The sequence below is a fragment of the Gopherus evgoodei genome, chromosome 11 (genome assembly GCF_007399415.2).
Source record: "Gopherus evgoodei ecotype Sinaloan lineage chromosome 11, rGopEvg1_v1.p, whole genome shotgun sequence".
NCBI lineage: Eukaryota > Metazoa > Chordata > Testudines > Testudinidae > Gopherus > Gopherus evgoodei.
The window spans coordinates 35,550,856-35,839,213 of NC_044332.1; the positions used below are offsets into that span (position 1 = coordinate 35,550,856).

A 288,358-nucleotide genomic window follows, 5' to 3' on the forward strand; every position below is an offset into this window, starting at 1 on the left:
TACCTATTTTAGATCCTTTGTTTTGCTCCAGAGTCTCATTAAATTATTACTTTTAAACACAGGACAACATATTTTAAACAAACTGTCCATCTTTGGAATCTACCAAAGACAGAAGTGAAGCCAGTTCCTGATTGCAATTGTGGAGCTCTTACAAATTTTGCTTAGAGTGTAAGGTGCAATGGCACCACTTCCTCCATCAGGCATTGGCCTGCTTTAAAGAGAAGCATATTGCCCTCAAAGCTGAAAAAAGAGAAGGAAGGAAAAAGAAAGAACTTCCTTCCAGCAGGCAACTGACCCGCCCGGAAATGTCTGCGGGTGAATCTGTGGTTCCTGGATCGGAATCCTGAGTCATCTCAGGACCCATATGTAAATCTGTGGTAGAGATCATCCTTGAATAAAGGGATCACGGATTATAATGATAATTGCTTAACAACCTCCTGAGCCTAGAAGACTAGTTCACCTCTCGTTAAGATTGAGGTCATCCAAACTGTACATCCTCTTTCCCCACAGAAGATGAACCAATGTTACACAAAACCCAAACCCTAAACTTTACACCACTTACCTAGCCAGTGGTTCACTTCCAGAATCATCTGCCTTCTTTTGCTCATGGGACAGGAAGGGCCTCCAAGAAGATCACTTGGACAGTCTTCTCCTTCTGCACCATTCTGAGTTCCCTGAAGTCATCTACTGTGAGAGACTCCGACATACAATGTCATTAGTGCTGATATACATCAGTGGATCCTTGCCTATCAACTTCAGAAGCCTATCCAATCTTAGTGATGTCTTATGTCTTGGCTCTCAAAGAAAGCACACCAGGGTCTGCGTATCCTTTGCATTCTTTCTATTCTTCTTAGTGTAAAATCTCCAGCAAGGATTTTCAGTCTTCCCTGGATGGTTGAAGAGCTCTTTATGAGCAAGCTTGATTTTTTTATGGTTTGGGCTGAGCATCCATCTACAGGTGTTTCCTGTACGCCATTTGACCACTGGATTTTTAGTGATATCTTCCTCAGTCTCCATACTGATCAGGCCCAGACTAAAGAGTTTTGGGAGTTTATATACTATGGAAATTTTTTTTAAAAACTAGACAGAGCATGTGTTATACAAGACAATTGCTGTCCAGAGCAAAACTTTAGTCCCTTTCATAGCCCCCTAGATCAGAGGTTCTCAACCAGGGGATGCACCTGTTGGATAAGCAGGTGGAATTTCTGGGGGCAGGGCATGACAAGCCTTCTAATGGTTCAGTGGTTATGATAGAAGTGGGGGAGGACCAACTGCCAGCTCTTAGCACCACTCACTCAGGTTTGGCCTAGCCACCTCTCTGTCATGAGAGAGTGAGTGGCTTTGGAACCTGGTGCACACAGTCACAGGGCCACTCAATTTTTTTTGTAGGGGAGGGGTTGGAACGGGGTTCTGGTGGTTGGGGCAAGTACACTGTGTGCACATTTGTTAATCTGGGCCTGATACTGAGGACCCGGTATTAACTGGAAATTTCAGACTGTGTAGAATTCTTTCTGTTCCTATTGTCTGGTGGTCACAGCCTGCCCACCTGTGTCTGCCTCCAGTTGTGCAGAATACAGCCTTGTTCTATTGGTTTGGTGACTAAGAACTGCCAAGCCTCCTATCTGATTTCCATTTATTTGATTTCTTGAGGGGGCCAGTTCCTTTCTTCCTTTAATCTGATATAGTGATGCTTCCCAAATCTTCTCAGCTTCTCTGATACTCCACAGCATCTGTACTTGCCCTTCTAGTCCAAGAATCTTTTCTTGCAGCACAGCCAGCAACTTGCACTTCATACACAGGAAGTCCCTTTGGCTTCAGACAAGAAAAAGAATATGACACATCTGTTGCAAGTTACAACCACTGGTCAATCATCATGCCATCACAATATTGAATGTAGAATTCTACCCAGAAGGAAAGTCTCTCCCACTCCCTCGGAAACTCTCCCGTTTGCACCTTACAAGTTTGCCAAGCAACTGGCTTTTTTTATCCTAAGTCCCTCTTCTGAGCTCTACTCCTGAATACCAGGGATTGATTACTCAGAAACATAAAACAGTGGTGCTAATCAACTGTAATTCTTTTCACAGGTAAATTAACAAAAATTATTTCTTGAAGCTTTAAAATTCCATCTTTCCTGCAGAGGATTTCTTGCCTTGCAGGGTGAATTCCAATGAATAATGCTGAGTTTCTATAAAATAAGGATGCTCTCTTTTCTTGAAATACAAGTGTAAATGTAAGGCTCCAGAATGATAAAGAAACTTAACAAACTGTAGAGTCAAGCAGCTTTCAGAATATCTATGGCCTAGCAGGCACAATGGTGAATTTTGACTGGAAAAGTTCAAGATGACAGAAGAAGCCTTGGGATTTAGAGGCCTCTGAGAAAATGTCGTTGAGAATCCTGTCACTCTTGCTCCTCTGCAAACAACTCCGACAACCCTCCCTCCACACATACACAAACAGAAAACTTGAAGCAAATAAGAAAAGTATATATTAGATACATACCAATGTAAGAAAACTTACTTTCTACGTTGCGTGTCAGATCTTCAGTCAGTGTTAACCAACACAGCTCCACTAAAATAAATGGAACTACATGTGTTTATAGTATTTGACAATCTAGCTCAGTATTTTACTAACTTTTTTCTCTCTTTCAGTTACCAAGATTTTATGCTGTTAATAATTCTCCCCACTAGTTCACTTTTTGTACCACCTTTACTAGAAATCACTAGAAAGTTGCAGGTATTTTTGGCAAATGGTAGGTAGGTATGTAGCTTACTTGAGAATTCAATAGTAGTAGCAAAATTTCTAAATATTGGTTTTATTTCTGCTGATTTAGCAGGTGTGTATCTGGTGCATTAATTTTCCTATCACTACAATTTTCCAAGCCTTTTAATATAATTTATTAACATTGTTTTGCCACCACTAATCTGGCTGATACCAGTAGGTAAGATATTAAAACACCAGGTTTATGAGGCTAGTTATCCACATGATGATATTGCCTTATCATGACTACAATTCTCCATGTACAAATACATGTTCCTATATTCACTTCAGTGACCAGATGGATTTAAGATATACACAATCAATGAATTACAATAGTATGCAAATTATATCTTCTATACACTTATAACATGAGTCTAAACTTACAATAATGTAACTATTTACACTATTTTTAGAATAATGATTAATATGGCCACCCATCTTTTGCATCTTTTGTAGATCTGAGCAAACAAATAATAAGTAAGATTAATAATCTCAGGAAAGGGATGTCTGAGAAGAGTCCAAAAGGTCCATCTCTCTATTCACAGTTCCTTTATTTAGCAGTAGGTGGAGCCAGAGAAAATTTCTAAAGTATCCCCATCTTCAAGAGTTGCCATGTGAATGTCAGTTACAGATACGGATAATCTGAGGAGTGCAGCAAAAAAACTTTTATTACAAGACAAGGCATCTAGAAAGTAAAGATGAGGCCAGACTCATGACTGCACGTGACAAGTTAAAATACTTCAAATACTGTATTGCATAAACTGTATTTTTGGAAGAACATCAAGAAAGGAAGGAAGCAATATGTAGGTTATTGCCATAGTATGAGTGTTGCTGTGGCTATAACAAAGGCTCTTTTGTGTCATCACACAGCTCAGTTAACAAAGCTCATGACAGTTTTTCCTTATTTCCTGTAATTACATTTAGTAGCTCTAGCAACACTTTTGGAAAATAAAAACAATTTTAGCAGAAATGATGAACAGCATCAATGATAGAAAAATATATTATGACCAGATGGAATTATGAATAGATTCCTGTTGGGAACCCCTGTAATTAAAGCATCAGCCAGCACTCCTGGCGGTGACACAGACTGCCTGTGAAACCTTGAGCAAAATACTTAGGCTCAGATTCTCTCTTGTGCCAAGATCGCACAGCACAGGACATGAGGAGAAGATCAGTTAGGGAGTCAGCATTGACTCCCTCATACTCAAGATTTCTCAGCTATGGCCCCAGTATAAAGTTGAGTAGTCCCTAGTTTGCTGTAACTTTCACCACCTCATTATGGCTCCAAGGGACCATACACAAGCTGAAATTTGGCACAGCATAAGCACACTTCAACCTCAATATGTCCTGGGCAAAGAATCAGTTAGCAGAAGAACTGGCCATACCATTTTATGCCTACATTATGGGAATTCTTTGCTGGCCATTGAAGAACAGTTCCAGCTCCAGCACCATGACTGAGGCCTGGTCTACACTATGCGTTTAAACCGAATTTAGCAGCATTAAACTGATTTAACCCTGCAACCGTCCACACAACGAGACCCTTTATATCGATATAAAGGGCTCTTTAAACCGGTTTCTGTACTCCTCCCTGACGAGAGGAGTAGTGCTGAAATCGGTATTGCCATGTCGGATTAGGGTTAGTGTGGCCGCAAATCGACGGTATTGGCCTCCGGGTGGTATCCCACAGTGCACCATTGTGCCCACTCTGGAAAGCAATCTGAACTCGGATGCACTGGCCAGGTAGACAGGAAAAGCCCCGCAAACTTTTGAATTTCATTTCCTGTTTGCCCAGCGTGGAGCTCTGATCAGCACGGGTGGCAATGCAGTCCCAAATTCAAAAAGAGCTCCAGCATGGACTGTACGGGAGATACTGGATCTGATCGCTGTATGGGGAGACAAAACTGTTCTATCAGAGCTCCGTTGCAGAAGACGAAATGACAAAGCATTTGAAAAAATCTCCAGGCTATGATACAGAGTCCACAGCACAGTGCTGTGTGACAAGCGTAACAGAAAGCCAACGAATCAAATGGATGGTCATGGAGGGAAGGATGGGAGGACTGAGGACTTGAGCTATCAAGTTCCTGCAGTCTCTGAAAAGCATTTGCATTCTTGGCTGAGCTCCCAATGCCTGAAGGTTCAAAAACATTGTCACCAGTAGTTCAGGAAATATGTCATCAATTTACCCCCCCCCCCCACTCCAAGAAAAGGGGAAAAAATCGTTTCTTGCCACTTTTCAATGTCACTGTATGTCTGTTGGATGCTGCTGGTAGACGGGGTGCTGGAGCGCTAAACAGCAGCATCCTCTCCTCTCCCTTCCCCGGTGGCAGACGGTACAATACAAAATGACTGGTAGCCATCCTCATCATAATCCTGTGAGTGCTCCTGGCTAGCCTCAGTGAGGTCAGCCGGGGGCACCTGGGTAAAAATGGGAATGACTCCCTGTCATTCCTGGCAGATGGTACAAAATGCTGGGTAACCGTCCTCATCATAGCAGCTGGAGCCTGAGCTCCATCACCCGCCCCCCTTTCATGTCTAAAGAAAAGATTCTGTTCTCCCTGGACAATAATAGCAGCAGGAGGCTGCCTCCCCCTCACTGTATCTCGCTAAAAAGTCAGTGTTTCTTATTACTGCATTTTTTTATTATTTCATCACACAAATGGGGGCACACTGCCACGGTAGTCCAGGAGGGGTGTGGGAGGAGGAAAGCAATGGGTGGGGTTGTTGCGCGGGCACACCCTAGAATGGCATGCAGCTCATCATTTCTGCAGGGTCTCTGGGGCTCTGACCCAGAGCGGCTGTGCTCTCTGGCTCTCTAGTAGACTTGCTCCATAGTCTAGGCAGGACTGACTCTATTTTTAGACAAAACATAAAGAAGGGAATGACCCGGGGAGTCATTCCCATTTTTGTCCATGCGCTCCCAGCCGACCTCAGCGAGGCCAGCCAGGAGCACCCATGATAGCAGCAGACGGTACAAAATGCTTGATAATCGTCATCACCAATTCCCAATTGCAAACGGTACAAAATGATTGAAAACTGTCATCTCATCGCCAAATTACAATGGCAAACAGTGCAATAGGGATGGTAACCATCTCTGCTACCTTGCAAAGGCAAATGAATGCTGCTGTGTAGCACTGCGGTACCGCCTCTGTCAGCAGTGACAAAAGGCAAAACAGCTCCATGGTTGCCATGCTATGGTGTCTGCCAGGGCAATCCAGGGAAAAAGGGCATGAAATGATTGTCTGCCGTTGCTTTCATGGAGGAAGGATTGAGTGATGACATTTACCCAGAATCACCTGCGACACTGTTTTTGCACCATCGTGCATTGGGATCTCAACCCAGAATTCCAATGGGTGGGGGAGACTGCGGGAACTATGGGACAGCTATGGGATAGCTACCCACAGTGCAATGCTCCATAAATCGACACTAGCCTCGGTACATGGATGCACACCGCCAAATTATTGTGCTTCGTGTGGCCGCGTGCACTCGACTTTATACAATCTGTTTTACAAACCGGTTTATGTAAAATCAGAATAATCCCATAGTGTAGACATATCCTGAGGCAAAGAGGAAGAGAATTTGGCCTGTAACCTTTCTCTGCCTAAATTTCATTATTAACCAATGATGTACACCTACCTACCTGCAAGGGTTTTTGTTAAGCTTAATTCATTAATATTTCCAAACAGTTTAGAGATCCTCAGTTGGAAAGCGTCGTAAATGAGCAAAGTCTTATTTTAAAGAAAAGAAAAGTACATTTGTGATAGTGTGTAGCTTAATTTATAGGATAGGTGTCAAGAGCACAATGTGGGCACCTTTAGGGCTTTTTATGAATTTGAATTAATAAGTAAAATAGTCATTACTGAAGTCATCGGTATTTTTCTCTTTAATTTATAGTTTTGTTGCTTTCCAGGATTATAAGTATCAGTATATGTTGTTTCCACTGGCTTTGCACTTCCCACTCCAGTTTCTGATGGCAGTTGCCTCTTCTGCCAAGCATTCCAAAGCGATCCTTCAATCTACAATGCAAAGTCCAGCAGCACTTGGAATCTTGAGTAAACATTAGCCAGTCCAATAAACCTCTCTGCTCCTCCCTTCTACCTCTGAAGGTATGTAGACTGTACATGCACGTTGAAAAGTTAATGAAGGTTGGGTTTGGAGAGTATTAAAAATACAGTGTTCTTAAAATACTTGTTCTTTATTAACTATAAAATGTTTATATCTGGTCCTGCATATTCAAGTATTTTCAATTTGAAATTGATAAAAATAGGTGGCTCTTCTCCTTTCACCATTTATAGCAGGCTGTTAGGAGACTTTTTTTGTTTAATATTTTGTTGTTAATCTGGTGGTTGTAAAAATCCTTCCAGTTATGGGGGAAAGCTTTCACAAAGAGGAATCTCTTACAACATATCCTAAAGGTGGCTAGCCTTTCGATTAGTTTAATCTCCTCTGAAAGTTTGCCCACAGAAGATCCTTTTGAATAAGAATTGTTTATCTCTAGCTTCAGTGTCCCAGAGGTGTGTTACTTTTTTGGCAGATTATGGCTAGGGATGCAGTCAGTGACATAGCTTGGACCTGATTTTTATTCTAACAGAATAAATAGAAATATATTGGCAGCTGGTCTAAGGACTGGATCCCAGAGACTGTACAGTGGTCCTTCCTGTTGAGGAGCCAGGTTGCTACATTCTGCACAATATATGGGTTTCACAGTCAGCATGAGATATAGTGCATTACATTAATACAGTCTGGAAGTGATAAATGTCACTATAACCAGGTACTCATTTGGGTGGAAGGGGGAAGATTTTGTAGCAAGCTGTAGGTGGAAGAAGGCATGTTTCTTGCCATGAAAGTTACCTGATTATATAGCCTCAGAAATAAGTCTTAGAAGTGTCACTTCCTTGACAAAGGGCAGCTGGCTTTAAGGAGAGGACAATATCCTGGCTAGTTTTCCTGAAAGCATTTCTCCCCAGTTCCCCTTGTGACAAATATTGCCTCAGTCTTTACCCAATGGCATTTAAAGCCACCCTGTTCTTTCAGGAACTGAAATCTCGTAGGCACTGTAACAACCTTATAGTGGCACTGGTGAAATCTATGGAAAATGAGATACATAACTGAGTGTCATCAGTGGTATTGTTGCCAGTGGAGCCAATAGTATCCCACTAACTCTCCAACTTGTCTTTCGTAGATATATGAAGAAAAGGAAAGACGGAATAGATGCCTACAGGGCACTGACAAGGTGGGAATGCGGGGAACAGAAACAGATATCCAGGGCGGGTGCAAGGATGTTTCACCCCCTACGTGAAACTTCCACCTTGCGCCCCCTCGCCCCCAGCCCTGTGGCAACTCTCCACTTCCCCCCTCCATTCTGAGGCACCCCCCCGTGGCAGCTCCCCATGGCCTGGGGAGCTGTGCGGCAGCTCCTCACCCCAGCTCACTTCTGCTCCGTCTCCTCTCTGAGCACACCATTGCCGCTCCACTTCTCCCTCCTCCCAGGCTTGCGGCACTAATCAGCTCTTTGGTGCTGCAAGCCTGGGAGGGAGAGAAACAGAGCAGGGCAGCGCGCTCAGGGGAGGAGGTGGAGCAGAGGTGAGCTGGGGCGGGGAGCAGTTCCCCTGTGTGTCATGCCCCCCCTTACTTGCTGCAGGCAGCCCTTCCCGCGCCGCTCCGCCTCAGGTCCCTCCACCTAAATGCTGACGATGACCGGGGTGGTCAAAGATCTGGCCACAACGGTTGCCACCGAAGGACCCAAAATGCCGCCCCCCAAATGCTAGCGTGGCGGTCGCCTAATGGGTTGCACCAGCCCTGCAGATATCATCCACCACTCTGAGTCCTGCTGGAAAGGAGCAGATGGAGTCACAGTAGTTCTTTGCCATGTATGTATTTGTTTACTACTTCTGCCTGGTGCTATTACAGGCCCCTAAGATATGGTCTCCATCCTGTATGTTAGCAAACCTTTCCTCTGGTCACTTCACTTCCTCCACTCATTCATTAGGGTTTCCTGCTATCTTGTCCACAGATAAGAAAATGATAATCTTAAAATGTCAGGCAGAGGAAATGACAGATTTCATTTTATGGTCATTTCATTTAATTGCTGCAAAATAAAATCTTTAAACCACTGCAGCTTCTTGCATGATCCATCTCTCCTGTTAACTCTTCTTATAGGTGCTACACAGCTTTGGTATGTTTTTGCATGTTTTTCTTAAGGTAGTGACCAGATAGCCCCATAGTTGGAAGGCAATATCAATTATAGGATATCATTTGCCAAATAATTATTTCCCCCTTTCAAGTAAAATAAAAACAATCTTAAGAAAAGGTGCATGATGTGTAATTTGGGCTATGAAGCATTATAATTCAAGTTAGGTGCCTCCAGCTGCCCCCGACTCCAGAATTTGACAAGACTGCATTTGAGATTGCACAAAGAGAATGAGACAAAAAAGCAAAGAAAACAAAAACCTAGCACAAAAAGCTGTGAAGGCTCCACACTCTGCACCTACTGCTGAGGTTCTGCTGTTGTTGCTGGTGAAAGGGTGGCAAAGAGGAAGCAATGGTTCACCACTATAAGGCAGCTGGAGACATTGTGAGCTCCTGCTCACTTGCTCTTTGGGTATTTCTCTGACTTTCCTGCTGGGAGAGTACTGATTTTTGGTCAGGGTCTACATTTGGAGTTTCTTGAAAAGCCCCTTGCTCCCTGACTCTGCAGCTGGTGGTCTCAGAGTGGCTTAGGTAGAGGAAGGAGGTGACCATTCCAGCTGTCTTTTCTCCAGATCTCAGGACCCCTTTTTTAGCAGACTCTTTTTTTCTTTCTGCTCCACGGATTGGAATAGTTAGTAACTAAAAAATACTATGTGCCCATTTGAGCCCTAAAACCTCAATCCTGCAATTGACTCCATTCATGTTGTGATCAATGGGGCTCCATATGGGTGCAGGGATCTGCCTGTGCAGTTACTGGTGCAGTTCCATGGCCTAAATTTCTATGTACTATGGAAGAAGTAAATTTAAATAGTGAATTAAAAATCTGACATTTGGTTGAAAAAAATGATGATCAGATATAGGCCCTGATCCTGCAAACATTTTACAAACATGTTTAAGTATGTGAATAGTCCCATTGACTTCAGTGGCCCCAATCCTACAACTGACTCTGCATAAACTCAGAGGTCCACTCAAGCAGTCAGTTGCAGGATTGGAGCCAACCGGACTACTCATGTGCATAAAGTGAGCATATGCTTACATTTTTGCAGATTGAAGAGTCCTGAAGCTCATGCCTCATAGCTTAAGAAGTGGCTGAAAGAATTTTTAAAAATTTGTAAATAAGAATAATTGCTTTAGCAGTAACATTCTGAATGACAAGTTTCAGCCTTGTTAATTTTTATAATATAAAATATAAATATAAAGCTCTTGAAAAGCAGGGAGAACAACAGAAGTGCTGACAGTATGAACAGCACCACTAGCTAGCCCGTTGTCTGTTCTTCCTCCAATCCGTCCATATACTGGAAATTTACAATGGCCTCATCTTAATCATTAGGAAAAACTGACTGACATTTATTATTGTGACTTTCTTTATACTCTGGGTTTCGCTGGTGAATATTTCAAATCATAACCAGTCCTCACTGAAGGAAGCTTGCAAGGTAACATACACAATGCTTTTGGGGGTGAAGTCTAGGTTTTATTTTAAGGGTGTCAGTGATACCTTCCCACACCAAAGCAAAATCATAGAACGGTAGGACTCTAAGGGACCTCCAGAGGTAGTAAGTCCAGCCCCTTATGTTGTGGCAGGACCAGGTAGAAATGTTCTTGAGGCCCAGTCTCCTATGTTTTACATACCTCTTTACTGTTGTCCTTGGTTGGTATTTTGTCTAGGCAAGGAGTACAGGATAGGACCTTTTGTTGGCCTAGCTGCCTTTTTAGTATTGTATTTGGGATTTGCATTTAGTTATTTTTTTCCTTTCTGATGAAGTGCTAAGGTGTCCATCTTCATAACTGTCACACTGAATTGTTGTTTGTTGTCATTATAAATGTAACCCTGCAGATTGCCAGAGCCAGTGGCAGGCACTTAATATATAAAATACTAATACTGTTTTATCCTTAACAGCAGGGTCAAGCATTGTTCTTCTTTCTCCGGTGGTTAAGAGGTTAAGGACAGGAAGAAGGCAGTAAGAGCACCCAGGAGAGGCCACTTTCTTTCCAGAATTAGATGAATACTGTATCTGATGCTGATCCTACATCGTGAGGGGAGAGGGAGAGTGCAATGTGGATGAGTGCCTGATGGTACCACGTAGGGGAAATCTGGTGAGTGTTGATCCTACCCGGTGGGGGTAGGTAATGGAGAGGGGAGAGAATCAGGGTAAGTGCCTCATGCTACCTAGTAGGGGTAGCTAATGTGGGCGTTTGGGTGAGTGCCTGATGCTACCAGCTGGGGGCAATAGGGTGATAGTGGGGGATGCCTGCTGCTCCTACCCGGTAAGGTTGAGTGGAGGGGGCGGGGGTGGCTTGGCTAGTGCATTGTTTTCCTTCGGGGTGGGGCTTGTTGTTGCCGATTCTCTGCTGACCCTGCCCCAAACCAGCTGCAGCTCCGGCTAAGGGGGGAGATACTGTAGCTCCTGCTGCCCTTCTCTGCACGCCGGGTCCTCGGGCAGCCGCAGCAGAGCCGGGCTGGGGCTGGGTTCGCCGGCTGCCTCCCGCAGCGATCGCTCGGCGCTGCCTGCTCGTCTCGCGGGGCTCTGCCGCCAGGCCCGGGGCAGTGGGGCCGCCGCCGCCCCTCGCCAGGTGAGTAGCCTGGCTGGGTGGGGGGGCTCGTCCCCCGGCTGCTGGCGGCGCGGGCTGCGGCCGCGGGCTCTCCGGCGGCGGGCGGGGGTGGGGCGGGGAGGAGAGCAGGCCCTGCGGCCTGACTGGGCTTTGTTCCCCGGGCTGAGGCGGCGGGGCTGGGCTCCCTTCTCCCGGAGGGACGTGCTCCACCAGCGGAGCAGCCCTGCTCGCTACGGGCGGGAGCAGCGATTGCGGGGTCCCCTGCCCAGGCTCCCAGCCGCTTCTCTCGGGAGCCGGCGAGAGGCTCCCAGGTACCTGGGTGTTTGCTGCCCCGGGGGGTGACGAGCCCTAGCAGCGCCCCCCCTCCACCCCCGGGTTCGCTCAATCCCCGCAACAGGTTCGAGGACTGTGGGGCTTGTGCCTGGCCGGGGGCTCGGGGAGGCGCCCTGTGCTGCGCGGGCTCCCCCGGGACTGCGGCGGCCGCCGTCCTTTGTGTTGTCACGCACCGAGGCGGCTGCGGCTGCGGGGGGGACCCCGGTCCCCTTCCCGCTGCGGCCCCCGGCGCCTTTCTCCTCCCCGGCCCTTGTTGCTGTGTGCGCCGCACGGCTTTGTACCCTGCCACTGCCGGGTAGACTTTGCAAGGGGAAAAGATGGTGGTTTGGGCAGAGGGAAGGGTCTTTGGGGAGAGACAAGGCTCCGGAGGAAAAGCGCCAGCATCCCGGGGGGCAGAGATGTTTGGTTTATTATGGGGGGTTTTCACAGTGCCTGATCTGTACAGCTGTTGGTAGAAGTGTAATGAGGAGGCTCTGCTGGTCTTGGAACAATCACTGTGGGGTCAGTACCTTGGCATCCTATCTTGCTGGCTTCTGGAAGCTAAACCAAGAGCTGTGGTTGCCATTTCTTTGATTTTGACAGGTCCATTGTTTTGCAAATTTGCCTTTTCCCCCTTCTGATTGTACTGCATTGTGCTGCCCATTGAGAGGTTTATAGAGAGGTTGTTAGCCAGAAATGTGTGGGAAGGACATATTCTAAAGCACTCTCTTCCGAGTATTGTGTGTGCCCGGAGAAAGCACTTTGGTGGCAATCTTATGAATGGAGACAATCACTGAAGCACAACCCTCTTTTTTAAAATGAGCAAAAATTTGGTATTGCTCATGTGGACCCACGAAATAGCACGAGACTGAGTCAGTGGGCAATTTTGTCAGCTCTTTTGTCATCTCTCCTCCTCAACCCTTAAGAAAATACAATTGGTCATTGCACTGATTGCAGTCCTAAAAATGCAAATGTCCTAATGATATCTGCAAAGGTGAAATGTTGACTTTGCATTAAAATGTGACTAAAATTAATTAACATTATGATTTAATGAATATTTATTTCCCTTTCCCCCTTCTTGTTTGCTATACATCTTAAATGTAATGCAACAATGTATACCTTTATTGTGTATGAGAGCAGCAACTCCACAAGCAAAGCCATATTGCTCGTCTGACACCCTAGTGAGGACTCTCCTTTTAAACTGAATAATTTATTTTCTAGTTCCCAACTGGCATTGTCAACCCTGAGCAGTCTTCATTGTGAGAAGAAAAAAGGGAGGGGAAATGGGGTGGGAAGGGTGACCTCAGGGTGAAACAGACAGAAGTTTGGTTGGAGAGGCCTAATTCAGGAATGGAGGTGTCAACCATGAGAGGGGAAAAAAAAGAACTGTAGATAGCTGGAATATAAAATTTCTCTGCAGTGATGGTTGTGCAGAGTCTGCAGAATCCTACAGAGAATGAGATCTCCATTGCAATGTACTGCCTCCTGCAGAATCACATAAAACAGCCCTTGCCAGCTAGCTTGCAAAAAAAAAAAAAAAAATTGATCACAATCTTGGAAATCGGAACATCCTGGCTGTATGTGTTACAGTACAAGTAGGAAGCTTTCTCTGAAGAGTAGGGTGGCCTAAGTTGTCATTTCTTACTCAATCAAACGTTTCATTTAAGAAAATGAAGCTTTTGATTCCAAATAGTTGTGGAGATAACCTTCATTGCATGAACCAAAGTGATGCTGTCTTCCTGAGTCTGGTGACAGGGTATTCCAGTACCTGCCTTTGCTGCAGGGAAAAACTTTCCTAAATAGGGGAAGTAGAGTGAAAGCTAGTTTCATTGTTGTTCAGTTCTTGGGAGTCTCAGTGAAATAGACAAGAAGCAGGTCAATGTCAGCTAGCTACTGTTTGGGAGAGCTATGAGCAGCAGCAGGGAGGGCACTGGAGGTATTATTTGGAAAGGGGAGCCAAAAAACGGTGGTAGAGAACCACAACACAATCCTCACACAATAGTCAGCAGTCTTCAGGGTAGGGGAGAGGGAGGAAAACTTTTCCCTCCCAGCTGCAAAAAGTAGGCTGGGGAAACATACATATTTATCAGCTAGATTCAGATAGAATAGGTAGAGCCTCTGAGCAGGGCCCAAAACCAGCACTGTCCTAGGAATCCCACCATCCACCCTTTTTCTTTGAGCAGCTTAGGTGGGGGGCATTGTTGCTGTCCCTGGATCTGTAGAAGTGTGTACTTGCATTCCCTGCATCTGCCTTAGTCATCTGACTAGAAAGTGTCCAGTAAATTTCTTTTCAAGCCTTGCTATGAGAGAAGTTGATGTTTCATTTGGGGGTGTGAGAAACTTAAGGAGCTTATTTAGATTAATCACTGGCCTTGTGTATGACAAATACAAATCCATGCCTTTTCTTTCTTTCTGTGCATGTGGGGGTACTCCACCACCCCCATAAGACACTACCCCTTATATTGAAGTATTTGTCAAAGATTTATTTTTTATTTGAAAGGAGTATCTTCTGATGCCTTGTGTTCTAGCATAAATCTTGAGTGGAATTTGTAATAATCAAGTTTCTTTTAAGGTAATGACTGGTCCAGTTTATAGTCATATCTCTTCTCTTTTCTTCCCCACACTGTTCCCGCTTTGCTTTGCCATTTTCTTTCTTTGAGGCGATCAAATTTCATGCTCTCTGTGGATCACCTCTAGCTGAAAATATACTACAAGAACAGTCATTCTCATTGCTTTCCCACTGCTTCCGGTGCTGCCTCAGGAGCAAAGCCTGTTAATTGTAACCAGTGCTGATTTCTACCATATGTTTTGATATAAAACATGCGATTCCTGCAATCCCACAGTCAACTTAAATCCCTGATTTAAATGTATATGAATATATAATAGAAAATTTTCCCCCTCCCATTATGTAAGTTGTGACATTATATAAATCCTCCTAACAAGGTTTCTAAATGATAATGTATATTAAAAGCTACTAAAAAAGTATGTTCAAATTAAACTTTCATTTAAATCCACAGAAGCTCTGAGTAAAAGCTCAAACCTACTTCCTTAATACATCCCATTGTACCTGGATACTGCAGCACATATAGTAAGTAGTAATGTAATATCCATAGTTTGATTCAGAAATTTGAAAATTAAAATCTTCATTCAAAACTTTTGTAGTTCCCACCCATGTTAGAATACAGGGCATCAGAATATATCCAGGCAATGGATGTAGCCGGAGAGTTAAGAAAGGTATCTCGACTGCAGTTCAGAACTTCCTTACAAGGTTTTATTGGGTCTACAGGTTCTTGAGTTTTGTGGAACATATTTTCAAATAGTGGCATTTTTAAAAAACAAACTTCAGATATGTAGTGTACATTGTGTAGTTCAGTTTAACATCTTAGTTCATAGACCTTCATAGAAAAGTTTCCCAGAATGGTGCTGTTAGTGATTAGTCTCTACAATACATGTGAATACAATGATGGTTACAGTATCTAATCCTGGTACTGAAGTATCTTAAAATGTTTTAGGACAGAGGGTGAATGAATACAGAGAAAATAGGATGGGAGGTTTATGAATTTTACTAGAGAGGAAGTTGGTATGGGGAGTGCAGGGGAGAGGATTTGAAAAGCATCAGGGAGATGCGTGGAGAGAAGCAGGAAGACTGTTTCAGAAGGGAAAGGTGTGGGTTAACTGGTGCGTAGACGTGGAGATAGGGAACCGCAAATAAGAGTCTGGTGTTGAAACTGTGCACTCTAGACTAAATTAGAAGCAAGTCTATGGAAGACTTTGAAGTGAGGAGAAACTTATACTGGATTCTAAAATGGACAAGGAAGCGAGAGCACATGAATATGGGGTGCTGTTTTTCTGTTTCTATCAGAGAAGATGAGTTGCTGCATTATGGACAAGTTTGATGTTTGGAACATTGGGACCTAAGGAATCCATAAAGAAGGAAATAATAGTAGTTAAGACAAGAGGAGATGAAGGTATGAATTGGAAAATGAGTGACTGAAACAGTGATTGATGTAAGAGTGCTGCAGAAGTGATAGGTGGATTTATAGGCCTAGGAGAGGTAGGAGGCAAATGAGAAATCAGAGTCAAGTTAAACCAGTGGTGGGTAACTTGCAGCCCGTAGACAACATGCAGCCAATCAGAGTAATCCGCTGGCAGGCTGCCAGACAGTTCGTTTATATTTGCATGGCTGTCCTCAGCTCCCAGTGGCTGCGGTTCACCGTTCCCTCCCAATGGGAGCCATGGGAAGCATCAACCAGCAGGTCCCTACGGCCCGTGCCACTTCCCGCAGCTCCTATTGGCTGCGAACAGTGAACCGCGGCCATTGGGAGCTGTGGGCGGCCATGCAAATGTAAACAAACTGTCTGGTGGCCCACCAGCAGATTACCCTGATGAGCTGCAGGTTGCCCACCAGAGTTACTCTTGGGTTCATGGCAGTAGGGTGAATGTGGAGTTGGTGTTGAGCCAGAGGTGGTGGTGATCTGTTTTGAATGTGTTGAGTTGAAGGCTCAGTGGAACTGAGGGTTGAACAGAAAATAAGGCAAAAAATGAGAGAATGTTTGGGGAATGAAGTGAGTAATTGGATTTTCTCTCAATAGATTAGGTTATTCTTGGCATAGTAGTGATATGCAGGGTTGAATTTGGGAAAGAAGTGGCCCTCCTTAATGGAAGGAATTGGCATGAACACATCACACAGGTGAGATGATATGCACTGCTTTCTCTCTCTTTTCCGTGCTCCCCCCCCCCCGGTTTTCTTGAAAATGTTGATTTTTAATCAGCAGAGCCCTATGCTGTGAGGTATGGCTACACTAGAGCTGCCTCTTTCCCTGTGCATCATCTTGATGGCTAAGGTCCCCTGATATGATTTTGCTGACAGTTCTCAGATGTACCACCTTGAGGGCTTGAGGCAGGATATTATCAGTAGAAAGATGTGTTATCTCTGTAGAACTTGCTCAATATAGCAGTCTTCTTGGCCTGAGTTTACTAAGTTCCAAAGCCTGCAGCAAGGCAAATAATTTTTGGTCAAAAAAATTTTTTTTTTTTGACACTGAATGGTTACTGCAGTGACTGTTCAGGTTGTGGTTTGTGTTATCTATTCAGGCTAGTTTGTTGCTGCTTATTGATTGGCTCTGTGATCAGAGGTATAGGAAGGGTACAGAAAATTAAAGAAAACAAGCACATCATGCAGTTTATAGAAGTGACCTATCTTACAAGATTTTTTTTTTAAGTAGCTGCTCAAATACTTACTATGTTTTGTGGCAACATAAGATCTAGTGAACTTCATTCTGTTTTCAAAATTTTTTCAGTTACAAATATATCGGAGGTATAAGCCATTGGTGCATAAACACTGTAAGATTCATGTCATTTGCATGTTTCATGTGGACAAACTGCACATCAACCAGGTCAATCTAAGGTACTTCTGTGATGCAGTAGGTACTGTCTGTAAGGGGAGTGGGAGAGCAGGGGAGGACTTTAGGGGATGGACGATGCCAGAGCCTGTAACCTGAGCTAGGTAAGGGAGGGGAAAGGTCAACACCTTTGGCCGGGAAGGGGACAAAGGAAGGGAGTGGCAGGAGGGAAGCAGTTGGAGTTTGGGCTTGGGGCTGTGTGGGCGGAATTCAGGGTATCCTAGCTAGGATCCAAGCACCCTGAAAGCCCAGAAGGACTCGGTGGAGGGGTCCTGACTGTGCCTGCAAGCCCTGCTGTAACCTGTGTTCCTGTTGTCCAATAAACCTTCTGTTTTACTGGCTGGCTAAGAGTCACTGTGGGTCCCAGGAAGAGGGGTGCAGGGCAGGACTCCCCCACACTCCGTGACAACTGGTGGCAGCGGCGGGACATACTGCACCCCGTGGACGGCGCTTCCTGCAGTAAGTGACTGGGGAGCAGTAAAACGAAGGGGTGATTAACCCCTGGGAGTGTGTGCCCAGTGAGAAGGACTTTGCAGTAACAGGGTCCCCCGGGGGATTGCAGCGAGCGGTCCCAGGGGCGGAGGAGTCTGCAGCTCGACCCTGGAAGAGAGGTGGTGACCTCAAGAAGGGCTGGTGCACTAGGGGTCCCCCTGAAAACCGTGGGGAGCGGCGAGCACCCCGGCCTGTGAGCGCCCAGCAGGAAGATGTATGCCAAGCGGCGCAAGTGTGACCTGGTGACGCTGTGCAAGCAGAGGGGGCTGCACCCAGGGAGGCTCAGGAAGGACCAGCTGATTGCCCAGCTGGAGCAGGGAGACTGCATGAATGAACGGAGCCCTGTCTCTGAGGGAAGCAGTCGGGCAGATGCAGCGCAGGCACCAGTGTCTGTCCCCGCTGGGAGTGGTCAGCCGGCGGACGAGGGCTTCCCAAGACCCCCCCTTCCTAGGCCTAGGGGAAGGGCGGGGAGGAGCCCAGTGTATACCGAGGGCACCGTGACACCCCCGGCCAGCAGGGGATCTGCCCAGCGAAGCTCACCCCCCAGCAGGGGATCCTCCCGGCAACGCTCGGCATCCGTGGAGCGGACGTGGCTGGAATATGAAAGGGAGCTGAAACGGGAGGAATTCGAGTTAAAGAGGAAAGAGGCGAGGAGAAGGCGAAACAGCGTGAACATGAGCTGGAGCTGGCCCGGCTGGCGAGCAGTGGGGCCCTGGCTGCGGTGAGTGAGGGGGGACCCAAGCCTACAAAGAGCTTTGATAAGCACTTGCTGCCCCGGCGTAAGGAGGGGGAGGACATAGATACCTTCCTGACGGCCTTTGAGAATGCCTGCGAGCTGCACCGGGTTGACCCTGCAGACAGGATTGCAGTTCTCACCCCCTTACTGGACTCCACAGCCGTGGAGGTGTACAGCCGACTGAAAGGGGCGGAGGCAGGGGACTACGAACTGTTCAAACAGGCCCTGCTCCGCGAGTTTGGGCTGACTCCTGAGATGTACCGGAAAAAGTTCCGGAGCCAGCGTAAAACCCGTGAGGTCACATACCTACAACTGGTCAACCGGGCGCAGGGATATGCCCGCAAGTGGACAGCTGGGGCCCAAACTAAAGAGGACCTGCTTGACCTATTCATACTGGAGCACCTGTACGAGCAGTGCCCGTCCGACTTGAGGCTGTGGTTGATGGACCAGAAGCCGGAGAACCCACAGCACGCAGGCCGGCTGGCCGACCAATTTGTGGACAGTCGGGCAGGGGATGGCAGGGAGGAGTCTCGAAGGAGCAAGCCTGCCTCAACGCAGAGAGAGAGTCATCATGGGACCTCCCAGCGGGGTCCTATGGAGAACCCCCCCAAAAGGGGAACATCCAGCGTCAGGTCCCTCCAACCCACTGAAGGGGACCCACGAGACATGGGCTGCTATCGCTGTGGCCAACGAGGTCACATACGGGCCCAGTGCCCCAAGCTCAGGGACAGACCAAGCAGACCCAACCCGCAGAGGGTGGACTGGGTAAAAACCCAATCGGAGGAGGGGCTACATTCCCAGGAAAGGGGGGCTGGCAACGTACCGCCTGTGGATGCTCCAGGCTCCGGGTTTTTGGTTTACCAGGTGGGCGCGGGGCTGCCCCTCCGGAAGGAGTGCATTGTTTCCCTGGAGGTAGATGGGAGGAAGGTCACTGGGTACTGGGACACGGGCGCAGAAGTGACGCTGGCCCGACCCGAGGTAGTGGCCTCAGATCGGATGGTGCCTGACACCTACCTGACCCTGATGGGCGTGGGCGGGACCCCATTCAAGGTGCCCGTGGCAAGGGTACACCTGAAATGGGGGGCCAAGGAGGGCCCCAAGGATGTGGGGGTACACCGATATTTGCCCACTGACGTGTTAATGGGAGGGGACCTCAAGGACTGGCCTAGTAACACCCAGAGTGCCCTGGTCGTGACTCGTAGTCAGAGTCGGCAAAGGGCACTGCACCCCAACAACGGGGAAGGTACTCGACCCGAGGTGCAGGACCCTAACCCAGGGAGCGGGGAACGCCCAGGGGCATGATGCAGAGAGGCTGCGGCCTCAGACCCAGCCAGCAAGAAAGAGCCGGTCCCCATCCCTGTCCCAGCTGCTGAGTTCCAGGCCGAGTTGCAGAAAGATCCCTCCTTGCGGAAGCACTGGGACTGGGCTGACCTTAGTGCGGTACAGACCATGAGGAGAGGTTGCAAGGAGAGGTTCCTGTGGGAGAAAGGGTTCCTGTACCGAGAATGGGCTCCCCCAGGGGAAGTAGAGTCATGGGGGATCAGAAGACAGCTGGTGGTTCTCCAGAAGTTTCGTCACAAGCTGCTGTACCTGGCCCATGACATCCCTCTTGCAGGGCACCAGGGAATCCGACGCACCAGGCAGAGGCTGCTACAGAACTTTTACTGGCCTGGGGTCTTTACCCATGTCCGACAGTACTGTCAATCCTGTGACCCCTGCCAGAGGGTGGGGAAGGCCCGGGACAAGGGGAAAGCGGCTTTGAGGCCTTTACCCATCATAGAAGAACCTTTCCAGAAGGTGGCCATGGACATAGTGGGACCCCTCAGCAAGATGACCCGGTCAGGGAAGAAATACATTCTGGTGGTTGTGGATTTTGCCACTCGCTACCCCGAGGCGGTGGCCTTGTCCTCTATCGAAGTAGACACAGTGGCAGATGCGCTGCTGACAATTTTCAGCCAGGTGGGGTTCCCCAAGGAGGTCTTAACGGACCAGGGGTCCAACTTCATGTCGGCCCTGCTCCGGTCCTTATGGCAGAAATGTGGGGTCCAGCACAACTGGGCCTCAGCGTATCACCCCCAGTCCAATGGGCTGGTAGAAAGGTTCAACGGGACGCTGAAGATGATGCTAAAAACATTTATGAACCAGCATCCGCAAGATTGGGACAAGTACTTACCTCACCTGCTGCTTGCGTACAGGGAGGTACCCCAGGAATCTACCGGGTTTTCACCTTTCGAACTGTTGTATGGAAGGCGGGTAAGGGGGCCCCTAGACCTGATGAGGGACGAATGGGAGGGGAAGGCCTCTCCCGAGGGAGAGTCAGTGGTGGAGTATGTCCTGACCTTCCGGGAAAGACTGGCCGAGCTCATGGGCCTGGCCAGGGAGAATCTGGCCCAAGCCCAGAGGAGGCAGAAGGTCTGGTATGACCGCACGGCACGGGCCCGTGCCTTCGCCACCGGAGATCAGGTGATGGTTCTCATCCCCGTGAGGAGAAACAAACTCCAGGCCGCCTGGGAAGGGCCCTTCAAGGTTATCAAGCAACTGAATGAGGTAAACTATGTGGTGGAGCTGTCAAACCGGGCACATCACCGTCGGGTGTACCATGTAAACATGATGAAACCATACTATGACAGGGGGAATGTGGTGTTGGCCGTGTGTGGACATTGGGAGGGGCAGGGAGATGACCCATTAGTAGATCTATTCCCTGGGACCAAAGCGGGTTCCCCCCTGGAGGCGATTCCCCTCTCTGATCAGCTGACCCCGGGCCAGCACGCTGAGATCAGGGGGGTGCTGCATCTATACTGACAGCTGTTTTCCAACCAGCCTGGACGCACTAATTTGACTGTCCACCGGGTGGAGACCGGGTCACATTCCCCTATAAGATGCTCCCCTTTTCGGGTCACTGGTAAAACTGCCCAGGATCTTGAAAGAGAGGTCAGGGACATGCTGGCTTTGGGGGTGATCCAGCCGTCTTCCAGCCCTTGGGCCTCGCCAGTGGTGCTGGTTCCCAAGAAGGATGGGTCAATCCGGTTCTGTGTGGACTATCGAAAGCTCAATGCCATCACCGTATCTGATGCCTACCCTATGCCCAGGCCTGACGAGCTCCTAGACAAGCTGGGAGGTGCTCGGTACCTCACCACCATGGATCTTACCAAAGGCTACTGGCAAGTGCCACTGGACGCAGATGCCAGGCTGAAATCGGCCTTTATCACCCCTCTGGGGCTCTGTGAGTTTCTGACCCTGCCCTTCGGCCTCAAGGGAGCACCGGCCACCTTCCAGCGCCTGGTGGATCAGCTACTGAGGGGGATGGAGAGTTTTGCCATGGCGTATATTGACGACATCTGCGTCTTCAGCCAGACCTGGGAGGACCACATGTCCCAGGTTAAACAAGTCCTGGACCGACTCCGAAAGGCTGGGTTAACAGTAAAGGCTGAGAAGTGCAAGGTGGGGATGGCTGAAGTATCTTACCTGGGCCATCGGGTGGGGACCGGTTGCCTGAAGCCGGAACCAGCCAAGGTGGAGGTAATCAGAGACTGGCCTGCCCCCCAAACCAAAAAGCAGGTCCAGGCCTTTATTGGGATGGCGGGGTACTATCGAAGGTTCGTGCCCCACTTTAGTGCCATAGCCGGCCCCATCACTGAACTGTGCAAAAAGGGGAAGCCAGACAAGGTGATCTGGACTGAGCAGTGCCAGGAGGCTTTCCGGGTGCTGAAGGAGGCTCTGGTTAGTGGCCCAGTTCTGGCAAACCCAGATTTTGACAAACCCTTTATGGTGTTCACCGATGCCTCAGACACGGGACTGGGGGCGGTGTTAATGCAAGAGGATGAAAAGGGGGAGAGACACCCCATCGTGTACCTGAGTAAGAAGCTGCTACCCTGGGAACAAAGCTACGCAGCCATCGAGAAGGAATGTCTGGCCATGGTATGGGCGCTTAAGAAGCTAGAGCCATATCTCTTTGGGCGACACTTCACCGTGTACACTGACCACTCTCCCCTGACCTGGCTGCACCAGATGAAAGGAGCCAACGCCAAGCTCCTGAGGTGGAGCCTGCTCCTGCAGGACTATGACATGGACGTGGTCCATGTGAAGGGAAGTGCCAACCTGACAGCGGATGCGTTGTCCCGGAGAGGGGACCCTGAACTTCCCCAGGTCACTGGGCAGAGTGACCCCGCTCAGTTCAGTCTTGAAGGGGGGAGAGATGTGATGCAGTAGGTACTGTCTGTGTGGGGAGTGGGAGAGCAGGGGAGGACTTTAGGGGATGGACGATGCCAGAGCCTGTAACCTGAGCTAGGTAAGGGAGGGGAAAGGTCAACACCTTTGCCCGGGAAGGGGACAAAGGAAGGGAGTGGCAGGAGGGAAGCAGTTGGAGTTTGGGCTTGGGGCTGTGTGGGCGGAATTCAGGGTATCCTAGCTAGGATCCAAGCACCCTGAAAGCCCAGAAGGACTCGGTGGAGGGGTCCTGACTGTGCCTGCAAGCCCTGCTGTAACCTGTGTTCCTGTTGTCCAATAAACCTTCTGTTTTACTGGCTGGCTAAGAGTCACTGTGGGTCCCAGGAAGAGGGGTGCAGGGCAGGACTCCCCCACACTCTGTGACAACTTCTATGGTCCCCATCACCACAGTATCTGAGCACCTCACAAGCATCAATATATTTATGCTTTCAACACCTCTATGAGGAAGGGCAGTACTGCTTATTCCCATTTTACATGTGGGAATTGAGGCACAGAGACTAACTGACTTGCCCAAGATCACACAGGAAGTCTTTGGCAGAGCAGGGACTTGAACTCTTGTCCTCCAGTTCCTAGACTAATGCCCTAATGGCTAGACCATCCTTCCTCTGTGTTTATAATTAATAGAGTTTTTTGTTCTCTTGTGTGTGGAGGATTATTATGCATATCCTCCATCTCATGCATCAAAATCAGACTACTCTCAGAATAAGATTTTAGAAGTACAGAAGGCCCTTGAGGGTATTACAAAGCTCAGACGAAAGCTTACTCTTGAATTTTGCATGTTGAAAGATTGTTCACAGGGTATCAGAAATACAGTTGTCTAGATAAGAGAGATTTTTTTTTTTTTGTTAGTCAAGGAGGCAGAATTTCATTCTTTGTCTCATCTCTAGCTTCTGCTCGGCTTCATTATCTTAAATGTTAAGCAACAGTAGGAACCCAAATATATAAGTTTTGGTTTAGAAAATTAATTAAATATATACATACACACACACCCTTCTCTAGTACCACTGCAGAGTATATGGGAACAAAATAATATAATTTTCAGTAGTGTCACTGGGCCATACAGCTCATATTGAAATATTCCAGGACCTTGGTTGAGACCAACGTACTAATTTTCATTATAACCTAAGCCAGTCTTTTATATTATCATGCGGTCTTAAAGCTAGCTTGTTTTCCTCTATCAGTGTCATAAAATGAATGCCAAGTTCTAATCTCAAACCCTAGAGTGTGTTTATACTTAAGTTTCTCCACACTGCCAGCAGTTGTACTCCATCAGTACAGCTGTTTCTCTGGATCTGTTTTTTTTTCCCCAGCTGCTTATGGTTTGGAATCATCTACTCCGTCTCTTCTCTCACACTGCCTATTGTTATTCAACAGCTTTACAAAATACTTCCTGACAGCCCTCAGCCATAGAAGAAGGGAAATTAAAGGTTTAAGTGCTATCTCTTCATCATAGTCTGTTATTTCATCATAGCCTTTGTTTTAGATCTGCTCCTGAAAGATTTAGAAATCCAGTGCCATATCTTAGCACACTTTTTTTTATTGGTTGATTGGTGGGGAAAATATAAGAATGGCCCTACTGGGTCAGAGCAAAGGTCCATCTAGCCCAGTATCCTGTCTTCCAACAGTGGCCAGTGCCAGGTGCCCCAGAAGGAATGAATAGAACAGGTAATCATCAAGTGATCCATTCCCTGTTGCTCATTCCCAGCTTCTGACAAACAAAGGCTAGGGACACCATCGCTGCCCATTCTGGCTAGTAGCCACTGATGGACCTATCCTCCATGAACTTATCTACTTCTTTTTTGAACCCTGTTATGGTCTTGGCTTTCACAACATCCTCTGGCAAGGAGTTCCAAAGGTTGACTGTGTGTTGTGTGAAGAAATACTTAGGAGAATGTAGCCTCTTACTCTACAGTTGATGGATATTCATCCCATGACTCTTGAACTGTATGTGGGTCTGGGAAGATCTGTACATGTGGCCTGTGCTGCGGTCCTCTAGCTGACTCTCCAGCAAGGCAAGGGGGATACCAATCATAATAGCAGTATTTGGGGCTTGTATATTGGACCGCATGAGGGATGTAGGAAAAACAGACCAATGGATCAGTAACCATAGAGTTCCTCCCCCTGGTGAAGCGGATAGAGAGGAAAAGAAGCTAATGGACTTCAAATGAGGAGGAATAGTTGAATGGGGGTCCCATCCAGCAGAAGGAGATAAGGGAACCCCAACTTCCACCTTCATCAGGTAGAGCAGTGGCTCTCAACCTTTCCAGACTTACTGCACCCTTTTCAGGAGTCTGACTTGTCTTGTGTACCCCTAAGTTTCACCTCACTTAAAACTACTTGCTTACAAAATCAGACCTAAAAGTATGAAAAGTCACAGCACATATTAGTGAAAAATTGCTTATTTTCTAATTTTTACCCTGTAATTATAAAATAAATAGATTGGAATATAAATATTATACTTACATTTCAGTGTATCATTTATAGAGCAGTAATAAACATGTCATTATCTGTGTGAAATTTTCGTTTGTACTGACTTTGCTAGTGCTTTTTATGTAGTCTGTTGTAAAATTAGGGAAATATCTAGATGAGTTGATGTACCCTTGGAAGTCCTGTGTGTACCCCGAGGGGCGTGTGTACCCCTAGTTGAGAACCACGGAGGTAGAGGAAGGGGAGAGAGGACAATGAGCTTTTGTTGTAATGTTCCATCTTTCTAGTTTAATATCAGATATTTGATATGTTAATTCCTTTGTTAGAGAGAGCTCCCTAGATATTAAAGGTTGCATAATATATTTAAGAGATGGAGGGATGTCTTTTGATTCAAGAGTGTTGTCAAGGGTTTTCCCCCTCTTTGAACTTTAGCGTTCAAAAAGTGGGGCCTGCATGATCACTTTTAAGCTTAATTACTAGCTTAAATTTGGTATGCTGCCACCAGCCAAAAATATAGTGTTTGGCATACTTCCTGTTCCCCCAAAACCTTCCCTGGGGAACCCAAGACCCAAACCCCTTGGGTCTTAAAACAAGGAGAAATAAACCATCCCCCCATTTTTCTCCCTCCCAGACTTTCCCCTCCCTGGGTTGCCTCGAGAAGCTACACAGATCCAAATTCTTTGGATCTTAAAACAAATAGGAATTAACCATTCCCTTCCTTTTCCCCCCACCAATCCCTGGTGAGTTTAGACTCAATCCCTTTGATTTTTCCTTTTTAAGAACCTGATGGATTCCAAAACAAGAAAATTTTTACCTTTTCTTTCGTTAATTAAAAGCAATCTCTGTAAAATCAAGATGGAAAATGCTTACAGGGTACTCAGATTCATATAGCCTAGAGGGACTCCCCCCCACCCCCTCCTACCCCCAGCCTGATATTCAAAGTTACAGCAAACAGAGGTAAAAATCCTTCCAGCAAAAGACACATTCACAAGTTAAGAAAACAAACATAAGACTAATCTGCCTTGCCTGGCTATACTTACAATTTTGAAACATGAGAGACTGATTCAGAAAGATTGGGAACACCTGGGTGTACGTCTGGTCCCTCTTAGCCCCAAGAGCGAACAACGAACAAAACAAACAGCACAAACAAAGACTTCCCTCCACCAAGATTTTGCTTTTTTACCTCTTTTGCAACTCTTGTCCCCCCATTGGTCCTCTGGTCAGGTGTCGGCCAGGTTCACTGAGCTTCTTAACCCTTTACAGGTGAAAGAGACATTAACCCTTAACCATCTGTTTATGACAAGTATTCATGTAAGAAATTACAATGCAGTTTGTCAATAAAGGATATAGAAAAACTAGACAAACTTCAAATCTCTCTTTATCAAAATACATAAAGATCCTATTTCAAGGCAGACAAGTGGTGAAGAAAGTGCAATTCAGAATACTGAAAACAATATCGATATACTTATCAGTTCTTGTTTTTAAGGTTTTTTCCCTACAAAATCTTTCTTGGGGGAGGGAGGGTTGGGGGGGAATGTTTGAACACTGAGGTATTCTTGCCATGTACCACCATTGACCTTTTATCTACTTGTCTGTGTATTGCATAGTCCCTTTTTTTTTCTTTAAGGCTGTTTTCCCTGAGCAATGGCTTTCTACCCATCCTGCTTTCTGGATATTGACCATCTTAAATAAAGTGAGGGCAGGAGTGAATAGTCCTGTACCAGTTGGGTCTCTTATAGTGACAGCTACGTCTTGGGTCACTTTATAATTTGATTATTATACTAGTCAAGGGGTGTCAAACCTGCAGTCCTCAAGGGTGATGGTGTTGGGAAGAACATATGCACTTGATTATCAACTGAAAATGTTCTCCCTAGATCATGCCTGATGATTCTCTGCTAGATTCTCAACCCTGACTAGAACAGCCTGGAGGCTGCTGTCATTTACACCAGCTAGCAACTCTGTGGCCAAGGGACCATATGTCACCTATGACCTGGGTTATCGGAGTGAAATGTAGAAATGAGCTATTCCTGCAGGGCTGGGGGAATCTCCATTAGGGGAATTACAAATGGTTTCTCCTCCCTTAGCATTGCCTGAACAGGGCAGCAAGTCCATCCTAAATTATTGATTGTGGTTCTTTTGATCTCTTTTGCAACTATATGCTTGGCCTTGAGGCCAAAAGGATTGGATACCCTTGCTCCACTAATCTTACGTGGAGTGGGGTTAAGTCAATGCAGCATCGTTCGTGTTCCCTCTGTGTATAAGCTCCAGGAGTGAAGCTGGATGAGAGCTGCTCTCTATGGCACTATCACCTGATGAAGTCAGACATATCTTCATATAAGAGCTAATTCTTTCAGCATTTTCTTATATAAACTGCCCTGTAAAAAAATAGGTGTGTAGATTTGACCCAGCTGGCCTCTCTTCATACCCAAAGATTTGCTGGATTTTTCTGTGGATTTTAGGGTGCCTGGGGGTTTGGAGGGCTCTGTCCACAATATAAGGAATCTAATGCCCATTAGAATGACTGGGCAGAAATTCTGTAGCTTTGGAAGGCAGTGCAGTTTGTAGGACTGAACATAAGAACAAACATAAGAACTGAGCATAGAGTTAGGAGTCAGGTAACCCTAAATTCTAATACTGCCTCTGCCACTAACCTGCAGTGTGGCCTTTACCAAGTCACTTCATTTCCATCTGTTTTCTCATAAGTAAAATAGGGATAATTCATATCCACCTACCTCACAAGGTGTTGTGAAGGTTGATTTGTCTGCACAATGCTCTGAAAATATAAAGCACTATAGAAATGAGAAGTAGTGTTAATATTAAGACTGTAGAGTTTTCTTCCTTGCTTGGACCTTCCCTTAGTTTTTTACATTCAGAGCTCAATCTGACCCAATGTCTTGTGGCTTTCCCCCTCCCAACTCCCCCCCCCCCATGGGGCTGGAGTGAGGAAGGGAGTGGAGTGGAGTGGAACTGCTAGCGTTGTTACTTTTTACGTTTTTTTCCCCTCAAATGAGGAAAGATGCTCTGTGGCTAACCCCTCTTCCTTATGCTCCTGCACCCAGCCAGGGGGACAGGACTCCAGCTAGGCTGACCAGATAGCAAGTGTGAAAAATCGGGACAGAGGCTGGGGGGGCTAATAGGAGCCTATATAAGAAAAAGCCCCAAATATCAGGACTGTCCCTATAAAATTGGGACATCTGGTCACCCTAACTCCAGCACTCTCCTCCTCCTCCCTCCTGCCCTATGACTGCTGCTACCAACCAAGGGAGGGGACTCTCTACAGTGTCTGTTCCTCCAGTCTTTGTCTCCCTCCCACTCTGTGAAATGAATAACTGAGCTGAAATTTAAAACTTCCAATTCCATTTGCTCCCTCATTCACTAATTCCCTCTCCATTGTCTGTCTCTCCCTATTCCTCATCCTGCCCCACATTTATCTTCACCACCTTCTATCCCTTTCACTTTCTTTTTCTCCAACGTTATGAGGGGGAGAGAGTGGAAGAGGCAAGGCAAGCGGTAGAGAGGAGATAATGAATGTGCAGTATGGAGGTGAGGGGAAGAGGGAAAGGTTCATGGTGGGAGGAGGAGGAGGAAGAGTGAACCAAGGAGTATTCAGCATGAAGAAAGAGGCTGGGGTAGAAGATGGAGGGCAGGAGACACACCATGCTCCCAATTCATGCACTTGCGCTTGGGTGTCCAAACAGCATTGCTGCTAAGCATAAATTTGGCAGGGGTATGGTTTGGGGCTCTGGTGTGATTTAGCCTAGCAAATTGGTTTAATCCTTCAGCTAATGGATGTTGGGTACAGTTTTCAGTCCCTTCATGTATGTTTTGTCAAGAGTACAGCTGAATTGCAAATGGTTTTCCTGTCCTATGAAAACTTTTGATATTTCAAAAATGTTCTTGTCTTGTCCTGGGATACAAACGTGACCTTTCATAGAAAAAGCAGACAGAGGCTTACTCCAGAATAGCCAAATCTGGCAGAGTAGGGACTTGAACGTGGTTTCCCACATCCCAGATGCTTGCCAATCCCACCAGCCTCTTGGCTGTTCTGGGCTGGTGTGTGCTCTCTTAGTTTTGACCAGAAGTTCCATCCTGGACATGAGAAACCTTTCTGGATGAAAGTTTAGTTGCAACTCTTATGTTCCCCCAAATTCATTTAAAATTGCCAGCTTGCTCAATGAGGAGTTGTTGTATTAGTGTGTACACAACAGAATGGATATGATATTGCATTTAGTTTAAACTTAAATAAACTTGCACACTGCTGAAATTTACAAGATCTATCATTTTTGTTTGCTTAATCCTTTGGTAAGAATTAAAAGGGCTGTGAGGTAAAAAGGCATGATGTAAAAGTTCAGTATGCTCTCTTTTAATTAGTATTTTTCCTCAATATATAATCAGTTTAGAATTGAACAAAGCAGTTTTAAATAAGATAAACCATGATTAAATATGTGGAGTTAAAACCTTTGAGCAATTGGTTTTAAAGGATGAAGACTCTGTTCTCCTCTTGCCGTGCCCCCCCCCATCTTGATAGTAAAAATATAGGTTATAAATGATGAGCCAATGGGCTGATTTAACTGCTCTTATACTTGCAATTTTCCTTTTTTGTTCCCATGCGTGTTATAACTTGAGAAGCATATCCCCAATCATATACATCAGACCTTCTTATGTTATCCTGTCTATCCCCTTTCCAAAGCTGTATATCTTGAGTACTTTGAATCAAGTTAAGTGACTACTGCTCTTTAGTCTACACATTGATAAAAATGACTAGTGGGGTTTCATTTGCCTCCCTCCCAATTGTTTTGGAGGATATGGGCTATGGTACTCCAGTATGCTGCTGATTCTTGGCTCACTGTCTCTTTACTTTTTTTGTGTGTGTGTGCATAGCCTCCAGCTGTTTGATTTTATGGCAGATGTTTCAATTTGGATCAGGGATTGCTGATTTAAGCTGATCCAGGATAAGACTGAAGTAATGCCTTCTGGGTTGAGGATAGCATCTTGAGGAACTCTAATGGTGGTTTATATACTTCTGGCATTCAGAGAATGAAACAGCTGGATATGAAACAGGTTGAGATTTCAGGAGTTGGTCTGGATTTCTCTCCACGTACAAGACAATTTTTCCGTAATATTGCAGAATGGCTATTGTTATCTGTACTATTATAAATTATCTCTGCTTATATTCATAAGCTACAACAGCTTTGGATTTAATTATCCCCCTTCTTGGTAACTTGTCAGCATTTCTGTGGCACTCCTTTATAGTCTTAATGCCTCAAAAACATTAATGAATTAAATCTCTCATACTCCTATGAAACAGGGAAGTAATGTAGAACATCCCCATTTTACAGATGGGGGAGGTTGAAGAGGAACCATAAATAGAAACCAGTTTTTCGGACTTCTAATTCTATGCCTTAACCAGAAAACCATTAAATGCCTCCCCGCCCCACCCCCCAAAAAAAATCAGTTAATTAATTTGTCTGGTGATAGCTCATGCCGTTCCAGAATGTTGAGTTCAGCAAAACTCAAAATGTCTGAATCAGGAAATACGATGGTAAGGTAAACACCCAGGCAGCCTCAGCTCCTCACCCCTAGACCTGCCAACAGCCACTGGGAATTATCTGCATGAATTCCAGCTGCCTTTACTGTGTTAAGTGTAGCTGTATTGTTTGGTGGAGAAACAAGTTGTAGTAGTTTGGAAGAGCTGTGATTGTGATAGGAGGTGATCCCTATCACATGTGTTATCCAAGGAACCAGGTATATGTGTACCTTTTGAGATTCCAGTCTACATCATTTCAGTACAGAATTGTGTAAGTTGTATCAGTAGCAGGGCACTGGGATCCTCTTGCCATGGATATTGTCAATGGTAAGCTGGACTACGCAAGCAGTCTGTGGCTATAACAATGGGTAGGGGAAAGTATAGGTTTAGGCAGTATCCTGTGTGAAAGGGTTGCACAGGGCTATGAAATGGTTAAAGTTTACAGCTGGAGTGTTCTGTCAGGGAAGTAAGGTCAGTGTTGTGAGTGTAGGGCAAGTGCATGTACTGCCTGTCCATAAAGCGAAAACACAGAGTGCGAGTGTGTGTGTGTTGGCATTGTGGGGCATTGCCCAAAGAGGGCAGAGTGAAAGTTGCATGGGCAGGGAAAGTGGCTCAGACCCCTGCAAAGGTGTCATTCCGATTGCACCACACACACGGAAGGGGAGAATTCAGGGCTGACAGCCCCCCTCCAGCCCTAACTTGCTCTCCACCCCCTCCTGTTTTCTCCCCTCTCCTGAACCTCTCAGCCCCTCTTTCCCCTTCTATCACCCATTCATCCCCTGCTCTATAATACCCCTATCTCTCCCAGCAGACCCAAACCCCTCCTCCCCTATTACCATCTACTTTTGCACCTCTGATCACCTGTCCCCTTCCAGTGAGCATTTGCATGTGTAACTTATTTTCTTGTCAAAAATAGTTTCAGCATGTTCTGAATATTCTGCTGTACTCAGATTGCGTTTCTCCAACCTCAACAACCTTGAGAGAGGTGGATTGTTCCCAAATGTTTACAGTTCAGTCTCAGATTTCTACCCAGAGTAGATTTCAGACTTCAAAGTTGCAGGCTAAGAGAGACGTTAAGTGGCCCATTCACCTCAGTGTGATATTCTCCCATGAAAAAGAATAGCACATGGTTATGAATACAACCTAAAACAATGCCTCTGAGGCACGTGAATGGCTCCATTCATATCAGTGGGTGTCCTCTTGCTGGCCTTCCCTCCCTGCACACAGTGATGGAAACTCTCATCTAGGGTGACCAGATGTTAAGGGGAAAATATTGGGGGCGGGGGGGAGGGAGGGGCTGGTTTTTTTTTGTTTGTTTGTTTACACTCACTCGCCTGGGAGTTTGGCAGCAATTCGATGGAAAGCGCTTCAGTCGTGGACAGTCTTCGGCGGTATTTCAGCGGCGGGTAATAAACCTTGCCGCCAAAGACAGAAGCACACCACGCTGAAATGCTGCTGAAAACCGTCCGTGACTGAAGGACTCTCCACCGAATTGCCGCCAAAGACCAGGAAACAAAATACCGGGACAAATAGCGTCCCAACTGTACTCTGGTTGGGACGTGGGACAAACTCCTCAAAGTTGGGACAGTCCAGATTTTATCGGGACGTCTGGTCACCCTACTCTCATCTGATATGTGTCAAGCATACTTGTTCTCAACCACTCAGTCAGTGCCAGCAGTGTGTTCTTCGTGTATGTGCTGAGCATATGTTTTAAGATTCCCACCTGGAGAGTCAGGTCTTCCCCAGATCCTGACTCAGATGGGAGGGGTAAGGAAAGGGGCTCAGACAATCCCCAAACAGCAATCCGCCACCCACCCCCAACTTGGCTCACATGAGGGAGAGAGGGATGGAGGGGTCACATCACCATAGATAGCTATCTATAGTCAGGGCCTCCCAGATTCTGGCAAACATCGGGGGGGGACGGGACAGGGAGCAGGGCTTAGACACCACCTGAAAAGCAAGCCCCTCAGAAACTGGTTTACATGGGAAGGGAGATGGGGGAGAATCATATCACTGTGGTTGGGCAGGAGCTCCCCAGACCCTGCCGCACACATGGGGGTAGAGAGTGGGACTCTCATATCCCCTAGATCCCAGCTTACAAGGGAGGGGTAAGGAGTGGGGGCTCAGACAACCCATATATTGGTGCGTACACAGAGGAAGAATGTGGGCCCACAGGTGACCCTACTCCTGTTTTTCCCCCTGTCCTGCCACTCTCACCCATGTCCCCTTCCTAGCACCTGAGCCTGCCAGCCCCACTCACCTCCCCTACCACCTATCCCCATTCCCTCCACTCCTCCATCCCATAAAATGCCCTTATCCTGCCAACAAGCATTCACATATCAGTTTAAAAAAACCAAACATCCTGCGATTACTTTCCCTCAATAGAGAGGTTTTAACAAAAATGTATCCCAGCCATTTCCAGGTTTCTGCCCCAGGTGGGACTCAGACTGACACTGGCTGAGTGGGTCAGGTTCATAGGACTCCTGCTTATTTCCTTGGCTGTCTAGCTGGCATGAAAATTTGAAGGCTATCAGTCCTGTTAATTCTTCTGTCCATGCATGCTCAGTATAATAAATTTGGCATGAGAATTAATGCATGAGTCTTGCAACTAGCCAAACTGGAAAAGCAAAATATTTTTGAAATAATCTTTTAATTTGATTTCCCCTAAAGAACTGGTGAGTGGCAGGCACTCTATTGGGGTAACCCTTGAGTACTGGGCATCTTGGTGCAATGAGCCCTTGTTTGATCTCTCTGACCAAAAATGGGTTGCCAGAATCTCTCAACTTTAAGAAAAAACATTTTTTTCCAGAGCCTCTATCTCAGGAACCACATGGTCAAATGGCTCCCAATTTAGATCACTAAGAGAACTCCGCATACCCATGAGGCACACCAGATTTCAAGGCAATCCAAGTAACTATATAGTTTTTGGTGCACTTGGAAGAGTCAAGCTTTAAATAGAAACCTGGTCTGAACCATAACTACAGCTGGGCTGTTGCCCTGCAGTAATATTTCCTCTCTTGGAATGGGATGAGGGAATAATTTAATTTTCTGAAAGATCAAGACATAACTGTTAGTTTATAATGCACTTAATGATTTAACCCTGAAGCACTTGAGTGATCATACCTTAATTCTTTTCTAAGCTGAGTTTGCCCAGTTTGTTGTTGCTTCTGTGCAGAAATTTCTGTTGGGTGGGTTAGGAACAAGAGTATAGTGCTAAAGGGAACCTGACTGCAGCTGTCTTCAGGTCAGCTAATTGATGCCAGTTTTGGGAGGAGGGTGTTTCCTCTGGGTTCTCCCTCTTCTTTTTAGGGCTGTTGCTTTTCTTTCTTTTTTTTTTAAACTAACTTTCTTTTGTTTTAAAGAGTGTCTGGCTTTTTGGACACTTGTTTTTATTTTATTATTATAATATTGCACAGTGCTCAAGATGTTAAGATAATGGAATATGATTTCTTCATAAGCCAAATTCTGCAGCTTATTATCTTTTCTACAACTTTTAAATGTTTTTTTAGGATTGAATTGTCCTGGACAGTATGTAGCGTTCTAAATACAGTCTCATCAGAGCCTAGAAATAGTATGGAAATAGACTGTTTACTCTTGGTCTGTGATTGAAGACTCTTTCATCTGCAGCCAAAAATCATTTTTGCACTTTATCACACTGTCAGCTCATATCTAATTTGTTCATTGTCTCCTCTAGGCTTCTTTCAGCAGTGCTGCTTTCCAAGTATCTCCCTCTCATGAATTGTCTCTGTTTAACAGACATTTTCACCAGAGGTATAAGCTTGTGTTTTTTTCCAGACTGAATTTTATTTAGTAGTTGTTTTCTAATCTTTCTGTCCTGTTGCATTTTTTAAGATATTTGCAACACTTCCCAGTTAATATTTTTGTGTTTTTAAATGAAAATGCTAAATCAGGGCCTAATGCAGACCTGTGTCACATCTCTCTGGGAACCTCCAAACAATTTAGTACATTGCTTTTTGATAGTACTTTCGTTTATGGTCTTTCAGACAGCCTTTTGTCAATATGACAATGCTCATATGATTCATATCCAAGTAATTTTGAATTAGTTTTGCGTTGCTCTTTAGCTATACCATATGTCCTTCATCCCCAGTTTTGCAATCTGATATGTGGTCTGATGCGGAGGTCAGAGGTTGGGAGTAGAGATCTAGGTTCTGCTCCTGGTCCTGTCACTTGACATAGTGTATGACCTTGGGCAAGTCCATTTAACCCATGCCTCAGTTTCCCCATCTGTAAAATGGGGTATGAGACTTGCCTCCTATTCCAGGAGTGTTGTGACATATTTGTAAAGCACTTTGGGATCTTTGGATGAAAAGTGTTACATTATGATTATTTCATAAACCAGTTCTTGTCAACATTTATTGTTCTACTGTCATTTAGGTCTTTAATCCGTTCCCTTCTTCTCCAAGCCACATTTCTTTATTTTATTAGGAACTAAAATTTATTGTTACTAATCAGTCATCGCCAGAATTGTTCTTCCCCCACTCCCGTATATGAATTTCGTCAGTCCTATGGTTTCTTTATAATTTTCCATAACACGTATGAAATATGTGTCAGCATGTCAGAGCTAATTCCTTTAAGATTCTGGGATAAAAGTTATCCAGAGCTACTGACGTGTGCATCATGTACTCTGTGCTTAAAGTATTCCCTTTTCTGCTTTTAATTAAAAGCTATATTGATGCACTTTTTAAATTATCCATCTTACTTTTGTTTTTTTGTATTGAATGTTGTATTAATTTAGATGGAGTATGAGGCTAACGGTGTTAACATAACCCAGTTATTGTCCAATATTAAACAGTTACTTAACACTGTTTAATACTGGAGTTTGGTTTACAGAGACCTCAGCCTGCTTATTACCCTGGCAAAAACACCATTACAAATTGTTTTAAACCTTTTATTAAAGATAAAGAAAAGGAGGAAAAACAATTAAAGCATTTGCAATGTAAAGTATTAAATAATGCTTTCATTTTAACACCATCCTGTATTCCCTTTCCCTGTAACTGGAGAGATGTTTTAGAAGGAAACTCTTTCTGCCCCCTACCTTGTTTGACAGTCTCTTGGGTGGCATCAAAGATGGTAATTGTCCTTTTGGGGAAAAGAGAAGTTAGCTGAAATGTGCTGGAGCTGCTGTCTAAGTCCAATCCTGTTTCATCCCAGGTAGTATTTGGGATTCAGCAGGACCTGGTGGAGGTGGTGATGTCATCTAGGTCCCAGTCTGGTCAGGACATCTCTCAGGATGAGTGTGACGAAAGCCTAGGGTTCAAGGAGATTGTGAGGGTGGTAGCTATGATGGTGAAGTTTGCTCCAGTGTCTAATTCCCCCCTCTCCCCCCACTGCCAAATCTCTTTAAGGACCCTCAAAGGGAATGTTGGGGGGTGGAATAGCCCATCCCCTCACTATTTTGTCCACCAGTTAGGCCTACTTTCTGACACACCAGTTTGGATGCACCGATTTATGATTCTACACTTCTCTTGTTTACCATGCAGGATGTGAATATGCAGGATGTGAATACAGTCCTTGGCTTATATTAGGAGGCTTTTTTGTTTGGACTAATTCAGTATTTGTGTCTCCCTTTCATATCTTTTCACATCAACATTTGTTATAGGTTATTGTGATATCTTACGAATCTTTACATACTTTTTACAGTTGAACTCACCACTTGAGTAAATTTGTAGGCCCAATTTCTTACAACATAGGAAACAACTTTTTTTTGAGTTCAGTAGGTCAGCAATTTTAGAAGAATTACTGAACTTAATCTCCCTCCTTAACAAGTGATCTTTTGCTAAAAGTGTGCTGTTGGCATGTGGGTTGGTTTGTTCGTCAAAAGAAGGGAATCGATAAACACATTGTCCTTTGGGGAATGGAGAGGAGAAAGTTTGGTTTAAAAAAAAAAAAAAGCCACACTAGCAGAGTTGAAATACCTGCTTTGCAAACATCTCTAACCAAACCTCATTTGGTGCCCAGCCGTTAGTGGATAGTCCATCCTACGTTCCTATTAAATTCTGACACTATAATTCATCCAAGATCGTTCTCTATTAAATGAATAATCAAGACATTAGATCAGGGGTAGGCAACCTATGGTACATATGCTGATTTTCAGTGGCACTCACACTGCCCGGGTCCTGGCCACCAGTCCGGGGGGCTCTGCATTTTAATTTAAATTTTTAAATGAAGCTTCTTAAACATTTTAAAACCTTATTTACTTTACATACAACAATAGTTTAGTGTTATATTATAGATTTATAGAAAGAGACCTTCTAAAATGTTAAAATGTATTAGTGGCATGTGAAACTTTAGAGTGAATAAATGAAGACTCGGCACACCACTTCTGAAAGGTTGCTGACCTCTGCATTAGATTAATGTGATTCTCCCATCAGGGAGTGCAGGAAAGGCATTAGCTTGTGCCACAGTACGCCCCTCCCCTGCAGCCATCCAAAGCTGACTGTTGCAGCCTGAAGCCCAGCTCTGATCCACCTGCTGTTCTCTTGCCCTCTTGTGGGCTCAGTGCGTTATCATCAAGTGCAGCAAATCCATCTTGTTTCCAGTGTCTCCTGAAAATTGCAAGCAGAAAAGAGGTTTAGCTTGTATTCTCCCCCTGCCCTGCTAGTCCCCACTGAAGAACGGGCATTGGTTAAATAACATTATATTATCCAGAGCCCGGTCACCTGGACCCCTCTGTAAATCAAATGCCTTCAAAGCTGCAGATGTTGCCACGTCATTCCTGAAGGAATACTTACCAGATCTTGCTGTATTGTACCCCAAGCAGGCTCACACCTTTCTTAATACTGCAGCAAATGGATCTCTGATCAAGTAACTGGCATCCAAGTATAATACAATAAAAGGCTGGCTCTGACGAACACCAAATCAGAAAATGTTCTTTTGGATTTAATTGGGCATAACTGCTCATCTAGGCGTTCTCTTAGTTCTGTTCTGGGCTTCAACTTCTGCTTATTGACCATTATTTAACCTGCACCTCTTCCAGTTCCAATGTGTGCTTGGAGTGGCCTGTTGATGCTCCAGAAGGGACTTCACTAATCCCAGAAGTGCTGAAAAGCCACAGCAAATTCTGCCTTAAACAGCATTGTCTCTTCCCTGCAAAAACTTGCTCTGGGGGCAAAGCCTCTACTGATCCAACACCCACTGTAGCATCCAATTGTACCTGTAAATTTCAAGCTGGCATCCAATCATGTCACTCCCTTAAACTATTTTAAAAATGCCTCCCACTCTCAAGTATTTCCTCTTTTTCTTTGTCAAAATAATGAGGTTCCTTAATTGCCAAGGTGGCTGCTATTAAGTGTACACAAAAGCCCTGACCAGGACAGTTAGGGGCAAAATTTAAAGAGCCCATAATTACATGCAACTGCTTTGGATTTACTTTGTCAAAACCCTTCATCACTTGTGTTAACATACCTAATTTGTCCAGATTTTCCTTAGGTGTGATACACCTACCAATTTGATTTCCAGGTATGTCATTCTCTGGCTTGTCTCTTTTTTTCAGGGGGTGAGTAGGACTCCCCAGGCATTCTGCCATCTATGGAAATGTTCCTAATTGGTGAGTGAGTTCACCCAAATCGCATCTTCTTGCCAAAAAAGTCATCCAGTGAGTGAGCCAATTGGTGCAAGTTAATTTCCTTAGTAACTGTCCACTCCTGCGCTGCCGGAAACTGGGGCCCTCAGCTTCATAGCTTAACCATGCTTGTGGTGTTTGCAAATGAGTGTAAAAGCTCAAAAAAACAAAAGTGTTGTCAATATGGCTTCTTTCAGGCAGCTGCTGTTTCTTCAGCAGCAATCAGAGCAGAATGGCTGCTGCATGGCCCCAGAGCTTTATACACAGGAAGAGGAGGAGCGTGAGACAATCAATTCTCCCCTCTTTCCCCAGCCTCCCAACAGCAGACGGGAAAGGTGGAGAATTCAGTGTCTACCCTCCCCACCCCCACAATGATCTCTACTTGTGAGTTGCATTCTGGATGTGGGAGAGGGGAAGGCCACAGAGCAGTCAAGCCTGACCCTCCCTTCTCTCGGGACCCCAGGGGTTGCTTTTCCTTGCTGGTGTGATCAAACCACCCCACCCTCTGTTGGGTGTGTGATCATTTGTTCCTGATGACTAAATTAATTTGGCAGTAAGAAGCATTTTTGCTGTACTGAGAGGAAGAGTTTGTAATTTTGCACAAGGAAATTTAGCTCTTCTGCTCCGCTTCCCCTACTCAGTGTATGTCAGATATACTATAGCATCATGTTTTGCATTTATATGTGAATTTAAAAATGTACTCCAGATCAGAGTAGTAATTTGATAAAGCATAAGATCTATAATTCAAAGTATTGAGGATTTTAAAATTTTTTGAAAACATTTCTAAAATATTTTCTGTAAAATGTGGCATGTACAGAATATATGGTACTGTGGTGGTAGAAATTTATTTGCACTTTTTTTGGATAATCTGCTTTACTTGTGTGGGTTTATCACTTGTAACACATCCCTACCAAATTCATGCTAGCAAAACCTTCATAATGCCACGCTACACCATCATGTGTTCTCTCTCCCTTTTTCCTGCATGTAGGCGCACACAAACAATGCACTGACCTAGTGATGTGGGTGTGATCGTGGCTCCCTCTGCCTGCGGGCACTGCTTACTGTACAACTTTTTATTGCCGCAACTAAATAAGTTCTCCTTTAGCTCAGGTGGTGGTAGCTCAGATACTTCTGGTGCTGTTTGATGCTGTGGATTCAATCCCCACCAACGATGGGACATGGCCATAATTGGTTTTGTGCACGCGCACTCACACACAGATTTGTATAGGTGTGTGTATGATAGATCTATTTATAAAATGTGCTCAAGTGGTGCATGCTATCTCTGATGCTGATTTTCTTATAGGTCTAGATTTTATCAGAAGTCATGCATTCATAGCTTTTTCAAATAAGATATTTTTATGCTGAAATTTGTCTTAGCCCAACAATAACTTAAAAAAAGTCTGAGCCAAACCATTTCCGTCATTTTTTGTTACATGGGCATGGAAAATTTCCTCATGTTCCAATCAGATAGTTCACTCTTGGATAACTTAAAAATGAATGACGCTAGAAAATTCAAACTTGATGTATTGCTTGCCTTGAAGCTTAAAATTCAAATCAGAAGAAAATTAACATATTAGTTTTAAAAAGTTGAGATTTTAAGTAATCAGTTTTGTACATGTTTGAGCTGTGCTCTTTCTGGTTCCTTGAAAATGCAGAAACCAGAAAAGCCCACCCTTGGTGGAAGGAACGTCTTGAGTTACAGAGTAGAAGTTGGCATAAAATAACGTTGGCCTTTTGCAGGATATGTCTTAGCAGGATAATTCTTGTGCATATGAAAGGTGGTGGTGGTCGTGGTTTGGACCTTTACCCTTGCCCTGCCTCCTATTTCTCCTTCCTGAGCCAGGTTGTCACTTTTCTTGTTAGCTGTAGAATGAAAGTTTTGGTGATTTGTTATAGCAACAGAGAAAAATTGTCATTATGTTAAAACAGACTTTTAGTCTGATTAGGCAATTTCCCAATACATACTGCCTCAATGAAGAGGTATTTCAGTTAGCTTGGGCTTCTTATTTTCAGTTGAAAAGGAAAGTAAACTGACTTAACGTATCCATAACCCATCCAAATGGTGGCTCTTTATTTCTCGTAACGTAATGGATTTTAGCTACTAATGAACATGGCACATTAAAGCAGTTCCATTTGTTTTTTATGTCAATTTGCATGGTAGGGAGGGGGAAATGGTCTGTGTGTATAACAGACTCCTTAGTAAGCAACATGTATTGACAAAACGTTCTTGTAGACGTAAAAGGTCTCTGCAGAGGTAGCTATTAATATTTAGGTTTTATCCATTTGTTGCCAGCTACATTTCAGTTTATTATGTCCTAATTTCAGTTTATTATGAAATGTCTATTCAAATTATTAACAAGAAAATTCACCAGGTGCACTGGATAGTTAAACCACCACAGTGCGTCTCCCATGGCCCAGCAGAAACTGTGTGTAAATTATTAGGATTGTGAGAGGTTTGCTATGCTGCAGAGCTGGGTGAATTCTCTCCTTCAATGTGTTTTGGTTCATTGATGCTCTTTGTGAATGTGGGCTGAATTCATGAAAGAAGAGGGAGAAAAGCAGGAACATCTCCACCTGTACATTAAACAATAGGTTAAAAGATGATGAAGCAACAGAAAGGATTAATTAGATTGTTTGTTTGCAAACAGTATGTCTTAAGTCTGAGTTTGGTGATAAATGCATTGAGACAGTGTCTCCCAACCTTTTTGTGGCCTGTAGCACATTCATGTTTTCAGAAGAGTGTGGCGGGCGCCAACAATTTTTCAAGGCTTATTTTGTATTTGTACATGAAGTAATACAAAAAAATCATATTTAATATACACAATATATGAATCCATGAGATAAAAAGGGTAATTTTACATGTAAAATGTATTAATTAAATTATTCGGCAATTACTCTTTCACCTTACCATGTGAATTTGCTTTTTTTTATCTACCTGTAAGAAAAACTAAGGAGTTTTTACAAAATAAATATCATAAACAGTTTTCATCTTATTTATTTTTAAAAAGTTAAACATTGTTGAACTGCTGGTCCAAATATATTTATTATTCTTACTTTAACATAGAATGGAGCCTGCAGCCCCCGAGTTCTCTGTCCCTGGCACGCGCAGGGCTGTGGTTTCTCTCTGGCTTATGCCGCGGCCCCACGCCTGCCAGGGACCGAGAATACCGGCGCCTGCAGCCCCAGAGTTCTCTGTCCCTGGCAGGCGCCGCTGGGCCACGGCTTCTCTCCGGCTTCGAAGCCAAAGAGAAGTTGCGGCCCCACCCCTGTCAGGTGACAGAACACCGGCGTCCACAGCCTGCGGCCCCAAAGAAGCCGAAGAGAAGCTGCAGCCCCGTGCCTGCCAGGGACAGAGAATGCCAGCACTCGCAACCTGCAGCCCCAGAGTTCTCTGTCCCCGGCAGCCGCGGGCCACGGTTTCTGTCCGGCTTAAGCCGTGGCCCCGCACCCATCGGGGACCAAGAACTTCGGCGCTTGCAGCCCTGGAGTTCTCTGTCTCTGGTAGGGGCTGGGCCGCGGCTTCTCTCTGGCTTCGAAGCCAGAGAGAAGCCGTGGCCCGGAGTCTGCTGGGGACAGAGAACATGGGCGCCCACAGCCTGTAGCCTCGGAGAAGCTGGAGAGAAGCCCCATGCCTGTCAGGGACAGAGAACCCTTGCAACCCCAGAGTTCTCTGTCTCCGGCAGGCACGGGGCTGTGGTTTCTCTCCAGCTTAAGCCACGGCCTTGCGCTTGCCAGGGACAGAGAACACCGGTGCCTGCAGCCCCAGAGAAGCTGGAGAGAAGCCACAGCCTGCGGGCCCTGGAGTTCTCCGTCCCCAGCAGGCCTGGGGCTGTGGCTTCTCTGCCCTGCTGGGCACTAGGTGGGCACACATAAATGCCCCGGCGGGTACCGCATTGGGGACCACTGCATTGAATCTTAATTTGGTAATGCATCAACTTGCATACAATATAAAGATAAGTTACTCTTTTAATTATTGTAATCCTGGTACTTTGAGAGAAATCCCATCAAATGTGAACAGGAGCACTAGGTTTATTCACACTTATTCCGTTACATGAGAATGACAAGATAAGAAGAGATGATCTACTTATAAACTGCTTCTATTTTAACGTTTTTCCCTATCTTGAGTAGGGCAACTTAAGCTATGTATGTCTTATGGGTTTGTATTTTGCATTTAGTGTGTTGAAAATAAAATGAATTTAACTTTGAAGAGTCTAAGAAATTTAAGGCTAAAATAATAATAAAAAAAACTAGCTTTCAGATAATAGAAATAATAGTGATTTAAAAGATTTACAATGGAAAAATTATTGACATTGATCTGGGGTTTTTCTTCAGTTTTGCAACATAATGCAATTGAAATGTTATAGCACAGTTTTGGTTATAAAGTATTCTGTGCTGCTCTCTAAAAAGTAAGTACAAAACTGTGCTGGCACAAGCTAATTCTTGTTCAAGTGTAGCATGGTAATTGATTTCCCAAAGTTGATACTCTTAATTTCTTGTGTTTCAGAGCTGTGAAAGTTAACTGAAGTAGAATGGAAGCTACCGTAATATTACCTATTCTGAAGAAAAAATTAGCCTTCCTTTCAGGTACAGTTTCTGGTTTTTCTTCAATCAGTTTCTCAGTGTATAATTTGAATCTGACATGTGTTGTTTGTTGATCTTTGCCAGATGCATTTAACAGAAGTGTATCTTAGATTTTCACCAAGGCTTATTTCAAACACTGCTCTAAAATATCTTTTAATATGGATAACAAAACTAAATTCAAACATAGTTTGTCACTAGTGGGTCTTGGCAAGCCAATTTTTATTCTGGTCTGTAACTTAATTGAAATGACCGACACAAGGTTGGTGTCATGTGTCACTTCTTATAAAATAAAATGTGATAATTTAATAAGGGTCCAAAACTAACTTCTAACTGACATGTAAGCAATTGATTCTGAAATGTAGGACAATTCGTTTTCAGGATTTCTTATAGAAAGTTCTTTCTCCTTCTTTCCTTCAAATCTTTACAAAAGATAGAGACCATCTTTTTGTTCTGTGTGTACAGCCCCTAGCATAATGGGGTTCTGGTCCAGACTGAGTCTCTTGGGCATTCAAATAATAATATGAAATTTTATCAAGTAGTAAAAATGATGATTTAGTCTGGTGGGGTGGAGCTGGAAAATTAATGTTTATTGTTTTGCTCAAACAAATTTTCATTTTAGGTTGAAGTCCATCATTTACAAAAGAATGAAGACTTTCCCTTTAGCGATGTATGTTTTAAGTGACTTTAGATTTTGCTGACTAAGGTGCTGTTTTAGATGTTCACGTTGCTTTTAGTTCTTGCTGTTTTAACTTCTATGCTCACCAGCATTTAAGAAAGATGAGTTGCTGATAGGTACATTTTTGCAATCGTACAAATCAGGAAGCATTATTTTAGCTAAAAACAAAATATTACTATATTTCAGCTAATGGCTAGTTCTTAGCCAAATCAAGCAAGTGTGTGTCTTGCTTGAATGTCTGAAAAATTAAACTCCCATATTTCTCCTCAGAGCTAATGTATTTAGAGCAGTGGTTCTCAACCTTTCCAGACTACTGTACCCTTTCAGTAGTCTGATTTGTCTTGTGTACCCCAGGTTTTACCTCACTTTAAAAACTACTTGCTTACAAAACCAGACATAAAATACGAGTGTCACAGCACACTATTATTAAAAAACTGATTACTTTCTCATTTTTACCATGCAATTATAAAATCAATTGAAATAGAAATATCATATAGTATATGGAGCAATATAAACAAGTAATTGTATGAAATTTTAGTTTACTGACTTCACTAATGCTTTTTATGTAGCCAATTGTAAAACTTGGCAAATATCTAATGAGTTGATGTAACCTCTTCTCCCTCCCCACTCCCAACCACTGATTTAGTGTCTCTTCCCTTGCATTAACACCCCCTGCCCCCATCCCCCAGCAGCTTCTTCTGGCAGCCTGCAACAGTGAGCAATTTCCTTAGCTGCCTCCTTCTCCAGAGCAGTTTCAACAGTTATAGTGCAATTGTTTGATTAGCATGTACCTCAAGGAGATTCTGATCAACTAAAGTGCATTTGCAATTTGGCAAGTAAAGCTACCTGATTCATTGTGAAATACAGATATTCTCAGTGAAAAGCAATTTAATGAGTGGCAGTTTAAATCTGGAAAATTTTTGAATTTACTATATTGCTGAGTAGGCTTGATTCTTTGGAATTACATAGTACTGACAGACATTTTAATTTAATTTAATGGTACAGATATATACAACAGATTTTTTAGCCTTCTCAAATGTGAATAAAGAAAACTGGTGGGCAACCAGTTTGTCAAATCTTTTTATAGCATTTAGTTTCAAAGATTTTTAAAATATAATCATAATAAAACATCAGAAGAAAGTTATGTTGTGAAAATATCTGGTAGGTTTTTGGATGTTGAACTCCCCAGACATGAGAATTATAATCTGCTAGAAGGCACCTGAAAACCAGTATGTCTGGACCTGCTTTATTATTCCTTGTCTAACTTTACATCATTTTCCCTCCCTCCACTACACAGTGCTTTTCAGGGCTTGTTCTCTTGAGACAGTAGGCTAAACTATGTGCTTCCTTCTAGAAGCTATTGGCAATGATGCTGATTAATTACATCAGTTGGTATGTCCATTATTTGCTCTCCCCACTTCATTCACCAGAAGGAAAACACAGCAGTTTCTATTAGAACAGTGTTTCCACAGACCTGGAAACCGTGGGCCAAATTCAGAAGCAATATCAATGACGGCAAATTACGCATTGGTAAACTAGTTCATATGACTGAGGGGGGAGAAATATGTGCTTCTGTAGAAGCAGAAAAAGCAACCAACAGGAGGGTGTAAGAGCAGTTCCTTCAGTTTTATTTCTTATATCTGTCCTTGTTTGCATTTTGTGGTACAGTCCTGCTCTTCCACTTTCTCAGCATGTAAATTAGATCAGTTTATGCTGATCTATAACCTACTTCACATGAATTCGTCCTATTTTAAGATTGGTTTTAACCCTGAGAATCTCCACATAATAGCTCATATTATGGCTTCTTTGTCAGATGACTTTTTTTTTTTTTTTTTTTTTTTTTTTGGCTTCCAGTTTAGTATATCTAGAGTCACAATCAGATTTGGGATTGCCACTCCTACAGATAGTACTGTGAAGGTGATGGGGAATGTGTCTGAGATAGAAATAATGATGCAGTAAAAAGTCACGCAAGAGAATATTTTAAAAAAGGAGGAGAAAAGAATGACTCCTGCTAAATCTAGTTATCACAATATAACTAAGAAGCGGAGACAAAAATGAAAAAAATAATCTGGGTCACCCTAACATTGGTGTAACTTCCATTGTGTAATATGTTTTGGTTTTCTTGTATTGATATTGAATGCTATGGGTATGTTCAGGGAAGGCTGCTGACATTTCCTTACTGATGATCTGGATGTGATTGTTATACTATAAAACTGTTTGGCATAAATTGCTTATCTTTTAATTCACAACCAATTTTAATAATTCTAGTTTAGAAGGGTACATAGAATTGCTTAATACCTCCTATTGAAATTGTAGAGCAGTGTCATTCATTGAAGGGAGTTTGTGGGAAGTAGATAATCCTTGTTTTGCCACCTTTTTGAGTGATTTAACTCTAGTTGAAGAAACTGTTTGAAGACTTTCAATGACAGAATATTTGTCTGACCTGAATAAGTCTTAGTTGTTTGATAAACCTGTACTAAAATTATAATGCAGCTAGAATAAAGATTTTTTTAATCTTATCTCCTTAGTAAAACTAACTCAGTTTGAGCATGCTGTGAAATGTCATGAAACTCAATAACACATCTAATTTATTGCAATCTTTGGTAAAAATGTCAACAAATCAATAGTGTTTTAAATCTGTACTGCGAGTGCTGTTTAAATCCAGGTAATTATTCAATAAAAATCATCTTAGCGATCAAGCACTTACTGCAGATGTGAGTAGATTTCAAGTGTCAAATCTAAACTTGCATATGCAATGTTGAGTGCATCTTGAATTTTAGATTCTCTTGTGTAATCAATATAAGCGACTTTTTACAGCTAATTTATGGTGTAGTTCCTTTGTGATGGTGATAGGGAGAAGAGCATAGGGAAACTCCATGAGAGAGACATAGGCCATGTCTACGCTACAGAGATAAGTCGACTTAAGTTACGTTGACGATCATAAACTACTGTTATTTCATCGCTTATGCATGTTCACACAAATACTCCTTGTGTTGGCAGAGCTTATCCACAGTTGGTGCTCTAGCACCAACAGGGAGAGCAGTAGAACATGGGTAGCTATCCCACTGTGCAAATCGCCACCACCTTCTGCTAAGAGTTCTGGGAATGGATCAAAATGCATCATGGGAATGGAATTACTGCCCCATGATGCAATTTTCTCTGTTCCACAATTCCAAGGGCTTCTGACTACATTGTGCTGTTTTTCAATTGCCCCTGTAAACTTCCGTCCACCATCTCTGCCTGAAAGCATAGATCCTGCACTGCTCACCAGTCTTGTGATGAGCATTAAGAATACAACGTAGCTGACCCTGCAGTATTTCATGAGCTGCGAATCTGAACAGGAATCTGTGCTCCCTGACCTGCTGTGTGCCACGGAAAGAAAAAATTCAAGATTGATCTTGACATTCATGGAGCAGCTGCATATGGTGGACTGTCGTTACTGGGCTCGGGGAAACAAGCACTGGATGATGGGATCAGACTGTGATGCAGGCATGGGATGTCGAGCAGTGGCTGCACAACTTCTGTATGCACAAAGCCACCTTCCTTGAACTGCATGCGGAGCTTGTCCCTACCCTGCAGTGTCAGGACACAAAAATGAGAGCTACCTTAGTAGTGGAAAAGCACGTGGTGATTGCTGTGTAGAAGCTGGCAACTTCAGTCTGCTACTGGTTAGTCATAAAACAGTTTGAAGATCCAAAGCCCACTGTTGGGGTTGTGTTTATGCACATATGCAGGGCCGTTAATTGCCTCCTGCTACAAAGGATTGTGACTCTGGGCAATGTATGGGAAATAGTGGATGACGTTGCAGCAATGGGATTCCCTAACAGTGGCGGGGTGATAGATGGCATGCATATCTCAATTTTGGCCCCAGACCATCTTGTGATGGAATACACCAACAGAAAGGGCTACTTCTCTACGGTATTACAGGTGCTGGTGGATCACCAGGGTCATTTCACTGACATCAGCGCCAGGTGGTCAGGGAAGGTGCATGATGCATCCATCTTCAGGAACACTGGCCTGTATAGAAAGCTGCATGCAGGGACTTTCTTTCTGGACCAGAAGATTCCAATAGGGGATGTGGAAATGCCCATGGTGATCCTGGGAGACCCAGCCTACCCTTTACTTCTGTGGCTAATGACGCCTTACATCGGAAACCTTGACAGCAGCAAGGAGCACTTCAGCAGCAGGCCCAGCAGGTACAGAATGATCATAGAATGTGTGTTTGGCGATGTAAACGACTCTGGCGCTGCCTTTTTGGCATGCTGAACCTCAGTGAGGAAAACAGTCCCATGGTCATAGCAGCCTGCTGTGCTCTGCATAACATCTGTGAAGCCAAGGGGGAAATGTTTCCTGAGGAGTGGAGCATTGAGGTGGATCAGCTGGCAGCTGATTTTGAGCAACCAGATACCAGGGCTATTAGAGGGTCTCAACAGGGTGGGGGGTGGGGCTATTCGAATCAGAGTATTTGAAGCAGCATTTTGGCAATGAGTCCCAGTCCTGTCTTTCTGTAATGCATTTAGAGAGGCATTATTTACTTGCCACACAGAATAACGATTCCTGCCTGAGAATTAATTGTAATCTGCAAATGTGCCGATTGCCACTGTGTATGGATGTCTGCTGCAATCCCCATATGTAGATGACAAATAAAGCATCATTTTCTTTGTAAGACTAAATTTTTATTAAATAGTAATACACATATTAACATTTCTTACAAGGTTCATGACAGTGAGCCACACTCTCTGAAATGAGGATCTCACAGCTGTGTGTAAGTTCACTGTTGTTATGGAAAATGTTCCTAGGGTTGGAGTATAAGGGGTACTGTGATTGGCCGGGAATGTGGAAGGAATGTGGCGGGGGAGCTTGGGTAGGGCATGGAATGCAGTTCTGTATGGGCTGCTGGGGAGTCAAGCATGCATGTGTTCCAACTGCAGCGCAGTCAGGGACCTGAGCATCTATGATTGGTCCTCCATGAGCTTTATCATCGACTCCTGACCCTCTATTATCCACTCCTTTCCCTGTCCCCTCTCCTGGCTATCCATTTCTAGTTTTTCATTTATTGTGTCTCTCCATGGTCTGTGCTCGCTATTGGCCTGGTCAGATGATTGCAGCACTTCTCAAAACATGTCTTTTTGTAGAAGCAGCATGTTTTTGGTGCCACACCAGAGTGACCGTTGACCTCCCTTGCCTTCTGGTACGCCTGTCTCAGCTCCTTGATCTGAGCACGGCACTTCTGTGTGTCCATTTCATGCCTCTTCTCTTCAATACCAGGAGCAATCTTCTCGCAGGTATCAAAGTTCCTGCAACTGAATTAGAGCTGCGACTGCACAGCCTCCTCTCCCCACAGACCCAACCAATCCAGCAACTCTAGTGTACTCCAGGCGGGAGCACATTTGCTGCAGAAAGCTGGCATGGTCAGCTGGGAAGATGCGATGTGAGCTGTCCACGCTGAGCAAACAGGAAGTGGAATTTCCAAAATTCCTGAGGCTTTAAAGGGGAAGGGGTGCATGTACCTGGCTGCAGGGCAGCAGAGTAGAAACTACCTACCAGAGTGGTCATGATGGGCATTGTGGGACACCTCCTGAAGGCCACTTAGGGCGACATAAGTATGCACACTGTCTACACTAACACTGCCTTGCTCTAACTTTGTTGCAAAAAGATCTTTGCCACTCATCTAGGTGGTTTTATTATGTCAGCATTGCCACAAGCGTTTTACTGCAGTGTAGATATACTCTGAGAGAGTCAAAAGGAAGCATGGCAACTGCAAACTTTGTGCTGCAGCCCTCCTTGTAATACAAGATGTAAAACTTCACTATTTGGTATTTAGCTTGAGCTGGTTGGAAAATAAGTATGTTTCATGGAAAATTTGAAAATTTTCCACTTAAAAACAAAACAAAGTCAAGAACCTGAAAATAAAAATTGTTTTCCAGTTGTTGAGTCTCCCCTCTTTTTTCCATTAAAAAGGAGGAAAGGCAGAATGACTGAACAACCAGTAACCCAAAACATTTAGACTTCTTTTATAATAGAATAACTGCCAATTTTGAAAAAATGAAATTTTTCTGCAGATAGTGTTTGGAAAAGTTTGAACAATTTTTAACCAGGTCTAGTATTTACAAAATAGTTCTTATGACTGTAAAATACACATTCAAAGCAAAATTAGAACTGGTTTTGCAATCTTTTTGACAAGATTCCTAATATTCCTGGTGACTGATTGCTTGCTGAAGTGACTGATGCCATAAGCAGGCATTAAAAAATGACAATTTCAATTAAAAGATGTATTTTCATTCAGAATTTTTCACACATTTGCAACACATTAAGTGATTCCTACCATATGCTGAATAAACTGAGGTAGGATTTTCTGTAAGGCCTTGTCTATCCTACACCGTTTTGTCGACAAATGTCAGGTTTGGTGTGCAAAATAACGATACTATACTATAATCCTTTAGTCTGGTGAAGGGTGAAATTTATAGCCATTTTCCCTCTTTTTCTTTGGTGGTATCCAACTAACCAGTTTTGTTAGTTTTAAAACTCAGCTGTATTGGGTGACTTTTTTTTTATTTGAAAAGTGGGAGCCATTCTTTGTTTTACAGGTCAGTTGGATTTCCATTTTAATTAGTTGAGAATGATGGTCAAGTGGTAGTTTGCCTAGTTGAAGGAGCGATGTTATTTCTCTAGAAAATGGGGCATCACTTCTAGTGTTGTACTATAATGAGTGTAGCCAATTTATTTTATTGCTAAAATCAGTTTCACTATCTTCTGTCCCTGTCACTCGAGATCCAGTGTTCCCCTAACACATAAGCAAGCAGCTGAGCTCATGAAGGTTTGATTATCAGTGACAAAGGGAAAAGAAGGCATTGGAAATAGTCTGTATTCAACTCTTTGGTACTAGTACTGTGTTATTAGGGGTGGAGGGAATCCTTACCTGTATTAAAACAGTCAACTGTTGTTGAAGTAGTATTTGCCCTGAGGGGAAGAGAAGCAATATTTTTGTTCAAGTAGATGTGGTTTATGTGAGAATCACAATTTCAAGGAAAATCTCAGTGGTATGTAACAAAATGCAGCAGAGATCTTGCCTCTTTTTAAGGTTAAATTTGACGGATCAATATATTTCAATTCTGTACCCTTGTACCATTAAAGGATCATTTATTCCTTGGTTTTTCTTATGGGTTGATCCTTGTTGGCATAGTAATGAAGACAGCTGATTGAGTCTCTCTGGGGCAGACTCCTGATGTGGTCTGGTGGAAGAAAGCACAATGGGCTTGAATATAGATGTTTTCTTCTCTGACTAGAATTTATTTAAATAGAACTTCTACAAGTACTATAGGGTTCCTTTTTCCACTCCCTTCAGGGACATCTTTATTCTTCATTTGCTGTTTGTTTGGTTTTACGTAGGTCTTTGAGTTTCAGCTCCAAAGTTTCAGCTCCTTCATCCTCCGTTTGTTTTGTTTTAATCTTGTCAGCTACGTATAAGCAGCAAAGAATCCTGTGGCACCTTATAGACTAACAGACATTTTGGAGCATGAGCTTTCGTGGGTGAATACCCATTTCGTCAGATGCATCTGAGCAATGGCAAAGAAACTCAAAGCACCTTTATAGCTACTGAGATTTACAGTTTACTTTGAAACTGGTTTATTAATGCAGATGTGGAACATTTGCATGCATCTGACGAAGTGGGTATTCACCCACGAAAGCTCATGCTCCAAAACGTCTGTTAGTCTATAAGGTGCCACAGGATTCTTTGCTGCTTTTACAGATCCAGACTAGCACGGCTGCCCCTCTGATACTCAGCTATGTATATGACAGTGGTACTTTGCTCATTCATTTGGTCTGCTAATTCTTCCATCCTGCATCCATTTTCAAGATCTGTAACTACTGCTTGAATTCAGCCTTCTTGGAGCTTAGCTACAAAACAATTTCTTTGATGTCAGCTTTTGTGGATGGGCCATGCTTGTCTGTTTTTTTGTTTTGTTTTGTTTTTTTTCTTGCTGTCTGCTTGCTCAGAGCTAAACTCAGTATTGGAGTTGAATATATCCTCCTGCCTCTTAGAAGTGTGGTTTGGTTTTTGATGGTCGAAGACCATATTTTGTTTGATGTTTTAAGTGGTACTTTTTTCCTTATTTAGTGTTTTTGCTCATTTTTGAGAACTTTGTGAAGACAATCTATCAGTGGAGAAACATGGCTTTTGAATTACAATGGTTTCAGATTCTAAGACACATACTGTTCTGCTGTTATTTGTTCAGTTCCTTATATTTGTAAGCAATATAGCTGTGTCATAACCTTAGTCCCAGATTTGGACCTTAGCGTCCAAAATATGGGGGTTAGCATGAAAACCTCCAAGCTTAGCTACCAGCTTGGACCTGGTACTTGCTGCCACCACCCAAAAAATTAGAGTGTTTTGGGGCACTCTGGTCCCCCTGAAAAACCTTCCCTGGGGACCCCAAGACCCAAATCCCTTGAGTCTCACAACAAAGGGAAATAATCCTTTTTCCCTTCCCCCCTCCAGGTGCTCCTGGAGAGATACACAGACACAAGCTCTGTGAAACTACACAGAGTGACTCCCCCTCTCTGTTCCCAGTCCTGGAAACAAAAAGTACTTTCCTATTCCCCCAGAGGGAATGCAAAATCAGGCTAGCAAATTCAACACACACACAGATCTCCCCCCTGATTTCTTCCTCCCACCAATTCCCTGGTGAGTACAGACTCAATTTTCCTGAAATTTCCCAGTAAAGAAAACTCCAACAGGTCTTAAAAGAAAGCTTTATATAAAAAGAAAGAAAAATACATACAAATGGTCTCTCTGTATTAAGGTGATGAAATACAGGGTCAATTGCTTAAAAGAATATTGAATAAACAGCCTTATTCAAAAAGAATACAAATCAAAGCACTCCAGCACTTATATTCATGCAAATACCAAAGAAAAGAAACCATATAACTTACTATCTGATCTCTTTGTCCTTACACTTAGAAACAGAAGACTAGAAAGTAGAAACTACTTCTCCAAAGCTCAGAGAAAGCAGGCAGCCAGAAAACAAAGACTCAGACACAAACTTCCCTCCACCCAAAGTTGAAAAAATCCGGTTTCCTGATTGGTCCTCTGGTCAGGTGCTTCAGGTGAAAGAGACATTAACCCTTAGCTATCTGTTTATGACAAGCTGGAGAAGAGAAACCGCTTTTTTTTTGTTTTTAAAGTGCACTCAGACTCGAGCTAAACAGTAAAGGCAGCCCTTCAACTTCTGAACAAGATAGATCTGGTTCCCCTCCTTCCTTCCTTTTTTTCATTTCTTACCCCTCCTTTGCTACTGGTTAGGCTTTCAGTAGCCCTTGCTGTTCAGAAAGAGAAGAGGCAAAGGCAGCTGTCTGCAGCTTCTGCTGCTCAAAACAGTGAGCTACAGAATGGAGAAGACTCTAGCAGAAACTGTCCTACAACTGCTTACTGGTTTCTGGGGGAGGGGCTAACCCATACTCAAGAGCCCCTCAGTTCCCTCCTTTGCCAGTTCATGGGAAAGAAAGTGTCAGCAAGGGTGGTAAAATTAAAAAAGGGTCCTTGGAAACACAATTTACACTGTTCAGACTGCTGAACCCCACTATAGCTGGTTATCAACAATCTGTTAGCATTCTCTTGGGCCATCATGGTTAGAAAACTACTGCAAACGTCATGGATGACTTCCAGGAGGCAAAAAAAAGTCCTTTCTTGCTTCAAGAAGACTGAACCTAAAGGGGCTAATTTATATGAATAAAGTGTACAGAATCTGGCCCTTTGTGAGGGATGTGGAATATGCCCAGTTGTGTTATATTCCAGATATCATTGCTGGATCTTTAATTCCAGCTTTGGGCTTTAAATGGCTTTGAAAAAGAACGGACTTTTAACTATTGCAATTAATTCCAACACTGATTGTATAAACGGCCAAGTTATGTCACTTGCATCTCTGCTTATCTTGGAAAAGAGCCCCTCTCAGTATATACCAGTTTGTAGCTACAACACTTGGTACTAGTGTTCTGATTTTATGTGGGGCTTATCTCATATAATTCTGCACAGATAGAACTCTCTTTAAGTGGCTTTGTGGACTGATTGGTCATCATTCAAATTCCATTTAGATTGACTGCTGTCATGAAGCAAAAACATGATGAGTTAATGCCTTTCTTAACTTCATAATCAAGGTATTTAAAATTACTTAAGAAAAACTTGCCTTTTTAGGGTCTCTGAAAACAATTCTTCTCCTCTCACCTCCATTTCCCTCAATAATAAAATGGAGATTATCTTCTATCAGACAAAATCCAGCTTTTCAGGTCTAGTTGAAGTAGTTTAGATACTGTCCCCTTAGTGTCTATAACTAACTCCTTGTTATATTAGACAATCCTGCAGGATTTTGCAAAAAGGTTAACACATTTAAAACATCTTTTATTCCAGTAAGCAATAGCAAAGAAACTCAAAGCACCTTTATAGCTACTGAGATTTACAGTTTACTTTGAAACTGGTTTATTAATGCAGATGTGGAACATTTGAAAAAAAGCTGAAGGATAGAAAAAGATTATAATATAAGGTCACAGTGTTGGCTTAAAAAGCTATTGGGCTAAGTTGTAAATCATGCTGCAGTTTATATCTGTTCATTTCCATGTACTTTATTTCATTATAAAAAATTAGATAAGCAGCATGTTTTCAGCGTGAAATACAGTTTCTCAGGAAGATAGTTGCTGAAAAGATCCGAGTGCAAAGATATAAAATTCTGTTCAATCTTTGCAGCTTTGCTTATGCTACATCAGTAACTAGCACTGGAAACAGGGCATCCATTAGACTTGCCACGTCAAACTGATATCTTGCAATGCTATATTATGGGAATGTGAGTGGTAAAACTGATATGTGATGGCAGGTAAAGAAGGACACATCCAGGGACAACAGTCAGGTGAGAGCTATCGTCCCACCCAGCAACCGAGAAGGAGGAGGATGCAGCAGTTCCTACCTAAATGCTGCCCCTGTTTTGGTGGCTCCATATTCCATATCAGTCTATGGCTAGTAGGTCTAATAATGAGCATACTGTTTGATTTTTCCCACACTTGCTCTGAGCCTCCTGGCACCTATGATTGTAGTGTATGATGGGGACACTTCTGTTACTTTACCTGTCCTTCATTCTATTTTGCTGTAATGGATATATGTCTGCTACTCTTCTCATCTTCTGCCTTTGTGTTTTGCCCTTCTCACTAGTGAATAGTTCAGCATGCCCCTCTTCTGTTGCTCATAACTCTCCCCAAGCAGCTGTAGGGCAGAGCTGATGTGACTCTTCTTAGTCACCTTTCCACTTAAACCCCAGATCCTGGGGGCAGTTGGTGGCTGGATTTGGACACTTGCAATTTAGAGGAAATCACTGCTCTTAAGTTTTTTGCCTGCTTATGTTAATTGCTCTCAAGGGGAGGGGGGGCCATTGCACTGGTCACATGCCATTCTGCCCCCAGCATGTCCTTGACATACCCCCTATGCTGGGGTACATTGAAGGGATGGCATAGAACTAGCTCTGCATCCAACCAGGGTTCTTTCCCAACAAAGGAATCTGTTCTCTGACCCTTTTGTGCCATCAGAGAGGCAAAACGGGGACATGGCATGGGCCAGGCCCTGGCCATATATTGTTAATATCTAGCTATCACGTGGCTTAAACAGCCATTTCAAATGAGATAAAAACATTTTTTTGGTCAATGGTTTACATAATTTGTGGTGTGATATCAAATGTAAAGTATATTTTAACTTCAGTACCTCTTAGACTTTAGGGTCAGAAGGGACCAATGTGATCATCTAGTCTGACCTCCTGCACAAAGCAGGCCACAGAACCCTACCCATCCACTTCTATAACAAACCCCTAACCTATGTCCGAGTTATTGAAGTCTTCAAATTGTGGTTTGAAGACTTCAAGTTGCAGAGAATCCACCAGCAAGTGACCCGTGCCCCATGCTGCAGAGGAAGGTGAAAAACCTCCAGGGCCTCTGCCAATCTGCCCCGGAGAAAAATTCCTTCCCGACCCCAAATATGGCGATCAGCTAAACCCTGAGCATGTGGGCAAGACTCACCAGCCAGCACTCGGGAAAGAATTTTCTGCAGTAACTCAGATCCCATCCCATCACCAACCACTGGGCATACTTATCTGCTGATATCAAAGATCAGTTGCCAAAATTAAGCCATCCCATCATACCATCCCTTCCGTAAACTTATCATCTTTATTGAGAGCAAACTTGGAAGTCCCTTTTTCTTAAGTTGTTGTTGTTTGTTGTTACAGTAGAACCCCGTTTATCTGATCCTCCATTATTTGGTTTTCTGTGTTAACTGGACAACATGGTGGACACACGACCAGAAGGGGGAGATCTCTCCTGTGGCTACTAGATGGGGTACAGCACTGCACTTTCCCATTCTCCACTTTATCCATTTTTTGGATTATCTGATCTGGCCTGGGTGCCAATTAGATCAGATAAACAGGGTTCTGCTGTATTTTTTTGAATTATTGTAGCACCTAGGAGTCCTAGTTCTGGACTAGGACCCTATTGTGCTAGGCACTGTACAAACACAGGATCTGAACAAGAACAAAGAAATGACTTTGGGAGTGTTTACAGGGAACTTATCTCAAGTGTGAGGGGAAAGCATGGGAGAAAGGATGATGGTGTTTGTTTGAGAATTTAAAAAGTGGGCGATGGAGTCAAGAGTCAACACCTCAGTACTGAAGGCTCATCACTTCATGAAATCTAGTGAAATGACTATGAATTCCTTTCCCTACATACTAAAAAGTGTTATGGATAAAACATAAAGGACCTGATTTTCAGAGCACTCTCAGCTCTCAACACTTCAGTGAGAGTTCTAGGTGATCATTGCCTGTGAAAATAGGCCTTAAATCTTGTGTGTTTTGACCTGAAAATATTCATTGTTTCTTTATATTTGGATGAAAATCTGCTATATGCTAACAGAAACTGTACAATGAACTTACTGTTGTTCCGATCTAGATACACGGGCCGTTGTGGGTCCTTGGGTATTTAGTAATTCTGAAAATTTGGCCATTAATATGGCTTTAGGAGCTTGGCTTTAGACACCCTTTAAAAAATAATCTTGGTCACATGTTCTACATTTTTACCTTTTAAGCCTTGATTCAGCAAGGTATGTAAGCATATATGTAACTTCAAGCACATTAATGGTTCTGTTGAAGGCAAGTATATGCTAAAGTATCTTTCTAGATTGGGGGCCTTAATGTAAATTTATAGTCTTAAAAAATCTCGACGTCTTTTCAGTAAGTGTTCAAAGTTCTTAATATATTTATTAACTGTGTTTATTGCATTAAGGTATCTTCATGACCAAACCCTGTGTTTTGGGCATGTCATTTACTGGTAGGTTACAAATATATTGTTTAGTCTATTATGTAACTTTGCTTTAAGGTCTAAGATATGCTTCACAAAATGTGCTTTAATTACAGGACTACCCACAACTCACTGCACTTTTGTTCACTTGTAATCTTCATAGCAGTTTTAGACACAAGTAACATGTAGTTTGAGACTATGTAGCTGAAAATGTGTATTTTTATCATAAAACTACATTAAATCTTTGTAATGCCTTTTTTTTTTTTTAATAGGAGGGAAGGACAGACGAAGTGGCCTCATTCTGACAATTCCATTATGCCTTGAACAGACAAACATGGATGAGCTGAGTGTTACACTAGACTATCTGCTGAGCATTCCAAGGTGACTAAGTGACTCTAAAGATGTTTCTTAAAAGCACTAAATATTTTTATCTTCCAGTACAAAAATATTTTACATAGTAATCAGGAATAGTCAATTATTTTTTTGTCAATGTCCACATTTCTTGGTCAACATATAGTCAAGGTCCAGACTCCAGAGAAATATTTTTCACCCTTCAATAACATTAATGACGCCAATAAAAAGATTTTGTGGTCCATTCAAGTGTGTGGTGGTCTGGATTTGGCCCGCAGTCTCCCTTTTGACTGGATTATACTGTAATGATCTCATTTGATGTAATTAGAACAACTTAAAACACAAATAACATAGTACATAGATAGATATGCGATAATTAAAATAAATTATCTTGCTTATTTTTTTCTGTCCAGTGTATTTTACCATTGCACAGTTGGAATACGTTCAGTAACTTTTCTTTCTGGTAATTTGGTGTAAACTAACTAGCAACTATAATTTAACTGCAACATTAAAAAAGGCTAGTCACTGGAATTGGGACTTTTCAGGCAGAAAATTGTGTGTGTGTGTGTGTGTGTGTTTTTTTGCAAGCCGCCTACTCATACAGGTCCAGATTCACTGAAGCACTTAAATTGTGCTTAATTTTAAGCATGTATGAAGTCTCATTGAAGTGAGTGGGATTACTTCCATGCTTAAAGTTTAAAAAAAAAATGCTATAATTGTTTTGCTGAATTTGGGCCAGAGTTCAATGGATTCTATAATTAACTATGGATTTGATAGTAAAATTATTAACTTCTGTGGGAGATTTGCTTGTAGAAAAACTGCAGGTTCAGATCTATATTTATTTGGCCAGATATTATTAATTTATTTGATTGTCTCCGATGATGGGGGCAAAAATTATCCAACAGGACTGGTAAGTCATCCCCAAATCTTAGTTTTATCATTTTGTGTTTGATTTTTTTTTTTCCCCTCCCCAACTGAATGCTCATGTTTCCAACATGGTTAAAAGACCAATTATAACAGAGCAAGAGAAAGAGATGTTAGCATAATTAAATAAAAAATGCTTTATGCTTTTTTTTGCTAATGGGCGTATCAGATCTTTTCAGATATACAGACTTATGAGCTGGCCCCAAAGTCAAGCCCAAAGAGAAGAAAAATGAGTATTACTAAAAGAAACTTGAGACACTCAGGTCACTTCTGTAAAGCTTGATTGAATAATTTACATGCATTCTTAATTAGTTACATGCTTGTTAATTGTACATTTGTGGTTTTAAGTATCAGAGGGGTAGCTGTGTTAGTCTGGATCTATAAAAGCAGCAAAGAATCCTGTGGCACCTTATAGACTAACAGACGTTTTGGAGCATGAGCTTTCGTGGGTGAATACCCACTTCTTCAGATGCATTTGTCGTTTTGTTTTTTAAAAAAAGAAGTTGGAACTTTTACAAAATTCTGGGTGAAAATAGTGCTAATTTTATCCATGCAAATAGTCTAATTGACTTCAGGGCTTCGCTCTGTTTGTTGAATAAATGTAGACATAAGTATTCTACCAAATTTAGTTGTTTTACTCTCTAGCTGTGATATATATTGCACTTATTTTGCTTAAAGCTGTCTGAAAATTCACACTAACCATTGCTCGTACCATGTGTAAACTGTGAAACACCTATGAAAATAAAGTTTGACGTTCCCACAGTCATGCAGAATAATAATATAGGAGACCATCCTGATTTACTGTTGGTTTAATAGTAGAAAAATAAATTCTTTCTTAAAGTGTTTTGCTTAGATATTAAAGATTCTTTGTGCTTTTCTGGAAGGCTTTAAAAAGCTTGTGAGTTAGCATTTTGTCCCCAACCAGCCATATACGTTTCCAACAAATATCAAGCCTAATTCTTTGCATGAGTGGTCTTACTTGTGAGAGTAGTCCTGTTGACTTTTATGGGAGTTCCATCAGTGGATAGTTTGCAGAAATGGATCTGAAGTTATACGTTGTTTAACATACGCTGGCTCAAAATTATGCCTCACTAACTTCAGTAGCTAGTGTTGTAACTCCAAATTTTTCTTTTATTAATGTGAAATGGTTTGTGGCAGGCCAGACTTTTATAGTGCTGAAGTGAAATTTCTTTGATTTGTTCACCATCCATGAAATACTGCTGTGGATTTTTAAAACAAATTCATAGCTATCGAGTAGAGGTGTCTTTGTTATGATATATATGATATGATTTTAAAATATAAAAACTTTTTTATAGTGCAAAAAAAGATAAATGCAGAAATATTTCATGTCCTGCAATGCCTTGTCAATGGAGTTTGCAGGCTTCACTGTTCTAATGCACAGATCAGTTTTACCAATATTTTTTAAAGCTTAAATGCATTGTATTAAATATTTTATTTAACCTTTCAGAACTGGATAATTTGTTGTTTTTTGTGGGTTAATACGTGATGGAATATACAAATGCTGTTTTGTTTTCATTGACCTTAAGAAAACAATATTTCAAAGGAATCTGATGGTAACATTATTTGTGTTTGCTGTATTCAAGGTTGGGTTGTGTCAGCTCCTATATAAATTTTCGTTATAACTTGGGCTTTCAGAACTTGCTCTGGCTGTGACATTGCAAACAGTGAACCTAATTTTCAGTGGGGTCCCTGGAAAATCTTATGCATGTCTTCAGGAGGTGCCATTTAAAAATTAAAGTAAAATCCAGGTACACAATGGCAGCCATGTTGGAAATTAGTTTATTCCTAAACTAAAAATTGACTAATTGTTTTTGTTCTAGAAAGAGAGTGAAATATGCTTCTGAATATTTTTCAACTCTAATTGATTACCCCCTCTCTCCCGCTGATGCTTAGTTGGTTCTTATCCATAATGTAGGCTAAAGTTCTGATCCTGCAAATGCTTACTACCTAGCATGCTGCTTGCTGCTATGAGTAACTGTATTGGAAATCAGTGGGATCATTGTAGTAATAGGCGACGTGCTCTCTCTGTAAATTTTCAGGAGCTAAACACTTTTTTCATTAAAAAATAAATTAAAATGGGCAAGGGTATTGTATGTATTTGAACAATGACTAGAATGTCTTACTAAACAATTTATAGTCAGAGCTGGCACTAGTGTGCATGGTTAGTTAATGCTATCCAATGTTCTCAGTTGCTTATCACTCACTGAACTTTTAACTGTTGGCTGAAACTTCCCATGCTGAGTCATTTCACTGAGAAGCTCTAGAGCAGTGATTCCCAAACTTTAACAACCCGTGAACCTCTTACACGAAAATACCAAATCTCCTGAACCCGCTCCTAAAAATGAATGTTTCCAGGGATTTTCTCTTACTTGAGCATAAATTATAGAAGCAGTGATCTTGGAAATAATGTGGTTTTTAATGACACATTTATTACACACTACTTATTATTACATTATTATTTCTCATTACATTATTAATTTTCTTACGTTATGAAAACATCAACATTCTTCCAAGATTTCACTTTTGTAGCTCGTATCACTTCAATTAAGCTTGTTACAGGACAAGACTCCTACATGTTTCATCAAGGAGTACCAGATGTGAACCAGCATGAAGGTATTTAAGAAGCCAACTTAAATAAAGCAATCCTCCCACAAGCATTCGGGTCTCGAGCAATCCAGGCGAACAACACATGGCTAGAACAAAGCTTAAACTTGTTCTTCATAATAATTTTAAAAACAACACTAGCGGTTTATTTAATTTTAGAAACAGCAAAAGATCTCCTCCTCCCTTTCCATTTCACATAAGGAGTCTTGAAATTTAAATCTCCTCAGTGTGATGGATGTGCTTGCTTTGATCTGTATAGCTCTTGGAAGTCCGGAACCACTGGAGTAAGATAGTCTCAGGTCTGGTTCAGCACTGAATCTGCTTCTGTATTTGGTTTTCAGATGTGCATACGAGGAAAATGCTTTCTCGCATAAGTATGTTGTTGAAAACGGTAACAAAATGATAGTAGCTTTTTCTGCCCGCAGCAGGTACCCTGTAAGCGAGACTCGCCGGGGCTCGACCCTCCCGGATGAGGAGGGGAACCACACCGGCCTCGACTTGTCCTCTGCGGGTCTCGGTTCTCGGGACTGTCGCCCACTGCGCGGGTAGTCGGTCCCTGTGTATAGGACCAGGTAGTGGCAAAGTCAAAGGGGCCCAGCCCTTGGTTCGGGCGGGGCACCAAACACAGTTCTAACAGCTCTGGCCCTTTGGAGCAGGGCAGAGCAGTGGCAAGGTCAAAGGAGGAATCTGGCACCCATAACCAGGTGGCAGGGGGAACGCAGGCCCACCCACTCCTCTGCTTTCCAGCCTGGGGCCCTAATAGCGGCTGACACCGCTAGTAGCGGTCAGTGGGGAAGGGAGTCCTGACCGAAACACACTGACATCGGCAAGGTTTGCTCTATAGCCTGACTGGTGTCAGGCTTCCCCGGGCTACTTCCTGTATCCCCCTCCGAGCCTACCTGGCTTGTGGGATCACCTTCAGGGACATCCCACCACATCGGCTCCTCACGGCCAGGGCTGGGTGGCAGGTCCGGCAGCTCTGCTGGGAAGTCCGGCCAGGCCTGTTCCGGGGGGTCCTCGGGGCCGGAACAGGGCCGGGGCGGCTCCGGCCACTCCTCGTCGTAGCAGGTGCGGGGAGGTTCTGGCTAGTCTGGACACCGGCCTGCAGCCTCAGCGGCTTCCCGGTCAGGAGCTCCCGCAGACAGGTCTGCTCCTGATGGTGGCTGGGCTCCAACTGAGGGCTGAGGGCCTGCTTTTATTCTTCCGGGTCGCCGCTTGACCCTCTGGGGGGTGGGACTTCCGCTTAGAGGCCCCGCCCCTCTGGATGGGATGATAGACGGGGCTCGACCCTCCCGGATTAGGAGGGGAGCCACACCACCTCGTTACACACCTGTTTCTTAAACTCAGCCAAAAGTTGATCAATGACAGACTTCTGAAAATCCTTTTCAGTTCGTAATCACACGTGATCTCAATCAATTTCTCTTTTTCCTCAGTGCTGAATATCTTTGAGAGAGTGGTATCATCAAAGAGGTTGCAAATCCAGTCATTATTGCCTGACATAGCTGGAAAGCATTCCCTGAACGTTGTGCAGCGTCCTTTTAGGTGTGCATTTATATTGATTTTAATGCACTGATCCAACCAAAGCTCATGTTCTGTTAGGAAGTCATGAAGAGTACTGAAACACTCAGTTTGATTGTTTTCCAAACACCTTTCTCAGAACTGCGACTTCTTTACAGTGGATTCATCTTGGTCTCGCATGTTGAAAACTGTTACAGTGAGGCCTCGAAGAGCTAAGTTTAGGTCATTTATCCTCGAGAAAATGTCTGCTAAATAAGTTAGGCTCTGGAGCCATACATAATTTTCCATACAGCTGGCAAGGTGGAAAGGGTAGCTGTTGAAAAAAACAAGGATTTCCATTCTAAGCTCAAACAAGTGCACAAGGATTTTGCTATGTGAGAGCCATCTAACTTCGGTATGGGGCAACAAACAATTGCCCATTTCTGCACAAAGTACATGAAATATTCTGGAATTTGTTTGTCATGATTTTATGAAATTCACCATTTTCACTTGTCTATGGATACTACAATGAGTCCAAGAGACATTTGATGCAACCTTTTTTGTTTGAGCTATGAATCCGGTATACTTCCTTGTCGTTGATGTGGCCCCATCAATGGAAATGCCTAGGCAATGAGACCAATCTATTTCTTTTTCTTGAAAATATGCATTGGTCAGATTGAAGATATCTTCTCCAGTTGTATGTTCTTTCCGTGGTCGGCAAAACAAGTCTTTTTCAACCATAACTGCATTCACATAACGTACAAACGCTAGCAAAATAGATTAGCAACATCAGTTGATTCATCCAACTGTATAGCATAATATGGACTATTTTTCACTCTATATACGATTGTGGTCTCTACATTACTTGACGTGTCATTAATTTTTTTGCAGCAATGTATTATTGGACCAAGGTACTATGTCAATCCTTTTTGCAGCCTTTTCTCTGAACTATGTCTTTTTCACTTGCAGTGAACTATGTCTTTTTTTTATACATGGGGCAATCAAGCTCTCTGCTATGGTATGGGCCTCTGATGCTTTTGCTACTTGGAACTCACTCGGTATGACACTTCAAGTGCATTTTTATTATCAGTACTTGCTTTGGATACAAAACTGGTAATGTCACTTTTACACTTGGCTAATTTTCACTTGAAAAAGTCAACAGGCTTGTCGAGTTGTGTGGGGCTTGTAGTTTCTGAGTGGTGCCGAAGTAGAAAAGGTTTGAGGCTGCTGTTTGCTAGGACATCCCCACAAATTATGCACTCTGGTTTTGTACACTCTTGCTCACCAGTGCTGTAAAGCCGTATTTTATATAATTGTCATATTTTCTTTTCTTTTTAAGCGAGTTCCCAGGACCATCATGATCATTTGACTTAGATTTTCCACACTTTGGACTAGCTGATGTCGAACGTTCGTTTTCTGGTGTCTTTACACTTTCAGTTTTCAGCCACATGTCCAACAGTTCAAATAAAAATAACATACTGAGAACGCTAACAAACGAACAAACTAGTAAACGAGAAGATTCACTCAAGTCTCATTGGAGCAAAATGGCACACTATCAAGAATGACTGAGTATGGACTAACTGAGGATTGTTGCTGCCAAATTTTCTACAGTGACCTTGGTTCCAGCTGATTTCGTGCGCAAACACTTTTTTTTTCTTCCAGCAGCAGGGGGGTGCACGGCCAGGGACAAATTTAGTCTGGACAGTCCCCCAGGTACAGCATGGCTCCCCCTCCCACTCTGCCCCTCATGCCACCGAAATTCTCCTGTCTGCCAGGGACAGGGGTCCCAGCTGATGGCCCCATGCTCCACAGGGCTCGGGCTGCCCGCCCCACGTGCCTGGGTCCCGGCTGCTTCCCCCCCAAACCTGAGTCCCTAGGGATCGCTCCGTCTGCCATTACAGAACTTTTTCTGAGAACCCCCTGATACATTTTGCAAACCCTCAAGGGTTTGCAAACCCAAGTTTGGGAACCACTGCTCTAAAGCCATCATGTTTAAAGCAGGGACTTAAAATTTGGCAAGGATGTTACCCTGAGTCCACCAAAATTTGTCCAAGTTATAAGCCTCTGCAAATTGCCATATGCTTGTGCTCAGTGAAGGTTTGTTAGACACCAGCAGCTAAATTCTCTGAATGTTCCATCTGGGCAAGCATGCCCTATCCTAGAACCATAGGTGCTGAGCAGGGCTCTTTATGTTGCTAGAAGCTGTGGTGCCTGACACTGGAACTGGGAGCATGGAGAGAGATTTTCTGTATTTTATAGGTTTCCCTTGCTGACAGCTAGGCAAGAAAGAGGAGAATGCTGAGGCTGCGTACAGACAACCTTAATGCTGGCATTTCCTAACCTTTGAGCTCTTGACTTTGTAACCTTAAGTGTTCGTTCAACTTTTTTTTATATGAATATATACTTTATACTTATATATAAATTATGTATTTTGTACTTAAAGTTGTTAATTTAAAAAGGGAGTAAATAAATACTGTCAATTTGAACTACATTTTCCCTTTTTATATCTCCTTGCAAACTCTGTATTCTTCTAGCTGGCTTTTTGTATGTTGTAATAAGGGCCCTGATTCAGAAGAACACTTAAGTGCATGTTTGAAATTAATCATGAGCCTAAATGTTTTCCTGGATTGTGACCTAGATCAAGTGATTTAGGAACGGGACATGGAAGTTGTATTGTTGACTCTGCAACAGACTTCCTGGGTGACTTTAGGAAAAGTAATCTCTCTATGCCTCTGTTACCCATCTATAAAATACTGTGCTATCTCACAGGGATTTTGTGATATTTATTTGTGTAATGTTTATAATGCACTTTATAATCATTGGTAAGAGGAACTGCAATATAAACAAAATGAATTTTTGATACATTTTCTGGAATATTAATGCTGTTTAAAGAATTGCTAGTATGGTATTATAATAAAATTTTTTGTAAGTGAACATACTTCAATTTTTAAGGGAAGATTTTTAGTAAGTAAAATTGCAAAATTCCAAAGCCATGTTCTACTTTTAAAATGGTTGTGATGAAAGTCAGTAATAGCCAAGCTAATCACTGTGATATCTGACAATTTGTTCTCGAGTTTTACTGTTTTCTAAAAGTATTTCTTTTTTATCTTAGTGAAAAGTGTAAAGCTAGAGGATTTACTGTGATAGTGGATGGCAGAAAATCTCAATGGAATGTGGTAAAGACGGTTGTGTTAATGCTCCAGGTAAATCAATTTTTATGTATTCACAGTCAGCAGATTAGTTTTATAGATGGAAGTCGGAATGCTGCATTACTGAAACAGCTGAAATTTCTTTATTGGGAAACAGTCAATTCGTCATTTAATTACACAATATATGCTATGTTACACAGAATTTTGTAAGTAGAAGCCATTAATCTGAAAAGGGGTTTATATACTTCTGTAGAAAGTTATTCAAGTTTTCATCTGAGCAGCCTTCTGTTGATATCTAGATAAAACTTCTACAAGTGTATTACCATGTTAAATGTGAACAGTTTACAACATCCGGGCCTTATGGATCATTGATGCTCCTCAATTCTTTGGTGTGTCTCCGTAACTTTCATAATCTATGGCTAATCAGGAGGCTATGGCCTTCCCTCTTTAATATAGGCATGGCAGTGGTTTTCCAGCCTTTGTCATTTCCAATATAGACTGCTGGTGGGGCACTCTGCTTATGTTTGTTTATGAAGCCTGTCCGGGAGCTCCAGCTAGTACAGAATACAGGTTTGTCGCTGTGTTGAAGTCTTTGCATTGGCTTCCTGATACAATTCTAGATTTTGATAGCTTGTATTTCTTTGAATGTTCTGTATCCAAACCTTTTGAGAGACTGCTTCTTGTTCTACGTCCTATCATAGCATTTAAGATCAGCTTCTTGCCATTGCCTAGAATTAGAGACTCCTCCATAGGCAGTAAAACCTTCTCAGGTGAAGGTCTCCATATGTGGAGTTTGCTTCCTTGCGAGCTCCTTCAAAACCTTAGTCTGTCAAGCTCAGAGCAGCACAGACATAGTTTTTTATTTGGTTTAATTTTTATCTGATTTTCCTGTTTTATATTTTATTGCAGGAGGGGTAGATGAAAGTGGCTTTTAATTGCAGCAATTAAGATATGGCTTACAGCTTATTTTTAAAATGTTTGCTGTTAATAAGCGCCCAGCTGCTACTGTGATTGGCAGTCTAAAATCTGTATTATTAAAGTTCCATAAAAGTTAATCTCCAGAAACAGAAGTGAATATCTCCTTGCTTTATAACAGCATAGTTAAATATACAAGAAGTACAAGTGCCTTTTCTTTTTGTGTTTCTCTGATAATTCTAAAAAAAGAAAATGTTAGTGCCAGCTACAGAAATGTAATGGTAGCACGTGGGAAAAGATTAAATGCATTTGCCTCTAATTTTGATTTACAATAAATAAGAGAGTTGATGTGGATTGCAGGATCATTCTAATGAGTAAGTACTGAGAAAACAAGGAAACACTAAACTATTCATTTTTAAATAAGGAGTTGAGGGAAAGATCTTAGTTGAATAAACACAGTAACTATAATCTTGCAGTTTCAATTTGTAATGAATCTGGCATAGACAAATAATTTGAATTAATACATTAAATTGAAACTGAAAGAACAGACTTTTAGGGCCACATTTTCGAAAGCATCCTCTATATTTGCATGCCTTGCATTGCACAATTAAGTTTATAGGTGCTCACATTTGGGCATTTCAAAAATTGTACTGTATTTGTGCACTCAGAAAGGGAAAGTAGGAGTTTATTCAATTATAACATGGATATTTGAATGTTTAGGGTTCCCAGAATGCCTTGTCTTGCACAAATTTAGAAGCTGGTCTGAAAATCTGGACCTTGGAATGCTATTTGTTCAATTATCAGGGTAACACTTTGTCAGGCTTTCAAAATATTGAGCTTCACCCTCATGAGCAATAAATAACGTGATTTTGAAAATTTTCAACAGGATATGACTCTTCGCCTACTTTCATATCTGAAATAATGCATCTAAATTGTTTGTTCTTCTAATGTACATTTGCTTTTGCATTTCTATGCAAAGTTTCTTAGGTCAGAAATTAAAATTTTTTTGCAGTTTAAATATTTTTGTATGTCAGTTATGGATATGTAAGTCTAGCATTACTGGCCGTCTATGTGCAGTCTTGACGTTTTCCACCACAAGGGCCAAATCCTGCTCAGTTTAGCTATGCCAATAGTCTCTTTAAAGCCAAATCCCATTGCAGAGGATGTCAGTGGGACTATTCATCTAAGTAAGGTAACCAGGATTTGTATATGTTGAATATAATAGGCATTTCTCTGCTCAAAAGAGGACCCACCTGGCCCATTGGTTTCAAAGCAGTTTTGCTTCCTGATTATAAACAATCTGTGGGCTTCTTTCCAGCTTCCATGGTGAGCATTAGTGCTACTACTTACTGTATCAAGGGACCAAGCTTTTGATGTCCACTGAAGTTAGAGGTCTCTCTGTGGCAGTGATGTTTTTTTATAAATATTTTCACAAATTTGAGAGGTTCAAATTCTATTTACAAAAATAAAACTTCCCTCGGGTGGATTTAAAAATGTACCTAATAGATCCATCACTTACACCAATAGGCTGCTAATTCTTCTCTATTTGGCTGACTGATTACTTATCCTTTGTCAGCTTTTTGTCAGTGTTAGTTTCCCACCTTTTGATTTTTCAGGAAGAGCAACTCTTTCCTGTTCGCCTTATGAGTAACTTTAAGAGCTACTGACTGGAGACTTAATGAGATTTGACATTTGGACCCCCAACCTTTTCTTTTTTGTCAGTGCCTGGTGCCTCTTTCCTTAAGTCTGTATGAGTGCTCTTCAAGAGGATGTACATCACATGTTCTAGAATAATAATGATGTTTAGAAGCACTTGATTTTGGGCTTCTGTCTGTATATGTAATGTGACTCATTGTTTCTGTTATGAAGAATAATATTTCAAATACATTTTCTTGGCTCTGCAAGTGACCATATGTCAAATTATAATTTAGAAAATCTAAATCACTTCTCATATTTCTCTGGTTGGACAAAGAAAATCAGTTAAGTCACTTAACTTTTTTAGTGAGGCAGTGTTTGGGTTGAAAATGCTGTAGGGGAGTGTGTGTTTAAAAACAACTGTTTCTGTGAGAGTGGAGAGAGACCCATGAAAACAAGCTGGGGTTGTTTGTTCTTTTCCCCTATTAGATCTATGTTTTGCAAAACCTTGTTTTTTAAAATAAATTTTGGGTGAGTCTTAATTAATTGTCCCTTGTTAATTATTTTTCATCTTAAAACAAGATAATTTAAAATCAGTTTTACTCTCAGTGCTTTTCAGTACTGTGTTCATATATCTTTGTCTTAGTATTACAGTTGATGACATCACAGAAGAGTAATATGTAGAAACTGCCTGTACTGTGATATGAGGACAATATATAAATAGGCAAAATATACTTGAACTCAGGTTTTGTAAGGAAAATATTGATTTGTCAACTTAATGCATAATTAAAATATTTAATCAATTTAATGATTTAGATCGTTTCTATTCTGGAAACAGTAAACATCATAGTTAAATTATAATAGATCCATTGATCTTAAATCCTGATTTAATAGTAAAATATATATTTCTCGTCTAGCTTAACTTGTTTCTTTATTGTGATGACCTAGCTTTAGAGTTCTGACTTCAAATATAGTCTCAATTAGCTTGCATAAAGCTTGCAATTTAATTTCTTTTCCATAGTATATTCTCTAGATAGTATGCAAACAGGCTATAGACTGAAAGTCTCATATCAGCCTTAACTGTAGTTTTGTTACCACAATATTGTAAGTAATATTCAGGTAAATAGGGTTGTTGTGTTTTTTGTTTTCCATCACTGATGGAGGGTGGCTAGTGGTTAGAGTACACTTTTGGGAATCAGGAGATCAGATTCTATCCTCAGCTCTGTTCTGACTCACTGTGTGAGTTAGTGCAAATCACTTAATCTCTGTATAATTTCTCTCTGTAGAATTAGTAAACAGCCACCTACGTCACCTGGATTTTGTAAGCCTTGTTTAATTCATATTTGTAGAGAGAGTTAAGATGCTGGATAAAAGGTGCTGTCTAAATGCAAGTTGATTTTGCCATAAATGAGTATTTAATCTTGAATGTTTTATCTGTTTCATTTTGTTTTGCAGAATGTTGTTCCAGCTGAGGTATCACTTGTTTGTGTAGTAAAACCTGATGAATTCTGGGACAAGAAGGTTACACATTTTTGTTTTTGGAAAGAGAAAGATAGACTTGGCTTTGAGGTATGTATAGTAATTTTTTTTCCTATCAGGAATGTTGACTCTAAGCATGCTAGAATGATACATAACTGATTGAAATGGATATTTCTTAAAGAATGCTTATCAGTATTCCAGATTGCTTTCTAGATACCTCTGAAAAACTACTATGACCTATTGCTTTTAAAATATTCTTTAGCTGCAAAAAGAACTTAGGCAGACTATTAAATGAAGTTTTGGAGATGGAGCTTTGCTGCTTTTATGGTGGTTTGACTATGATGATGAAGCTGTTTCATACCACTTTCCGTGCTTTTAGCTACAAAAATTGTTGTATAATGCTGTAGTATGTATTCTGTACGTGGCTCCACCCCCGTGGACTGTTTGGATGCTCCTCTTCTATCACTCAGGCAGGAGCAAACATTTTGAAGGTACAGTCCTTGGTCTTGCTAAATTCATCTCCTCCCTATACCTCTTAATTTTTGGTAAGTTGCCAAGGTTATAGATACCCTATGTTTTTCTAAGATTGATTATGTTCTGACTTGCATGAAACAGTGTGTAATATATATAAGGGATTGCAAACAAGAATAGTTGCATCTTTTCATCTTTTACAAGGGTAGTGGAGTCGAGGGAAAAATAAGACTGCATTATGACAAGTAGTGTTCTGAATGTGGAATGACTAGGGTGGCCAGACAGCAAATGTGAAAAACCAGGATGGGGGCGGGGGGTTTAATAGGAGTCTATATAAAAGAGAGACCCCAAAATCAGGACTGTCCCTATAAAATTGGGACATCTGGTCACCCTAGGATTGACCCTTCGTACTATCATTGTGAACGAGTCTTGTCCAAACTGAAATTTGGTCTCCTGTGCACATAAGTAGATATTATATCCGGTCATCCATTGTTCTTTACGGGTAAATCAAAGTGACTTGAGGGGCAACTTCCTTCCCTTTAAAAAGGATCAGAAGGAAAACAGTCTCCCTTTCTCCATAATGATAAACAAATGTTTCTTCCTGTTGCCGAGATTGTAAGATGTTCTCAGTTTCTAAAAATTCCTATAGAAACTATGAGGGAGAGTGGGGATGAGAAGGTAGCAGCCCAAAGATAGACACAATGTTGTCTTCTGTGACTGGGGATAAATAACTGTCTACTTAATATGTAAAGTGTAAGATGTCCCTAAAGATTTCACCAATAAGAAGAAAGAGAGCACTCTAAATAATTCGTATGGATTTTAGGGAAGTTCAGGAAGCATTTGAAGTAGTATAAAGGAAAGTTTCTTCCCATGTCATCCTGTAAGCCATTCCTCTTTTTGTTCTTTTTCATCCTTACTAGTTGTAAACATTGCAGGCTCAGTGGTTTGAAATTAATCTCATATACACTTTTATACATCCCTTTCCTAAAGGCTCCTCTTGTGACTTAGCTAGAATATCTTTCTAGACAAATAAGCGGCATACGTTAAGTAAAAATCTGATATGCTAATAAGGTGAAGTTAACGTTAAACAGTCATATGACGGAGTGGGGGAGGAGAGAGGATTGATCTCAAGAGTTTGTTCAACATCAGTCATTAAATTATAGTTACGTGTAATTAAATACAATAAGGACAACCATTTAATGAAGAATGTTCTACCTTTGTACTGCTGAAATTAAAGCTCTGTGTTTTAAAATACAGTAAATACATATGAGTAGTCCATAGTTATTTTGAGGGTGAAAGCACAGGAAAAAGTCCAAGTGCTGAAATGCCAACATTCTGTTCTTTTCTGGTCAAGAGGAAAGCTCTTTCAACAATCTTTCCTAACGACTCTTGTACTATTGCTTGATGGGTATGCACTCCAGAATATACAGGTCAGAGAGATGTGAATAGAGGCATGGTATACTGCTGTCTTAAGAAATCCAATTTGAATGAAATATCTAAATTTAACGTACTGTTATCAGCTATTAAGACCTGTTTTATAAAATATTTTCAGATTTGGTATTTTTTTGTTTGTTTGAATTAAAAAAAAAAAGGAAAAGGGAGCACAGTGGGCACCTTCCCTCTTCTTCTCTCCTCATCTCCCATCAAAGGTTTGAGAGAACTTATGAAACCTTCACTTTCTTGGCAGGAGATTGCCTTTGGCCTGATGGCTCCAGTTTTGCCATTTTGTGGCATTGTCTGACTTGAGCTCTGTTATACTCCCCTACTTCATGTTCTTTGTCTATTTCACTGTGTGGTAAAACACAGAGTAGGCCATAGGGAGAGTGAACCATTGCAGAATAGAAGCAATTGGTGAGAGTAGCCTGTAGCTGTAAGTGAACAACTTATTCCAACTTCTCCACTCATTCATCCTTTAGAGAATTTGCTACTTGGTTACAGTTAGAAAAGCTGACTCACTAGATCTTCTCTTTCTGTGTATCCCAATTCTTATGTTTTAGAGATGATGGTATGTCTTAATTTCTTTGTTTTACTACTTTTAGCACTGCAGAGCAGTGATATGGCTATAAGAGTGTGTTCTAATCTTTTCATGCATAGAATCATTCACTAATTTGTAGTAGCATAATTTTTATTACTTGTGGTGAAAAACACAGTTTGACTTTCAGATCGTGGATTGAATTTGCAGCACTAGCAGTTAACAGAGAGGTTTTTCCTAACTGAGCATATTTGATCTGGAAGTCACTGAGACAATAAACATGAAACCTCATGCTTCCATTTTCCCACTTTTCACAGTATAATCTCACTTTAACTACAGTGATTGCTATAATAAATCACTGAGTCAAGAAAAAATGGCACTGGAAGCACATGATGACCTAGGCATCCTGCATATTTGAGACTTAAAATGTTTTAAAAGTTGGCAGCACAATTACTTGAGGTGTCTGGCATGGAGAGAGTTTCTCATAGGTATATTCTGGCTAGTAACATTCATAAGATATAATTGTGTTTGCATATTATTAACCGCTCTGCATTTACCTTTTATGTATTGTGAAAGAGACACAGTTGTATGATATACGTGTATTGTGTATAGTCGTGTAACACATGTTCTACAAAGAGATATTTGTGAGTCCCAGGTCACTTATTAGTCCATTTGGTTCTTACTGAAACATGTTCTGTTATGTTCAAGAACTCATGGGGGATGTGTGAGGTCCCAGGAACTGAAGAAGGGCCAACCTAATGCCTATCTTTAAAATAGGGGAAAAGGAGGACCCATGAAATTATGGATCACTTCAGCCTAACTTTGATACATGGAAAAGATACTGGAACAAAATATTAAACAATCAGTTTGTAAGCACCTAGAGGATAATAGGGTGATATTAATCACCAGTATGGATTTCTGAAGAATCAAATAAACCTAACAACCTTCTTTGACACGGTTCCTGGTCTAGTTAGCAGAGGGGGAGCAGTAGACGTGATCTATCTCAGGGGTCGGCAACCTTTCGGAAGTGGTGTGCTGAGTCTTCGTTTATTCACTCTAATTTAAGGTTTCGCGTGCCGGTAATACATTTTAACGTTTTTAGAAGATCTCTGTCTATAATATATAACTAAACTATTGCTGTATGTAAAGTAAACAAGGTTTTTAAAATGTTTAAGAAACTTGATTTAAAATTAAATTAATATGCAGAGCCCCCCCAGACTGGTGGCCAGAACCTGGGCAATGTGAGTGCCACTGAAAATCAGCTCATGTGCCACCTTCGTCACGCGTGCTATAGGTTGCCTACCCCTGATCTATCTTGACTTTTAGTGAAGCTTTTGACAGAGTCCCATATGACATTCTCATAAGCAAACTAAGGAAATATAATCTAGATGAAATTACTACAAAATGGATTCACAACTTCTCTGAATACGGTTTTTTCAACTAGCTATCAGTGGTTTGCTGTCAAACTAGGAGGGAGGTATCTAGTAGGGTGCTGCAGGGGGTCTATCCTTAGTCCAGTACTATGCAATTATTTTCATTAATGACTTGGATAAAGGAGTGGAGAGTTTGCAGATGACACCAAGCTGGGAGGAATTGCAAGCACTTAAGAACACAAGATGAGAATTCAAAATTACCGTGACAAATTGAAGAACTGGTCTGAAATCAATAAGATGAAATTAAATAAAGATAAGGTGCAAAATACTACACTTAAGAAGGAAAAATCAAATGTATATCTACAAAATGGTGAATAAATGTCTAGGAGATGGTATTACTGAAAAGGATCTGGGGGTTAAGTGGCTCACAAGTGAAATATAAGAACAATGTGATACAGTTGTGTGAAAGGCTAGAAGTGTCATAGGTTCATAGATTTACTCCTGGGGGAATTCAGCACCGAAACATTTAAAATTCTGCATATTTTATTTGTTAAAACAACAGAATATAATCACGCCAGTTTCAATTATTTTGGTAATTTATTTCAAAATACCTGTCAGCAACTATACCTGTAACAATACAGACCCCCCTTCCTCCCCCCCCCCCCAAAAAAAAAAAAGATTCAGGAATTGTTTTTTGACAAATATATTCCTTACTAGGCATATTAAATACAGAATTCTGAGTAATAATTCATTTAAACTACAATACAGAAACACATGTCCCGTATCCCTCAGGCAAAGGCTTGAGAGAGTCAGGGATCATGGAGGAACTGAGGGACAGGGAAGTAATTTCTGGGAAGGAGCCTGGGTATGAACTTGGAGGATTGTTGGTGTGGGTGGAGAAGTATGGAACAGGTTGTGTTGGAAAGGGGAGGGATTATTAGAGAGTCTCCACCATGCAGACCCTGGCTGACCCCTAGCCTCTCTCATTCAGTCAGGCACATCTGTCCCTATCCCCATGTGTCCCTTCACCCCCAATCCCATTCGGCCACTGCCCCAGTCAGCCATTATAAGTGTGGTAAGGGCTAAGGACAGGGATTAATTGTTCTTCATGTCTATTGAAGGTAGACGTAGTAATGGGCTTAATCTGCAGTCAAGGAGATTTAGGTTAGATATTAAGAAAAGATTATCTATAATGATAGCTGAAATAGCTTACCAAGGGAGGTTGTGCAGTCCCTGTCATTGGAAATTTTAAAGAATGGGTTAGACAAATACCTGTAAGGGGTGGTCTAGATATACTTGATCCAGCCTCAAATCAGGTGGCTTGACTAGATGACCTCTCCACAACCCTTCCAGCCCTACATTTCTATGCTTCTGTGTACGTATTTATTTTCTTGGTCATTTTAAGATACAGAACCTATCAAACATTCATAGAATCATAGAATATCAGAGTTGGAAGGGACCTCAGGAGGTCATCTAGTCCAGCCTCCTGCTCAAAGCAGGACCAGTCCCCAGACAGGTTTTTTTGTTTGTTGGTTTTTGGGTTCTTTTGTTTTGTTTTTTTACCCGAGTTCCCTAAATGGCCCCCTCAAAGATTAAACTCACAACCTGGGTTTAGCAGGCTAATGCTCTTCATTTGAGGTTTGTTAGAGCATTACTTTAAAAGGGGAGGCACTCCCTTCTGAACAGCAGTAGATTGTAAGAGGGAGTTGGTAGGTATGAGAGTGAACAATACTTCTAGTGTTGTAACAACTTTTACGTGAACTGTTGGGAATTTTTTATAAAACATGGAGTTAAATAATATCCATTGCCTAAGGAATGTAAGAGAACTTAGTCTGTTTTTCAGGTTTTTGGTTTTTTTTTAAACAATAACTTATTCCATGTGGTGTTCTCAGAGGCTGCTCCTCTTCTGTACAAGTTGACTGTGCCTGCTGCAGGATAGTACTAATGCAAAAGCCTCTTCCTAAGAAATGAGGAGAAACAACTATACCCCTAAAATAGAAGAGGAAGCTCAGGGGAATTTTGTTGAGAATAGTACAGTGAAGCTGTATTTGGGAGGGCATAGGAGGAATCGTAATGCTCAAGCAGCCAGGTCAGGCCAGCTAGTTGTCAGTGGCATCAGTGAATTCTCTCTCATTCTGCCCCCACTCCCATCCTTTTGCATAGTTCGGCCAGACAGTCTCTTTCTAATGCCCTCCCAGTCCTGCCATTTGGAGTGACAGTGTGCTGTAGAGCCAGGGAAGAAACAGAGCAGACAATCACTACTCCTCAGTAGGAGGAGAATGGGGATAAGTGAGGGGTGGCAGGAGGAATGGCACTGAGTGAGTGCAGAATCCTTGTTGGCATCTTTTCTAAAGGCCACTGTGAGACCATTGGAGACAGGTGACCTGACTCAATTGTGGTGCTGCAGGGCACGCCTGCCTTTATGCTTTTGAACTCCTGACATCAGTGCTCTGTGCCCTCCCCAGTACAGCTCCCACTTGGTTCCCAACAAAGCTTTCCCAGTCCTATGACCGAAGAGGCTCTGTTTCCCACTCCCACCCTCTTCTAAAGTCAAAAGTAGCGAGAACCCATGTGTTTGCTGCTAGCCGTGCTCTCACTGACTAATAGTTGGCCATTCCAAATCAAGGTGATCCCAAATGGGCTGCAGATTGTCTTGTTACTCCCCAGGAGTCTCATTCTTCTGAAACATGGAGTTGATTATTCCAGGCATCCTTTAAATCTGCTCAGGTTTTTGCATTAACAAATGCAAAGACTAGGATCCTTTTAGAATTTCCTAATCCTTTTTGCTTTTTCTAAGTAGTATATACACACACACTGGCATAAAACCAGAACTGCCTTCCTTTTAGCGAATAGTCATTGTTTCGTTACACTCATGGTTATTAGAAATTCATCTGTAATAACTAGGATCACTGGAAAACGTGAACATACCTTAAACCCAGAATCAGTGAATTTCTTGATGTTTGCAATTTGCATGCAGCTCAAAACTGCCCTCGGACTATTTTCTCTGCATATGGCATCCATTTAAAAAAAACCTTCTTTGACATTGATTCAGATATAAGGCTGTCAGATTAGCTTTTTGAAAATCAGCAATCAGCGTGAAGAGAGGAATGTGACGGGTTAGATCACAGAAACCCTCTTGGGAGCTGCCACCTGACGTGACAAGATTACTTCTACCCCTGCTTTCCCTGCCAGCTCAGGACTCCATTGTTTACATGCTACCTTGAAAGTCCTCAAGCAGACTTACTATGTGGATTGGAGCATTCCAAGATCCATTGTCCTTTAACTGTTTCTTGATTAGGTACTTAATTTCAACATTCTTTTCTCCAGGAACTGACCAAATGCTCTACTAAGGCCATGTCTACACTTACAGTTTTGCAGCGCTGGTAGTTACAGCTGTGTTAGTACAGCTGTATAGGGCCAGCGCTGCAGAGTGGCCACATTTACAGCACTTGCAGCGCTGTTGGGAGTGGTGCATTGTGGGCAGCTATCCCACAGAGCACCTCGTCCCATTTCGGCGCTGTGGCTTGTGAGAAGGGGAAGGAAGTGAGAGTGTCTTTCCGCTTCCTGTTCCAACGCCCCATGGTGCTTTGGTACACATTCTGAGCAGTTTGGCGGCATTGTGATTCTACAGCGCTTTTTCTGCGATTTTTGTTATAAATGGAGCCTGAGCAGCTGACGACCTTATTGATGAATGTTGCCAGCACATCACGCATGGCAGTGGAGCTATTCCTTCAGCTGCAAAGTGAGAGTGACAATAGTGACAGTGAGAAGTCAGACGATGATATTGAATCACCTCACTGTGAAGACAGTAAATTGCTTGTGGCAGTACAGATGTGCTCAGCTCCGTGGACCGGCGCGTTTGGGCTCAGGAAACCAGCACTCAGTGGTGGGATCACATCGTCCTGCAATCCTGGGATGACGAGCAGTGGCTGCAGAACTTTCGGATGAGAAAAGCCACTTTCATGGCACTGTGTGCTGAGCTCGCCCCTACCCTGCGGCGCAGGGACACGAGATTGAGAGCTGCCCTGCCAGTGGAGAAGCGGGTGGCTATTGCAATCTGGAAGCTGGCAACTCCAGACTGCTTCAGATCGGTGGCGAACCAGTTTGGAGTGGGAAAGTCTACCGTTGGAATGGTGCTGATGCAAGTTTGCACAGCCATTAATCGCACCATGCTAAGAAGAACTGTGACTCTTGGGAACGTGCAGGACATTGTGGATGGCTTTGCAGAAATGGGGTTCCCTAACTGTGGAGGGGCAATAGAGTACCTGGCATCAGAGTATGTTAATCGCAAGGGGTATTTCTCCGTGGTTCTGCAAGCGCTTGTGGATCACTGTGGGCGTTTCACTGACATTTACTCAGGATGGCCTGGAAAGGTGCACGATGCACGCATCTTTAGGAACAGTTCCCTGTTCAGGAGGCTGAGGGCCGGGACTTTTTTCTCAGACCGCAAGATCACAATAGGGGACGTCGAAATGCCCACTGTGATCCTTGGAGACCCCGCTTACCCCTTAATGCCCTGGCTCATGAAACCATATACAGGGAAGCTTGACAGGAGCAAGGACCGGTTCAACTACAGGCTGAGCCGGTGCAGAATGACTGTGGAGTGTGCTTTTGGCCGTTTGAAAGCACGCTGGCGCTGTCTTTATGGGAAGCTAGATTTGGTGGAAAGCAGCATCACCGCTGTTATATCCGCGTGCTGTACCCCCCATAATATTTGTGAAGGGAAGGGTGAAAGATTCAGTGAGGAATGGACCTCTGAGGTTCGACGCCTAGAGGATGAGTTTGCTCAGCCAGAGAGCAGGGCTAATAGGGAGGCCCAGGAAAGGGCTTCAAGGATTAGGGATGCTTTAAGGGAGCAATTTGATGCTGAGAGCCAACAGTAATGTTTGATGCATTTGATGTGCTTTGCTTTACCTTGGTGTATAATATTTACCACTTCCAGCAATAATGTAACGTAGTGAAAAAGAAAAAAAACCTTTATTCAACATACAGTACATAACAGGCAAGGGGGTTGGGGTGGTGGACTGTACCTTCACAGGTTTGAATATGTCCTATTTTGATCACTATTCAATGTCTGCTGCACTTCAGGATTACTATGCTGCAGAATAATGGGGGTGGAGTGAACAGGGTAAGAATTATAGTTATCAGGGCTGGTAGGTGATCATACAGGTGTTGGGGGCAGCTGGGGATAATAAGGAACTGGCTGCTGGAGAAAGTTGTTTTGTGGAAATACTGGGGAACAAGGAAGAGGGGTTGGGAGGGCTGTGGGTTACCACGGTACATATTTGTCTGCATGGCTACAAGAGACTCGAAAGACTCAGTTTGGCGAGCCAGGAGGCTTATCTGCTTTGTGGTTTTTTTGGCAGTGAATTCCTTTCTCCTGCTTTGTTTGCCTCCATTCATGTACACTCTTTCTCCATTCATGTACACTCTCTCTCCATTCATACGTCTTCTCTCTCCATTCCTGTGTCTTCCTACTTTCTCTGTTGTAGTGGCTCATAACAGATTTGATCAATTCCTCTTTTGATTTTCTAGGATTCCGTCTCAAGTTCTGCAACCTACCTGAGGCTGGTGATCCGGCTGCAGTAGTCAAGGTCACTAGAAAAAAGAGAGAGAACCATGTAATACACAGAGGCTACATTGTTTGTTATCACACGTTGAAGGACTTTTTAGACTTTTGGTAGCATCCTTCTCACATACCTCACATAACACAGAGAGGGCAGGCAAGCTAAGTCATGGCGAGCAATGGGGTGAGTGGTTTTGCCCCGATTTCCCCTTGGGAGTGGGAATTGACCAATGGGTCACTGGGGTTTATCAGCAATGGGTACAGAAGGTAGCTGGTGTCCTGAAAAGGGGACAGTAGTGAACAGGAAGGTGGTGAGCTGCTTGGGGGGGGGCGTGTTCTTTGGTCCGCGTTCACACCGTCCTGCTGGTGAGGGGGGGGGGAAGCACCGCGGTGCTGGATGCCTGCTTGGAGGGGGGGTGCGGAACACAGGAGCACTCCGCGGTGCTGGATGCCTGCTTGGAGGGGGGGTGCCTTACACCGGAGCGCACCGCGGTGCTGGATGCCTGCTTGGAGGGGGGGTGGGGAACACAGGAGCGCACCGCGTGGCTGCCTATGTGCTGGGAGGGGGGGGGGTTAACAACAGAGCGCCATGGGCTGGGGAAACGCGAACCTGGCGCCCTGCACTCAATTATCCCTAAACTCTCAACAGGGTTTCCTACTGCCAGACATATCACTGCTGCGTGTTACCTGGGAAGAGAGGGAGGGTCTTCTACAGGAATGTGGATACCGCCCTGGCCCCTATGCAGCTTGCCTGTGTGCAGCCATGGTCCCCCCACCCCTCGCTGCACAGTGGATCGGACGAGTTAGCCTGACCGGGACAGGGACCACGGTGGCTCTCCCGATCAACTTGAGAAAGCAAATTGCAAACGCTCTTGCAGCAACTTTTCAAGAAATTACCGAGGCAGATTACAGAGACGTGATAGAGCAAATCAATGGGCTATTCCACATTTAGGCATGCATGCAGGCAGCCATAACCAAAACCCTCCTCTCCCAAAACATAAAAATCTACTTACCCCGAGCACGATCCTCAGCTTCTTCCTCACCATCAAGTTCCAGCTGCTGAGACTGGCTAGCCTCCTCCTGGCTTGAGAAGAGCTCCTGGCTGCATGTGTACTGGGACTCCGGGGTGTCTCCCTCCACGCCAGTAGCCTCACTGTCGCCGTCCTCTACAACCTCCCCCACTTCTCCCTGCTCTGAACTCTCCATCGTGCTCCTAGGATTGGCAGTGGGGTCACACCCAAGTATGGCATCCAGCTCCTGGTAAAAACGGCAGGTCATGGGGGCAGCTCCTGAGCGGCGATTTCCCTCACGAGCTTTGCAGTAAGCATTCCTCAGCTCTTTAATTTTGACCCTGCACTGCAACGCGTCCCATTCATGGCCCCTTCTCATCAAGGACTGCGATATCTGCCCATAGGTATCATAATTTCTCCTTCTGGAGCGCAGCTGTGCTTGCACAGCCCCCTCTCCCCAAACACTTATGAGGTCCTGCAGCTCTGCATTGGTCCATGCTGGGGCTCGTTTGGTGCGTGGAGGCATGGTCGCTGAGTGATTGATTGTTTAATTGCACTCCACACCTGGCTGAGCAAACAGGAAGGGGATTTTTAAAATTCCCGGGGCATTTAAAGGAGGGGTCAGGTGAGCCCAGGGCAGTGGAGTTTGCATGATTACCAGAGAGGCTTCTAAGGTATGCTGGGATACCTGCATATGCCACAGAGGTCAATAAAAACGCTGGTGGGTGTCTACACTTGCTGACCAGCGCTGGATCCTCTACACCCGAGGCTCAACCAGGTGTACAGCCAGTGCTGCAAACAGGGAGTTGCAGCGCTGGCCGTGCTGTGCAAGTGTGTACACATCCTAAGTTGCAGCACTGTAACCCCCTCACCAGCGCTGCAACTCTGTAGTGTAGACAAGGCCTCAGATTATTTAGAAATCGAGCCAGTACACAGCCAACGTTCATAACTTTGACATAACATACAAAAATGATACACGCATACAAATAGCATTAATATATTCAGTAGATCATAACCTTTACAGAGATATGTTACATGACATATGTAGCATAAAACACATTCTAAGCATATTTCCATAAAGCCTTATGGGAGGTACTGTCACAAGGAGAAATGACCCATTTGCTCTTTTATCCTTGTGGAAGTTTTGGAGCAAGTTTTAAAAGACTTTCCAAATTTAGGATTGGGATGATAGGTAATCAAAAGCTAAGAGGTAAAAGCAGCAAAAATGTAACCATCTGGAAATCGTTGAGAGATCAGTACTTAGCGTAGTCAATAAAAGAACATTCTTCTGTGTCCAAAGACTGAATAAGTACTGTAACGCTTTTACTGCAGCAGCTAGACCATTGTAAATTCTTAACTGCTCCTTCAAAGATTTCTTGTGACAGAAATAAACAGAACCACACTGCAAAATCTGAAAATACATTTTTAACGCATTAAATATTGGTGGCTATTTGTGTTAGTTTCCATCAACTCCAAATCACAATTCTGACTGAATATATTGTGCTTCCTTATATACCTTCCTTACATATTTATGTAATCGGTGTCACTGGAATATCTTCCCCAGAATATACAAATAGCAATATTCTATCTCTTGCCATTTTCCTTTTGCCTCAAAATAGCTTGAATAGCTTATAGAATTTTGTTTTGTATATTAGGATCCATGTGTGTGTTTAAAAAAAAAATTGATGGAAAACTAAATTGTTCAGCATGCTGAAGTGCTTTGTTGAATCATGGTTTTCATTCTGAAAATGGTTAAGTATACGTTAGTTGAAACACCCATGATTGCTATAACTGAAAATTTACAGAAAAATATCTTTGCTCACTTTCTGCATTTGAAAGTGCTTTGGCCTCAGTCTTGCCAATACTTAGTCATGTGCGGATTAGTTGATAGGCCGTCCTTATATTCTGAAATTAAATTCTGTCATTGAACAGGTATCTGTATACCACAGCTATTGAATATTTTTTCATAGCACATTTATCCCCAATACAGTAGTTGGAAGAATAGTGAAATTGCAAAAAGATCATAATCTTACCATAATTTTTTTGGCTAAAAATTACAATTAAGGAAATCCTTATGTGAAGTTTGTAGATATTTTTAATGCATATCACAATGGTATCTAGCCACTGAAAAATTCAATTTGCACAAAAATATTTTAAAAAAATAATCTAGTGAATTTTAATTAGAGCATACTCTTTGCCCCTCTTTTATCCCTCCAGTATTTTATCTGAGGATTGTGAAAAACCCAATTCCTGCCCCTACCCATGATTTTTTTTACAATGAGCATGTAGATCAAGTATTTATATGAATCTAGCATGTTTGTGGGTTGTTGGGTTTTTGTTTTTTAATTCTGGAAACATTAGGTCTATTCTTCCAACTGGAAACTATTCTGAAAATTCAGGCTGAATCAGGGAAGCATTCCTGTTCAGGAAGAGTTCTTACATTCTTTTCTGAGTCTTAAGAGGGAACCAATGTGAACATCAAGATTCTTATAATGCTTATTAGACTTGTTAGGAAACAACGAGGAAGTTATACCACTGTGTAAAAGCCTATAGAGGAAAGTGAGTGGATGGGTGAAATAATTGTTGAATTTAAAGAAGAGAATCTGAGTAGTGAGTGAAATCAACTGAGGGTATGTCTACTCTACGAAATTAGGTCGATTTTATAGAAGTCAATCTTTAGAAAGCAATTTTATACAGTCAATTGTGTATGTCCCCACTAAGCACAGTAAGCTGGCGGAGTGCATCCTCAGTACCATGGCTAGCATCAACTTACAGAGCAGTAAACTGTGGGTAGCTATCCCACAGTCCCGGCAGTCTCCACTGCCCATTGGAATTCTGGGTTGAGCTCCCAAAACAACTAGAATGGGCTGAAATATAGCAAATGGAATGTAATCCTGAGTTCATTTTTTCTCTTCTAGTGTTTAAAGTTCCTTTGCAGTTCAGTTCGTTAAAATGGTGGGGAAATTGTGGCAGTGCTGTCATGGGAGACAAGATGGCTGGATTCAGAAATTTGTCCATCTGATTAGCTCACAATCTTGATTGAGTCCCTTTGTAATTAGAGGAACAATTTAAATAGTTTGTTAGATCAAGTGCCTTATAGCAAAAGCTTAAATAAATTGCTTCTGAATATTTTAAATAATTATGTATTTACTGTGGTTCAGTCAGATTTTTATCTCCCTTTTTCATGATTTCCATAATTTCTAGTCTTATTTTCTTTCTTGGTTGCTCATTAAAAGCCACCTACTTCAGCTGTTGTCAGGATAAGTGGTGTTTTTTCTGTTAATGATGAGAGCATTGTGATTACTTAAAATATTTAACTTGAGACATCAACCTGGAACATTGGGTGTATACAGGACAAATCAGTATCAAGGGGATAAAATGGTCCAGCTTATATAAGTGTGGCAACTTTATTGTACTTCTAGTCCAGATGAATCTCTCAGTTGTTGCTGTGCTGTTTCAGAAGTCTTTATGTATAAAACTACAAACATGCATTTTTTTCAACCTATGGCCTTCATCAGGTTTGGAACACTGGATATTTGTTTGTGTGCTTCCTAGTAAAGAAAATATCCTAATACAATAGATAAGGGTTTCAATACTTGTTTAGATCTTTAAAAATAGACTAACAACTAGTATACAGTGTGGATGCAGGTATACTGTTTTACTTTGTATATTTATACATTTCCTTTTTATACATTCTGTAAAGTTCCCTGTATGCATACAGTGCTGCATAAATATTCATTAATAATAAAGTAGAATATCAGTCTCCTTTTCTGGAAATGAAGACCAACTGTCCTTGGTATGTTGATAAAATAACTCCTTTTTTAAATGTACCTTTTCTACTGCTAGAAGACATAAAAATCCAATTTCCTAGGATAATTCCTCAATATGGATAACTTACAAAATTAGAGGACTTGGGTCTAAACCGTAGATGATCACACTCCAATTTGCATTAGCTGAATTAAAGATCTTAAATGACTCCAAAGTTAGGATACAGGGCCTGTGGATGTGGATATGGATTCTTCAGCAATCAATTTAATACAGTTTTTCTTCCCTAAAGAGACCATTGATCCCAGTTTTACTGAGGCCACTCCTGTTTTTTTAATTTGATGTTGGTGACCTGTGAATTTTTTAGGATGTTTAAGTATCCCGGCTTTTTAATTTAATCAACGCAATGTTTTTTAATAACCAAATGTTTGTTCATAACACATTGCTGTTGGGAGAGTTTGCACTGGTCATTGTTTTCAGAGCTGTTTTTATTCAGTGAACATTAGTGACACAATATACTCATTCAGAATAATACATTACTAAAAGAAATCCTGCACTCCTAAGGGGCACACATGTATCACTGTTGCCTCAGAAATAGGCCATAGCATCACAAACACTTCTTTTAAGTGTACTTTTTTCTCTTTTGTGAGAGTATTTTGCAATCTTAAAAAATTCCCTAATTTTTTTTTCCTTTTTTACTATTCCATTGAAGTCACATTGCTGTTGAGGGTAAACGGTTACTGCAAGAGCAGCACTTAGTAACTATAACAGCAGCATTTTGTTAATGTGAGCAATATTATAATTGTCAAATATTCCATGAGGCTAGTCTTCTGAAAAGAAAAAATTATATATTAACCAGGGCCAACTCCAAACCCATTACCATTTCCCTGATTGATATGATTGCCTTCTTGATATCCATTGTTATAGCCAGAAGAGTTGTGTGGAGGAAGGCCACAATGGGGACTCTGGCCATTAACACTTCCTTCTGCCCTTGGAAGATCCCAACTACCATATGTCCTGATCAGTCCTTTTTCTCTTTCAGGAAATTTAATCTTTTAACATTAATTTTGATATCAGACAATCCACTATCCAAAAGCATTTAATCTGGTTTCAGAGAAGACCTTTTCCCCATAAAGTCAACATAGTGAGCATTAAAAAGACTTCGAGAAATTGCAAGCAAACAGTGGGGTTTTGTTTCCTTTTTATTATAACAACGGCTTATTTACACACACATCTCATACTTGTGGACTGAATGCCGATTAATCAATAGAAAATTGTCATACCTAATGGCTTCCCCTAAAGGGGAGCGAAGATTAGTAATGATATACTCTAAGGTTGGTGTTGAGACTATTGTAATTTAATATTAATAATTTTGGAAGGGAAAGCAGACATCTAGTTCAAGTGTGCCAGTGAAGCAATGTTGTTGTTACTATAAGCTATAGAGGGTTGTGAGAAACTTGTATGTCTTTAAAAGCTTTGGGAAGCATGAAGGACAGACGAAAAGGGCCAACCAGCATAATGGAAGATGAAATTTAACTTGAATACGTCAGGAAATTGAAATATAGGAATATTAAAATATAGGAATTTAAAGAAACTCTTTTTAAAACACCTTTTTTTATAGAACATATAGTCTGCCTATGACGTTCACTGTCACAGGAGGTGACAGTTATTATTACTGTATTTTTCAAAAGCTATAGGAAACTTGGACAGCAATAACATTTGTAGGTATGCACGTTAAGATAACCATGCTTCAGAACACAATTTGATCTCAAGCAGAATTCCTCTCTCCACTTGTTCAGTATTGCACATCTGGCCATTAGTTTCTTAGGCTATTTGTCCGCAAAAATTGAGTCAAATTCTGAGGCATTGTTTTAAAGAGAGGCACAATGTTTGGAGTTGGGGGGGAAGGGGTATCCCTCAACACTGATCGATAGTCCTTAGCCTTTTTCCATGCTTAAGGATAACTTCATCCAGATCATCAGTAACATCTTAGAGTACTGCATTACTGGTCTACGTCTTTGATTAAGATCCTGAGCTGCATTTAACCTCAATCCGTGTGTTTTCAACACACATTCAGCTTCTCTTCAGAGTTCAAAAAACTGTTTATATTTCCTGAAGAGCACTCGCAGCAGTAATCCCAGAGAACTGTCGATAACTCCAGTGTAATTCAAATAAAACAAAGTTTATTCAACGGAGGAAATAGAGAATCAGTGAAAATAAAGCAAATTTCAAAGCTTTGTACTTGAGGCTCAGATTACATCAAAACTTGCTGTTCAAGCAGAAATGTGGCAGTTTGTTTTTGTTCTTATCTTGTTAGTAATGTTTATAAACATTAATATATTCTGTGATCAGACCTGTCCTTGCTTTGATTTCTGATTTAGTTGTCCTATCTAGTTCATGTGCCTCGTGGTACTCTTCCTGAAATACATGCCATTCACACAGTACACTTTGTACACAAGAGAGGCTGTGTCTACATTACTCTAATGCCAGTATAGCTGCAGTGGGACCATTAGGATAAGCAAGGTCTATGCAGAGTACTAGTATAGGCAGGTTGACCACCAACATTTTAACAGTTGTTTTGATGCATAAACCTGGTCAGAGTAGGTCTACATGACATGATGGTAAACCATATTTTTTGTCAGTGGCACTCTGACTGTTTCTACTACTTTTGGAGCTCAACTGGTATTAGGAGTGAGAATTTTTGGAAAGAAGGGGCTAATATAAATAAATTAACCTTCCAGGAGGGTTGCGCTTCCCTGCACCACAAGCTTGGTGAGTAATTCACTCAAATTTTAATCCTGACACCCACAAAATATTTGAACTCTGAGTGGATTCCTTGTAATATACACTTTCTTGAAGTTGTCTTATGACAGTATCATGATGGCCTGGAAGCAGACCCATTATGCTGTCTTTTGGTCACTCTGATTACAGCAATACACAACACTAATGGCATCTCTCTTGAGTAGATTGTATGCGACCTCTAATCCCAATGCAAGTTATATAGAAATGTAACTAATAGAAATGCTTCTGTATTATGCTGGTTGATGCCAGAGAACATTCTTAGATGTATCAAATTGTAGAAGGTGTCACACACCATGAAATTGTTTATCAAATAAGATTTTCTGCAGATGGAAATAGAGAATGTCAATTCATCATCTCTCTTTCAGATAAATTATCTTTAAAATAATACATAAAGATTTAGTATGAGTGTTACAGTTGCAGAGCTAACCGCACCTCTGATTCTCTGGAAGTTTACCCACCCGTCTCATGCCTTTACCTTCCCGGGGGTGAAATCCTGCAATTCTCCCACTCTTAGAGTGGGTCCTGGGCTACAGTATCCTGAGCGTCAGCCATGCCTGCCCAACAAGTATAACAGAGTTTGGCACATGCGCTTCTTCCCTGTGGGGGAAGCTTGTGATCAGTGATTGTATAATGACCAGAGAGCCTTCTTAAAACCAAATATTTTAACTGCCAGAACAAAACACAACATAAGAGTAAAAGGATTTTAAAACAATAAAGTCTATACATGTGTATCTTACCTAGAGTCCTAGGCAGACCTCTCTTATTCCAGATACCTTACCTCTGGGGGTCTGGGCCTTGATCTCTTCCCCCAAACAATTCTCCAGCAACTCTCTCGTTTACATGAGGGAGTGTGTGTCTCTTTAAACCCTACTACGGTTCCCTTGGCTAACTTCCTCTCCATGGAAACCTGTCTGCCAGACGCAGTCCAGGCCTTCAAATTGAATGGCTCTTGCACTGTCTCTTAAATGTTTGCTGAGAAGTATTAATCAGGATCCACCTCCCTCTTCCTGGGTGCATTTCCTGATAGTCCAGCTATTGAATTATCTCAGCATGTGCATACAGTAAATATCACAATAACCAGGTCAACACACTATCATGCATTATTATGGGGAAATTGTTACAGTGAATGTGTTGTTTTTAACTAATATACCAAATTATGTGAAACTCTTCAGCTTAGATGAACTTCTTGTCCATATTTTTTCTCGGCATTTCTGTTCCTTCACATACAAATATAGACAGGAAAGTGGTTTCCAAACATTAAGATTCTATTATTTAAAGAAATATCCTAAGATTTAATGATGAATGGAAGAGAACTGGCAAATCACAACTAGTAATAACAGGATGGCAAAACACATCTTTTATTTTGGATTCTGGACTACTAAAGCCATTGTGCAACTAGAATTTGTCTTGGGTAGAGGCAGATTACCTTAATCAAGGTTCTCAAACTTTTGTACTGGTGATCCCTTTCACAGAGCAAGCCTGTGAGTGCGACCCTCCCCCCAGGGCCGGCTCCAGCTTTTTTGCCACCCCAAGCGGCAAATTAAAAAAAAAAAAGGCCGATTGGCGGCACTTCAGCGGCAGCTCAATTGCATCGCTTCATTCTTTGGTGGCAAGCCCTTCACTCCCTCTCTTCTTCTTCGGTGGCAGCTCAAAGAAGAAGCGAGGGACCCACCCCCGAAGACCCGGACATGTTGCCCCTTTCTACTGGCTGCCCCAAGCACCTGCTTCTTTTGCTGGTGCCTGGTGCCAGCCTTGGCGACCCCCCACTCCTATAAATTAAAAACACTTTTTTATATATTTAATGCCATTATAAGATCTGGAGGAAAAGTGGTGTTTGGGGTGGAGGCTGACATCTTGCCCCTTCCCCCCCGTAATAACCTTATAACCCCCTGAGGGGTCCCAACCCCAAGTTTGAGAACCCTTAACCTAGATTCAGGGAATTCTTGGGCAAGCCAGTAGTTTGAGAGGAGGTAGGTGTCCAAAATACAGAATAAAGGAATGAATTATAAGCTTCAAGGCTGGAAAATCTAGTTATCCTAATTTCAAGAGCTAAGAATCAAGAGGGGATATAGTGGTCTGTAGGAGTAGCGGAATCCAATGCCTGAAGAAATGTTGCAGGGGGAGAAGTCTGTGTGTCAAAACTAGCTGTCCATTTTAAGCTCAATTTTAACATTAACTACAGACTTGTTCCTACTTCAACTCCACACTTCGTAACTATAGGATGGGCAAGTTGTTTGTTTTGTTTGTGTGTTTGTTTCAAAAACAGATTGAGTAAACTGTTGTGCACCAGTTCAAACCAAGTCTTCCAGGTACTTATGAAAAAGTTTGTGACTGTTTTTGTAAAGTACTTCAAAATACATTCTGTTTGTTCCGTCTGTCCTCCTGTTATTCAAAGTAACAAGCTTAATAAAATATATTAAATTTTGTAGCATAGGTTTCACAAAACCATGTTACCAAAACGTTCTTTCTTAATTTATTACAGGTTATTTTAGTATCTGCCAACAAGTTGACTCGATACATAGAACCATGCCAGCTGACAGAAGATTTTGGAGGGAGCCTTTCCTATGATCACATGGACTGGTTGAATAAGAGGCTGGTTGGTTTTCTGGATTTTTTTTTTTTTTTTTTGGTCTTTCAAACTTTAAGCTTTGTGGAGCATAGACTATATTTCTCTGTGTGGGTATGGCTCTCACCACATTTTGGTTGCTACCTCAAATGTTTAGAATACATTTTAATGCAGTAGAATGAGAAAAATGCACTTTAAATATATAAAGAGTCTTGTTATTCTAGTAGAAATTGAATTTACTCCAGAGGTGGCAAAGCAGATGTATTTATTTTGTTTAAGGAGCAGATTTACTCTTTAGGTTCTGTTGCATATTCTCAGTGTTGAAAAATGCCCAAGAAGGAATATTGGGGACCTGGAGTCAGCTGAGTTTGGCCATAGAGAGGGAAGGCACTGGCCAAGCAAAAAATGCTCTATTTCTTCATGTTTCCCAGGCAGTCTTTTAATATAGGGCTCCTATGGAGCCATAACCAGATTTAAAAGCTATCCTCCATCATGATGAATCTCCCTGCAGCGCAGTTGCCCTGGTAGATGCAGGCATGCAATTTATACCCAGGGGTAGATCTGCCCCTAAATTGTTAATAGATTCAAATTATTTAGGGGGTCATTGGTATGTACATATTTCAGTATATTTTAATTCTGTTATTCATTGAAATTTGCTTGAAGATCAGAATTTGCTTTAAAAATGCGTTTTTAAAACAATACCTAATATAATTTTAAAAGCAGACGGACTGCTTTGGTCTGAATGTTTTCAACCCTGGAAACTGAAGTCTTTCCAGCTTGCTATGAAACTGGTATAACACAAGCAGTAGTTGTGCAACTTTCCTTATTATAGTAGTACATCAATATGTCTTTACTTAGTGGTAGTGGTTTTCAAACTGTTGCCCATGAACCTCTGAGGGTCATCAGACTGTGTCAGTTACCCAGGGTTTTCAGAACCCGCAGCAGTGGTAACTCAACCATTTCTCTTCAATCAGTGTCAGGAATATATCAATAGAGACACAGCTCCTCCATCTGATAAATGATTGGTACAAATGAGTGCTTTTACCTAAAACTACTCTTTTATTAGATCTTAAGCATGCGCACGCACATACACACGTCGTAGCAGTTGGCTCAGAGCACCTTAAGCATTTATAGTTACCTAAAGTTTGAGATGCTTTTGAGTAATTAACAGCCAGGTTTCTGGGAGTCCTTCTTTCATCCAGCATCCTTAAACACAGCTCTATGTTCTCTATTTCCATCCTCGACTCAGACTTCCAGTTTGCTTCCGCTGTCTGTATGATCCTGGACCCTGAACCTACCTTCTCACACCTCTATAAAGGTCTTTTTACCTCTGAAATACACCTGTTTTGTGTCACTACCTTAATTCTGTTTCTGTTGAAATCCTCATCCACGCCTTCCCCTTCTTTTATCTTGAAAATTGCAAACTCTCTTCTCTGATATCTCCCCAAGCCCAGCACATATTAGTGTGAAATCTTGCTGCGGACTTCTTCTTCACGTTTGCAATAAGCTTACAAACACATCACCCCCATCCTCACTGACTGGCCTCCGTCTTCCTATTCATTTCAGGATTCAACTGAAAATTTCTCTACTGATGCTGTCTTACAGATGTGTCTCTCTCTTCTCGTTATCTAGCACTAGACTCCTTTCTCTTCCTTCATATACCCTCCATAATGTTGGTGCAAGGGCTTTCTCCTTTGCTGCTCCTGCCATCTGGAACAGCCTTTCTGATTCTGTCTAGTTTCAGATCGGAGCTGAAAAATGTTTTCATTGCCTAATTTCTGTTTCATTACTGTATTTAGCATTGTAAAGTAGTTTGTACTACAGTGTATGAAACTTGCAGTAAAGTTATATTATATTGAGAGGGCTGTCCACTTTCATGTCCAGAGGGCTGTTTATTGATGCCTGAATGGACTAGATGGGGTACAGAAACTTCACCTCCAGGCCAAATATTTTGAGTTGATGAAGTGAGTAGCAGCTGAAAGTTAATACCCATCTCTAGTGAAATGAGTGATTGGTTTCAATCCAGTTCCTAGTGTACAAGAATGCAGATTGCACAACATTATCACTACTAGAATGAATTGATGCTCAGTTTTCATAATCAAAACACATAGAGACTGAACAAGTACATGCTGTCACTGATTTTATAGGTTTTGCTCTCTGAGATCAGAAACCAATAAATTTCAAGGAACCTTGACCAAGGTATTTTTTACTTACAGCCATTTGCTCCTTTGTTTCTAAAAGTTATTGGTTACAGTACAGGCCAAAGCTGGAAATTCAGATAACAGTTGATATACTTAATCCATTTTTAGTGGACAGATGTTCATATAACAAAATTCCCCACCACAGTCTTCAAGAGGTAGTCATAAAAAGGCAAAGTATTAAATGGACTGGATGAGTAAGTATGGCAATGAAGACTTACGTTTTGAAAGATTCTTCAGGGTCTTGTAAGCATTTCAAAATTCAGTCCTAATTTGAATGTATTCTAATATAAAGTTGCTTAATTCCCTGGAGAATCTGACACGGCAGGCCTCTGTCATTGAAGGGAAATTATGTTTTCTAACCTTTTTTCCTATACCATCTGAGTCTAAGAAGTAATTACTTTGTCAAATGTGAAGCATATTAACAGAGCAATGTGGATAAATTTGAACTGGTAGTGTCAAACTGCATCTTTCCCAAGCACTAAATGAATTTCTTTTAACTCCTTTTTTTATTTTTAAAGTAAATGTTCTTTTAATAAAAATTATTTTTATTTAGGTATTTGAAAAGTTTACAAAAGAGTCTACATCATTACTAGATGAGCTTGCTTTAATTAACAATGGAAGTGATAAAGGAAACCAACAGGAGAAAGAGAGGTATGTGGATTGCTTTTTAAAATAGACATGTTTCAGCATAAGTCTTAGCTACCAGTTTAGCTGCAATATGGAAGTGTAATGTGAAGGGACTGGTGGATTACCCAAGTATTTTTCAGCCATTTGTTTTCTGGTAGGCACTAAGGTCCTGATCCTTTAACTGACTGCATGTGGCCACACTCCTGTTCCTGTGCACAGTCAATTGCAGGCTCAGGCTTTAGCAACTAAGTAAGCAAGATGCACTTGATCCCAGTCATGTCCCTTCGCATTCTCAGTTTGGGAATGACCAATGAAGTGAAGCCCAAACTGTTAATGTGATGATCTGTTATATGATTGATACCACAAGGAGCTTTGGTTAACAAGTTTTTTGCTGACTCTTCCATGCCTAACTTGTGTGGTTTTGTGTTTTAAGTGAAAGGAGACAAAATGAGATGAATCAGCACTGAAGCATAAGCTTAAGTTTCAACTTACTGAGTCTAGTTGTTTGCAGTCAGATTGTTTCCATTATTTTAATCACAGTATACCTGCTAAGGTTTAAAAACTGCTAATGACAGTCACAAACTGCCAGAGAGAAAGGGCTCCAAGGAGGAGGTCACTGCAACTATATGCATTTAGTCAAATGTTTGGAAATAGGGAGAAGAGAGAGAAATGAGAAGTTCTGTATAAAAGTTGTAAAGGGCACAGGTATCTGAATTTTTGGTATTTATGTGGGGTGGTGAAATCTGATCTTTTGTGTAAATAGAAATGCAGAACATTCCCTAGTGCAATGAGCCTTCTTTGAAAATTATGATAGTATTAATTGATTTATAAATATCCATATTATTAATATAACTGTCTCTCTTGTCTTTAAATACCAAAGTAACTAGACCATGTTAATAAGCAATTGCTTGCCATACTTAAGTTACATGTTTTGCCATATTATTGTACCAAAAGTGTTTTCATTTTTCTTCTCTGTTATTCCCTTGCTATAAAATATTACTATGTATATGTTTACAAAGAGCCACAGAGACCAAGGATGGTTAAGATAGTGGACTAGGACTCAGCCAGCCTGAGCTCAGATCTAGGCTCTGTCAGAAACTCCCCATATGACTCTGGGCAAGTTGCTGAGTTCCTGATCCTGCACTGTCATCGATGCTGGCAGATAACAGTGCAGGAGCAAGGCTTCTGTCTCCCCATTCCCCACCTGTAAAATAGAGATAATTACACTTTTTCTCCCACCATTTGTCTGTCTTGCTTTCTATATATGGCTAGCTTTTTGAGGCAGGGACTCTCTCTTACTATGTGTTTATAAAATGTAGCCACAATCTCAGTTGAAGCTTCTTGGTGCTATTGTAATACAACTAATTAATAATATGTTTACTTGTTTATTAAAAGGTCTATGGATTTAAACTTTCTTCCATCTGTTGATCCAGAGACAGTACTACAGACAGGTACAGTCAATTGAAAATGATAATTTTTGATCACTACTGTAGTTTTATTCATTATTTTAAAATCTTCTGTGAAAGCATAAAGGATGACATGCTAATATCTTAACTACATAGTGGAATACACTTATTAACAAATGTATTAACATTTGAATTAAAAATAAAACTTGAAAAATTTATGTTGGTAAATGGAAAAACATCTCTTCTATGAAAAAAAGAGTCTCTATCTTAACAATTTGTACAAGTGAAATGTCCTCATGCCTGTTCAACGCTTACCTTCTCTCTTGAGTGTCATCAAAGCAATTAAAAATTATATAAGGTAATTATTTTCCTAATAATTACAAAATAAACAGTTAAGGATAATGGTAGTGGTAGATTTGAACTAAAAATTTCCCTAACAATCCTGCTTCATTGGATAAAAGGAAATAAGGCATAATACAGAGATCATGGTCTTAGACTCTAGGATAGAAGTATTGGGAACATTACCTCAGCACCCCACTAGCCAATCTGTGAGTCATATTAATATTGCTACAAAGATCTACTGTGTCTTACATCCTCTGCCTGCATGTCTTAGGTCTCCCATAATAGAAACAAGGTATGCGAGAGTAAGGCATTGATGCAGAATTAAGGTCATCTGCTGTAATCTAAAAAGCTCTTAACATATACTGAGTATTCAGATTATACCAGTAGAATCTGAAAGTCTAATTTTGCTTTATGTTTATCTCCAATTGTAGTTAGCATTCTGGATGCAATATCGGAATGCCCGTGTTAAGCCAGTAGATGGCTCCTGTGGTGGTCGGTAATGGATTACAAAGCCTTCCATTTTTTAATCTGTTGAAATCAAGCCCAGATAATTAGTGAGTGAAAGTTCTTAACCTGGGTTGCTCCAGTGTGAAAAGCATTGGTGACCTCTGATCAGTTTCTACAAGACAGCGGTCCACTTCACAAAAGCCACCACAATTGGCTATCTTACTGAGGGTCTTTAATAAGCCATAGTTTTGAATTGTCTACACAAATTAAAATAGTCTTCCTTCCAGGTCAGAAATGAGGCAAATAGTCTGGGGCAGAGATGGGGAAGCTTCCACTGTTGAGGTCTGTATTGTATCTCTTTTGGGGTTAAATAAAGGATTTCAGTTGCCCAGAGCTATATTCACCATCTTTCACAGACTCCAAATTAACACTTAAATTCTCTATTTTAAGAATTCCAGTATAAACTTGTCATGGTATAATTCCCCACTCTGAACCTTAGCGTCCAAAAGATGGGGTACGAGCATGAATTCCTCTAAGCTCAATTACCACTTTAATACCACCAACCAGGAATTCCAGTGCCTAGTACACTCTGGTCCCCCAAAAATCTTGCCCGTGGACCCCCAAGACCCAGTCCCTCTGGATCTTAATACAAGGAAAGTAAACCCTTTCCCTCACTGTTGCCTCTCCCAGGCTTCCCCTCCCTGGGTTACCCTGGAAGATTACTGTGATTCAAACTCCTTGAATCTTAAAACAGAGAGGAAAATTCACCTTCCCCCCTCCCAGACTCTCCCTGAGGCCATGTCTACATCTAAAATTTTGCAGCGCTGGTTGTTACAGCTGTATTAGTACAGCTGTATAGGGCCAGCGCTGCAGAGTGGCCACACTTACAGCAACCAGCGCTGCAAGTGGTGTTAGATGTGGCCACACTGCAGCGCTGTTGGGCGGCTTCAAGGGGGGTTCCGGGAACGCGAGAGCAAACCGGGAAAGGAGACCAGCTTCGCCGCGGTTTGCTCTCGCGTTCCCGGAGCCACCCAGCAAACCACAGGGAAGGAGACCTGCTTGCTCGGGGTTCCGGGAACGAGAGAGCAAACCGGGAAAGGAGACCAGCTTCGCCGCGGTTTGCTCTCGCGTTCCCAGAGCCACCCAGCAAACCACAGGGAAGGAGACCTGCTTGCTCGGGGTTCCGGGAACGAGAGAGCAAACCGGGAAAGGAGACCAGCTTCGCCGCGGTTTGCTCTCGCGTTCCCGGAGCCACCCAGCAAACCGCAGGGAAGGAGACCTGCTTGCTCGGGGTTCCGGGAACGAGAGAGCAAACCGGGAAAGGAGACCAGCTTCGCCGCGGTTTGCTCTCGCGTTCCCCGAACCACCCTGCAAACCGCAGGGAAGGAGACCTGCTTGCTCGGGTTCCGGGAACGAGAGAGCAAACCGGGAAAGGAGACCAGCTTGATTACCAGAGGCTTCCTCCTTCCACGGAGGTCAAGAAAAGCGCTGGTAAGTGTCTACATTGGATTACCAGCGCTGGATCCTCTACACCCGAGACAAAACGGGAGTACGGCCAGCGCTGCAAACAGGGAGTTGCAGCGCTGGTGGTGCCCTGCAGATGTGTACACCTTCAAAGTTGCAGCGCTGTAACTCCCTCACCAGCGCTGCAACTTTCTGATGTAGACAAGCCCTGAGAAAGAAAGTAATCCTAACACAGAGAGAAATTTAACCTTTCTCTCCCCCTTCCCTCCTTTCTCCCCACCAATTCCCTGGTGGATCCAGACCCAGTCCCCTGGGGTCTCACCAGAATAAAAAAACAATCAGGTTCTTAAACAAGAAAAAGCTTTTAATTAAAGAAAGAAAAAAACAGTAAAAATTATCTTTGTAAATTTAAGATGGAATATGTTACAGGGTCTTTCAGCTATAGACACTGGGAATACCCTCCCAGCCTAAGTATACAAGTACAAATTAAAATCCTTTCAGCAAAATACACATTTGAACTCCTTCCAGCCAAATACACATTTGCAAATAAAGAAAACAAACATAAGCCTAACTTGCCTTATCTACCTAGTACTTATTATTCTGGACATATAAGAGCCTGTATCAGAGAGATTGGAGAGAAGCCTGGTTGCACGTCTGGTCACTCTCAGAACCCAGAGAGAACAACCAAAAACTAACAGCGCACACACAAACTTCCCTCCCTCAAGATTTGAAAGTATCCTGTCCCCTGATTGGTCCTCTGGTCAGGTGACAGCCTGGCTCACGGATCTTGTTAACCCTTTACAGGCAAAAGAGATATGAAGTACTTCTGTTCTATTAACTCTTAACTATTCGTTTATGACTAAACTACAAAAAATTTAAATATTTTTCCTATGAAAATTTAAAATTTTTTATCACTGAAAGTGAGTTACAAGTCAATAGAAATTCAAGCTTTTGTCAGAACTATAGATTTGGAAAACTCCTAGGATAATTTGTTTGCCTTGTATCCATCCTTCTTTGCCTTGTCATAAGTTTTTTTTATATATAAAACCACAGGGATGATAAACATAATCTAAAAATAATCTTTTTATTAGCTAGTGAAATAAAAAAAAATGTAGCATGAGATTATAAAAAAATCACTTGGATACTTCCAAAGCCTTAATTATTTTACTTTTTTTTTAAATATTTATTAGTACTTAATAACATCTTTAATTGTTCCATTGTCAGAACAATAGACTGTGACCTCATTAGAGAATTCAGATGTCTGTAGCTTGTGGTAGACCAGGGAGCTTTTCACTTTTAAGGCAATAAAAACCAAAAACTGTTCATTGGCTTACATGAAATGAGTGGTGGTCTCAGCCCACTTCCCCATAGACAAGTCTCCAAATCACAAAAAGCTATCAAGTTTGGAAATAACTTGCCGCCTTGTTGACAGTCACAGCAAAGGATTGAAAACATGTGGAGACTATGGTAGTTGCCTGCCCTCTGTTGCTAATATCCAAACTTCAACATTTGCTTAGATGATTTTATTTTAAAGCAGATGTATGTAATATTACAGTGTTTACTTTTCTCTGCAAATAGCTACTTACTTTTTCTTTTTTTTTACTCTATTTTTTTAAAATCTTTTTTTTGTTAAAGCAGGTTTTTTGGATCACTGTGGCTTGTAGCTGTCATGCTGGATAATTTCCCTATAACCTTCACCTGGAATGTATCACCATCCCTGTAAAGCCAACCCCCCACCCAAGCCCACTGCGTCTACTCAATAAAAAACATTTATTTCTCAAATCCATTTACTTTATTTAACAAACCCAAGTGAAGAGGGAGAATGCGAGGGGTGGGGAGGAAGAGGAGGGAAGAATAACCTTGGGGGAAAAGGGGTTATAAAGTTGGAACGGGAGAAACGTTTTCAACTGTGTTACATAACACCACATTCCAGGCTATCAAAGGTCTGTGAATGGGTTTCCTTCTGTTCCTTGTACCCTCCCCCTGAGTTAAGTGAAAGGGATAATGGACTTTTTGCCCACGCCTCATGGAATGCTTGAGGAAGGGTGATTCTGCACCAGGTGATGCTGGCTGGCTGTCCACCAGGGTCTGCAGAGGAACCCTAGCCTCCTGCTTTTGTTCCTGCAGTTCAACCAGATGCCTCAGCATGTCTGCTTGGTCCCTAATAATCTGAAGTATCTCATCCTGCGCTACGTGTCCTTGCTGATTGGAAGCTTTCCTGCTCCATGTCTGTCTACTAGAAAATATAAATATTTAAAAATGAAACTTTTAGAATATTCAAATTTAAGGAAGACAGTTTGCTTTCAGATGATGATTTTGGTGAAAAAATCCTCTTAACTTCCTTTTCCTATATCTACTACTTAATTATTCTCTCTTCACATTTTCTAAGCCACTAACAAGGCATATAAACAGAAGAACACTTTATAATAGAGTTTAGTTTATTAGAACCAATAGAATTGAAGGTCTGATTTACTCTCAGTTCAATTATTCAAAGACCTTAAAGTGTTTTAGATCGGTTACTTCCAAAATAGAACTTCTTGAAATCAATAAAGGGACTCTTGAAACACATTTTGAAAAGCTGTTGGAAAGTACCATGAATTTGAGAAGGAATCTTACTTCAGTTCAGATTTTACATACTATTTGCTTTGTGTGTGCATACTTTTTTGTTCTTCCCCTTCCCCTAAAATACACTAGGACAAATTCTGTCCTAATTTGCAGCCAGTACAATCCAGTTGATGAAGGATAGTATTTTGCCTGTTGTCTACAAAGGAACATCATTAAATGTGCCAGTACACTACAGTTGATTAGATGCAAGAATATGTTGTCTGGTAACCTTAAAAACTAATTTCTGCCTCCTAATGATTTTGACTGTATCTGTGTTTATTAATTATGATTGTATTGTTCTATTTATCTTTAAAGGTCATGAGCTATTATCAGAGTTACAGCAGCGTCGGTTTAATGGTTCAGATGGAGGAGTTTCATGGTCTCCCATGGATGATGAACTGCTTGCTCAGCCACAGGTCATGAAGCTATTAGATTCACTCCGAGAACAGTATACGCGTTATCAGGAAGTTTGTAGACAGCGTAGCAAGCGCACACAGCTAGAGGAGATTCAACAGAAGGTAATGCAGGTAAGCACCAAGATTCTCTTGGTACTATATTTTTTTTATCATGTAACCTTTTGACTTTGCATGGTTAACAAAAATCCTTCTAAAACAAACCTTGTTTTAGTCTGTTTAGTATTGTTTTTAATAGCACATATTATAAACATCTATGGTGTGGTGGGTTTTTTGTTTTGCAGTGTCTAAGACTGTTAAAAATAGTTATCTGCCCTCCGTGTATTCCTATGGTGTGCGTCTGTGTGTAATTTAGGAAGCATATGCCATATAATTCTTTACTGCTTAATTTGAAATATCTAAGAAGTCTGTCATAAGTAGCTTATAGTGATATATTTTTAAACTAGATTCAAACTAAATATTACACTCTTCCACAGCTTTGTAATAATGTTGAGTTCTCTGTTAGACCTCTGTCTGGATTGAATACAATAGACAATACTGTTACTTTTTTTGTTGATATTGAAATTGAGTCTTACACTCTGACCTTTAGATCTGGATAAGCTGCAGTTCGTGTAAGACTAAGGAAGTTGGAGGGAAAGTTGCTTTACTCAGGCTTTTGTACTGCCTTTGGTTCTGGGGCTGCTAGGTGCTGATTTTGCCTGATGATCTAATTGGACTGCCTGCAATGGTTTTCAAAGGGCCTTTTTGGCAGGTAGAGGTCACTAGAATGCAGTAATTTCCAGACAAGCTTTCTCTTCCAAGTCCCCTATGCTGAGGATTCTCCTACACCTAATGAAGCCTCCCTTGCACTGCCACAGGGCTAAGCACCTACGTCATTATCAAATAAGCATTCAAGAAAAAATATTATGATGGTAGATTGCTTATATCTTTAAGTTCTTATTTGAGTGCTAGTCCCTGTGTGTATTCGACATGTGAATGTGCATGTGCACCATGCACCTGAGATTGTAGATTTCTAGCAAGTAGTGTCTGTTCATCTGTGCCTGTGCAGTTGCTTTCCTCATGGTATGAATCGAGGGCATAGGGTGTGTTGTACACCGATGCCTCTCCAGTTTCTTCTTACTGCCACATGGCTTGAGTTGGAATCCTCTGTGTTCACAGATTTCTCTGCTTTTTTATTCTACACACACACACACACACACACACACACACACACACACACACACACACACACACACACACACACACACACACACACACACACACAGAGTTTAGTACAGTTAGAGTTTTTAGTCTTCGTACAGTTAGTATAACTTAGTTTCTTCCCCCCTCTTTCATCCTGCCCCGGTGAGGAGTGTTTTCCTGCAGACAAAGACTAAGCCCAGAGTCCAGGGGTTTAAGAACTTTGTCTCATTCTCCCTGAGCAATGAGCACAAATGCTGTTGCTGTTGTCCTGGAGAGGTGAATATCTCAGCCAAGTGCAGCACTTGCTGCTCATTTCTTCCACAAATCTGCAAAATTCAAGGGACCTAGCTGAGAAAACATCTTATGGAGAAGGCTACACGACCTCAATCTGAGGAGATTCACCTGTATGTCAGCCTCAACTGACAAGCAGTGCCCCTCCAAGCATGAGCTCAGGAGTAGAAGCCAGATCTGATAAGCCCAAGGAGTCATTGTCCAGGGTTTCTCATGAGAATAAGGGGCGCACTCATGAGCATAAGGACAGATCTGCCAGGATTGCTTCCACAAGAAGAGATCCCTCCCCAGCTCCAGCCAAGTTGGGTGAGCCCTCACGTCCAGGTCATAAGGACTTGTGCCCACTTAAACCTTCCAGTCCTGAGAGCAAGGTGCTAAGGAGAGAGGATCTGCTGGTACCAGTGTCTTTTCCGATTCCTAAGCCTAAGCATCCGCAGCCACAAACGCCATCTAAGAGTTCACATGTTGACTCTTCAACAGTACTGACCAGTCCCCATAAAGACCCACCATCCATGATGACCATGGATGCACCAGCTCTGAGAGTCCTGACTACCGGAATGCCCCAGTCTTTGCATCTAACCAAAATGTACACCTCACGAAAGGATATCTTCACCCTTCCTTATCCCCAGTCTTCTTTTGGGTCTGACCTTCCTGAGAGACATTATGACGCTAGAGGTTGAACTACATGAAGGAGAGAGAAATGTTATCCTCCTCGGTACTTAGGCAGGAGCTTTCACCCACTGGCACCAACTCTGATAGTTGAATAGGAACTGGCCTTCTCTTCAGAAGAGTTGGAGGTTCCAGATTATGATCTTTCACTCCCACATGGGAAGGTGAGTTCAGACAGAGACTCAAGAAGTTCTGGGGTCCATCATCCGTCCTCCACCCACATACAGCTACTCAAGGGATTGCCATGGGGATCCCTCAACCGGTTAACCCATCATATTGGCCCTATTGGGGCCCATGGGATCCCTGCAGTAAACATCCTAAATTCATCCATCTGTCCCACTGTATTTCTCCCACATGACAGCCGCTGGAATTGTTGGCATTTGAGGGCGAGAATACTGAACCAGATCCTCAGGTGCTGATGGGTGTTTTGTCTTCCTTACCAGATAAGACAGTTTGCCCCATCTTCTTCATCCCTGCTTGATGACCACAGGCAATATCAGGAGCTTCTGCAGATAGTTACGAATGACCTCCACATTCCACTAGGGGAGGTCCAAGGTAGCCAATATTAGCTCCTTGACATTTTATAACCCTCTTGTCCCAGTAAGGTGGCTACAGTGGTAAAATGAGTCCATCATGGAACCAGCTAGGGTAATCTGGCACACTCCAGCCTTCAGCACCCCTACCCCCAGAAGGGCTTACAGGCACTATTTTGTACCAATCAAAGGAGCGTCATTTCTTTCACACAGTCAGCACCCAACTCCCTGGTGTTGCAAGCAGCCGCTGAAAGGTCTTGATTACAGCATCCCAAGACTACACTGGCAGATGAGAGTTCTTGTCGACTTGACCCTCAAGGAGTGAGCGGGAGGTGTTGTCGTCTGAGTCTTGGCTCCATATTGCTAACTACCCAGATTTGTGAGTAAAACATGTTTTTGGACTTCCAGGCCAAACTCCCTCAAGAAGACAGAGAACATTTCCAGGCCCTCATTGAGGAAGGCCAACTGGTGGACAAAATATCCCTTCAAGCTGAAGTTGATGCAGCTGACACTGCATCTAGAAGGAGAACCACAGATATAGTCATGAGGCATGAGTTTTCACTGTGTTTCACAGGGTTCCCCAGGGAGATTCAAAATAGAAAGACAAGTTTTGACAAGTTTGTTTATCAAGAAGACTGACAAGTCTCTAAGCTCATGAAAAACTCTGGAACAACTCTCTACTCCCTCGGCGTTTACACCCTGGCACTGAAGACACAACACCGTAAACAGGTGTGCAAGCCATGACCATCTTCCCAGCTGTTCCACTATCAGTGCTCATTTGAATCACTGGGCAAACACCAGAGCTTACAAAGACCTAGATGTACAGCTCTCCCTGTGACAACCACAACTACTTAATCCCATCCAGAGGTTATTTTTGACAGGAGGATCAAGAACTGCCTATCTCTGTTGATGCCATACACCACTGACCACATGTTCTGTGTGTCACCTTTCTATGAAAGTCACCTTTTTAGTTGCCATCATCTCATCGGGAAGGATGAGTGGACTGGGAGCACTCATGGCTGACTCTCAGTAGTCTATTTTTCATAAGGAAAACATTTCCCTTTGCCTTCACTGGAAATTCATTTCTAAAGTAATTTCTGAATTTCACGTAAGTCAATATAAATTTTCTTCCCAAAATCTCATGCTTTCTGATGAGGAGAGGAGACATCTTACCACTGAAAATGTAAATCCAGCAAGAAACTATTTTCATTTGTGTGGTCACTGAAATCTTCAAAAGGAAATCAAAACCCAAACTCTTCTTATTGATACTTGCAGGTGGAAACAACAACAACAAAAGTGTAGTGTATAAGATAACACAACTGCGTAGGTCACAAATGACATAAGCAGGGCATAGGCCTTTTCCTGTAGTTAGATAATATTCAGATTGGCTGAGCAAGAATTGCTGATTGAAATAAAGTTTATAACCTAGCTTGGCCAACTGCCTTCATTAATGCATTTAAATAGACTTGTTTACTGGGGCATCAACCTCAATTTGCATCATTTTAATTAGAAATAATCATCCATTTGCTCTGTCTACTTTACTGATGCTGCATAATAAATTAACAGAATCTTAGCACACAATGAAGCTATGTGTTCTGCTATTTTGTTTAACTGTTTTTTAAAACAATTGTTGAAGGCATCAAGTAATATACAAAAATGCAATAAAACGTTGCCTAAATTTTAAAAGATAAGGCAACCTGCCTAGATTCACAGCCAGAAATATATACACTGTATGTAAGGGCAACAGCCACAGTGGGTAAACTGCCCACCAACCAATTTCTTTTGCTCATCCTATTTCCTGCCAATGAATGGTCGCTTAACCAGCTGATAGTTCATTTGATATTGTTGACAACTGGCTGAGCATCAATTTGAATTTTATCTTTGAGGAATTGGTTTGTGCCTGCTTTTCTAAGCTTGGAACATGTCTATAGAGTAGAATCTTATAACTTTACATACAAGATTGCCATACATTTTACCAGGGCAATAATGATCAGCAAATTATGAGATTTCAAATGATCCTTCACAAGGCATACGTTGTACAAAATCCATTATAGTTCTGTAAAACAGGATGAATGTAGGGATGGAGACTGTCACAGAGAAGAGCCCCCACAATAAGAGTCCTGTTTCCTATGCAGTCCTGACTGCACCTGGGGCAAGACTTCAGTCGGTGATTCCTCACTTGGATGATCCTAGTATTGCTGATTCATTCCACCTGTGTTCTCGTTCTCTCTCTCTCTCTCTCTCTCTCTCTCTCCTTCCTTTTTTTTTGTTTTTTGTTTTTTTGCCAATATTGCTTCCCATTTCTGGTTGTGTTTACTCCCAAGTCGTCTTTTTCTGCTTTCCTCCCCTTCTCTTCTTAGTGTATGTGCAACATGCCTCAGGTGGCGTGAGACCAGGATTCATCATCAAATTTGTTCCATTGATTGGATCATTAGCTTTTCTGGCTTGAGCTGGGTATTGACGGGGAGTGCAACATGCTCCCCTCCCCTTTTCTGCCTCACTGTGAAACTTTTAGTTCTCATCCACTTTCAAAAGTTCTCACACCCTCTTTCCCAAATGTTTTCCTGTTCTCCCTCTGTCTCCTTTCTTCTGTGTCTTTCAGATCCCTGCCACTCTTCTACTACACTCCCCAGGTTTTGCTCTTTTTTTCTGTTCCCCAATACATAGTTGGCAATGTTTTTCATGTACATCCAGGAACAGTTCTCTTAAGCAGGATGTGGGTGCTTCCAGGCCCCCAGTTGATGAACAGTTTGGTGTATGTTTTGGTTAATTGTAGGGTTGGGTTTTTTCCCTAGAAGGGTTAAGGAAAAAAAACAAAGACATTATTCTAAACTCACAAAAATGCACATAAAACATGCCCCACAGCCATTGCCTGACTTGAAAAACTGTCCCTCGATAATAATGTTGTTCCCCTTGTCTCTCATCTCACCGCATAGCTTCTTCTGTCTGTCCCTGGTAAATGGCCTCTCTGGCCTGCATAGACAGTGCAGGATCCTCTGCTGGCTTCTCTCTGCCATGCATTCCCCCCCACATACACATACACACTCCTCCCCCAGCTGGCTGCCTCTCTCCAGTGCTTGTATCTTGCGCAGATCTCTCCACTTGCTGAGCTAAGCACAACTCTAGAAGCAGCTGACAGGGATCAGATGTAGAAGCCAGCAGCCAGTAACTGAGAAGACTCTAGTGAGGAATTAAGCAGGAGGCTGCTGAGCAGTAGTATTACAAAGTCTCAGGGCAGTTTCCCTGGAAGGGTTTTCCCAGCCAAATTAGGATCACCGACAGGTATACTGGTATCTTCCCTTCTCTGCCTTTCTCTGCTGATCCCAGAGGAGGCGCCACACAGGATATGACAGAATAGGATATCTTTCTTAAATTGTAAAGACTTTGGGGAAGGGATTGTCTTTGTTCCATTTATACAGCACCTACCACAGTGGGGTTCTGGTTCATGAGTAAGGTTCCTAGCTGCTACAATAATATGAATAATTAATAATAATAATAATGGTGTCTTGAGGCTTCTGTGTTACCTGTGTGCTTTGAGAGCATAGAAACAGGCTGTTGGAAAGGCAGTTGTGTGAAACTGTAATGCAGGCAGGGATAACTGATAAGGTGGCAAAACTGGATGGACTTTCTGAATAATCCAAGGATAGTCATAGTTACTCTTGTGTGCTTTTGTGCCACGACCTTCCATGCTGACAGAGAAGTCAAGGATGAATCCCTGTTCTTCCCTTGTTTTCCCTTTGATGAGGCTGTATTCCCTGAAAAATGGTGTGCACAAATCACCAGCCAATTGAGTTTCATTGTATGTTTGCATATATTTTTGTTATTTAAAAGAAAATATTTTGATTAAAGAAGAGAAGCTGTTTGCCTGTCTTGTGTCATTGTCTCATAATTTTGGGGTCTCTGAACTCCTAGTTATGTCAAGACTCCTGGGTGGCTTCAGTGATGAGAAGTGGCTTTTTTCAGCTGGCATGGACATTTCTATATTTCCTAGATGCTTTAATCTTAAAATTTATGTTGTGGTTATAGTCTAATACTTCAAACTTAAATATACTAGAAATATACATAAAGAGGCTAATATACATAATTTTAGAGGCCATTTCACCATAATTAGACAATTCCCCAACATATAAATCAAAATGAATTGATGGTCCTTGGTTACAAAAATAACACATTTGACACTTGTTAATCTTGGGAATTTTCCAGCTATAGATTAGACATTAAGACCTTTCTTGCAAGCTATTTTGCAAAGGCAGACCCCTGAACTTTTAAAGGAGACACTGGCATCAATGAAGCTTCACGTGGGTGCCTCCTTATGTTGGAGGGGTCCATTTACAGGATGAAGAGCTGTTTTTAAAGCATTTTATGTATTTCTAATATTGTGTACTGAAAACGTGTTTGTCCATTAACATAATTGTTCAACAAAGCAGGGAGAAAACATTTCTCTCCCATGAGTATAAAGATGTGTCCAACATTTCAACAGTGCTGACACATGCACTCCAATTCATTGATCTAGGCTAATTTAATTTGTCTGAAAATGAGAGATTTTTGTCTTATCGAGAAAAGTAAGGTGGTTTTTTTTATCCACTTTATTGACGCAGATGTAAAATGGCAAATATGAATGTGCCAAATCTTTTGTGAGCTATCAGTTTCTAACATGAGCTGAGAGCCTACGTTTAATGAAAAGTACATTCTACCAAAGGCATATGAAATCAAGTCGCTTCCAGAGTTACTCAGAATATCTAATTTTTCACCAAATTTGTGGTTATATTAATTTGAAATGAAAAGTACATTGAATTTTTAATAGCATCAGTGGAATTTTTACAACCCGTTGATAATATTTATTTGTTGTCATCTAAACTATTATTTTATTGACAGGTAGTGAATTGGCTTGAAGGACCTGGATCAGAACAACTACGAACCCAGTGGGGGATAGGTGATTCAATTAGAGCCTCACAAGCTTTGCAACAGAAACATGAAGAGATTGAGAGTCAACACAGTGTGAGCTATTCCCCTCCTTCCCCAAGTTACAACATGATTGAATACATATATTTAATTGTGAACAATGTAGTCCAGTGACAGATTCTTAGGAATTTGAGTAGGCAGTGATTTATCAGGTATAAAGAGGAGTATCTGCACTGTTTTAATTACCCCCTATGTCCTGTAGATAGTTTTTTATGGTTTCCAGTGTAGATAATAAAATCTAATTACATGCTTTTTGTCTGTGTGTAATTCATGTTGATGATTTAAAAGACACCATGACAATTTGTACTTTCAGTAAAAGTGAAATAAAAACAGGGAGAGTAAGCCTGAAAAAAGAATATTTTTGAAAATGTTTACGATAAGATCTGTGCTGCTCTGGTAAATGAGATGTTTAAATTTGGGGCTTATTTGGCTAGAACCTACCACTGTCAGTTTATCACTGAATGTGGATTTCAGTTAACAAGATTTGAAATACAATTTAGTCTGAAATAGAAATAAGCTGTCAAATTTTAACTTTGCTGACCAAATACTATACAGTAACTCTGCACTTAGTCGTCCCAGTTAATGTTGTTTTGTTACATTGCTGATCAATTCGGGAACATGCTCATTTAAAGTTGTGCAGTGACCCTTATAACATTGTTTGGCACCTGCCTGCTTTGTCCACTGCTTGCAGGAAGAGCAGCCTGTTGGAGCTAGTTGGTGGGGACTTGGAACCAGGGTGGATCAGCAGCCCCCCATCAGCTCACCTATGTTCCCTGTTCAGCAACTGCCCAGCAGGCTATCAATTGCTGGGCAGTTCAGCTGTCCCTCCCCCAACTGCCGTGTGCTGCTCCTACCCTGTGCCTGGGAGCTGCTCCTGGGAGCCTCTTGCTTGCTGTGCACGGGGAGAAAGAAAGGTGCTGATGTCAGGGTGTACCCTCCCCTGCTCCTGCCCCTGCACTCCTGTATCTCATCTCCACAGAGCGAGGGGGCGAGGGGGTGGGAGGGGCAGAACAGGGCTCAGGACAGAGGAAGGTTGCTGGCAGCAGCTGCTGTCTCAACTTGCTGATCTACTTTAAAAGGCAGTGTACTTAGGGTAGGGTCAGCATACTTAAAGGGGCAATGCATGTGTGTGTGTGTGTGTGTCTCTCTCTCTCTCTCTCTCTCTCTCTCACACACACTGTGTCTCTGTCTCTCTCTGCCATTCTATATCCCCTCCCTCCATTCATGCTGCCTTGTAGAGTGTGAGGCTACATTAACAACTACGTGTTAACTCTTGAGGGCTCAGCTGAGTGCTAGTTCATCATTTATCAGTAAGGCATTCTCTGGGACTTAAGCACCTCAACCAAGCTTCACAGTCGTCATTGCTGTGTACAGTATTCAATTGTTTTAAACTTATACTGTGTGTGTGTGTATATATATATATGTATATATATATATATGTATATATGTGTGTGTGTATAAAATATGGATTCGCTTAACATCATTTCGCTTAAAGTAGCATTTTTAGGAACATAACTACAACATTAAGTGCGGAGTCACTGTGCTGCTTTTCACTATTAATCTGTTTACAAATACCTTTTGCAGATCTTTAGAAAAAGAAATATCCTCTTTATACCAACTGATACATGTTTACTGAGATTTGATTACTTAGCATTCAGCCAGGGAAGGCTGCCTACTGTTTAGTTCTTTCTCTGCTGAACTAAACTCACTAAGTCACCTACTCTGAAAAGTGACAATGTGTAAATGACATTTTCTTACCTAGCGTCTCTGATCGTTATGTGTATAGAGGAGGAGACGGCAATCTTCAGCACACATGGCCCATCAGGGTAATCCACTGGCGGGCCACAAGACATTTTTGTTTACGTTGACCATCCACAGGCACAGGCACAGCCACCCGCGGCTCCTGGGGGCCGCAGTTCACTGTTCCCGGCCAATGGGAGCTGCAGGAAGCAACACAGGCTGTAGGGATGTGCTGACTGCTGTTTCCCGCAGCTCCCATTGGCCTGGAGCAGCGAACCGCAGCCACTGGGAGCCACGATCGGCCAAACTTGCGGATGCAGCAGGTAAACAAACCAGCCCAGCCCACCAGGGGCTTTCCCTGAAGAAGTAACAGACCGGCTTTGAGAACCACTGCTCTAGATATTTCTTCCCTCATTTCTGAAGTCAAATGGCATGCGTGTCTGATCTTATCTCCTCTCCACTGCTCTTCCCTTCCCCAGCTCCCCCTGCGTTACTTTAGAAACATCTTCTATTTATTATTGACTGTATTGCTCTCATGTTGCTTTAGTTTCTGGAATGCTTCTGTTTGTTTAATATTCTATGTGAATCCAGTCTTGAAAAAGAACTGCTTTAGATTTCTAGATAATAAGCAATTTGTGACCTAGTTCTGCATGTCTAATATACTTGAGCTCACTGTCTTTAGTCAGATTTCTGCCTTTTCTTCATGGTCATGACCTGTGAGAGTCAGATCAGTTTGGGTTTAGAGTTGGTCATTTGATTTAAATAGCCTTGATTAAGTGCTTTGTGGGTCTTGTTGAAATATTTAACAGTGTACCTGTTGCTTTAATTCTGTTAGATATTGGCAGCTTTTGCTACAGTTGACCATTTTTGCCTTGTTTATTAAGCAATGACAAAATAAAGCATTAATCCCTAAATCAGGTATTTTATTAATACAACCAATAGGTGGCACTATTCTCTTTATGTTCGAACTAAGTAGGAGGTTTGAAGGTCATCTTCTCAGTAGACCAAAATAACACAGATGTCTAGCAGCCATATTTGGTATTACAAGTTTATAACGACATCAGATGAACATTGGATTTCTTATCTTGATATATGAAGTAGGCTTTCATTCTCCGTGAATTCTCCATCCTTTGAAATATTTTTCTTGCCTAAAGCTGTGTATTATGGTTTCAACAATATAAAGATATATATGGCAACAGTTTGGAGACACCTTCTCTCATATAATGAAGAAACTTCAGAATAACTTGTTTCTATATTTTGCTGCCCCATTTTATTTGAAAGATATTTACTTCACTCTGCCTAAAATATTTTTCTAATTACATTTCTAAGTTTATTGCTAGCAGTAGTAATATTGCTGAAAGCAATATCATTTGATTCAAAGGCAGTCTTTTAATAATGGTTTAACGTCATGCTAGAGCCTTATCATTGTCCCTGTAGCATACCATGAATACCTTAATAATAATTAAATAATGGTTTATGTTTAGACAGTGGAATTTTTGTGCTGTGCGAGCGACTATTAATGGGAATGTGTTTGCAGTATATGCCAAAAGGCAGGCTGGGTTTAGAGTTTGTGACAATGGACCTCCCCCTACCTTCAAGTAGGTATCAGTAGGATCAGAAATACATACTTTCTTTTGTAAAACGTGCAACTATATTTGAATTGATACAGGGCAGAGTGGGTTGATTTTTAAATCACCAATTTTAATCACAATGTAAATCAACAAGCAGGAATCCTTGATTTAAATAATTGATTTCAATTGTGTTTTCATTTATACTTTTTTTTTTCCTAAAGAAAGGTTGATTCTCATTAGTTGCTAACCATTAAAATATGTTGATTTGCAGCTAAATGTATCCTTCATGCTACATTTTGGTGCTTCTTTTTGTTAACAGGGAGGATACGCTATCTATGCACATTTATTTAAGCAGTTACATACTTAAATTTATTCAGTCATAACTTTTACATTTTTAATTTGGTTGGAAAATGGCAGATGAGGCATTTCTTATTTACTGGATGATTAATTATTTTGCTTGTAATTTTTTTTGTGAACTTCTGGTTGGGTGGTAATTCAAATTAAGTTACAAATGCACATAACCAGTATTTTATTTATATAGATATAGATATAGATAAAACTACCTTAAAAGTGGTGGATACATAAGGGGGGAAAAGTTTATCAAAACATGTTTTGCATTTCAAGCTAATTGATGTATTAAACAAAGAAAGTGTTATTGGTAGTTAATTGACTGACCTGTTTGTTTTTGGTTACTTCAAGATTTTAGAACTAACAGATCTCACCTGCTCACACCAAGTTTTTATTTATAGGCTACCTCAACTCTAGAAATTAGGGTTATAATTCCCAGCTCACGTAGACATAATTGTGCTAGCTCTCATGGAGACAGCATGCTAAAAGAAGTAGTGTAGCTATGGCAGCATGGGCAGTGGTGAGCGAAGGCACATCGTAGCCATCCCGAGTACATACCTACAGTATCTAGCTGGGTTTGAACTTGGAGCAGCTAGCCTATGCCGTCACATTCCTCTGTCAGTGTTACTGTGGTGACTATTTTTAACATGATAGTTTGATGAGAGTTAGCACATGTATGTCTACTTGACCCGGGAGTCACATCTCTAGGCCCAAGTTTAGACGTAGCCATCGACTGGAAAAGGAAAACGAGCTTTTTGTGCTTTTTCAAATCCCAATTGGTTCCTTAACTTCGAATAAACAGAAATGAAAAAAGTATTCGACAAGCTTTTGAAATACACAGCTCTTTTTAAGGTCTGGGAAAGATACTGAGAGAGTTACAGCTAAATACAAGGTCAAACAGATAATTTTTGCATTTGTAGTTAGCACATAGTTTTGCATAAGTAGTACCTTAAAATATCTATTCAATCTTCTATTTAGCTGTGACACACTCAATACCTTTTCTGGATCTCAAGAAGAGCTCTGAGTAGCTCAAAAGCTTATCTCTCTCACCAACAGAAGTTGGTCCAATAAAAGATATTACCTCACCCACGTTGTCTCTCTAATATGCTGAGACTGACAACTATTACAACAATACTGCATAAAAGCTGGTTTATCACTTCAACAAACTCTGGTTCTAGGTGCTTAGCCAGTGACTTCTACCAGTTCAGTTTGACTTTCTTGGTAACAAACAAGTACAGTTTAATATTATTTTTTTATTTTAATAGATTTTAAGTAGTTTAAATCTTAAAATAGGTTGTCAATTTCATATTTAATTTTACATATATTTATTTTTTTAAGTATATCTGTATTTAAATTTTTAAAAATCAGATTGATTATTTGTTCGTTTTCAAATCATCGATTTTTATCCACCCTGATACAGGATGTGAAATGCTTCTTGGCATGTAAATTTTCAAAATGCTGCATAAACCTACACTTTCTGCTCTTGTAGCTGAAAGATTCAAAATAAACTATCCCATAAAGAAAAATATAATAAAATACTCGATACATTCAAATGCATGTCATTTTAAAAGAAATAGATTTATTTTGGTGTTACTTTAAAGCTTTAATCATGTGGTTCTTGCTCTTTTTTTTATAGGAATGGTTTGCCGTATATGTGGAACTTAATCAGCAGATTGCAGCACTGCTAAATGCTGGGGATGAGGAGGACCTGGTAGAGTTGAAAGCACTACAGCAACAATTGAGTGATGTCTGTTATCGGCAGGCCAGTCAGCTGGAATTTAGGCAAAATCTGTTACAAGCAGCACTTGAATTCCATGGTGTTGCCCAAGATGTAAGCTTGGTTTTAAGTGTTTACAGGCTTACTTGCCAATACACTGTTGACATAGTATTATTGAATTCAGTATTGAATTCAGTACATTGAAGATGTATTGAGAAAACAAAGCAACTTCCGTGAAAAATGAAAAAGTCTTCATTTATTGGTAGCCTGATTGAAATACTATTGTTAAGGCTGAGGCCTTCAGTTTTGTAAGAGGAATGTGTATTGTAACACTAGACCAGGGATGGCCACTTTTGGCACGCGGTTCGCCATACCAGGCCAATGGGGGTGGTGGGAAGCGGCACAGGCTGAAGGATATGCTGGCCGCCGCTTCCCACAGCCAGCATTGCCCTGAAACAGCAAACTGCAGCCAGTGGGAGCTGCAATTGGCTGAACCTGCGGATGCTGCAGGTAAACAAATTGACCTGGCCCGCCAGGGGCTTTCCCTGATGGGCTGCGTGCCAAAGGTTACCAATCCCTGCACTAGACATTCTTGTTTGCCCTTGCATTTCTGTGATATTTAAGTTGTAAAATAAATCATGATAAGAAATTCAGCTAACTTCTCTTTACTTATACTGTTTGACCGGCTGGTTCTATTGCATGGGGTAGAATGTTCTTCAGAGTTTCTCTGTAAGATATTTTTCAAGCTGTTGTTTGTCTGAAGTGGATTTTATCACAGGACATGGTGTTTGTTCTTTAAAGCCCAGTTGCTGGTATTAGGTGATAATTTCAGCTTTCATTTAAAAAATAAGTTTCTAGCCTTTATGGATGTGGAGAAAACTTCATGTAAGTGACCCTAAAAGCTCAGAAACCAGAAGGCAAAGAAAAAGAACCCAAAATTTGTGTTGTTTTTTTTTAATCTCATTATTTTAAAACTAATCTCATGATTTCGGGGAGCTTGACTCATGATTCTGGAGCACTTGGGCTTGGCAATACTGAAAGTGTTTATATGTCTTAAGTATTAATTGCAATTGTAATGATTTCATTACAAAGAATGGTTACATATCAGGTTTTAGCTTTGTCTTTATCCCTCTCTATTTCAGTTGTCTCAGCAGTTAGATGGCTTATTAGGGATGTTGTGTGTAGATGTAGCACCAGCCGATGGAGCATCAATTCAGCAAACTTTAAAACTGCTTGAAGAGAAACTGAAAAGTGTTGGTAAGCAGAAAATTGCTGAAATACAGAAATATAAATTATACTGGATCAAGTACTTGAAAGGAAGGGACAAATGCTGAAGACAATTTTTTCCATTTTTATTTAATATATTAAACTAATTTTTCTCTTGCTCAGTTCTTCCTTTACACTCTTTCACCCATTTCTTATATATAGTAAGATCACCTCTCCCCTAGCTGTAAAACCTGCATTCTCTACTGCATGTTTATCCCATGTTTGTTTGTGCTGTGTTCTGTCACTAGTTTATATGAAAAATGGTAAAAGTAATATGCACATACATGAAATATATTGTTACAGTACAGTAACTCCTCGCTTAACATTGTAGTTATGTTCCTGAAAAATGTGACTTTAAGTGAAACAGTGTTAAGCAAATCTGATTTCCCCATAAGAATTAATTTAAATAGGGAGGTTAGGTTCCAGGGAAATTTTTTTCACCAGACAAAAAACTATATTTACACACACACACACACACACACACACACACACACAGTTTTAAACAATTTAATACTGTACACAGCAATGATGATTGTGAAGCTTGATTGAGATGGTGAAGTCAGAGGGTAGCAGATGGTGGGATATTTCCCAGGGAATGCCTTACTGATAAATGATGAACTAGCACTCAGCTGAGCCCTCAAGGGTTAACACATTGTTAACGTAGCCTCCCGCTCTACAAGGCAACACAAATGGGGCGGGGGGGAGACAGCATGGCAAACAGACACACACACCTTGTGTGTGAGAGAGAGATGTGCATTGCCCCATAAGTACACTTACAGCACTCTAAGTACATTGCCTTTTTAAGTAGATCAGCAAGTTGACAGCAGCTGCTGCCAGCAACCTCCCTCTGTCCTGAGCCCTGTTGCCCCCCACCCCCGCTCTATGGAGATGAGGTAAGCAGGGGGACATCCTGACGTTACTTGTCTTCTTCCTCCTCCCCCTCTCCTCTCCCCTCCCCCCCACACGCACAGCAAGCAGGAGGCTCCCAGGAGCAGCTCCAAGGCAGAGGGCAGGAGCAGCACATGGCAGTGGAGAGAGGGACAGCTGAACTGCCGGCAATTGATAGCCTGCTGGGCGGCTGCTGAACAGGGAACTTAGGGGAGCGGGGAGCTTATGGGAGGCTGCTGGTCCGCCCTGGTTCCAAGCCCCCACCAGCTAGTTGCAATGGGCTGCTCTTCCTGCAAGCAGTGGACAAAGCAAGCAGCTGCCAAACAACAATATAAGGGAGCATTGCACAACTTTAAACGAGCATGTCGTCTAATTGATCAGCAACGTAACGAAACAACGTTAACCGGGATGACGTTAAGTGAGGAGTTACTGTATGTACATTTAGCAACAAACCTAGAGTTTGAACCTTGGACTGCACATCTCTTTCCCCAAGCCTGATTGGAGCATAGGAATATACTGCAAAAATTATATCCTGATCTCCCTGGAGGAAGATGAACCTCCTGTTCCCAAACAGCGAATCCTTTATGAATTATCTAACCTCTAAAGGGAGTTATATTCTGCCTACCAGCCCTAGCTAGGATGCTTGCAATGATAAGACTTGTAATTAATTTTTTTTACAGGCTCTAAGTGCCATATGTTAGCTTTATTATAAGGGAAAGGGCAGTATGTAGGAAGAGAGATTGTGGAATGAAAAGATATATATTAAAATTGAAATAGCTGAAGTAATTAAATTTGAAAAGTTATTGCACATGTGCAGTAATTTATATTATGTATGCCTCAAACCATACAGTATATTAAAATGGAACACAATAAATGTGCTGTACTGTAAATTTAACAACATACGTTAAGGGCAAGCACTGAAGGATTCTTCATACTACACTATCCAAAAGTTTGTCAACCATGTGAAATGTGTTTTAAAATCATAGCCTGCATGTTCTTTACATGATGGACATTCCCTGTCTGATAATGATAGACCTATTAGAAATAAATATGTATGCTTAAGATTGTATGCACTAATTACCTATATATATATATATATATATATATATATATATACACTAAAACAGTTATGGCTTGCTGTTAAATCTCAGCCATTTCCTTGAAACACATTTATTTATTTCATGGTCCAGCAGGTAAAAAAATAACAAATCCATTTTCCCTAGCATTCTGTAAGTATTATAGAATGCTGTATCTAATTGATGGTCTCGGGTCACTGTTTCAATACAACCAAAATGTAAAGTTGTACATCTAGGAACAAAGAATGCCAGCTATACATACAAATATGCTGGATTCCATCCTGGGATCAGTACTGCTGAAAAAGAATTGGGGATCATATTGGATAATCAGCTGAACATGAGCTCCCATTGTGAGGCTGTGGCCAAAAGGACTAATGCAATCCTTGGATGTATTAAGAGGGGAATATCGAGTAGGAGTATGATAGTTATATTACCTCTATAATTGGCACTGGTGCTACTATTCCTGTAATACTGTGTCCAGTAGTGGTGTCCACATTTCAAGAAGGATATTGAAAAATTGGAGAAGGATCAAAGAATGGAGAAAACTAACCGGATTTAACAAACCAAATATTTTCATTTATTTTGGTTTTAGACTTAGGCCTGCAAGGTTTGCGTGAAAAAGGCCAAGGTCTTCTTGATCAGATATCTAACCAGGCATCCTGGGCCTATGGAAAAGATGTAACCATAGAAAACAAAGAAAATGTGGACCACATCCAGGGAGTGATGGAAGATATGCAGCTCAGAAAACAACGGTAATAATAGCACTTCGAGTGGTTATGATGATTTTTACATATTAAGAACTCACTTTAAAAAAAAAACCCAAAACTGATGCTATTTTAAATCAGACCCTCGTTTATATGGGACTCAGCCATGGGGTGATGGTGAAATCCTAATTTATGCAGTTGCAATCTGGGTGACTTAAATCTCACATTCCATTTAAACGAGAAGTTTTATTTTCTTCTTCCCCTAGAACTGTTGTTGTGGCACACTCCTAAACCCAAAGATGGCTATATTTCAGGGCTGGATGGTGAATGTGGGTGTGGGTGGGAGGTGAGAGGCTAGTACATAAGGTCATGTGTTCCCTTCGGTTCTTATACTTAGATGTCAGCAATGTAGATTACTCAGAAATTGTGACATGGGGACTGTGTATGATCTCCTCTTGTAGGCACTACCAGACGCTCTGAGGCAATAACATAGTCTCCATTTAGAACATGTGCAGTTGCGGGGGAAGGGGACAGGACAGACACAATGGGGTGGAAGCTAGGGAGCAGCAGGCGTGTGGTATGTCCTTATGAAAGCACACCATAACTCATGCAGTCATTTAAGCATTACCTCTTCCTCCCAGATTTAAACTTCTGAGGGGAGGCCTCAGTTCACTAGAGTATCCCTGCTTGGAAGTTGACTTAACCAGTTGTTTAATTTTAACTAAATGCCTAAGTCCCGCTGGTTTAAATGTAAAGGTTAAGCAAGTGCTTAAAAGCTGTCCTGCATAGGGTGTGCATAAGTATCTTCCTAAATTGGGGCCTGTCATAGTATCTTTCCCAATTCTGAACCTTAGCGTCCAAAATATGGGTACTAGCATGAATTCCCCTAAGCTTAATTACCTGCTTAGATCTGATAAGCTGCCACCAATCAGGAATTCCAGTGCCTGATACACTCTGGTCCCCCCAAAACCTTCCCTGGGGACCCCCAAGACCCAGACCCCCTGGATCTTAACACAAAGAAAGTAAACCCCTTTCCTCACCGTTGCCTTTGTCAGCGTTCCCCTCCCTGGGTTACCCTGGAAGATTATTGTGATTCAAACCCCTTGAATCACAGCACAGAGAAATTAGGTCTCCTGGAGAGACAGACAGATTCACGCTCCGTGAATCTAAAACAAAGGGATTCCACCTTTCCCCTCCCTTCTCCTTCCCTGTTAAGTACAGACTCAATTCCCTTGAGCCTCAACAAGGGGAAAAAAATCAGACAGGTCTTAAAAGCAAAATTTTTAATAAAAAGAAAGGAAAAAAAAGTAAAAGGTCTATCTCTGCAATTTAGATGGTAAAAAGTTACAGGGTCTGTCAGCTTAAGAAATTGGAGAAACAGCCTCTTCCAATAGAAATACAATTTAAAATACTTCCAGCCAAATACACATTTGCAAATAAAGGAAAACAAATAAAAAGACTATACCGCCTTTCTACCTTTTATACTTACAAAATTGGAATAGAAGATTAGAGAGCCTGTAGGTATGTGTGGTCACTCTCAGAGCCCAGAGAGAACAAAGCAAAACCCAAAAAAACAAACAAAGGCTTCCCTCCACCGAGATTTGAAAGTATCTTGTCTCCTGATTGGTCCCCTGGTCATGTGTTTGGTTCCCTGTTTGTTAACCCTTTACAGGTAAAAGAGACATTAACCCTTAACTATCTGTTTATGACAGGGCCTTATTGTGTTAAAGACAATTATTTTCCCAATATTTCTTTTCCACCAATATGATTGTTGTAGTTGCCAGAGGGATGTTGCATAATCCCCAGTTGGAGAGGAGGTAGTCTGCGTGATCGCAGGTGTGTAAGATGAAGAGGTGTTGGTCCACGAGAAAACCTCTCTGTTAAGATGTGAGCCCCATTGATAAAGTTTGAAGACCACCTGTCCTAAACTTTTCTTCAGGAAGGATCTTTCACCTGATAAATCCATTCAGCTTTGTAGGTCTGTTGAAGGGACAGCAGCTGTTCAAGTGCAAGATTTTTTCGTTACCTTTTACATAAATGTATTTTGAAAGTGACTTAAATGTGTAGCCCCTTAACATTTTCTCATCTTATCAAGAAGTCCTAGGTATCTTATAGCTGTTGTAGCCAAAGCAATCTTTGAGGCGTTTTGTTTGTTTTAAATTCCTATTGACAAATGACATCTTTTGTATACTAATATGGCACATGATTTTGTTAAAATAATTGAAACTTGGATCATCTGAACTAAATAAAATCCACACTTTTCCTTACTATTACTCTTGTGGTTTCTACCAAACAGAGAAAAGAAGTTTGGATAGTTAGAATTCTACCTAATTTGCACAACTTATACTAGATAAAAGGAAATGCCCAAGGACTAATCTTTGAAAATATTCATCTCACCACGAAAGCATATTTTTCTGGCTCAAGTACATCAGCTTCCATAACAGGAATGCCTCATCTATAATATTACTGACATCTTTTTCCCAGAGAGGGAACAATATGGTTAGGAGCTGAATGTGAATTTTCTCCCCTCTGATGGATATGCACAAAGGAATTTGTATGACTAAAAGTCCTTTAGTTAGCCTGAATACAAATCAGGTTCAAAGTAAAATCAGACAAGGCATTAGTTTTTAATTTATTTTCCCACTTGACTTGCAAGATTTGTTTGCAGTAGATAATTGTAAATAGTTTTAAGATTTCTGGTAGGTCCAAACCACGTGTGAGTAACACAATAAGAATAGTAAAATATTGGCTACTAAGCCTATCCAATGTTTCATAAATTTTTTGAATGTTTATTTCTAGGGATATTTTGGCCAGATCACTAAAATTCTTGGACTCTGAAAGTCATGTTTTCTCACGCTCTTACAATAGCTGATGCTCAGTGTAAGCATTGCAGCACTGCAAGGCACACTTAACAAAGCTCAAAATTTTAGTATGTTGCAGGGCTCATGCAAATTACAAAGCCTGTTTGAAAAACACATGTGTGCATGTGCATATCCTGTCACTTACAAAGCTAACTGTTGCTATCATGATTAACTATTTGTTACTGAGCTATGTAGGATTCTGATTCTCCCTCTATATTCAACTAAATATCTTTTAAATTCAGAGGGAGAAGCCATCATTTAGATTTATGTATTATAATATTGAGTTCTGAAGGTTGACAGGAAAGTGCTTCCAATATTTTCATATCATGACTGTAGAAAATGAATTATGTCATGAGTTTAGTTTTAGCTATCTTCTTTCTGCATTAATTTTATATCAATTACATTTTGAATGGTTTCCAAAAAGAGTTACAACAAAGAAAATCATCCAAACTAATCTTAAAAGTCTTTATGGTTCTTGTTTATGATGATTAATTTATCTTGTAGCCTTTTAAATAGTAGTTGGCTAAAAATGATGGAGTGGGCAAATGTGGATGAATTTTAGAGATTCTCATTTTATTCATCAAGATGTCTTAAAGGCAATGGCTGTTGACAAATCAGTGTGTTTTTTAGTGCTCAGTTGCATTTACTGCATGTTTCTTTGGAATGCATTGCAAAATTCAGTAATGTGTGGACCAGACTAGCGGAGCAATAATGTGTAATTACCTTTTTCATGAAAACTGATGACTTGATGCTGTAGGTTTAAAAATGCATAAATTGAAATACCATAGCTCTCGTTCCCAGGATATATTTAGTGTGCTGAATGGTTACTCTTTATGTGATGTTATTTCAGTTATTCCTAAATGTTTGGGTTTCCTCAGGTGTGAGGACATGGTAGATGTGCGACGGCTAAAGATGCTTCAGATGGTACAGTTATTTAAATGTGAAGAAGATGCTGCTCAGGTAAGGGCTGGCTGTAGAACATCACAGTTCTGCTTTGTTCAGACATGTTTGTTGGTTGAACTGTGTGAAATATTCCTTAAATGTGTATTGAATAAACATGATTGTGCTTTTGTGATGGCATGATGCTTCCAGATATTGAGGACTTGTAGTACGTGGCTACTGTATAGCTCTTCACTCAGGCTGCGTCTTGATACTAAATGCAGACTTTTCTCTGTGATAAATCTAATTTAGTTGGCAGTCTTGATTATGAAATTTGACTATTTTGTGATTTATGTAATCATATGTCAGGTTTTATCTTAATCTAAATTTAAAATGCATGAACTACAACTCTCTTTTTAAAATGTAATAATAAAATCATTCATTTTAATACAGGACCCATACAGGAACCATCAAACCACTTCTGCAAATATTATGCTAAGAAATGCTTTTTTCAATTTTCAAGTATATTTCTCATTTGATTCTTTTAAATTTAGTCTTATTTTGTTTTTAATTACTTCATAGTATTCACAAAGAGTAAAAGGTTATAGCAATGAATAAAAATAACAGATTAGAATTGGGGGTTATATACAGAATACTGATTTAGTTGAGACCTTTTCTGATTTTTTTAAAGGCAAAGCAATATTTCACATTTAAATTCGGCTTGGTGCACTGGATGATTTTCTTTTTAATCAGCTGTAAAGCCAGTTTTTAGTCTTTTAATTTACTTCTCTTTTTAAGGCAGTAGAATGGTTAAGTGAACTGCTGGATGCTCTGCTTAAGACCCACATCAGATTGGGAGATGATTCTCAAGAAACCAAAGTTTTGTTGGAAAAGCATCGAAAGTTTTTTGATGTTGCACAGGTGAGTGGTGGATTATCTTCATTCTAGAAACTCACTTTTTGCATAGCTACAGGCAGCTTTTAGCTGTACTTGGTGTAAATTTGGGGGACAGTAGTAGAGTTTCCACTGTTAACTGTTTTCATACTTTGCATTCATGCTTGCATAGGGAAATACTGATAACCAAAGTCAGTGATTAGATTTAGAAAGATTTTAAAGCTGCCAGCACCCATATTGGTGCTGGCAATCTTATGACCTTCATAGGTTCTGATGGAAACAGGAAATGCAGCGCATAAAAGAAGTTTGGTGTTGATAAAAATGGGATATGTCTGAGATGGTTTTCCTAATGAATTCTGAAGTGATTGCAACTAATATAGCAAAAATATGGGCCAGCCATCTGGCATATTGGTACAGATATGCATTACAGTGTGAGAGATGTGGGTTTCATGTCTGTTTCCAGGATATAGGTAACTGGAGATCGAGGAACTACATTGTATCTCAAAAGCAACTCTCACATTGATGCAGAGACTCCCAATAGGCATTACAAAAACAAACAAAAAACCAACACAGAAATATAGCTATCTACTTAATGAACTAATTATTATTCACATATAATTTGTAGATGATGTATTTTACTGGACTAGATCAGTGCAAGCATGCTTTGTGGAATTACATCTAAGAGAATTCATCTCTTGCTGGTTTGTCTGTATTGTTACACATTGTCTATTCTGAAGCTGAATTTTACATGTACTCTCTTTTTTTTCTTTGCAGAGTACTTACGATTATGGAAGACAGTTACTACAGGCTACAGTTGTACTGTGCCAGTCTCTGAGATGCACTTCTAGGTCCTCGGGGGAGACACTTCCGAGACTAAACAGAGTGTGGAAACAGTTTACAATAACTTCTGAAGAGAGAGTACACAGGTTGGAAATGGCTATTGCATTTCATTCAAATGCTGAAAAGGTGAGGTTTTTTTAGGAAGAAAAACTAGTTCTATTTTAGTTGAACTAAAATGAAAAATAAACATGTAAATTCAATCCTGCTGTGTATTTATTGGACTACAATCAAATTCTGCTTATTTTGCTTTCTACATGTTTTAAACAAAATTAAATAGCATTTTCTATATTAAAATTATGTTTTATAGTTCAACTCTTTGAAATGTAAAATAAATCCCTTAAAACTGTCATTAATGTAAATCATTGTCTCTTCCATTTGATTATCATAGTCACTTAGCTTTAAATTACTTACAGTTCTAATATATTGACCCAAGAGGGCTGTATAATCAACAGTAATACCTAAGAGAGAAAGGACAATCTTTGTGGTTAAGGCACTGGACTAGGAGCCAGAGCAACTTGGTTCACTTCCTGGCTCTGATGCTGATTTTTTGGAAGGGCAGGGAGGTTATTGTTAGGAGTGCTCTGTGCTCAGTGGTTTGAGCATTGGCCTGATAAACCCAGGATTGTGAGTTCAGACCCTAGGGATCTGGGGCAAAATCAGTACTTGGTCCTGCTAGTGAAGGCAGGGGGCTAGACTCGATGACCTTCTAGGATCCCTTCCATTTCTGAGATAGGTATATCTTCATATATTATTATAAATTCTTTATCATAAAAGTAAGCGTCCCGCTACCGTCCCCTTTGGGGTATTAGTTGTGCTCACAGAGAAGAGCGCGTGTAGCCTACCATAATGTTGTGAGGAAGAACTGCCCTTGCATTAACTACTGCAGGACTAGTTGGGGGCACTCAAATGCACAAGTTCCAGAAAATGTTAGTTTGTGATGAAGGAAAAGGCAAATTTAATTCTTCAGAACATACAGGTTATGATGATTTGGGGAATACGGATTGTTGGTACTGTACCATACTGCAGATGCATGAATGTACATTATTGCTTTTATCCAACTGTTTTTAGAGAGAGAATTTATGGCAAGGATCTTAATCTATTTATCTCCAATGCACACATCACCATGGTATATGATAGTCAATATAGGACACAGTGAATGCATAAATTCAAATTGATATTGAAGCATAGTCCTGTTGTAGAGTTAATCCATACATTCCTGACTTCCAATTTTTTTTTCTAAGTTAGAAATCATTTTGGATTTAAGGGTATTGGGAGGCTCAGGAGATTGATAATAGGCTACCAAGTCTTGTGGCTATGCTATCAATTCAGGGCAAATCTAGATCAGTAGTATCTGAAAGCTATTCAAATCTGATGATAAATGGTAAGAGTTGGTAAACGAAGTGACTATCTCAGTCCAACTCTTAATGTAGACTTGTCCATATCACAAAAACTCTTTCATAATTGGAAATAATTAACTGACACATTTGTAGGCAGCCTAAGTAGAAAGAAGTGAATGGATATGCAGAGAGAATTAGTTTCTCACCCATAAAGGCAGGTACTCTTCCTACAACTATGTTGCAGTACATTGGTGGGACAGTGTGAAGAACCTTGCACAGCTACTGCCCATACTCTTTACCAATTCAATTGATAAATCAGCACTTCAACATTGCCACTCTGTGGCAGACCTTTTACAAGTACCACTTTTGCTCAAACTTTACCAGAAGAGGAAAAGGATGACTTTGGATTTAGATGAAAATATAGTGAAGTACTGACACTAGGACCAGATCCAGTGTAGCAATTTGTATGGTCCTATATTTTAACCCAGGGGTCGGCAACCTTTCAGAAGTGGTAGCTGAGTCTTCATTTATTCACTATAATTTAAGGTCTCGCGTGCCAGTAATACATTGTAACATTTTTAGAAGGTGTCTCTCTATAAGTCTATAATATATAACTAAACTATTGTTGTATGTAAAGTAAATAAGGTTGTCAAAATGTTTAAGAAGCTTCATTTAAAATTAAATTAAAATGCAGAGCCCCCCAGACTGGGGGCCAGGACCCAGGCAGTTGGAGTGCCACTGAAAATCAGCTCACGTGCCGCTTTTGGCACACGTGCCATAGGTTGCCTACCCCTGTTTTAACCTTTTTCACACTGGTTGACCTTTGCTCTAGAGTGTAGTGTCTGAAAAACTGGTTGGTGTTTTCAGGAATAATTTGAGTGGCTCTTTTATTATTCATGTGCTTGTATTTCAAATCGCTACTTAGCGTGTTGGCTGATACGGGGTTATTTTTGTATGCATTTGAATTAGTAGTTGGAATACCTGGGGGTGAGTTGTGATTTTATTTTCTTTATTTGTTTATGTATTTGGAGCTACTTAGCAGTAAAATAAAATGTGTTGGCACATAGTGCAGCAACCCAGACTATCTTGTCAGTGTGGGTTAATCATTTGTTTTAGATTTCCTGAGTGTACTTTGATTGGTTTTATATAAATGTGTACATGAAGATGCATTAACTATGCTGGTTAATGTCTGTAGAAGCTTGATACTGTCCAGTCTCTCTCTTTTTTGTTTTACTTTTTCATATTGTTTGTTACAGATTTTGCAAGAATTTCCAGAGCAGCCAGAAGCCATTAATGAAATGGAGCAATTTGATGAAATTGAAGCAGTTGGGAAATCACTGTTGGACAGATTAACAGTGCCTGTAGTTTATCCTGATGGGTATGAAACATGTTGTTGTAATACTTTCTCAATATGCTTTTGTTACAGTTTGGCAGTGGTATGATATGCAGAGGTGATTAGAACATTTAGTGTTGAAATTGTTCATATTTATAAATTATCTGAGAAGCCGGGTGTACAGTGAGGTGGCAAAATTTGCAGATGATACAACTGTTTTGAGTAATTTTGTATCCAAAGCTGATTACAGTGTTACAAAGAGATCTCAATGAACTGGGTGACTGGGCAACAAAATGGCAGATGAAATTCAGTGTAAAAGTGCAAAGTAATTGCAACTACAGGTAAAAATTATGGGGTTTCAATTAGCTGTTATTACTCAAGAAAGACATCTTAGAATCATCATGAATAGATATCTGTGGCCGGCCTGCCACTGCATTGCCCCTTTGTGTCAGGGGTGAGATGTGGTCCCTTGCCACCCGCTTGGGGGAGATCCGCCCACAACATGCTGAGTGTTAGTGTGGCTCTAATGTCATTTGCCTCTAAAGTCCCCCTGGGTCACTTCCTACCAGAGACACCAGGTTCTCCACTTCAGGGGGTCCTCCAGTCTGTTCCCCTCCTGTGACGTCCTCCGTCTGGGTATCAGAGTGGGTCCAGGCTTGGCTGGCCTTTGGATCTGGCGCGCAGGCTGTCCCTCCTCAGGAGCTGGCAGCATGTCTCCTTCCCCTCCGGTGGTCAGCCCAGATTGAGCAGCTCTGCAGGCTTTTATACCTGTTCTCCAGTTGGAGCATGCCCAACAGAGCTTCAGGGCATGGCTTCCTCTGCTAGGAGGGAAGGGTTAACCCCTGCGGTACCAGTGCAGGGCCATTCTGCCCTGTCATGCACCTTCCCCCTTAAAACAGCCAGCAGGGCCAGCTGACCCTAACCATTTCCTCCCTGTCCTCTTCCTTGACTCAGGAAAAGAAGTCTACATTCCCATGGGCCTTCCCCAACCGGTGTAACATGTGGAAGAAGTAGGGTTGAGGGACAGGTACCACCGCATGATCCATCATGCTATTAATCCATCTGAGGGGTGCATGATCCGTCACCAAGGAGAAGGGGTTCCCTAATAGGTAGTACTTCAGTGCCTCGACCACCCATTTTATCACAAGGGCCTCACGCTCTATGGTGGAATACTGGGTTTCTCAGGGGAACAGCTTGCGGCTTAGACTTAGGTACAAGACGGGGTGCTCTTTGCCCCACACCTCTTACGATAACATAGCTCCTAGTCCTACCTCTGAGGTGTCAGTCTGGAGGATAAAGGACTTTGTGAAGTCGAGCTGTATCAGTATTGGCTCCCGGGTCAACTGTACCCACAGGACGCAGAAATCCTTTTCACAGTCGTCTGACCACTAGAGCTTCCATGGCTAGGAGCTTCTTGTCAGGTCTGTCAGGGAGGCTGCTAGCATGGCAAAGTTAGGTGCAAATCATTGGTAGTATCCGGCCAGTTCTAAGAACTGCCATGCTTGCCTTTTTGTCATGGATGTAGGATAGTTCCTCAAGGCTTCCACCTTATCTACCAAAGGGTGGAGTTTCCCTCAGCCCACCGTATAGCCCAGGTAGGTCACTTCTTTTTGGCCCAACTGACATTTGGCTGGGTTTGTGGTAAGGCCTGCCTTGCCCAGAGCTCGTAGCATATTGGTGAGGTGCTGGAGATGTTCCTCCCAGTTGGCACTGTAAACAATGATGTTGTCAATGTATGCTGTGGCATATGAACTGTGGGGGCTCAGCACTTGATTCATGAGCTGCTGGAAGGTAGCTACGGCCCCATGTAACCCAAAAGGCATCATCGTATACTAGTAAAGGCCGAATGGTGTTGGAAAAGCCATCAAAGGGATCTGCCAATATCCCTTGGTCAGGTCTAGGGTGGAGACAAATTCTGCCTTACCTAGTCATTCCAGCAGCTCATCCACCTGGGGCATGGGATAGGCATCAAAGTGAGAGACCACACTCACCTTACAGAAATCAATACAGAACCTGACTGTTCCAGCCGGCTTGGGAACTAGTACTATTGGGCTCTGCCATTCGCTTCTTGACTCTTTGACCACCTCCAGAGTCAACATCATCTTTAGCTCTTTCTGCACCATCTCCTACATCTTCCTGAGAAGCAAGCGGTGGTTCTCCCTCACTTTGTGGCTGGGGATGATGACGATATGATGACTGGTCAACGTGGTCTTCCCTGGATGAGCTGACAAGACAGTGGGGAAGGCTTATATCAGCTGCCATACCTGTTCCTGCTGTACTGGGTCGAGCTCCTGGCCTGTGGCTGCTGCCTCTGGTTCCACCAGTTTGCCATCCAATGGCCCCAACTCGGGTTCTGGAGGGTACAGGGTGATCATCAGGCCTTCCTGGTCTCTCCAGGCCTTGAGGGGGTTCACACTGTAGACCTGAGTGGCCTTCCTTTGCCCCGACATCTGAACTTGGTTGTCAACAGGCCCTATTTGCCTGGTCACTTCGAGGGGCCCTGCCATATTGCTAACAGCTTAGATTCAGAGGAAGATAGCAGCAAGAGGATGTGGTCCCCAGGCTCAAAACTTCTCATCTTCGCCCCTTTATTGTATTGAGCCTTTTGACTACGTTGGGCCTTCACCAGGTTCTCTTGTGCTAAGGCTCCCAACTCTCGGAGCTGCTCCCATAGGTGAAGGATGTATTCAACAGATCCTCTGACCCGGGTCTCCTGTTCTGACCACATTTCTTTCAGGAGATCTAGGATCCCCTAGCATTTCCTCCCATAGAGGAGTTCGAAGGGGGAAAATCCCGTGGAAGCCTGTGGCACCTCTCACGGTGAAGTGGAGCACTGGGAGCAGCTTACCGCAGTGCCGAGGATCGTCTTCCACAAACTTTCTCAGCATGGCTTTCAGGGTGCCGTTAAATCTCTCTGCCAACCCGTCCATCTGAGGGTAGTAGATTGAGCATGAATATTCAACAGATGGCATAGCTCTGCCATTAACCTAGATGTCATGTTAGTCGCTTGGTCTGTCAGTATCTCTCATTGCAGACCCACATAGGCAAAGATCTGCAGGAGCTCATTGGTGATGACCAGGGTCATGGCGGTCCCCAACAGTACCACCTCTGGGTACCGTGTTGCATGCTCAAGGATGACCAGGATGTACTTGTGGCCTGAGCTGCTCTTTTTCCAAGAGCCCCTCCAAGTCTAGGCTAATCTGCTTAAAGGACGTTCCAATCACCGGCAAGGGCAAAAGTGGGGCTTTCAGTAGCCCTTTCGGGCTGGCTTTCTGGCAGGCCTTCTGGCACTCAGGACAAGAGGCACAGTAATCCCGCACCTCTTGATGGATGCCTGGCCAGAAGAACCTGACCACCCGTTGCAGCGTTTTCTCCCTCCCCAGATGTCCATCCCAAGGTACTGAGTGAGCCAAGTGGAGTAAGTTCCGCTGGAACCACTGCAGGACCAATAGTTGGCGCAGGTCGTCTTTCGCTTGTGGTTCCTGGACCACCTGATAGAGTAGATCATTATGGATCTCAAAGCGGGGGCTTTGCTGCTGGTGTCAGAGTGAGTCTTCCTCCCCCAGGGAGCCCGTTGCTTGCTCCCAGGCCAGGCTGAGGGTGGTGTCCCCCCTTTGTTCTTCAAGAAAATCAGCATTGACATCCAGCCATCTCTGGCCCTCTCTTGTCGGGGCCACGGTAGGGGCTCGGCCTCCTTCAGCTATCTCTGGATTCTCCGAGGGCCCATACAGGTGGCCATCTGACACTGGTTGGCCTAGTAATCCAGGCCTTTCGGCCCGTGCCCCATGCTTTCCTTGCAGGCCGGGTACCCCACTCTCTCAGGAGGTCAGCGAAGCCTGGCCAATCGCATCCCAGAATCGCTGGGTAAGCTAACTAGTTGGGGTGCCCCTGAAGACAGCACCCTCCTTGTTGAGCAGCTTCGAACTGCACCTAGATGGTGGGGTAGGGCTTCACGTCCCCATTGATACACTGCAGGCATATGGGGGTCCCAATGGACTCTACCAGCCCCACCTGAATATCTGTCTGGCTACAGCCTGAGTCCACCAAGGCCATGGTAGATGTCCTGTCCGCTCTCACTGGTACAATGATCTTACCAGGCTCCCACTTCTGGGCATGTTGACCAGCGGCCCAAACCTGCCTGTAATTACAGTCTATGTATGGGCACTCCCTCCAGAAATGCCCTATCTGTCCACACTCATAACATCGGTCCCACTTTCCTTCTCTGGGTGGGGTTATCTGGAGGGTGCTTTGCCTTCCCGACGGGTCCTCTTGGCTCTGCATGAGGTTCGCCCTGGTGGGTCCCTTGCACTGCAGGTTGGTGGGGTCCCTGATGACTGGGCATACAAATGGGGTCTCCTCCCCTCCACCTTGCACGCCCCCCATGCCGGGGTTGGGTTCCGTTCACCTGAGTTTCCCAGTTTGGAGCCAGTCTTCCCCTCTCCCTCTGCTGCCAGGTAATCCTCCATTATGGAGGTCGCTTCAGTGAGGGTCTTCGGGCAGTGCTGCTGCACTCACTCCTTCCCCCTGGTAGGAAGTGTCTGTAACTGCTCTAGGGCCACAGTCTCTGCTATTTGAACACTCGTGTGGTGTTCTGGTTCTAGCCATCTCCAGCAGAGGTCCTGGATTCACTGTGTCATGGCTCATGGCCAGGCCCCTGGCGCATACCACTCTCAGCGAAGTCGCTGGCGATAAGTCTCATGGTTGATGCCCATTTGGTCCCGGATGGCTGCCTTTACCTTAGAGTAGTCCAGCGCCTCTTGCAGATCGAGGTTGCGATATGCAGATTGCACTGGGCCCGTTAAATAAGGGGCTAAGATAATGAGCCATTGGACAGGAGTTGCAACCTGCTCGAAAGTCACGAGAAAGGCCTTGGGGTCTTCCCCTGGCCCCATCTTGGTTAGGTACACCGGTAGCCCTCCGAGGCTGTCACCTAATGAAATTAATAGGCAGGAGGTTTAAAAGAAACAAAAGAAAGTACTCCTTCACACAATGCACAGTCAACCTACGAAAGTCATTGCCATGGGATGATGTTTGTGACCACCGTAAGTATAACTGGGTTCAAAAAAGAATGTTTTTGGAGGATAGGTCCATCAATGACTATTAGCCAAGATGGTCAGGGACACAATGCCATGTTCTGGGTGTCCCTAAACTTCCAACTGCCAAAAGCTGGAACTGGATGACAGCTGATGGATCACTCAAAATTGCCCTGGTTTGTTCATTCCCTCTGAAGTATCTGGCACCAGCCACTGTCAGAAGACAGGATACTGGCTAGATGGACTGGTATGGCCCAGAATGGCTGTTCTTACGTGCTTAAATGCCAATGTAACGAACTGCTATAAGGATTTTTTTCTCAGGAGTAGAAAAGGGGATGGTTCCACTCCATAGCTAGCTAATGGGAAAAAATCAGCGATAGAAATAATCTGCCCATTGCTTTCAGCTGTATTATTTATTTCCATGCACTCTATCCGTAGTAACTAGGATTGCATACAAGGCACTCATACTTTGAACTACAGGCTTTGGAGCTTGAGTGAAATGTCCTCCCTCTCAGAAGTGTTGCTGAGAGTGCAGAATGTGGCTACCTGCTTAAACAGAAGTTTTTCAAATTGTCTTCAGGTGCAGCTCCAGTTGGACACTGCTGCGATAGAAATGCAGAAAAGCATGAATGGTTCTTGCTTATGTGAGGCCTGGCTCTTCCCAGTGAGCTCACTGTCTGTCTTTCACAAACACTTAAAATTCACCAATAAATTCTTCTCTAAACATTTCTTAATTTGTCACTGAAATTTCCATTTCACATACTGAAAACGAGTTATCTGAAACAAGACCCAGTTGCTGGTCAGTCAGGGTTTTCCTCCAGGGGTGATTGTAACCAGAAATCAAAACAAACAAACATAGGCTTAATAAAGTACTGGAAACCTCCCCTCAGTTATTCACAAAGTCTTTTCCCTAAGACCGCCGGGCCCTTGGTGGTTGTGGTTATGTGTAAAGTTTCAACCTTTGAGGCCACCCTAAGAAATGGGTGACGGTCCCAAGCAGTAGTTTCCTGCTCCTTATTGCTCTCCAGGCAACCAGCCCAAAGACCAAGCTTATCCCAGGCTCTGAAATGCAGGCAGGCTGAGGTACTACTCCTTCATTTCGGGTGGTGGAGGTGGGGCAGTTCACCACTGCTGCTCGTTGTATTTTAAAATGTTGCTCACGCCTTCTGTCTCCTTACACTTAGCTATCAGAATGATGGAAGGAGCATTTCCAGTGCAAATATTTATTCGTAAATGAATTGATGCTTTTGCTGCCTGCCATCATTCTTGCAAATAGAAACTTATTCCTCTGAATGTTTACAAATACTGGCAAAGCCAGTCTGAGTGTTTTATTTGTGGGAATATTTATCTATACTTTTTTCTAAATGTAATCCTAGCTAGTATCAGTTATTCTTATAATGCTCATAGGGTTAAGACCCATTTCGCTAGAAGAAATACTACCTCTTAGGCCAAATCCAATGCTTACCTAGAATGGGTCTGCGCAACTGCTGTGTGCTCTTCCATATATATATTCTAGAATAGACGAGCATGCTTTTTGAAGAACTGCTCTGATTTCTATTCCTGAGAAGCAATCTTACCCTCTGGTTAGAGCAATTGTGGTGTGGTTTGTATCTTATTAATGAGACTTCGTCCATTTCTGGGATGGGATATCTTTCTTACATGGAAATGGTGTTTTTCTTATAAACTGGGTCCATCTCTAGTGCCTCACATGTAGCTTTGCTTGGTTATAGTGGTATTAGTATTTTTTAATAATCTCTTCTCTGAAAGTGTCACTTCCTTTTTAAGGACAGTCAGGTTTTTTGTTATGCTTTGCACTTTTCTGGATACATTACTGTAAGGGACATTTGTCAACTTAAAAATCATACAATTTGTCTGAACAGTTTTTATCTTCTCTTCTTACCTGCAACACCACTGGTTGCTGAGGTTGAAAGAGATGAGAGGAACAAATATTTTTCTCAATTTTTTCAGTTTACTTGGTGCATTTGACATTTTTTGTATAGTCAGCTTCATTCTTCCTGGTATAGTTGTCAGTAAAGTATTTCTTCTATAGGTCTCTTCCATGGCAAAAGGGGAGAAAAAAAACTTTTTTTTTTTTTTTTTTGAGAGAGCAAGGGACTATGGTTGAAAAACCACAAGAATTGACAGGTAGACACAAGGGCAAGTGTACTACCTGAAACCACTTTTAACTCATTTTTTTGAAGTTCATTAGATTTCAAGTTGACAGTGTCCCTATATGATTGAGTGTGCCATCCCTTTCTTTAACCAATTTCACTCTAACTGCTCCTCTGTTTCCTAGCTTGTAAGTACTGTCTATTTTTTCCTACAAGTGCTTAGCTTTCATGGTTAGGGAAGGTAACAGCAGTCCCAGGGCAACCAGTAATGGTGCTACAATGTCATTGATCACTTGTATCTGTTGCTATATGATGAAATCAAAACCTCATTAGTTAGACAGTGACTTTGTCAATCAGAGTAGTATTTACATAAGAAAAACTTCATATTCTTTTAGCATAATCTAAATTAATTAAATGGACAGGTTTTTTTTTCTTGCAGCTATAAGGAGATATGTCATGTATTTGTGCAAGTTGTTGATGTATTATGAATTTGTACAGCATGTTTTGGGAGTTACTGCAGTAAAAATAACCTTGTTACTGTGTTGTAATATTTATTAAAGAAACATTTGCCTTGCTGACATTAAAGTAAAAAAGCCAATAACAATTACACATTTTTTGAAAAATGAATTTGGTACTCAGAAGTGCCAAATTGGGCATCGTGCAGCTACAGAACAGAACAAATGTAGCACAGGGAGTGGCAAAGAAAACTTAACGTTGACCTGCTAACATGCTTCATAGCTGTTCTGAAGGGACTCCTTTGGTGAATGAGAGGATAGCTCAGTCTCCCTATTCATACTGTCCTGAGTTTATTTTCAGATCGGTCATAGCAAAATTACAATTTAGGGTCTGCTCTTAAGCCCACTGAAGTTGGCATTTAAAATTATAAGCAGAAAAGAACCTATATTTCTATGCTGTTTGAAGTTTTCAGGAGTTTATTTGTATTCGCATGAGAATTCTAATGCTGGTTTACCTTTCTTTGTTTGTGGGTGTTTGTTTTTTAGTACTGAGCAGTACTTTGGGAGCCCAAGTGACATGGCTTCTACAGCAGAACACATTAGAGAGAAGATGAAGCTACTTAGCCTGAAAAAGCAGCAGCTGAGACAACCAGAAGCCACTACCCCAGAGAGCTAATAGACTGGACCCTTATCTACCAGCTCATAATAAGACTTCAGTTTGTAACCCAGCATATCGTCTGAATATTACAGCATTTGACATAATGCATTTCATAGCCATTATAAAACCTCATCTTTTTCAAAGTAAACATTGCTCCTCAACATCGTAACACTGTACATCTGCCAAGCCATAATTATTTAACATGCTATGAAACCATAGATTCCAAGTATCTTATAAAAAAGGACTGTAAACCTTGCACTGAAAAATTGCTGTAAAGCTTTACCGTGACCTGTCAGTTGCTTCTTAGTTAAACAGCTGACATAAGCTTTGAATGGTGCTAATCAGAATGTAGAAATTTCACATATGAAATAGTAGCTCTCTTTACCCCCCAGTGATGTAGTATTTTTAGGCTGTAGGTAAGCTACCTGTTTGTGTAGACAGTGGTGACCCTATAATTTTAATTTGTAATACTTTAAAAATGACCATTTCTGTTGTGCCAATATGCAGCCTGCCCATCAAATCTTTGATATATCAGATTCATTAAACAGCTGTTTCCCTATTTGTATTGATATGTATTAAAAGCTGATTGTGCTTAATAAAAACCATCTTTTAAAAATCTGATACAAATTGGTTATGGTTTATCTTCCCAAATGCGAATACTCTGTTTGTTACATACTCAAAGTCTGTATCATTCTTCTTAAGGGTCACATTATGGTACCCTTACTCACTGAGTATTGCCTTTCTTTAGGAGTAGCTCCACTGACATCAGTGGAACTACTCCTGGAGCAAGCGAGGAGGGTATTACATTCTCGCCCTCAATGACTGATTTCTTTATTTTTTTAAAAACCAGAAAAAGTCTGCAGTGCACAATAGCAAACTGTTATGTGCACAAGACAGAGGACAAAACATTAACAAGCACGTCCATATAAATTCTGTTGTTGTTCATGGTTGGTAGGTGTTTTCTTTGTTTCGTTTAAGATCTCTTGACACCTATAATGGGAGAGGATGGTCTATGCCCTTTGAATTGAGTATGTTGAGCAGTGTGAACTCTAGATGCCTTCACTATTACTTCTCAGCGGTTGAAGATTTTCATTTCATTAGAAGTGGTAGATACAAAATTCCCAAACAGTCTAAAACCACAGGAATTGTAATAAAACAAGATTTATTAAGAATAGGAAATAAGATTAAAAAAAATAAACTCTATGCATAATTTGGCTAGCCTTTCACCCTGCAAAAACTAATCCAGATACATACCATTCATGTACATACAGGAAAGTAAAGTCACTTTTCCAGAGCATGTATCCTTTCTCCCATCTGATCCTTTTTAAAAACAGCATGTCAAAAAGTCAGCTTGCACTTTTAGGTGTCCTGTGTCATCTCTCCCCCTTTCTTGACTCATACCACTGATGTACTTTTTTGGATTTCTTTGATGTACCTGTTTTCAAAGTGTGCGTTTGCAGAGAGGGGAGCATTAGGCTGCCTTATGTTTTTTTTGCCAAATAAATTTATCATTGTAATGTTTGGATTGGCTGCACAATTAGTTTCCCAGGGGGAGCAGGGATGGGGGGGAGAAGGGCAGTGTTCCATAAATCTTTCATAACTTAAAAAGTTCCTTGAAAGTTAGGTATATTCACACAATAGTTGTTTAAGTTCATCATCACTTAAAAGAGAGCCTACTCAGTGAGCTTTCTGCCTTCCTTCTAGATTAAGCCCATGATTTCTCATGTTAGTAATGATCCTGGCTAGACGCTTCAAACTAAATCCATTTTGTCTGCTTTTGAGGAGATGGTTCACTTTTTCCTTGTAATTCTCTAAACTTTATTTTGCTCTATATCAAATGTGAGTTAATGACAAAGCACAACTTGTCATGAAGGAAACCAATTTTAAATTTCAAATTTGGAAGGGTTTCTAAATAGTAAATATGTTTCTTTAAAAACCTTTTTAAAAAAAACACTTTATATTCTTTAAAAGAAACGGATCCTCGGTGTAACTTGTTTACTAATTATTTGTCACTTTCAACTTTGTGAAATAACTTCTTCATGGAGTGAAGGTAATTATCTAAAAATTGGGGCTTTTTAAAATTACTATATTCAAAGTGAGCTGTTTACATCTAGTTCAAATTGTGAATGAATGAATAAATAAATAGTGATTTCTCGTTACAGCAAATGGCAAATCATGTCTCAGTACTTTGGCAAGAAATACAGAATCTTTAACAGTGCACTAATATATAATGTACTACTGCATCTAACTTATTTTTACAGTATATTTACCTAATTTTATTTTAAAATAAGCTTTACAGTACTTTATAAATGCTCATTTTAAAGGTTTATTTAATATTACAGTAACCAATTTTAAGTCAGGTTGAATTGTTTGATTCTAAGCAATGAGAATGTGGTTATGTTCTGGTTAATTTTTGGGATGAGAGAAATTTACTTGGGAAGAACAAACAGAATGAACGGTATTTAACACAAGACGCAAACATGAAATTAAATCGAGCCATTAATAAACACAAAGTCTCCACTTTCACAAAAGTTGTTTATAAGTCTTATTTGTTGAATACAATAAATACGGGGCTGCAGTATAAAATCCTGGGAGAATGCTAGTGTTAAAAACAATACACTTACTCATTTATAAACTAAGGCTATTTGCATGTTTTTGTTCTTCTTGATGGCTTAATAACATATTCTAATACAGAGCAGTCTTAAAAACCCTGTGGTGCGTCCAGCCTGACTGCAATACTGTTTATGTGACAGTTACATACATAATAACTATGTATTGATTAATACAGGAATGAAGATTGTTGTGACCAGCTGCAACAGGCTGCAAGCCAAGGATTGCCAAAGCACATTGGCACTCTGACCACACCCCCTTTCCTTTGGTCCAGTGTTTGACATGGCTCTTGTGCTATGCTAGCTCTGTGTCACAGAGGGAAATCCCTCTATAAATGGAAACACGGACTAGTGTAGAACACCTAGAATGGGGAAAGGTAGGAATCTGGCCCTGTATCTTTTGTAAGAAGAAATGGCTATAGTTTCTCTGTTCCAGTTGTACAAGTGCCAGTTGTCTCTACAAATCCTTCCTTCCTAACAAGGCTCTTGAGCTCAACTGTTACAACTAAAGGTTTAATTTGATATAATTCCTTTAAAGCTGTATTGAATTTAGCTAATTGGGAACATTGTCACGTTGGCTTGGTATTAATTATATCTATTTCTGATGATACTGTGCTACTGGACTCTATAAATATATAACTCTTAGCACTACCCAAGGGGATGGATCTTATACATGGGGATGCTGAAGGATATAACTGTATTTAAACCATCTGTGTTCTAGCTTGTCTGTTACTGGAAGGTTTACAGCCACAATAAGAAAAGGTTAACAAAGTAGTTAGATCCCCTTATGCTCGTTAAAAGGAACAAGCCAGAGGGGAGCAGACAACGTCCCAATCCATGCCCATAACAGCTGCAACAGCCAACAGATGTGAACTCCAGGGCTAGCAAGAGTGAGTGACCTCTTTTTTTAGACTATCAAGTCTCCCAGAGTTAAAATAAATCCCTCCAGTCATTTAACTGGTTTATGATGTCTCTGGGAAGACAATTGTCCCTTGTACAAGAGGCAAACCCTGGAACAAAAAATATGCAAATAGAAAGGCGAAGAGTTAAGATGTCACGGTTGTTCCACTTCTTCACAAGTACTGTGAATCTTATCAGATCGATTCTCCTCATTTTCATTGCTAGCATAGGTTCTTAAAACATCACTGTCCGGAGGGTAACCTTCTGGCGTGACTTCATCCTGGAACCTAAATCTGGCATTAAAAATCTAACTGATCTATCATTCAAACCATTATTCTATACATTTGCCTGACTTCCTATATCTTCTCTATTGGTACTTAATTAGCCCCATCTCTATAGTACCAGATGCCTGTCTATCAATCTGGTCCATCTTGTATTTAGCTGTGACACTCTGGTTACCTTTTCCAGCCCTGAAGAAGAGCTCTGAAACTTTAAAGCTTGTCTCTTCCACCTACAGAATTTGACCCAATAAAAGGTATTTCCTCATTTATCTTATCTATCTTTTCTCTATTAATGTTACTTTTGATTTCACAGGGTAAGGAAGGGGGACACAACATTGAAATACCCCAACATTCCATTGCATATAGAAAAGCAAAGGACATTTTAATCAGTCTTAAGTTTGGATGCTGGGAATGGAGGGCGGGGGTTGTGGGGGAGGAAGGGAAGTAGGGCACTACATAAGGGAAAAAAAAGTACAGGTAATTTACTGCAACTCTGAACTGAGACACTGTAAGGCGTTGTTCCTGACTGCATGTGTAATAAAGCATTTCTGGTAATATATGGTGCTGTTTTTGTTTCCAGTGCAAAGGCATCAACAAAATGTTGGATGTACAAGGTGCATGATGGGCCTGGAGTTTTGATTACCCAACTGTCACCATGTCCCTCACTCTTAAAATTTTTCATCTGCTCCTATGAAATCACCTGTGTAACATATTGAAAATATATTAAAGCATATTGTGCAGGTATCTTCAAAATCATGCAGACTTGTGGAATCATTTTTTTTAAATTGGTAAATAGGTTTCCTATATTTCTATCTTTCTATATAAAGAAAAAAAATGATGTTCTTCAACAGTTTTGTAGACAACTTATGACATATAGTCTACTATTAATATTCGATCTTACCTGGGGGAACACCTAACACTGCTGGTGCTGTACAAGTGTGAGTGACACTGAATACTATAGGTCCTTCTGACTTCTTATAATCAGACATCTGTGCTTAAGAACTCTGAGCTGACGCAAGGTTAATATTCTTAGTTTCCAACAGTCAGTATATGATCTTCCTTTCTGAGGTTGAGCTGACAAGAGATTTCCATGAAGCTTCAGTTACAATGCATGAGCAGTAGGGATAGTGAGTGTCCTTGACAACTGCTTTACACAGTTTGCAAAAACTTTGTTTTTCTTATGTAAGTACAATCTTTCTTTTTTACCACATCCAAGAACACAGACATACATCAACTTGAGACTTGTATGAGAGTCTTCCATGCTATAGTCAGACATGTACACTGAATAAATGAGAATGTAACTTGAAGAGCTCTGACAATGGCTCCTAGATTAGAACACACATCCTAATAAGCAGCTGTCATGTATTTAGCACAGAGTTGGCTGTGATGGCTCATTACAGTAAGATGCTGAGGAGCACATGAAGTATTAAGATTCAACTGCATGTAAATCAATAGGAGTTTGGCATGTTTTAGGACTAAAATACTTTACTCTGTCATTTTCTTGCATATTGATCCACCCCATTACTCAGGTAACCTGAGTCCCAAGGATCTTATAAACATTTTATTAATAATTCCTGAGTATACAATACTTTAGTGAGGTGGAGACCAGAGAAAGATATCACTCAGCTGTTTTATGCTGAGGATGAAAATCTGAGAAAATAATCTAGGCTGGAAGTTTTGTAGTACCTTTTTAGCAGTAGGAATAGCCTCCCAGAGGAAGTTGTGGAAGGCCCATTGTTTGAGACACTTCAAATATACCCTAGAACAAAGCACTAGAAAATAATATTGCAGGCCCATTGGGAACAGGCCCAGATGATCTAAAAAGATTGTTTACCTCTCTATCCATGATTCCGTACTCCATTGGTATACCCTAATTTTCTCTGTTTCATTCCTGAAGTAAAAATGTTCCCGTTATTTTAAGTGACATTTCAGATGAAACAGATTTTTAGTGTATTTGCAGTCCCTGGATTGTCATATGGAGTTTTTGTCCTTTAATTTGTCACATGCACTTTTCATTTTCTTAGCAAGGCTTAGATACTAGATAAGTGACAGTATCATTGCTGGCTTTCCAGGCATGCATGGATGGCTGTGAATCTCCATGCCTCACTGGATTATAGTTTGCAGAGCTCCAATGTGCTCCAGCCTCAGCAGGAATCTTTTAATGCTACAACAGAATTTTTCAGACCGTTGGCCAATGTTCAGTGTTCATAAATATCCTATCCTATTCCTGAGGCATTTTGCAAAAACGGAGGAGTCCTTGTGGCACCTTAGAGACTAACACATTTATTTGGGCATAAGCTTTTGTGGGCTAGAACCCACTTCATCAGATGCATGGAGTGGAAAATACAGGAACAGGTATAAATACGTGAAAAAATGGGAGTTGCCTTACTAAGTATGAGGTCAGTCTAACGAGACAATTCAGTTAACAGTAGGATACCAAGTGAGGAAAAATCACTTTTGTAGTGGTAATGAGTGGCCCATTTCAAACAGTTGACAAGAAGATGTGAGTAACAGTAGGGGGAAATTAGTATGGGGGAAATACGGTTTAGGTTTTGTAATGACCCAACCACTCCCTGGTCACTCAGTAACAGACCTAAAACTGGCAATTCTTCAGCAAAAAAAACTTCAAAAACAGACTCCAACGTGAAACTGCAGACCTGGAATTAATTTGCAAACTGGACACCATCAAATTAGGTCTGAATAAATACTGTTAATTGAATTGTCTCGTTAGACTGACCTCAGACTTGGTAAGGCAACTCCCATCTTTTCATGTATTTATTCCTGCTCCTGTATTTTCCATTCCATGCAGTGTGCTCAATATGTTTATCCACCATTTGTTCATATACAAACAACAGTGTAATGATTTGCTACTTCATACCATTGTGTGATGCAGTGAGTCCAGCCTTCAGTGACTTGCGAGTGAGACACATTGTAAACTGGTATTGACTGGGTGCCATCTTCTCTCTCTCTAAACCTTTATGGGTAGCTTGACAGGCCTCCATTTGGACGATGGATAGCTTGGAGCAGAGCTTGGCAGGATAAAGGATTGTACAATGTACTCTTGACACATTTGACCTCTACTTCACATATCTTTGGTGATCTGAACATGAGGCCTCACAGCCTGCCTTATATCACTTGCTGCTTCTCAGGACATAGCCTTTTTTCAAGTCAAATGCATATAAAGAAATATAGCAGCCAGGTCAACTGTACCTGTTATTTGTATAAATGCATTGCTTGAGACTGTATTAAAGGCAATATTAAGCCACATACTTGAAGAATGTGGTGATGTTTTTATTTCTATCCAATGTAAATGGTCAATTTGCTAGGTAGTTGCCATGTATAGGCACCATTTCATGGCATAAACAACGACGAGTCCTTGTGGTACCTTAGAAACTAACAAATTTATTTGGGCATAAGCTTTTGTGGACTAAAACCCACTTCATCAGATGCATGGAGTGAAAAATACAGTAAGCAGTATATAGATAGATATATATTACAGCACATGAAAAGATGGGCATTGCCTTACCAAGTGTGTAGGGGGGTCAGTGCTAACGAGGCCAATTCAATTCAGGTGGAAGGAGTCTATTCTCAACAGTTGACAAGGAGTGAATATTAACATAAGGAAAATTACCTTTGTAGTGCTAACGAGGCCAGTGCAATCAAGGTGGACATTGCCTATTCCCAACAGTTGACAAGAAGGCGTGAGTATCAGCAGAGGGAAAATTACTTTTTGTAGTGACCCAGCCACTCCCAGTCTTTATTCAGGCCTAATTTGATAGTGTCCAGTTTGCAAATTAATTCCAGGTCTGCAGTTTCACATTGGAGTTTGTTTTTGAAGTTTTTGGTGTTGAAGAATTGCCACTTTTAAGTCTGTCCAGGGAGATTGAAGTGCTCTCCTACTGGTTTTTGAATGTTACAATTCCTGATGTCTGATTTGTGTCCATTTATTCTTTTGCACAGAGACTGTCTGGTTTGGCCAGGGTACATGGCAGAGGGGCATTGCTGGCACATGATGGCATATATCACATTGGTAGACGTGCAGGTTAACGAGCCCCTGATGGTGTGGCTGGTGTGGTTAGGTCCTATGATGGTGTCCCTTGAATAAATATGCAGACAGTGTTGCAACAGGGTTTGTTGCAGGGATTGGTTCCCAGGTTAGTGTTTTTGTTATGTGGTGTGTAGTTGCTAGTGAGTATTTGCTTCAGGTTGGGGAGCTGTCTGTAAGCAAGGACTGGCCTGTCTCCCAAGGTTTGAGAGAGCGAGGGATCATCCTTCAGGACAGGTTATAGATCCTTGATAATGTGCCAGAGAGGTTTTAGTTGGGGGCTGCAGGTGACAGCTAGTGGTGTTCTGTTACTTTCTTTGTTGGGCCTGTCCTGTAGTAGGTGACTTCTGGGTACCCTTCTGGGTCTGTCAATCTGTTTCTTCACTTCACCAGATGGGTATTATAGTTTTAAGAACACTTGATAGAGCTGTAGCTGTTTGTGTCTGTCTGAGGGATTGGAGCAAATACGGTTGTATCTTTTATCGTTGGTTTGTGCGTGCGTATGGTGAAATCAACATTTAACAACCATTTACTGATTTAAAAAATCTGATCCTTCCAACCCTCCATATTATCCAACTTTACATTCGATGAAGGGTATCCCACCATAAAAGTGAGGTGTAGAAGGTGGGAATCCACTAGAGATTCTATTAGTTTGGACAAACTTTGGGGTTCTTCACTGAAGAGCATATCTGTACCCTTTCACAGTCTCTGTCATTAGCTTATGGTGGACGATGCTCCTATGATACTAGATAGAAGAGTTGCAGCTGAGATGGTGAAATAATAGTTTTGTGTTGCAACTGTAACTCTGATTTGGTTACAAACAGAAAAGCCTGCAGAGCCAGTGCAAGAGGAAAATAAATCTGCCTCTAGCTGACTTTCTCTCTTACAATTTTCTCTCTTTAAAAAATGTGAATAATTGACTGGCCTTTTTTTTTTATTCAGAATAGTAAAGTGCCATAAAGCAATTGGTTGAAATAAAAGAACCAACATAAAAAAGAGAGAGTGTGAAGCAGTTCAGATTTTCTCAACAGACTTTTCATGGTTATGCTAAGGTAACATGATATGAATACTGTAATGAGGCAAAGTCCAATATATGCATAATGTGCTGGAATCCAAGTCCCATTGACTTTGACTTCTAAGTCCCTTAGGTGTATTTTGTAAACCTCCCCACATGGCACTTCCTAAAGGGCTTATTGTTTTACTGAAATAGAACACCGTTCTTTCTGCTGGAGGATCCTGAGGCATTTTATAAATGATATATTTACAACACCACTGACCTGCAGCCACCTCTGCAGTGGAGGGTAGCAACCTCCTGGCAGACAGAGTATTGCACAGCTTTAGAGGTGGGGAGGAGGAGGAGAAGAAACGTAGGCCAAAGACATGAGGGCAACCTTCTGTGAAATGTCAGAGTTTTTAATGTCAACACAGAGCAGACAAAACCTTGATTTTTAAGTTGTTGCATTATGTGACTTTTGCCTCAGTGCTGCAACAGAATATTATTATTGCTCAATGTGCTTTGCTAGTAGAGATAGTGGCAGAGTACTATTCTCAAACCATTATATTTACAAAGATGGAAATTAAGTCTAAGAATATATTTCTCTGTAAACAGAGTGTTACTGCTAAGAGTGTTCTCTCTTTAAAAAAAAACATTAAAATTCTAGAAACTCAGAAGGTTTACAGCTCAGATCCTAACATTTGTACACCAACATAGAAACGTGTGCATGTGTGAAAGAGATACAAGTGCACGTCTTCATCTGACATGTTTATGGTATGAGGGTTCTTCCCTATGTATTGGGAAGTGTCACGGCAGATCTTTTTGTCCTTGAGAGATAGACCCCACATTAGATTTCATGAGAAGGCAAATACAGCATAGCTCATTGATGACTGTAACTTACAGGAACAGACTAAGTGGGCAGAGGAAAAAGAGATTATATTAATATTTGATGCACCTTCATCTCTTCTAATTATGTCATACAACTTGATGACTGACCTCAGGGAAGGGGGTGGAGCAGGGATTTGCAGTTGGTTATTGCTTGAGATCCAAGGATATGGAGAGAGGGAAAGAGAGAAAAAAGGAAACACATGCATAAAACAGACACAGAGGTATCTCTCACTAGTGTTAGCTTTTTATATATATAATCTTTTTCAGTTTCCTGTGTTAAATGAAACAGAACTCTGTAGATCTTGGGTATTTTAACAATGTTTTAATTAGGAGCTGCAGTCTTTAGCTCCTGCTGAACTCTACTCATTGGATAAAGTAGCTGTTGCTGTTACATGTGTGAAATGATGTGCTGTTAAGAGTTCAGTTGTGCCATCTGCTTATCTAATAAGTTCTAAATTTAGCCTCTGAAATTCAGGTCCATGAAAACAGCTATCCCTTTCTCTTAAACAGCCTTCTAACTGTAAAAACAACGTGGCTTCATTGTTTAGTATGCTAATGTGATTATGCCTATTTGAGCTATTATCTCTTGTTAACTGATTCATATATTTGTGTCAGTGCTGACTGATTGCTTTCTTAAGGTTAAACAGAGACAGTATTAATCTTTAATCAGTTCTTTTGGCCAGGGTTTAAGCAATAATGTATCTGTGCATGGTCCATATGATTTTTTAATCTTTCTTTTTATTGTAGCACAGGTTGAGTACAGAGATCTGGGTGCTGTTCATAAACATTAAAAATAATTAAATGGAAATAACCCTTTCATATGGCTGTCTAAATATATAAATTTTTAAATATATGTTGAACACTATAATTAATAACACTGGGCAAGATTGTCATTTTGTAGTACCTCATTAGTGGGCGAGCATGTAATTGCCTCAGGAGCAGATCCAGGTCATAATCTACCTCCTGGTTCCTCCTCTCCCTCAGAGAGAAGAATAGCCTGTGCCACCTCTATATCTATGGTAGCATACATACCTTGCGTGTTGGGATGGATGTTCAAATGCACCTAAGGTTTTTAAGAGCACAAGTTCCACTGACTTTCCCTGCATGCACGAGTGAGAGGATAAAGCAATGCCGCAGTGGCTATACTCCTCATGGGATGGGTAGTTCATGTAGAGCAGGAGTGGGCAAACTTTTTGGCCCGAGGGACACATCTGGGTAGAGAAATTGCATTCAGGGCCATGAATGTAGGGCAGGGGGTTGGGGTGCAAGAGTGAGTGCAAGCTGTGGGAGGGGGTGTGGTGTGCAGGAAGGGGCTCAGGGCAAAGTGTTGGGCAGAGGAGGGGTTCTCGGGTGTATAAGGGGGCTCAGGGAAGGGGGTTTGGGTGCAGGAGCGATGTGGGGTGCAGCAGAAGGCTCAGAGCAGGGAGTTGGGGTGTGGGGTGCAGGAGGGGTTCAGGATGTGGACTTTGGCCCAGAGCCACTTACCTGGAGTGGCTCTGGAATGGCAGCGGCACGCACCGGGGCCAGAGCAGGCTCCCTGCCTGCCAGCTCCAGCCCCGTGCCACTCCGGGAAGCAGCCGGGACCATGTCCCTGTGATTCCTGGGGAAGGGGGAACGGAGGGCTCCATGCGCTGCACTTGCCTGTGGGTTCCACACCCGAAGCTCCCATTGGCTGTGGTTCCCCGTTCCTGGCCAATGGGAGCTTCAGGGGAGGTACCCACAGGCAAAGGCAGCATGCAGAGCTCTCTACCTCGCTTCCCCTCCCCCAGTGTCTGCAGGAACGTGGCGCTGGCTGCTTCTGGGAGGGGTGCAGGGCCCGCAGCGCCACAGTGGTGGAAATCCCACAGGTGGAATCCAAAGCCCTGAGGGACTGGATCCAGCCTGTGGGCCATAGTTTGCCTACCCTGATGTAGAGGATTAAAAGGTCACTTACACCTCCATACTCTTGTTCAAGAGTGAGCAGAATAGGCCATGATCTGCCCTATATTGATAGGTTTGCAATCCAAGCTTTTAAGTTGACTATGCATGCTTTTGTACTATGAGTTTTTAACTGTGAGTGAAACCTTGCAACATTTCATTGTGGCACTCCACCATGGTGGATTGTTTTATTATTATTTTTTTTTAGGAAAACAAAAGCAGAGAAGGCCTCTTTGCCATTTCCTAAATCAAATTAAAAGGACACACAGTCCTTCTCTGTTTGTTTCGGTTGTATGGGAAAAGACATAAGCAGTGCAGAGTTCAACTTCTTTTAGTGATTTTTATCTGTTCACTCTCTGTAACTATTCTAATTCATTGCATTGCTCATGCTTCTCTCATAGTGGCAACACGTGAAAATTCACCTTGTGGCCCAGGAGAAGTTGTAATTTGATTTTCACTTTATCATTTTTAAGGAGTAGCATAAATCTGACTTGTTTTCTATCATCTGAGAACAAAATAAAATTAAACTTGCAAAGAATGTTACAGGGTAATTCATGTGTTTGGATTTGGTGACATCTGTTCAGACTAGTTAGTTTAGTGATAAACCCATTAATCAGGCAGAGCTGCTTGGGAATTATGGTGTGAACTTATGCTTCTTCCTTTCTAAGACACCCCAGACACTTTTTTCTTCACAGTATGGTGCTTCCTTAGCTTTTCCAGGGATAAAGAACTCAAGGAAATAACATTGTAGCATAACAGTGCAACAACCACCGAAAATAAAGGTTGCAACTTGAGAGCACTCATAATTTTATTGCACGATTAGAAGAAAGAAATGTGCCTTCCTGCAGAGGTTCTGGACTGATGGATCTGAATCCCAGAAGCTGAAATTTCCCTTGCCACCAGTTTGGAGTAATGAGTTCTTGACAGCAGAATAATATTAAGGTAAGAAATAAGCAGTAGGACTGACCACAAAATCTGCCGGAGTTGAAATATCATTATGATAGTGACTCGTAAATACAGATGTAAGCACTCTCTGTGCACCAGTCTGAGTGCCAACATTTCTCTTCCCCTGACTTAGGAACCAGGCAAAGGCTGGGAAGGGAAATTTCCTCTTCCAGGTAACGTCAGGCACAAAACTTGGAGCCACATAAATAACAGCCTTTTCCTTATGAGATATCAAGAAGAGAAACTGAAGCTCTGCATTTAAAAGGAGGCTAGAAAAGCCTCCTTAAAATCAGAGTCAGACCCTGCAGTGATATAAAATAAGTCTAATTATGAGTCTCGGATTAGAAGCTGTTGGTTGGTTGGACCTCTTCCATAATTTTGGAAATTTTAGAGACCCAGGCACTTCTGGGCACAAGCCAGATACGAAAATTACATTTGGTCCCTGCAGTTCTTCAGGATCAAAGGAAGGGGTGGAGGGAGAAGGCACAGAACAGAAGAAATGATGGCCGTTGGACTGAAAAAGCATCAGCTGCCTTTGGTTTGAGATCCAGGTATGTTTACTACTGTATATGTGGGTTTTATGTTGTGGTTGTCCTTGAAAGCAAACAAACAGTAGACTCCATTTGTGCTAGTACATTGAATACTTGAAAATATAGGGGCTACTTGCCAGATCAGTTTTCTGATCTTTGGAAGTGATCCACTGAAAGGCTTTTGCTGAATTTCATATGCATTTCCTATATCATATACTGGGTGCTATCAGAATAGTGGTATTAGCAGTTAGCAGATTTATTTTTCTTTGATTTTGCTTTCTCTCTTGGATTGTACAGCTGCTTTCCACACACTAGAGGTCTTCACTGAGGTTCTGGATGTAGGGAAAGAATTTAGTTCCACAACTGGTGCTTTAGACTCATATCTTTGCTCTCTGGTAAAGGTCTCAAGCAATGTGAATGGACCTGCCTTTTGATGCAATCTCAGAGGGAAGTTCTAAGTAATTGTTTTTCTGCCCAGTGGGCGTTCACATTGCTCCTCCTGCTCAATGTGTAAATGGAGGGTTAGTGAAGGGGCATGTGTTGGTGTTTCCAATATGCTGATAACGCACAGCTCTATCCTTTTGTCCAAGCCATAGAATGTAATTGAGCATAAGTCACAGTGCCTAGTAGCAACCGGGGCATAGATAGTTTTGACCTCTAAAACCCTGTATGGTGTGGAACCTGTGTCCCTGAAAGACACTTTCTTACACCATGTGATATGGTCAAAGCTGAACTCATTGGAGGCAGTAGAATTTGGAAGTCCCTTGGTATATAAGAGAAGGAGCAGCTAGTAGGACATCCTCCAGGAGGACCTCTGAACACCCAGCACAATGGGACCTTGATCTTTAACAGGGGTTCCTTGGTGCCATTGTCATAGGGAAAAAAAGTGATGATAGTCTATCTATTTGGGCAGGTTTAGATTTTGGAGGCTCAGGCGGAAGTGTGAATTTTTCTGAGGGAGGATGAAGGTTTTGTGCAGAAATGCCTCTGATTTGTTACTGCAGTTTTTGTCGTGTACTGCACTTTTAATGATCTGTCTGGGCTATGTGGCCATTTTTATGTTTATGTGTTGAAAGTGAAATAAATAAAAATAAATTTTGTTTTAAATATAAAAGGACCTAATCATACTTCTCTCTGAAAACTTGTTGCCTACTGTAGTTATTAATACCTGAGATTACTGAAACTGATAACATTTTATACTCATTTGCTCTGTTTCATTCAGTTTGCTTACCTTATGGATTTGATAGTGAAACTAAACAAAGAGCACTGTTTCCCTTGGATAGTCAGTGAGTACCTCAGTTTCCCCTATTTGTGGTGGGTTCTTTCACACAGCAACAAGCAAGGAAAATATTACTACTCTTTTTGATGCAAGCAGTTAGCAAATATTCTGGATCTTGTAGGTTGCTTCTGTTAGGAGGAGAAATTGATGATGGAGTCAGGTATATCTTTGATACAATCCTATTTATTTACAGTAAATGTATATAAATCCTATTTCCCAAATAAGCAAGACTCAAATAGCAGAAGAAAGTGTCCTAGCTCACAATTCCAAGCCTCCTTCCAGCCATGACTACCCAAAAGCTAGCTAGCTAGCGCACACTCTCGTGTGTGTGTGTGTGTGTGTGTGTGCGCGCGCGCGCATCAGCATTTTCTCCAGACCATGCTACAAGGTCTTCACTGGCTGTGTCTGAGGTTTCCTTGATGTTTTTTCTGTGGTGTCTTCTACTTCTCTCTCACACACAGCTGCAATCAAATAATTCTCCCACTTCTGCATTTGTTATCAGACCCCCAGTAACCTCTTCAACTGCATGGCCCAGCCACTGTCCAGGTTTGAATGTGATCTAGTTCTCGAGTGCTGGTTTTTCATTGTTTCAGATATCACAAAACAAAGGGACATTTAATTTTTCCCTTGATTAGCCTAAATGGAAAGTTTCTGTCGAAGTGTCTGCAACAGCTTCAACTAATTAGTGTGATTGTCCAACCCTAGCATAACCATATTTTTAAAAATAGAAAAATGTGACGGTGAAACAATTAATATTGACAAGGAGACAGAGCAGGCAGAGTAGCTGAAACTACTTGAAACTCCATTTGAGGAGACTGACTAGAAGTCAAGTTGATCATGCCCCTTTCAGTAATTCAGAAATCACATTTTCTAAAAGACAGAGTCCCATACAAGCTGTACCCTGCACTTGGACCTGCCCAGGCTCAGGAAGCTGCACTAAGTCCCTATCTTCTGGGATATCCTAGAAAGCAAACATATTAATTCTGCCAAATAGACAATATTTAAATTCTCTAGTTGGTCCAACTTTGTTTATGAATAAAGTTCTATTTGTACAGTTCATTGTTCCATTTCAGTCTCCCAATTCCAAACATTTCGCTTGGCCACACCTGTTACACAAGTACCCATTTCATCTAAAGCGTTGTAGACTTCCTTCTCTATGTGCCTCATGAGTTTCTATATAAAGTGTTTGTTTTACTGAGGAGAGTCACTGCAAGGTATGTCAAGGGGCGTTGGGAATGAGTGGAAGGGTGTGATACATGCTCTTTTTGGCTCTCTGCATCACATAGCTGAAGAGTTACTGCTTCGTGATTTGTTTTTGACTTTGGGCCTGGGTATTCTTTTAAAAGAATTGTCATCTATGCCTTCCTCAGACCAGTTAGCTCAAGGCTGCTCGCTATCCATAGTTTCAAGCGGGCACAGTGTTTCAAGTGCTTTAGAACAGAGGGCCGGGGTCACCACATCAGCTCTTTCACTGTAGCTCTGCCCTCCTCTTCCTTCAATACAAAATTTTTTATCACTTTCTTTCAGATTTTAGCTTCACTGCTGTCTGAATTGTTTGTTATAATAATTAATAATCTCATAAATAAAATTCAGCCAGTCTATAGTAGAGCCAGCATTGCACTCTGCTCCTATCTGTGTGTACTGCTCGAATTTCTGATACATGTTTCACGATGTCCATTGGCATCATATCACATATCAACAGGAAGCTTCCATGTGAGGAGAAACTGAGAGAGACACTGCCTGGCCAGAGAATTGCAGAGCTTTTTTGCAGGGTACTTGAGTAGCCAGAATTTTTGCTGAATACAAAAGTAATTGTAATTTTCTTTTGATTTTTATCTTTGAATACTTGACTACATGGGTAACCTAATACTCATAGTTCTCTAATGCTATCATGTTTTGAGCCTGGATTGTCTTCTAAATTGATCTAATCTGTTACACAGTTTTAAAGACATAAAGCAAGCGGATGCTTATAAGCCTATTAAGTCTGAGGTTTCTCCAATGTGCTTGTGGCATCTGCGCAACCTGTGTACAGTCCAGTGTCACTTTCTCAGCTGTTCTGTCACAGGGAATCAAATAGCAGCTGTCTAATACCATAGTCTCTCTGTGCATGCTCTGAGTTTCTAGCAGTAGAATTAATGTACTGACCTGTGCCACAGTTTAAAACTGTCTGTGATTTCCCTGCACTGAATAAAAGCTAAAGTGCAGTGCAGCATTTTAATGAGTTGGGAAGTGTGCCTCTTACAAGCATATTACTAAAGAGGGATTACTCAAGATTAAACAGAATATGGGAACAATTTGCTATGAAGTGGAGAACTAAATAAAAAACTTCCAACAATACTAAGTGATAAAATGCTTTTCAAAAGCCTACATAGGATATGTGGATTCCTTTCTTAGTTAATAGGGTCGCTATACATTTTAATGTTTTTGGTAAGAAATCCATTGTCTGGTTCCATTCACAGAGTTTTGTTATATATGTCAGACTGTTCATATATATGTGTGTGTGTGTGTGTGTATATATATATATATATATAATAGTGCTTTAAAATGTACACTGACTTGGAGAAAAAATTATATTAAATATATGCAGCTCATTAATCACTAATAAATGGGGAGAATAACAAGAAGTTGTACAAGCTGAATATTTAGATCAGCTATCTGCTTGTTTTAAAGCCTTATAATATTTGGATCTATCTGTACAGCATTAGTTTTGAAACTGATTCCAGCTATTTTGTTTTGTCTTTTTTCCATTTGCTTATCCAGAATCGGATGATGTTCACAGAGGCAGCCCTTTACACTTCAGATAATGACAAAAAAGAACAGGCAGCTTAATGCTACCAAACTAGGGGTGTGTCAAATCTCTTTCTCGCGCTCTCTCAAGAATGATAAACTCAATGGGGTTGTCTATTTTTAACTCCTGTTCTTTCCTTTTGGCAGAGTAATCGGTGTTAGCTGAGCTCTTTTGCTGAATGAATCCAAGTAACCCTGTTTGTTGCCTTCTGAAATGACCAGCGCATATAAGTGTATTGAGGCTGCAGTAATGTATGAAGTCCAATTCTGAAACACCATGTCAAATGAAGGCAGCTCTGGTGAGCACCTTTCTACAACAACAGTCAGTTCAGTTGCTGTTCAGGCTGGAGATTCCAGGATTGTTATCGCTATACTTAAGGTAAGACAACATTTGCTAACAGTTATGCTCATAGCTCTGTGGCTTGGTCTGCATAGTATTTAATAACAGTCTATTCCAAATTCTACTCATATTAGCATCTATTCAGCATATAATGTCGACCAGGCAAGCACATTTATTTTATATCTTAAGTTAGTATATAGAAAACCTTCTAAGAAGTTATGCTTCTTATAGTATATCACTTTTTTCTTTTTTTACATGAACCAAAACTATTTGGCTAAACTATGTAAGTTCTTAGGGGCAAAGAATATTTCTGATTCTAAAACATGGCAGTGTAAAATGTTGATCACAATACATGTGAACATCTCTTTGGGGAGTTTAGTTATTTTTTTTAATGTATTTATCAACTCTGTTCACTGTACCATTTTCAGTCGTGACAAATGCACAAAGAACCATTTCAATTAACCACATCTTGTTCAGAGTGTTAGCTGAAAAAAAATTCCAGTTAAAATTGTAGTCATAATTTAAAAACCAAAAGATAGTTGCCTTTGTCATATATTTTTAGTAGTAGCTCTTGTGTATGTCCTGGTGTTTTTAAAGACCTGAAGGACCATTTCAGCAACTAGTTCCAGCTCACACAACCTGCATGCAGTTTGGGATGCTAAATAAGGCTGGGGTTTTCAAAGCTGCCTAAGGGAGTTAGACACCAGCCACCAATTGGAATGCAGTGGAAGTTGGGCACCTCACTCCCTTAGATACCTCTAATCTCTCAGGCTGGGATTTTTTTAGCATTTGATAACTGTAAAGCAGATTAAAGATAGTGACTATGTGTGCACTGACAACAGTGGGGGTCAGATTTTGCATTTAGAACAGTAGAGGGATTTTTCCTTCTAGGGGAAAATTTTCCCTCCTCCTTAGCTGATGTAGGAAGACCCATCTGCAGCAGAAGTGTTGCAAGGAAGAGCAGGACTTTGGAGAGGCCACATACTGCTCCCCTGTGCACCATGGAACATCTATTCATGAGTGGCTCTGCAGTTTAGTGGGGATTTGGAAATGCTGATGGGAATAAGCTAGTGGGTTTGCTACTATGCTAATCCACATGGCATTTCTCCCAGCATAAAGATGAAGGCACAGGTGCCTTGGAGTCTACTCAAACCCTGAGGCTGAAGTAGCTGTTATACAGTGGCAGCCCAGCCTGTTGTGCAAGATTCCTGGCTCCTCGTTGTGCAGGCTCACTCCAACACACAGCCTGGCTTATGAGCTATCTGCTGCAGACATGACTGTGGGTTAGGTGCTTAGTACAATTATATATTTACATCAGATGCTTTAAACAAATCTTGAACAAATGAATGTTGCTAGTATCTTCGTATAGGGTTGGAAATCTATCAATTCAGTAAGAAACAAAATGAGCCGTACTTTCAGGAGTAAGGATTTGCAGGACTGGGCCCATCACTTTCTAATGTTTATGTTCCTTTCCTCCTTTTCTCCTCCAGCTATGTAAAGACCTTTTGGTTGTTCCTTTATTTAAAAAAAAACAACCAACCACTTGTTAGAGAAAATGCTGTGATGGATTACTTGGCACTGCAGAACTCTGGGTGCTGAGGACAGCTGGGTTATGTAAAAATGACAGCCTTCATGTCTGCCTTAATTTGTTTCTGCTGTGAGAAGAATAGGAAGTTAGTTCACCATGCCCCTTAGCCGAGAGAGATCTATGCAAACTGCAGCTAAAAATATGTTATCAATTCCCAGGACAGAGAAGGAGAAAATGTTATTTTTAGTCATTGGTATGATGTTCTTTCCTTTTTAAATACCATCTCAACAACTGTATGGGTAGAAATTGGATAAAGCAAGAATTTGAGGCCTGGGTATGTTGCCTCTAATGATACTTGATTTACTATTTTTTAAGGCATCCCATTATTGAAGTTTGTATTCACTGGATTTTGTATACTTTGGGGCCTGATTGTGCAATTGGATACATGTAAGTGGATCCCTGTGCCTATTGGATATAGGGGTCTGCCTGCAAAGATCTATTTGGGCCTGAACTGGTAAGTTTTGGGGTAGGGATATAAAGAGCCCTTGTGTTTTCTGGATGACACACACTGGGTGTTTGCCTGTGTTTGCATTTTAGTGTGGGAAATGGGTGCAGTTTCACCTGACTGAGTCAATTCCAAATGTATTGGAAATTGGCAGCAATCAAGATGAGACCAAAAAACTACTACAAGATCATGAACTCCTCCTGGCGAAACTTAAGGTAAGGTGTGTGATATGGACACATGCAGATTTTTCTGATCTCCTTACAGTTCCAATATAGACAATCAGCCTCTAGGTTCACAGGCCTTTTGTTGTGATCTGTTTGTCAGCAAAAGGCTAGAGTGAAAAACATGTCCAACCTTTGCTGACGTAATGAATGAAAATAAGATACATACCCACCACCCCTAATAGTTCTGCAATGGAAAACTAAGTTCACTAGTAATTGTTTTTCTGGCAGAACCAGTAAAAATATCATAGTTTCCAACTTTATGCATTATTGCCAAATAAAGGAAAAACTAGCTAGAGACAGAGGAATTTCAAGGTTTTCATTTGTTTTGCTGGGCTGAGAGACATGAGGTTCATAACTATGGTAACAACTACAAAAACAATCAAGTGTTTTGTAAATGTGAAATTAACATTCCAGTCACTTTTTTACTGTTATGACTGATGTACGTTAAGGTAGGAATAAGGTGATAACATTCAGCAAGTGATTGGCTTGAGGTGGGAAGAAAATAGTTAAATTATAGAGCTATAACCAGTGTTAAGAAATAAGACATTCTTAGGAGCAGAATATTATTCAAGGACATTTTAGAGACAAGAAGGTAGCACATTAACATACTATCACATTAAATTATTCCTATTTTGCTGACATGAGACAGCCTAAAATAAACTGAGATGAGCATTCACTTTCCTGATCTGAAGGGATGGATGCATCTTGCATATAGGCTTAAGTGAATAAATGTCTCTAGATTCTTGTGCGTGCCCAAGAGCATTGTATTTTGTCAGGGTCCATTCAAGTTTCTTAATGTTATTATGTATTTTATTAAATTCAGATTTTGTTCATATTTTAAGACAGAGCAAATATGAACTGGAAAAGATGTTTCCTCCTTTTAATATTAGTTTTCAGGTACTGCACCGTTCATATTAAGGTATGTCTCAACCATATGTGAAATAATAAAATAAGGCATATGCAGAGTGTAATCTAATATGGTGTATGAAGTGGAATTTGGATTGCACAAATGGTAACATTTAAACAAAAACACATCAAGGGATTAATCCTGCTTTTCTTGACCATCCAAATGTCATATCACCATTGACTTCAATGGGAGTTTTGAGCATTCAGGAAAATGTAGTTTAGTCCAGTTATCCAACCCAAATATTTAGAAGTAATTAGGAGCTAATATACTGGCATGATAAACTGAATTTCGCTCTCCAGTAATAAGAAATAATAAATCTGAGAAGCAGAAAACATCAGAATCCAAAACACTAGCAAGTGAAATAAAGTTGAAGATTTTAAACCCATTCTGCCCACATAAACCGACCCGATATTACATATATCATATATTAAATATCTTCATTGCTTGGAATGTCCATCCACAAGAGATCTTATGGATTTTACCTGATATTTACAGCGATAAATGTAAACAATGAAAATGGTCTCTTTGCAGGCAGCAGCATGCCAGCTCTGTACTAAACCAAACCAAGTGCAACAGTCTCTCTCTCTTGTATCCTGAAGCATCTCTGCAGACAGGATCAGCAGCACAGTGTCACCACACATTGTCCTCCAGGTCTTGTTCCTCCATTAATCCCAGCATGGTCAGTCCCTGTGTACAGTAACAGTAACTTAAAAAAAAAATCACTTGGTGCAGTCTCAGTGGATTTTCCAACCCAAAATGGATTTTTTTTAATTTCATGGGCTTTTGACTATAAAATCTCCACAGATATCTCAATTTTTATTAGGCATGGTAAGCAAAATTGAATAATAATCCAAGAGCATCAGATATTCTGTGATGTTAGCCAAGGTATTTGGCTAGTATTAACTAATGTTTCATCCCTCCTACTCTGGGTATATTTTTGCTCCTGGACCCTTTGATTTGTACTTCACCAGCTTCGCTCAGCTTGCTTAATGCTCATAATAAATAGTCAAATAATAGAAAAAGTGATTCAGTCCTATTTTCACATTGTAAACAGAGTGAGATTACTCATCTCCTATTTGTAGGGGAAATGTTTGCAGATCCCAAAAGTTCACAAATGCTTATACATCTGAAAATTCATATTGTATATTCTGTTTTATATATATATATATATATATATAATCTATCAACTTTTCTAACTATAACCAGCAGAGTCATTTTTCTAATCATAAATCATACAGTAAAAATAATAATTTGTATATTTTAAAACATATTAGACAAAAATTATCCAAACATGTTTCCTTTGACAGACCATATTGGACCATATACGATGCTGGCATAAATTGGCACAGCTCCATTGAAGCTAAGAATGTGGCCCAGTATTATGTTACACTGAAAAACTTGAGTACAGTCATTTTTAGAAGACACCCATTTTAAACATTAATGGACTATGAAGAGGAACATTTTGTTAACCAGGCTGGAAGACTAAACAGGAAATGATAAATATTAGACTAAACAGAAAATATGAACATGTGTATGATATTAAATCTAGTTAAACTTCATTCTAATATTACTGTACTGTACTGTAACATAGTTCCTAACTGTCAGGGTAGTTAAACACTGGAATAAATTGCCTAGGTAGGTTGTGGAATCTCCATCTCTGGAGATATTTAAGAGTAGGTTAGATAAATGTCTATCAGGGATGGTCTAGCCTGTATTTGGTCCTGCCATGAGGGCAGGGGACTGGACTCGATGACCTCTCAAGGTCCCTTCCAGTCCTAGAGTCTATGAATCTATAGTTGTTGTTTATAGATGAAATATTTACTCCCTGGATTTTGTATTTCTAGCATGGTCATAGAATCTAATAATAACATGAAAAGATTAATGTGATTTGTGGGGAAACAGTGATTAAAGAGATTAGGATATAGTGTGGTTACTTAATTTCGTTTAATGACATTAAAGCTTATATGTATTTGTCACTTGTGTTATGAATATATATACCAGGGGATGGATCTGTTTTGCCTTCAGTAAGACATGTATTCAGTGTCTGGAAATGCAAATCCATGGCACATTTTTTATTGGTAGATTCATTTTAAAACACTTGGTCCTGATCCTGCAAACACTCATGCAAATACTTGAACCCAAGCACATGAATAGTTCCATTAACTTTGACAGAACTTCTCTTCTGAGCAGAGTTAAGCACATGCATAAGTGTTTTCCAGATTGGGGCCTTAACTCTCTCTTTCTGGGATATGACTTGTCAATAGTCAAGAATTACAGGCCAGCTGCTTATTCATTAAACTAGCCAGAACCAGCAATGGTCAGAAAGTCTTGCTGAAAACTCCATCCCTTCTTTTGTGATGTCATAGACCTCTCCTCCTCATGGTCTGCTACACCTCAGCTTTGGGCCAACCTGCTTCTGCAGGGGTTTTTTGTTTGTTTGTTTGTTTATTTTCTGGGATGAAAATTGTTTCAAGCTTTACTCACACTCTAGTTTCTAAAATGGGGGTGGGGAAGTTCAGCAAAGGCTTCCAAGGGACAAAATTGCACTTATTGCAATGCAGCTCTGCCATTTGCCCTCCGCCACAGGTTCTTAATTCAATCACTTCATCAGCAATCCTTTCTGTAGAAAGTATTGCCTTTGATCTTATATTTCATAACACTAGTGCTTTGGTTTAGAGTCTATTGCCAATCTTTGGATTATGACAGTGTTACAGCCTCCAGTAAGACAAACACTGGCATTCTTGGTTTGTCTCCAAAGCTCTGTTCTTTGTCATGCTAAAGGCCACAGTGAGCTAGAGAAGAGACTGAAAAATATAAATAAACCCTTTCTGCAAATTTAACTTTCATTAAACCAAAAACACCATTAATAATTTGGCCCACGTACCTGTACATTGCTCCTAATTACTGTATTTACTCCAATTCACAGAGCATAAAGTGCAAAGCAATCATTTATATGCAAATATCCAGGAGAAGCAAATTAGAAAAATATATTTCTCAAAAAGTAATAATATGTTCAATCTTTTGCATTTGAAATTTTTTAAAATGAGCCTTTTATTTGTTTCATACAGATATAAATATTTTCATATAATGCTTATTTTTCAGTAAATTAGATATGGGACAAATTATCTGTTAATCTCTGTTTTCTGAGTTATTTACATTTAATTACAGAGATGCTCAGCAATGCCATTAAAAGAATAATGGAAAAGATGAGTTGCATTTTCCATTATAAAATTGTTTTCTCACGGGTTTAAAAGTGCATTTGTAGTCAGAAAAGCGAATGTAAAAGTGACATTGTGAGGTTCTATATTCACTTTCAGTGGTTTCCTCAGATAACATTAGCTCAGTTCACCAACGAGCCCTCACACTTGCATACCCCAAATTCCCACTAAAATAATATTTGAGCCCCCAAATAATGGTGGTATTACTATATTTTGGGCTTCAAGATAACAGCTTTATTAGCACTTGACAATTTCAAAACCGATGTGTAAAGATTGATTAATCTTAAAAGTACCCCAGTGAAGAGTGTAGATAATTGCTCAAAAACATTGGGCTACAAGTCTCCACTGTAGGCTTCTAAGACACAGCATCTAAACATGGTGAAATCTGAGACTGTTGAGGTATTATGTGAAATGCGAGACTGTTGAATTATTTGGCAGCCATCTTTGAAGAAGGTAATATATTATGTATTCATGGTTCATTTGCCTATGAAGAATCTGTGGGAACTGAGAAGTGAGGAAAAAGAACCATAATGGTGCAAGAGATGTGGTTTAATTAGGCCTCAGCTTTATTATTTAACTCATCTTTCATCTGTCTGGCAATAAATCATACAGTGCAGGTCAAGATTCCTTCCTTAATTGTTTCTACCTGGTGAAGTGCTGCCAGCAGCCCCCCACCATCCCAGCTCTACACAGTTGGTGCTAGCTTGTTGGTGAGTCTGCCCTTTCCTCATATGATGGTTAAGGGGCTGGATAAAGGGGCTGATATCCTCATTTTACCAGACATTTGCATGCCCAAGCCCGTTCTCCAGCTTCTTCAGGGGATGCCTTTCCCTAAGTCTATTTCCAATTCTGGTTTATCACAGAACCAGACTCCCCTATGGACCAAGCACCTGCACTGGATACTTGCCACAAGGAGGCACCAGCAATAAGCTTGACTGCCTCCCACTGAGGGAAAACACCTACACTCATGGTTTGCTTTGGGCCTTGCTGCTTCTCTTGCTGCCTCTGTTGTGATCTTGGGGTGATTCCAGTCTGTTCTCACTGGGACCTTGCTGGTCATCCTGAGGCTCCTAGAGATCCCTAGCCCTATGTGTGCTGGGGGGTTGTCCCTGGCCATGTGTAACCATGGCAGGCCCCTTTGCTGCCTCCTTACAGCAGCTTATCAGGCAAGAGAGGTGACTCAGGCCAGAGGGACAGGTTTATATGCCCTGCCCCAGGTGTGCAGGGGCCAAAGGTTCACTCGAGCCCCACTGGGCTGCCACCAGCTTAGGTGATGCCTTCTTCCCTTCCAAATCCTGAGGGGGGGGACCCTTAAAGGAGCCACTTTCTTTTTTTTCCTGCCAGTCCAGACAGCCCACCTGCCTTGACAAAATCATTTTGCTGATCTCCTGATCTGTTGACCTAAAGGGTTGACTATAGTTTTTTCCAGTGAATAGAGCTTCCAGTGGAAGGAATTTTGGACTATACTTTCAACTAGATCAGGGATCAGCAACCTTGGGCACATGGCTCGCCAGGGAAAGCCCCTGGCGGGCCGGGCCAGTTTGTTTACTGGCCACATCTGCAGATTCGGCTGATCGCAGCTCCACTGCCTGCAGTTCGCTGATCCAGGTCAATGGGGGCTGCGGGAAGTGGTGTGGGATGAGGGATGTCGTGGCTGCCTTTCCCGCCATCCCCATTGGCCTGGAGAGGTGAACCGCAGCCAGTGGGAGCCATGATCAGCTGAACCTGCGAATGCGGCAGGTAAACAAACCGGCCCGGCCTGCCAGGGTGCTTACCCTGGTGGGCCGTGTGCCAAAGCTTGCTGATCCCTGAACTACATGTTAGATTGCAGGCACACTTTTGGGCATGTATGCCATGTGCAAACTGTGATCGGCATGTATGGGTTTCCATGTATTGAAGTTTGAGTGTAACAAAAGAGTTTGCATATGTGCAAGCAGGGTAAGTGCCCTTTGGCACAAACACTTCAGAACATTTAGGTTTGTAAGCATGTTGTGTTGTGGACTGTGTGTGTGTGTGTGTGTGTGTGTGTGCGCGCGCGCCCGTGCTTATTTTTTATTATTGATAAAACTGAGGAAATTCAGAGTTTTCATTCTTACCTTAACTGAGAATAAAAATTAAAGGATATATATTTTATACAAGGTCACCCACTGTTCTGAGGGCTCAACAATAATGTTCAATAATTTAATTCTGTATCTTTTGCTTCTGACAGGCTTAAATTAGACTTGTATTGTTTTATTTATTTTTCTGTGTAGTATATTATATAGAATTAAGAGTCATGAGTGGGGTCAGAGGAGTGAAGGTGGTTTATGATCTCCCTGTTGCATCATTTGGTAATTCAGCAAGCAGAATAGAGGAAGCTAGTGAAAAGGACATCAATAGTAATGTTCTCTAGTTTTTTTAGATATATGATATTGCAGACTTAGAGACGGAAATCTGTGAGGAAGCACAGAGAATGTCGGCTGTGGGGGCTGCAAAATACTTATGGGACCTTAGAGCAAACAATCTAATTAACTCATGTCCCCTATTCAGTGCCTGAACTCAGAATACATGTTCTGCGCACTACAAGAGCAGAGGCTCAAATTTGGTTACCTTTGATATCAACACCAGTCTCCCCAAGGTAGCTGAAAGGAGGCTCCCTTTTGGCCAGGATCTGAGGAGCTGTGCTACGCCCATTTCTGCTAGATGTTTCTCATTATTATTTTATAATTTGTAGTAGTGCTTAGAGAGCCCCAGTCAGATCAGGACCTGTCATAAACAGATAGCTAAGGGTTAATGTCTCTTATACCTGGAAAGGAGTAACCTGAAACACCTGACCAAAGGACCAATCAGGAAACAAGACTTTTTCAAATCTGGGTGGAGGGAAGTTTGTGTCTGAGTTCTTTGTTTTTTGTCTTCTGCCTGTACTCTCTCGGCTATAAGAGGATTTTTTTCTGCCTCCTGCTTTTCTAATCTTCTGTTTCCCAGTTGTAAGTACAAAAGATAAAATAGTGATTTATAGGGTTTTTATTTTGTATTTACATGTGTGTACTTGCTGAAATGTGTTAAATTGTATTCTTTTGAATAAGGCTGTTTATTCATATTTCTTTTAAGCAATTGACCCTGTATTTGTCACCTTAATACAGAGAGACCATTTTTACGTATTTTTCTTTCTTTTTACATAAAGCTTTCTTTTAAGACCTGTTGGAGTTTTTCTTTGGTGGGGAACTCCAGGGAATTGAGTCTGTAGCTCACCAGGGAATTGGTGGGAGGAAGAAGTCAGGGGGAAATCTGTGTGTTAGATTTACTAGCCTGACTTTGCATTCCCTCTGGGTGAAGAGGGAAGTACTTGTGTTTCCAGGACTGGAAACAGGGAGAGTGGCATCCCTCCGTTTAGATTCACGGAGCTTGCTTCTGTGTATCTCTCCAGGAACCCAGGGAGGGAACACCTGGAAGGGAGAAGGGAAGAGAAATGGTTTATTCCCCTTTGTTGTGAGACTCAAGGAATTTGGGTCTTGGGATCCCCAGGGAAGGTTTTTGGGGGGACCAGAGTGCCCCAAAACACTCTAATTTTTTGGGTGGTGGCAGCTTTACCAGGTCCAAGCTGGTAACTAAGCTTGGAGGTTTTCATGCCAGCCCCCATATTTTGGACGCTAAGGTCCAAATCTGGGAATAGGTTATGACAGGACCCCATTGTGCTAGGTGCTGTGGAAGCACATAGTAAGTGGTGGTCCCTAACCCGAATAGCTCTTACACTGATAAATGCAACAAAAGCTCCTTTGAACTGTTCTGGGTTTCAGGGTAACTACACTTGCATCCTTCCTCTGTGGTGCACTCCAGGAGAGCCCAGTCAGGTCTCAGGATTACAGTTGTCATGTGTCTGTGGGCAGGGCCCTTGTCCCACTCCCTTCTGATTGGGGGTTTTAAGGCTTCACAGCCCTTCTGCCATACATTGTGATGTCCCAGCAAAGTCCAGCCTCTGTGTGTTGCCATCCCTCTGAGGGCTAAGAACAGCAGTTACAAGTTACCACACAGCTCTTTCTCAGCAGAATACATTTATTCTTAGGGTAAAGTATCACGGAAAAAACATATATAAACCAATAATAGTTCCTACAAGCTTACTAACAAACATACCAGGAATTGCCAACCTTCCTTATGGGGCCCTCATAGGCCAACATCTCGTCCAACCCTTCCTCAAGATTGTTCCCCCTGCCCAGACAAAAAAATCCTGTCTGCAGAATCAAAATGGAGGCCCTATGTGAGTTCAAGCTCACCCAGAAGACCTTTCTTTGTCTCTTAGGGCTTGTACACACTAGTGCTTGCTTTGGTATAATTTATGTTGCTTAGGGGTGTGGAAAAGCTACCCCTCCCTGAGAGACATAAGTTACACCAATCTAAGCGCCAGTGTGGACAGTGCTATGTTGGAGGGAGATGCTGTGCTTGGGGAAGTGGAGTAATTGTGCTGAGGGGAGAGCTCTATCCCATTGGCACAGAACATCTGTAGTAGCAGCTCTACAGTGACGCAGCTACATTGGTACAGCTGGACTGCTGTAGTGATTCTAGTGTAGACTAGCTCTCTGTCTCTGGAAAACCCAGCCTGAACCAATATATGCAAACCACCCCTAGAGCGTTGAACCTCTCTGGAGGTGTTATAATCCCAGGGATAATCACATACAGACCAGGGGTGGCTCCAGGCACCAGCACGCCAAGCGAGTGCCTGGGCCGGCAAGCCACGGGGAGTACTCTGCCGGTCATTGCGAGGGCGGCAGGCAGGTTGCGTTCAGCGGCATGCCTGCGGAGGGTCCGCTGGTCCCGCAGCTTTGACGGACCTCCCGCAGGTGTGCCACCGAATCCGCGGGACCGGGGACTTCCCGCAGGCAAGCCGTCGAAGGCAGCCTGCCTGCCATGCTTGAGGCGGCAAAATACCTAGAGCTGCCCCTGACACAGACACACACACTTTTTTAGCTCCTGGAGGAGCTGTGGTAAGCATCTTTCGTGGAGCAGAACACAATCATACAGAAACCATTCATAAATGTAACACAATGGTCCCCAAATATACTGCATGGTGTTGTAATATCTGTCATGGGGGCCCTGTCCCTAACAGCTGTTATGCAGATAAATGGAATACAGGTTCCTTTGGGCTAAATTTTCTGATAAAGTAAGGCTTTCTAAAGGGTCTTCATTTGTGTAGCAAACAGGACAGGTTTGGGCATTGGGGAAAGCAGAAGTAAGGGGCAAGATCAAAGCAGAGTGAGCAGTGACTATATACATCAACATAAGTTTTCTGTGTGTGTTTGCGATGCAGCAGTCCTAAGTCTCTGTAGTTCTGAGATTACAGTAGCCCCTGTCGAGTGGTTCTGCTGATACTCTGGAGCTGGAGGCAGAATTTTGCTCCCAGTACTAATGTACAACACATTTACTCAGGCTGGGCGCATGGACCAGGATATGCCCCTTTAGCAGGGGCGTAGGTGGTATCACAGACTTCTGTGTGTAGCTACTACTCATCAAGAATAAGTGGCAGAATCTGGCCCATAGAACACACAATCTTTCTTGTTCCTATTCTATTATATAATCAATGTATACAAGAACACAGTGCGCTACATCTGAAGGACCTAATTTTAGTTATGGCTAGAGCACAGCATGCATTAAACTATGTACCCGGATATGGTTGTCACAGTATGTTTTATCTTAACAGTAATTAAGTAAGAGTGTAATCTGTGCATCAGCTGATATGCATATTACATCCATAGTATGTCTTTTACTACGTTAAAAAGAATGTTAAGGACGCAAAGTCAGTTACAAAATTAGGAAATGTCAGAAGTAAGGATACCCATGTAACCTTAATTTGCCCCCTTGTGCATTATGATTGAGTCTTTAATTACATGATCACATTCTATTTTTTTTACACAGGACCCCTGCCTTATTTGGTGCACAGATTGATGGTGCTCACTGAATGAGTAACTATTTAATATATCTTTTTATCTTAATAATATAATATGTGACCCAGTCATTATTTACTATACATTAACAGCACTATTAATTTGCTCATTGGCTTTTCGATAGTGCTCTGTTCATAGTATCTTAGTGCTGTTCAAACACCAATCAATTTATCTTCATAAGACCCCTGTGATATGAGGCAGCATGTATTATCCCAGTATTACGTCTGGGGAACTGAGGTACTGAGTTAAAAACCAAAATTGTCAATAGCATCAATTAATTTTGTGTTCTCAATTTGCAAAGCCTAACACCTGATGTTTCAGAGCACCTCTATCTTATAGTACTTTATATGCTCGGAACAGAGCTCCTACTTATCTCAACTGCAGTTCTGAGTTCTCAGCACTTCTGCAAATCCAACTTCAAGTGTCTGAGGTTGGGCACCCAGAACTTGAAACACCCATGCCCACCTGTGGAAGTTTTGGTTTATGTAACTTGACCACCATCACACAGGAGCTCTGTGGCAGAGGCAGAGACTCAGTCTGGTTCTTCAGAATGGAAACCAGGTGCCTCATCTATGAGACCATCCTTTCTCTTCCTGCAAACCCCTGCCTCATTCACTACACACCTTCCAAATTCTGCAATAAATGAAGCTGGGGTCCCATTCACTACTCAACCCGATTCTTCTCCAGAGCATGTCCACCCTGTGCACTGAATGAGGCAGGAGTCCTGTGGGGGGAAAAGTATGTAATTAAAGACTGTACCATAATGTAGGCACCCAAAAGGGTCGAAGTAAAGTTGGAGAGACAACCTTAATTCTGGGATTTCCTGACTTCTGAGTGCTGGCCTTTGCAACATTAATGTTCTTTTAATGTAGAGATTTTTATATGTAATTTTCCAAAATTGAAAAAATAAATTTTTCATTATGTGGAAGCATTGTTTCCCCTGTACGGATCATCAGCAGGGTTGGGAACTTTAGAACTGCAGCATCGTCATTAGCCACATGAGCTAATGGAGTAACTGGTAGCAGAAGGTGCTTATCTTTTATGTGGACAATGCCACTCAAGAAGGATGGAGCCATAGACTTTGCCCATGGGTTTCGTAGCTATTCGCTAGATGGCAAAGGAATAAAACAAGATGCCATAAAATATTTTTCTTTTTTCCCTCAAAATAGAATTTCACACTTTGCCCCACTTCCTCCCCCAAATTACACTGGCCTGGGGCCCAAGATTGGTAGCATCTGGTCTTGGATTAATGACAAATTGAAGGTCTGGTATCTCATGAATTGTCAGGATTAGAAATGGCTGTTTTATTCAGTATCTCCTTTCCAAAGGGATTTGTTTCTAGCCTGGGTGAATCACAATGTTTCAGACCTTAAAATCAGATGATGTGATGTATATGAAGTGATTTTAGATAATTTTAGCAGTTTCCAAATGTATTATAATTTTTCTCTTCCTATGAGGCCTACAGTTGGACTCATGGCACAAAGGGAGCCTGGATTCACAGTTGGAAAGGTATGAAAAATAGAATCAGATATGAACAATAGCGGTCCACCAGTGAAACTATTCCTAAAATGTTTTCTGTTGAATAATTTTGGCATATACAGAATACAGAGTACAGTGATGTGATATGGGCTGACTAATTCATATCTTTGCCAATAATGAGTAACTGTGTCATCTTAAACTTATGTCAATAAAACCATAACACACACAAAACTATCATGTATTCCCACTCTTTCTCTCTGTGTAAAATCTCCTGCAAATGGTTCCTTTAAGTACTATATCTACTTTAGCCTGTGAAAATACTACTGTACTCTGTTCCTAGGGAAATGAACAATATCAAACATATTTTGGAGCTATATTAAGTGTCTGTAATTGTACAGAAGACACAATTCCAAAAAATGAAGGTAGAAATGAGCTAATCTATAGCTGCTTCGTAGAAGTGGTACATATTTAAAGGAGGAAGTTGGAAAAGAAACTATCAAGATAAATTCTGTAACGTTTAGTACAGACAGCACCTTGACCAGTATAAGTTGTTGTCTAGTATGTTGTTAGATTGTTGATCTGACTTGGAGGGCTAGCAGGAAGTTCAGTCCTACCTGTGTGTATTGGAGTTGGTACTTGTAGCGTTCCAGTAAATTTCTGTGATTCTATAAGTTCGTATTACAACTGATGGCGGCAGCTTCAAGATGACAAAGGCATTTTGCCTGAGAAGAAATTTGCTGGTCAAGCAGATGAGATTGAAATCTGAGAGTACTTGACAGACTTTGAGCTGTTGCTGTCTGTGAACAAGTAGACTGATGAATAAGCAGCACTGTACTGAGCAGTGTTTTTGGATGGTAATGCCAAAGCATGTTACCAGCTGCTTCCCTGTGCAGATCATGAATCATCTAGACAGTTGTGCTAATAGTTACATGACCATTAGGAAGGGGGATTGGCCCTTTGGAAATACTAGAAGGAATGTTAATCCAGGAGTAGGCAGGACTGAATTATTTGTGTACACTAAGGAGACTGTTCAGTTGGTCTTTCCCTGAGCCACCATGTCAGGGGGTGGCTCAAGTGAAACAGAATTTGTGGTGCCAAATCTGGAACTAGCACACAGGGAGGGGCCTATGGCCAATGTCAAATTATGGGAGAATCCTATGTGCAAAGTCAGTTTATAAATGGTTTAGCAAGGGAACATCATAACTTTCTGGTGAAAGAAGATAACATACTGGATAAACCTATGGACCATATTATACACAGAATTCAAAATGTGGAAGCAGAAATTGGGGTTTCCTTAAAGGTGTCAGCTGTTAATTCCCAGCCTCAGGGTGATTCCTTTATACCAGATGTAGCACTTCAAGCAATTATTGTTAGGGAAGTGGCTAAAAAATTTCAAGGCATGGGTGTAAACTATTCATAGATGTCTTCTGGGTTATATAAGCAAACACTGAGGAAGCTCAACAAGTATCCCAGAGGAATGCAGAAGAGGATTTGGAAGTACCACAAGAGGTTTCTGTGGATTGTAAAGGGAGATTGCCTGTGGAGGAGGAATTGCATGGTATTTTCAGGACCTCAACATCCTGCCATCTTCAACAGACTGACTGTCCACAACAGATAGGCTGACAAAGAGGACATAAACGCTGCACTTGCTGATAATCTATATCCAACTACAAGTGAAGTGTCTATGACTGAATATAGGACTCAAGTGAGGAAATCAATACGGAAAGCTGTGTGGATGCAGACTACTTGGCTTCCTAGGAGTTATTGTTTAGATTCTTATGTAACTGGGGGAGGCTATAATGTTTAATATAGACAGCACCTCTACCAGCTGTTATGCTATATCTTAGTGTTAATTTGTTGTCTTATATGCTGTTGTTCTGACCTGGGAGCAGGGATGAAGGAGGTTAGCAGAAAGTTCAGTCCTGCCTGTATGTGCTGGAGTTGGTACTTGCAGTGTCCCAATAAATCTCTGTGATTCTATAAGTAAGTATTACAATACCATATATTTCAAAACTTTTCTATGTTACTAACACCACCTTGGGCTATTTCAACATCGGAGAGGTGGGGTTTTTTATTTTTTCATTTACTTTTAATCATTTATACTCTCCCTTTCAAACATTTTTATATTTTACTTGGACAATGAAACAAATTTGGCATGCAGTCACCTCTTGCTTATTAATTACATATTTTAAACTCCTGAACCAATTAGATTTATGAAAAGTCTTTTTAGAAAAAAGGGGCCTACACTAAATATTCATCTTGTCTGTCTAAAGTTATCGGAAAAGTTGTTAATATTTGGAGCTTCCCTTTAACATGCTGAGGCTGACATAAAATCAAGATGACTAGACAAAGAATCACAGAAATGTAGGGCTAGAAGGGACCTCAAGAGGTCATCTAGTCCAACCCCCTGCATGGAGGTAGGACAAAGTATGTTTAGACCATCCCTGACAGGTGTTTGTCTAACCTGTTCTTTAAAACCTCTGCTGATGGGGATTCCATCTACTTGGAAACCTATTCTGATGCTTAATTATCCTCATAGATAGAAAGTGTTTCCTAATATCTAACCTAAATCTCCCTTGCTGCCGATTAAGCCAATTATTTGTAGTCCTACCTATTGATTCTAATCCCACTGGGTGACCCGATTTACGTGACTGGAAGGGAGAAAACCATACTACTACTACTTAGCTCCAGAGTGAAGTTTTGCCACCAGAAGGAAAGCAAAACTTACTAGGCTATTTCCATTATCCAAGATGAATGAAATGCAATGTATTAAACACCCCCCCTTTATTTTTTTACTGCAGCTTTCTAGGTTTGGGTGAAATTGCAAAATATTCCTGACTTGTGTAGCTCTAACACAGACATGCAAACATATGAGAATTGAGAACTCTTGGTCTTGTGGATAGGTTGTTTAGGCAGCTCGAACCAGCTATTCTGACATAGTAAAAGTACTTCAGTTCCTCTTGGATCTAAACAACCTCTTGGTTCTAAAGCAATACAAATGTACATTTTAAAATGCATTTAAAATTAACTTTTCATTCCAGTGCTGCTTTGCTATATTGGAATGATTTCTCAAATATGCTGTAGAAAGGTTAAAGCAAAGCAGCTCGCTTGGCTGTGGAGCCAGGAAGGAACTTGTCTTCACTTCTATTAGTAGTATATATTATCAGACAAATATCTCATCATCTGTGGAAAGAAGCAGAGCTGTTGTCAGCTACAGCGTGAAGCCCTTTCACCTAGCCGGACAGTGTGCTTCTTTAATAGTAGAAAAATAACAGCCCAATCCTACTCCCATTGAATTAAGCAACAAAAAGTCCTATTGACTTTGACTAGAGTGGGATTGGGCCATAATGAGTACATTAATCATGCCAGTTGTGGATCCTAATTATATTGTTGATTTTTTAAAATTATATAAATGACTTGTGATATTCTTGGCTGTGTGCATGCAAGTGAAGGGACCCAGATGAACACTTTTGCAAACTGAAATTAGTGAAAAATCTCCAATCGAATCCAGTGTTTGCAAGACCAGGCCTTCTGTGATCTGACAGTAGATGGAGGTTATAGGAGACTGGTAAAAAGAGGAGACCTGTGACAAAACTTCAGGGAAACACAGGTTCAGACAGATAATCTTGCAGTGGGAGGTCTCCAGAACACTTGTTTAATGTAGTTCAATGAGACGAAGAGAAATAGGAAGCCGCAAACCCTGTTCTCGCCCAAGCTGTAAGATATGGATAGAAAAAACAAAGCTGGAAGGAGCCTGAAACTACAGGACAATCAGCATGAATGGGGTAGAGGAGTAGTTTTTGACTATCCAAGAGGTCATGAGGTACAACATGTAGTCATGAGGGAACTTTCAGAGATCTTTTTCTACATAGGTAGCTTGGTACTTACGATACACATTTTTCTTTAATTTTTTAATAGTTTCCTGAACTGTGATACTGTAACCCTGTCTCCTCCATAATTTTACCACAAATGTACTGGTCTGTGTATATGCATTCTTTAAATGCAGGAGAAAGGAGAATAGAACATGTCACTAAAGCCACTGTTTACTACAAAAATATGACTGCATTTTATGTGCAATTTTGCTGAAATCAGATCGTTTCATGCCAGAAAAAAACCTTATGTAAAAATCTCAACAAGCTTAATGGCATCTTTAATAGAGAGATGTATCCTTTGGAGACTACAGGCCCCATCACTTAATGCCTTCTTAGAAATAGGGGAGAAGCTATTTTGCAATATGAAATCTAATTTACAGAAGTAGCAAGGAATCATACAACCTTTCATACAATATTTGGCGTAGTAAAATTTTTTGGGGGTGTCTGTGCATCTTTAAGATGCAGCCCAGAACTCTCGGCCAAGAGGGAGGAGAGCTATGGTGGATTTAAGCCATTTTTGCACCTTCCTGATCCCAGGACAAGCTGGGAGCTGGAGAGACACCCTCCCTCTGAGTAACTTGGACAGCCCTGGGACCCAGTTACAGCAGTCTTCCAGGGCTGCTTTACGAGCTACAGACCTGCCCAGAACCTCCACAGTGCTTCATGTGATGGCCCCCACTCACCCTCAGCATGCCCCATAGGCCAGGGCTTGCAAGGGCATCCTCAGGAAGCAGCCTTAACGCTTTTTGGCTTCATTCCTGCACTGGGGGAATGCTCCCTTGGTTGGATACGAGGCTCTCAGGGACCCTTTATGTAGTTCCAGCCCTTTTTCCTGTGTAAAGGGAGGAGTGTGAAGATCTCACCCTTGGCATCAAACACTAAATATTACAGTCCTGCGATTGATTTACTGACTGCTTAAGGGGCTGTGCTGCACATGGCTTTGTTACTGCTTAAAGAAGCAGGAATCTTTGGGGGCAGGGGGAACACACAATTAACTAGAATCAAATTCTGTAGCACTCTGATTATACATTTAAACATTTTACAAGGGAAAGTGCACAGTGATATTAGCAGAGAGACTTTTACTTAATTATTGTTAAAACGGAGGTGCTGCACATGGACAATCCAATTACGGTACCTGAATAATCTATTTGTAGGATGCGTCAGTTATTCTCTGCTGGCTGGGTTTGAGATGATAAGAAGGGAGGGCTGGACACCAATCCAATTTTTAAATGAAATGTCTCTTTTGGCTGGTTTTCCCCTCCCATGTCCTCTTCACATTCCATCACTTAGCAGTAACTGAGCCCCATGGCAAGGATGAGTAAAAACCATAAACCATTTCCCCCCCAGTTTCATTGTTTTCTTATTCATGTCTTTTTGGCTCATGACCCTAGAACCATTTCCCCCCCAAGAATAAAAAAGCTTGAGTGTTAAACCATAGTCTGTTGTTGCTCTGAATTTGTTGAGTTAGCTGAAAGAGGAGGGCAGTATTTAAACTGTGTGGCCACAGGCACATCAATTTCTGGGCATTTAATGTTACGTTACCCTGTCCAGTTAGTTTAGGCCCAGATTCTCTCAGATATTTTTGCCCCATTAGGAAATTAGGAACTTAAATACTTTTGGGGCTCTGGGACTAAGCGTCTATTATTTAGGTGAAATTTAGCACTACACAGAACAGCAGCATGACGTGTATAAATGTAGAACTGATAAATGAAATTGTTTTTAATTGTTCACTTTATTAATGTAACTTCTGTCCACCATTCACTACACTTGCCTACACTGTAACTTCTGTTCCATATTGTAATTCAAACCCCATTTTAAAACACTCACTCCATTTTGTAAAAGCTTCCTCCAACCTTCATTTTTGCAAACCCTGCTGTAATCTTATTAGTTTAGTTTAGATGTGTGAATGAGGTATGTATGAATGATGGAATCAGCCTCCAGCCCCAGCCTGTCCTGATGAGATAAAGTTCAAATACCAACGGCTGAAGACCTAGACAACAGCTCTAAACAAAGTAAGAAGCATCCACCCTAAAAAGAAAAGGACAACAGAAGGAATTCAAAGCCAGGTTCAAGGCTGAAAGTCACGCCTGCAATTGATGGGTGATCAATCTAAACCCAGAGGCAGCGTGACACAGCAAGACCTATAGACTTTGAATCCAAACTAAAAGCCTATAAAAAAGAAGGGTGAGATGAGAGACTCTGGGTAACATTCTGCTGCCAACATGGAAGAACATCGGTGCCTGCCCAACAGAGATCCAGCTCAGCCTTGTGCCCAGCTTTCCTGGCCAGTTAGCTGTCACAAGCTACGAACCCAAGCTGCAAAATCAAGCCATGAACTTAAGCTATCTTCAGGACTGGTAACTATGCAGCAGCTGCAGAACATCTGATGGGTGTGTGTGTATATGTGTGTGTGTGTGTGTGTGTGTGTGTGTGTAGGTATTAGGTATAATGTGTGTGTATAAGAATTAAGATATTAGTTATTAGTCATAAATCAAATTATCATAATAAATGTGGCATCTTTGTCTTGTCCCCTTTAATAAGATCCTGCTGGTTTTTACTGGTCTAATATAAAATTGTTAACATTTATACTTGTAACTTTCTCTTTAATTTGTGCTAGTCTGAAACAGGAATGATTGTCCCGGCATGTGTATTCGGGGTAACAAAAGGCTCCAAATTTTTATATTATACTTTTACTGGGATGGCCTTGTAAAATCACTGTGCGAACAGACGAGCTGTGGTTTCAAGATAGTTTTTGAGACTCAATATCTAGGTCTATTTTTGAAGGAACATAAATGCCAGATTCTATCCTTACTTTGTCTGTGAAATGTAATGAATGATAACTGGAACAGCTGGCATTAGAAACAAATTGGCAGACTAAAATATATTTATTGAATGCATAAACATAAAGAGAAAAGCGTATAATAGTCAAGTGTGCCCATTTACCTATTGGCAAATGGTTTCAATTAAAAAAAATTGTTCATTAGTATTCAGCATGCAAAAGCTGAGAAACAAATGTATTAGAATAATTAGCATCATTAGAAAGAAAGAAAGAAACACAAAATGAATTTAACCACTGATTTTACCAGCATTATATAACAACACTGGCAAAGTGACTACATTAATAATGCAGGCTTGCCCTCAGTATGCTTAATCTTTTACCATGAATGCCAGGGATGCCTGAAATTAACCTAACCAAGGACCCACATTGGTAACTTGGCTGGTATGCGAGGGCCTGGATTAGAGCTGGTGGGGGGTGGGGTGTGTGTGTGTGTGTGTGTGTGTGTGTGTGTGTCTGTGTGTGTGTGTGAGAGAGAGAGAGAGAGAGAGAGAGAGAGACCAGTGGAAATTTTTCTGTGATCATTGCAGTGCTCCATATAGAACTGAACATGGTCTGTAAGGGGGACTCAACTGATCACTGGGCTAAGTGCTTCCCAGTGGGTTTGGATAGAGGACACCAGGGCCCAATAAAGAGACAGGAAGAAGAGAAAGAGGGGAGGGAGCTCCTGGGAAAGATTTGCAGAATCTCTGGAGATGGGGAGGCAGACTAATCTGGCTGAGGAAAAGAGCTGGGGGAGGGGTACAGTGTCTCCTGTGGCTAGCCCTGAAGAGGCAGAGCAGGTGGGCAGCCAAAAGGGAGGGGAAAAAAACCCTCTGGATTAACAGCTTGGGGATGTCTCCAGAGGAGAAAGCCCTGTAAGGCACCACTCTATAAGGGTGGGAAAGAGACACCACAGGGCCCAAGTAAGGGTGAATCTTTTGCAGAGGGTTACTTTAGATTTTGGAGTCCAAGTTTGAAGAGGAGCCCAGGTGGGGCAGAAGATTTTGTGTTCATTACTCTTAATTTGTTGGATACTATTGATTTGGACTTTCAGGATACTATTGTGCCAATGAAACAAGCCCAGAAGGGTGTTATTGTCATGAGAGAGTTATGGAGTCTCTGTTCAGGAGCTTTAAAGCCGGAGAGTGAGGTGGGACCAGCCAGCAGAGCCATGGATGGCTGCATGAGGTGCCCTGTAGGGACCAACTTAATTACATGTGGGACAGGGTTGTGCTGCCTGCTACCTACTTATTCCAAGGGACTCCCTCACCACCACTTGGAAGCATAGTAAAGTCATAACTGTTTCCAGCCCAGCTGTCAAATGTGGCCTTTTAGAGGGGTTCAGTCTCTGAGCGTGCCCCCCTGCAGCATGGTGTGCCACTGCCATGCCGTCTTCAGTGTCCCTGCAGCTTGCTGGAAATAATCTACTCACAGCCACAAGTCTTGAAAACAAGACTCCGCCTCTCTTGGGATCCAATTTATTCAGCATGGTCCAGCTCCCAAAAGAGCTTCCTTTTTGTTCCCCCCCAGGTTTAGGGTTTCCACAGCCCTCCTTTCTGGGATTGCTTGGTTCAAGGCCTGGCCTCCACAACCTGCAGGCCTGCCCCATTAGTTCAGGGTTTCCACAGCCCTTCATCTGTGTGTGTGTGTCCTGGCAGAGTCCTCCTCTTAGCGAGCTCTCCCTCATTGGGCTTGGAGCCTCCTTTTTGATTCACATACCCAGTCCTCTTCCCAGGTGAGGCTAATAAACAAACACCTGTTGGGGCCAGCTGGGGGAGAGAGAGGAGCCTTGCCCCTCCCACTCTCCCAGGCTCCTGGCTCCAGGCCCTCAAAGGAACAATAACTTGGCTTTTTCCTATATCTTTCCCCTCCCAGACACGAACTGTTCCCAGGGACCATCTTCCTCTCACCCAGTGTCCATTTGGATTATTCTGGACACTCTGAATGGGGTAACTGACCTCTCAAATTACCTCTTCTTGACTTACAGGCCTGTTCAATGCATTGCCTGACACATTTCTCTACTTGAGAGTGAGGGAATTTTAAAGTGGTCATGAGTCCCAATGACACTTTGCAGCTGTCACTGGGGAGATGTGGAAAGGCCATGTATTATAGTTGGTTAGAAAATAGTTATTTTTCCTGCAGAAAATTTTGACTCTTTGGAGAAAAGTAGGATGAATATCAGGGAGGGGAGGAATAATACTTTTTGTAAACATGGGATTTTTTTCACTAAAAATCAGTTCAAACTGAAAACAAAGGGGCTTATCAATAGAGGGGAGAGAATTCAAGAGGTTCCTAAGCTACAGGTCTCAGGAGGCACCATGACAGCGTTTTCAGATCAAAATATTTTTGATTTTGGGTATTCAGTTTTTCAACAAAAAATCAAAACGTTTTGCAGCAAGCTGACACTTCTCATGAAAAATTTCATATTGTCAAAAACCCAATTTTCCATCAAAATGTTTTGACAGAAAATGTTCAACCTACCCTACATATACCTTGATGTAAATCTCTCCTCTGACTCTGCCCTTCCAAATGCTGGTGTCATGGGGTGAAGGATGAGAGCAGGGTGTTCCTCTCCAGACCTCAGTCATGAGAACTCTGCAAAGTCCCATCAGTAGGAGCAGATGGGATGGTTCCCTGCATAGCATCAGACCTGTTGGGAGGATACTCTCCACAGCACCCAAACTCCAGTGGGAAGGAAGAAACTAATCACTTTGTTCCCAGATAATTAAAACAGTCACACCACAAGCTTGAGGGTTGAGTAGCCTCAGCAATGAAATAAGAATATGGAGTTGCGACTGCCACCGTTCACATATGTTGTCATCTTCTCCCCTTTTCTGGCCTTTCAGATCCACAAGTTTCTGATATGGAATTACTCTTCTTCCTTTTGACTTGAAGAACCAAGCTAACTTCTCTCTTAGACGTATTGGCCTGGCACTTGTCGAGCATCTGTAGCATTCTGGAGTTAACACTCAGAAGATAGCTAATATTTTAGACTGAATAGAACACTTTGACTAGCTCTTTGACTTTGTACAGATTATGCATATGCCTGTGCAAATTGAATACATAGACAATATTATTTATGTAGCTACACCACTATAAAAAAGATAATGTAGGAAATCAGGATGCAAGCCCATAAAAGGAAAACAGAAGAAGCACACATTGAAGATTGTCTTGCAAGATGAATTTTCTTTTAAAATTTGCATGAGCTTGGTAATGGCTCATTAAGCCTGACCATTAACATTAGTTTGATGAAGCTGGTTTTTAAATTTCATTTTATCATCCAGCCTTAAAATCTCTGTGGTGTAAAAGTTATCATGAGCCAGTACTTCTCTTTTTACGACTAATAATAATGGTACTTAATACTTACTGAATATAGAACTTAACAAATGTTAACTGATTAGTCCCCACAGCACCCCAGTGAGGTAGGTAACTAAGCATTAATGAAATGAAGAGAAAGGAAGTAGTATTATGATTAAGTTAAATCCTCAAAGCCTCACTCAATTTTCACTCCAGGACTGATTCTGATCTCATACCTGTGTCATTAAGGAACCACTCCTTTGATATCAGCAGTGTTACTTGTGTAAAACTGGTGTAATTGACATCAGAATCAGGATCTCTGTTCTCACTCAGGCAAAACTCTATTGAAGTCAGTGGGGCTTCTGCTTAAATAAAGTGTAAGTGTGAGCTTCAGAGTTTGGTCTTTTATCATCATTTAGAAGGGGAAACTAAGGAGAAAAAGTTGGGGATTTGCACAATGGCGCAGGAATCATTTTCAGAGTCAAGATTAGAATGCAGTTCCCAGTACTGTGCTGTCGTTCAGGAGATAAAATGGGGAATGTAAATAGCTCTTTAAAAGATTGACTTTTTGTGTGCCCTTTGAGATGGGTTTGTTACCATAAGGCTAGCACAGATACTACTGAGAAAATACAGCTAATTACCACACTCGTCTATGTATTGCACAATATTTGTTTCAAATAATGAGTTTCTTGGATCCTATACCTAATAATTTTATTTTTGCAATATCAGATTATACATAGTTCCTATTTTGAATACTGAGTAAAAATTACTAATCTTTTCTTTAGTCTGTCTTTGTACTGAGATAGATTAAAATATTGGTTTTTGTTTAAAAATTTTTGAATCGGGAATAATGGTTCCATTGTGTATTAAAGTGTTTCCCAAAGCCCTGCTTTCAGTGAGGAGAGATTAACTTCAGATTCAGACTATCACATTCACAGAGAGTATGTGGGTAGCATCGAGGGAGGTTTCTGAGATTATGATCCTGTGCTTAGCACAATAATGAATTAGTTTGCAAGTGTTTCCAATTTTCAGTTCGATCTCTGTCATGAGAATTTTAAGTTCTCCTATCTTCTGTTCTTATTAGTCTGTGTCATGAGAATGAGTTATTATAGATTTTAATTTGCCTTATATAGATTCCTCTTCTCATTATACATTCTTGTGATAATACCTGTAATAACAGCAAAAATTGACACTTCATTAATCTATTCTCATGATAGACCTGAGATGAAAAACATATATAATACAATCAACTCTCTAGAAACACTGAAGATTTTAACATGAACAAGAAATGGCATAGTTGTTATCCTTTCTTATGGTAAAGGGCATGAAACTCTCTAGACTTGTTCTTGTGATAACTTGAACATTGTAATTTTGTGGTTCATCTTGAACACTGCAGCAGGCAAAACTGGAAATACTGCATGTAATCTACAGCCTTCCTTAGACAATACATATATAGTTTTAATCTAATTAGCCCCTGCATTTTAGGTGTGTTGTGAATTAATTACATCTAAGTTGTATGCTATATCTTTAAGGCTTTAATTTGGGTTTGTTTGTTTTACTGGCCTCCAGCATTGCAGGAGAATGCGTTGATTGGCTGTATAATGTTCTAAAAAATGAACAGCCAAAATACATGAGCATGTACTAGCTTCAGTAGAGATTTGCTGAGCATTCAAGTAGCTGAGCATATTTGAATGTAAATTTTAAATGTGGAATGATGGACCCCCTAGAACTGTTTCTCACCAAAATTTTATGAAATTGCATGAGAGATTGTCAAAGTACAGAATTGAATTCAAAGGGTAAGTTTTTGATACCCTATCTAGGAACAGCCGCACTTCCATTATTATTATTATTTTATGTTGAAAATCTGCCAATAATAGGAGAGTTGTGGATAACTGAAAAGATACCATACTGAAAATGTAACCCAAGGTAATATCATTGTGCTCTTTGGAATTCTGCTTAGAAAAAACAAATTTGTTTATATCTCCCCACCTTCCCTGTGTATAGTCTTTGGAAGATCAAGTATGGGACCTGTTACGTGAAGCAGACAAGACTGCAGAGGAAAACCAAGAGCAAAGCCAAGTGTATGATGCCATGGCACAAACTTTGGGGGATGCCTGGGATTCCCTCGTCCTTATGCTAGAGAAGCGAAGAGCACTTCTGAAACTTACTGCAGTGTTTTTTGAAAATGCTCTGGAGGTTTGTATTTAAAATGAAATGCTGCTTAATTTGAAACAAATCCCAATTCCTCGAAGAGTTTGTTGCATTCTATTTCTACTGATGCAAAGGCCAATTAATTAAAAAAAAAATCAGCTGCATTCCTGTTTTGGGGTATTCCAGGATGAAAATGAGCAGAACATTTAGAATAAATATCTGTAAAAATGTGATGTCTCTTACTAATGTTTTACTTTAAAAAGCAGTAGTAGGAGTAATGAAAAATAATAAAAATTAGTCTGTACCTATATACTGCACTAGGCAGGGACATGACCCAATAGATCTTTTATTGTCTAAAATTCAAATTATTTGACTCTTTGATGGCCAAATTCTTAAACCCATGACTCAAGGCTGTGCATTAAAATGTGTGTTTGTGTAGTTATCATAGTTGTGCTTGTAGATAAGACAGTTGTTTGTCTAGCCATCTGAGCACAAATATAAGAACCACATGCACAAGCATGCAAAAAACATGCACAGCAGCACAAAACCAGAGTCTAACTCCTGAAAGATAGGAGATTAGCAACAATTCTCTCAATCCTATCCCTCTCCCAGCCTGCCCATGTCCCTGTATGTCCCACCCCTACTCGCTTCTGCACAGGCAACTCATGTAGGGTGGGACTCCAAACCCAGAGGTATGTACACTCCCTGCACAGCCCACTGAATTCAACTATCCCTTGCCTTTGCATTTGCAGAGAAGTGGGCTGGATTTGCCCCAAAAGTTGAGTGCACAATTACATGGGGCTCTCAAGTCTTTGTTTCAAAGAGTTTACACATGGCACAAGAGCAGGAGTGGGAGAACAAGAGTTGTTTTAATCCACCTTCTTGGACCATATCCTGGGGCTGATTCTGTACTGTCCCGATGCCTGGTAGAAATTAGAAAAGCAGCAGGACTGAGACAAATTCTGCTGATTCCCAATAGTATCCACAAGCTATTCCAGCAGCCAGGGATCAGCCAGATGCCCAGGCCAAGTCCTAACATCAAGGAGCCAGGAAGAGTAACATAGGAGCCACTATGGTAACTCACCACCTCCATAGTGTCCCCCAATGCAGGGGAAATTCTTAACAGACTGGTTGAGCTGCCTCTTAGGCTGCTCTGTGCCATGGTCTGGCCCATTATGTTTAGTCATGCCTACGTTAGACACAAATGTCAATTGTCCCATAGAGTTAAATGACAATACTAGAATTTTATTTTTGAAATGTTTTTCTTTTAATGACAACATGCAATTCTGTGAAATATTTGCTTTATTGTGATAAAGCATAGACATTATCTCATGGATATTCTTTAATAAAAATCAAATTCTGATCCCAAATGTTGAAGCATAATGGATTTGTTGTATAGGATAAAGATCATGAGTAAAAGGGTGGAATGTGAGAATAGGCAAGCAAAGCGGAGAGCTTAATTTTCATCTTCTTTTTTAATTTTATGATAGGTTTCAATATCGTTGATGACATTGAAGTCCAAGGCCATGTCTACATCTAAAATTTTGCAGCGCTGGTTGTTACAGCTGTATTAGTACAGCTGTATAGGGCCAGCGCTGCAGAGTGGCCACACTTACAGCAACCAGCGCTGCAAGTGGTGTTAGATGTGGCCACACTGCAGCGCTGTTGGGCGGCTTCAAGGGGGGTTCCGGGACCGAGAGAGCAAACCGGGAACGACGCAGTTTGCTCTCTCGGTCCCGGAGCCAGCCAGCAAACCGCGGGGAAGGAGACCTGCTTGCTCGGGGTTCCGGGACCGAGAGAGCAAACCGGGAACGCCGCGGTTTGCTCTCTCGGTCCCGGAGCCAGCCAGCAAACCGCGGGGAAGGAGACCTGCTTGCTCGGGGTTCCGGGACCGAGAGAGCAAACCGGGAACGCCGCAGTTTGCTCTCTCGGTCCCGGAGCCAGCCAGCAAACCGCGGGGAAGGAGACCTGCTTGCTCGGGGTTCCGGGACCGAGAGAGCAAACCGGGAAAGGAAACCAGCTTCGCCGCGGTTTGCTCTCTCGGTCCCGGAGCCAGCCAGCAAACCGCAGGGAAGGAGACCTGCTTGCTCGGGGTTCCGGGACCGAGAGAGCAAACCGCGGCGAAGCTGGTTTCCTTTCCCGGTTTGCTCTCTCGGTCCCGGAACCCCGAGCAAGCAGGTCTCCTTCCCCGCGGTTTGCTGGCTGGCTCCGGGACCGAGAGGGCAAACCGGGAAAGGAAACCAGCTTGATTACCAGAGGCTTCCTCCTTCCACGGAGGTCAAGAAAAGCGCTGGTGAGTGTCTACATTGCATTACCAGCGCTGGATCACCAGCGCTGGATCCTCTACACCCGAGACAAAACGGGAGTACGGCCAGCGCTGCAAAGAGGGAGTTGCAGCGCTGGTGATGCCCTGCAGATGTGGACACTCTCAAAGTTGCAGCGCTGTAACTCCCTCACCAGCGCTGCAACTTTCTGATGTAGACAAGCCCCAAGTGTGAACTTTAATGATTTGGTCTCCCTTAATTTAGCAATCCAGTTTCTAGAAATGGCACAAAGCTGCAAAATTGAAGTCTAGATTTTGAACAACCCAGTGTTTGATGTGGTCAGGTCTGGGTGCTGGTCACACTTATAAGGATAGAAGTCATCTGCAGAATTCAGATTCTGGTCTGGGTTTGGATGCTGATCCAAAGTTCAGGGGTGTTTGGAGTCAGGGTATAGTAAGGGCTCTAATAAATACAACTAAGCATTTATCCCATTGAAGGAGCAGTATGACACCTGGAATAGAGCATACAATTAACCAAAAGAATAACCTGATGTAAGCTGTAATGTTAATTCACAGTGACAAATCTTTGCTATTGCAGTTAAGGTTGACCTGCAATGCCTTGTACCCTTCCAGAACATCAAACTCACCCATACAAAACCCCCAAAATACCAACTCAAAGCACACATCAGCACTGTCTATGGCTTGTCAGCTTGGCTTGAGCAACATCGTCATTCCAACTTTTACCCTAAATAACTTTTTTTAATATGGCTTCCTGTAGCTGAGATCAGTTCTAAGCAGGTGATTTCAGTTTAGAGAAGTTCAGAGTCATAGTTTGAGTCCCAACTGTGTACAAAAAGTTGTAAGAACTGTAAAATGTTGACATCACAATAGGTGGCTCTATCTCCAGAAACCTTAGATCAAATAATCTCAATTTTGGACCATTAACTATCCCCTGCAGCCCCAGGAGACCCAGCAATTTTCAGGACAATCTGAGAAAGTAGTTGGATTTTAGAGCGCTTGAAAAAACAGCTGTTAAGCAGTAAGCTAGCCTCAACCTTAATGATCAAGGGGCTATGACCTCACTGTAATTTGCTTATTAATGTTTTACCATAACATTAGTAGGTTTAAATTTACCACCAATTTTTATCTTCAAAAAATCAGATTGACAATTGTATCTGCCTCCAAAGTTTTCCCCAAAGATGGCTCGAATTTGGATTGTAGTATGCCAGGGAGGATATGGAGGGGAGCCTTGAATAAAATCTGATTGGGAGGGGGGAAGCTTCATTCAATATCTGATATGAAGGATTTAAAAAAAAAACTTTAATATTCACGGGGGGCCTTTAAGAGCACTTTATCAATGCACTTGGAGGCAGAGAAACCATAGGAGAGAATCAAAGCCTCATAAAAAGACAAACTGTAATCACAATCCCATCAGAAAACATCCAGTAAGACAAGAGATCAATTCAAATCAGAACCTCATGAAAACAGAGGACAAACAGCAGCTCCCAAAAATGTATACTGGGAAGTTGGAGTTGATAGTCACCAGAAATATTTAATACCCTTCTTGGCTAGTCTGAGAATTTGCCCCCGAAGGCACAGGTTAGATGTACTGTGACATCCTGTACTCTAAGGATTGTTGTATTATGCTTTTTCTCTCTTTGTATTCCTAATGTAGTTTGCTATTAAAATTGACCAAGTGGAGGATTTCCTTCAGAATGCCCAGGAGTTTGAGAACACCGAATCTTTGAAAAAGCTCCTTCATCAGCATGAGCATCACACAAAAGGTAAGGAACGGATTCCTTTCTTTGGCCAATAGTTCACAGTCACATATTCGACTGAATTTCTAGGCTTTGAAAGATATTTTTGGTTTTCCCAAATAAATTCTTCTTTTATAAAATCACATTTGCTATGGTAGTTTCTTTAATTGCAAAGCGAACTCAGAGAGTGAGTATTGTTCAGTGCTCGGCAACGTCACACCTGCTAAATACAAATCTGACAAGCGCTGTTAATTAATAATGGTTCCCTAAACAACTGTTCCTGCTCTCTCTCTTCTCCCCTCTGCTGCCTCCCTATTGTTTCCCTTACTTCCTCTGGCTCCTCTAACACTTCTCCCTCCTGGCTTCCCCACACTGCTTCTTCATCCATCTGCCCTTTCCTGTGTGGTGAAAGTGGAGCTGGGGGAGCATTCTGGGTTGTTACCAGCTGGCCTGCTATAATCCTGTGCCCCAGGGTTGGGCTCTTCTAGAAGCTTGGGGTGGGGAATGACGCATTGGTGCCGATATCTCATAGCAATCCCACAGCCTCTTGAGTATGCACACGGGGGAATACTGTCTGACATATGCAGCCTCCTACATAACAGCTGAGCTTTTGGAAGTGTATGGGGCAAGAAGAGTGGAGTGGGCTGGAGAATGAGTTACTGCTGGCCTCTAGACAACCTCAGACTCCAGCTGTCTGTATTGGCTTCCCTGACATGTGCTTCTGGCTTTGTAGAGCTGCACTCTATATAACGCCCCTGCTGAATTGTCTTGTCCCCGTGTGCAGTGAAGTTCCATTAACAGCCTAAAGTGAAGTTACAAGTAGTCAGATGGAAACCAGGAAATACAGTCCTCTACCCCACTTCACCTCCCAAAACACCTCATGTACCTCTCACTTGCACATCTGTTTTCTTCTCAATAGTAGACAAATTTCTACAAGAAATGCAGCAGATGGGTCATTAATCTTAAAATCAAGATATTTGTGTGAAGCATTTTCTGCTATGCCACCATACTAATCTTTTAAAAGTGGGGGGCAGGTGCCTTCCCACCATCTCAGAATCAATCTTTTTGCACAACTAAGTACAATTGCAATCTATTTTAAAATACTGTAATCCTATTTAAATCTGTTTTTTTTTCACAAATTCATACACTCCAGCCATGTAATTTTAACTAAATGTTAATGGAAACCTGTTACAGGAAACCTAACACCTGGCAGAAAATATAAACTGCAGTTGATTGTTCAGTAGTAGAGTAGCAACTTGAACATTTTTGCATTGTATAAGAAATCTAGCTGCTTCAAATGCTGGCACTCTGAATCAAATGCAATTCTACTCAGGAGACTGTAGTGAGTTGAGCTCTGGTAACTTTAATATGGGCTTGGTGGTCCCAGTTCAATCTTTATTGAACTGAAGTGCTCATCACACAGCAATTTTAGCTTGGAATACCTGTCAGTGACTGATTGTCATTGTTGAAAAGAGGGTCTATAATTGAAACAATCAAATGAAATTGTTTTCCAGAGGGAAGATAGGCTTGAGAAGGATGGACTCTTACCTATAGGGATAAAAGAAGGAGCAAATGCTCCCTTTCTTCTTTGTTTATATCTTTCCAAAGCGCTAAGAATTTGGAGGATGGATAATCATATAATTAATGAAAATCGTGTTTGTATTTGTCTCTATAAGAAAGACACAACCTACTTAGCAGTAAAGCTGCTGGAAAGAATGGCCTTCTTTACAAAGTGTTGGAGCTATCAGGTTATGGTGACGAGTCTCTTAAGTTTAAAAAGTAAACTTAGCTGTGTGCCGGGAGTGCACCTGATTGAGGGTGGCGAAATGAGTGACCTTGCTTTGGAATTATCCCTGTTAAATTCCAAGTTTTATTCTAACATTTATGGAGAAACCTCCTAAGAAACAAAGGGTTAGTCACTTCACCTAATAGTAGTAGCAGACCCAGGACAGCTTGTGCAGGATGTCATCTTGTAATAATATTTTGTGTACTACTGTCCTCTGCTAGATGGATTGTTTCAGACTTGTTCAGATGCTTATTAGAGCTGGTTGGAAATTTTCTGATGGAACATCTTTCTGTTGGAAAATGCTGATTGGCCTAAATCAAAACATTCCACAGATATGTGATGATTTCAGTGCAATACAGATGGAAACAAGGCAGGTTTCCTGATGGCTTGGCAACCCAAATTTACAGGCTCACAGATCCTTGGTAGCCTCTCAGGTGGCCTGCCAGAATTTCCAGACTCCCAGACACTGGGCCAATCCTTGTAGTGGACTGTTGGGGCTCCAGACAGCTCAGGGAGTCTCAGAAAGATTTTGAAAAGGTCAGAATACAGTGTCATTTCACCCGCTTTCAAAATAAAATGTTGGAATTTACATTCAGTGGAGAATTCTGATTTTTTAAATTTTTTTTTGGATTTTTCCATGGAATGGGAATTTGTTTCCAGACGATTCTAGTGCTTATACTGAAGGTTCTTTGGGCTTAGCTAGAGAGTGGAGCTTCTTCATAGCTACCTATGATTGGCCTTGGAAATGCCTGAGTATTTCTTTCACCATCTCTACTCTGATGAACAGGACTCTCACCGAGTCCCCCTCAAATACACCCATATTAGTGACAACAAAATCATTTCCATAATACTTAGCCTGTCACTTTGGCCTTGTTCAGACACATTCCAAACTCCTGTGCTGGCTTCCCCATATGCACAACATCAAATTAAAGTTTCCTGTCCTTGACTACGAGGCCCTACATAGTCTGACTTCTGTCCATCTCTCTGCTTTTGTCTCCGTTCATGCTCTGAACTCTCTCACTTTCTGCTTTTCACAAGTTGTATGCGTAACTACCTGCTGCAGGTACTTTTCCAATGCTCATCTACACACCTTATTGCATACTTGAGACTCCCTTCCTCAGTCACCACATCACTCTCTTCTTCAAATCCCTCCTGGAAATACCTTTATCCCAGAATATTAGCCTTTTTTGCAATTGCATCACATTAACCCCCAAATCCTTTCCAGCCTAACTAGTTATTCCCCATTTTGTATTCGTGCATTTGTTTTTCCCTTCCTGAGTGTAGTATTTTGTGCTTGTCTTTATTTAATTTCATCTTGTTCATTTCAGACCAATTCTCCAATTTACCAAGGTCACTTTGCATTTTAATTCTATTTTCCAAATTGATAGCAACCCCTCCCAGCCCTATGTCATCTGCAAAATTTATAAGAATATTCTTCACTCCATTATCCAAGTCATTACTGAAAATGTTTAGTAGTTCCAGACCGAGGACAGATACACACACCCCCATTTGACAGCGAACCATTGATAAATACTCTTAATGTATGGTTTTTCAATCTAATTTATTCTAGATCACATTTCCTTAGTTTGCTTATGAGAATGTCATGCAGGACTATATCGAAAGCTTTACTAAAATCAAGATATATCCTGCCTGCTGCTAGTCATTAGGTCAGTAACCCTATCAAAGAGAAAATTAGCTTGGTTTGGCATGATTTGTTCTTGACAAATCCATGTTGACTGTTACTTACCAGCCTACTATCCTCTAGGTGTGTCATGGCATAAATCCCCACTCTGAACCTTAGGGTCCAAAAGATGGGGTACCAGCATGAATCCCCCTAAGCTTAATTACCAGCTTAGATCTTGTAGTGCTGCCACCAACCAGGACTTGCAGTGCCTGGTATACTCTGGTCCCCCCAAAACCTTCTCAGAGGACCCCAAGACCCAGACCCCCTGGATCTTACACAAGGAAAGTAAACTCTTTCCCCCCACCGTTGCCTCTCCCAAGCTTTCCCTCCCTGGGTTACCCTGGAAGATCACTGTGATTCAAACTCCTTGAATCTAAAAACAGAGAGGAGTGCACCTTTCCCCCTCCTCTTTCCCCCTCCCCAAGAGGTAATACAGATTCAAGCTCCATGAATCTAAAACAAAGGGATTCCACCTTTCCCCCCTCCCTTCTCTCTCCCTGTCTCCCACCAATTCCCTGGTGAGTACAGACTCAATTCCCTTGAGCCTCAACTAGGGGAAAAAATCAATCAGGTCTCAAAAAGAAAAAAACTTTTAATAAAAGAAAGGAAAAAAGTAAAAGTTGTCTCTGTAATTTAGATGGTAAATGTTACAGGGTCTTTCAGATTATAGACACTAGAGAGGAGCCTTCCCCCCAGCACAAATACACATTAAAATCATTCCAGCAAAATAAACATTTGCAAATAAAGAAAACGATCAAAAAGACTAAACCGCCTTCTACTGTTACTTACTATTTGAATAGAAAATTAGAGAGCCTGTAGGTACGTCTAGTTACCCTCTCAGAACCCAGAGAGAACAACAGACAAAGAAAACACACAAACAAAGACTTCCCTCCACCTAGATTTGAAAGTAACTTGTTTTCTGATTGGTCCTCTGGTCAGGTGGTCCAGGTTCACTGCTTGTAACCCTTTACAGGTAAAAGAGATATTAACCCTTAACTATCTGTTTATGACAAGGTGCTTACAAATTGCTTGTTCCAATATCTTCCCACAATTAAAGTTACGCTAACTGGTCTAATATTCGCTGGGTCTTCCTTTTCCTCCTTTTTAAATATTGGCCCTTCTCCGGTCCCCAGAGACTCACCTTCGTGAGTTATCAAAGATAATTGCCAGTGGTTCCATGGTTGCTTCAGCTAGTTTTAGTTACCCTGCAGTGAGTTTTATCAGGCCCTGCTGACTTGAATACATCTAACTTATCTAAATATCCTTTTTCTATTTTGGCTTTTATTCTTTCCCTCATTATTATTAATATTAATTGTATTGATCATCTGGTCCCAGTTTACCTTTTTAGTGAAGACTGAAGCAAAACAGGCATTAAATGCCTCACCCTTTTAGATATCATATGTTGTTAGCTCTCCTTCCCTGTTAAGTAGAGGACACTGTCCTTCATCTTTCGCTAATTCTTGAAGTATTTATAGAACCTCCTATTATTGCCTTTTATGTCTAGCTAGGTGTAACTCATTTTTGCCTTCACCTTTCTGATTTTGTCTGTACATGCTTATGCTATTCTTTTGTATATTGTCAGCAATTTGTCCATGATTCCACTTTTTGTAGGATTTTGTAGCGGGATGGTTACCCGCTCCTGCCCTTTGGGGCTTAAAACAGCCCAGGAGAGGGCTGTGGCTGGGGCAAGAAGGGGTAGGCAAAGGCAGCAGGTCCAAACCCCTTTGCCTGTGATGAGTGGCTGATACTGCAGTCTGCTCCAATGAAAAGGGGCTAGATGGTGACTGGCAGTAACCATATTCTGAGGTGATGTGGGAGTAGTGGGTTGGGGGTTCCCCAGGGAGAGGAGACCCAGATTGGTGGGGGACTGTCAGGGGGAAGCACCCCAATTAAAAGGGCCCTGGGGTCGAGGGAGGGACACAGGGGCCAAGAGGACAGGCAGATCACGGGCCTGCAGAGGGCACTCTTGGCTGGAAAAGAGCTAATTCCCAGGAGTCACCAGCAGGAGGCGCCGCAGGGGTGAGTCTGCATGTCTACAGATTTCTTTTTTATTTTCAGTTAAAGAGCTCTTGATGAAGCCATATTGATCTCATAACATTTTTCCAGTATTTAAATATATATATTTAAATATGCTAAAATAATGCTTTATAGATTGTGTTGATAAAAATTAGCATGTTTTTTCGTGTGTAATCTTATTCTTACAGAGCTCTTGGAAAAGTCACTGGCCCTTTTAAACAAAAGCCAGGAGCTGACTGAATTCATAGAAGAATTCAAATCTGATGGGCCTAATGTAAACCCTGAGTTGATTCAAGGAGCCCACAGCAGCTGCTTGAAAATTGGCAGTCTCCTTGAGCTGCTACAAGACAGGAGAAGGCAACTGGATATTTATCTGAAGCAGCAACGCCAAGGACTAGAGCAGGTTCTGCAAATTTGTCATTGGCATCACCAAGAAAACCAGGTATGATATACAACACTTAGGCCAGACACAGTAAAATCAGGATACTGTTACATGTGATGGGGAGAGTTACAAGAGAAGGGGTTCCTGTGTATTAGGATGATAGTTTGCCTCACTGATTTGTTTACTTTGATTTATATTTTAAGCATGTCTCCCGACACAACTTTATTTCTGGTCTTTCCTAACTTTTGGCTGCTTGATTTTGCAACCTAAATGTTCTTTTAATGTAGCTTTTTTTAATTTAATTTTCTGAGTTAAAAAAAACTGAACTCTCCCACAGAAATGTGGAATCATATTGACCCCTACACACATGGGTTATCAGCAGAGTTCAGACCATTAGCTTCACTGCACTTACCTCTATCACAGGAGTTAATGGAGCAACTGGTGACTGCAATAGACTGTCATCTTCTTTGTGAACCAGTCAATAGAAGGAGAGAGAGATACTTTGCAGGTGGTTTCACAGCTATTTGCTAAAAGCAGAGAAATATAGAGACTCCTCAGTTCAGTGCCAGTTTCTGGAGGGACATATGTTCTAGTGGTACTCTTCTGTCTCTGTGGACACTGCCTGCCCCTTTCCCTTCTCTTGCAGTCAACCCATCTCCAGCTCCTATTTCCATCCCCCTCTGCTCCTATCCAACTTCCCCCCCGCACACACACACTCCAGTTCTTGCCCTCCTTCCCCTCTGTGGCTATATACACCCAAGCCCGTCCCTTTCTGCTCACCCTGCCTCCTCGGCTTCCTCCCCCCTTCTCTTTCTATCTTCCCACCCCTCTGCATTCAAATGAGGCAGGGGCAAGTCCTGCTCAACTCCTGCATCCCTGGAGTGGAGTTCGCTCAATGAGGATGGAATCTTTGGGCAATGTGGCTGCCAAACTCTAGCAAGTCTCTACTCAGTATGTACAAGTAGAGTTTTTTAAAGGCTCAGAACTTGGTCAAATTTGGATGAATTTCCATAGGAAATGCAAACAACACATCCTGATACCAGAGCAAGCTCCTTGCCAAATTGCAAATCCTTGCTCCAAAGCACTGAGTTGATAGAGCTTCTCAGTAAAACAGTTATGACATTTTTTTAAAAATGGGCAAAAAAAGTGTTTTTCCTGAATCATGTTCCCTGGGCTTGTCTACACAATGGGGTTTATTTCACACTAACTGCAGTTTTTTCCAGTTAAAATGGGCTCACATTCACCCAGTGCAACTCTTTTTCTGAATCAAATGGCCAGTTAATATGAATTGGATAATCCACCTTGAAAATGGTTTAGGTTCATTTCAGAATGAGTTTGTGCAGAAAAAGAAAGCATCTGTATTTCGGATTAACTTTTCAGTCCTCCCACTTGTATCCCACACTGCATTGCTTCACATTAGGACTGCCCTGTCTGTTTACCTGTGTCCTCTCTAGTGCTCTTGGGTCAGGGTTGGCACTTCCATTTAGGCGACCTAGGCGGTCGCCTAGGGCACCAGGATTTGGGAGGGCGGCAGACTGCTCTGATGGACCTCTCGCAGTCGTGCCTGTGGACAATCCACTGGTCCCGCGGCTCCGGTGGAGCATCCGCAGGCACACCTGCGGCAGGTCCACCGGAGCCGCAGGACCAGCAGACCATCCTCAGGCACGCCTGCTGCAGGTCCACTGGAGCCATGGGACCGGTGAGCGGGCCCTGCTTCTAGGGCGCCAAAAACCCTCGCGCCGCTCTTGTCTGGGTCATGTTGGCCAGATGTCACCACCCCGTTTAAATGCTGGCGCATAACTAGAAGGTCCCAATTTGCAATTACATGGCACTGGAGCTGTATATCCTTTTCAGTGTAATCAGCATTGTAGCAGCCATGCCTGGTGGTGCTGCAGTGCAGAAGTCAAGGATTTCCTTGCTATCTGGGGTGAGGAGATGGTCCACTTCTGTTTTAACAGCAGCTGCCATAATGCAAAAGTACATGAACATATAGCAAGGTATATGACCAAGAGAGGTCATATACTCTCAGGACACAGCTCAATGCCATTGCAAAGGAAAGGACCTTTGGCAGGCTTATAAAAGACCAAGGGCAGAAACAGGACTTCTGGCAGTGCTCTACTACTTTGAGGAGCTGGATTGGATTTTTGCCAGGAAGGCCACCACTGAGCCCCAGTATGTTGTGGAAAGTGCTGAAAGCACCAAGGAGACCCCAACCAGGACTCTGAGGAGGAGATTTCCCCTGAAGGCCAGGAGAAATCTAAGAGCCGGAGCCAGGCTCAGAGAAACAGACAGCACCTGGATTCCCAGCATGATAGTGCTGAGAAGGGGACCTCTGCCAGTAAGTATTATGTGCTACATTACTATAAAACTGTATGAGTGATTTTAGCAAATGCTTGGCCCAAGTGCCTGATGGACATGGCCATTTTGGGCAAATGTGAGCTAGCTCCGCTTTACCCCAGCTCCCAGCATGCTCAAGACAGTGGCCACATGGGGAATTCCAGCTCTGCAGGGATTGGTTCCCTGATATTTTCATTTCCCACTGCCCACTGCCATGCTGGTATCTACCCTCCAACCTCCCTTCCATTCCCCATCAAACACCACAGTTGGAGGGGACATTTTGCCCCCATTGCCTTGATTAAACCAGTGGTGCCACAGTGGTTTTGTAAAACAACATTGTAATGTAGCCATGTTTACTGAAACATCAGTTTCAGGAAAAATATGATATAAAAATACTATTTTTCACAATGCCCTGAGCTTTCTGGTATCTTAGCACTTTATGAGGCATATTTCCCAAAGATAGAGTCACTAAATCACAGAGATTGTAAGGGACTCAGCTAGTTCTAATCAGATTCTCAACATCATTAAGCCCTCAGGTTCAGAACACATACAGCAGAGCGGTACTTATTTAGCAGTGCATTTTGTATATCGAGTGCAGGTAACAGAAAACAGAATTTAAGGCAAAGATAATGCTCTGTTTTGGCACAAACACTGCAAGACACAGCAGCCTTCTCAGGGCTACCTTTATAGGTAGAGGGGCCCTTCCCGTCCTGCAGCACTTCTGGAGGGACCATTCTGGTGAATAACATCACTGCATATCCTCTATCTGCCCATTGCCCTTTTGAATAAGCCACTTCACTGCCTCTTGGTGACTCAGATCAGAGGAACATCTTCCAATGTAAGGACTGCCTGCAGAGTTGCCAATGCAATTACTAACCTGCCCCCCTGCAAACCCTCACACTCCCCTCACCTACCTCCCAAAGCCTCCAGCCCATCCAACCCCCCAATCCTTCTGTCTACCCCTAACTCAGGTAAAGCCCAAGCCCAAACCTCCAAACTCTGCTGCCAATCACCAGCCATGCACCATACCAGCAGCTTTGGATTAGAACAGGGTTCCTAGGCAAAGAGGAAGTAATGTGGAAATGTCTTAACATTTGCAAGTTGCCCCCAAACTGGGAAGAGATTATGGGAATGGCATTCCAAAACTGAGGAAAGAGTCATTTCATCATTGCTGCCCTGGAGTATTGATTTACTTCAGTAACTGCTTTTTCTGTTTGTCAGCTACCCCGGCTTCTGTATGTGACATCCTGCAGCCACCAAGAACAGAACTCTTATTAACTGAAGAGTGCCTGACTAATCTCCAGGGCAGGAAAAGGAAGACCAAAGATGAAATATTTGGGGACCTTGAGACAGCATCCCAGAAGAGGGATGAAGAGAGAGAGAGAAGTGGAGGGAAGTTCTCCTTGTAGAGAGACAGAAGAACAGAGAATTGGCAAGAGACCACATCAAGCATGACATGGACGTGCAGAAACAGCTCCTGAAGATGATGCAAAACCAGACTGTCTTGATGGCGAACATTTTGGGACAATGTTCTGCCACAGCACCACAACCCTATGTGCCCTGTTCTGTTCATTCCCCCTGAAGCATCTGGCACCGGCCACTGTCAGAATATAGGATACTGGGCTAGCTAGATCATTGTTTTGACATAGTATGTCCAGTCAAGCCATGTCCTGTAGCCCATGGAGAACAATGGATACTGGGAGCAGCACTACATTTTTAATGCTCCTACTACAAGTAGTTCTTTGAAGACAGTGAATTCTGGAATCCCTCTTTCGTCCCCACAATAACAAATTATAGTTTCTTCTGGCACCATTCTACATCTCCGTACAGAGGCGCAACAATCAGAAATCCTGCATGTACACATGCTTGTGACCAGTACAGCACATGTGTGTACTCCACACTGTATGGCATGGGCCCACATCTTCACTGTAATCCTGTCTAACAGTTGCACTAGTTTATGTAACCATGGCATGATTTGATCGATACAGGTTATTTTTGACAAGACTCACCAGAGTTTCATAACATACATGTCCCAGAGACCAAATAAAATGTTCTCTCCAAAAATAATTGCACAAAGCATTTTTAAAAAGCAAAATACACTTCTGGTTCACTAAATTCATACACATAGAGTAAAGAAATCCAGGTACAATGTGTAATTAAATTACATTGCCACATTTCAGCTTTTAGCTTCAAAGTAGGAGCATGGGGATCTTGATCCTATCGCCCTGATGATTAGCTGCAGATTTCAGAAGAAGCCTTTCCGGCTGATCACAGCATTCAGCAAGTCTCTGCACTTCTTCCCTCTACCCACTGATGAGGCTCTCGCCCTTGCTCTCACAGAAGTTGTTCAAAATACAGCAAGAATTTATCCCATCAGGTAGATATTTCTCAGCAGCCTCCAAACTCATCATGAGACAACTCCATCTCCCTTACAAATGCATACTCCACTGTCATTCTACAGCTGCTCAGAGTTTGTAGTTGAACAGGTCCTTCCTCTTGTCCAAGTGTCCAGTAAATGACTTCAGAAGCCAGGGAAGCAGAGAGTAAGCTGTGTCTCATAGAATGACAGGAGGAATGACAGTACCATTTATATCCATAGTAGCCATGGGAGCAAATTTTCCATATTTCATTAAAGACAACGGATGCGAGTTTCAAAAGATCCTAGCAATTTGGACCTTTTCAAGACCGCTTTAACACTGATGACTCTTCTAGGCCAGTGGTTCTCAAACTTTTTCTTTCATGGACCACTTGAAAATTGCTGAGGGTCTTGGTGGACCACTTATTGATCTTTCCAAATGTTGTTTGTACTGTTAGCTACCTATTGTAAAGCACTTTGGATAAAAGTGCTATATAAAAAAAACTTTAAAATTAATGTTTTTTTGTTCTACAAATAAAAGCACACAGCTCATATTTTAATATCAGTAGTCTTACCTTTCTAATGCGATGGATGCACCCTCTCTTCTCCTCTACGGCAGCCCCAAGCTGGGACTGGGAAGGAGGGGGATCTCTCCCTCTCTCCCCTGCCACAGCAGCCACAGAGCTGAGGCTGGGAAGGAGGGCCTTCTCTCCCTGGCAGCTGCAGCCCTGGGACTGGGGAAAGTCACCTCTTTCTCTGGCTGCCATAGCTCTGCACATCCCAAATTCCCAGCACCCCATCTTCTCACCCCACTGCTCCCTCCCACCTACCTCCTATCACCCCCAAAGCTAACACCTCACCTTACATGTGCATCTTCTCTAGGGTCCAGGCACCTAATTAATGGAGCCACACCTGTGTGGCTCCAATAATTAGGTGGGTGGCCCTTCATTGTCTCGTGTGGCTGCCTAGACTCACACCTTAGAGGGAGCTATCCACGGACCACCTGAATGGAGCTCGTGGGCCACTGGTGGTCCGTGGGCCACTGGTGGTCCACAGACCACAGTTTCAGAACCTCTGTTTTAGGCCTTGGAGCTCCATGGAGGTGCACCCCTTTCTGCTGATGAACTCTGAGGCCTGAGGTGGGGATAAAGAACAGGCACATGGGTTTCATCAATGACTCCAATACAATTCGGAAATTCCCGCTGTGCAAATCCACTAATAGCCTCCTGTGCTTTGCCAAACGTTGACCCATGCTGTCAGCACCTTTTGTAGCGGCACACTGCTCCATGACAGTTGATCTGCCAACACCAAATTGCTTGCCTACTGACTGGTAGCAATCTGAGTTGGCAAGTTTCCAAATGGTGATGGCCACATGCTTCTCCACTCCGACAGAAGCTCTCATGTTGGTATCCTGAAGGATGAATTCAGTGTAGATCTCTAGGAAAGTGCCCTTTGTCACCCAGAAATTCTTCCTTCACTGCAGGTCATCTCAGGACTACATCACTATCCATTTCCACTTTCATGAGTCCAGAAATGGCACTCAGTCAAGTGAAGCTGCTCCCGGCAAAGTTTTTCCACAATTAGCTGCTTGATTTCTTCCTCCTCCTTTAATGAAATTAGGTTGCCAGTGCAGTGGCTGGCTTCCAAAATGACCCAGGTATGTGACCGCATTTACATGTGCAGCTGCCTTTGTGTATTAATGAGTGCCTGGACCATGACACAAAGCAGAGTTCCTCCATGCTGGCTGACAGCAGTTTTGAAATTGGCCCTGACTTTCAAAAGATAAGTGATTATAAGATCACAGGAGAGGAATCAAGAGAATTTGCTACTGTGACCCCAAGTCCCAGAATTCTGGGAGCTTGCAGTAGGTATCTGACAGTGCACCACAAACAAAAAAATCATCCTAAAATGCATAAAGCCCAATAGTGGGACAATACACCATGGGATCCCAGACAAGAATGCCTAGTGCTTACTCCAGAAAAAGTCATTACCAGGTGTACACACTGATTCAGTGAGAAGTAGGTAAAAGCAGCCATATGGATGCATTATCTTGGAATTGTTATTCTACAATGTTAGTGCACCCAGACCTAATCCACCAAAACAAAACAACAATAAAAATAATGGTCTAGACAAATCCTCAGAGATAGCTAAGGACTTTAAACTGAAAGTTTCCTAAAAATTTAGCCAAGGCAGGCACTCGTCATGGAAAATTTCAGTCTGAATGTTTAAAGTTAATGGAAAGTGTTGGGCAACCTTAATTGTAGGCAGTGCTATGCACTCCAGCTCTGCCTAGAATATTGATTCTGCAGGGTTATGTACCTTGGACATCAAAACCAGCTCTACCTTTTTTTGCATAGTGTGTATATGATCCTTCAAGTAAAACATTTTACAACTGGTGAGGTACTGTAGGTTGCTGCTAATCTTATTCTGAAACATCAAGTATTATAATTGCCAGAGGCAAAACTGGATTTCTTGGTATCATCATGGCTAGATGGATTACTATCCTGTATGAAAAATCCTGTATTCCTATGAAAGTGTTATCTTTCCAGCCTGTGGCTATAGAATGATAGCTTGAACAAATCCCCTTTTTCAACCAAGATACTGTAAAAGAGAAACTGCTAAATAAGAGGCTAGAGCTTTTACTATGAAAATCATGAAATATCGTCTAACACTTGAGAGGCATGATGCTGCTCAATTCTGCCCTGGCTGCTGCTTTGTCTATATCACCAGGAAACTGTCCAGCAAAAGAACACACCTTAAAAAGTAATGTTCTTTCAATTCTCAGTGGCTACAACTGATGTTTCAAAACAAATTTAGCCAAGTCGGTTGGAAATGTATCATATTGCAAAGTACACTTTCCAAGAAGAAGGGTCCTTCTCTAAATCCTTCTTCAAAGCTTGGAAGTACCAGGAGTTAGTACTCCTAGCTGTGATGCTTTCATCAACTACATGATCTTTGCAGCTTTATCCAAGTATATCCGTAACTTACAGGCAGAGAGAGGGGTGCAAAACAGAAGACTCTCTGCAAAATACTTTGCTATCTTACATTGGGTAAAGAGGGGAAAATACTTTGAATGAATTTGCTTTAAAACCATACTACAGAATCTCCCCAAGACGTAGGGTGGGGTGGAGTGACGTGCAAATTTGGTCAAACTTACCACAGATTTCTAGTTGACCTAAACATTCATGGACAATTATCTTTCGCTTACAGAGTGCCAAGTTGAATCCAGCCTAGTTTGGGAACATCCAGAAAATCTTTACTATCTGGTTTAGGCTGACCAGATAACAAGTGTGGAAAATTGATACAGGATAGGGGGTAATAGACTGTAAGAGTTGTCTATATAAGACAAAGCCCCTAATATTTGTACTATCCTGATAATAGAATGATCCCAATAATATCAGGACGTCGGATCGCTTTAATCTGGTTGCTGTTTGGTGTGTGTGTGTGTGTGTCCATTTTCTGCAGAATGGGTGTTGACATCACAAACACCACCATTACAGCTGATAATCTACTGGTGATAGCTTGAGGAGATGGGCTGTAGCTCAGATAGAATGCTTATTCAACCACCTGCCTTGTCATGCCCAGCTGTGATCCAAGGTTGATGCAGACTAGCAGGCAGAGTCAGGTCCTTGCAACACTGTTCTAACTATGGACCTGTAAGTGTCAGTCTGGCACCTTACACAACATTCATGCACAATTATGGAACAATAAATACTCTGGAAAATTAACTGGTAGAACTTATGACAAAGTATCTTTTTAGACTTAGGCATATGCATTTTTAAGTACTGGTTCTCATAGCCTCACGGCAAATCTGAAGTCTAATATTTTGCTCTCCCTGTGTGTGCTGAACTTCCATTAATGTCAAGTGGAGTTCTACACATATAAGGAGAGCAGCCTATTGAACTCTGATTGACGCTAATGGAAGTTTGGGAGACATAGGGAGAGCCGCATATTGGAGTCAAGCCTGCTGTGAACATGTGAGAGTAGATTTTTACCCTTAATAATACTTGTGTTTTTCAAAGGATAAGTATAAAACACAGATGTCTCCCTGATCTGGTTTTGAAAGAGAAAGTAAGCAAACATAAAGATCACAATATATATTTCCTTGCCCCGAAGAACTAAAAATGCAACACCTTCGTTCTGCCTTGAATTAGAATGTAACGGTCTGATAAGCATAATCATAATATGTTTTTCTTTATCAGTATTTTCAATATGTAAAAACGTACCTTGTTTTACATTTAAAGAGCTGACCTTCCTTTTCAGATACAGCAGCATCTTATTTTGCTGATAATCTTCTTCATTAATGAAAATCAGAGGCAGATTGGGCTATTCTGTGCATAATTAATTTTCTCGGCAAGATGATTTATGAATGTAATTTTCTCAATTGTGCCAATCATGCATATATGAGACAAACAAATAAATTAAACTTAAGCTATTCATGGTCCCTGGGTAAAAGGTTGTGTCAAGGGCAGAGATAAGGGCTAAGTCAGATTTGTGGGACAGCATAGCACACCCTCATCTGCAGTCCATGCAGACACACAGAAGGGAAATGATCCTTCTTTTTAAAGGAAAAATATTAACTACTGGTAGTTATCAGTTCTTGTGTCGTTAAGAAGGTAGAACTAACAGCCCTGTCACCCCTTGGTGCTGGATTTCATTTACTAGCAATTTAATTGATGTAAAAATAACAATGGTAGTGCAATCATTTAAAGACTCTGTTATGGGATCTTTACCTGAATGAATGTGACCCACTCTTTTCTCCTGCTGATCTTTACACAGTGGGCTGGGTTAATAGCTGCATGTTCTTTTTTACTGAAAGATGTTCAGCATGCAAGACTGGGGGACTGATTTAACCATTATTGCCTTCATGATACAGTTTGGGGCCATAGCTGTGTTTGGAAGCTGCTTTCAAATATAGGCCCGGGTTTCCATTTTTAGTACCAAGCACAGTATGAGCTGAGCAAACCCTGAATGTCAGCATGCACAAGTATAATTGGGAAGCTCCAACAGTGACTAATGCACCAGAACTGCTTGGATTTATGGAAGAACTGTCTAAACAATCTACATATGCTCTTTTCGGGTTTTCCAAAAGCTGTGTCCCCTATGGTCTCTGCTGCTGCTGCCACCCGCTAGAGTGAAGGAAAAACACTGGCAGGTTGGAGACAAACCTAGACATTTTCACTTAATTCATAAGCAATTAAAATGTTCATAAAATTTCTGAGTAGACCTTCATATGTCTTCAGATGTGCTCTGAGCGCTTTCTGTAAATGGTTTTCATAAAAATGAAAAATTGATTACATTTTACCCTAAGTGCAGGAATATTTAGACTGGAACATACCAGTAATTAAATTATTAAAATCTGTTTAGTCAGATTTGTTTAAAATGATTCTTTGCTAGCTACCTGGGGTGAAATCTTGGCCCAATTGAAGTTAATGGGAGTTTTCTGAAGACCAATCCCAACTCCCTCCCCTGGTGTATTTATAGTTGTCTCATCTCCTGCAATATCATTTATTCTACTACTGGTATACTCATGCATACACACCTTTCATGCAAGAACACACCTTTCACAGATCCATCACTGACGAAAATGAAGCTTGTATTCTGGACCAAATTTAATTTTGTGCATATCATCATCAGACTGGGATCAACAGTAATAATACACAGGACTTTCCATCTTCAAACATTAACTAATAAACTCTCCCAACATTTCTGTGAGAGACAGAAAGAGAAGATTGTCTTCCTGTTAGAGAAGGGGAAATAGAGGCAGACTTGGGATGACATAAATCAGTATCAGAACCAGGAGTGAAACTCAGAACTTCTTAACTAAAATCTCTAGGTCTTCTGTCTCAAGCCTCATTCTGATTTTAGCCTAAGGGCCCAGCCAAGTCAGCTATCCTGGGTTTAAAGCACCACTGAACTTGGATGAGATGTTTTTGTGTGTGGATGGGTGAAGGTTAGGGGTAACGCGCACGGAAGTGCTTAAGATAACTCTGCAATTACCATATTTTAACTTACAACAGTTTCCAGGAACAGATAGGGATCCTTTCACTCCTACTTCCATGGGTAATTTATAGCAAATATTGTGGTCAATAGCATGCTGTAAGGCTGTCATGCACTCAGGGTTTTAAATAATTAGTAGTTTTGTTTATCAGGCAATCAACATGCCCTGTAGCTTGTGCACAAAAAATAAAAGCCTACCAAAAAGAAATTTCTGAAAAAATAGAATTCTGTGGGCTTCGGTCTTAAACACCAAAGATGGCTCTTGCATAATCTTACACTGCTAATATCACTCATTGACATCTGCAGTACTTAAACCCCAACTGCTTACACTCTTGATAGTTAAAATAGACATTGCAAGTGGCTAAGGAGTGAGCTTCTTACAGTAACAGAGTTAAAGATTTTATACTCCTCTGCTCAAGTCTATAGAAGCATGAGTTTGTTTTGGCAAACAGCCAGTGTTTTCCATAGAAAAAAAAATTGCCTCAATTTACAGGGAAATTCTTCTTTCCCCTGTAGCATACGCATTCAATTTTATTTTGATAGATGCGAAGTACATGTTTTGTATGTCTTCTTCCAGTATAAATGTTTTCATAATTTTGCATTGCTAAGAGTATGTTTGAGAGGATGAGGAAAGAGGAAAGGAAAGGTTTCATGGTTCAGAATTTTGGTCTGATTCCTATGTTTTAAATTTGATTTGATTGAGTCAGGTATGTAAACATTACTCCAAGACTCCCTTGGGCTTCCACTCATCCCTTCATTCTACATAATCAACTTTCCTCCTTATAGGTCTGTCTTCATCAAAGGGTGACTTGTACAGCTCTAACCCCATTTTTGAGAGCATAAAATAACCAGTGTCATGTTGTATCCCAGAGATGGGCCAGGTCCAAATGCCTCTAATGCTGTTCAAAGTGTCAATCTGAACTTCGTGACTTGGGTCCACTTCTACCACAAACCTTCCACTGAGAATGAGTGCTTGTGAGAGCTCATCCTCCCTTGAAAATGAAAATATCATGTGCATTACCAAATGTGAATGGCTTTTATGACAATAGTTCTCACTTAGGATGACCAGACAGCAAATGTGAAAAATCAGGACAAGGGTGGGAGGTAATAGGAACCTATATCAGAAAAAGACCCAAAAATCAGGACTGTCCCTATAAAATTGGGACATCTGGTCACTCACGTCTCACTTCACACTACCTTGGTCTTTGTTCAAATAATTAAAAAAGAATTATTTTTTGAATTGTATTTTTTTAAGCAGGGCACATACAAAACTCCCATATGCTTTTGTTTGTAACATGTATCACCAGGATACTGTGCAGAAAAACGAGGTCCCCTGTGTGTCAATAAATAAATAAATAAATTGGAAGCGCTTTAGAAAGTAGTTTTGAGACTCTGCCATCAAATTAAAATTTAATTACATTAATTATCTGTTGACTTTCCTAGCTCCGTTGAATTCCTTAGGTAATTTGCCCACTATATTATTTCAGATGTGTTGAAAGCATTTTCTTGTTATAAAGGTTCTTTTGGTTTTTAGAAAAATATAGAATAAAATAAAATTTTAAAAAGGCCTCCACAGACGCAGATCTCAGGAAACTCTTAGAAACATGCTTTCAAGTCTATATTCTTCATATTATACAAAGGAGTTTTAAATGTGATATATAGAATATGGTAGTGGCTTTGCAAGACTTGAAAAAGATTGGAGCAGGTCTCGTAGGTACTAACTGATTCCCAATACTATTTTAAGATGCAAAGCTTCACTCAGGGATCTTTGGCATGTGTTGTTTACAAGGAATGTATAAGGTACCTACTGTGCATCAACTAGAAGTAGATGCAAGTCATTCTGGGCAATTTATGAGATACATTAACTACTGCGTTTGTTTGCTGAATATTCTTGTTACAGTCAGTCTAGCAAGCTGTAACTGTTTTTTGGAATACAAAAGATTACAGTAGCTTCATTGAATTATTGAAGTTATAGTTAGAAAAGACCTATCAGGTCATCTAGTCATTGCTTTTTATGCATCATTGTAAATATGCTCAGATTTATAGTCACCTACTGTACATGAATGAGCATTTTTCCTAGGAAAAATGTATGATGTTTTTACCATTTTAAACTATGTATGTCTTCGTCCACGTGACTGCTTCCTGATTTCTCTATTCCTTCAGTATCACCCACCGTACTGATTGATAAATCATTTGACATATTTTATGAAAAACAAGTCTTGTTTTGTTACATATATTCCTATATATGTGCACTTTGACACATGATCTATTTCATATAGGTATATGAACTTTTGAATTAAAACATGAAGACACAGTGCTATGTATCTAAAATTGGGGCTTAATTTGTAGACTAAGTTGGTTCACTTAATACCCCTGAAAGGTTGGACAATTATTTCTCAGCTTTTGAAACTCTTCTCAACTCAAAAATCTCATTTTTGTGTTTTATCTAGGTAACATCTTGGTACAGGAAAAATATGAGTGATTATCTTCATAAGCAAAATCTAGGCTCATCGTTAACAGAAAATGAAGAGCTACTTCATGAGCACATGGAAATGGAATTCAAGGCTAAGGTAAGAAATATGAAAATATTAAAGGAAAAAACTAACATACATTATATTTATATATATATACACACACACACACACAGAGATGTGTACAGTCTATATGTTTGTGTATATAAGAGAAAAGTTTTATTTTAAATATAACTAGTATTACACACACAATGTTCTTGGTACGGTTTTTCTCACCCTAGCTTTTCCTATATTCATGATAATGTAAAGCAATGACAAAGTAATTGTACATTTTGTTTAACTACCACCTTTCAATATAGTGGCCAAATAACTAGATATGTCATTTAGAAATAAAAACAACATTGCAAGAGCTTAAGGGAAGTAGTTAAACAATTTGAGAGAGTTTTGATAATGGTAAAAATAGGTGTCCAGTCACTATTACTGTAATGCTTTGTCACTGAAATCTGCAGATCATGTGGCAACAAAGTGGGTATAATGTAGGTTTCAAGAGGAATTTTTAGCAATATGTCTGAAATAACATGATGGGACAATTTTATTCCTCTGCTGCATAAATGATGAGGGTGGGTTAAAGATTATGTTGATATGAAAAAGAAATATATTTACAAAACAGGGAGTATAAATATTAGAACTCTCTTGTAGTTACTTGATTTTGATGTAAATGTAATAGTTCTCTAAAGTGCTGGTACAATACAGTGAAAATAGCTTGGTGTGCCATTTTGGACTGGATGTGTTCAGAGAACTTGGCTCACAGAACAGGCCTGTTTTGCGCTAAAAACCTTTGTTCATATAAAAATGTAAGTTTTTGAAAGGTGACTGAACTTACCAGACTGACCAGGTTTCTGAATGGCTGGAGTTATATCTTCTCTAAGCTTTAAGGTTAATAGACCATCAGTTTGTTTCCATAATTTATAGTTAACTGCTTCAGTGCTACTAGGTGAGCGGGTGAAAATGCACTTCTAATGCCATCCCAAGCATCTCATACATCCTATTTGAAGTCACAGGTTTTTTGTCTAGAAAACATTTGTTCTTAACAGCATATCACCACATTCTGCTGCAGGATGCACACTGCTGTGAATACTAGTAGTGATGGGGTTAAACACTAATGATTGAGTTACAAGGCATTTCCAAAGGAATATTATGACCCGCTGGTAGAAGTTGATGGTCTGGAGTGCCATCAAGGCTCACTGAATCCAGCTAGTCATTAATCCCCAGGAAATTCACTGCACTGAAGTTGTTGTTGCTGTTTACTATATCAGTTGAAGAAATGTCACAACCCATGTTTTAAAAAATAGTAAAATATGCATTTTCAGTCTGTACAGCAGTGGACCCTGATCCATGGCCGGCACCTCAAGGAACTATCACAATAAAATAATTTTATTTATTTATTGCTTATCTAAATAACTCTTCCCCTATATATTAGCTAATCAGGTTGTTTGAATCATCCCAAAGTATTCCATTCTTCATCTAATGTTGTTTTAGAGGGTTGATTAGCATTGGAAGCTTTCCGTACAGAGTCATAACTTAGGGCAGCTTACTTTTATCCTTCTGTTGTTGTTCTTAGCAGCATGTTCTAGCTCAGGGAAATCAAGTGCACTGAGTAGATCTTGTGGAATATATGCCATGCTTCTGATGTGAAATGTGGACACACAAGGTAGCTTAAGCTGCACACAGCAAATGTATTGCAGAAAGATGAGCTACAGGTCTCTGTATCTGTTACCTTTTCATTGTACTAAACTGATGATATTACAAGCAGTGGGAAAGAGAAATTTGACACTCTGCTATATTTTATTTCCAGCTTGAGTATTCAAATGAGTGTTTTCTGTAAAATTTGTTGGAATGGTAGAAGCTTTTAGTAAATGCCATCACTAGACGCACTGATGTTTTGCCTTGATGGCAGAAGCACACCAAGACATAAGCTGATACCAAGTTCAGAGGTGCTCCCAGTTCAGGCTAAGTAATATCAGCACAATTTCTTCTACAGCACCTCCCTGTTGGTGACTCCACAGTGGAACATGTCCTTGTATCTGTAAGTCCCCAGTCCCTAGTCTTTTGTGAAACCTTCCATCTGATACAAGGTTATTACCTCTTATCTCCAAACTGCAGGGATGTCCCTTTAACGATGTAGCAGGCTCATTTCTGTATCTTGGGATCCACTAGTCACACCATAACTCAGTTTGATGAAGGCCAGCTCTGATGGACTTCTCAAAAACAATTTACACACACACACACACACACACACACACAGAGTCAGGAAAGCATCAGAAATGTGCTCCTGACCTCCCCTTTCATCTCTCTTTCCCAGATATATATGACTATGTATACGTGTCCATGCAGCCCATTCTGGCCAGAACAGTCCCTTTTTTAAGCCCTGTCCCAGGTCTTCTGATATTTTTGGCTACAGAGGGCATTTGTCCCATTTGCTCTTGCCAACTGATCAAGTTGGCAAGAGCAAATGGAACAAATGCCCACTTTTGTCAAGAAGTGGGGTGTGGTGCAGAGGAACATGCATGGGGGCGAGCAGAGATGCCAGCCCTGTGCAGGGGGGAGGCTGGGCTGAAGGAGGGGACAGACAGGGTTCCAGCGACCAGAAACAGCCTCGAATGGGGAGCTGGCAGGGTTCAAGTGACCAGTAACAGTCGGGGAGGGGCATCTCGGGCGACTAGCTGGGGCCAGCCCCATGCAGTGTCCCATTTTCCCTTTGGGAAATATGGTCACCTAAATATGATCCCTTTTACCATCTTTTAATCCCTTATTTAAATGTCCCTGAAGAGCTATGGCCTCAATCTTGAATTGCAGGATTTTGAATCTGCAATATTTTGCAGCTCTTAGGACAGCCTCCAAAATCTGATGCTCTTCCTGGATGAGATCACTGCATTTTAAATTTCTGCACTGTACATGCAATCCTGTTCTGATTGTTTGTTACTGTAGAAAGCTTCCTTCATGCTAAATCGTGTTTTGGTTGTCGTTACATTGTAGCAGCTCCAGATGTACGTGTGATCATCATTTCTGATATAGTTTACAGCAAATGCTGTGCTAGGTTCGATCATCATTACAGTTCAGTCTCTCCTGACTGGTTTGCCAGCTGTTACATTTGCAGATTCAGGGTATTGCCTAATCAAGTATCCTTTTTTAGTACTTTTACCAATTTAAAATATGTATGTTTATAAAACCTCACTATGAAAGTGTTACAGGAAGCTCAAATCTCTGCAGAAAAACGTGTCCTACTTCCCGGAACTGAGCTAGAAGCAAAATTACATATATTCATAGATTTTTAGACCAGAAAGGATCATTCTGATCCTCTAGTCTGCTGACTAGACTAAAGAATCTCACCAAGTAATTCCTGCATCAATCCTTTATCTTGTGGTTGAGCTACAGTTTACTTCTCAACAACATATTCAATCTTGATGTTAAAACTTCAAGCAATGGAGAGTCCATCATATCCGTAGTGAGTTGTTATAATGGCTAATTACTATCAGCATTGCCCTTACATTTTTGTGCCCTGTTTATTGTCTGAGTTTGTTCAGCTCCATCTTTCAGCCCATTAGATCTTGTTAATGCCTTTGTCTGGTAGACTGAGGAGCCCTCTACTGTCAGAAATCTCCCAGTGTGTGTACTTGATCAAGATCCCCTGATGTCTGATAAGCTATATAGACTTGGGAAACTCATTCACTTTAAGGCAGCTTTTCCCTATCTAAAATAATTCTTGCCTCTCTTTTTGGAATCCTTTCCAATTTTTCAACATCCTTTTTGAAGTATGAATGCCAGAACTGGACACATTATTCCATTAACGGTCTCACCAGTGCTATAGACGTAAATAATATCCATTATGTCCAGAGTCACTGCTTCGCTGGATGCTGTCCTCCAGCTTCTAAATGTGATCTACATTCTTTGTTCCTAGCTGTATAAACTTGCAGTTGGCTGTATTGAAATACATGTTACTCAAATGAGTCCAGCTTGCGTAGGGATCCAGATCAGTCTGTAATTGACCTGTCATCATTTACCATTCCACTAATTTTTGTATCATCTGTGAACTTTATCAAACAATTTTTTTTGTATTTCCTTCCAAATCATTGATATAGGTATTGAATAGCATTGAGCCAAGAAACAGAGTAGTGGAAAAACAGAACACTAACATTTCACACTGCTTTCTGTAGAACAAACATTTTTCTCTAAAAGAACTAAGTCTACAGTCACATTGAGAGACTATTAATGTATATCAACACTTTCAAGTGCTACAACTATCCAGCCTAAGGCACTTTTTGAGAGGATGGCAGTGTCCCTGAGGAGCATTATTTTGCAGCACAACCTGCTACAAGATGCTCAAACGGAGATTAGTTTGCTTTTTTGAATGGCACAATTGAACCTTGTATTGTTGTAAATTCCAGCTGGGAGCACATGCTTAGAAACAATGTAAAAAATATGCCTACCCCACATTCAGGTCTTTGCTGAGCACTTTGTATTTTGGATTTACCTGGGTTGTTTTCAAACTGATAAAATTATTGCTACATGTCATTCTTTTCCTAGTCTCTGACGTGTCTGTTGCTTGAACTGAACATTCATTATATATCATGACTGCTTTACCAGTGATATGTAATGAAATTGAAAAACACCCATATAAAGTATTGCTTTAGTAAATCAAGCTCACATTGTCTGGGATGATTAGTAGATGAACCAAGAAACTATAAAATACTATATAAGATGAAGGCACCTTTGCATATCATCGGATTTAAACAAAAAGATGACATCTGAAGCTGAAAAATCTCAAAGCAGTTGTTGTCTGTTTCCAAATAGTAAAACAACTATATTAATTTTTCAAAATTCTTCTACTTTCTTTTAATGAATGGTTTGTTTTATGTGTCTGATTCTTTAATGTTCTAACCAATTAAAAGCCAGCATCAGTTTTTGCAGCATGTAAATTGGAAGCAGTCTCATTAGTAATAGGGGGAAAAAATTGAATTTCTCTGGAATCATTATAACTATAGTTAGAATTACTTCCCCCTCTGGAACTCTCTTTAGTGTCCAACTGTATTCTAATAAAAAAATGGTCAGTGTTCTGCATTAACTTCTGAGGTGATAGAAACGACATTCTGAATTTGGTATATGAACTGTCATAAATGCCAGTTCCTGTCAGATAATATGAGGAAGGTGTGAGAAGATCCTTTTAGTTAATGTTTGAGAAATACTGTAAGGGAGATGTTACATCAGACCCAGATAAGTGTACTTTCTGTAGCTTTGCAGTTAACTGGAGAATGTCTGAATAGCCCTTGAAAGGCACCAATAACAATAACTGTCTTAGTTACCTTCCTGGAAAAAATCATAGCATTCCATCAACTTGATAATAAAATGTGCTCGCTGCATCCTTCCATACAGCGGATCTTTGTCCAGCTAGCTGGAAGAAAAGGAGCATTGCCCCTTTAAAGTGTCCCCTACAATGAGTGGGGAAGAGAGAGTTACTCATGGGCTATCTAGTAAGTATTTGCAGAGTTGGGGTCTTTATACATGTGGTGTTGTGTGGGCCTACAGAGAAAATAACGTATTGAAAATAAGCACATCAGTACTTCTCCTTTGGCTCTAGTGGTAGACATCTTACTTCTTGGAAGAGTTTTCAGCTCCCCAGCTATGCAAATATGATTTATATATAGTAGTACCATGTGTAGTCCCATCCTGGAGCACTGCAAGAGTGGTGTAGAGTTCATTTGCTCCTAAAAAAACACTCTGACCAACCTCTAGCATAGTTGTATTTAGAAGATATTTACAGGTCCAAAGAGTCAAAGGTGTTGACAAGGCTGTGTCACTGTCTATGACATACCAGGGTACAATCCAGACTAATGAGTAGCTGTGTCACCCCTCCCCTGTAACCCGGGGTGCCCTTTAGAATGCCTTGCTGCTGTAGCCACCAGTCTGGGCTGCTCACAAGTAGCCACCAGCATGCAAGTCACTCCCAGCTATGTCTCTCTCTGTGTTGCAGCCTGTCAGCCATGCTCTGGCTCTTACCAGCTTTGGTTATACTGCAAGATGATCACCAGTGTAACCAACACAGCCCAGAAACATATGTCCTGTACTGCCCAGCCCTCTCTTACACAGTACAAATATACTGAGGCCATTATTCCTTTAAGAGAATAACATGCACACAACTCGTTACCCCAGATGGAATTACTTGGACACTTCAGGATGAACACACTGGATTAGATAAAGCAATAAATGAAGTTTATTAACAACAAAGAGATAGCTTTTAAGTGAGTACAAGTAATGAGCCATAAAAGTAAAACATGGTTACAAAAAAATAAAAGTAAAATGCTTACTAGTGCCTAATGTAACAAACATTCGATTCAAAGCAAAAAGTTTTCTAACCATATGTGTTCAGGAGTCTTACACTGACCAAACTCTTTAGGTCAGGGCACCTCCCCCAGAGCATCCAGCGGCTGCTGCCTTAGTTTCCTCAGGTGCAGTAAATGCAATGGGCAGGGAAAGGGAGAGAGAGGGGTGCCTTGGAGTATTTCTCTCTCCTTTCTAGTTTGTCCTCCCTCTTGAAAAACATTTCCAGCTAAGATCCAGGGGATCAAGAGTCTATGTGGAAGGATATTCCTGGCTGAATTTTTTCACCTGTTTGAACTTTTTGTCTTCCCTTCCTGCTTGGAGACTCTGTTCATTGCTTAAATGCAAATTAAGGGAAGCACAGAGTCCTTTGATTAGGACAGACCATTTGCCAACTTCTGTTTGGGCAGGGCCAATGGTGCAAGTAAAATCCAGGTCTTACTGGTAGGTGGGATAGCCACCAGCTAAGGGCGGGTACGTGACCTTCCCACATGACTCCTCAACCGCCAACCCGGGACCCCCAAGCTCTCCCAATCTCCACCCCACATCCATCCCATATTCCCCAGGGGATGGGGGCTCTGTCCTCCTCCTCCTGCACTGGAGACACAGCTGGTGGGGCGAGGCTGGGGGCAGGCAGTACAGCCACTGGAGGAGCTGCCAGTGTTCTGCTCCTTTCTCTGCTTGGAGGGGCAGCAGTGGGAAAAGGAGCAGAACTCCCAGCACTGCCCCTCCAGGCATGGAGCTACATCTCTGTCCTTCCTCATACTACAGCAGTAGCCTCGTTGGAGCCAGGACTTGGGGGGTGAAGCTGGGGGCAGTATAGCCATCAGAAGAGCTGCTGGCATTGTGATCCTTTCCCTGCTGTCCCTCCTAGCAGGGAAAGATCAGAACCTCCAACCCTGCCCCCCAACCCTCTCCTCCAGCGGGGCTGCTCCTGTGTCTTTCTGGGACGCTGTACCAGCTATAAACAGCTTGCTGGTACAGTGTACCTGAGCGTACTGGCCTACTTGCACAGCTGGGCAGGACTGTGGGGTTGGAACATGCGTTGTTAATGCCACAGAGGGGAAACATAACTTCACATACAGTGTTGCCACACACATTTTGCCATGATAATACTGAGCTGCAGATCAGAGTTTTCAGATGATACCTTACAAAATGTACTTGGTACAAAGATTATTACACTAGACTCATAGACTCATAGACTCTAGGACTGGAAGGGACCTCGAGAGGCCATCGAGTCCAGTCCCCTGCCCTCATGGCAGGACCAAATATTGTCTAGACCATCCCTGATAGACATTTATCTAACCTACTCTTAAATATCTCCAGTGATGGAGATTCCACAACTTCCCTAGGCAATCTATTCTATTCTAGTGTGTAGGGTGTGAATACAGGGATGTATTCTGTCTCACTGTCCAACATAAACAGTGTTAAACAAGGTTCAGGACTCGATATACATAGACCTCAGCCTGATTAGTGCCATGGCAAACACACCATTAAACATCATATTAGTCTTTTATTAAAGATACAGAGGAGGAGGAAAAACAGTTAAGTAAGGTTTTCATTTTTACAACCTCCCTGGTTCCCATTCTCTTTAGCTGGAGAGGGTTTTTAGAAGGACAATTTGACAGTCTCTTAGAGGGTATTAAATATGGTACTAACTGTCCTTTTGGGGAAAAGAGAAGTTAGTTGAGTTGGAGCTGTCATTGTTACTGTTGTTGTTGAAGTCTGTTCCCATTTTCTAGAAGACAAAAAAAACCCAGCCACATACACCGACTCGGAGAGAAAAGAACAGCAAAGAGAGAAAATGAAGCTTTGGACTCTGGCGCTCACTTGCAACCTCTCTGGAAAAACAGACATAGCATATGGTCTTATCAGCCACTCTGAGGCCTTGTCTACACTACAGGGGAAATTTGATCTAAGCTACACAATTTGAGTTACATGAATAGCGACTAGCTTAGATCTCCTTACCATGGGGTCCACACTAAAGAATGTCGACAAGAGACATTCTCCCATTGACTCCCCCTGCTCTTCTCGATATAGTGGAATACAGGAGTCGACAGGAGAGCGATCTGCTGTTGAGTTAGTGGTTCTTCACTAAACCCGCTAAACTGACTGCCAATGTATCAATCGCTGCTCGTTGATCTCCAGTAAGTGTAGACAAGCCCTGACAGTTGTAACACTAGTATCAGCACTGAGCTTCTTTAGGGCATTGCATTTTGTTGCCTCTTTCTAATGGCAGGTTGATAAGAGCAAAATACACAATTTTTGTGGCTAACCCAGATTCTTATTAGACAAAAGGAGAGGGATGGGAAACAGCAGAAATAAGGTGGGGAAGGAAAAGGCCACATCCGGTGGGGGAAAGCGGGAGGAAAGAGAGAAAAATCTAAAACCTTGCTTGTGTTTGGAATTCAGCCAAAGCTCATAGAGGTGGTGATGTCATCTGGATCCCTTTCTCTAGCCCAGTCTGGTCAGGACATCTCACAGGATCAGAACGATGAAGGCCCATGATCCCAGGAGATGGTGTGGGTAACAGCCATTATGGTGACTCTTGTTCCAGTAGCCAATTTTCCCCCAAAACTCTTTCTTTAAGGACCCCAAAAGGGAGTAATGGGTGGAATAGCTAATTCTCTGATTATTTTGTCCACCAATTACACCTAGTTTCTGATATATCAGTTTTGGTTCACTGACTTTTGGTCTCGTAGTGTCTATCAAGCAGTTTGCACCCGTGTAATCTGGGCATGAAATTTTTCATCCCAAAAGTCTGTTGTGGGCACCATTGAAAGTATCTGTGCCCCTGTCTGACTTGTACCTGTAACTTGGCAGTGGCAGATTCAGTTATTTAGGTTGGTGCCTAGAATTTAATTACAGGTGCAACGTCAGGAAGAAATTTTACAGGCACAAACTGGGCATTAGAAAGGCACTCACTGATTTGAAAATTTGGCCTTACGTGTACTACAGGGTACTGTAGAAGGGATTACTTCACCACGTAGCCTGACAAATACATATTTAATCAGTTTGAACTTTAGTTATTACCTGTAATGTCACAAACCTATGTCTCATTCATTTTTTGCAAAGATTTCTTATTCTCATGTCAGATTGTTCCAGGATCCATGTTTGTTTGGGGTTTTAGGGTTGTAAGAAGCCAAGGTTTAAAACAAAACAGTTAATTTGCCTCTCAGTAGTACACTACAGCTTATGTTAGCAAAATTTGTCATTCAGAGGTGTGAATAAACCACCTCCTTTGAGCAACATAAATTACCAATACAAGCAGTAGTGTGCACAGCACTATGTAGGTGTGAGAGCTTCTCCAGCCAACATAGCTTCTGACATTCACAGAGGTGGGTTTATTATACTGACAGGAGAATTCTCTCCCGTTGGCGTAGAGCAGGGGCAGGCAAACTTTTTGGCCTGAGGGCCACATCTGGGTATGGAAATCGTATGGCGGGCCAGGAATGCTCATGAAATTAACAATTCAGAGATATTCAAATAAACTTTATTTCCACTAAAAAGTATCCTTATTAAATAAACATTAAACCTTACTTACTATTATAAATATTCCATCATAACAAAGTATTACAATAATTAAACCAAAGTTACCTCCTTTCCATGCTCTCTTTGATTAATGTGAACAATGCAACTGGCACTTCCTGGCCAGCTAGTCTTTGTTTTATCCTCAACAATGGAAAATTAACACTAGTAAAACAGCAGAGTCCCCTAAGAGAACAAGTAGCAGGCATAGTAGCCAAGCTCTGATGGCGTGTGAGGCACATTTGGTATTTGGATTGTGCAGCCGTTATAACATGTGTGCCCTCATGCAGGTCCCATCTGAACATGTGGGAGCATCAGGTGGGCAGAACGGGGCAAGCCTCCAGGCCCGCTCCCCAGCAGGAGCACCACAGCAGGGCAAGCCCCTGACTCTGCTCCCCAGCCACAGCAGGGCAAGCCCCCAACCCTGTTCCCCGGCTGGATCGCCAGAGTGGGGCAAGCTGCCGACCCCACTCCTGGGGAGCTGGTTAAAAGGTCTGAGGGACCAGATGCAGCCCACAGGCCGTAGTTTGCTCACCCCAGTGTACAGCGTCTTTGCCAGACACACGGCAGTGGCGCAGCTGCGTTGGTACAGCTGCAGTGCTGTACGGGTAGACATGGCCTTAGGAGTAACAGGGATTTTTATGTTTTCCTTCAGCTGACGCAGTAGGTGTATCCACTTACTTCAGGCAATTACGTGAGAAGTTTTTGAAAACCCACAGCATTTTGTGAAGAAAAAGTTTGAGGCTTTTATTTTAAAAATAAGAAAATAATTTCACTTTCTTGTCTATCAGCTCTAATCCTCTTAAAAGAACAAAATCAATCAAGGGATCCAGAAAGAGTGCAATTTCCTTTCCAAATGGAAGAGTGAAAGCTACAGTTTAAAAGGCTACTACTGTGAGAGGAAAAATGAGAATAATGGCATGACCTGTGGAGACACACTGAGCACAGGTACATACAGTGCCATGTGTCTTTATTGGGTCAGAGATATTCACATATCTCTGTCAAACTGAAAAGTCAAGATAATGGCAGGCTTTGTGTTCTTTCTGGTGGAGACAAGTAACAGAAATATTTTATTGCCAAGTGACAGACTGTTATAGCATTAATGCTTAGAAGGCTGAAGAACAGCCAGAACTGACAAGGATTTTCTCCATTGAGTTTCCATGCCCTTGATAAACCTTTCCTTATAAAAAATAAAATTATAGAATTGTATACTAAAAGTAGCATATAAATGCTTCAGAAACTCACTGTAGGGACTGTAAAGAAAACGGAGTGAATTTTTTATAGAGATCTGTAATGCTGCCTATAGTGACTCAAAACCATAAGTAACAACCTCAGGGCAGACTGGTAGGAATCAGGGTACAAAACCCAAATGGATTGTGAGTTCTATTTCACCAACCAAATATCAAGTGTGAACTCCTCAGACATTGTAACAGCCTTAACCTGGAGTCACAGACAGTCCCCTTGAGTACTCTGATCTATCTCACCACCCAGGTGAGTGAGTCTTTGTGATAGATAATCCCTTACACCGAGAATCACAGCAGTCTTCTGGTTACTCCAAGTCCCAAATGACGAGGCAGTTACCCCAGGTCAGTTGTAATCTATCTAGTATCAGTGGACCTTTCCTTTTGGGACAGGCATAACACATGGATCACTTGATGTTTACCTGTTCTGTTCATTCCCTCTGGGGAACCTGGCATTGGCCACTGTCGGAAGACTGGATACTGAGCTAAATGGACCATTGGTCTGATCCAGTATGGCTGTTCTTATGTTGTTCTATTGAAGATCACATTAAATAATGTCTCTCTTCTGTCTGGTGATTTACACACTCACAGAGGCTCACAATACAACTGCTCAAATATTACCTTACAATATGGGATACATATGTTGTTATAAGTGAGATTAATGCATGCAGCAACTCACAACGATTTAGTGAAGTCTAAGCACTAAACACATTTTTATAATTCTAATACATATTTTAACAATAACACAGAGATGAGCTAGACTGATTCCAGCCATGTATTTGTCAGTGTTCAACTGAGAGATGGGGACCTTGGCATGAGCTGGCACCTGGTCATCACAAAATCATATAGAATATCAAATGGATATAGCTACATTTAATGTCTTTAGAAAGTATCCAGGGATGTAATATCCATGAAATTCTTTTAAAATATTTAATTATTGCAATAAATTGCCATTTTCAGGTTGATTGGAAAGATGTAAGTATAAACCGTTTTAGGTGCAAAAGAGGCACACATTTAATGTGGTTCTTCAAATAAACCAACCTTTTACCTAAAAATCATCTAGAAGGTGAATATTGGGCAACCTACAATGAAGGCAAATTTATGAATGTTATTATAGTGGAAGCCTGCTACAAGGCAGTCATTTCCCTGTAAGTGGAGTCATTTCCTTATAATCAGAGCCTCACTAGCTGGAGCTGTAACTTACTCATCACAATGCACTGAAACAATTTAGAACATTCATTGCACTTCTCTGTAAGTAGAGCTTATCATATCTGAGCTAATCATAAGCAGAGTCCATGCTGTTGCATTAGGAACATATAAGTTCTTGCAAAGGTAATATTTTATTTTTATTTTGAGACCTATTTCTTCCATTACAAAGTCAGCAAAAACATCTGCTGCTGAACTTTCTTGTCACTTTATCTGTACTAATGCCACTAGGGCAGGCCCTGTTAATGGACCCTAGTTTCATAGGAATGTATTTCATTGTTTTTTTTCTAAATTAATTCACACTGTCTATTCCGGTATTAATATGTTGAAATATAAATGAAAGCTCATGTTGGATCTCATCATAAAATGCAGCCAGTACCTGCAAATTCCAGTGCAGCTGATGGGAGCTGATGGAATTAAGTATCTCACAGGAGTGGCCCTATGGAGCCAATCCTGCAGCATTTATTCATACAAGTAGACCCATTAGAGTGCAATGTATGTAAGGGTCTGTGCCCTCTATCTGCACAGGGACTGTGCCTTCTGTTTTGTAAAACAAAAACAATTCCTTTAAATAAAAAAGGAAATGTATACAGAACAGTAGAATGTAGTCAGTCTTGAAATCCTCATTTTTGCCAAGCAGAAGTTAGAGGGACAAAGACAGGATTTTATAAAAGAAAAGTCTTACTTTAGAGAATATATTTCAGTGGTCTCTTAACTGGTAAAATATACATACTAAAGGTTATTGCTTCCTGTACAGAGCTTTTTTAAAAAAAAGCAAGTAATAGATTTTTCAATACAATTTTATATCAATCACAGGCAAACTGAATGGATTGTTGTATTTTGTCCCCAGATATTAGTCTCTTTTCTTTTTCTCTGGGGACTTGGAAAGATCCAATTCTGGTCCAAAGATTTTCACCATTTGCATGATATGTCTCACTATTTCTGGGAAGGTGGGGGGAATGTGCAATTTTAAGCAATTCCCTGATGGCACATGTAAATGGAAAAGGGACATGAATATTCAGAAAACAGCCATATTTTCTAGGGTACAGAATGGATATTTTTAAAAATAATATGCTCAGAATGGACCAGGGCTGCTTGTGTGCGGTCCTCCTGTAGGGCAAACTGGACTCTAACAACCTAGGACCAGACTGTGCTCTGAGGGTTCTTGTATGGATAGGAGGACAGCCCTTTGGGCATACTGTCCCTTATAGCTCGTGCTGTGGGGCCAAGTTTACAGGACTGCGGAGACCTGTGGAGAGGGTGCATGTATGTTTCAGCAAAGCAGGAATCAGATTTTCTGTTAAGTGAGACATTCCTGAGTTTGAAATTTTTTTCTGTTCCAGAACAAAATGAAAATAAACATTTCAAAAGTTCCTGCAAAATGAAATTCTGAGGAAAAAAATGTATTTGGAATTGATCAAAACATTTAATTCCAATTTTGGAGACAGAAAATAAAAATGTTCTGTTCTGGAAATGTCTGAACAGAAGGTTTTGACATTATCTAATGCTGGGGGTGAGGGGAGGGGGAATTTTGTCCTAAATAAAATGTCAAAAATCAACATGTTTCTGTCAGCAAACTTGCATTTTCCAACAGCAAGATGTTCTGTTGGAAAATTTTCAACCAGTTGTAATGTACATGCCTTGTCTTCCTCCCCACTTCAGAAAATAGCAGCCATTGTGCTGTAAAACTAATCCAACCGATGGTTATATGAACTTTTCAGTGGGTCAACTCCAGGCTGTGGAGGAGTGTACTATGACTAGGTGACATTGGTCCCCAGCTTCTATGCAGAGATACATGGTCACTCTGCAGATGACCCCATGTCTTCAGCAGATTTCCTGAGATCCACAGTTTCTTAGGACTGAGCTTTCTGATTCTTATGTAGAGGAAGGGAAGACAACACTCACCTCACTTGCAGAGGTTGTTGCACACACTGCAAGTTTCTTTTTACAAATTCTCCTGTCGCCCACATGAGTTCTTCCGCGTAGGGTATCGTCTGGACTTCGGTTATTTAAGAACATGGGAATTGACATATTGGCTCAAGCAAGTCCAGTCCTGTCTCTGAGGCCATTACTGTGGCTTCAGAGGAATTTGCAAGAAACCCTAACGTGGGTAGAAATGGGATAACCTATCCAGAGAGGAGATTCTTCCTAATCCCCTAAATTAGAGGCTGGTGAAGCATGAGAGCGCATATCTCTTACAAATGTGTTTTCCCCCCAATCCCTTGTAACTCTGTATCCATATAAATGTGTGGTCTTTTTTTGAATCCCACTAAACTCTTGGTCTCAATAATATCTTGTGGCAGTGCGAACCACAAGCTAATTGTCCAAGTAAAATTATTTCATTTATCATTGAATGTCACCTTGTTCTTGAGAGAGTGTAAATAGGAGAACCCAATTTGCTTCCTCTCTACCACTGATTATTTTATATATACTTGTTGTGTCCCCTCGTATTAGTCTCTTCTGTAAACGAAACTGTCCCAATCTTTTCATTCTCTCTTCATCTGGATTTTCCCCTCATATTTTTCTAATTATTTTGTTACCCATCTCTGAACCCCCTTTGCTTTTATTGATATAGAGTGAGCAGAACAAAATATAGTATTTGAAGAGAGAGCATTCAGTGACATGATAAAATTTCATTCATATTTTCCATCCTGTTCTTTATGCCTCTGAACATTTTGTTTGCTGCTTTGGCTGCAGCTGCATACTGAGCATTATTGAGCTGTCCACAATGATCCCCAGGTCTGTTTCCCAAGTTGTTCCAGTTAATTTAGAATCCAGTAAGGTGTATGAGCAATTCAGATTACTCCTTTCAGTGTGAATTACCTTGCATTTATCAACACCGATCTATTTTAAGTAGGCTTGACATTCTATAAACAAGTAACAAGGTGACTGGATACTTCAGGGAATTGAAGGAAGTCTTTCACTTGGTTGCTGGTCCAAATCCAGCCCAGATCAGTAGTGAATGAAAGTTACTACCGTCATCACCATTCAACGGCCTGTGTGAAATTAGCTGCTGATCTCTCTTTAAACAAGTTTCTATCACAAAACCATTGCCACCAAAATGGACATCCTCAGAAAAGAGATCAAGGAATGAATGGAAGTATGTAGGCCAATCTTCCCATCCCTACTGATGGTACCTTAAGGACAGGTTTAAGACAATGGAATGGGATAATGTGAAGAAGCTTATGCTAAGGCTGCTTATATTATAACTGTTCTGTAAATTATCAGATTATTTCTGCCAGCCTATCAACACAGCATCTTTCACTAACACTTATTTCACGAAAAAATAAAAGACATATTAGAAAGAGAGCCAAATTCCCAGTATTTTTTAGCACGTCTTGAAAAAAACAGAGCCAAATGCAATTATTGTGCCATGTGTATGCATCGTGGCATTTTCTGAAAAACCCATTTTCCTTTCTCATATCTCACTTTAAAATATCTGTCAGTCTACACAAACTGCTTTTTCTTTCTTTCTTTCTTTCTTTCTTTCATCTTGTAGTAGGAGGAACTGCAACAGAAAAACTCTTTGCTTGTTTCAAAATGTATTTAATTCATTTGCAGAAAAAGTAGCGGAAAGATGCTATTTAAGGCAGGAGGGTTTGCAGCATAATAATAGATATTGATTTTGTTTTGAATAACACAATAGGTTTCTAATGTCAAATGTTGACAGGAATAACAGTAGATGAAATAAATGTTTGTTTGTGTTTTCGATTGCCCATTCGAAAACAAACAAAAAACCCACAAAACAGTAGTACTGACACAGGAAGTACTTTGAAATCAAGAATGGTGGGACATTTTTTTCCTTTTCCCATTTTAAAATAAAATATTACTTTCAATTTACAATGAATATGAAAACCAAAATTCCCCTTTTAAAATTAAAAATGTCAGTTAGGATTCAGATGGAAATGAGGGAATTTACCATAGGTAGAAAAATGTAAGTGAAGGACTTGTTTATATAAGAAAGTTGCATCAGTTTAAACCTTGTGAGAGCATTCCTATAATGCTTTAAATATGGTGTATATTGTGCATCAGTAATCTCACAACACAAGGTAGGCCAAAATAACCAGTTTTAAATAGATGTAAGATGTCGATATGTGTTTGCACTGGTTTAACTACATTGTTTTTTAAACTGATTTACATTTCAAGGCAATCCAAGTAACTGCACAGATGTCATAGCGCTTAGTAGAGTCAAGCTTTAAATAGAAAGCTGGTTTAGCTCTAAACTGTAGTAGATCTGGCAGCCCACTGTAAATAAATCAGTGGAACTTCTGCATATAGGCAGTGTCCACACACAAACTTACATCGGTTCAGCAGTTTTAGTTTTGATACATCTGCATTCACCAATGAAAAATGTTTAGTCAAAACCCAATTCTAGTGCTCTGATACTACAGTAATGAGTGCTATGGAAATGTCTATAAACAAACAATTATTCCTGGCTCTGCTATGGACTTGCTGGACACCTTTGGGAAAGGCACTTAACATCTTTGTGCCTCAGAATAAGATTTCCTGTCTATGAAATGGGGATAGTGCGTACTTCACTTTGCAAAGTGCTTTGAACTCTGTGGATGAACAGGGCTTGTAACAGGATGTCCTGCCCTTTGGATGGCCTGAGGCAGACCTGGAGAAGGGCTCAAAGCAGTGATGAGCTGTCAAAATCTTAACAGCTGGTTCCCTATAAAAAGTTCTGATTTAAGGGGGGGAGCGGAGGAGGGGCCGGGGCAGGGGGAGACATATTTGTGGGGCCAGGGGCCTCTGCAGGGCCTGGGGCAAATTGCCCCACTTGCCTCCCTGGCAGCCCTAGAGCTTGCAGTCCCCTCCCCCTTACCTTGCCGGCAGCTCAAAGCAGCAGGACGACTCCAAAGCTCAGCTGAGCTGCCCAGCTGATGCTGGCGGCTGGCCACGCTGCAGCTGGGGGGAGGCAGGGGAAGGGCCCGGGGAGCCTCAGCCTCCCCATCTGGGAATCCTGGGAGCAACAGGATGGTCCGGCCCACGAACCGGAGTTCTTTGCCCACTCCCTAGCCCTTTAACAACCAGTTCTCCACGGAGGTCTAATCTTCGCAACCGGTTCTTGGGAACCTGTAGGAACCGGCTCCAGCTCACCACTGGCTCAAAGTGATTATAAAACTCAGCAAGTGGCCCAGTTCATAGAGGAGTGACAGGAGACAGATAGGCTCTGGCAGCAGGCCCTGCAACAGGGGAATTGAAAGGAAGGTTGTGCAGTGACATCTGTAACCCATGAGGGGTGGAGGAGCTTCTTTGTTTTGATGTTTTGCCTAAGTTTTATGTTTAAAGAATAAAACTGACATGTGTGTTTGTGGCGTTGGAATGGGGCAATAGTTGATGGAGGCCATTGGAGAGGAACCTGTGATGTGTCCCTTCCAGGCCATGATAAATGGGGCAGGATCCTGACTCAAATGATCATTCATCACAGAGCTCTCAGCAAAAATAGTTAATATGCCTCCTACCATATGGCACTGAAGCACAAACAGCGAGCATCGTGGCAATATTTCAGTTTGTCTTGGCGGGATAAGGCCCCCAAAGAGGCTGCAATGCCAGTGTGATCTGAACTGGCCCTGAGTGGTGATTAGAAGGATTAATTATCAAAACCTGGGGGGAAAAAGTCAGATTTCTGTGTGGTTGGGGCTGCTTTTTATTTTATCCAGAACAATTTTCCCAGGGGGCATGCTGTAGTCTTCTTTTGCTTGTGGGACTGTCCTCTGACAATTTTGTCACTAGACTCTTATTCATTAAAGCTGTCATTTTGCTGAGAAATCATTGGGGAGAAATTCTGTTTTAGCTGGCTATAACCTTCACTCATATAAAATTAAATGATTGTATTTGCCAATAACTGTAATATGTTACTATGCAACAGTTTCCTTTGGATCATTTTATATACATGGAGTTAATTAAATCAGCACTCTTCCTTCTAGGAATGGAATTCCACTGTGGAAAAATTAAAAGCAGAAGCACTCACAATTCTGTTTTCAGAGGACTACGCAGAAAAGGAACATCTGAAGCTTTCAAATCAGAAAATAAATCTGTTGCAAGAAGAGTTGTGCCATCGTATGGAGGAAAGGAAAACCTTGTTACAAGAGGCCAATGACTTCTTTAGTGCTGCTAACAAGGTTAGTTAGAGGCCAAGTCTATAATTATAATCTGATTGTATGACTGCTACTTTGCTCTTGAAGTCTGATATGCAAGGGATTGTGCAAATTAATGGACAAGATAATGGAATAGCTGATATGGGACTCAATTAATAAAGAATTAAAAGAAGAAAATATAATTAGTGCCGATCCTCATGGGTTTATAGAAAATAGATCTTGACAAACTGACTTCTTTTTAATGATATTTGCTTGATGGAAGGTAACATTATTGATGTAATATACATAGATATCTGTAGGGTATTTGACTTGGTACCACAAGACATTTTGATTAAGAAACTAGAATGATAGAAAATCAGATTGAATTGATTAAAGACTGGCTAACTGATAAGTCTCAAAATGTAAGCGGGGAATCGTCTTTGAAAAGGTATGTTCCACAGGGATCAGTTTTTGGCCCTGCTCTATTTAATATTTTTATTAATAACCCGAGAGAAAAAATTAAATTACTACTGATAAAGTTTGCAGATGACACAAAGATTGGGAGAGTGGTAAATACTGAAGAGGACAGGTGATGAATACCGACTGATTTGGGTTTCTTGGTAAGCTGGGTGCAAGCAGACAAATATGTTTTATTATTGCCAAATGTAAAGCCACACATTTAGGAACAAAGAATATGGGCCATATTTACAGGATGTGGGAATCCATCCTGGGAACCAGGTCCATCAGGTTCTTATATAGCTCACTGCATCAGTAGAGCTCAAAGCACTTCACAGTCTTGAATGTATATCTGCAGAACATGCTGTGAGATAGGGAAGTAATTAGTCTCCATTTTACAGAGGGGAACTAAAACAAAGAGAGGCTAAGTGTCTTGCCAAGGTCAGTCACACAAGAAGTCTGAGGAAGTGAAGGGCATCCATGTCTCACTAATTCCTAGACTCGTACCCAGGGCTGTCCTTTGGGGCACCAATTTGCTTCAAATTTCATGGTTCCCTAGGCAGCTGCATGCTGCATACGTGGAAGCATCAGCCCTGGTGACCAGCCCTATCCCTCAGCCGTCCCTAGGGGCTGTGGGGCCCTGGACAACTCCCTCCACCATGCCTCTTATCCTTTCCCCCTGCTCTGCCCCCATTCCACCTCTTCCCCCAGGGACCCAGCACTCACCAGCAGTGGTGGGAAGCAGAGCAACCCATCCCCAGCCTGCTCTACTCCACCAGCTCCCAGCCATGGCACTCCACTTCCCAATGGTGAGTACGGGGAAAGGATCGCCCCCTGCACTCACCGGTGGTGGGAAGCAGAGAGACGCGGCCCCAGCCCACTCCACTTCCCTTGCCCCGGCCCCACCCATGTCGCTCAGGTTGGGGAAAAGACCGCCCCTGGCTCTCACTGGCGGAGGGAAGCAGAGCACTGCAACTGGGAGCTGGCTGAGTAGAGTGTGCTGGGGCCAGGCTGCTCTGCTGTTGCTGGTGAGTAGGGGATCCCTTCCCCCAAGCCTCCTCCCTCGAGCGACATGGCTAGGGCTGGGGCAAGGGAAGTGGAGCGGACTGCTTCCAGCCCCCTGCTAATCCTCTGGGCTGTGGGGCCCCCAAAAGTGGATCCCCGCAGTTCCTGCCTCCCACACCCTGGGGGGGGGGAAAGCCTGGGGCCCCACATAGCCCCCCTGCCGGGGGGCTGTGTAGGGCACTCAAATGTCTAGAGGCCCTGCTTGTGCCCTAATCACAAGACCTTGACTCTGAAAAAGACTTGGGGGGACATGGTGGGTAATCAGCTGAACATAAGCTCACAATGTAATTCTTTGGCCAGAAAGGCTAATGTGATCTTTGGATAAATAAACAGGGAAATATCGAGAAAAGTAGGGAGGTTACATTACTCTGTGTTTGGCACCAGTGCGACCACTGCTGGACACTGTGTCTACTACTAGTGTCCATAGTTCAAGAAGGATGTTGATAAATTGGAGAGGGTTCAGAGAAGAGTTATGATAATGATTAATGAATTGGAAAGCATGCCCTCTAGCAAAAGGCTTAAGCATGGCCAGCCCTTGCTGTTCTGCCAGCCACGTTAGACTCACACACATGCATGCACATTGACCAGCTGTGGATAAAAAGAAGGCTCGACTGCAGATTGGCCAAGCACATAAATAAAATAGAGAAGCAAGTACATAAATAACTAGCTGAGCAATGTGGCACCCTCTCAGAGGCTGATTTGGCATCCATGGGGACTGCCCTGATCACCTACCCTTTGGCTGGCCCTGGACTTAAGGAACTCAGTTTGTTTATTTTAACAAAGAGAAGATTAAGGGGTCACTTGATCACAGTCTATTGGTATCTGTATGGGGAACTGAAATTTAATCATAGAGGGCTCTTCACTCTCACAGACAAACATATAATAAGATCCAGTCACTGGAAGCTGAAGCTAGACATGAGATGTAAGCTGGAAATGAGGTGCAATTTTGTAACAGAGTTCATTAACCACTGGAACAACTTAGCAAGTGCTGTGATGGATTTGAAAACGTATAATCTCTCTCTGTGCCCCCATTTCACAGATGGAGAAATGAGTACCTTCTTCACAGTGTCACTGAGTCTTCATCCATCCATACTTGTAGTGTTCTTGCAAAACCTTTGTTAAAAGGTGCCCATAGACACAATCTTTTGATAACATATTTTTGTATTTTTTACAGAAATCTTAGAAGTTGACTATTTCCAATAACATTTATAGCCACTCTGTTAAAAAAAAAATCTGTATAAATGCACAGTGAACTAAAAAAAGACTTTTGTTCATGGTTAGTTATATTTTGAGCACGGGGGGCGGCTATTATCACATCTGTATTTTAACCTATAACCCATTCTCTTGGTTTTCATATATATATAATGCATTGAATTAAAATTTTTAAAAACCTCTAAAAACCTGCTATCTCTTCCTGTACACAATGAGTCTGTTCCTGCTCCCACTGAAGTAAAAGGTAAATGTCCAGTTGGCTTCAGTGGAAGCAGGACTGGGACCCAGTATGTAGAGGAGCTGACCCTGCAAACCTTTACTCATGTAAGTAATCCTTGCTCATGCATAGTCTCATTGAAACCAGTGAGATTATTCACACGAGTAAAGGCTACTTGCACAAGTGATTGTAGGACCAGACCTTAGCTCAGAAAACATTCACATGCATGGCAACGCTTGGTCTTTGTGAGATCAAATCTGAACCTGGATTAGCTTGGACTATTATTATTATTATTATTTATTATTGTATTTTTTGACTGTGCTAGGTACTTCACAAACACAAGCAAAGACACAGCTGCATGTGTGTGTCTTGCTGCCTTTTCTCATACATGTCTGCCTTTCCCCAGTTATTTGTTCTTTGGTCACCTCAAGTTTGAATTTCTGCAGTGGTCTTTATGTTGAGCTACCCTCTGAAGACCCCAGAGGAGGACAAGTAAGGCACAATGAGGCTGCTCACCTAGGAGGAGACCCTACAAACATTTACTTACATGAGTAGCTTTACAAACCATCATAGTCCTATTGAGTTAAATAGCTAAATGTTTTCAGGATCATACTCTTGTTTAGCTGTAATGCTTTATAGACTTTGGGCTACTGGTTTGTTGTCTAGTGCAAATCATATATATCATTATATATAAAGCCATACATAGTATGGTTCTAGATACTGGGTAGAACATCTCTTTTCTTATGTATCATCCCAACATTTAAAATCATCTAGGTCATTCTAGCTATGAGTCTCCTGATTTTGACATCTGGGAGGGGATTAGAGGCAAGGTGCTCTTAGTTATGGAGGCTGGGTTCTGGAATTGACCCCTCCTTGTGGTCCAATGAAGCTCAGTTTTGTTAGCCTTCAGGATGTATTGCAAAACGTAGCTGTTCAGCTTTTTATTGAGGATAGCGGCTTGAATGAGAGGAATTTTATTTTTGCATTTTAGTTGACTTTTTTGCAAGGTTTGTGAGTGTTGTAAGTTATGATTTAGTATTGATTGTACACGCTCACAGACTCTAATGCAGAGGCGGGCAAACTTTTGGGCCTGAGGGCCGCACTGGGTTTTGGAAATTGTATGGAGGGCCGGTTAGGGGAGGCTGTGACCCAGCTCTGTCCCCATCAAACCGCCCTGCTTCTCGCCCTGACACCCCCCCAGACACCTACCCCATCCACCTCCCCCACTCCCTGTCCTCTGACAGACCCCAGAACCCCCGTCCGTGATTGCTCCCCCATCCAACCTCTCCTCTCATTCCTGACTGCCCTCCAGGACCCCTGCCCAATCCAACCACCCCTTCTCCCTGTCCCCTGACTGCCCCATGCCCCCCCATCCAACCCCTCCTCTTTTTCCTGACTGCTTCCCCAGGGACCTCTGCCCCCATTCAACTCCTGTTTCCCACCCTTTGACTGCGCTGACCCCTGTCCAGTCCCCTGCCCCCTGCCTGCTATCCAACCCCCCCATTCCCTTACCATGCTGCCTGGAGCACTGGTGGCTGGTGGTGCTACAGCCATGCCGCCCAGGTGGAGCCAGCCATGCCACCGCGCAGCACAAAGCACCGGGTCAGGCCAGACTCTGCAGCTGCCCTGCCCCAGGAGCTCACAGCCCCACCACCCAGAGCATTGTGCCGGTAGTGGAGTGAGCTGAGGCTGTGGGGAGGGGGAACAAAGAGGGAGGGGCCTGGGGCTAGCCGCCAGGCAGGAGGGTCCCATGGACCGTAGTTTGCCCACCTCTGCTCTAGTGGATGTAATTAAAAATAAACAGACATACATGTTGCTTTATTAAAAAAACATAGTTAATGAAGTCCCTGCTCCTATTTCAGTATATTAATTAGTCATGACTAAGCAGACACAGAGAAACAATTGGAACAAGCCCTGGAGCTTTCCTGAGAGCAAAAAGGCTGGGAAGAGCCAGATGGCAGTAGAGCGAGGAGAGGATGTGTCCAGGGAATATCTTCCTTTACAATCAAAAGATCTCAAGGCAGGGAGGGCAGCTAGGAAAGACGAGGCAGGATCAGGGAAGAAATAAGATGAATCAAAGAATTTTAAAAAATAAAATACTGTTTTTAATATGAGTGACTCAAAGTGGATCTGAAGCATCAGACACTTAAATGAACAGTGACCATAAAGTGGAGAGATTAGGGGTTGTAAATACATACACAGGTCCTCACATTTGGATTTCCTTCTGTATGACATTTGGATTTTTTCATATTTGTTTTCCAAAAAGCCAACAATGGCTCTAGAGGCAGGAGAGTTATCCATGCTCACCAGTATTATGTCCACATTGTTGCTTGCAGACATTGTTTTTAATTACATTTTGTAAAAACTCTTGTCATTTTTGCTAGGTTTGTTATTGTTTTTCCACATTAATCTTTCACACTGAAATGAACAAATATAGTGAATGAACAGAAGGTTGGGGATGGATGTGTGGCTTGTCATGCAGTAAACTTGTCATGTGGTTGGTAGAATGTCCTGCCTTTGTGAAAAGTAAGTGATGCTGCAAGAGTTTATGTTGATAGAGCTGTATTCATAATGTGCATTGTGTAATGCAATTTTTCCATGCAACTATTCTTATCTAAAAAGAAAAGATATGTACTTATCTCATTCTCTGTTTCACTGGTCAACAGGAGTATATGCAACAATTCTGTCATTCAATGGAGTGTAATTGTGGTGAAATGTGTACTACTGCGGAGAGCCTGAGGTCCAGGGCTCCAAGCAGTTTACCCAGGCAGCTAGAGGTGGCGACAATATCGGGCTAATGGGGCTCAGGATGTTCCAGACTTCATTGCAGGAGGGCTTAGAAAGAATTGAACTGCTTCAGGCAGTGGAACCCATTCAGGTCACCTACGTCCATGGGGACTGCTTGTTTTTAATTCCCTGAGGAGTAGGGTTCAGATGGGCTGACGTTAAGTGACACCCACCAACCTCTGTCCTGGCGTGAGATAGAAAAAAAAATTGTTCCCTCATGGGCTCCACAGAAGTATGAGGTGCATGGAACTTGCCCATGGCCAGGAAAAAATTATTGCTGGAGGCAATGAAGAGGTCAAATCATTGAACATGAGACTTGGGTTGTTGAGTCACGAATGGGTTGCTCAGAAGAAAATAAACTGGAGAGTAAATCCTGGGCATTGCTCCAGGGAGAAAAGTGTATCACAAGATAACAGTTCTTCGGTTCTGAGGTATTCTTGATGTCAGGTGCTTGAACCCTGCATGATGGAGCAGTGAAATTATGGCTGAGTCACACTAGCAGATGAATCTCGCTGGATCCACACAGAGTATAAGAGGTATTGAAGTAAACTGGTGAGACTCTGCTTTTGTTGTTAATAAAAAAGTCTAACCTTAGGAAGGCATTAAATTTGGACTATGTATACTGTGTGCACACCCTCTTCAAAGGCAGGGTGGAAACACCATCTGCTTTAGTCATAACCTTGTCAATAATTGCTGCTTACCAGACAGGATAAAAACCTCCAAAGGCTTGGACCAAGGTATAGCAGAGTTTTGCTGAAAAATCTTGTGCTATGCATAAACCTGTCAGAATGAACAAGTTCCACAAACGAGAACTGTCCACCCCGAAAACCCCACCTCTTTCAGAAACCTCTATCACTAGCAACCTGTGACACTATTTGATACTCAAGAACTTCTAAAACTAAGCAAAGGTTGTTCATAGATTGGATTATTCCATTTTGGGTATATTGAGAGGATTATATCCAGTTAGCAATTTAGTACTTGACCTTGTATGAGATCTGTTAATAAGGATTCCTGTAAAGTCCCACTTACTTCACTTGGAATTTTCCCAGGCACAGTGGCCTGTAGTAGTGGGTCCTGAAGCAAGATTGGGAATTTATTTTGGATTTTTTTACATGCATGTCTTTCTACTAGTTACCTCAAGTGCACTGATGGTTGGTTTGTTTGATGACAGACTACTGTATGACAGCTCCCGTTAATTTATTTTAGTCATCATAGTCAATGCTGTCATTGTATCTACAGTGGTGTAAGCTGATTATGTTCTCTCCATCTATGTTGCTTGCAGATAAAATAAGCACTGGAATTACTCCAGTAACAAAGGGCAGTATAAACAGTTCTTGAATGGTTTTCCTATGTGGTTATACATTTTCACGGCTGATATTGTCTCTGATTCTGCCTTACAGCCAGGGCCAGCTCCAGGCACCAGCATTCCAAGCTGGTGCTTGGGGCGGCAATCTTCAAGGGGCGGCACGTCCCTGTTGTTTTGCCCCTAGCAGCGTGCCGAATTGCCGCCGTGGACGGGGGGGGCAGTCCATGTGCCCTTAGGGTGGCACATGCGTTTCTGCAGTGGCGGCAATTCAGCAGCAGCTTCTATATTTAGCTGTCCGCCACAGCTTCAGCTAATTTGGTGCACTGCTTGGGGCAGCGAAAACTGTAGAGCCAGTCCTGCTTACAGCAGGCTATTAACTCTGTATCTTTTAGTTAAAATACGGTAAAGTGAAGCATTTGTCCTTTTGATGATTGTCTCTGTTTCTACAAACTCTAGTTTTGGAGAATCTCAATTTTTACTGTGTGACAGAGATCATAGACAATATTTAGTTTTTCTCCCTCTTTTCTTTTTCTGTTTGTGTGTGAATGTGTATTATAGGCAGGGCTGGTAGTGTCACCTATTATTAAGGTTACCGGACACTTCCCATAAGATTCTGTTTTCAGTTGCTTATAATACCTGTTTGGGCTGAAATTTTATGTGCCAGCTATCTGCTTTTTTTTCTTTTTTAATTTCATCCAAACAGTTCCACCGTTTCCAAAAATAAAAATGCTAGGGAAGAATAAGTTATTTTGCCCATGTTAAAAAACTCTTTGAAAGGTTCTAGTGCCCCCATGCATTAGAACAAGGATTTCAGTTCGGGCAGGGGTGTGGTCTTTGTGTCAAGGATTTACCTTTTTGTTTGTGAAAATCTACCCAAAGTTTGACAATTTATAAGCTATTGAAAAATCACACTTTACCCATGTTCAGTGGAAAGATTTTAGATTATAACAGCTGCATTTCTTGAAGTGCTACAAACATAAGTACTCTGAGAAATCAGGCCTTACATATCTCATATTGGGCCCTCCAAATTAGTGGAAACATTTTGGCTTTAATCTCACTGTGTCTCAGTTCCCCAAGCGTAAAATATTTGTGTAAATCTCTGACAATATTCAGAACAAAACTGTTGGGTAGACGGATTTCTATTACACAACCGATCTGAGCTTACTCTAGGGAATCATAAACGGGTCCACATTTAAAATGTCCACATGGACCTGAAGAAGAGCTCTGTGTACCTTGAAAGTTTGTCTGTTTCACCAACAGAAGTTGGTCCAATAAAATATATTACCTCACCACCATGTCTCTCTAATATCCCGGGACCAACATGGCTACAACAACACTGCAAATTATCTGAAGTTTGTCATGTGCATTTGGACTATGGATATTTCATGTCTGTATTTTTCCTCCTCACTTTTCCAGGCCTGTATAGCACAATACATTTGCATCCACTCAACTAGCTAAGGTGGGAAGAGGATAAAAAGTAATACAGCAGCTCTCAGTAACCAAAACAGCTTCTTCATCTTCTCTTGAGCGAAAGGCATTATTGGACCCCTATTTTTTTGTTCTGAGCTTTTCCACTGACCTTTATGGGAGTCACTTAAACAGTCTGTGCTTCATTCTCCCTATCTCTAAAATAGGGTTAAAAATGTCCATCTCATAGGGGTTTGCAAGGGTTAATTAATGTTTTGTTAATGCTATGAAGTCCTTTGATTAAAGGAACTAGAGGAATATGTGAATTATTATCAATCTAACTGTTTAATGTTAATGCTGATGTTTGAAAAAAGACTGCAGTGGACACGAGGTTGCTTTTGCACAGTTAATTTAAAGAATTTGCAAAGCTCTTGAAACCACAGTGAAATAGAAAGGGTATAGGCTGCCAACCAGCACTGCATCTGCCATGGAACACTCAACCCAGATAATGTGAGTGAACCATGGCTTCCCATTTGTGACTGACACTGAACATGGGATAAATATGAATCTCTGTATAGCAGCCATAACTTGATGTAGTTAGCAAGATGGAGTTGAGAATGCAGACAGCGCAACCCTATGGGATTATCTGACAGCCTGGATGAGTCAGATTGAGGGACTTTGACAGCACTTAAATCTGGCTAGTAAGGGAGCTGCAGAGACCACCTGATTTTTCAGCTGGTCCTTTTTCAAAAAAGTCACCCACCCAGCTGCCATTCTGTTCAAATTCCTCCTTGAGAAATATAACATGACAGTGATAATATGTATTTTTTACTTTACATTTCCCCCATTGATCTTTATCAAGAAACAAATATATCAGCTGATTAGTTATACAGGCTCTCAATACTTACATAAAATCTGACAGTCAGAGGCCTTTTCCTTCTGCCTTTTTAACTACCTATGTTTGTTCTGGAGTGCTGTATACCTTTCTTTTGGTTTCTAAATTTAATCTCTTCAATACGGTCTTCAAGAATAAAATTCCTTATGTAATGAATGTTACACACAATAAGCAAATCCTGTTGATTCCTGGGCTCATGCCAGGTGCTCAGTTCTGCAGAAGAATCTTGAATATGTCTTTAAAGTGCCAAAACTGTGCTTCATTATTGCTTTGAGCTAGTGGCAATTGAATTTCTTTATGTTAAGCACAGGTGAAAAGGATTTCACATTTTTGGACAAGGGTCCTCCTGAGTACCTATCATCACTTCCTTCAGATGGGACAAGAGGTTATTGAATTGTTTGTTCATAAAAAATGTTCTTAATTAAATCATGGTAACTTCAAGTTATTAGTGTTGAATTGTTCATTCTGCAAAGAAAATGGTCTAAAAGAGGCAGTAAAACAGTATTTGTTCAATTGCAATCTTCTCTGTTGCGCTCCTCTTGATGAATATTCCAACAAAAGATTTACACCTTCTATAAGAGTGAGTCCCAGTTACTGTAGCTCTGTATTCCTTCACTTGAGTCAGTTTGCATGTCATCTCCAGGTATACATTGTCCTGCTAATCAGAGTTAAACAAGAGAAACTGTTAATAAATCTCTTAAAGTTTACTATACTATCTCAATACTGAATTAAAATAATTTTCAGTAAGAAAATTAACTCAGTTTGTGGCAGTACCTGTACAAAACTTTATCTCACCAACTGAAGCTTAAGGATTGATTATGGCATCTCCTTGCACAGCAGTGCTGAGGGTGAAGGATTCTTTCTGACCTTCTTATTGGTGCTTGCTTTGTGCCTAAGCTGCTTCTATTACTGTGAGTTTCTTCCAATGCTGTGAATTCCTCTTCTGTTGTGCATTTAGTGTTTTCCATTCTTCATTATGGAATGAGCTGCTTTTTTTTTGTTCCCTCTCATCTGTCTTTCCATGACTGCCTCAGTTTCAAGGTTTTTTGTCCACTTTTTTCCTCAGCTTCAGTGGTGATGAAGAGCTTATCTCTTAGGTGTTTAGGTAAATTCAAGTATCAGGGCTTGTCATTTCTCCACTGACTCAGCACCTGATGGACTGGTCTCAGTTGCTTCTTTAGTTCAGGCATAATATGCTGTAGCAGTCTGGCTGAGAAAGCTCTTAGAAATCTCTGTGAAATTTTACTTTTAAAAATTTTATTTGGTACATTTGTTTTTATGTCCTTCCACTTCCATAAATGTTTTAAGAATCTTTGCAGTGCTCTTTCAAACAAGTAAAACATTAGTCTGTATCAAAGTCCATTTCCTTTACGATATTGCTCTGTAAAGTACACATATTTTAAAATAATGTTTTCAAAAGTAGCTTCTTTTATTAAACAATCCTTCAGGAGTCATCTTGCTTCTTTCTAAAACCTTAAATCAATAGCATTCTTCAGCCAGTTAAAGCCAATAGGACTGTTCCCCTGTGTAAAGCTAAGTATGTGTGTGTTTGCAGGATCAGGGCCTAAATTTGGTGAACATTGTATAAACATGCAATTTAGTTAGTTAGTTTTCCATTTAACAAATATACACCTCTCCATTCCCATTATATTAATTTTTTTCTTTTGTGCATAAGTTAAATATGTTAAATGGGAAATTAATTCTGTTGGAAGTTCTCCACATGAGAAACACAATAGAAGAGATCATAATAGAACTAACACACTGTTTTTGAATATTTTGAACATAATGGCGTTGCACAGCAAACAAAATTTGTGAGCAAAAATTGAGTAGAGTGGGAATACTCATTGTATTAGTCTGGGAGCTTAATGTTGTAACTGAGAACATAATTTGGCCTGTGTTGTCTGTATTATTAATTATAATGAGTGAACTGAAACTTTAAGATCCCAGTCTAAATTTACAGGACTTAGAGAAAAAATTGGATCTCTCTGCTTGCCGTATTAGATATAAAAGCCTATAAAAAGGAAAGCAGCATGGAATGCTGCAACACTATTTGTAATCAGTTTTCAAAATCATTATTTCAGATAATAAGGGGCAGGATTTGGTTAGAGCCGGTTGGGAATTTTCTGGCAAAATGGTATTTGTAGGGAATATACCAGTTTCAACAAAACTTCCATCAGGAAAGTTTTCTCAGGTTGAGGATAGAATTTCTGATCACAGCCAAAAAGAGAGAGACTCTGCTAAGAATAACCAATAGCCCAGTGGTTAGGGCCCTCACCTGGGAGATAGAGGTTTTAGCCCATAACCTGAATCAGGAAGTGGGTCTCTCTCAATCTCTCCTTTTGAAGCTGCTCTGCTTTGGATAGCTAATTCAATGTTCACTGGAACATGGACTTGAAGCTGCATCACCCAGATCCCATTAGTGATTGCCCTAACCACTGGGCTATAGCGTAAGTCTCTTTCTCACTAGCCCAATGCATATTTCATTTTTATTTATGCAAAGAGCGCCAACAGAGGAGACAGACTGAGACTGACTAAAACTTGGTGGTTAGGGCACTGAACTGGTATGTGGGAGGATGACAGATCAGTGGCACTGCTGTGGGCACCCACAATACGCCAATATCTTTATGGCCTACCTGGAACAACGCTTCCTCAGCTCTCGTCCACTCATGCCCCTCCTCTACCTACGCTACATTGATGACATCTTCATCATCTGGACCCATGGGAAGGAGATGCTGGAAAAATTCCACCACAATTTCAACTGCTTCCACCCCACCATCAACCTCAGCCTGGAACAATCTACACGGGAGGTCCACTTTCTTGACACCATGGTGCAAATAAGTGATGGTCACATTAACACCACCCTATATTGAAAACCTACCAACCGCTATGCCTACCTTCATGCCTCCAACTTCCATCCTGGACACATCACACGATCCATTATCTACAGCCAAGCACTGAGGTACAACCGCATCTGCTCTAACCCCTCAGACAGAGACCAACACCTACAAAATCTCCACCAAGCATTCTCAAAACTACAATACCCGCACGAGGAAATAAGGAAACAGAACAACAGAGCCAGATGTGTACCCAGAAGCCTCCTACTGCAAGACAAACCCAAGAAAGAAACCAACAGGACTCCACTGGCCATCACATACAGCCCTCAGCTAAAACCCCTCCAACGCATCATCAAGGATCTACAACCCATCCTGGACAATGATCCCACACTTTCACAGGCCTTGGGTGGCAGGCCAGTCCTTGCCCACAGACAACCTGCCAACCTGAAACATATTCTCATCAGTAACCGCACACCGCACCATAATAACTCTAGCTCAGGAACCAATCCATGCAACAAACCTCGATGCCAACTCTGCCCACATATCTACACCAGCGACACCATCACAGGACCTAACCAGATCAGCCACACCATCACTGGTTCATTCACCTGCACATCCATCAATGTAATATACGGCATCATATGCCAGCAATGCCCCTCTGCTATGTACATCGGCCAAACTGGACAGTCTCTAAGGAAAAGGATAAATGGACACAAATCAGACATTAGGAATGGCAATATACAAAAACCTGTAGGAGAGCACTTCAACCTCCCTGGCCACACTATAGCAGACCTTAAGGTGGCCATCCTGCAGCAAAAAAACTTCAGGACCAGACTTTAAAGAGAAAATTGACACCATCAGCTCAGGATTGAACAAAGACTGTGAATGGCTTGCCAATTACAGAACCAGTTTCTCCTCTCTTGGTTTTCACACTTCAACTGCTAGAATAGGGCCTCATCCTCCCTGATTGAACTGACCTCGTTATCTCTAGCTTGCTAGCATATATATACCTGCCCCTGGAAATTTCCACCACATGCATCTGAAGAAGTGGGTATTCACCCACGAAAGCTCATGCTCCAAAACGTCTGTTAGTCTATAAGGTGCCACAGGATTCTTTGCTGCTTTTACAGATCCAGACTAACACGGCTACCCCTCTGATACTTGACACCATGCAAGGCACTGCATTTAGCCGTATGGAATGGAAATCCATCAACCTCATGAAGAAACTTGCACAAATACAGACAGATATCATCTTCCTTTCGAAATGCAAACGGATGGACATCATACCAAATGGACTAAAGGTAAAAAATCCACTGCTATCTACATACTACACAGACCACAGTGAGAGATTATGCCATACTCTATCAAAAAAACTGAGGAACCACCTGATCAGCATCCTATACAGCAAACAGGAAAACATCAAAAAAGAGCTCTCCAACCTGGAGACTCTCATTAATAACCAAACTTCTATACAAACGGACTTCACTAGAATAAGACAGGAGATCTACATTACTCACTTCACCTCTCTACAAAGGAAAAAGGACTGTAAGCTGTCTAAACTCCTACCTGCCACATGGGACCACAACCGTGGTACCCCTAATCCACCCAGCAATATTGTCAATCTATCCAACTACACACTCAGCCCAGAAGAAAAGTCTGTCCGATCTCGGGGACTCTCTTTCTGCCCTGCCACCCCCACCAACGTGATACAGTTCTGTGGGGATCTGGAAGCCTACTTTCGCCGTCTCCGACTCAAAGAATACTTCCAGGACAACACTGAACAGTGCACTGATACACAGGTGCCCTCCCACCAACAGCACAAGAAGAAGAACTCCACATGGACTCCTCCTGAGGGTCGAAATGACAGTCTGGACCTATACATTGAATGCTTCTGCCGGCGTGCACAGGCAGAAATCGTGGAACAACAACATCGCTTGCCTCACAACCTAAGTCGTGCAGAACGCAATGCCATCCACAGCCTCAGAAACCACCCTGACATTATCATCAAAGAGGTTGATAAAGGAGGTGCCATTGTCATCATGAACAGGTCTGACTACCAAAAGGAGGCCGCCAGACAACTCTCCAATACCAAATTCTACAGGCCACTTCCCTCAGATCCCACTGAGGAATACACTAAGAAACTACAGCATCTACTCAGGACACTCCCTACACTAACACCAGAAGAAATCAACATACCCCTAGAGCCCCGACCAGGGTTATTCTATCTACTACCCAAGATCCACAAACCCGGAAATCCTGGACGCCCCATCATCTCGGGCATTGGCACTCTCACTGAAGGACTGTCTGGATATATGGACTCTCTACTCAGACCCTATGCCACCAGCACTCCCAGCTATCTCCGTGACACCACTGATTTCCTGAGGAAACTACAATGCATTGGTCACCTCCCAAAAAACACCATCCTAGCCACCATGGATGTAGAGGCTCTCTACACAAACATCCCACACACAGATGGAATACAAGCTGTCAGGAACACTATCCCTGATGATGCCACAGCACAACTGGCTGCTGAGCTCTGTGCCTTTATACTTACACACAACTATTTCAAATTTGATGACAATATATATCTCCAGATCAGTGGCACTGCTATGGGCACCCGCATGGCCCCACAATATGCCAATATCTTTATGGCCGACCTGGAACAACGCTACTCAGCTCTCGTCCACTCACGCCCCTTCTCTACCTAAGCTACATTGATGACATCTTCATCATCTGGACCCATGGGAAGGAGACTCTGGAAAAATTCCACCACGATTTCAACAGCTTCCACCCCACCATCAACCTCAGCCTGGAACAATCTACACGGGAGGTCCACTTTCTTGACACCATGGTGCAAATAAGTGATGGTCACATTAACACCATCCTATACCGAAAACCTACCGACCGCTATGCCTACCTTCATGCCTCCAGCTTCCATCCTGGACACATCACACGATCCATTGTCTACAGCCAAGCACTGAGGTACAACCGCATCTGCTCTAACCCCTCAGACAGAGACCAACACCTACAAAATCTCCACCAAGCATTCTCAAAACTACAATACCCGCACGAGGAAATAAGGAAACAGAACAACAGAGCCAGATGTGTACCCAGAAGCCTCCTACTGCAAGACAAACCCAAGAAAGAAACCAACAGGACTCCACTGGCCATCACATACAGCCTCCGCTAAAACCCCTCCAACGCATCATCAAGGATCTACAACCCATCCTGGACAATGATCCCACACTTGCACAGGCCTTGGGTGGCAGGCCAGTCCTTGCTCACAGACAACCTGCCAACCTGAAACATATTCTCACTAGTAACTGCACACCGCACCATAATAACTCTAGCTCAGGAACCAATCCATGCAACAAACCTCGATGCCAACTCTGCCCACATATCTACACCAGCGACACCATCACAGGACCTAACCAGATCAGCCACACCATCACTGGTTCATTCACCTGCACATCCACCAATGTAATATACGCCATCATGTGCCAGCAATGCCCCTCTGCTATGTACATCGGCCAAACTGGACAGTCTCTAAGGAAAAGGATAAATGGACACAAATCAGACATTAGGAATGGCAATATACAAAAACCTGTAGGAGAGCACTTCAACCTGCCTGGCCACACTATAGCAGACCTTAAGGTGGCCATCCTGCAGCAAAAAAGCTTCAGGACCAGACTTCAAAGAGAAACTGCTGAGCTTCAGTTCATCTGCAAATTTGACACCATCAGCTCAGGATTGAACAAAGACTGTGAATGGCTTGCCAACTATAGAACCAGTTTCTCCTCTCTTGGTTTTCACACCTCAACTGCTAGAACAGGGCCTCATCCTCCCTGATTGAACTGACCTCGTTATCTCTAGCTTGCTTGCTAGCATATATATACCTGCCCCTGGAAATTTCCACCAAATGCATCTGAAGAAATGGGTATTCACCCACGAAAGCTCATGCTCCAAAACATCTGTTAGTCTATAAGGTGCCACAGGATTCTTTGCTGATCTTACATGTGGAACTTAGTTAATGATTCTGTTGGTAATGAATTTGCTAGAACAGATCACTTGGATCACTTTCTGTAGTACTGCACTAAGCATTTTCTTCATAATTGTCACTACAACCTAATCCTGGGATCATGTCCTAGGTCCTAGTGTTAGAGCAATTACACTTTTTTTCTGCTTTGTTAACTGAGTTTCTTCTGAGGTTGCATAACTATAAAATATCTACTAGCAGAGAATATTTCCCTGGTAAGGTAAAGCCAATTATGGGCATTTTGGACTTGGCACATTTCTATTTATCTAATAATATTTGTGCATTAACATAATCTTTTCTTGCCTGTGTCTGTTGTCTTTTCTAAGTCATTGTGCCCCATTTGCTCCTTGCTTGTGAAATAGAAACTTTTGCTTGTGCAATGGGAAAATAGATAATATGAATAATACCAACTACCTGATATGGAAAATTTGTTTCCCCTGCTTCTCAAAATAAGAGTTCAGTGGGACTTAACTCTTGTATATACCCTGGATGAATTTTAAACACAAAAACACAGGATTTGTAATAAATTTGGGTCTATGTACCATACATTTTTTGATGAGTGTGCCAAAGGTCCAGTAATACATGGGGTTCTAAAATATTTTCATCTACATTGCTCAAGCCACTTTGGCTGAGACTCAGAATCACACTGCTCTGATTATTTCTAGAAAACAGATTCTGCTTTTAAACTCAAAATCTGATCCTGGTCTCATGTACTCCCACATAACTCTGTAGACTTCAGCGGGGTTACACCTGTTTATTCCTTTGTGCACTCTAAATGAGATCAGAATCAGGTCCTAAATTAAGTTAGTAGTGATCATTTTTGGAAAAACATCGAGTGTCCATCTAATACATTTGCTTTGTACAAAATAAATGTATATTATAAATAGAAATACTGAAAAAGTGTGTTTCATTTGGCAGGCATTTGATGTTCTTGGAGGTATTGAAGCTTACCTTAAGCTCCTTAACTCAGAGGGTTTAAGTTTGCCTATCTTGGCAATGAAGCATGAGGAATTACAGGGAGAAATTAAAGACTGCACAGCTGATGCTTTGCAGAAGGGAAAAGCCTTCGTTAGTAAAGGAGATTCCCACAGGTGAGTAAAAAGTGGTCTATTGCTCCATATTTTTCAACTGTTTCAGATCTTCCACTAACCTGATCAAGGATAAAAACTCATTTAGGGCCAGTCTGTGCCCAGTAACTCTTTGTGCATGGGGCTAGGTCTCAGTGGCATGACTGAGTCCGAAAAATTTGTCATTGTTTTTCTTCACTGATATAATTTGAACAGATTGCTTTGTCTCTTGTCACAAGATTTTTACAACTGTATGCACTATAACATAAATTATATACATCAAATGCTATATTAGTGCACGTGGCTGCAATTATGTCAGCGAAATATTTAGGAAAAGACAGTCTGGTCAAGATAAAATAAAATAAAATGTCAACAGGTGGTCATTTTTATAACCCCAAATGCACATTGTAAGACCATTTAAAGCCTACCTGTATATTACATTTAATAATTAATAACTTAATATAACAGATGAACATAATACATATTCAGCTAAATGTAAGAATATGTACAGTTTCTCTGCTTCTTAGTGACCTTCATTTATTAATAAAATAACCTTTCTTTTCCCCCATCTATTGTTAATAGCAAGAATGGTGTAACTCTATGGACCTGAGTGGAGTTACTCCTGATTTACACCAGTGTAACTTGGATCAAAATCCAAGTTGATTGTTTCCTATTCTTCACAACTTGGTAGGAGATTGATGTAATGGTAATTAGCCATTCCAGGGCTGTAGAAAGCTTTGTTTCAGTGGGGGAACTTCAAAATCTATGTAGGAACTGTAATCGCTTCAAGATCCTGTGCTATCACTTACAAACAAACAAACAAAACCCTAGCAACATTGCACTGACTTTCATCCAAAGGGGGCTCTCTAGTCCTACTGCATTCTGTGAGTAGCTCCCACTGGAGTTAATTAAAGCTTTGAGCCAGGCAAAGAGAGCCTATAATAAGTTCAATGACTTTACCCATAACACACACAGCTGGTTTTATTGTTCTTGCTGCTGCTTTAACACCTGCTGGTATTTAAACAGATAAGCAGAATAGAAGAAAGGGTTTTCCTCGACTTGCTTTCATTTCAGTGGTTTTCTGAAGCCAGCAGCAACCACAGACCCCGGTGGCAGCAGATACAATGTAAACGGTATTCCACATTGCATGGCTTTCTAACACAGCCTTGATTGATGGTATGGAGTCTGCAGACCTTGTGAGAATGGATCCATAAAATCACTGCAGCCATTAACTTTCTCTCTCCTTTTTAAACATATTCACTGTGTTTGAGTACTCTGCTTCAGACTAGAAGCCCATGTCGCAGTGCTGGGATATTGAAACCTCAGGGCAGGTCGAGAAGGAAAGTGACAAATTGACATGAAGTAATTACGTTAGAGGTTTGCGGTGAAATTAAATAAAAATCCCCCTGTATAGGCAATACTAATAGCAGCAGTGCCAATATGTCCTACTATTTGCTGTAGGCATGTTTCCTTGCTGAAAGAAAACAAACTCTTTTCCAGGGACCTTAAGTTAAAACTTCATATCCAAGTTAACCATCCTTTATGGTATTAATATTTTAGTTTTTGAGCATCCAAAGTTGTGCTCGACATTTTACAAACAAATAAGAAAGATGTGGTTTCTGCCTAGAAGACCTTACGATTTAAATATGATAAAACACAACAAGTGAGAGCAACAAACAATATGTGAAGTGAAGGTTTAAGCAACAGAGTCACAAGAGGTCACTCAAGTTAATTATACACATCTTAATAGTTTATCAAAATATGTACATTTTGAATATTGAAATTTTCCATATCCTAGCTTTTAAACAAAAACAGACACCTCCCACTTTCTCAAGAAAGAAAACAAAAAACACATCTTCTGTTTTTCCTCCTTCCCCTGCTCATTTCCCTCCAAACCTGACAAGTTCACTTACTACCTAGTTTTAACCTTCCCCTACACTGAATCAGCCTTTATTTATGTTCTATCATCATTCATTATCTGAGACCAAAGTGATCAAATGCAGGTGCCAGAGTTAGATTTCTAAATCTGCATTTGGGCACCTAAATCAAAGTAGCTTGGTTTTCAAAGGGCTGAGTACCTAAAGCATCCATGCTGCTGGTGCTTAACGCCTCTTAAAAGAGAGCAACTTTTATATAGATGCCTAAATATGGGTTTGGGAACTTAATTTTTTAGGCATCCAGGTTTGGAAATGTTGGTCTAATACACTAGCTTTCTTCTTCCCCACCATACACTCCGAAGAGCAGCTCTCAGAGTCAGGAACTGATGACATCAGAGGGGTGCACAGAAGGTACTACCTTTATGGTGCTCCTGGCAGCCAGTCCTTACATGTCATCTTCAAGATAAGTCACTGCCTCCAGAAATATTTTGAGCTCTAACTAACATGATGCTTCTGAAAGGAGAGCAGGGAAGTCTTCCCTCTTGGTCATTATGAAACCAGTGTGCTATTGGAGGTGCCATCTTTCAAATGAGAAATAAAAGCTGAGTTCTGACTACTCATCTTGGGAGACTGGCTAGTACTTAGATCACCCAGGACAGGACAGTTTCTATGAGTAGCTAAGGGCCTATAGGAGTGCTGTGTCAGGAAAAGGGAGAGATTTTTGGTGGGATTATGTTTGCCGAAAGTAAGTAATGAGTGCTTCTCCCCACCCACTTGACATAAGATCCCTTAGTTACTTGGTGTTCAGAAGAGAAAAGGATTTGGAGATGGAAGGATTCTTTTTTGTGACAGGTGAGTGAGAAGATTTAGAGGGAGCTGAGGTAAGGATACTGCAGGGAACAGGAGAGAGACAGCAGCTGAGCTCACCTGAGTTCCATCATTTACCTAGAATCTCAAAGACTTGTACTCTTGTCTTTATGGTATGGACTTTAAAGGTTCTATGGAACTTTCAACAAGTGTTCAGGGTGATAGTCCCAAATTTCAGCTTGTGTAATTATATTCCTTCCTAAATTCACTCTATTCCTTCAACTGGATATAAAGTATTCTTCCTAGTTTCCTCTCTCGGGCTGTTGTCAAATGTCTCTGTCCTGTGTTAAACAGCAGTTACTACATTTCAGTCCAGAGATGGCTGCTTTACTGTGGTGAGTGAAATGATCCCTGTATAGGGCATATCATTTTCAAAGTGTTTTTGAATTCTTCAGTATGAGAGTCCTAGGGTGAAATCCTAGCCCCAGGGAAGTCCATGGGAATTTTGCCATTAGAGTCAATGGGGCCTGGATTTTACTTCTAGAGTCCTGGATAGAGCCAAACTTAATACAATATACTAAGAAACCAGGTTTTCTAAAATAAAATATTGGGAGTCAAGGACAGAGAGTAGAAGGGGAAGGAAATTTTAATTTCCCATCAGAAAGACAGTAAAAATAAAGGTCCAGTTAGGAAAGGAAATATAAAAGAATGACCAATGCAAGAGGAGAAACAAAGAGACAGTGTTTTTACAGAAACATACATGGGAATCTCTGTTAGGGCTTAGTCCAGCATGAGGGTATTGAAGAAGTTTAGTCGTATGTTTAAGTGGCTGCTTTGTTATACAAAGGAAAAGAAAGGTGTATTCTGCTGATGTAATAGATAGTTAGCTGTCAAGTGCTTACCACCAGAGAAGCAGCCAATAGAAATTTATGTGGAATTTGAATGCAGGTTGCAGCTCCCTGAAAGAGTAATTGGAACAGAATAGTAGAGACTGTGCCAGCAATGCCCCTCTGCCATGTACATTGGCCAAACCCCCTACTTGGTAAGGCAATGCCCATCTTTTCATGTACTGTAGATATATGTACCTACTATTGTATTTTCCATTCCATGCGTGTGATGAAGTGGGTTCTAGCCCACAAAAGCTTATGCCCAAATGAATGTTTTAGTCTCTAAGGTGCTACAAGGACTCCTCATTGGTTTTGTTGATACAGACTAACATGGCTACCTCTCTGAATCAAATAGATTAAAAAAATCCAATTCAGATTTTTGTTTCAAATGAGACTATTGGTAGAACATAGTTACTGATTTCATGTGTTTCTATTTTTTAAATTAAAGCTGTTGAAGATACAGTTGCGCTGTAGAAAATGCATTTTATATTAACTCAGAATGTCTTCAATCAGTTGAATTTTGTCTGTTAAGAAAACCGTTGTTATCATCCTGCCCAGTCTGTCTGTCTATCAGTAGTTTAAGATTTTCCCTCATTTCATTGCCGATTAAACTCATTTTCGCCATGTCATAAATTAATTATTTGTACTAAAGGTATGCAGAATCAGTAGTACTTTCCAAGATTTTATTAAGCTCTAAATAATCATCTGCAGGAGGCATAACCTTCATCTCTATTAGTGTTTGAAGGAGCTACACTGATAAATTAAAAGGAATTTCTCTTCTTTAAGAAATGTTGAAATAGAGGGACAACTTTTTATAAATTTAAGGTTACACTGAAAAATAAGAGGTTACAAGTATGACGAGAAATTAATTTGCAAAATTCTAAAAACTTATTCCATAAATAATGTCCTTTTTTTGATCTTGGATTTCCTACAGTCCACATTTTCTCACCAAATTCAGTCTAATGCCATACTCCATGCATTCTCCCCTTCTGAGGAAGAGTAGAAGGGAGTACAGCAAAATAGAGACAATGGATTTCAGGAAGGCAGATTTTGGTGAGCTCAGAGAGCTGATAGGTAAGGTCCCATGGGAATCAAAACTGAGGGGAAAAGCAACTGAGGAGAGTTGGCAGTTTTTCAAAGGGACACTATTAAGGGCCCAAAAGCAAACTATTCCGTTGGGTAGGAAAGATAGAAAAAGGGGCAAAAAACCACCTTGGCTTAACCATGATCTAAAAAATAAGAAGGACTCATATAAAAAATGGAAACTAGGACAGATTACAAAGGATGAATATAGGCAAACAACTCAGGAATGCAGGGGCAAGATTTGAAAGGCAAAGGCACAAAATGAGCTCAAACTAGCTACAGGAATAAAGGGAAAGAAGAAGATTTTTATCAATACATTAGAAGCAAGAGGAAGACCAAGGACAGGATAGGCCCACTGCTCAGTGAGGAGGGAGAAACAGTAACAGGAAACTTGGAAATGGCAAAGATGCTTAATGACTTCTTTGTTTCGGTTTTCACCGAGAAGTCTGAAGGAATGCCTAACATAGTGAATGCTAATGGGAAGGGGTAGGTTTAGAAGATAAAATAAAAAAAAACAAGTTAAAAATCACTTAGAAAAGTTAGATGCCTGCAAGTCACCAGGGCCTGATCAAATGCATCCTAGAATACTCAAGGAGCTAACAGAGGAGGTATCTGAGCCTCTAGCTATTATCTTTGGAAAATCATGGGAGACAGGAGAGATTCCAGAAGACTGGAAAAGGGCAAATATAATGCCCATCTATAAAAAGGGAAATAAAAACAACCCAGGAAACTACAGGCCAGTTAGTTTAACTTCTGTGTCAAGGAAGATAATGGAGCAAGCAATTAAGGAAATCATCTGCAAACACTTGGAAGATGGTAAGGTGATAGGGAATAGCCAGCATGGATTTGTAAAGAACAAATCATGTCAAACAAATCTGATAGCTTTTTTTGATAGGATAATGAGTCTTGTGGATAACGGAGAAGCAGTGGATGTGGTATACCTAGACTTTAGTAAGGCATTTGATACAATCTCGCATGATATTCTTATCAATAAACTAGGCAAATACAACTTAGATGGGGCTAATATAAAGTAGATGCATAACTGGCTGGATAATTGTACTCAGAAAGTAGTTATTAATGGTTCCCAATCCTGCCTGAAAGGTATAATAAGTGGGGTTCTGCAGGGGTCTGTTTTGGGATTGGCTCTGTTCAATATTTTCATCAGCGACTTAGATATTGGCATAGAAAGTATGCTTATTAAGTTTTCAGATGATACTAAACTGGGAGGGATTGCAACTGCTTTGGAGGGTAGGATAATAATTCAAAACGATCTGGACAAATTAGAGAAATGGTCTGAGGTAAACAGGATGAAGTTTAACAAAGACAAATGCAAAGTGCTCCAATTAGGAAGGAACAATCAGTTTCACACATACAGAATGGGGAGAGACTGTCTAGGAAGGAGTATGGCAGAAAGGGATCTCGGGGTTATAGTGGACCACAAACTAAATATGAGTCAACAGTGTAATGCTGTTGCAAAAAAAGCAAATGTGATTCTGGGGTGCATTAACAGGTGTATTGTGAGCAAGACACAAGAAGTCATTCTTCTGCTCTACTCTGCGCTGGTTAGGCCTCAGCTGGAGTATTGTGTCCAGTTCTGGGCACCACATTTCAAGAAAGATGTGGAAAAATTGGAGAGGGTCCAGAGAAGAGCAACAAGAATGATTAAAGGTCTTGAGAACATGATCTATGAAGGAAGGCTGAAAGAATTGGGTTTGTTTAGTTTGAAAAAGAGGAGACTGAGAGGGGACATGATAGCAGTTTTCAGGTATCTAAAAGGGTGTCATAAGGAGGAGGGAGAAAACTTGTTCACCTTAGCTTCTAAGGATAGAAAAAGAAGCAATGGGCTTAAATTGCAGCAAGGGAGGTTTAGGCTGGACATTAGGAAACAGTTCCTAACTGTCAGGGTGGTTAAACACTGGAATAAATTGCATAGGGAGGTTGTGGAATCTCCATCTCTGGAGATATTTAAGAGTATGTTAGATAAATGTCTATCCAGGATGGTCTAGACAGTATTTGGTCCTGCCATGAGGGCAAGGGACTGAACTCAATGACCTCCCGAGGTCCCTCCCAGTCCTAGAATCTATGAATCTAGATAGGCATGGTTGATCGAGTATTCCTCAGCTTCAGTCAAGATGGCTGAACTTGGTCTTCTGAATCACTGGAACTGACCGTATATAAATAGTTGAATCAAGATAAGTACATTAGGAAGTCAGCAGAGATTAAATTGACAAAGTTCACACTTTAGAAGTATTCATCTTCTAAATTTTGGATTTATTTATTTATCTTTGTCAGAGACAACTTCAATAATAAATTAATTAATATGAGTATTAATTCTTTTTTATGCACCATCTTCAAATCCTAATTCTATGTGATGGCTTGTTTACAATTTGGAGAGAACTGCCTCAAGCATTCATATTATTGCGAATTGGCACCCTGGTGCTTAAATGTTTCAGATTATAAAACAATCAGTGCTTTCTCAATTGATTTATTCTACACTTCTATTCAAACAGCATCTTTAAACAAATGTTAGCTTAGAGCGCGGAGGGAATGAGATGACAAGTTTTGTGCACTTACTGTAAGAAAATTGAAACATTTGGAGGCAAAGTGAAATATCCTTTTAAAAATAGAAATCTAAGCCACTTGGTATGTCAGATATTTTCAATTGTTCATGTTTCATTTCTCTCCCTTCTGCTCAGTTCCTTTAGGGCCAGAATCTAATACCCTTACTTGCACTGAGTAGTACCTTACTTCATAGGTAGTGCAACTGAGGTCATTGGGATTAACAGTGCAAGTAAAAGTATCTCCATCTCAGCCTTACTTATGCATTGAATGTGAAATAATTTGTTAGGAAATGTCATTTCTCTGCTCTGCTCCTTAAGAATTTTACCTGCATTATTACTGTTATGGTTTTTTAAGACTTGAGTTTTTAAAATCTTGCTAAATCATTTCTGATATGAAACAGAAGAGCTATTTTTATTCACCTGCTGTCATCTTGCTGGTGCACAAGCCAGGAGAAGTTTTAACAGCTGTATTGTTCCAATTTAGCTCTTGGATGACTGGAATTCAGGAAATGATAGAATATGTTCAGAAAAGAGTGGATCAACTAATCAGACAGTGTCCTGCTTACAAAGAACTTGCTTTAAAGAAACAAGGGCTCACTGCCTCACTAGAAGATTATCTAAAGAAGGTACATTATAAAAGGCATCCTCATTAATGTATTCATGCAGACTGCATTGAATTTCTGTACTATAGCTGTTAGAACATTAGAGTTCGCTTCTGACTGAATAATACCAAATAATGTACTTAGCTGGTAGAGAGGATAGGTAAATTGTACCTATGAAATGCTTAGTGCAGCTGTAGGCACCAGTAAACTTAAATGCCTTGCTCTGAAAATGATGCTGATTCTACAACACATTATACCTATTAAATAAATCATGAATTTGCTTTGATCATCAGCCCTTTGTTTTGGCAAAGATGAGCAAGCAATCCAAGACTGTGACTTGCATGCAAGTTTCCTGCATTCTTTATATTTTTTTCCCAATTTTGTTTTGTGGACAATGAGAAAGGAGGCAAAGCAAACTTGGGGGACAGTAGGAATGGGGATTGTGAACCACAGCATAGTTGATGTGATTTCTCTGTGCTGCCAAAGGAAAGTGTATCACATTCACAATAACAGCTCCTTTTACTCACTAAGGAACTGATCCTGAAAGGTACTGAAAGCCTGCTGAGTGTCTTCAGCTCCCTCTGGCCTCTGTTAAGTTACATTAGAGCTAGAATAGGCACATAGGGCTTCCCTTCGAGCCTAGGTACCTGTTCTACCTCTAATGCAATATAATATTTGTAGCAAGGTGCGTAGCAGACATCCCAAAGTGCAAACCAAAACAATTAAATCATATTTAATGATTCAATAATTATTCAATATGCAATTTGACATTTTATAATGTACACATGATGCTTATAGTGAACTATTCTGAATCAAATGGTAAGAAGTCAATTTGCTATCCATGGATTCCTTTACACACATTTTCTATAAGTGAGGTTTTGGGATATTGGAGCATGATGAACATACTGCATAGTTTAAGTAGTCTAGAAGAAAAGACTCACTGGTATCTGCTGTTGGTCCTGCACAAAAGGCCTCACTAGAAAAAGGTGAATCTAAATCAAATGAATTCGCTAAATGTAACTATTTTTTACTTTATCATTTTTAGACCCACATTTTCATGTGGTCTCTGATTCTGAGTGCCTCCGTTTTGGGCACCCTGCCTCAGATGCCCAGAATTGGAGGACATTTTGAGCATTTGAGCCAAAAGGTCTCAGCTTTTCTCTCAGAATGCTACCCAGTGTCTCATCCTCCCAAGTAAAACACTTCCCATTGCAAGCTCTCACTAAAGCCAAGCATTCTGAAGGATCTGGTGCTAAATTAGGCTCCCTTTGACACATACAGTTCCTGGACCAAATTCAGAAGCCCCGTTTTAAAATGGATGATAGACGTGAATTCACATTCCTAGCAGTGGCTATGTATACCACATAAGAGTCATCTGCAGCTGCTCTTCATGACCTATCCTGTTGCCAGCATGCATGCATAACTCTTGTTGTCATTAAGAGAAGTTATGTGCACATATCTACATAAAATAGACCTTTTAGATTGCTAGAGAAGTTTTAAAGATTTTTTTTTAAATGGCCTAATCTATAAAACAAAACTTTTTTAAAACATGAAGTATCTTGAAAGTTTTAAGTTAAAAGTAGTAAATTCTAGATTATAACATTGTGACGCTTCAAACTTACTAAAATAACAATGCTGGATTAATTAGGGATAGAGAAAAACAATTTAGATAAAATATGAGAGAGCAGGCATGAATCTTTGTCTCAAATGCAAACCAGACCTTTTAGTTAGATTTGAAATAGTTAGAAGAATTTGGTTGGTTGGATTTTTTGTTTTTGGCATCCTCTGTATTTCCTGAAATCAAAGTGGTGAAATGCCAAGAGCTAAGTCTGTTCCCTCACTTTGTTCTATTCAAGTTTGTTTTTATAATGCCTAGTGATGTAAATTAATATAATGATGTATATATTATATTTTTAACTAAAGGTATCATTGTCAATTAAAAAAGTCAGTCCGATACTTGCAATCAGTATGGATCCTGGTTCTTGTTTGACTGAGTCAGAGAAAGTTTTGAACGAATACCTAGAACTGTCTAATCAAGCTAAGGTAAAAAAAAAAACTTTTAATATGCTATTACCCTAAGTATTTTTAGACACAAATGTATACTTTAAAAATTCCAAAATTGCTGAGATGCTTAGCTTGGGACGGGCACGTTTCCTTAGAAGGAAAATAGGTCTTCATTTTTATTAAATCTGATAGTCTATCAACAATAATATAACTAAAACTGCAAGTAGATAATTTTTACAGGTACTCTCCATTCTCATCTCAGCCCTATCTTTTTTAGTATCAACCTATCCTCTGTTAGTATCTCAAGACCCAAACACAGTCAGACTTTAATACTCTTGGAAATGTCATGTTCTTGATGTATATCACTGATCCACCAACTCTTGGGATGTCAAAAGTTACATGTTCAAGAATGTGGTCATCAAAAATTCCAATTGTGAGATTCTCTCTCCCACTCAGGATCCTTCATGCTGCGTAAAAGAGCTGGAACGATGTAAAAGCCCAGGTTCATGCACAGGTGTTGTAGAGACAGCCATAAGGCTGCCTTCTGAGACCTCTTGCAGCATGAATCATTGCAGGGAGGCTGTTATAACCAGACAGGCCCCACAACATACAAAAGGGGCTTAAAGCTACTTGAGAGCTCCCGCCTCCTCCACCTGCCCACTTACTAGTAATCTGTTGGAATCTCACTCCAGCTTCATATTTCAAGACTAAGCTGGGAGCTCTTTAAAAATGCAGCTAAACATATTCTCTTTGGAACTAGTCCCAGTTTGAGTATATTTCTGAAAACTCCGTATCTTTGTTCTTTTTCCTTGTTGTCTTGTACCAGTTTATATAATCCAATAATTTGATTTGTGCAGTGGCACTGAAACTAAAATTCAAGGAGAAGCAATTCTGAAGAGCACTCAGCAAGAATATAAAAGTAACAGAAGCTTTATAAGAGCCATTCTTTGTGGCAAATGAGCATGAAATAATTTTTGCCAACATTTCTGCTCAATTTGTGTAACACTATTCTGACGCGGATATTTCCTTTGCCCGTTGTGATCTTTCTCTAGAAATTGTATAATGTGCTTTTGACTACAGTATCCTCACCACTTACACATTCCTTCTATGGAATTTCACAAGGTATATGGCTTGCATTCTGGCTGAGTTTCAGAGATAAATATACCATGTGCTATGAATCCAAAAGATGGACTAAAGTATCCAAAGCTATCTTAGGCCTCTAGATATAGAAATATATCCATCAAACACCACTTTTCCTACAATAGGTCATAGTTCTGATGCCATCCTCACAGGTGCAGTTTTGGATGATAACATTATGCATTCAGGACAATAATTCCATAAATTCACATTTTAAAGTATTTATGTATTTTTTGAGAAAAATTGGGATCCAGAAGTCATTTGAAAAACACATAAGCAAAAAAAAATATATAATTTCCTGAAATGATTAACCATCATGTTTGCAAGTTTTTACATTTAAGTGAAACCCTGGATCCTTTCAGTGCTAAGGCTGTAACTGCTAGCTAGGCTTTTCACTAGGGTTGGATTTTATTCGTGCCCATTGTTATGGGTTCTTGAGAATGAAGTGTTGCTGTCAAAGTCCTTTCTGGCAATTTATTCACTAGGTTCCATATAATATCAAACCAATATTTAATTTGAGGAAGAGGTGTTTCAGATTTTGTGGGGCCCACTAGAAAAAGTAGGTGTAATGCTTGAGTAAAACATCTGTGCTTGCCCAGAGTTGTGAGCCTACACAGTAGAGCTGAAAAACAGAACTGGCTGATTCTATCAGTGCAGTGGTAATATTCAGGAAATCTGCACAACCCACCCATAGGTGGGAGGGATAGCTCAGTGGTTTGAGCACTGGCCTACTAAACCCAGAGTTGGGAGCTCAATCCTTGAGGGAGCCATGTAGGGATCTGTGGCAAAAATCTGTCTGGGGATTGGTCCTCCTGAGGTTCTTTCCAACCCTGATATTCTGTGATTCTATAAAATACTACTGGGTTTGGGGAATGGAGATATGACGTGCTGTTTGGTCCCTATTCTGATTTTGGAGGCTTGCAGATTTGCACTGCATGGGAACTTACTGACCATAACCTTGGTTGTGGGTGACACATCCCTTGTCCTCTGTCAGTGTTCCCAGGTGCAGAATTTCCATTGCTTTTTTGTCAAGTGGCTACACTGATTTTAAATATTCAGACACACATTTTTTCCATTTAAAATTAGCAAATTTTATTATGTTCAAGCTTTGTGTTTGGTTTCAAAACTGTCACTGGAGGGGGATGTTTAGCTTTGGCATTTAATGTACATTTTGAGTTGTTCCTTTGCTATATAGGTGGGTGGGTTAAACAGAAAGAACCATTACTGCCAGAAATAAACATTTAGGATGTGAATTTTCACAAACCCTTTCCAATCACCGTGTACTGTGTTCTATGCTTATGCCCTCATAGGAAACATCACATGAACTGGAAGCAGCTGTGAGACTTATTAATGAAGTGGAAGAATTTGAACCTGCAGAGGTGGCAGCTTTCTCTAGCAAAGCTGACCTTCTAAATGAAGAACTGACAACACTTAACAAAAATATTAGTTCAAAACTAGATGTTCTAAAAGCTTATGTGGCATTTTTAAAGTCAGCGAAGGAGGTATAGATTCCCTACTGAATTACTGGACTTCATTCTGTAATTTTACAAGAAGGAGAGAGAACAAGGATTTTGTCTAGCCTTTGTCTAGGGCTGCTATGGCAGGGAAGCTGTGCAGGCCTCCAGTAGCTACACAGCCTATAGGCTGCAGTCTATTCCAAATGAGGTAATTTTCCTCAGAAAGGGCCTCAGTTAAATCAGTGCAAGAACTGTGTGTAGTTCAGCCCTGGTCAGTAAATTTAGCCAAGCATAAGGATTTGCATGCATGCAGTTTTTGCACGGATTTAACTACATTGCTTTAAGACACCTATGTAGTTAAACCAGTGCAACCCCTCATGTAGGTATCTATATAAAAGTGCTAACATTGGTACAGCTTGCCTCAGTAAATTAACCAAAACCAAGCTATACTGATATAATTTCTTTGTATTAGTATAATTGTGTCCACACTAGGGTCCGGTTTTTCTACCAATGTAATTAAATTGGTAGAAAAAACAAAATTTAGTTAAATTGGTACAAAAAATGAGTTAAAATTATGCAGTTGTAAACCACTCCAGCTGAGACCATAATCAGTCCCTTCATTTCTAATATGCTTTTGGTAACTGATAAACCTGGGCTAGTGATAGAACTAGGTTTTTTTTGGATCCTTGTTTTTAAATACTTCGATACTATTCACTAATATTTTCCTTGTGTGCTTTAAACTAAAATGAGAACAGAGGTGGAACTGGATCTTTTAAATAAATTTGGCCATAGCAATTAAGCTCTCAATTCTAGTGACACTAATTAAGAACAAGATCACGTTTACTTGTTCATATCCTAATGTTTGACTTTCAATATTTTTTTGTTTGTCATGTATTGTGTATTTATCTAATCTTAATTTTTGTTACCTCGCATTATATAGAGCTAAGCAACTTATATTTACAAAATAGATGACAGACATTGAACAAATTGCTAACAACTTAAAAACATATTGCTGTGTGCTTAGAAGCTCTCACTGAATAATAAACTTTTCACTTCGGTTCCTAGCCTACTTGCCAGCTATTAAAATAGGTTTCTGGGTTACTTAACACACTTCTGCTTGTTTTATGATAGTCCAATTTTCTGTAGAGGAAGATGTGGTTTAAAACATGGAAAGCATTCATTAATGTATTACTCAAATCTACCACCAAGTCTGATTTTAGAGGTTGAGGCCTGTACTTTTATTCTTGCATTTTTCTGCAGGTAAATGACCAAGCTCAAAGTCTGAAGGAATTCTATAAATCTGAGCCTGTGCAAACAAAGAGTGAAGCTGAAAACAAGACTGTGATTGAGTCAGCTGATACTCAGTGGCTGATTGTTTTAAAGAAGATTCTTTCCACTCAAGATATGGGGCATGATTTTATTAATTCATTACATTTGGTGAGACTGTAGTTCACTGAGTTATCACCGTAGCAAGGATTAATTGTTAAATTCACAATTATAACTTCAAATATGCACTAAACTACAATAACCATTGACAGATTAAGAGTAGATCTTGGATCCTACTCCCATGCCCCGAGGAGCTTGCCCAGGGCACAGTATTTCTACTGTGTGTCACAGGGGCGGGAGGTGGAATCATAATTAGAACTGAGTAAAATTTGGAATTTCTACCTGTGGGAAATTTTGACACTTTTTTTTTTTTCAAAAAAAATTTTTTTTTTTTATCTTGGCAGCACAGAAATTCTAAAAAAAATTGATTTGGAAATGGCAAAACATTTCATTTTGACATTTGCAATAGAAAAAAACATTTAGACATTTCTGAAATTGAAATGTTTCCATTTGTTTTGCTGAATTCACTCCAAAGGCTCCTTTTCAAGTGAGATCAACATTACACAGCATTTCCCGAGCATATGGCCTTATGAGAGGCATAGTTTGGGTCCCCCATTGTCTCCTATGAGCCAGTCTCCTTGGAGGACTACCTATGTGTCCATGCTGCATTGTGGAGGATGAAGTCCTCCAGGGAGACTGACTCAAAGGAGACAATAAGAGGCCCAAACTACACTTTCCATAAAACAATGCTAGTAAAATACCCTTTAATTTTTTTAACTGCTTTGAAACCAAATTTTTTGGGTCAACTCAATATAACAAATATCTTGATTCAGGCTGAATTGACCCAAAACAAAATATTTCATGTTGATTTTCTCATCAGAAAAACTAATGTTTTTGGCAAATTTGAAAATTCTGGTTCTGCAGAAACTGCATATGCTATCAAAAAATCATTCCCATGGAAAATTCCTGACCAGCTCTAATAATGATGTCATGGCTGTAAAGCAAACACAATATTGATGGCTTCAACCCTAATAACAGCAATGTGGTTAAATTGGGAGGAAATTCTTAGGTGAGAATTATTTTTACCTTGAAATTTCAAAGGAAGTTAAGGCAGCTTAAACATTTTATTATCACCTAATTCTTGTAGATTGATCTTTCAGAATTTGAAAACCTTCCATTACAGTGCAGTAGGGCATGCCTGGATATGTGTAACCCTCTTCAGGCCATGCAGGAATTGCTAGCGAGTGACCAGCTGATCCAGCTGTGTATAAGGATAAAATGCATTTGTAGACAATGTAAAGGTGAGATCATCCCTCCCATAGTCTCCATTCATGGATCACTCCCATCCCATGCAGAATGTGAATGAGGAGTGCTAGGTCTGCACCTCTCAACCCTCTTCTGCACCTTGTGGAGGGCAGTTGGCATATCTGGGATCTGCATTAGTAGGCTGGACATGTAGACGCCAGGAGCAGGAGCAAGTAGGTCAGCCCTATGGAGTTTAAGCAGAAAAGATTATATAGCTAGGGACGGTATTATTTCTCCTACTGAGGTGCCTTCTGAGAGTCCCAGGGGCCACCACAGGATCCCTGTTAGCATGATTTTCATGGAGCTGTGCCATCTGGGGTTGTGGAAGCACAGGGTCTCCATGCAGATAATCCTGGCCTTTTGCAGATCCCTGATCCTTTGTGGGCTGGCCCTAACTCCTTTTCCACTTGGGATACAGGAAACCCCACCCCATGAAAGGAACAATAGGGGAGGAATTCTGTAAAGAAATCCTCATGGACATTTTCTCCCAAACTCCCTTCTTATGGGTTTCTCCAGAGGAGGAAAAGTTTCAGGCCATTGGTCTTTAAGTGAAGTGGTGACCTCCAGACTGGAGGCAGGCAATGTTTAGTTCTGTCACTGATATGCTGTGTGGTCTGAGCAGGCCTTGTTAGCCTTTTTGTGTTTGTCTCCATGCAGAAATTAACACTTCTCTACATCACAGGGGGCCAGCATGGATGAGTATTTGTGCAATATGTTCAAACTAAGAAAGCACTAGATGAGTGTTAGGTGGTATTATGATCAATTCAACTCTAAAATCTTTTGAGAGTGTAGGCAGTGTGGTACAGTGGTGTGGGTCTGAGGCTGGGACTCAGGAGACTTGGGTTCTAGTCCTCACTCTGCTGGGTGACCTTGAGAAAGTCACTTTACTACTTTGTGTCTCTTATCCAATCAAGTGAGACTTGCCAGCAATGGCAGACAGTCCACCTAAGAGAGGGAAAATTCTCATTTTAAATCAAGAACATTCAGCTTGGCCAGCCAGTTTGTAAAAGCTGTGCCAATCATATATGCTCTACAAGTCTGCACTGCTGACTCCGGCTAACAGGACAAGGCCAAGCAAGCACAAAAATGTTTTGTGATTAAAATAAAATAACCTTATAGAACTGTTTTTTCATAGACACATTTTACTCACATTAGCGTCTCATATTTCTATTTGTGCAATATACAATTTACTCTGCATCCACTAAGAGGCAGTCTGTACTAGTGGAAAATATTAAAATACTTTTTAGAAAAATGGATGATAGAACTGTCTGCACACAGTTTAGCCTTGCTGATGTACTCTCTGATATTGCCTCTTCCAAGACTTAGATATTTCTGCCAATATGTCTTGTGCTAATGTGGTCCTAGTATATTCTTGGGGAGTATATTATAAATCTTTATCAATGTCTGATATAATTTACACACACAGCCTTCCACAGAGGAAAAATTCTGGGCTAGAGTTGTGAAAAGAGTAAAGAGAATTACCAAGTTTTCTATGATGTCACTGAGGTGAGTCCTCCAAAAAACCACAAGTACTGAATACATTTGCCTAGTTATCCCACAAGGATTTCAGCCTGTGCAAAGGGAACAACATCTAATGATAAGTAAATAGTTCCTCCTTCAGTCCCATTCAATCTTTTGCTGAACATTCCAATAACTGTGAATTAATGCCAATGTTCGTGGTTTTTCTGATGTTCAATACTGTCCATTAAGAATTGGCAATCAAGCAGTCATTAGAAGGCGATAATTCTTGGTCACTGCTGAACCAATGAACCAGCCTCCCATGTCTCCCATGTCCAGAATCCACTCCCTTCAGCCACCGAGTCCTCTATAACCACTGCATTTATACACACACAAACAACCAGGAATTTTCAAAATGATTAGGCTGGATTAGACTGATTGTTTTCTGCTCTCTTTTAAATTTTGTTGAGGGAAAAACTCTAAATTTTTTTTGTATTTTTGTAAAAGTGTTATTCTCTTTGGGGAAAATGAAAATGCATTTATCATTTATTTACCAGGTGAATAAGAATCTTCTATTAAAGTTGGAAAATGTTTTTCAAGTAACTGAAGATACTATTGACAAACTAAACAAAGAAAAGGAAGAGCTGACAGACCTGTGGACAACCTGGAAGCTCCATATCAATCAAGAAAAGTCCATCAAACAACAATGTTGGAAATTTAAAGAGCAATTTAAAAAAGTAAGTGAAACATATTTGAAGAGGACTGTTTTAGTAAACATTTCTGCATCATTAATAGTCTGAAATTATCACCTGTCAGTTTTCAGTGTTTCTCTCATCACTTAATTCTGCAGATTATGCAACAGAGATCACGCTATGGACTACATCCTTTAACATCCCCAACTTTATTTTCTGCTACTGTTGAATGAAACATTCCAAAAATTCTTCCTGTGTTTTAATTGTTTTTCAATATTTAATTGGTCATAATTTGAAATTTTGAAACAGTTTCAGCCAGCTCTGTTTGCTGCAGTAAACTGCTTGATTTTTCTAACATTTTTATTTTGTGCACACCATAAAATTCTGCTTAAGACAACATTTTGAGAACCACTGCTTTATATAGTGCACAGCATTAAATTTGGGTGTGAGAAAGGAATCTGATACCACTACTGAATTTTAAGCTTACAAATATTTTGTTGAAAGAGATATTGTTAGGAAAAAAAGTAGAATGTTTATAAATGTTATGAGTTTCTTCTTAGTTTTTTACAAGCACATTACAATTTTCTAATCATGTTTTTTTGTATTGAAAAGAAAAGCATTTAAATTTACTTTGCCAGACATCACACATTTATTTCTCTGGCATGACTGTGGCTGAACGGTTACTTCATCTGTATTAATTGCTTCCAGTAAACCAAATCCTAGTTCTGTGAACAAAGCCAGAGTTAATGGGCTATGCAGTGGTTAATGAGAAAAGGATTTTCTCTAGCCCAGGGGCAGATTGCAGATTACTTCAGCAGCTATAGTGATGGCTGCAGCCCACTATGTGGTCAGTATTTCACGTTTTAGCCAGTTAATCTGACTGTTTATCCACTGATAGTAACAACCTAGTTATTGCTAAACCACTCTCCAAGTTCTTGCAGAGAAAGCTCTATGGGTTCCATTGTGTGTTGCTTTTCCAGCTTCCCCTCACCCTAGTGCATGTGAATCTCTCCAGCTACACTGTGCTTAGGGTCTTCAGTAGCCCTTTAGAACATCAGAGGATTTGCACCATAGAGAGAGAGAGATTTATAATTTTAAAACAAATTTAGGACAGGTGACAGCTTCCCAGGGCTGGTGCAATCATTTAGGCAACCTAGACAGTCGCCTAGGGCACTGGGATTTGGGGGTGCCATTTTCTTCGGCAGCAATCGCAGCAGCCAGATCTTTGGCTGCCCCAGTCGCCGCTGGCATTTAGGCGGAGGAAGCCGGGGCAGGGAAGCGCTGGGAGGACCGCCTGCAGCAAGTAAGGGGGGGGGTGGCATGCAGGGGAACTCTCCACTGCAGGTCACCCCTGCCCCGCCTTCTTCCCGAGTGCGCTGTGGCTGCTTCACTTCTCCCGCCTCCCGCCGCAAGCCTGGGAGGCGGGAGAAGTGAAGCAGCCATGGCGTGCTAGGGGAGGAGGCGGGGCAGGGACAGGGGGCTCAGGGACAGAGAGGGCGCAAAACGTCCTTGCACCGGCCCTGCAGCTTCCTTTACATTACCTTTAGGATCTACCATTTTTACAGGTGGAATATCACTCTATGGAATTCTACTGACAGCACTTAGATGATTTTTTTTTTACTTTACTTACAAAAATGAGCTTTTAAATGAAATATAAATTATTTAATGCGGATAAAAATGTACTTGTGTGTTGTGTCACTATTTTTTTTTAGACTGCTCATAACTTAATGATTCTTGAGGAGGCTCTCAGACCTGCTGCAGCAGTTGGCCTTGGGAGTAACCTTCAGATTTTTTTAGAACTGCAACAAAAATTTAACCAAATGAAACAACAGTTTCAGGTGAGAAAACAGATTGGATTGGTGAGATCCAAAGTAAAAAAAGTTCTTTGCAAATCCCTGATCCTGCAAAGAGTTACATTTACATTGCATGCATCCGACAAAGTGGGTATTCACCCACGAAAGCTCATGCTCCAAAACGTCCGTTAGTCTATAAGGTGCCACAGGACTCTTTGCTGCTTTTACATTTACATTGAGTTCAGTGGGGCTGTGCACAGGAAAAAGTCTTTGCAGGATTAAGCTTTACATTTTGTACTCTATATAGGGTTGTGTATGCAAACTGTTTTTTGTGGTGTGTAAACTCCTCAGAATGTCACCTACAATATTAGCTGCACATTAGGAATGATGCACAAGGAAAGGCTGGATATACAGAAGAAAGACTAGTCCAGTGCACAAAGGCCAAAAAAAGGACATCCCAGCTCCATGCTTGGGAGTTGCAGAACTGCTTGGTGATTGGGGTGTTTCTGTACATGAGCTTCTTACCTCCTCCACATTACAACTCCTGATTCCAGGAAAATCTCTGTCTCTCATTCGTGCTCTGCAGGCTTGAGTCCCACCTCTCATGCCTTCCAGCCTCCAGAAGACCTCCTTGCTTCCTAGCAAAGCACCCCTATTTGCCATCTCTAAACTCCAGATCCTAGGGTGACATTCATCTGTGAATTCTCTAGTATCCAATGAGTTAATATCAATCTGAAAATGAGAAAGGAGTGTCAATACTACAGGAAGATCCCTTTTCATTGTATTTTGTTCCCTGCACTTCTTGACCTTGCTAGAATCCTGAAGTACAAGGGAAACTGAAAATGTTGGGAACAAAAAACTAGATTGTCCATAGCTCAAAATGCAGACTGGTCCAGACTCTCCTAACTGTAGGAGTTTATGGATCTGATGATTTGGTTCAGATCCATTTCTAAAAAGTTCAGGTTCATTTCTAGAATCAGAAGAGCACTGAGAAGAGGATAGCATTTTTTTCTAAGACAGTTTCCCTATCACTAATTTACATTGATGAAATAATACATGAAAAGTAATTCCTGCAAATCTGAGTAATTTATTGTGTTTATTTGCTAGCAACTAACTGCTGAGGTTGAATACACAATAAAATTATCAGAATTGTTGATCCTAAAAGGAGTTCCTGTTAAAGAAAATTCTGAGAAAGTAAGTGAGCTTGCTCATCTTCATCAGAGGATAAAAGAAAGGATGACAGAATATGATGAAATCTTCAACAAGTCAGTCAAATTCCATCATGTCAAAGAACAAGTAAGTATAATAATCTTTATTCTTAAAAATATATACCTTTTCTCCTGTTGCAACTAATTTCTTTTTGTTTCTGGTACTACCTGTCATCATTGTTTTGCCCCAAACTAAAAACATTTACCCACCTGTGGTACTGAACTGAAACTCTGGATCTGAAATCCTCTGAAATCTGGTGAGCTCAAACTCTGGATCTAAATCACAAATTCTGTGCCTCCTAACCCTACACATTTTATTATGTTAACATATGATTGTGAGGAAGAGAATAGTGTAACTTCCTTTAACAAATTATTTCAAACATATTCCAGCTCGAAAGTCTCAAAAAATCAGGAGAACTGGAGATTCCTAAAACAAGTGAGATCCCTGATGATGCACACCAAGCTAGAGTCCACCTTGCTAATACTCAGGAAAAACATGCGCATATTGGACATCTATATAAACTGGCTCTTACCCTAGGAGTGGACAGCCTTTCTGCAGTGCAGCATCCTGTAAGTAATATCTGAAAGATCAGTAAATTTAGCATTGCATATAATAGCCTGAAGCATTAGAGCTATCTGACTGACTTCTAGATGTGCATACAATGCATTAATGCCCTGGGGAAAAACTAATACATAGCATTAACTCTTCTAAAAGAGGGCAGAAAAAATAGAAAGCAAAATGGTTAAGAATTTTCACACTTACGTTTTTAAAATGTACTTTTAATGTAGTGGATCTGATTTTGTCTGCAGATTTTTCTTTTGCATCAAACCAAAAGAAGTCTTGTGGAGAAGTGGAGCTTACTGTTTGCAGTCCCACTAACTTTATGAATCATTGTGGTGCAGAGAAAACATGTTTAGTTTTTTCAGAAATCTCACTATTTTGTGTGTGTTTTGTTTTTTAATTATGAGTTCTGTGAATACAGTCAATGTTGGAGGCAGGGGAGGGAAAATCTGCTTTCCTCCTCCCTGATATTCTTTGTGCAGGTCAGGTCCTAATAGCTGATTTCCTGACAGCTACTAAAGTGTGCAAGTTTTAGATCCTGCTACTTTGGAAAGGTGGCTTTGCATCCGTATTCTTTTATAAACAAATTATGGTGAAAGAACAAAAAGGGAAATACAATAAAAATGTCATCTTACTAGTAGATTCTAGCCTTCTTCCAGAGACTAATTTTCCTAGTGAAATGGGTATTGTTTTAGGAAAGCATTATTCCTTCCTGGCAAGATTGTCACTTGCCCTATATATTTGTGCAAGGGACAAAAGGGGACACAAAGCACTCCCATTCTCCCCCTCCACATGTTATCCACGTTACCAGTCTGCACATGAGAGGGAGGGAGCAGGATCTAAGGAGCCACTACTCCCCATAAATAGGGGAGAGGGGACTGGCCAGAACCTGGGGGACACCATAGAATCATATATCAGAGGGGTAGCCGTGTTAGTCTGTAAAAGCAGCAAAGAATCCTGTGGCACCTTATAGACTAACAGACGTTTTGGAGCATGAGCTTTCGTGAGTGAATACCCACTTCATTGGATGCATGTAGTGGAAATTTCCAGGGGCAGGTATATATATGCAAGCAAGCTAGAGATAATGAGGTTAGTTCAATCAGGGAGGATGAGGCCCTGTTCTAGCAGTTGAGGTGTGAAAACCAAGGGAGAAGAAACTGGTTTTGTAGTTGGCAAGCCATTCACAGTCTTTGTTTAATCTTGAGCTGATGGTGTCAAATTTGCAGATGAACTGAAGCTCAGCAGTTTCTCTTTGAAGTCTGGTCCTGAAGTTTTTTTGCTGCAGGATGGCCACCTTAAGATCTGCTATAGTGTGGCCAGGGAGGTTGAAGTGTTCTCCTACAGGTTTTTGTATATTGCCATTCCTAATATCTGATTTGTGTCCATTTATCCTTTTCCGTAGAGACTGTCCAGTTTGGCCGATGTACATAGCAGAGGGGCATTGCTGGCATATGATGGTGTATATTACATTGGTGGACGTGCAGGTGAATGAACTGGTGATGGTGTGGCTGATCTGGTTAGGTCCTGTGATGGTGTCGCTGGTGTAGATAAGTGGGCAGAGTTGGCATCGAGGTTTGTTGCATGGATTGGTTCCTGAGCTAGAGTTACTATGGTGCGGTGTGCAGTTACTGGTGAGAATATGCTTCAGGTTGGCAGGTTGTCTGTGGGTGAGGACTGGCCTACAACCCAAGACCTGTGAAAGTGTGGGATCATTGTCCAGGATGGGTTGTAGATCCCTGATGATGCGTTGGAGGGGTTTTAGCTGGGGACTGTATGTGATGACCAGTGGAGTCCTGTTGGTTTCTTTCTTGGGTTTGTCTTGCAGTAGGAGGCTTTTGTGTACACGTCTGGCTTGATTGATCTGTTTCCTTATTTCCTAGTGCGGGTATTGTAGTTTTGAGAATGCTTGGTGGAGATTTTGTAGGTGTTGGTCTCTGTCTGAGGGGTTAGAGCAGATGCAGTTGTACCTCAGTGCTTGGCTGTGGACAATGAATCATGTGGTGTGCCCGGGATGGAAGCTGGAGGCATGAAGGTAGGCATAGCGGTCGGTAGGTTTTCGGTATAGGGTGGTGTTAATGTGACCATCACTTATTTTCACCGTGGTGTCTAGGAAGTGGATCTCCCGCGTAGATTGGTCCAGGCTGAGGTTGATGGTGGGGTGGAAGCTGTTGAAATCGTGGTGGAATTTTTCCAGAGTCTCCTTCCCATGGGTCCAGATGATGAAGATGTTGTCATCAATGTAGTGTAGGTAGAGAAGGGGCGTGAGTGGACGAGAGTTGAGGAAGCGTTGTTCCAGGTCGGCCATAAAAATATTGGCATATTGTGGGCCATGTGGGTGCCCATAGCGGTGCCACTGATCTGGAGATATATATTGTCATCAAATCTGAAATAGTTGTGTGTGAGGATAAAGGCACAGAGCTCAGCAACCAGTTGTGCTGTGGCATCATCAGGGATAGTGTTCCTGACAGCTTGTATTCCATCTGTGTGTGGGATGTTTGTGTAGAGAGCCTCTACATCCATGGTGGCTAGAATGGTGTTTTCTGGAAGGTCACCAATGCATTGTAGTTTCCTCAGGAAATCAGTGATGTCGCGGAGATACTGGGAGTGCTGGTGGCATAGGGTCTGAGTAGTGAGTCCACATATCCAGACAGTCCTTCAGTGAGAGTGCTAATGCCCGAAATGATGGGATGTCCAGGATTTCCGAGTTTGTGGATCTTGGGTAGTAGATAGAATAACTCTGGTCGGGGCTCTAAGGGTATGTTGATTTGTTCCGGTGTTAGTGTAGGGAATGTCCTGAGTAGATAGTGCAGTTCCTTAGTGTATTCCTCAATGGGATCTGAGGGAAGTGGCCTGTAGAATTTGGTATTGGAGAGTTGTATGGTGGCCTCCTTTTGGTAGTCGGCCCTGTTCATGATGACAACAGCACCTCCTTTATCAGCCTCTTTGATTATAATGTCAAGGTGGTTTCTGAGGCTGTGGATGGCATTGCATTCTACATGACATAGGTTATGAGGCAAGCGATGTTGTTTTTCCACAATTTCTGCCTGTGCACGTCAGCAGAAGCATTCAATGTATAGGTCCAGACTGTCATTTTAACCCTCAGAAGGAGTACATGTGGAGTTCTTCTTGTGCTGTTGGTGGGATGGTAACTGTGTATGAGTGCACTGTTCAGTGTTGTCCTGAAAGTATTCTTTGAGTCGGAGATGGTGAAAGTAGGCTTCCAGATCGCCGCAGAACTGTATCATGTTGGTGGGGGTAGCAGGGCAGAAAGAGAGTCCCCGAGATAGGACAGATTTTTCTTCTGGGCTGAGTATGTGGTTGCATAGATTGACGATATTGCTGGGTGGGTTAGGGGTACCACGGTTGTGGCCCCATGTGGCAGGTAGGAGTTTAGACAGCTTACAGTCTTTTTCCTTTGTAGAGAGGTAAAGTGAGTAATGTAGATCTCTTGTCTTATTTTAGTGAAGTCCATTTGTATGGAAGTTTGGTTATTAATGAGAGTCTCCAGGTTGGAGAGCTCTTCTTTGATGCTTTCCTGTTTGCTGTATAGGATGCTGATCAGGTGGTTCCTCAGTTTCTTTGATAGAGTATGGCATAATCTCTCACTGTGGTGAGAGAATCATAGAATATTATGGTTGGAAGAGACCTCAGGAGGTCATCTAGTCCAACCCCCTGCTCATAGCAGGACAACTCTGAACCACAGTTCCTGTCCTAGACTGTTTCTGGGATGGTGCAGCCATGTTTCCCCTTTCTATAGGCTAGGATCAATGCCTTAATCTAGCCCTTACTGGTTAATGGTACCCACACTGGGATAGATATTCTTTCTCTGAAATAATTTTATTTTTAATTGACTAAGTCTAAGATAAAGCAGAAACTTTTTCTATATTTTAAACCATAAGCAATGTCATAAGAGTTAGGTGTTGGCTATGTTGTGTAGGCAGCAGATCCAGCTCATAATTATTTCATTTTGTACTCTCTCTTTTTTTAGAACTGCTTTAATATTTCTGTAAAGACTCTACAGCAGGAGCTTGCTACACTGGAGTGTGACAGCATTAACTGGAGAACCAAAGCAGATAAGTATGAGGAGGAACTGTCACACAACTTCCAGTACTGCACAAGTAGAGAAGAGATAAATGAGGTCTGGTGAAAAGAACAGATTAAATTACTAAACGCTGTTGTGTCCTATAATGTGTGTTATGGTTTAGGTATTCCCACACATACCACATACACATACAGTAAAGTTGATTTTCATCTTACCAGCAGCTCTTGATCCACATACAAGCAGTAAAATGTATGGCCTATGTTTAAAATCCAAGCCCGTATTCAAATCTACATGAAGTTACCATGCTGACATTGATGGCTTTCACACAAAAACAGAGGGATGCAAATATAGCAGCTGCACTTTCTCAGGTTCAGATGTGCAGCATAGCTCTTATCTAAATCTGGTTCAGTTCAGTGCTTGGGTTTATAAATGTCTTTAAAGAAAAGCCTCAAACAAATGCAGTATTTTATGTATCATGTAGCTGTACTGCTGTTCCTCATGTTAAAAAGAATTACTGGTATTATAATTAGAGGTTTAAATGTGACTTGCAAAGGATTTTTTAAATGATTTTTACCAACCCCTCGTTTTTTAATTATGTATAAACAAGACCAGAAGGCATTCATTAAAAAAGAAAAAACAAAACACTTAGTCATTTTTTACTTTAGAAATATCAGACTGTCAAATCTGATCTTCCCTGAGGAATTTTGAGGGCCTTAGCTATGTGGTTCAACACCTTAAATTGCAGCAGTGTGGACGCTTTAACAGGACATCCTTTCAGCCAAGCATTCATTAGGCACTTAAGTTAAACCAAACATAAACATTAACCAGTCTGACTAAAAGTCACTTAGCCTATCAGTTGATCCATTTGCAATCTTTATCTCTTGTGATAGCAGAATGTCACTATTTTGCTAGTCACTATAGCATCGTCCAGGGTAGAAATATCTTGGCTTTTCAGGACTTTGGAGCACAGCCTGGAGCTGGAGCGCAGAGCAGCTCCAGAGCAGTGGAGCTGCAGGTTTTTGCCTGCAGCTGGAGCAGAGCTGGAGCACAGCTCCAAAGCCTTGTTTTGAACGTAAAAAGCAAATTTTCATTACTTTATTTTATTTTAATTTTTAACAAAAACCTTTCAGGCTTTCTTTATACTCCACAAAGAAACCAAAGGGACATAAGATTCATGTATTTTCCCTTGGCAGGTCATCTTTAACTGAGTCAACAAACAAATTTAAGGTTCACATTTCCAATGTGCTATATTACAGTTAGCTCTCTTAAAATAACATACATGCTGCTTTGAAAACTTTTATGCTGTGTTCAGTTCTGGGTACCTGTCATAAACAGATAGCTAAGGGTTAATGTCTCTTTCACCTGAAGCACCTGACCAGAGGACCAATCAGGAAACCGGATTTTTTCAACTTTGGGTAGAGGGAATTGTGTGTCTGAGGTCTTTGTTTTCTGGCTGCCTGCTTTCTCTGAGCTTTGGAGAAGTAGTTCTGTTTTCTAATCTTCTGTTTCTAAGTGTAAGGATAAAGAGATCAGATAGTAAGTTATATGGTTTCTTTTCTTTGGTATTTGCATGAATATAAGTGCTGGAGTGCTTTGATTTGTATTCTTTTTGAATAAGGCTGTTTATTCAATATTCTTTTAAGCAATCGACCCTGTGTTGTGTCACCTTAATACAGAGAGAACATTTGTATGTATTTTTTCTTTCTTTTTATATAAAGCTTTCTTTTAAGACCTGCTGGAGTTTTTCTTTACTTCAGGGAATTTAAGTCTGTACTCACCAGGGAATTGGTGGGAGGAAGAAATCAGGGGAAATCTGTGTGCGTTGGATTTGCTAGCCTGATTTTGCATTCCCTCTGGGGAATAGGAAAGTCCTTTTTGTTTCCAGGACTGGAAACGGAGAGGGGGAGTCACTCTGTTTGGATTCACAGAGCTTGTGTCTGTGTATCTCTCCAGGAGCACCTGGAGGGGGGGAAGGGAAAAAGGATTATTTCCCTTTGTTGTGAGACTCAAGGGATTTGGGTCTTGGGGTCCCCAGGGAAGGGTTTTCAGGAGGACCAGAGTGCCCCAAAACACTCTAATTTTTTGGGTGGTGGCAGCAAGTACCAGGTCCAAGCTGGTAACTAAACTTGGAGGTTTTCATGCTAACCCCCTGTTATAACCTTATTCCCAGATTCTGGACCTTAGCGTCCAAAATATGGGGGTTAGCATGAAAACCTCCAAGCTTAGTTACCAGCTTGGACCTGGTACTGCTGCCACCACCCAAAAAATTAGAGTGTTTTGGGGCACTCTGGTCCCACTGAAAAACCTTCCCTGGGGACCCAAGACCCAAATCCCTTGAGTCTCACAACAAAGGGAAATAATCCTTTTTCCCTTCCCCCCTCCAGATGCTCCTGGAGAGATACCCAGACACAAGCTCTGTGAAACTACGCAGAGTGATTCCCCCTCTCCGTTCCCAATCCTGGAACAAAAGCACTTTCCTCCTCACCCAGAGGAAATGCAAAATCAGGCTAGCAATCCAACACACAGCTTTCCCCTGATTTCTTCCTCCCACCAATTCCCTGGTGAGTACAGACTTAATTTCCCTGAAGTAAAGAAAAACTCCAACAGGTCTTAAAAGAAAACTTTATATAAAAAAGAAAGAAAAAATACAAATGTTCTCTCTGTATTAAGATGATACAACACAGGGTCAATTGCTTAAAAGAATATTGAATAAACAGCCTTATTCAAAAAGAATACAAATCAAAGCATTCCAGCACTTATATTCATGCAAATACCAAAGAAAAGAAACCATATAACTTACTATCTGATCTCTTTGTCCTTACTCTTGGAAACAGAAGACTAGAAAGTAGAAAGTACTTCTCCAAAGCTCAGAGAAGCAGGAAGGCAGACAAAAGACTCAGACACCCACTTCCCTCCACCCAAAGTTGAAAAAATCCGGTTTCCTGATTGGTTTTCTGGTCAGGTGTTTCAGGTGAAAGAGACATTAACCCTTAGCTATCTGTTTATGACACGCCCCCCAAATTGCAGACAGTGGGGAAGCTCACTGGCGGCAATTTCCTTCTAGAACTTGAAAATAAACAGATTAATACAACACATGCACCTTTACATATACTACTAAGTATATAACTAACAGACTTTTACAGGTTAAGAACACTTTTTAACTACTGGATTCTGGGAAACTCTCACGGGAGAGTGCATCAGCAACTTTGTTAGAAGCTCCTGTGATGTGTTGAATGTCAAAATCAAAATCTTGGAGAGCTAAACTCCAACGAAGAAGTTTCTTGTTGTTCCCCTTGGCAGTATGAAGCCACTTGAGTGCAGCATGGTCAGTTTGTAGTTTGAACCGCCGTCCCCAAACATATGGGCGTAGCTTTTCCAGGGCGTACACAATGGCATAGCATTCCTTTTCACTGACTGACCAGTGACTTTCCCTCTCAGACAGTTTCTTGCTGAGAAACACGACAGGATGGAAGTTGTGATCTGTTGCTTCCTGCATGAGCACTGCTCCTATACCACGCTCAGATGCATCTGTGGTTACTTGGAATGGTTTGTCAAAATCCGGGGCCCTGAGTACAGGGTCAGACATGAGCGTTGCCTTAAGCTGGGTAAAGGCTTTTTGACACTCATTAGTCCACTTAACGGCATTTGGCTGGGTCTTTTTGGTTAGGTCGGTCAATGGGGCAGCGATTTGGCTGTAGTGTGGTACAAATCGCCTGTAGTATCCGGCCAAGCCTAAGAAGGATTGGACCTGTTTCTTTGACCTTGGGACAGGCCACTTTTGGATAGCATCCACCTTGGCCTGTAGGGGGTTTATGGTTCCTCGACCCACCTGGTGCCCCAGGTAAGTTACTCTGTTTTGGCCTATTTGACACTTTTTGGCCTTAACAGTTAGTCCTGCCTGCCTGATGCGCTCAAAGACCTTTTCCAGGTGTAGTAGGTGTTCGGGCCAGGAGTCTGAAAAAATGGCCACATCATCGAGGTAGGCAACTGCGAATTCTCCCAGTCCAGCTAGTAGACCATCTACCAGCCTCTGGAAGGTGGCGGGTGCATTTCGAAGGCCGAAAGGAAGGACATTGAATTCATACACCCCCGCATGGGTGATAAATGCTGACCTCTGCTTGGCAGGTTCATCTAGCGGTACTTGCCAGTACCCCTTGGTTAAGTCTATTGTAGAGATGAACTGGGCACGTCCCAACTTTTCCAATAGCTCATCGGTACGTGGCATTGGATAGTTGTCCGGACGAGTTACAGCATTTAGCTTACGGTAGTCCACGCAAAAGCGTATTTCCCCATCTGGTTTGGGTACCAGAACCACTGGAGATGCCCATGCACTGGTAGATGGGCGGATTATACCCATCTGTAGCATGTTTTGGATCTCCCGTTCTATAGCAGCTTGGGCATGAGGAGACACCCGGTAGGGTGGGGTTCTGATTGGGTGAGCATTACCTGTATCAATGGAGTGGTATGCCCGTTCAGTCCGTCCTGGGGTGGCTGAGAACAATGGGGCGAAGCTAGTGCACAGCTCCTTGATTTGTTGCCGCTGCAGACGTTCCAGGGTGGTTGAGAGGTTCACCTCTTCCACGCCACCGTCTTTTTTCCCGTCGTAGTAGACACCGTCAGGCCACTCAGCATCATCTCCCTGGACTGTAAACTGACAAACCTGTAAGTCTCTGGAATAGAAAGGCTTGAGAGAATTAACATGGTACACTTTAGGCTTTAGTGAGGAATTGGGAAATGCTATGAGGTAGTTTACAGCTCCCAGGCGCTCTTGGACCGTGAATGGCCCTTCCCATGATGCTTCCATCTTATGGGCCTGTTGCGCCTTCAAGACCATAACCTGGTCTCCTACCTTGAAGGAACGTTCTCTGGCATGTCTGTCATACCAGGCCTTTTGCTCTTCTTGAGCATCCTTTAGGTTCTCTCTAGCAAGGGCTAAAGAGTGTCGGAGGGTGCTTTGTAGGTTGCTTACAAAGTCCAGAATGTTAGTTCCTGGAGAAGGCGTAAACCCCTCCCATTGCTGCTTCACCAACTGTAATGGCCCCTTAACCTCGTGACCATACACCAGTTCAAATGGTGAAAACCCTAAACTGGGATGTGGTACAGCCCTGTAGGCAAACAGCAACTGCTGCAACACTAGGTCCCAATTATTGGAGAATTCGTTGATGAATTTTCTTATCATGGCCCCCAAAGTTCCATTGAACCTTTCCACCAGGCCATTGGTTTGATGGTGGTACGGGGTGGCAACCAAGTGATTCACCCCATGAGTTTCCCACAGTTTTTCCATGGTCCCTGCCAGGAAATTAGACCCTGAATCTGTAAGGATGTCAGAGGGCCAACCTACCCTGGCAAAGATGTCTGTTAGGGCCAGGCACACAGTGTTAGCCCTGGTGTTGCCTAGAGCTACTGCTTCTGGCCATCGGGTAGCAAAGTCCACTAAAGTCAGTACGTACTGCTTTCCTCTGGGCGTCTTTTTTGGGAAAGGGCCCAGAATATCCACAGCTACTCGCTGAAATGGGACCTCAATTATGGGGAGTGGCTGGAGAGGGGCCTTGACCTGGTCTTGAGGCTTACCCACTCTTTGGCATACCTCACAAGACCGGACATACTTGGCAACATCCTTGCCCATCCCCTCCCAGTGGAAGGACTTCCCCAACCGGTCCTTGGTTCTGTTCACCCCAGCATGGCCACTGGGATGATCATGGGCTAAGCTTAAGAGCTTCTCCCGGTACTTAGTTGGAACCACCAACTGTTTTTGCGGCTGCCATTCTTCCCGGTGTCCACCAGAAAGAATTTCCTTGTATAAAAGTCCTTGGTCTATAACAAACCGGGATCGATTAGAAGAGCTGAGAGGCGGTGGGGTGCTCCGTGCCGCCGCCCACGCTTCCTGAAGGCTGTCATCTGCTTCCTGCTCAGCCTGGAACTGTTCCCTTGAGGCTGGGGTCACCAGTTCTTCCTCAGACTGTGGACTTGGGCTTGGTCCCTCTGGAAGCGATGTAGGTGATGGGGTTGTTTCCGTTGCTGGTGAACCGCTCTCCGCTGGTGCACCTGAGGGTATTTCAGGCTCTGGCTGAGCTTTTTGGGTATGGCTGTCTTTTGCTTCTGCCAGTTCTGGCTTGCTGGCGCCCTCTGGCGTTGAGTTTGAAGATGTGGTTGCACTTGCTGGTGCTGGTTGCTGTTCCAGTTCCGGGCCTGGGACTGGAGATGCTGTGGCTGTTTCAGTGGTAGGCATGGAATCCGGGTCCACTGCCTCTGTCTGGGTCTCTGGTAACACAGACGGGGCGTCTGTGGACGGCTCAGGAACAGGAATGGGTCTGGAAACTTGCCTGGTTTGGCTACGGGTAACCATTCCCACTCTCTTGGCCCGCTTCACTTGGTTGGCCAAGTCTTCCCCCAGTAGCATGGGGATAGGATAATTGTCATAGACTGCAAAAGTCCACCTTCCTGACCAGCCTTTGTACTGGACAGGCAGTTCAGCTGTAGGCAAGTCTACAGCTTGTGACATGAAGGGGTAAATTGTAACTTTGGCCTTTGGGTTGATGAATTTCGGGTCAACGAAGGATTGGTGGATAGCTGACACTTGTGCCCCCGTGTCTCTCCACGCGGTAACCTTCTTTCCGCCCACTCTCAAATTTTCCCTTCGCTCCAAGGGTATTTGAGAGGCATCTGGGCCTGGGGATCTTTGGGGTGATGGTGGTGTAATGAATTGCACTCGCATGGTGTTCTTGGGACAGTTGGCCTTGATATGTCCCAGTTCATTACACTTAAAGCATCTTCCATCTGATGGGTCACTGGGCCGAGGTGAGTTACTGGAGACTGGTGAGGTTGAAGAGTAGGGTATCTGTGGCTTTACTTGGGTGGTATGGAGGGTCCTTGGCTGTCCTCGGTTGTAGGGTTTATGGTCTGTGTGCCCCCTGGGGTAATCGTTCCCCTTGACAGTAGCTTTTTTGCTTTCTGCCAGTTCCATCCATTTGGCTCCAATCTCCCCCGCCTCAGCGATAGTTTTGGGATTTCTATCTTGTATGTACCGTGTGATGTCTTCAGGAACACCATCCAAGAACTGCTCCATTTGTATGAGGAGGTTCACGTCTTCCAAGGTTTGAATGTTGTTTCCTGTTAACCAGGCCTCATAGTTTTTTGCAATGTAGTAGGCGTGTTTGGGAAATGACACCTCTGGTTTCCATTTTTGGGTTCTGAAGCGCCGACGGGCATGATCTGGGGTTATCCCCATCCGGTATCTGGCCTTGGTTTGAAAAAGTTTATAGTCATTCATTTGCGGCTTGGGCATTTCAGCTGCCACCTCTGCTAAAGGTCCACTGAGGTGTGGCCTTAATTCTACCATGTACTGGTCTTCGGGGATGCTGTACCCAAGACAGGCTCTTTCAAAATTTTCCAAGAAGGCCTCGGTGTCATCACCTGCCTTGTAGGTGGGAAATTTCCTGTGCTGTGGAGCAATAATGGGCGATGGGTTGTTAGGATTGGCTGGAGTCTGTTGCTTAGCCTTTTCTAATTCCATGGCCTGTTGGTGGGCTTCCCTCTGGAGTTCTATCTGTCTTCTGTGGGCTAACTCTTCTTCTTCTAGTTTTCTTTTGTGTGCTGCCTCTTTGGCTTGTTCTTCTCTTTCTTTCATCTCCATTTGTCGCCTGTGTTCAGCTTCTTTGAATTGGTCTTCGGCCCTCATTTTTGCCTTAGAAGTCATGATTCCTGTTTTCTTGTGTTGGGGTGCCCTCCGGTGTTTATCTTCTGCACTGCAGGCTCTGTTCCCTCCTGGAGTCTGCCTAGCAACAGTGCTTTTTTCCTTTTCTCTCTCTAGCTAATGTTCAATTAAGGGAAACCAGAAAAACCACTTTATCTGCATGCATATAAGTGCTGGTATTTGCCTCCTAATGGGAGGGCTATTGCATGACAAAAGACCCTTAACAGTCTTCTCGCTTAATATGCAAACCACAACTGCTAGAGAGCAGAAAAAAAAAAATTCTCTCTGGTTCCCTTTTAAAACCAAACTGTTTCTCTCTGCTAAAAAGCCCTTAGCAGAGAAAAGAAAAATATAATATTCCTACTGGCTTCTGGATTCTGTCTATATCCCGCCGCTGCCACCATGTTATAACCTTATTCCCAGATTCTGGACCTTAGCGTCCAAAATATGGGGGTTAGCATGAAAACCTCCAAGCTTAGTTACCAGCTTGGACCTGGTACTGCTGCCACCACCCAAAAAATTAGAGTGTTTTGGGGCACTCTGGTCCCACTGAAAAACCTTCCCTGGGGACCCAAGACCCAAATCCCTTGAGTCTCACAACAAAGGGAAATAATCCTTTTTCCCTTCCCCCCTCCAGATGCTCCTGGAGAGATACCCAGACACAAGCTCTGTGAAACTACGCAGAGTGATTCCCCCTCTCCGTTCCCAATCCTGGAACAAAAGCACTTTCCTCCTCACCCAGAGGAAATGCAAAATCAGGCTAGCAATCCAACACACAGCTTTCCCCTGATTTCTTCCTCCCACCAATTCCCTGGTGAGTACAGACTTAATTTCCCTGAAGTAAAGAAAAACTCCAACAGGTCTTAAAAGAAAACTTTATATAAAAAAGAAAGAAAAAATACAAATGTTCTCTCTGTATTAAGATGATACAACACAGGGTCAATTGCTTAAAAGAATATTGAATAAACAGCCTTATTCAAAAAGAATACAAATCAAAGCATTCCAGCACTTATATTCATGCAAATACCAAAGAAAAGAAACCATATAACTTACTATCTGATCTCTTTGTCCTTACTCTTGGAAACAGAAGACTAGAAAGTAGAAAGTACTTCTCCAAAGCTCAGAGAAGCAGGAAGGCAGACAAAAGACTCAGACACCCACTTCCCTCCACCCAAAGTTGAAAAAATCCGGTTTCCTGATTGGTTTTCTGGTCAGGTGTTTCAGGTGAAAGAGACATTAACCCTTAGCTATCTGTTTATGACACCCCCATATTTTGGACGCTAAGGTCCAGATCTGGGACTAAGGTTATGATATGGTGGCAGAGGTGGGATATAGACAGAATCCAGAAGCCAGTAGGAATATTATATTTTTCTTTTCTCTGCTAAGGGCTTTTTAGCAGAGAGAAACAGTTTGGTTTTAAAAGGGAACCAGAGAGAATTTTTTTTTCTGCTCTCTCTGGCAGTTTGTGGCTTGCATGTTAAGCAAGAAGTCGTTAAGGTGCTATCACGAGTCTTTTGTCACACAATAGCACTCCCATTGAGAGTCATACCTGCACTATATAAATGCAAATAAAGTGGTTTTTCAGGTTTACTTAACATTGAAGATTAGCTAAAGGCACTGTTGCTAGGCAGACTTCAGGAGGCAACAGAGAGCCTGCAGTTCAGAAGAGAAACACCGGAGGGCACCCCAACACAAGAAAACAGGAACCATGTCTACCAAGGCAAAAATTGAGGCCGAAGACTAATTCAGAGAAGCTGAACACAGGCGACAACTGGAAATAAAACAAACAGAGATGGAAATAAGAGAGAGAGAAAGAGAGGCAGCCTACCAAAGAGAACAGGCCGCCTACAAAAGAAAACTAGAAGAAGAAGAGTTGGCCCACAGAAGGAAGCAAGAAGAAGAAGAGGCGGCCCACCGCCGAGAAATGGAAAAACACCAAAAAGAAATGGAAAAACAACAAAAAGAGAATGAAGAGAAGGAAAAACAGAGAAAACATGAACTGGAGTTGGCAAAAGCTGGGCTGCATGTGCCAGCCAACCCTAACAACCCGGCACCAACTATTGCTCCACAGCACAGGAAATTTCCCACCTACAAGGCAGGTGATGACACCGAGGCCTTCTTGGAAAATTTTGAAAGAGCCTGTCTTGGGTACAGCATCCCCGAAGACCAGTACATGGTAGAATTAAGGCCACAGCTCAGTGGACCTTTAGCAGAGGTGGCAGCTGAAATGCCTAAGCAGCAAATGAATGACTACAAACTTTTTCAAACCAAGGCCAGATACAGGATGGGGATAACCCCAGATCATGCCCGTCGGCGCTTCAGAACCCAAAAGTGGAAACCAGAGGTGTCATTTCCCAAACACGCCTACTACATTGCAAAAAATTATGAGGCCTAGATAACAGGAAACAACATTCAAACCTTGGAAGAACTGAACCTCCTCATACAAATGGAGCAGTTCTTGGATGGTGTTCCTGAAGACATCACACGGTACATACAAGATGGAAAACCCAAAGATCTCGCTGAGGCGGGGGAGTTTGGAGCCAAATGGATGGAACTGGCAGAAAGCAAGAAAGCTACTGTCAAGGGAAACGATTACCCCAGGGGGCACACAGACCATAAACCCTACAACCGAGGACAGCCAAAGACCCCACATACCACCCAAGTAAAGCCACAGACACCCTACCTTTACACCTCACCAGTCTCCAGTAACTCACCTCGGCCCAGTGACCCATCAGATGGAAGATGCTTTAAGTGTAATGAACTGGGACATATCAAGGCCAACTGTCCAAAGAACACCATGCGAGTGCAATTCATTACACCACCATCACCCCAAAGATCCCCAGGCCCGGATGCCTCTCAAATACCCTTGGAGCGAAGGGAAAATTTGAGAGTGGGTGGAAAGAAGGTTACTGCGTGGAGAGACACGGGGGCACAAGTGTCAGCTATCCACCAATCCTTCGTTGACCCCAAATTCATCAACCCAAAGACCAAAGTTACAATTTACCCCTTCATGTCACAAGCTGTAGACTTGCCTACAGCTCAACTGCCTGTCCAGTACAAAGGCTGGTCAGGAATGTGGACTTTTGCAATCTATGACAATTATCCTATCCCCATGCTACTGGGGGAAGACTTGGCCAACCAGGTGAGGCGGGCCAAGAGAGTGGAAATGGTTACACATAGCCAAACCAGGCAAGCTTCCAGACCCATTCCTGTTCCTGAGCCGTCCACAGAGGCCCCGTCTGTGTTACCAGAGACCCAGACAGAGGTAGTGGACCCGGATTCCATGCCTACCACTGAAACAGCCACAGCATCTCCAGTCCCAGGCCCGGAACTGGAACAGCAACCAGCACCAGCAAGTGCAACCACATCTTCAAACTCAACGCCAGAGGGCGCCAGCAAGCCAAAACTGGCAGAAGCAAAAGACAGCCATACCCAAAAGGCTCAACCAGAGCCTGAAATACCCTCAGGTGCACCAGCGGAGAGCGGTTCACCAGCAACGGAAACAACCCCATCACCTACATCGCTTCCAGAGGGACCAAGCCCAAGTCCACAGTCTGAGGAAGAACTGGTGACCCCAGCCTCAAGGGAACAGTTCCAGGCTGAGCAGGAAGCAGATGACAGCCTTCAGAAAGCGTGGGCGGTGGCACGGAGCACCCCACCGCCTCTCAGCTCTTCTAATCGATCCCGGTTTGTTATAGACCAAGGACTTTTATACAAGGAAATTCTTTCTGGTGAACACCGGGAAGAATGGCAGCCGCAAAAACAGTTGGTGGTTCCAACTAAGTACCGGGGGAAGCTCTTAAGCTTAGCCCATGATCATCCCAGTGGCCATGCTGGGGTGAACAGAACCAAGGACCGGTTGGGGAAGTCCTTCCACTGGGAGGGGATGGGCAAGGATGTTGCCAAGTATGTCCGGTCTTGTGAGGTATGCCAAAGAGTGGGTAAGCCCCTCTCCAGCCACTCCCCATAATTGAGGTCCCATTTCAGCGAGTAGCTGTGGATATTCTGGGCCCTTTCCCAAAAAAGACGCCCAGAGGAAAGCAGTACGTACTGACTTTAGTGGACTTTGCTACCCGATGGCCAGAAGCAGTAGCTCTAGGCAACACCAGGGCTAACACTGTGTGCCTGGCCCTAACAGACATCTTTGCCAGGGTAGGTTGGCCCTCCGACATCCTTACAGATTCAGGGTCTAATTTCCTGGCAGGGACCATGGAAAAACTGTGGGAAACTCATGGGGTGAATCACTTGGTTGCCACCCCGTACCACCATCAAACCAATGGCCTGGTGGAAAGGTTCAATGGAACTTTGGGGGCCATGATACGAAAATTCATCAACGAATTCGCCAATAATTGGGACCTAGTGTTGCAGCAGTTCCTGTTTGCCTACAGGGCTGTACCACATCCCAGTTTAGGGTTTTCACCATTTGAACTTGTGTATGGTCACGAGGTTAAGGGGCCATTACAGTTGGTGAAGCAGCAATGGGAGGGGTTTACGCCTTCTCCAGGAACTAACATTCTGGACTTTGTAAGCAACCTACAAAGCACCCTCCAACACTCTTTAGCCCTTGCTAGAAAGAACCTAAAGGATGCTCAAGAAGAGCAAAAGGCCTGGTATGACAGACATGCCAGAGAACGTTCTTTCAGGGTAGGAGACCAGGTTATGGTCTTGAAGGCGCAACAGGCCCATAAGATGGAAGCATCATGGGAAGGGCCATTCACGGTCCAAGAGCGCCTGGGAACTGTAAACTACCTCATAGCATTTCCCAATTCCTCACTAAAGCCTAAAGTGTACCATGTTAATTCTCTCAAGCCTTTCTATTCCAGAGACTTACAGGTTTGTCAGTTTACAGTCCAGGGAGATGATGCTGAGTGGCCTGACGGTGTCTACTACGACGGGAAAAAAGACGGTGGCGTGGAAGAGGTGAACCTCTCAACCACCCTGGAACGTCTGCAGCGGCAACAAATTAAGGAGCTGTGCACTAGCTTCGCCCCATTGTTCTCAGCCACCCCAGGACGGACTGAACGGGCATACCACTCCATTGATACAGGTAATGCTCACCCAATCAGAACCCCACCCTACCGGGTGTCTCCTCATGCCCAAGCTGCTATAGAACGGGAGATCCAGAACATGCTACAGATGGGTATAATCCGCTCATCTACCAGTGCATGGGCATCTCCAGTGGTTCTGGTACCCAAACCAGATGGGGAAATACGCTTTTGCGTGGACTACTGTAAGCTAAAGGCTGTAACTCGTCCGGACAACTATCCTATGCCACGTACCAATGAGCTATTGGAGAAGTTGGGACGTGCCCAGTTCATCTCTACAATAGATTTAACCAAGGGGTACTGGCAGGTACCGCTAGATGAACCTGCCAAGCAGAGGTCAGCATTTATCACCCATGCGGGGGTGTATGAATTCAATATCCTTCCTTTCGGCCTTCGAAATGCACCCGCCACCTTCCAGAGGCTGGTAGATGGTCTACTAGCTGGACTGGGAGAATTTGCAGTTGCCTACCTCGATGATGTGGCCATTTTTTCAGACTCCTGGCCCGAACACCTGCTCCACCTGGAAAAGGTCTTTGAGCGCATCAGGCAGGCAGGACTAACTGTTAAGGCCAAAAAGTGTCAAATAGGCCAAAACAGAGTGACTTACCTGGGGCACCAGGTGGGTCGAGGAACCATAAACCCCCTACAGGCCAAAGTGGATGCTATCCAAAAGTGGCCTGTCCCAAGGTCAAAGAAACAGGTCCAATCCTTCTTAGGCTTGGCCGGATACTACAGGCGATTTGTACCACACTACAGCCAAATCGCTGCCCCATTGACTGACCTGACCAAAAAGACCCAGCCAAATGCAGTTAAGTGGACTGATGAGTGTCAAAAGGCCTTTACCCAACTTAAGGCAATGCTCATGTCTGACCCTGTGCTCAGGGCCCCGGACTTTGACAAGCCATTCCTAGTAACCACAGATGCATCTGAGTGTGGTATAGGAGCAGTGCTCATGCAGGAAGCAACAGATCACAACTTCCATCCTGTCGTGTTTCTCAGCAAGAAACTGTCTGAGAGGGAAAGTCACTGGTCAGTCGGTGAAAAGGAATGCTATGCCATTGTGTACGCCCTGGAAAAGCTACGCCCATATGTTTGGGGACGGCGGTTCCAACTACAAACTGACCATGCTGCACTAAAGTGGCTTCATACTGCCATGGGGAACAACAAGAAACTTCTTTGTTGGAGTTTAGCTCTCCAAGATTTTGATTTCGAAATCCAACACATCACAGGAGCTTCTAACAAAGTAGCTGATGCACTCTCCCGTGAGAGTTTCCCCGAATCCAGTAGTTAAAAAGTGCTCTTAAAATGTAAAAGTCTGTTAGTTATATACTTAGTAGTATATGTAAAGGTGCATGTGTTGTATTAATCTGTTTATTTTCAAGTTCTAGAAGGAAATCGCCGCCAGTGAGCTTCCCCACCGTCTGCAATTTGGGGGGGGAAGGGAAAAAGGATTATTTCCCTTTGTTGTGAGACTCAAGGGATTTGGGTCTTGGGGTCCCCAGGGAAAGGTTTTCAGGGGGACCAGAGTGCCCCAAAACACTCTAATTTTTTGGGTGGTGGCAGCAAGTACCAGGTCCAAGCTGGTAACTAAGCTTGGAGGTTTTCATGCTAACCCCCATATTTTGGACGCTAAGGTCCAGATCTGGGACTAAGGTTATGATAGTACCCTACTTAGATTGTAAGCTCCTTGTGGCAGGGGCCCAGCTCTTTATGTTTGTACAACACTTAGCACAATAGGGTCCTATTCCATGGTTAGGGCTCCTAGACACTATAGTGGTACAAATACTACTAATAAAAATAACAATAAAATATCCTTGCATATTTAGCAGAAATAGCGGTTCAGTTATAAACAGAAATGAATAGAGGTTTGACAGATTGAAAGGACTGTTTAGTTTAAACTGAGAATGAATAAGAAGGGACAAGAATACACATACTAATGAATAGTATAGAGAAGATAAATGGGGCACTCATATTTACCCTGTTCTCATCAAGCAGAAACGTGGTAACATTTAAAACCAATGAATGAAAAATCTCTCTGACACAACACATTACAGAGGTCAAGAAGGTTAGGATTTTAAAATGAGTTAGTGACTTAATGTAGATAATGAGAACATCCACAGTTCGTTGGGTAGCAGTCAGAGCAAAAATCAAAATTAGAAAGAAATTGACGTAGGTTGAAATAGGTTAATCCGTTATTGTCTATTAAAGGGAATCTTGTACATTTCTCAGAAGGTCTGTTGAAAATTTTCCTTTGAACTGTTTTTCAGCAGTAAATTGGGTATTTTTGTTTGTTTGTTTTTTTGTTTGTTTTTTGTTTTGTTTTTGTTTTGTTTTGTTTTGTTTTTTTTAAATGCCCACTTTTCAGGGAGAATTTTGATGGTGTTATTGAAAAACTGAATGCCCCCAAACTGAAATATTTTGATTCTGAAGTAACACTGTGGTGCCTCATAATAGTTGTAGTTCGGGTGCCTCGTGCTCCCAGTCTCTTCTCTGGGACAGGTCCCCCCCGCCCCCGGACTTCATCCCCCATGATACACTGCAGCCAGCTGCCAGTATGAACCACCTCTATTCATAATGGGGCAGGGGAGACTGGGGTACATCGTGGGAGATGTAGTCTGATCAGGGAGCCCATCCTAGAGAGGAGAATGGCAGCATAAAGCGTCGCAGCAGCATTTCACAAGCAAAATATTCCAGGTTTCAGTCAAAATATTTCTGATTTCACTTTTCTGCTGAAAACTGAAGATTATCTGCAGGGGGGGGGGAAACTTTTCCCAAACAGTTCTGCATCTAAGACCAGCCAGAGACAGGTTATTGGACTAGATGGACTTCTGGATCCATTCCTATATTCCTAAGATTCTGCAGTAATCACAGTAATGGCAGAGGGGATGTGATTCCCTACTAAGTAAAATGATATTTCTATTTATTTACTCTTTGGATTACCCAGAGAGAGCATGAGCAAGTGAGAAATTACTTTCATGCTCCTCTGTCCCCAAAACCTAAATGAAATAAATGTCAGTGCGCTTGTTACTCACCAATACTCTTGAGCAGCTGCTTTGCAAAATACAGTCAACCCATTAGGTTCTCAAACCTAATGGAAACCCCCTGTAAAAACAATTACATGGTATATTTTCAATTAAGGCATAAAAGTAGCTGGAAAAGTAGATTGGCTGACTGGGTTAATGCCTATCACCCAATAGCCTAACTGAATGTTGTGTTTAATATAACTGAAATAATGCTAAATAGCCCTTTTGATGCCCTTTGTCTTTAATTAGTTTCCATTTCCATTATTAGCACAGAGGATGTTTCCTGTGCAAATGCTTAGATAATTGTACCTGAATACATGGTAATCCATTGCCACTTTTCTTCATTAAACATTTAAAACTAAAACTACATAGATACCAAGGAAATCGATGACACTGAATTAGTTCAGGAAGGTAAAACTTATGAGTTTGTTCTTAAGAGTTTTAAAATAGAGCAATTAATTATTTTAAAATGTATTTATTAAACATTAGTAATAAGGCTGATATTATTCTTAACAGCAAGCACATGTATCAAATAATAGTTCCTTTGCCACCTACCACATGTAAGCCAGTAAACATTTCACTTCATCTGTCGATAGCAGGAAGCAGTTGTTAGTGCCTGTCAAACAGTACACTAACAGCAACCAGCTAACCTAATTATTTGCAGTTTACCAATCAGCAACACCAAATTTCAAATGTAAATTCAAAACAGTTTGTGATCAGCAATTTTAGACCCTACTGTAAACACTTATGCACATGCTTTAATGTGACAAGTTTAGCCATGTATGTAAAGCACATGCCGTAAGTGTTTCCAGGACCAGGGACTTATGGGTATCTGAAAGTGCTGTATTCAGATCAGACGCAACGTTTGGTTTTGGTTTTGTTTTGGTTGGTGTTTTCTTGGGGCGGGGGATGTTAAGACTCTGGTCTAATAGTAAAGGATCAATGTTCCTTTAAAAAGCAGGGAAACAATTTTATGTTCAGATGTGTAAAACCAGATGTGCAACAGTCTTGCAGACAAAACAAAGAAATTTGTGTCTTTTTTTGTTACTTTTAAAAGAGCGCTTGCAAAGACAAAAACAAGAGCTCATGCCCTGCTAGCCTTTGTAATGTCTGAACAGGGCCGGCTCCAGGCACCAGCTGAGCAAGCTCATGCTTGGGGCGGCAGATTCTAAGGGGCGGCTTTCCGCCCAATTCTAGGGTGGCACGGACTCCCTTCTTTTTTTTTTTTGGTTTGCCGCTCCGGCCACCCTGCACCCTAGTGTTTTTTTTTTGTTTGCTTGTTTATTTCGCCAATGACTTCCAGTGTGCCACTGTAGGCGGCAGCAGCGCGGAGGAGGGGAGCTCCCTGCTGGGAGCAGGCTGCGCGCTCCATCTGCCGCAGCCATTGCCAGGTCTGCAGCAAGCCTGGCAGCCCGCATCCTTCCCTCCCCTCCGACTGATGACTTTCAATTCGCCTGCAGGCGGGAGTGGCGCAGAGCCTCCCGGCAGGCAGTGCAGCGGGAGGGGCCGAGTGGCGAGCATCCCGGCTGAAGGAAGCCCTGGCCTCCCCTCTTCATTCTCTCCCCCCTGCTAGCCGGGGCGCATACACCGCTGCCCGGGGCATGTCTGCAGCGCAGGGAGTCCCGCTAGCCAGAGTGAAGCTGCCGACCACCCAGAGGCTCGCTAGCCGCAAGCCGCCAAGTAACTGGCACCGAAAGTTTGCACCCTGGGGGTTGGTTTTGGTTTGGTTTGGTTTTGGTTTGCCACTCTTGCCTCCCTGCACCCTGGTTGTTTTGGGGGGGGGTTTGTTTGCTTGGAGTGGCAAAAAAGCCAGAGCCGGCACTGTGTCTGAAGCAGGTGTCAAGGTCATTTATCCCCCTTATCTGCCTACGTGGGCTACCTGCATCACTGGTCTGTGCACAAGAAGGAGACACAGTCCCTACAGGGCTACTGCTCCTCTTTCTACACAGGGGGCAGCAGAAAGATACAGGTGGAGCTTTGCCTTGTCTCCTATCCCCACCCCTCCACACTTCCGAAGTGCATCAGCCAGTATAGTTGAGCCAGTCCAGACAAGGGGGTAAGTTGTGCTAGGTATGGGGCTACCCTGAACAAAGGAGGGCCAGGGTCTTTATTGTGACTCACTGATATGCTTCTACGATAGTGCAACTATGTGCTGCCCTTACTCAGGCCTTGTGATAAGTCCAGGATCTAGCCCTGTGTTTAGCTAATGCACATGAAATAAAAAATGACTTAATTCTTTTCTGCAAATTGACCTTTGCAAGAAAATGACCTTTTGCAGCTGAGACTAGGGGTACGTCTACACTATGGGATTATTCCGATTTTACATAAACCGGTTTTATAAAACAGATTGTATAAAGTCAAGTGCACGCAGCCACACTAAGCACATTAATTCAGCAGTGTGCGTCCATGGTCCGAGGCTAGCGTCGATTTCCGGAGCGTTGCACTGTGGATAGCTATTCCATAGCTATCCCAAAGTTCCCGCAGTCTCCCCCGCCCCTTAGAATTCTGGGTTGAGAGCCCAGTGCCTGATGTGGCAAAAATCATTGTCGCGGGTGGTTCTGGGTAAATGTCATCAGTCATTCCTTCCTCCGGGAAAGCAACGGCAGACAATCATTTCTCTCCCTTTTTTCCTGGATTGCCCAGGCAAACACCATAGCACGGCAACCATGGAGCCCGTTCAGCTTTTTTTTTTACAGTCACCGTATGTGTACTGGATGCCACGGACAGAGGCGATACTTCAGCGCTACACAGCAGCATTCATTTGCTTTTGCATGATAGCAGAGATGGTTACCAGTCGTTCTGTACTGTCTACTGCCAGTGTAATTGACAATGAGATGACGGTTATCTGTCCTTCTGTGCTGTCTGCTGCTATCATGGGTGCCCCTGGCTGAGATCGGCCGGGGGCGCAAAAGCAAAACTGGGAATGACTCCCCAAGTCAATCCCTCCTTTATGGTTTCTAAAAATAGAGTCAGTCCTGCCTAGAATATGGGGCAAATGTACTAGAGAAGCAGTGTATCACAGAGTACACTGCTCTGTGTCAGATCCCGCAGAAATGATGAGCTACATGCCATTCACGGGGGGTGCCCCTGCAACAACCCCACCCATTGCTTCCCTTCTCCCCCAACCTTCCTGGGCTACCGTGGCAGTGTCCCCCCCATTTATGTCATGAAGTAATAAAGAATGCAGGAATAAGAAACACTGAGTTTTTAGTGACATAAAATGAGGGGGAGGCAGCCTCCCGGTGCTATGATAGTCCAGGCAGGACATTAAGCAGTGTGGGGGAGAGGAGTCAAGCATCCCACTACTATGATAGTCCAGGCAGTACAGAAGCTTTTCTTTACACATGAAAGGGAGGGGGCTGATTGAAGCTCAGCCCCCAGTTGCTATGATGAAGATGGTTACCAGCCGTCATTACCAGGTTACCAGGAGTCATTCCTATTTTCACCCAGGCGCCCCTGGCTAGCCTCACCTGAAGCCAGCCAGGAGCACTCATGGGTTGATAAGAAGGACGGTTACCAGTCCTACTGCACCGTCTGCCACCGGGGAGGGGAGAGGAGCGGATACTTCTCTTCACTGCTGCAGCATCGCGTCTACCAGCAGCATTCAGTAGACATAGGGTGACATTGAAAGAAGTCAAGAAATGATTTCTTTCCTTTTTCTTTCACGTGAGGGGAGGGGGAGTAAATTGACGAGCTATTCCCTGAACCATTCTGGACAATGTGTTTGAACCTACAGGCACTGGGAGCTCAGCCAAGAATGCAAATACTTTTCGGAGACTGCTGGGGACTGTGGGATAGCTGGAGTCCTCAGTACCCCCTCCCTCCCTCCATGAGCGTCCATTTGAGTCTCTGGCTTCCCGTTATGCTTGTCATGCAGCACTGTGTAGCCTGTAGATTTTTTTTCAAACGCTTTGGCATTTCGTCGTCTGTAACGGAGCTTTGATAGAACAGATTTGTCTCCCCATACAGCAATCAGATTCAGTATCTCCCGTACAGTCCATGCTGGAGCTCTTTTTGGATTTGGGACTGCATTGCCACCCGTGCTGATCAGAGCTCCACGCTGGGCAAACAGGAAATGAAAATCAAAATTTCGCGGGGCTTTTCCTGTTTACCTGGCCACTGCATCCGAGCTGAGATTGCTGTCCAGAGCGGTCACAGTGGTGCACTGTGGGATACCGCCTGGAGGCCAATACCGTCGATTTGCGGCCACACTAACCCTAATCCGATATGGTAATACCGATTTTAGCGCTGCTACTCTCGTCAGGGAGGAGTACAGAAACCGATTTAAAGAGCCCTTTATATCGATATAAAGGGCCTCGTAGTGTGGACGGGTAGAGCGTTAAATCGGTTTAACGCTGCTAAAATTGGTTTAAACGCGTAGTGTAGACCAGGCCTAATTTTGCAAACCACCTTGCAGATAATCTGTACCATAATGTATCTTGAACTGAGCCTCAGCCCTCCCCAAGCCCCCATCTTGTTATATTCCTCAGATATACAGGGAGGTATACTTTGGTGCTTGGGGCTCAATCCTACAAGGTGCTGAGCACTCCTGAGGTGTACTGAGCACCCTCAATTCCTCGTGAAGTCAGTGGAAGTTGAGGGTTCTCAGCACCTTGCCTACTTGACAAGATCCCAGTGCTAATGTCATAACCAGTGGTAAATTGAAGGGCATCTTTTTCCTCTCCCCACCTTCCAGCCAGCTTTGCGTCTATTTGTTCCTTTGTCTCTAGCCCTTTGAAAATCTCTTTTCAGCCACCTTCCCGTCTTGCCTATTTTCATACCCAGACTCCAGGAGGTTATGTGGGAGTGAAAAAGAGAGGGGAATGCCTCATTGAAGTGCCTCTGGAAGAATCTTGGATATGAATGAAAAATGTTTTTCTTAAACTTTACAGTTAACAAAAACATTTTAAAAGCAGTTTTATACCTTGCTTTTAGTGTTTGTTTTGTGCGTCTTGTGTGATAAGTCTTAGCAAGTGGTAGCAGCCGTCCCCCTCCTCCACCATCATTCTTCACCTATGACACAGGAGACTATAGTTAGGAACAGCTGCATGAATAAAGACTATGAGACTATGATCAGATCACTATGTGATAAAATTCCATTAAACCAGGAGGCTGAAATCATGTAGGCATTTGGAGGAAAAGTTCTTTCAGCTATTTCACATTGCATTGTGCAGTAAATGGGTGAAGAACTGAGATAAGGTTAGATTTCTCTGCTTCTGAATATTCAGAGCTGTATACGGCCCTCAATGAGAGCATGCAGCTGCTGATGTCAGTAGTAGTTGTTTGCATGCATCGATGGGGAGCAGTGTATGGTCCTGAGTTTGAGCTGGTTTTCCACCAAGCCTGAGAGAGAAGAGTGACAGCAGCTGCAGACCTTTGACACATGAACCATCTTATGTGAAACATGATCTCATTTCACATACCCATAGTGCTATGAAGAAAGCCTCTGTCCTTATAAATGATTAGTAGTGTATAGGTATAATCTCTGAAAGTAAACCAAATAAACTTCTAGTCATCTATATGTCAGTCCTGGGACTTTCCTCCAAATTAGATTTCAAATGAAGATTTTGTATTTATTAACATGGTGCTTTACCATTAGGAGGGATGAACAGCTTAACTAATTGGAGATCACACACTGATAGAATTCCCTTCCTTTCTCTCAGACTGAGTCAATGCCATCTGTCTGTGCATTGCTGATATCATGTGCTAGCTGAGAATTTTATCCTCTTAGATTAAATGCAAATGAAAAATATGTCCCTTGGTGGATTAACATTAGCAAGTAATAATAATAATGTATGAGTAGCCACTGTGCTTACAGTAACTACAAAACAGGCATTCATTACTCTTTGGATTTTGAATATATGTCTGACTGACTCTTAAATACACACAAACTCACACATGTTAAATACTAAATTGAGGACCTGATCCTGAGCCCACTGATACTACACAAGTGAATAAAGTTACTCTCCAGTATGTGTTTGTAGGAACAGATCAGGCCCTAGATCATTAAGACGTATAAAATTCATTTACCAATCTACTTTGTATCACTTGGTTAAGATAAAACTCACTTTAGAACAGTTTATTTCATACAGACATAGTGTACAAGATCTTGTAAAAGCAAAAGTCTTTCATCTGTAAGGGCATATAAAGTTTGGGGTGGGAGGATCCCCTATTTTAAAAAAGCATTTAAATTCTTTTATGTTCTTCCATTTTAGATTTTTTTGTATTAATTATACATTGTTAGAATTTTTTATTTCAAAATTAAATTTTAGTTCTAATAATGTCTTTTATAAGGTACCATAAATATATTTCAAGCAGTCTTAATAGAATTATAATAGCCATCATAAGTAGAAATGGTTCACTCACATGTCTCTTGTGGTCTGTCTCTTAAAAACTTTTTTTTAAAGTTGTTTGTTTAGTAAATATGCAAAAAAGACCTTTTAGTAGTTATAAATAAATTGGAGAACTATATAAGATTCAAGGAAAAATAACTCTGAACCAATAAAAAATATTAGTGGAATTCAACAAAATATTCAATGTGCTAATCTCACTGAATATATAGGGCAAGTTGCTATATAGGGAAACAAACAGGATTGTAGAAAGCCCCAAATATATTTTATAACAAAGCATTTTAAAATGAACCCCAAAGCAATACTGATAACAAAGTAAACATAAATATATGAATAAAACCATAACAGGCCTATACAACTATATCCATGGTAATGAGCACTGTTTACAAATAAACAATTGATATGCATGATTTTTGTGCATATGTAAATCATATTAACAAAAGAATAATTGTTTCTGGTTGAACCAAAACTGAATATTTTTTGTTTTTCCTCACTTAAACAAAAATGTTTTGCATAGAACAAAGCCTTTTGTTTGGGTTTAAATGAATTTTTTTTTCATTTTGTTTTGTTTTTCAGGTGTGTTTTATCCTTTAAAAATAAACAAATCTAGCTAAGTTTCAAAATGAAACACTGCTTTAAAACAAAGTCAAAATGTGTCATTTAGAAAATGTTGAAATGAACCCTTTCAACTATTTCAATTCCCCCACCCCTCGTTTTGTATTTGGCTAAAACTATTTGCCGAATTCTCAGATTGTTTTGGTCACCTCAAAACTGCATTTTTTTGGCAAATAAACTGTGGGTCTGAAAAAATTCACCAAAGCTCCAGCACTAACACAACATTAAGCCTCAATCCTGCAAAGAGTTATGAACATCTTTACACACTGTTAGTCCCATTGAAGACAATCAAACTACTCACTGTGTATAAAATTAAGCACATGTGTAGCTCTTCGTAGGATCAAGGCCTTAAATGTTACCTTTCTGATTATACAGCTAATGCACTGCATACAACTGCAGTAATATTCTGATTATGTAACTTGTTTTTCTAGAATGAACTTTATACAAAAAATTATTCTTATTAGGGAACCTGCTGCCTGGAGAAAGTATCCCCAAACAAATGGATTAAGTGGTTGTTCCACATTTATTAAAGTACCTTTCCTGTTAACTAATTTTTGTCTCTCCCATGAGTGGTTGCTGAAGACTAGTTCATAGTATAATGATCATGTCATATCTTTAAAACACTAACGTGATACAAACAAAATCAAATTTTGTAGGGAAAAGTCACAATGGGTGAAATTCATCCAAGCCTCGGTAGACTATTTATCCAGGAACTAAGAAGAATTGTACAGTATGAAACTCATGTCCCTCAACACATGGGCAGGTCATGGGATTTACAGCACCTCCATGGCCACCACTTCAGCCTATGAATTGGAATATCAGACAAAATTCCTCTGCATACCTCATATGGGTGAAATTCTGGCCTTGTTGAAGTCAATGGAAGTTTTAGGGCCAGGATTTAACCCTAAGCAAGTATCCACTGGCTCCTACCCTGACCAAACCATCCTTTTCTCTGCTAGCTGACTCATAGACTCCTTCAACATTCAGAAGGTGCAAAGTATCCCTTATGCAATTGTTCTCCTCATGCCTTCCATGCCCACAGGGCTTAAGTGGTAAGTAGAGCTTTATGCTGGCCTTAGGCAGTTAAGCAAATTTTTCGCATTAGAAGAATGCTTATATTACAGGTATATTTTCAAGGATTTATATGTAATATTGTTAAAGATTCATTCAGCAAGATTTTTCCATTACTGAAAAGAAACATTGACTTACAGTTTTACGTGCTGAGCAATGGAGGGCACAAAAATTCCTTTATGGTCTATAGTGTTTTTAAACCCCAGGAGAAGCTCTGAATGTTCCTGTTGTAGTTTGTTGAATGGCTGCTAAGACAAACAATCTTAAAATGTGCTCTGGTGTTTCTTATTGAAAAATATGCTAATTTTCTTACAGCTCAGAGAGTCCTTTAAAGATCTGAAAAAGAAATTCAACAACCTGAAATTTAACTATACCAAGAAAACAGAAAAAGCTCGAAATCTGAAAGTTCTTAAGATACAGATTCAGCAAGTTGAAATGTATGCTGAAAAAATGCAGGTAATAACATTAGAAGTTATGGGCTCGATGTAGATGTTACTGGGTGAAATGGTTTGTCTACTGTTAAGAAGGAGGTTGGACTATGTGATTTTGGCCTTCCAATTTATGAATAACAACACCAGTTTCTGACATTTATACTGGTGTAAATAGAGAGTTACTCCTATTTCTTCAAATCAGTGGAATCACTCCAGATTTGCACTGATGTTACTGACATCAGATTCTTGACCTGTATGTTGAAATTAATACTGTAGACATTAACAGAATATGCTTTTAAAAATATAACTTGTTTTTAGTCAAAATGAGAAGCTAAAATTCTTCCTTTGTCCTTTTTCTAGATACCATGTAGATCTTTCTATTCAAGGGTAAATAATAAGAGCCTATCTTTTATGGCTAGGAAGATCTATTTCTTTTAAAGTTAAAAAGTTGGAAATGTTTAACTCAATTTACCTTATAGAGATGTGTGCTTTTTCCATTGACTGCAATAGGAGTTGTCCATGCCTATCTAAGGGTAGAGTCTTCTGTCTTTGCTATTGAAAATGTATAGTGTTCTTAACTGTAGTTTTTAGACAACAGGCTATGAAGGGAGGTTTACAAATTTTCCCTACTGTTCAATTTCTAAAAACATCCATGACCTTTCTGTCATAATTATTAACAAGAGTTCACCTTTCAAAATAGATTCTGAGAAAGAAGATGGATAATTTAGAGAGGAAAGTTACTGGCTGTGTAATAAATCATTCTGATGGTAAAGCTGGTGTCCTCTTGGAGTCAGTCAACGAGTTACAGAAACAGCTGAGCGAATTTGGCAGAGTTGTGGAGGATTACAAGCAAAATTTGGATCGTATTGAGCATCTGCAGCAGATGATGGAAGAGGTATTAATAAAACCTGAAATCCACTCTGTAGCTCTGATAAGGGGCCAGTATGGGGCCTGCAAGGGGAGGGAAAAGCATATTCCTCTGTAGTTAGACTTTGTGGCCATTAATCCTCTTGGATCCATAAGTCCCTGCACTGCCTTTGTGAAGAGGCCTTGGAATTTTTGGGGGGGATATGTTTAATTAACCCACCTTCACTTCTGGGGCTGCAACACAGACTTTTGTAGCTGCTGTTCCAAGCAACAAACTGGATTTACAGCTTCAGTTCCATACATCCTACCCTGAGCTCCTTGAACATTTGATCTGCATACAGTAGGGTTATTTCTTTGTGATACTATTTCCCACCATCTCCAGGTAATTGGAGATGTAGCACTGTTCTGACTGATTCTCCCCAGCTCGGAGGGACAGATCTCTCTATATCCTAATCAGAGAGAGCATGGAGAGGTTACTCAAGGTTGTGATATTGCTCATATGCAATTGTCCCTCTTGTAATATGTCGATGCCACTGTCAAGGTTCCTTCCCCACTTTGAACTTTAGGGTACAGATGTGGGGGACCTGCATGAGAAGCTCTAAGCTCAATTACCAGCTTAGATCTAGTCTGGCTGCCACCATTCACAAGCACTCCCTTCCTTGAGTAGCCTTGAGAAACTTCACCAATTTCCTGGTGAACACAGATCCAAACCCCTTGGATCTTAAAACAAGGAGGAATTAACCATCCCCCCCCTTTCTCCCACCAACTCCTGGTGGATCCAGATCCAACCCCCTTGGATCTAAAAACAAGGAAAAATCAATCAAGTATTAAGAAAAAGCCTTTTAATTAGAGAAAAGAAAGGTAAAAGAAAACCCTCTGGGAGAGATTAGCGTACCAGCTACTCTCACAGACAACAGATTCCAAACACGGAGGATGTTTCCCTGGGCAAAAATCTAATACACACAAGAATACCCAATTTGATAATTCCCTTAATTTGCGCCAAGACAAGTACAAAAGAAAATAAACATAAACCTATTTATTCCTGTCTAAAACTTACTACTCTGATAAGAGGCTGGTTCCTTGATCTTTTTCACTCCGGCTGAAACTGAAAACTAAACAAAGGAAAAAACCCTTCTTCCTTTTGAAACATCTTGTTCCCCCATTGGTTTCTCTGGTCAGGTGTCAGCTAGGCTAGGTGAACTTCTTAACCCTTTACAGGTAAAAGAGGCATTAACCCTTAACTATCTGTTTGACAGCCACAGAATCAGGATGGAATTAAAGCATAGGCACAGAGACTGCTCTAGCTATAGGCAAGGTAGGCAGCAGCAACGACAGCAGATTTCTGGGCAGCTGCAATCCCATGTGCCAAGTTGTAATGCCATGTGCTCAAATTTCACCCCATCATCCATCCATCATGACAGAGGGGCAGTCAAGCCAAATTCAAGTGTTGTGTAGGGCAGCAGAGTGCCTTGAGTGGCCTCTGCATGAGCACTATAAATCCATTCCTAGAACCAGCTCCTGGAGTCACAAAATCAGAACTCAGCCTTCATTTAAAAAAAAAAACAACTGCTTGTAGGCATTATGGATGCAAAGAAAAAGTTGAAATTGTGACCTGTTTGTAACTGATGCCTGTCTAAGTTTGCAGAGAGCCTGAAACATTAGTTCCAAAGCTCTGAACTGCTTCATTTGTCTTAACTCTGAAACTTGCTGGCAAGAAGAGAAGGGGCCGTGCTTCCTGTAGAGGGCCACGACACAGGTGTGGGGCCATTGAGGAGTCCCTGTGGGTTGTGCTTTGGGCCCTGGATTGATTTAGTTTGGCCATTAATGTATTGGTTGGTTTGTTTCATGTGTATAGCCTTTGAGCAGCAACTGCAACCTAAGAAAAATATTTTAGTTAGAGCAAAACAGACTTCACTGGTGATATGTTTAGCATCTAAAAAGAGCTGCACCACAGCTGAAAATCAGAATTTTCCCAAGATCTAACTCCTGAACATTCAGATAAACAGAATTAGTAAGACCATCTCCAGTAGCATTGTCCAATGACTTCCAGTAGTATTACATCTGTCACTTAATAAATTGACTTGTCTTGTTCTGATGGAAAATAGTAAATTGTCAGAGCGTCCTACATATCTTAGTTTCGTTAATGCTATTTGTCCACTCCCTCCATATAAGAACAAAGTTTCCATCAATAAGTTATAATTACAGTGACTCGGACTATTCTGGAACATACATTTGATTGTTTTCCACAGTGTGTTCCAGTGCACAACAAAAAGTGACGCATGTTCCACAAATCAATACATTACTTTTGCCTGCCAGTCACTGTGAACTGTCTGTGTGGTTTGTAAAGCTGCAAAATTAAATCAAGTTTAAAAATTCAAATCTGTAGTGGTTAAAACAGACTTCTTTAAATTGCTAAATCAGCTAAATATATGATTTCCTCCCCTCCACCTGCCCCTGGAAAGCTCAAATCCACAATAGCATTTCATTTACCACCCTTCTGGAGAATTCTAAAATTGCACTCTAATATAGCTAAAATAGGCTCCATAATGTAGTGCTGAACGTTTTTTAAAGACAAATTTCTAGCAGCATTTTACTCTTCTGTTCATCAAGCACATTCCTATCATCATGGTCATTTATTTTTTGCAATAAAGCTGTTTCAGTTCTTCATTCTAATCTAAATGCATGACTGATAACTTTCCTTCATGACAGATCAAAATGTTAATCCTTGGCAAAACAATTTCCTCACTGTCAATAAATATTCCCACAATCTAGTTCATTCCTGAGGAGGTGAACAATTTGGCAGCAATTGTGCAATTATATTTGTTTAGTTCCCCACTCCTTGGAAAGAGCTGGGATTTCCCAATGCTAAGCTTTAAAGAATGATTTCATTCTGAAAAAGTGTTTTGTAATTATTCTGTTTTACTGAACTGTAAAAATAGCACCACCTCACTGAACAGATTTTTGACTCGTGTATGCGGAGTCATCAGTTCTGATCTTAATGACCAAAAAAGTTCGTGAACGTTATGCCTGCTAGCCTTGCAGAGCTAACATAGCTAAGATCCTGTTCCACTTTGTGCATTATCACTCTAAATTGTTCACTGAGGATGTGCTCTAAAGCCCACTGAGCTCAATAGAAAGACCTTCAATGATTTCTGAGGGCATTAGATCAAGTTGTAATTTCCAGTGAGTTAAATCTGTGCAACCTCACAGAAGACATTGAGTTTCACAGATGTAACTGAAGTCATAGTTTGAAGTCCATTGCGTTATAACAGGTGTAACTGAGGGTTTGATTTATCCTGCAGAATTTCTACTGATGCATAAGAGTACAGACTTGATTCCCAGCCCAAACTGAGGTTCAAAAGGTAGTAACTATAAAGGAAATAATTTTGCTTGTAAAGAGAGTGCATTTGTATGGAGACCAATGCAACTTAACAGAAAATTCATCAACTCTTGATTGTAGGAATAATATTGTAAATGAGTTATCATTCATCAAGTTATGCTGTCACCACAGATTTTCTGAACATTATTTGTGTCACTTCTCATCTTTCCTGATGTTATTCAAAGACACACAAGATTAGGACAAACCTGCTGCACCAAAAGCTCTTATTGTCAATATTTGTTTCATTTTTATAACGCCTTGTTGTATCCATTTCTTAAATGCTATGTTTTTTTCCTCTCCAATACATGCCAGTGTCAGTTTTGGTATGAAGAAGCAAGTGCTACAGTCGTTAGAGTTGGGAAGTATTCTGCAGAGTGTAAAACCAGGGAAGCAGTGGCAATTCTCTACAAGCAATTCAATAAGTTTATCAAACCTATGGTGCCTCAACAAGAGGAAAGAATTCAGCAGATTACTGACCTCGCTAAACACTTATATGGTAATGACTCCCTTAAGCTGCCTAGTGATGTGCTGTTGACCAAATGCAAATTGAACAGTTTGGGACAGGAGAAAGCAAGGGCTTGTTTAATTCCTACATTTATTTCTTTAAAAAAAAAATCCCATGAGGTTAAAATCAAATGCTGTTTTAAGGTATTGACCGGGCAGCTGTTTCTAGAAGTATCCAATTATCTAGAAGCCACTACTGCTGCTGTTCTGAAAGGAACGAAGTATAAATTCTCTCTCTCTCTCTCAGGTGTGCATGGGCCAGTGGCCCACATGAGCCCCTTCCATTCAACCCTTTACTCAAGCAATTTCCCTTCTTTTCCTTCCCTACTTAACCCAAAGGAGAGGGAGAGCCTTAAAGTAGCCATAACTGCTGTTCTTCACACTGGCTAGAGAAAGCCCTCCACCTTTAAGGTTGTGGGGAGCACAATGTTCTGAGGCTGAGAAATAGAGATGTTGCAGAACTAAGGGTTAAAAAACATAAATCAGAATTTAAGTTCTGGAAAGTTCATTGGCCATTTGCTTTTCCATCTGCACTCTGAGTTACCCTGAAATCTTAATTAAATCTCCAAGTTTTTATGAGATTAGAATTAAGACTTTATGGTTAACTGTGTTTTGTAACTGGAAAATCTATGAAGTTGAAGTATTTTATAGCTATAGAT

General features: G+C 41.6%; 2 protein-coding genes across 10 annotated transcripts in view; both read left to right on the forward strand.

The window, feature by feature from the left end:
* The first annotated feature begins 10,924 nt into the window (after positions 1 to 10,924).
* SESTD1 (SEC14 and spectrin domain containing 1) lies at positions 10,925 to 132,345 on the forward strand. Of its 6 annotated transcripts, none has more exons than XM_030580929.1 (18): positions 10,925 to 11,037; positions 42,703 to 42,782; positions 57,048 to 57,156; positions 65,285 to 65,375; positions 69,327 to 69,440; positions 88,792 to 88,905; positions 91,630 to 91,727; positions 93,099 to 93,154; positions 98,282 to 98,493; positions 105,930 to 106,052; positions 111,312 to 111,506; positions 112,535 to 112,649; positions 115,215 to 115,374; positions 119,066 to 119,147; positions 119,865 to 119,987; positions 120,735 to 120,926; positions 123,394 to 123,515; positions 131,616 to 132,345. In XM_030580929.1, the coding sequence occupies exons 2-18, from the start codon at positions 42,728 to 42,730 to the stop codon at positions 131,743 to 131,745; spliced, it is 2,091 nt and encodes a 696-aa protein (XP_030436789.1). In that variant the 5' UTR covers positions 10,925 to 11,037; positions 42,703 to 42,727; the 3' UTR covers positions 131,746 to 132,345. The 6 variants fall into 6 exon arrangements, with proteins under 6 accessions (XP_030436789.1, XP_030436791.1, XP_030436792.1 ...); XM_030580931.1 differs by lacking the exon at positions 10,925 to 11,037 and adding an exon at positions 11,191 to 11,208; XM_030580932.1 differs by lacking the exon at positions 10,925 to 11,037 and adding an exon at positions 11,319 to 11,514 and having other exon boundaries at positions 98,282 to 98,484.
* A 16,129-nt stretch (positions 132,346 to 148,474) lies between these two features.
* Positions 148,475 to 288,358, forward strand: part of CCDC141 (coiled-coil domain containing 141) — a 173,665-nt gene continuing 33,781 nt past the window's right edge. For 2 of the 4 annotated variants that reach the window (XM_030580732.1, XM_030580731.1), the window contains exons 1-21: positions 148,934 to 148,960; positions 149,050 to 149,281; positions 151,368 to 151,490; positions 175,010 to 175,201; positions 179,095 to 179,203; positions 184,851 to 185,104; positions 198,188 to 198,307; positions 216,489 to 216,683; positions 233,772 to 233,944; positions 241,620 to 241,761; positions 243,661 to 243,780; positions 246,189 to 246,380; positions 247,596 to 247,772; positions 250,982 to 251,161; positions 252,829 to 252,954; positions 254,017 to 254,205; positions 254,508 to 254,687; positions 258,668 to 258,817; positions 282,834 to 282,974; positions 283,650 to 283,844; positions 287,508 to 287,691. In XM_030580732.1, the coding sequence (XP_030436592.1) occupies positions 149,180 to 149,281; positions 151,368 to 151,490; positions 175,010 to 175,201; positions 179,095 to 179,203; positions 184,851 to 185,104; positions 198,188 to 198,307; positions 216,489 to 216,683; positions 233,772 to 233,944; positions 241,620 to 241,761; positions 243,661 to 243,780; positions 246,189 to 246,380; positions 247,596 to 247,772; positions 250,982 to 251,161; positions 252,829 to 252,954; positions 254,017 to 254,205; positions 254,508 to 254,687; positions 258,668 to 258,817; positions 282,834 to 282,974; positions 283,650 to 283,844; positions 287,508 to 287,691 (3,244 nt within the window). In that variant the 5' untranslated portion in view covers positions 148,934 to 148,960; positions 149,050 to 149,179. Of the gene's footprint in view, positions 148,543 to 148,933; positions 148,961 to 149,049; positions 149,282 to 151,367; positions 151,491 to 175,009; positions 175,202 to 179,094; positions 179,204 to 184,850; positions 185,105 to 198,187; positions 198,308 to 216,488; positions 216,684 to 233,771; positions 233,945 to 241,619; positions 241,762 to 243,660; positions 243,781 to 246,188; positions 246,381 to 247,595; positions 247,773 to 250,981; positions 251,162 to 252,828; positions 252,955 to 254,016; positions 254,206 to 254,507; positions 254,688 to 258,667; positions 258,818 to 282,833; positions 282,975 to 283,649; positions 283,845 to 287,507; positions 287,692 to 288,358 lie in introns of those variants that run through there. The other 2 variants (XM_030580729.1, XM_030580730.1) reach the window with 2 other exon arrangements.

What these genes read in the sequence shown, in the direction of transcription:
- SESTD1 (XM_030580929.1), top strand. Translation starts at nt 42,728, where the DNA reads ATGGAAGCTACCGTAATATTACCTATTCTGAAGAAAAAATTAGCCTTC. An exon ending in AGAGACAGTACTACAGACAG is followed by an intron (nt 93,155 to 98,281) that starts GTACAGTCAATT and finishes TTATCTTTAAAG; the next exon opens with GTCATGAGCTATTATCAGAG. An exon ending in AGTTTTTTGATGTTGCACAG is followed by an intron (nt 119,988 to 120,734) that starts GTGAGTGGTGGA and finishes TTTTCTTTGCAG; the next exon opens with AGTACTTACGATTATGGAAG.